This window comes from Calonectris borealis, chromosome 14 (genome assembly GCF_964195595.1).
Source record: "Calonectris borealis chromosome 14, bCalBor7.hap1.2, whole genome shotgun sequence".
Classification (NCBI taxonomy): domain Eukaryota; kingdom Metazoa; phylum Chordata; class Aves; order Procellariiformes; family Procellariidae; genus Calonectris; species Calonectris borealis.
Genome location: NC_134325.1, coordinates 9,744,583 through 9,995,337, shown reverse-complemented (window position 1 = coordinate 9,995,337; position 250,755 = coordinate 9,744,583). Strand labels below are relative to the sequence as shown.

At 37.5% G+C, this 250,755-nt stretch overlaps 1 protein-coding gene, 1 long non-coding RNA gene and 1 other non-coding gene across 7 annotated transcripts; 2 read left to right on the top strand and 1 right to left on the bottom strand.

The window, feature by feature from the left end:
* Window positions 1-71,879: 71,879 nt before the first annotated feature.
* LOC142088155 (uncharacterized) lies at window positions 71,880-227,941 on the bottom strand. The gene is made up of 18 exons (XR_012675748.1): window positions 227,463-227,941; window positions 218,071-218,496; window positions 217,916-217,983; window positions 216,678-216,818; window positions 208,317-208,429; window positions 201,572-201,718; window positions 200,622-200,731; window positions 134,750-134,919; window positions 130,888-131,014; window positions 129,533-129,609; window positions 128,784-128,915; window positions 127,319-127,403; window positions 120,380-120,547; window positions 118,441-118,562; window positions 117,245-117,394; window positions 112,140-112,246; window positions 72,485-72,774; window positions 71,880-72,215 (listed from the first exon to the last, which is right to left on the bottom strand). It is a non-coding gene; the product is annotated as an uncharacterized LOC142088155 (long non-coding RNA).
* Window positions 227,942-228,024: 83 nt separating this feature from the next.
* Window positions 228,025-240,098, top strand: EIF4G2 (eukaryotic translation initiation factor 4 gamma 2). Of its 5 annotated transcripts, none has more exons than XM_075163166.1 (22): window positions 228,050-228,318; window positions 230,212-230,276; window positions 230,445-230,510; window positions 230,956-231,081; window positions 231,482-231,584; window positions 232,308-232,439; window positions 232,534-232,600; window positions 232,684-232,835; window positions 233,276-233,386; window positions 234,011-234,094; window positions 234,178-234,276; window positions 234,519-234,660; window positions 234,752-234,912; window positions 235,342-235,455; window positions 236,240-236,365; window positions 236,610-236,714; window positions 236,800-237,015; window positions 237,327-237,585; window positions 237,800-238,004; window positions 238,488-238,699; window positions 238,849-238,970; window positions 239,274-240,098. In XM_075163166.1, the coding sequence occupies exons 8-22, from the start codon at window positions 232,752-232,754 to the stop codon at window positions 239,337-239,339; spliced, it is 2,106 nt and encodes a 701-aa protein (XP_075019267.1). In that variant the 5' UTR covers window positions 228,050-228,318; window positions 230,212-230,276; window positions 230,445-230,510; window positions 230,956-231,081; window positions 231,482-231,584; window positions 232,308-232,439; window positions 232,534-232,600; window positions 232,684-232,751; the 3' UTR covers window positions 239,340-240,098. The 5 variants fall into 5 exon arrangements, with proteins under 5 accessions (XP_075019269.1, XP_075019267.1, XP_075019265.1 ...); XM_075163164.1 differs by having other exon boundaries at window positions 230,166-230,276; XM_075163165.1 differs by lacking the exon at window positions 228,050-228,318 and adding an exon at window positions 228,485-228,585 and having other exon boundaries at window positions 230,166-230,276.
* Window positions 235,497-235,654, top strand: LOC142088471 (small nucleolar RNA SNORD97). The gene has a single exon (XR_012675852.1). It is a non-coding gene; the product is annotated as a small nucleolar RNA SNORD97 (small nucleolar RNA).
* Window positions 240,099-250,755: the final 10,657 nt, after the last annotated feature.

Genomic DNA, 250,755 nt, shown 5'->3' with positions numbered 1-250,755 from the left:
TTCAGTAAATTGGAGTTTCAGAAGTTTCCCAGGTGTAAAGGAATGAGAATTAAAAAAACAGTGTGGAAACTTGTGATAATTTTTTTGTCTTTTTGTGCACATAACTGGTAGACAAGTTTTTTTTAAAGTTTGATATAATGGCTACTTTATCCAGTACTCTCAGATTTAGAAAATCTAAATTAGCTTAGCATATTTTTAGATAATATCAGTTGTGACATTACTTAAGAAACAAACTTCAGTCATTGTGTACTCTGAAACTCCCAGAATTATAAAGGCAATGCCTGAAAAACACAGTCAAACATAGGCGAAAAACAGATATTGATCAAAGTCACTAAACTTATGATGTCTCTCCAATCTCCTCAGTAACTTAGCAGGGTCTCAACTTGCAAGAATGGAAAATAACCTAATGCAGCCAACAGCTCCTGAAAACAAAACGGTCATCACTCAGTACTTAATGAAAATACCACTTTTAAAGGCCAGACCAAGGAGAGTGAGGAAGAAAATCACTACAAGCAGAAGAGTACACACAATCATAAGAAAATTAAGAAAAAAACTCCTACCTAATAACTAGCCCATCACCCTAATGACACTTACCTTTTATATATGTCTCAGTCTAGGAGCAGGCTGAGCTGGAGAGGATTTATGATTAAGCTAATTCTGCTGCCTGGTTCCCAGAGCAGGAGGGCTTAGTTGTAGTCACTAGAACCAGTGCAGAGAGTAACCCAATCCCCTGTCTTCTTTCCAGAACAGCTAGGATTGAGAATAACGCAAGACTAGAAGATACCTGCTACTATGTCATGCTAGCAGCGACAATGAGTCATTTGACAAACATTGGTCAATGCTTTATTTTTCCCTCTCATACTACACCTTTTCCTTTAAAGTTCTACCACACCAGCGCTGTTCTCCAGCCCCCACGACAGTGCACTGGCTCCTGCAGCTGTGCCTGCTGGGGCCTCACCCCAGCTGCGTGCCGTCCTATCTAACTCCTTACACCTGGGGCACTCTTAACTCTCCTCCTTCCCCCCTGCTTCATAACTTACTTTTGGAGGTCTCTGCAGTTTGCAATCCGTGTTGTTGATCTGAATTGTTCTACTATAACAAGAGAGGTGCAAGTTTTCCTGTGTTCAGACACAGTAGTGTGAGATACCTTACAAAACTCTTTCTTCAGGGAGACTGAGGACTGAAATTTTTTTGTGTGCCTGCTCTAACAAAGAGCTCACTGCTTTTAAGAATCTCACAACTTCTGAATTTAAGTGGGTAGGTCAGTACAAGAAACCCATTAGTGATTTATGTTCACTTTTGCTAGACTTTACTGAAAGGAAAAAATATAAGTATGAAGGTCAGACTCATTAGTCTAAAGCTACAAGGGTGTGTAAAGCAAGAATGTGTTGTACGTGGATAGAATTGTTTTGGGTCTTCAAGTTAATTACTATTGCTTTCTTTGAAACCTTTAAAAAAAAAAAAAAACATAGAAGCCTGAAATCCCTAGGTTTTTTAAAGAATTTTAATTTTGGATGGCAGTCGAAAGATAATGGCAAAGCTGGCTATAAAATACTACTGAACAGAGCCTTTTTTGTTTGTCTGTATATGATGATTTTCCTAGGAAAATATTTTTTCAAGATTATTTAATGTTTTCTGATACCCATATTTAAAAAAAAATCAGGAGAAGGCACTGGCTTACATGCAATATTTTAGCTGTATTTGTTCAAGTACTGGTATTGGTTACCAGCGTTATTCGTGTCAGGACTCCCATAATACTAAACTGACTTGAGCATGGTTAACTGTGTGAAGTCTCTCCTTTTTTTGGAATGGAAACTGCTGCTTTGCTTTTGCCTCTAAATTTTTATGAGGCACAAATACCAAAAATGTAAGAACACACTGCAATAGTGTAATTAACTCTCAGGCTGAGAAGGGAGTAAGAGACAAAGCACTGTTTGGCTGACAAAATGACCAAATGATGATCTATTGGTGTGAATTCGGTGTGCAGGCCAACAAAGATTTAGTGGAATGTAAGATTAAGGCAAGATTAATGTGTAACAGTGTTTAGATAGACATATGCTGTTTGTCACTGTAAGACTGATGAATGATTTTCAAAATGAAAACATTCTGTACCTGTCATATGTTTTTATCAGAATCTCAAGAAGTTCAAAAGGTGAAAGGCAATTACATGTGGACCTGAAAGAGGATGAAAGTTTCCATACATGTATATTTTAACCTTAGTTGAACAGAAACTTTGAAAAATAAATAAAAATAAGGGAATACAAAGATTAACTGTTAAATCTATTCATACAATAAATTTGAGAAGATACATTCAGCACTAATGACATAATTTCCTGATTGAATAATGTATTTTCTCATTGTTCATTTTGATGACAAAAGCTTCTGCACAACCTCCTCGGCTGTGCTGACACCAAGTTTACGTGCATGTATTTCCTAGCACAACGGATGCATGGAAAACAAGTCAAGGAGGGAACGTGCATTGTAAGTTGCATAAAACCAATATTAATCGAATACAAATGCTCACTGAGAGGGTAGACAGTGGGTCAAATATCATTATTAAACTGTAAGACTCCTTGAGAAAGAGGGATGGATAGTGCAAAAGAGCAAAAACTATAGCTCAGTTTTTTTTTTTTTATTACTGTTTTATATTAGTGGTCTTCCAATATTTTGGTAAAACTATTATGTCTGTTGTTTGTAACAACAGAAGCGTTCATTACCTCCATATGAAAGATGTGTGCTCTGTTTTGCAGGTAGAATCCAGTGTCAGTCCTTCTGCTAGATTGCTTCTTACTAAGCTAACATTTTTTTGTAAATGCAAAGAAAAAAAAAATCCCACTCAATACTTCTTCGTGACTAATCTCTTCAGAAGGAATTAAGAGGGTGCTAAATGTGTTGATTTAGCATAACTTCTCTTCATTCACTGTAGAAGCTGAAGAGCTTCACTATCCACTGTGAATTCTTTTGCTGAATGTAAGCCCCTGAGTCACTTTATTTTTGTGTTTAATGCAGCAGTAAGTTCTTCATTGGCAGTTAATCTGTGGATATTACATACTAGAGGGCCAAAATCAACCCAGTTATAAGCAAATAAAATTCTGTTGATACTAGTGAAATTACTTAAGTGCTAAGTTTGCTACCTAATAGTTCTTTACCATGTTGGTTGGCAGAAAATGGTACTTGCTTTCTAATAAGGCTGACTACAGGTCCTTTTCATTTTTTTAGTTTACTTGCTGTTATCTTGCTTTTTCAAATGTCTCAGAATGATCATATGAGATGTTACATAGACTTGTTAGACAATGCTGGCTTTGGGAAAGATATTTCTATATTATATTTAGACCTTTATATATAGAAAGGGATATATATGTGTATGTTCTTCCTTTCCTCTTGTAATAAGATGTTTACAATGAACCATTTTCTTCCTCAGGCCATTTTCCATGAAATAAAGTTGTCCACAAGCAAAAAAGCACCCCATGATTGCCTTTGTCTATAGTAAATACTAGTTTAGATAAGCTTTGTTGCTGATATAAAATCATCAGGCCTGTACTGGCTTTTTATTTGCTTTCAAGACTGAACCCACCACAAGGAATCATAGAAGCAGGAAGAAGGGGAATAGGGGAGGGGAATATGATGACAATTTTGGTAAGAAATTCAATATCACTAGTATTTTGAGGCTACAATAAAAACTTAGAAAATCTTACTGTTTTATAGTGTTTTGACATTTTGTTGCCATGATGTCATCTTTTTCTTGTACGTTCTGACAAATTAAATCTTTTGCAGCATTTATATGGGTTTTCAAGCTAACTGTAATACAGAGCAGTAGAATGGCTTGCTTTAAATGCTTAAAGCAAATTAATTTAAATACAGAAAACACATTCCAACTAAAATTTATTTAGACTCTAAGATTACTATTCTTTTTCAGGCCTGGAGCAGCTTTAATTTGAAGCTGAGTGCTTTCTTTTTTTTTTTTCCTTTTTCTTTCTTTTTTTCCTCAGTTGTGCTCACAACGAGCACAGTCAATATTACTATCAAGTATGACAGCACATTCACTGGGACCGAGCACAAGACATTACACATCTTGGGCAAAGATTCTAACAATTTGGGTGTTAGTCCCTTCCGGAAACTTCTTTTAAAAGAAAAAAAAAAAAAACACAACAGCCTGTGAAGAACCTGATGCTGTGGTCTGCTCTGAGAATCTGTACTGCAGCAGACTTATCAGGGGGCTTAAGCAAAACAAACTTGAGCACAGTTGCTGGATTACATTCAGGCATACGTGGGACCTGCAGCTGTTTTGGTTAAAATGATGTAATTGTTTCTTGAACTTCTGCATGCATGGAATGGAGAGCTATGTGTATATAAACTGAAAGTGTGAGCTTATCATTTGTATATAAGAAACATAAAAATATAAATATCCCTATACTACATGCAAAATACTTATTTGCGAGTACAAAATGTGTCTGTTTAAATGGTGGTATCTTATTTTTAACTATGTGAATATTCTTGTGTGTGATCATTCAGTCTTTGTGGCTACATTGACCTGCTTTCCCAGAGATATGACTTTAAACTTTTCAGGATGTCCTTTGTATGTGAAGTGTGATGCAATTTTTATCCAATGAATTAAGATAGAGGCCTGGAAACATAACTTAATTGGACATGTTGCAAATACCATGGTATTAGTTCCCTGACTTTCCTCATTAAGGTTATTTTTTAAAATATTCCATTATATTCAGTTATGTGGACAACACACAGATGACAGTGTATTAGCTCTTTAACTTCATTCCCCTTTCAGTAAATTTGGGAAGTGCATGGCTATATAATGCCAATAAAAATCTATGAAATTGCAAGGAACTTTAAACTGTGCTCTGTTATGAAAAACAGTACTTGTATAAGCAATTTATGGCAAAGTATTAAAAACATGTTACTATTTCAAACCTGAATGTTAATGGTAGCTGCCTGATACCCTCTGTAACTAATTTTACTCTCACATTAATTGGACTCCTCAGTGTACTATTATTTGTAGAGTAATAGCCACAGGCATCAATTTTTTTTTTTGTTGATGCAGTTTTTACATATTTTATCCAGCTTCAAAGGGAAATCAGGCTGTTTTTCTCCAACGACTAGGTGTCTAGTTTTACACATTCACAACTATGTGTCTTTGAAAATTTTGATGCTGGTTAATGTGTCTCTGTCACTGCTCTGACTGCATCTTTAGAAGAATATTATTCTACTTTTATATGAAACATAGTCAGGAAATGGTAGCCAATGTATGCATCATTTGTTAGCAGCTAGCTTACTAGTTACTTTGACCTACGAAACCAAATTGCTATGGGATTGTATTCATTATCCTATGTATTAAAAGCTTTCTCAACTACCCAATGTTCACACTGCAACTGAATTTGTCCTCCCTCATATAATTTCTTAAAAAGCTTATGTAAAATGCACCTGGTAAATGTCACAGTTTGGTCACAGACTACTTAGAGATACGCAAAGACCAAAAGGAACGTCTTTTAAAAAGTCATTTAACCCAGTTTTAACATTTTATCCCTATAGAAGGCAATTTTAAGACTGAGTTGTTAAGGGCTAGTAAGCAAGTTTACTCATTTACTCACAAGGATATCCCACTAACATGCATAGAATTTTTCTAAAGCAATCCATGTTACGCATATGTTTCCAAGACTGTAGATTTAGGATTCTAAGTTAGAAGTACTTGGCTGTGGAAAGAAAGTGGATTTATGTGTTTAATGACTCTCTGCAACTACCTGAAAGGAGGTTGTAGCAAGGTGGGTGTCAGTCCCTTTTCCCAAGTAACAAGTGATAGGATGAGAGGAAACAGCCTCAAGTTGTGCCAGGGGAGGTTTAGATCGGACATTAGGGAAAATTTCTTCACTGAAAGGATTATCAAGCATTGGAACAGGCTGCCCAGGGAAATGTTGAGTCATCTGGAGGTATTTAAAAGACGTGTAGATGTGGTGCTCAGGGACACGGTTTAGTGGTGGACTCGGCAGTGTTAGTTTGATGGTTGGACTCGATGACTTTAAGGGTCTTTTCCAACCTAAATGATTCTATGATTCTATGACCCTGCTTACATAACTTCACTATAAAAATAATTCAGTACCATTCTGGCAAAATAAAGTTGATGCTAATTAGTTGATTAATTTCACTTCCACTGCCAGAATCTTTTTCAGTGTTTATATATCAATATCCTGTGATTGCAGCAATAAAATATCTGTAACTGTTATGCATCTGCAGATGTATTCACAACTTGTTATCTCCACTGGCAGTGTGGTATAAATAAAAATCATGTATTACTGCTCCAGTATATATTCAGCTTCTCTATGACTCTACTATTAATGTTCCCCCTTGAACTTGCTTCATGATGTGTTTATTTAGGTATGATAAGTGATGTCAGATATTAGGCTTTGCTTAAAGACAGCAGCAATGACAATCAGCTCCAAAGATGCGAAGTAACTTGAGCTTGAAATAACCTGCTTAGCAAGTTCTCTCTTATGTGTGGCGCTACATATTACTTGTAAATGAATATTAAAATGTATACTAACTAAGAATCGATATACTGAACTAAATTAAATCTTGGCCATTATCTATCATGATGCTGTGTGTGTTTTTAATTGTAGATTGGTTGACCTTTGTGCTCAAGAACCAGAGCACAGTTTGCTACTCAGTCCCTGGAATAATAGTAGGATAGCAGAATGGGAGAGCAGAAATTCTCAACATCTGGTGAAATTTCTTACTTCAGAAGCCAAAGCCAAAAAGATCACACTATCAGACATCTGGAGAAGAGGCAATGTGAGATCTCACATCGGTTTGTGTATAGCTGAATAGTGGTTCCAGAGCGCATCTTCCTATTTTTGCTATCTTAATGGAAATACATCTCCTTCCCTTTTAACTAACTTTTAGAAAAAAGGGCACAGAATTTTGCATCTACCAGATTCAGCCTTGAAGATATTGAGGGACACAGCAAGATGGTGTAACACTTGTCCACAGCATAATATTGAAAATGCCCCCTGTATGGGTTATTGGATTGAGGATGCATAAATGAAATTTCTTCTTAAGCCTTCTGTGCAGCTCTGCAAGGTCTTTGATCACAGTCTATTCACTAATTGCACTCCAGAGAATAAAATTACTTTCTCTTTCTGCCTGTTGCCTTTTCCACACAGTAAAAATCTAAACAGAGGTGAAGATATAAAGCAGCCTCTCAATCAGCATAGGGGCACCACAGAATGTTCGGATCATAGAGGCAGTGTACCCTCAAGTTGCTATTTAAGGGATAACCTTGTGTGATACATCCTTAGATTTTCTTCAGGTTGCTGCGAGCTGCTGAATCACTGCAAAGAGGCTGGAAAATTACATCAGGGAAGTCCTCTCAGGTAAAGTGAGACACTGAAGACAGATGGAAAAGAAGGAAAAAAATACAGACTAAAACCTGTCCTCTGCTCCATCACGAGTGTGAGGCTACGAAGTGTGAGACTGTTCTCCAAGAGCAACTGAGTGTAGTTGGCTTCTGAATGCCTTGAAAGACTAAAACTTCAGCTGGGGACATCCAACAGCAGTCACAGTCCTTAACAGAGTTCTGAGTAAGAAAACAGTACTTATGGGGATACTAAGCCTATGAACCATCTGAACTGAAGATTTCCTTGGTCTAAGGGAGGTGCAGCACAGTTCTTTTCCATTTTTTAATTTCTTGCCACATGTCTGTGAAGCTTTACAGTCCAGGTATTCCCAGGTCTAGGAACAGAGATGCCTTCACCTCTGTGATTCACTGTAGTTTAATCAGATAAACTTCCCATAAACTCCTCTCCAGTGAGTTAAATCTGATTCCTCAGTTGAGTTCCTAAATCCTAGGTTCCAACTGCATTGACACTTTGGCAAGGCAGATGAGAAATATCTTGTGAAATATGAGTTTTCCATTATTTTGTCTTCAACAGCTTTCGTTTCATGTGGCAAGAGAAGATAGCATGGCCAAGGGCTAAAAACACAACAAACACCTCCTTCTGAGATCATCTGAAATACTGATTTTGACTTTTTCAGCTGGACAACTGGTAATAATCTCCTATAACTATGGAATAAATGAGGAAATAAAAATAATTTAAATCTAAGTTTATCATTTACATAATTTGTTTATTCAGTTCACAACAACTCAATGCATTTTTACCTGAGTCTCTCTCATGCATACAATTTTTTTTTCCTTTTACCATTTTTCCGCCTTGCTGTGTTCTTTAATGAGTCCTTCTAAGAAATGGCTGTTAATGCTGTTAGGTAATGGAAAAACACGCAATGGCTTTTTTTTGCTCTTAAGCACAGTCACTACTGCATCCCATAACCACTCTTCCAGGCAGTGAACTCCACATGGGTTTCCTTTTATAATCCAGAAAAAAATGTCACAGCCAAATTAGTCTGTATTAGAAATACTGAGAAGATTCCCTTTTTCATCATTGTCTCTACACATAGCAGAGAGAGAAAGAGATATTACTTAACCTTGAGAACAGTGGATTTAATTGTTGACATATTTTTAGGCAAGCCTCTGAAATTAATTTTCTCATTTTGTGTGAACAGAATTCCAAGCTAGAAGCTGAAGCACTCAAGTTGCGTATAGATAGATAGCATATTTGTCTCTTTGTAACAGGCATAATTAGTCTTATCCATACAATTATAGACACAGAAATACATTCTCAAAGCTTAGACATATGCTTTCTATTTAGTACTGATTCACTGGAAAGGAAATCTCTCCCATCTTATTCATACATATTTATACCTGTTTTTTCCCCAAAAAAGATTTTGTCTAAAAACTATGTCCAACACTGTCTGGTTTAGTTCTTAACACTAAAAAAACCCAAATGCCTGGTCACCAAAAAAACTCAGCCTTTCCTGTAGGCTGTGTTAACTGTGCTTCTTTTAGATTCAAATGACCCAACATCCAAAACTGCTGATTTTGAACACATCCCTTCAAAATCAGTAGGATTAGCAGCACTTACACTTTTGAGAAATGAAGGCCAAAACTAAGTGTATAAGTGTGTAAACTCTGCAATCTGCCTGCAAACTAGATACCAGTAACCAAATCTATTTCAAGACAGCGGTAAATCCACATTCATCTTTGTATTGTTACATGATGAGTTTTCCCATCTATGAAGACCAACAGAAATCTTGCCAATTTATACCCTGATCTTTTTTCCCCTCAGTTCCAATATTTCTAGCATTCAGGATAATTTTGTCATCAATCATTTATTTCATTTATGAATTATTTTACATTAACATTTAACAGTTATCATGACTGTGAACTGTAAAGTTTAAATCATCAACCTGATAGTGGTCCTTGCAGAAGACAATGAAAAGTCCTAATCATGACAAAGAGTAGCTTGAAATGCTTGAGATGATGCAACAAACCTAAGGTTATTACTAAATTGAGATTAAGGTGGGGAAAACATATTTCTAGTACAGATAAGACATAGGCAAAGCAGTAATTCTCTTTTCTGAAATGTCTGCTTTTTTGCAGCTGCACAATGAAAGATCACTTTCTTGCTAGCTTTGAGATGAAACAGAAATACTTGCCTAATGAGCAAATTATAAAAAAAATCCAACCTGTATGTTCAAATGCAAGAGCCATTTTTCACACTTTTTAAACCAAGATCTCCTTTTTTTTTCTTGTTTTCAGAATTTAATAAGATAAGTTATTTCACAAGCACAATTCCCCACCTCATCTTTAAGTGCATAATAATGTCAGAACATGCACAGGCAAGATAAATCCAAGTGTTTCTCTTCGATTTGAGTGTGATGAGATTTCAGAGGTTTTCTTTACTATGCAGCATGCAACTTAAATATTTTGTGCTACAAAGTTTTATAGCCTCGGAATGGTTTTCTGCAACATTTTTGAAAAGATACTAATAGTGTGCAAGATGATATTTAAAGTAGACTTAAAAGTTAGAGCACGAAACTAATAATTGCCGCATTTACGTAGTGCTGTCAAACATGAATAGTGATCATTGCGGTATTAATATCAGTAATTCTTCTTGGAAGCATTTAAACTTGGCATTGCTATCATTACCGAATGTGTTTATATCAGCTACTGTAATAGCTTTGCTAATGCCATAAATTTCTTCAGTTAATTATAAACAAATTGGCATACTTAATTAATGGGTCCTACTAATAAAATATTATCTCAGATATGTGTGAATGATATTCAGTTACTAGCAGAAATGCAGCTCAATTAATGATGCCAAACACTATAACCTTGTTAATACCAAAAGGCAGACTAGTATTCCTACAAAAGAAAATTAGGTGTCTTCAATATAGAAACAAAGCAAGAGTGCACTGAGTTGAGGGCAAAATGATGCTGTCATGTTAAGTTTAAGTAACTCTGAACTTACACAGTATAACAGACAAAAATCTTGCCTAATACCTAACTTCTCACAGAATAAACAAAATATATACTGAATGAAACAAAGTGGTGTGTCCCTTGTCAGCTCAATCGGAAATGAGCAGCTATAGTTTTGTTCCTGCATAGAACAAAGAAACATAGGGAAATATATGAAATTCCTTAATTCTGTTTAGCAAAACTCTGTTTATCAGAATTGATGAACAATCTGTTTCTCAAGCTACCTGAACACAGTTTCACAAGAATATTTAAACTTTCTGGCTATGTAAGTTAGAACTTAAGGTTATGCAGGTGGCTTCACGGGAGGTAGAGGTATCTCGGGGCCTCATTCTTTGGTGTGGTTTGGTAGCAGAGCCTTGCTAGTGGCAGGATTTGTAATGTTCAAGGGATACTCCTGATTTTCATGCAGGGAAGAGAATAGGGTGTCATCTACTAGGTCACAAAAGCTACGAGGCTGAGGCAGGTGACTTCAGGTAGCTATGAAGAAAAGCTGAGAAGAGATTTTGGTGCAATAAACCATGCTTTTCTTCAAGATTATAGGACTAACTTTATTTTGGAAAGTTTTGATGATTTGTCCCTTTTTATTCATTAATTCAGTGGCTAAAACCTTTACAGACAAAGAAGAAATCTGGTCTTGGTGTCTAACTCTGCCTGAGGGGTATTTAAAATCACATTATTTCTCCAGCAAAGGGATTAAATGGCTACTGGCCCATTTAGGAGGGAAAAAAGGAAGTATAGGGATGCTCTCATAACTCTTGATGGAATTATTTCCGTTTTAAACAACCATTTTTTATTATAAATTCTATATATGTCCAAGCATAACTTTTACATACTGCATAAACAAAAATAAAAGGAGTCCACTATATTGCCTCTGAAAGACAGCAGCTTTTACTTTACCGCATTTTACGCAGTTCCTGTATTTTTTACACTTTTTTATTTAATCGTATCAACTCATTATTTTTTGTTAAATTCAAGTCAATTCGTTACTGTAATGAGTAATGAACAGAAAATATGAAATGTCACCGTTTTGTAGCAAAAATCATCAACTTCAGCTACTTTCCCCAGAAAGAATAATCTGAACTTTACAAATTGCCCAAAATGAAATACTGCAAGATAAAAAACTCTTTGCTTTTCTCATTTTCTGTTACCCGTAGAAACTGTTCATGTGAACTTTCTGCTTATATAGCATAATTGTTTATACCCAAGTGCTTTGGGTTATCTACATTATTATTTAATCCTATACATATCTGTGAAGCATCTAGCACATTTCTGAGTGCTATAAAAATTAACACTTGAAGGAGCACAATAAATGACTGAGTTAGCAAAGCAAAATTACCCTTTCAACAGTGCAGCCAGTTTAGAATGATATGTGACTATTACAGTGTAGCGTAGGCTGGTACTTGGATGGCTGAAAATTAGTTTGCTTGGTAACACAGTTCTATTATTTCCTTTCCTTCCTGGGGAGTGGAAGAGAGGTAGAATGAAAGAGAAGGAGGGATGAGAAAGATGGAGAGAAAATCCAGCTTTATTCTGGAAACACAAATCAAAACCCTTTAGTAAAATCCATCCTCGAAATGAGATATTTTGGTATTTCCTTCAAATTTCATTAATTGCCAGGGGAAAGCCTACTGAAGATGGAGCATATCTGAAGGAGAACATGCCAAGCTACAGAAGATGATTGGCCCTAGAGAAAGGATAGTTCAGCGCAGGCTTTGGCTCTCTGAACACTTACGCAAACTATGTTACCACTGACCTTTGAAATTATGTTCCAAATATTAGAAGAACATTTGAGCAGTCTCTAAACTTCATTATCAGAAATTAATACGTCATTTAATGCTAGACAGCCTAAAATACAGATTCTACTAGATCTGTTTAGCAGATCTCAGTTATTGCCCAGAGCACGAAAATTGCTTGCAACTTAGATTGGCCTTTTTCCTTTAGGAGGCAAGGACTTTATGTCAAAATCCTTCTAATGATAAAATGTCATAAATGTCTCCTTGGCACCACTTGGAAAAATGGAACAACATGCAAAAGAAAATACATTGAAACCATTCTTACACTGTCTCCATTCTGGCACCAAACTCACATCAAGATGAGTCTACCATGCTTTCCTCCTACTAGCACGCGTGTTAAATTAGTCTCCTATTGTGAATGGGAGCCCCAGAAATAATGTAAACTGTTTACAGTGCTTTGCATAGGGCATCCTACTGAACAGATCAGGTTGTGCTGACAAGTTCTCCTACAAAGTCAAAATGGTTTTACACCACTAATAATTTTCCTTCTATTTTCTGTCTTGAGAGCGCTGAATGTATGACCTAGCAGGTATTTTCCACCTTTAATTTCTCTATTTATCTCTCTCACTAGATACAGAAGTATCAAAATGAAACTGCTGTGGGCTAGGTCCACCTTGAATATTTCTGTCACTGCACAGAGCTGTTTTCTAAAATGTCTGGATCTAAGTTTCTGTGACAAAGATAGTGTGTTTAGAGGCTTAAGAGCCAGTGGGTTCTGATATGTAACAGCCCATCCAATTTTTTTTAACTCGGTTAAAAAGCATTTGGCATTTTCTCCACTCAACTGGTACAACAATTTCATCCTGTCTCAGAATTCTTAAAACAGTCAAGTTCATTATCAGGCTCAGAGATTTTCTGTCAAAGATGGACGTGAGCCACACACATTCATCCTTATTCTCACCTGTTCTCAGTTCAGAAAATGTCAAGGTTTTTTGGCAGAAGGGACTCTGTCAACCTTTCTCTGTCCTCCACTATTGATTATCAAGCTAATAGTTCTCATAGACAGATATCTACACTTCAGTTTTAGAGTGCTCAGGTCTAGAGCTACAGTTCCGATGCACTGATTTATTTCACTGTTTGTTACAGATCAGTTGTTGTCGTTTATTAATGAAGTCCACATGAATAATAGCTGCTTTCCCTGCCTTTTTCAAATTACAGACCTGACCTAGAACATCTTTTACTTTTATCCTAAGAAGAGAGAACTTTTTTACTACAAACGTACTGAAAAAAGACAAAGCGTTGGCCACAATGTACCCCTAAACAACATTTTCTTTTATTACCATATTTGAATCTAAATTAAGCTCTAGGTCTAGTCATGTCAAATAGGTATGTAAATATGAAACCCTGCTTTATTTTGAAACAGACATTGTTCTCCAATCTCCTTTTACTTTGCACTGATTCCATGTTGCTCTTGCCTGACCTACTTCACAGCAAGATTTACTTTGCTTCTCATGAACTGTGCTTTTCTTTGTCATCTCATGGGATTCACCGGAACCACAAGAACTGTTACACCAACAGAATTACTAATAAATAAAGGAGCTTTTATAACAAATGAAGCACAAATAGTAATGCTGTAGAGATCCAACAAAGGTATGACTTAATGAGACGGTCCGGTGTTTTCTTCACTTAAATATAGAGACTAATTTGGGCTTAATGAGAATCCCCCTGAGTTTATGAATAGCTAGATCTCCCACACCCTACCAGCAACAATTAGATAACGTTTGACATTTTTTACTAAAAATTAGGCACTTTTAAAACACTAAGTTTTCAACAAAGTATCTTCATTAAAAGATATGCATAAACATTTCACCATTTAATAACCTGCTCTATCTACATGAAAAGTAACATGCTTACTGCCTTGTACCATCAGAATTGCCAGCAGCACCTATCTGTGAGCCACCCATTTATACTTTTTCAATCACTTTTTATCCTCCCTCTTCTTTTCTGCTAACAATGCAAGAAACCTGCTGGTAAAAATATTACACAGCTTTAAATCACTAGGTTTGCCACAGCAAATAATCCAGGAAAACAGTGACCTTCCTACAACTTGTTTATATATGTACTGAGGGGGAAATTCTTCCTGGCATGAAAGTAGACAGCAAGAAAGGTGCTTGACATAAAGTGTAGATTTAAACAAGAAACAAGATTCAGTTCACTATCTATGCATAATTTCAAATTTAGGGATTCAAGAGTGCCATCAGATCTGGTTTATGAGTACTGCAGATCCTCTGATGACTCAGTTCCGGTGCACTGCACAGTACTAGAACCTTCATCAATGATGCCAAAGACTATTCAAGGTGTCATTTAAAATAGCTACTGTCACAATGTCATATCCCTTCACATACTTTGATCGAAGCCAGAAGAGCATCCTGCAGAACTTCTTGCATAGTATGAGTCTATAATATAACCTGTTTACTGAGAAGTTTTTTGAGTCATTACGAAATTCTACACTTAGTATAAGAAATTATGGCTGCACTTACTACTAAAGAAAAACATCAGATGACCATGATAATTATAAGCCTGCACAGAACAGTTCAATTAAAATTTCAGCAACAGAAAATGTTATTGCTTTTCAATGAGCAACCAAGATGCAGATTCTACAATTGGAAAATCTTCCAGAGCTTGGTATCTGGGTCATACAGCTGCCAAGTTTGCCTTCTGCATAGCAACATCGACAGAGAAAGCAGGTGAAGGGGATTCATATTTACATTTCTCACCAGCGTAAACAAGAACAGGCACTGCAAATTGCATGTTTAGGGAGCTGTATTTGGGGCTGCAGCGCTACAGGGATAGCTGTTTTTCTTTTTCTAAACCTAGAAGTAATGCCCTGAAAAGACCAGCTATATTCTGTTCATATGTGTACAATATAAGGATTTAGGATGCAAGTTAAAAATGTTTAAGACAATATAATGGTTGTTAGCTCCTTAGGCAGCACAAAGACCAAAATATTACGGAACAACTAGCGGTGTAAAACATTGAGGCACTGGATTGTAACTCCACTAGGTCATCTGATCTAAGATTTTTCAAGAAGGGCTATCATTTTATGGTCACTGGCAATTCTGCCTCAAAAACCTTAAATGCCAGAGGCTGCCAAATTTATATTGATCTAAACCTTAATCTGTATTTTAATTCACTCGTGAAGTTTATGTATAACAGAAATATGTGCATCAGAATCTGGCCCTGGCATGAAATGGATCTTTAGAGTCAAATAGCTTTCTTATCTATTTCCTACCTCCTCACTACAGTAAGAATTTACTTTAAGTGATGATAACCATCAAGTGATGATCAAGACAGAAATTTAATTTTTAAGTCTGCAGACACTGAGGTTCAAACTAAAGATTAAATAAAAAAATGCCTCAAACTTACTCATCACAGAGACTAACTGCTGGTACCTTTGCACGTGTGTTTATTAAATAAAATTCTTTAATTAACTGTAATAATTAAAAGGACTGGACACTAATTTAGGACCTAGATTCTCCTGCTTTTGGACCTAATCCTTCATTATTATGACAACCCAATTGAAAAGTATCACAACGAGCATTACAGTGTTGATAAAGAGCCATTAACAAAGGGCAATCAGTACCTCCACACAGTACAAAAAGGGACAAATACATGTGATGAAAGGTGGTATTACACACAGTCCATGATACATAATTCCAGTTTACAAAAGTAATGTCATAAGACAAGTATTTTCTTTTCACTGATCATCTATCTGAAATCTTGAATTACTAATATATCAAGAATAAAGATTTCAGGTTTTATACTGAATGTGTACTGGTATACTTTATGTCTTCTCATATATAAGTTCTGAGAACCTGGCCATAACTTGACTGATGGTAAGCCTTACATGCTTTTGCAACTTTACAAATAACTGCATCCGTGTAACAATGGCATTTTGTGCTGCACAGATTTGTTCAGTGGATCAATGATTTGTGAAATAACAACTCAAATTCTTCCTGACATTAAAAGGTGATAGCATCTTACTCAACATTTTGACAAATCTTTCTCCATCAAACTAATCCTGCATACGGAGAAAACAGGTACCAGGCCATTCAACCGGCATGAAAACTTTACAGAAGCTTTTGATGGTGAAAGTTTACAGTTTATTATGCCAAGAGTATTTGAGCTTTTATGTTAAATATTTGATCATACAAGACATAAGATGTCTAAAGTACTTCACTGAAAGGCTATTTTAGGAAAAGTTTTCCATCCAGCAATCATTTATGACTGTCCATTTATGACTTAGTTCCTCCTAGAATTCATTAGACCCAGAGTACTTTCTCAATAATTTATTTCCATTTGTTTTTCTGTTGAATAGAGGACATGACCCTGATAAAAACAAATTTCTCAGGTAACCCACCAGAATGGGCTATTCCAGTTACGGTAAACACTATTCGTTCCCTGGTCTGATGAGAGTTTAATTACTACATAATTTACCCTTTCTTTTATTGTATTTTGTATTTTTATTGTACCTCTTAGTGATCAGGAAGTACAGAAGAGATGGAGTAGGTTTTGGTGAGTGCAGGTTCTCAGGGACGTTTTATGCAATGTCACGGTTCTTGAGTTGATCTAGAAGCAGCTGAGGTGCCCAGGACCTCCACCAGACTGAAAGCTCGGGAGTGGTTCTGGACTAACTGAGAGTATGGAATAGGCCCTCAAATCTTTAGATTTCCTCTGCGCCTTCTTTCTGTGGCCAGATTACAGACTTTTAGGACATTTTTTACTATATGCTTCTATTCCTGAGCAAAGACAAAGAAGTAATAATTTCAAATGGCACTCAGAAAGTCCATATAAACAAAGTTAATCCTTTTTCTCACCTCTTCTCATCCCTCTGTTCATTAGCCTGCTATTATGAATCTTTAAAACTCTGTTGTCCCCTTCTAATTGTTGCCGTTTTTTAGATTAAACCATTTACAGAACCTCTTTACTAAGGAAAGTGCTCCTCTTCTCTCTTGCTTCATCTATTTCAATAGCTGTGCACAAGAAATAACGAACAATGTTCCTGCTTTATTTTACCAGCACGGAATAAAACCCATTTTAGTCCCGTATCTTTTCATTGGACAACTGGTGAAGGAAGGGATGAATTACTAGAAGAATGTTTAAAATTAAAATAAGGAAATACTTAGAAATTACTTTGTCTCAATAAAAAGGCAGTCACAAGAATGCAGATTAAATGCACGCCATAAAAAAAACTCTTCATCAACAATTAAAGTCTTTGCAGTGTGAATAACATCCAGAAGACGACTGTTGCTAACAAATGTGAATGTTTTGGAATCTAGTTATGTAAGCTGATCTGTTCAAAGATGCAACATACTTGGATTTTAATCACCTTGGCAAACAAAAAATATGAATCGTTCACTTGTCCTTCGTCTACTTTTTGTCTCATGACACCACCAGTTCACACATTTTTGGCATCTCAGCTGTGTCTGGAGCGTGGAGTCCAGCAATAAGACAGAAGTCATTCCTCAGAGTAGTCTGCCCCCTGAACTACAGCCTTTTTTTGTGGCCCTTCGCCATCTTGTGGTCCTACAGAGCAGAGAAGATGTGTGACAGCCTCAGGTGATACAGTGTGTGGTGCTTCACACACAAGACAATTAAATAGCTGAAGTCTGTCTTCAACCAGGGAAAACTGTTTTTATCATCAAAAACATGGTAAAGGAAGACCTACCAAATGGCAGATTCTAGTCACATCTCACAAAGTGTTTCTGAGGAAGGAAGGGTCTCAAAGAAAGTCTTTCATTTAACTATTGTACTGGTGGCTCAAGAGGATAAGGCAAAATTCTATCTAAGCCTGCCCTAAAACTGTCTCCCTCAGGTCTACTTCTTATTAGATACTTGCACAGTTCACAGCCTGGCATTGTGCCACAGCACTTTTCAAAAACAGCAATACCTCCAATGTCTGAACAATGTCATACGAAGGTCAAGAAATTGCCAAGGCCTGCCTGTATACAATTACTCATTTACCCTTATAAACACAATTTCCTCTTAATAGATGAAGGTAGTTTTGTAGACACATCCATGCTGCTCTACCTTAAGCATGCTTAAACTTAGGTTTCCTCCCTCACACACTGTTTCACTTATTTCAAATATTGTAATATAGAGATTGTGACTCCAGACTATGATGAAAAAGAAAAGACAGTACAGCTATACCATAGGCAACTGTGTAGAGTAACAATAGTCAGAAGCTCAAAACCCCTCCAGTAAGAGTATTAAAAGATTATTTTGGAGAAAGATGTAAATAACATGAAGTCAAGACATGTATTAACACAAATTCATGTGGCAGAACTGAATGATGAACAGCAGTCTCTTGTGAGTCAGAGGTACTTGCAAGCACTGGGGAAAAAAATTCGTGACAAATAGCGCACCTACTTATTTTATGTGATCTCTCCCAAAAGGACCACCACCTATGATCGGCTCGGTTTTTTTTTCCATCACCAATTACCTAGAAATTTCAAAACTGTTAATGAATGACAGTTTGAAAAATTTTGCTTTGGAAACACTCAACAGTTTTATTTCAACCTTTTCAATGAAAATTAAACTTTCAGCAAGAGATCTACTTATTTGATTTCAATCCAGTTAACTGTTAAGCTGCATTTTCTAGATGCAATATGTCACAACTGGATCCATACTTAGGAAAGTTCTTGTGTCCTTTTCCCTCTATAGGCCAGGCTCCATGGACAGCTTACTTATCTTACAATTAAAACATGCTATAACAGACGGCAGAAAGTAAGGACAAAGAGAAATTCACACAGGATCCTTGAGACAGTTCAGTTTTGAGGGATGTAAACTTGAATTTCCCCAACAGGGAAATTCTGATTCACCTGTTATTTAGTGGATTTGAAATGAAACATTTCAGGGTACTTTTACAAAAGGTAGTATTCAGATTTACCAGTAGGAAAAAAATGTATATTTGGTTTGTTTTGTTAAAAATCCCAATTTTCACAGAGAACATTCTCATTATGAGAGTCAGTTAACTCTCAGAGTACTCACTGGCATTCTGTTGCCTTTAAGCAGAGTGTTTCCTTTTCCTCTTTAGTTATTTTTATTACTCACAGGTACAGTTCATTTCTCCGGATACAGAGTGCTGTCTGAATAGAGGCACCCACCATCCTATCCTATCTTCTTCAAGTGGTGGAAAATCAGCCCTAGGAAAAAACTGTAGAAACATACTGTAAATGGTCTGTCCCTTCTATTAAGAGTTTGCCACATCAGCAAATGGTGTGTTGCTATCTTCCTTTACAAATGGGATAATCAGAGAGAGAGAACATAGGAGTTGCCTTTTTCTTACAGAAAATCTTTAACAGCTGGGAAAGATAGCCATGTACCCCAACCTTGTGTCTGAACAGCATCACTATCTTTCTTTGCTGGCAAATATGGTTTATGCTAGAAGTAAAGTCTGGATTCAATAAAGACACAAATAGAAAAATGGAAAACTTCTAGCAGTGAACAATTCTCTCCTTACTAGAGTCAATGAGAACAAATGCATGCACCTATTTTGCTGAATTATCACCTACCCATTATCATTTTAATAGCCTCTTCAAAGAGATTGTTCTCCCCTCAAACCAATTAGTTCCTTTCCTTTACTGTACAGTCAACAAACTTCCCTTTACTTATAACCTAGGTCAAGATTTCAACTCAGATCACAAGAAATTAAATATTAGCACTTATTGCACCATCCAGTTCCGAGAAGCAATTTCCACACAGCAAGATAATTAAAAGCTGTCTTTCACAGCACAAGATTTCTGTGGGATAAGCATGGCAAAAAGGAAAAAAAAAATAGATTCAGGAAGTAGGGTTTTTTTTTAAAATAGCTTTCCATTAACAATAACAAAAAAACCTGTTCTAGGATATGGCAAAGAAATACGTTTTATCCCTTCATAATCTTTCACATGTATACCCTTCTGTATACAAAAACCTGGTAAGTTTCTTGTACATAATTTTAAAATAGGAAATATTTATAAAGAAATATATACAACATAAAGACCTCTTTAGTGTGGGAAGAATTTAAAGTGTAACTGGTTTTAAAGAGTACAGACTCAAGCAAATGCAGACTGTTTTTGCAAAATCTCATTGTACTTACACATAAAATGCTGAGAACTGCCTGACATGACAAATGTCAAGTACAAGCGTTGAATTACTCCCCCTCATCATCACTATATGTATCATTTGACACATAAAGATAAGCCTAATGACTTAGATGAGACTAAGAAAATGAACAAAGGAAGGCTTCAGTAAGTACAGCTTGCAAAACAAAACACATAGAGGGCTGTGCTGCCTCTGCCAGCATCTAAACAGAACACAAAAACACTGCCAGGATAAGCAGGCAAAAATAAAAGAGAAAATCTCCAGAGCAAATGCAAAACAAGTCTATAGCTGCATTTTTCTCAAAATTCTCTGGGACCAACCCTTTACAAACAGGTCAGTCAAGAAATTTGGATTTGGATTCCAAATCAAATCCATGTACATTTTACGTGGGCTCAAATACAGCATTCAGGCCTTTTCCAATGACATTCTGGATCCTTTTACAGTATCATAGCTTACTGAAGCAACAAGTCGTATACCTTTTAGGATAATAATGCGATAGGGTTAGTCTGCCAGCCAACTAGCTACCAAAGACAAGTCTTCAGTGATGCACAGGGCTTGGCAGCTCATTCAATACTCATCACAATTTGAATCCATCACAGACAGCTATGAAAGCTACTTCTTTCAATGATGCTGGCTTTTTTAAAGGAAGAGAGAAAGGATTTTGTTTTGAAAATACTAACATCTTTTCTCTCTGCACATTACAGTTGGCAGGACAGCCTGTGCTGTCCTAATAATACCATACAAAAGGCATCCTGAGAAGACAAAAGTACAAAGTGAAGTGAGAAGAAACACAGGTTTCTGCTCTTCTGTCTGGCAGGAGTATCTAAACAGAGACAAAAACTGGAGTTCATAGGCTGCCATTCAGATTGTTAGTTAAACTGGCCAATTGATGCAATTAGCTTAGAGGGAGAAGGTCCTATACAAAAGGTCAGTAGTAGCAATGAAGAGCAGCTTTGCTCAGCAGTACTTCCCACTGAACACCCACTTTGTCTACCCTGGTTCAAGCACACATGCAGCTTGTTTTTTTCTCAATTTTGTAGAGTATGTCTGCCCTGACTGAAAAACTCCCATTTGCTTCAAGGGCAGCAAACTCAGATTGATACTGTGTGCTTCAGAAAGGCTCACTTCTGTATCAGATGGCTGATACAGAAATCACACATAGAGGGCTGAACTTTGAAATCGCAGTGTAGATGATTGTGAAAACTATGTATACAATCATTCAAATTGCTTCAGTTACTGTTGGTAGAGAAGGTTAATTCAGCTTAAATCCTTTTCTGAGGATAACCTGAGCCTAAATAGTACAATGATATAAATTAAAAACAATTACAGCAGCTGTATTTCAAGACCTATTGTTTTCTTCCCAGCCTAGAGTAGCAAAGGCTTCCCATTATTTGGAACAAGTAAACAAACTAACATCTGGTGCGTCTTTGCAACAGAAACTTTTAATTCTAACCTCTGTCAGATTTGATGCCTCAGCAAAGTGCAACACTTTAAACACTTCTATATGAATATAATATAGATAATAGTTCAGTGAACTTGCTGCACTATAACAACTTCACAATTGAATGCATCAACAATACTAACATTTCTGACCCAAGATCCAGCATTCCACTCCTGAGGAAAGGCAATGGATATTTGGTTGCACCAAGAGCATTGGACTATCTGATGTCAGGACTGTGTGAACAGAAGGAAAATCCTGCAGAACATTCCCACTGGCACTCTGCAATGGCCAAACTCTGTGGAAGACTTAATGAAAACATTTGAGTAAAATTCACCAGGGACAATTCAGAGATAATAATAAATAACAGTAATAACACATCAGTAAATCTCAAAACACTTTACAAGACAGATACCATTCATGCTTGCAGCTAGAGAAACAGAGACAAAGAAAGACATACTAGTAAGAGTTAGTTTCAAAGCAGTGAGAGTTGTTCCAGCAGGTCAAACGAATGGGTCAGAATTAAACCTGCATCCTCGTAATCCATATTTACAGTATTTGTCCCAGGTACTAAATGAGCCTAACCCAGAGTTCATCGAAATAAACTGCAAAATCTCACAGAGAGCCAAAGGAGCTTTGCAGCAAATCTTACACACAGATCCTGATTCAAGCAAGCAACTAAGCACACACACTCAAGAGAAACCACTCCTTGAATCAACGCCCCCAAAAAAAAGACCTAACACCAGAAATAAAGTTCTCTATTCTGACAGAAAATCCTAACATCCATTTGATGACTGAATTACGTATCTAAAAGGTTTTATCACCTGTGAATACCACAACTCAAGCACTTGAGAAACACAAACTGTGAGCTTTATGGAGTAGAGCTACTTAGTTACAGCAAATGTAAACAAGTAAAACATTATTAATTTTGCCATACCTTCGTCTATTCACATTGCACCTGCATTCAGTCTCTGGTCTCTCTCTACACTTCCCTCTTACAACATTGTGAGTGTGTTCCATTCCTGTTAAAGTCCGACAGGATTGAGAGTGTTTGTGCTCTCACATGAACATGTCCTGTATGATTTCCAGAAGCTGTGTATATCCTTTAACTAATAAAGGATGCATGTGCTGCTGGTCTATTAGCAATATATTCCCAGTAATATGCTCTAGTGATTTAATTATAACAACAAAATACAAAAAGGAACTGGAGATAATAATTCTCATTTCCTACCTCACTACCTTGCCCTACAATGTTTCCTTCCACGTGCAATCAAATAACCTAAATATTTAACTAAACAACCACCAGAGCAATGATTTGGAAACTGCTGGCATCAGTGATTTTAGACTATGAGCCACAGCTCATGACTTTTTTCCCTTAAACACTCTTGTTCAATAAAATGAAATTACGAACAAGGGACACAGAAGTTTCCTTTCTCCTTGTTTTCTACTAGAAAACAACCAGCTTAATAGAGAAAATATCAATACTACATTATCTGCTTGACAAGAATGCCAGGAAGAACAGATGGGGTGCAAGTCCTGAAAATGCCTTGCCTTGCAGAACACATGCTTCGTTCCATTTTGGACTCACTTATCCCTGACCCTCCATCCATCACCTGTTACTCCATTGTTGATGACTGACTGTGAATGTCATTTGAATATGTGCTAAATCACAAAGCTGAATGTACTGGGTCTGGCTGGGATGGCTGTGCTGTTGAGCAGTACTTGCACAGCATCAGGGCTTTTTCTTTTTCCCACCCACCCTGCCTCTCCTCAGCGAGTAGGCTGGAGGTGGGCAAGAAGTTGAGAGGGGACACAACCTGGACAAGTTGACCCAAATTGACCAAAGGGATATTCCATGCCGTATAACATCATGCTCAGCAATAAAAACCAAAGGGAGGGGATTTGGGGGAGGTAGACATTGCTCAGAAATTGGCTAGGCCTACTAGTCTACTTGTGAGAGGTGGTTAATGATGGCGTTCACATCATTAGTTTGGGTTTTTTTTCTTCCTCTTTCCTTCATTTATTAAACTGTCTATCTCAACACACAAGTTTTCTCACTGTGGGGGGAAGTGTGGTGCTTAGCTGCTGGCTGGGGTAAACCCATCACACTGAGATTAAAAAATAAAATTCACATCTACAAAATGGAAGCTCCCACATCATTTTAGTCTCCGGTAGCTATTGGGTTTGCAGGACCCCTTCTGCTAATGCTAAAGATCTTTCCTCCTTTGAGCAGTCTGGAATAGTGAGACACTATGACGGCTAGGAAATCAGTGAGTCTCAGAGCCGTATTAGGAACAGTATCGCCTTAGGTGGGATTGCAAAATAAACAGGACTCCAAGTTCTCTTTAAAGCTCTTTAAAATTACAACTATGGGCAAGTGAATTGGTAATAAAAATGAGATTGTTTTGAGCGACTGATATAAACTAATCTTAGTGCCGTTCATTGCTCCTTCTCGAGTGGAAATGCAGTGTGTTAATGAAAGATTCATTGGAGGGCACCAGGTGGTTTAATGGAAAATGAACAAGACTACAGTTTGCAGGTCTGCAGTTGTTTTTCAAACTGTCATTCCTCATATGACCACTCTGCTCAACGGAACTGGTCACACAAGACTTTCAGGAAGATGTCCAAGCTATGCTAAGAAATAGCACAATTTTCAGTTTAAATCTTTTCAGAATGTCTCTGTAATTTTCAAAGGTGTTAGTCCAAGATTTTCTCTAAGAAAACTGCATCATTTTACTGTGTAGAGGTTAGTAGCTCAAGCTAAACATACTGCTTCATTTGCTGAACATAAAAACAATTCAAAAAATAGTTTGTCCATGTTTTTAAATGACCAGAAGAATTTCATTATGTAGCTTGTCATTTGGATATAGCAACATCTAAATGCTAAGGAAGGTAGTAAGACAAATCCACCATCAGTGGAATGCCATAGAAATCAACAGGGCTAGGAGCTAGTCAGACTAAGCTAGTTCAAATGCTGCTGTTGCTCACCACCAGAATCGGCACTGCTCAAATTTTTAGAAGAGAAGATTTTTTACAGATATTTAAAATCAATTATTCATATATTGAAATGCAAATTGCAGTATGTAACTATCGCTGTCAGGTTACAATGGTCTTCTCAAAAGCCTGCAATGCAGATTGCAAATGTTCATTATGTATGTACCAGCTTTGAAGAAACCGCTATTTATTAGGACTGGATCTTGTAAGCTGCACTTCAGATTTTGCTATTGGAATTCCTTGAGAGGTTTGCAAAGATTTGTGATTTATTGTTGATACTTTACTTATTTAGTGCCAAAAAAGCTCTGAATGCTTTTTTGCATTCACACGTGAGCTTATAACTTAAATATGGAGCAATAAATGAGAAGATCAAATGATAGAACACAGGAAATATTAGTATTCCTATTGCAGCAGCAGCAAGTTCAAAATAATGGGCCTCACATATTAAGGCGCCTGTCCTCATTTCAGCTGGGATAGAGTTAATTTTCTTCGTAGTAGCTGCTATAGTCTCCCCCAGCTGAAACCAGGATAGCGCCTTTGAAGCAGACAACATATTTTGCAATAGTAGGCAATATACTATGCAAGACAGAAAGTACCTAAGGGAGATTGATGGTGAGCGTGAGAAAAAGGGACAATAGTTAATCACACAGTTAGCTTGGTTAATCAAATTAAAAATTTGTTCCACGTTTATTTTAATTTAGTTCAGTTTATTGTTCCTTGGAAAACTGATTTAAAACATCAAATGCAAAAAGCTCTCAAAAAAGCTCTTAAGTATAAAACTACATCCTTCATTACATTCTTCTTTTAATTTCCTCCAATTTAAAACCCAAATTTGAACATACCTCTGGGGAAAAAAATCACATGGTCAGAGGTTTCTTTTCTCCTTCTGAAACAACAGCCTTAGACTTCCTCTTCACCTTTCTGTGAACATTTTATTGCAAAGTCACAGAAACTGGACATTTCCCTCCTGAAGCTGATCAGCTATTCCCTTCCTCACAGTAATTCTTTACTGGGTTTTCATGCTAGTGGAGCCCTGAACAATGCCATGCTGTGCATTGCTTTATAGAGAGCAGGTATGTTTCACAGCGGGATGATTTCACAGTTCAGAGAAGCACTCAACTAGGTAACAGATCTCAGTTACGCTCCAGGCTGTCACAGGTGTCCAGGGTGACTCTGAAACCCGGACAAGACAGTTAACCCTTAATACTCATTGCAAGCAACTCGCCTAGATAGTTCCAGTGACATTACTGACACTTAATAATGTAAGTAAAGTTCTGATTATTTTTCCATTTGTGTTTCTTTTCTAAAATAGAAATAGTAATTCTCCCTTTTCTCAACTTCAATTTGTCTTGTATATCTACACGATAACCTCTTCTGGGTAAAGACTATGTGTGTATCAAATGTGTGTGCAGTCACCGATAGAAATTGGTTTTGATCCTACTGTTTTCAAGTATGAGTAAAGCAAATACATAATAAAAAGGGAACTATCAGTTTTGTCACAAAAAATAAAAACATTTAAACAATCCAAACATCTGTTCACAGATCTTGCAGAAAGATAGTTTCAGTTATAATAAAGGCCTGATATTCAATTCTTTCAATACAAACACTTTCTGTAGATTTAATAGTGAAGTGTTTAATTTATAATGCTGTTAATTTGTTAAATACTGTGACTTTTCAGCCTTCGGGGTTTTTTGTGTACCTTCTTCAGGATCTAAACTAATCCTCATGCTCATTCTGTTTATTTGTTTACTTGTTTACTCCTCTTGAAGTAAATTGGTCAATACTGCAACTGCCAACTCCTCCAACAGAAGTAATGGGTGTCATTCTAAGAAAATCAGAACAAAGAGATGGCAACTTCTGTATCCGACCATGGAGACATTCAGAACCATCTGTGGGAATATTGACTTCAGTAACTTAAGTTACTGAAAAATATGTTGCTTTTATAATTTTTTTCCAACTTAAAAATGACTGGAGATTTACTATTAAATTCCAGGTAAGATATTGATCACGCATGGTCAAAATGCTCTGCCCTGACATACAGTTCACAGAAGTCACAATTACCTGTTATGAACAGTTCCAAACGGGACTTCTTTAGTCATACAGACCAAGGTGTACCAGTCACTCAGCAAATGAACTAGCTGAGTGTTTGTTGAAACTCACTGTTAAATTCGTAATGCTAGTAAGTAAGGTTTGATACCCTGGTATTCTGGGTAGTGGCAAACAGAATCATGGCCTCTCAATTTTACAATGCATTCTATTTCCAAAGATATTTCCAGCTGGCTATCATTTCTACTGAAAATTTTAATTAAAAGGCCATTTTGGGAATAGTTAAAAAATAGCTTGAAGAGATTTATAGGCTTTTGGTTTTTTCACATTCTTTCAGGTGAAATAATCTGACAAAACAGTTTTCTTGGTTATTGAAAACTGAAAACATCTAGTGACTTCTGATAGGTCCCTGAGACTGGGTCCTATTTAAGGGAATATTTTAGTAATTTAGGTGTCAATCTTAAATCTACTTTTAATTTCAGCAACCTTCCCCATACCTCATTTACTTACAATTTTCTTCCAATCTGCTTCTGAACTCACAACGAACTTTTGACAGAAAGAGACTAGTTTGCATTTCTTTTTTAATTTGTATGCTTCCTTTTAGGAATAGTTATCAATTTATTACACAAGAAGACATTTTTATGTGAAGAAGTGGAAGATAATTCCAGTTTAAAAAAAAAATTAAAGATTCAGATAACTCCCTAGAGGTAAAGAAGAGAATACCACGAACGTGAGCATATGTAGTAGTGGAACTGTAGTAACTCCATGTAATTTCTATGGTAGTAAAACAAATAAAAGTGCCAATCCTTGGCATGTAGTGCACTGCTACAGTAGTTTTGTTTGTGCAGAGCCTGTGCAAGACTGTCTAAAGCATTCATAATATTATTTTTAGTGTATACAACTGAGGAAATTAAGAAGATACATGCATTTGTTTTAAAGTTCAAATAACTAAACATTATAGACTGACAGACTTCATGCTAGCATGACTTCTTTCCAGAATATCTTCTGTCTGCAAAACCTACTCTCAAGGAACAACTCTTAGAATTCATTCTAATAAGAGTTTTAAGTAAGAAAATGTCTTCTGGCTTTTAGTACAGTCCTTTCCATAAAAACAATGCTGTAGTACAGAACAGTTTGGCACAGCAAAACTAACAGCACCACAGATCTTCCCAATGCTGTGATTTATTCTGACATTAAAGAAAGTAACTAGAAAACTTTCTAGAAAAAGTATAAAATAGTACAATATTTCATGTAATATCATAAAACATAATACATAAAACATAAAGATTTCCACCACCTTTAAATTAACTATCATGACAGATAATGAGCTATCAAAAGGAAACAGATGCTAAAACCTAACTTGGAACACAAGTTCTCTACCTATTGTATGTAATACAAGTGCACGTATACCATACAAAAACATCTTCAGCGAACATTAAAATCACATGATTGAACTCTCAAATGAAAAGAACTATTATTCTAAAGCTGCTAGCGCCCTATCTCTATTTTGCCTGTATGCTTATCATAGCACAATATTTCACTGAACTATCACATACAAATTATACACAGTTCAAAATTGTCAGTAGTTAGCTTACAAAGAGGTAATAGTATAATTTGCATAACTACCCCCATTTTCTTGTTTCTATATCGTAATAATTATAAGTTGATATTGTAATAATTAAATTGGTCTCAACAGCTACTGTGTACTTCTGAACTATACAAAATGCACTTCTGTTGTATTTTGAAGGACTCTCATCATCACCAAAACAATACAAAAAGCCACAAATACAGACAAAATAGCTTGACAGCAGCATACTGCAGTAATGAGATTCAAATTCTGTTACAGTCTGTACAATATTTGTGAAGAGAAAGTACATTCATCCCAGACAAATATCCTCTTGCTGTGGCTTTCTAACAACCTGTAAGAGTTTCCATAGGTCGGATAGCTGAGACAGCTGACTTCTCCTTCAAACTTAGAGCAAGAAAGATCCACACAGAAGACTTCCTTTGATATATTAAATAATCAGGTCATATCAAACCAAACCCCACAGAATCCAAAATGGAACCTTGTATTCCTGCTTCACAATTCTCTTTTAAAGCATATTGCCTTTCTTTGTGAATTTTGCTTTTCTACTGAATTTTTGTAATAGCCTTCATATTCTGAATAAAAGTATTGTAAAATACTAAATATTAAAAATGCTAAAACAATTGAAACAGCATTGGAAAGGTTCTTCAAGTCTCTATGAATAGATAAAGTTCTGCTCTTTATTCTGTATTGTACCAAAATACTAGCAAAATATAACCTCAAATAGCAGTTACATATTTCCCATAGTCATTTATTAGGTAGAAGTATGTCATTCTCAGAAAAGGAATAGCGTTCTCTCACAGACAAGGATAAAAGCATCAACACGCCAGAGGGCTGGGCAGTACGAGAAGAGAGAGGGGAGGAAGAAATGTCCTGAACAAACAGAGAGAATAAAGAAAATAAACAAAAAACCTAATTAAATCTCCCTAGAAAAATCTAAATAGTGAAAGTATAGCATTTATGCCATCCAGAACAACACTAGTAATTATTGAATAATATATTATTACTATTATTAATAGTAGCAGTGTTCTTCAGTCAACAAAGTCCAATCCCAGAGCACAATTTGTGCCTTAATTATGTATTTATTTCTTGATTAGAAAAGCATTTTTACTCATTATAGTACATAAGTACAGGCTTCAGTGCTTAAGAATGCACTTCATTTTAAATTTTGCTTACATCCTACTGAATAAATGTTTTAAAGCAGAAAATTATTCGCCTATTAGAAATGAAAAATTCTCTTTCTCTTGGGGAAATTCTAGGTACAATAAATGGTTAAGGAATCTTGAAAATCATAAGAGAAGAAAAAAACCTGAGAATTTGATCTGGATGAAACCTTATAGCCATTTTGGACATTCAATTCTAGGCTTCATTTTGAGCTTTTTATAGAGATACATCTGACAGATACAAACTCAAATGTGGATCTGAACTTGCCAAGAATTTTATTTGATGGTCTGCAGCTATGGTTTGTGCTTAACTGTTTTTTTACAAGTTTAACTATTGGGACTTCAAGGGCAGCAACCGTCTAGACTTGCACTCTTCCATAAGGTTCTGCTCTGTCCCTGTCCCAGTTTTCTCTGTTCTTGTGCCCTTTGTGCTTCTTCCCTCTCGTCCATCTTTGACCCTTAACTCCGTATTTCCCAAGGTACTTTATTCACTCTGATAGTTCCCCAAAAATCTTACCTGTGGACTTCCACCTCAGCCCAGCAGTTCAGGTTAGTAACAATGTAATGATTAATGTCAACAAAACAAGAATCTTTCAAAGGACAATGCCAACCTCATTCTTATGAACTTAACAGAAGACAGTAGTATCCTGTCTTTTTTGAGCTATAGATTCAGGATGTGTAGACAATAATAAAACATTTAGCTCACAGCTGGAGGGAGAACTGCGCAGAGCTGAAAGGTTATTCTAAAAGACTACTAAAAGATTATGTTCTCTTGTGTCCATGGAAGACCGCATAGATATCTTTCTGCTGCCTGCATGGTACCTCTGGGCAGAAGTAAACTCAGCCATAATTTCATCAGTCTGAACAATCTCCTTCCTGCATGTTAAAATCACATAAACAATGCAACAACGATTCTAGGAGGGGTGTGACACGGAATTGTATCTTGAGATGAAACTGTGACCTCGGATCCCAAGCTCAGCTCCTGTTCTGATGTACTGATGATATTTCATGCAGTACTCACCCTGGTTTTCCTTAACTATTCAGCTAGATGAATAGATTGACTCAATTTATTTCATTATTCTCTTTGGCATCATTAAAAATATTTAAAGAAATACAAACGTTTTATGCATCATAAACCCACTGAATATACTCAAAAGATTATTCTGGGAGAGAAGGTTTTATATTGGGAGAAAAAGTAGAGGGCTTTTTGATATAAGTGTTGTTTGGGTTTGTTGCGGGGTTTTTTGGGGGGAGGGGGGAGAGGAATCAGAAACAAAACATGACTGCAGCTTCACTGGCCACTAACTTCCATAGCTTTCCCTGTAGTTTTGGCATTTTGCTAGCACTTGAAATCACTATTTATTTGCTCAGGGTTTTTTTGTTTCTTTTATGTGGGGATAAAAGAAGTAGTAATCAAAAGTGTCTGAATATATTACCGGCTTTGGTGAAGTATTGCCTTTTCTCCCTAAGCGTTAATACACTTTATAAATAGACATGTGAATAGAAAAGATATAAAAATGCTCATAAAGTCATAGAGTGGAACAGGAAATGTTTTAGTTTTATTTTTCCCTATTTTCCTATATTTGGAATAAACTTAATTTCTTATTCCTCTGGAAGCTTCCACCTCTTTTCTGGCATTCTCTGCAGTCTGTTCAGACATATTTGAGATTTCAATGTGAAAGACTACTACAAATCAGATGATTATTTTGGTTAATATCTGAGAAATGAATGAATGCTTAGCAATTAGCATTGGGAAATAAGGTGATTTTATTCCAAAAATGATCTTGTATTCAAACCACAATTCACCTCCACAGTTTATACGTGAGATAGCCCATCCTCTTCAATGTTGTAGTTCATTAGCACATTGCATCTGTCCCCTTTAGTTTTTTCATCAGCTTGCTGCTACATCACAGCCCTGCTAACCTCTCCCCTAATACAAACAAGAGCAGACTCTAGAATTTGAAAAATCCTCCTTGAAGCTAGGAGCTGCTTTGCAAAAATTGGTTTCCTCTGGAGAAAGCCCTCTAAATGCAGCTATAATGGAGACTCATCATGAAGGAACTGTGCAGAATTGAGGGTATCTCTCTGTCTCTGAAATCACAACCTGTCCAATAAAGCCACCCATCCCAAAAAACACTTATAAGGAAACCTCCACACAAACTGAGTTCTAGCTTTGTCCCCAATGTTATTCATGCACCAGATGCTCATCTGAATTGAGTATGATACCACTCATCTCGTGCCTACAAACGAACATATGCCTGGCAGCAGGTGTATCTCCTACAACAAAGACCCTCATAAAAGTTCTACTTCTGCTGATGATCCTGTGTCAAACCTCTTCAATCTTTCCTCACTAGAACCAGTTCCTAATCTGCTTGGTACTGTATATATACTCTGCATACTAACCACATATATGCCTTCTGCATATAAATGGCAATACAGAAAGCAGAGACAGCATTTCAAACGTTCAGATATTTTTTTAGAAATTGCAGCAATGGAGTGAAATGATCATTTTGGGTATGGAGCCAGTCATAGCTGGAGGCAGCAAGTTACATGACCTAAAGCGGCTAATGAGATGGTGAAGGACAGAAGAAAAGCAGGAGACCGATGGATGTGCTACGGCTGTGTTGAAAAAATATGTTTCTGGGCACACCATGCTGGGCTGTTGTCAAACATTCATAAGGGAGCTAAATACTCAGGGCTTGATCCCATAAATGAGTCCAATACCCACACATTCAGAGAGCGAATAGGGAGCTAGCACATCTGCCGTATCATGACAATAGCAGGAAGAGTTATCTAGTGTATGCCCAGAGAGCTAAAAAGTGTCCTGTGGAGCTCAGAAGAGATTCCTGATGGGCAGCATTGAAGCCTGAATCCATTCTCCACTGAACAGACGCAGCAAGAGCAGCAGCACTGTAGGCATTCCCTGATGGCTCTTCTAAGGCACCTCTACTCTGAGCTACTGAATAAAGGCTACTGCATGAGTCAGCTTTAGGATTGCTTAACTCCAGATTTGTCTACATTGCAACTTAGAAGTGAGACTGCAGTTACTGCAAACATATCCATTACCTTTTAAAACTATCTAGATTAAGTGATTATAAAACAACCACTGTGGCAGCACGGCCTATCACATGGAATAAATAAAACCTTTATGTAGGCATTGCAAGTTTTTAAAAGTACTTGAAAATGATTAACACCTGCACTATTAGTGCTCTAGTGAAATTTGCAGTATTAGACACATCTTTACAAGTAGCAGTTACACCTCTGGATTTTGGTGTACACGTGCCCACAATAGGGCATCTACATTAATGTTTTAGTTCAGATCAGTAGCATACTTTTGAAGCAAATATCCCAATTGTTGCCACTTACGGTGTTTTAGTTTGAATTACGGAACAATCTTTGGAGCTCATAAAATTGATTTTTTCAGATTAAAATAAACTGGGAGATGTGCTTCAGAAGGTCACCTAACTTATTATAATAGTAAACGTGCATTCAGCCACTAGAACCAGACTAAAGTTATTGGATATAAAAGAACCCTGCAATTTCTATGGTAGTATGTCAGGTCCTCAGCTCTGTTTTGCTCTAAACATCTGCTTCTTTTGCTTGAAACTGCTGCTTATGTATACAAATACAGAGAATAGAGGACAGGCATTCAGATGCCATCAGGATTCTGCTCATTGACTACCGCTTACAACTCACCATTTTTTCCGCATATTCCTCTCTGGGCTCATTCACTAAGAACAAATGCCACAAATCCAAGTCCAAAAGTTATACAAATCGAGAACGGAGCCAGTCACTCCATTCTGTGCTGCCTTCCCTCCTCCCAAGTTCTGCAATTAAAAGTAATTTTGTTCCTGAAAAGAGTTGAGTTTTATTTTCTCAAAGTATAGTATAGTAAGAACATTGCAGGGCTGCAAGCAAAGACAGTGCAGAAGCACTCAGAAAACAAATTAAATATATGTATGCAACATATTTACAATATCTGAGAGTAAACATTTGTAGAACCAAGAAGAATAAAATCATGTATCTTAGATGTATATATATATATGAATGTATATATGACACTACCTGCAGTAAGAAAATTTTTATTCTTTGAGAATGGACTATGTAGTCAAATACACAATTGGAAAGCTGGCTAGGATATTCCAATTTCAACATGTATTAGCTAAAACTCAGGCTAGTTGAGGAACAGAAAGCAGCAGTATAAGTGAAGGAAGACATTAATACGTTAAAAAAAAGGACACATGAAAATTAGCAACTTCATTGGAGAATTTGGATTAAGGTTGCAGATGGAATGGTAAAAAAAAAAAAAACATAATGGAAGTGGTTATAGACCTCTGGGGCATGATGAAAAAGAAATCTGCCAATGTTTATACAGCTAACAGGCTTTTAAAGAGACTGTATCATTGATCATACGGGATTTCAGTTCCCCTGAAACTGACACTACGGATAATGGCGTAATATCTTAGGCAGGTTCTTGTTTCTAAACGCGAAAAACCTGCACAGTCTGTTGAGGAGTCAAAAACATCAGATGTTATTTTTAATTCAGTTCTGGAGAAATAATATGGCATGATAAAGAGGACATGCATTAGGGAAAAATCAGGGTCCACAAACAGATCATCATATTGTAAGTTACTTGCACACAAAGAATGGAGTTTGCTTGCCTTTCAAAAGGCAATCAAAAATGATTGGAAAACATACACTGAAATACAGGAAACCTTCCAAAAGAAATGGTGAACATGGGTGACCGAAGTGTGATGTTACCTCCACAAGGTATACGTGCTAGCAGCAAAAAGAAATGTTTTATTTTGATAATTTGCTTCAGGTCTATTTTTCTGGGCAGATACAAGTTCCTGCTTCCTGACTCCAGTCACGCTTCCTTTCATGACTATATTAGGTACATCTCCCATAAAGGAAGAATCCCAATTTTGCAGTAAAAAGTGAAGAGAAAAAGAAGTGAAGAAGAAAAAAGAGTGTACTTCTTGCAGTGAAGAAGTGAAAAGTGAAGAGACAGCGTTACTAAGTATTCTCAAAAGTTATTTTTCTCACATTTTGAAGTGATGTCACCTTAAATGTACATTCCTTTAGCAACTTTTGGTTCTTGTCTGTATTATGACTAGGGTGCCCAATCTTGGGAGATGCTAAGCATGTTCTAAGTCCTGTACCTTCATTCCAAACACTTTCTGTTTTGACTTAGAATAGTGCATCTGCTCTAGAAAGTGGGATAGTCAGAATCTTCTATTTCAAGCATCTCCTGTGAACTAACAAAATGCCCAAAGTAAACCTGAAGGGTCAAGTGAACACAGAAGCTTTCCATGGATCTTTTCAGCACTTTTGTTGGCCTGGGTAACGTCCTACCCAGAGTATGCTGTTGAGCAGCACCAAGCATTATAATGCAATGTACAGTCTTACCAGTTTTACTATATACATATAAATTACAAACTGTGGTGAGCTACCTTGATCTGTGACAAGGAACATAAAAATGAAATAAAGCAATGTTCATGTGACACATCTGAAGTAAAAGATCACTAGCTCAACCTTTGTTTTAATTATTTTTTAAATAAGAAGGTTAAAAAGAAATTGCTAAAACAGCATTTCAGCAGAAAAACCTTGTAAAAGCTCAAACTACTACCTGACTTCACTGCCCATGCAACTTTTCCCCTTTTTGAAATTGTTATCTGTTGAGGAACTTTCAACAGTTTTGACCTACTAAACTCATTAATAAATGGAACACCAGATATTCGTTCTACTTCTAGTGTAGCAAGAGCCTGACTGGCATTCTAACTTTGAATATAGCCCATGATTCCTTTTATTTTGGTAGGCTAAGTCTTTGAAGAAAACTGCCACGGTCTCATCTACACCTCAGGATCCAGCTATAGCTGGGTGAGTTGGGACTTGGAAAAGTGTCCTGTATTTCAGTCCATTGTCTGGAAAAATACAGAATGGTTACTTAAAAACATATTCCTCAGCATGCAACGTTCTAAAAGATAAGCAAAATGAGTATTTGGTCATACATAATCATGGCTTACAAAATGTATACTTCCAAAGGCAAGTTTGGAAGGTTAATATTGAAGAAAAGAGACACCCACAGGAAAAAATTTCCATTGTCTATAGTAATGAATAATTCTCGTTTTGGTAGCTGTAAGACAACTGACAGAACTAGAAACTTGTTGTGCATGGTTCCTTACTTACACAGAATAAAAGACAACCCTGCTAGATTTCTTGTGTAAAAAGAAAAAAAAAATTTTGATAGGCTCATGAAAACGCAATGGAAGAGACCAGCACCAGCAATGGAAGACACCCAAGACAATCTGCAGTAAGTTTCTGAGCTGGAGACCAGCTGGATTCCATAAAGGAGTGTGACATGGATGACCCAGCATGACAATGCTTTTTACTTGTGCACACGTAACAAAAATACATATGATGGATTTTTATTGTCTGTGTCCACTCATATTGCTTAGACTGGCAGAAATACTATTATATTATTTCAACCTCATAAGTGTGTATTATTAATCAAAGTCTAACGGCTCTTTTGAAAATGAAGTGGACCTGAGTGTCAAAACACAGAAATAGCTAAACCATGTTCAGAGGGAAGACTTGACAGAACAGTATCTGCCCAATCTTTTGCTGAATCAGTATGAACTTTGCTTAGAAATAGATACTCAGATGAGAAAATGTTAAACATTAGACTTTTCCTGAACAAAAGTCAACATTTTTCTAGAAAGCAATAAACCTCATGTAGCCAAAATAATCTATATGCATAAATACCATCCCACATAACACAAAACATCAGGCAATGCAAAAGTATCAAAAGGCATTTTTAAAAGAAACATCCAGTTTCTTTTTTAAAAGCACGTCCAGCACATAGAACAGAACCCCGTTGTCAGAGCTGACAAAAAGAAGTTAAATTCCAATTAAATGTTATTTAACCAGATTTGCAACTACTCTTGAATTATAGTTTAAGATAATTTGATCTGATGGATGGCTGCAATAAAATGAGCAAGGTTTTCACTTATTCCCCTTTCTCCTCCCACATTCCGACTCATCTGCCTCACTGCTATACCATTTCCCCTCATTGACCCGGCTCTTGTGCTTCCAGCATCCTTCTCTGCACCAACTAAACTCACTAAAATAGCAGGAAACTGTTCATTATTTTTTTTCGCTGCTACTTTTCTCCCTATGTAATGAATAAAGCCACATCACCAGTTATGAGTTATATCTGTCCAGGAATGGGTCCCTGAATTCCAGAGCTGACACAAGGTAAATGCTAGGTGCATGAAGTGAGGAATGGGGGGAGAAAGGGAGGAAAACTATAGCAAGGATGAAAAAGCCCTTCCTCTTCATGTGAATGAGCTGGTGTTACTAATGGGTGGAATTACACTGATAGCTTAGGGTTAATCAAAAAGACCAGGAAAGCAAGAACACAGGTAGCGCTCAAAGCAGTACTTGGTGTTAAGAAAGGGAAGATCCGATAGGCCCATGAAACAAAAGAAGAAAAGAATTAATAGCATCTTTGCAGCAGAGAGGGATCAGTAGTTATAATGGGCCATAGCACAAATGCTTTTGTTGCTGCCCTGTTTTTTTAGTAAGCAGCAGTTACAGATTTTACTTCCTAGACTTTGAAAGCACTTTGTAGATCTCCCTTGAAGACTGAGGTTTAGATTTGAGAAATGGGAGGTCTGAGATTCGATATACGTGAAAAATGTTCTCTCTAATAAAGAGCTGTCTATTTATCTGTGTAACTACATTCAGGATTTCACCCATCTAGTTCCTTTTCCTATCTATTTAGACAGATTTCAAGAAAGAACATCAACACTCTTACAAGGAATAAAGCACGTAGCAATAAAATAAAATGGCAATTTCCTCTCTTTAGCTGTAGCACCAACCACCATACTGAAGATATACAACTAGTAGTTAATTCTGTCTCATCTTTTATTACTATGCAAATAAGATATGCCAGAAATACATGTACACTATTATTCCTGCAGGCTGATTTGAAACAAACTCTCTTTATTTAATAATAAAAAAAAAGGTTAAAGTAAAATTCACTTTTAAAGTGAGTACTGTTATTAAGCCAGTAACATAAGATAAGAATACTGTGATGTTCAGACCTCATGAATATGTTAGAGAGCTTTGTATAATGCTGACACAGAATGTCTGAAGAAATCTTTCATGTTGTATACATTGCCTTTTGCTCTGCACATGGATGCATTTAAAAGTTTAGATACTTTAAATAAGGAATGAGATTCTATTTGACATCATATTCCACTTCGGTTCCTCTAAATTATGAGAAGTAAGCCTGTTCCTGCATATAAACCTATGAGCGACTGCTAAGATACTTCTCAGATATTAAATATGGTTCCTTCAAGAGTCATATTGATTTAAAGAAAACCTAGAGATTGGGAAAATATTAAGAATTAATCAATATTTTAATTTTCTTCAGGCCCTATAACATTTAACCTAGTTAACTACTGCTTGAAGTTAAATGTGACCATTGAAATACAATAACAAGTGGCAGAGAGAACACGTGATGAATGTTACCATTTGATGTCAGCTGTACTTCAAACACATTGCAGTTTAATACAATTCTGTACTTAGGATCTGTAAGTCAAAGTTTGAAAGTGCTATAGCACATGAACACAGGTGACATGATACCATAAGAAATGTGCCAAAATTTAAATTTCTGACAACTCAGAAGCTCTTAGAACTATGTGGCAAGTGACTGGATGCCTGGTCTGAAAATCTAGAGTTCATTAAATACCTTTTACTCCAATCTAGTATTCATAACGTTATCTTTATTTATATGACTTTTGGGTGTTTCTAGTTAGAAAAGAAACTCTGTCCTCTCTTTCTGCTATGTACAAATAGAAACTACCAGGAGCAGCTCCTGGATATATGCTGGGATATGTGGGATTTTAAATGTGTAAATACTGAATAACTGAAATGAAACATGGTAACGCAGTGTGTCCTTATCAGCAACAATTCATGATTTTGGATGACTAATTTGAAATACTCTTAAGAAGGCTTGATTTCCAAAGGTAGGTGCTTAACATTTTCTCCTAAGAATCACAGCTCTGTCATGTATTTTAGTATGAACACACACTGGAAAAAAGAGTCATTTGTGAAAATTGAAGTCTTGAGCAAACTGTAAAGATGCAGGCCTCAAAAACATACTGTTCCAAATTTGTTGCTGTTCTTCCTAGCAAATGACCACTCTGTAGAGAGGCTTCATTTACATCACACTTCTGGGGGTATTCCTATCCCCTATCTTCAGGAATCACAGTCACCCATAAGTACCTCCTCTACAGTCAGTGAGGAGTGATAGGTAAATTGAGAGGGCAATCCACCCCACAGATTCAGACTCTTCTTAGGATAGGACAGACTATTCTCTCTAGGCACCTCTCCGCTAACTGAACTAGACAAATAACTTCAGAGAGAGAAGTGATGGATGTGGAAAAACAGAGTATCTTTCATTAAGCCAACTAATACAGCTGGAAAAAAAGATTTCAGGCACACAAATCCTTCACATTAAGTAAATCAATTTCATCGTAAGTAAATAAAAGCACCAGAGAATAAAGGAGGATGAAGATCAATAATTAACATATCTAATATATTTATTTGGTGGTCAGATCTCATTTAAATTTCATTCAAGCAATGTTTCGTTAGTTGATTAATATCATTGATTAACAAGTAGTAGAGAAAAGGTGGGGGTTTGTGGTTTTTTTTGGTTTGGGGTTTTTTTTTGTTTGTTCAGCGTTTTTTTAGGTTTTTTCAATATAAAAGTCCTGAAAAATCATAAATCACCTCATAGAAGCACAATCTATTTCAGTCACTTAGTTTTCAAAAGATACATTAGCTTTCACTACTCAGGATTCATTGAAAAAGTCCACCCCCTTCACTAATGGTTAAAAGCTGCCTTGATCACTTCAAGAAAGTGTCGCCTCATAAATATTTGTGACTGTTTCACCTGAGTGTATCCAGCATCAATTTATGCTTGAAAGGACTTGCTTTATAAGACAAAGCTTCTTCAAAATTATCTCCTTGAAGCTGGCATAGATGTGTGTAAGAAATATATTAAAAAAACAAGACAATGACAGCCAGCCACCTGCTTCACCTTGCTGTTAATGCAGAGAAGAAATAAACACAAAAAATACCTTAAAATAGAAGATCTCTACAGCATGCACGAGAAGGAGAAAAGGTCAGTACTGCAGTTCTTTGGCCCCTCTCCCACTGGCTAGAAAGAAAAGGCCAGTTCTAGCTGTCCCTTGGGACTTTATGGCTTTAGGCAGGAATATGTGGAGGAGAGACTGTGCTCTCTGGCCTGAATTCAGCCAGCTGCTCTTTACAGTTAATGCCTCACACCATTTTGCAGCCCCAGTTTCTACAGGAAAAAGATCTCCTCTAGGAACCTGTTCCCAAGATGGTTCATTAGCATAAAATTCATCCTTTTAAAGGTCATGTGGAAAGAGTAGATATATGTTGTATGTATCGCAGAGTTACTGTAAAGATGACTGAGCAATATTGCCCGAGCTAGCTATTTAGTCACAAAATTAACTGCAATAGTTTGAAGGGAAATCAATTCACACCAAGCAAACTGTACTGCTAACAGCGGCATGGACCCACTCCACACTATTTTTTCCACTGTGACAGCATTAACAGCTTCTTAGCCACCTTGGTAAGCGGGCTACCACTGAGACAATACCTCTAATACGACTTTAGTGTTGAGTAAGCTCGAATGCCACAACAATACAAAATGCAAAAACCTTGATACCAACCTACTACTGGAAAAACTAGGAGAGGAGAAGGTGGGGGGGAATAAGTGAGGTGCTTTCAAATATCCTTAAATTACTGTTCAGTTTATCTGTTTCCTGATAATGCTTTTCTAGGATTTTGCATCCTCAGTAAGGCAATACGACTGCAGCATTAAAGATACACCAAGCACACGACTGGGATCTCTTTTGGCTCAGAAGAGAGAACAAAAGTGAGGAGAAACTTAACAGCATCAATGGGTGGGTGTGTGGTCTGTAAAAGTTTTGAAATTCTGTGGATAAGCTTGGGTCTGTGTCTTGAAAAAAGGGAAAGTCCAACAAGTCTTGTGTTGGTGATCAGGCATTAACTGATACTGTTACCTGATTCTACTTCACTACAAGACAGTTCTATACGTGAAGAATAAACACACGCTAAAACAATTGGTTTCGTAAAGAAAATAATAAAGAAAGATTACTTTATAAGAGTTCTGAATTATAACAGGCTACAATAACTGTCACCATAAATACAGTTTGCTTTCACATATCAGAAGGGCTCTTAAGAGCCCAAGTGAAAACAAAAACCCCTTAGTTTCAAAGCTGTGCACACAGTAGTAGGACAAATGGATAAATGGATGGCAAAGGACACAATTTCTCTTGCTTAGTGACTTTACTGACCATTGTCAAAACTGCAATAGCTATTAGGTGTGTACCATTGTCAGCTTTGGAGATCTTAGCTCTTTATTTTCCCAGATGCATTTCTTTAATCTCCAACGGCTGTGCTAGTGAATGTATTCTGAACAGAATTTAAACAAATAAATATTTATACATCTTGATATAGCAGAATATAAGATTTGCTGTAAATATTTGTTTATGAAAATGTCTCTCATAGGTATAGTAGCATATTAACTGCCAAGACACTTGACAAATCAAGAGGTATATTTACAGTTAGGGTAACACATAAGAATAAGCAATAAACAAATCATAAAAATATGAGGCATATGTAGAGTATGACTGAAAGTGAATGGTTAGCTGACACCAAATGATTTAAAGGTTTTCAGCTGTAAGGCATAACCGAAGGCATAAGTTTACTGAATGTGTGTGCCTGTCAGAAAATAAATTACTCCTGCAGGAAAGATTTCAGCAGTGTACGTAGCTTGCTATCTTTGGGCACAGTGCTCAGTACCGCTTTCCTCTCTGCTCCCTTTGGTGCAAAATCAGTTGCCCAAAACATTGAAACTGAGATTCCACCAGTTACCACACCCATGAGCCTCTAATGCCACCTGTCCTTCAAAGAGGCAGTAAAAATAAAGTAGAGCAAAGTCCTTTATCTGTACTATAGGTCCCACTGCCCAGATCAGCATGCATGCAGAAGCAGATGCACAGGTGTCTCAGCCAGGATTTGTGAGGTAAGTAGTGGGCCAGCTAAACAACGTCCCCAGCGCTGGGGAATGCGAATAGACCAGATAGTTGTGCGTAGCACTGTAGCACAGCGTAGAGCGTTAGAGTAGTTTGCACCTGCCACCAGAGCAACCTCCCTGAACCAGTGCCATGCTTCCTGTTCTTCCTTTGATTCCCAGAGATATTCAACATCTTAACGCTACACATTTTTAAAGGCCTGTGTGTCTTTCAGTCCTTTCCTCCTGTCTCCTGCTATGCACACTTTGGAAAATGTTAACATTGAAGTGAAAGAATGTTCTTGCATGCCCTAATAAGAAGTGAAACAGTTAACATCACCTTTTGCTGTACTGACACTGAGCAGCTGAGTTAGCTCTCTTGTGCTTTAGAATTCTTTTCCACATTCAGAAATGTATACAGAAGAGGGGGAAAAAAGCAGTTAAACCTAGGAAAGAACATCACCTATTTCTCAGACCAGTATCCTTGTCTCGCCTCCTTGACAAAAAATGTGACTGGCATCAAGTTTCAAAAATGGAAAACAAGGTGAGATTCTGATAGTATGTAACATGATACTCTTAAAAAATACAGTAAAGAGGAGAGAAAGATGAGAAAAAGACTGGCACCTCTAGCTTCTGCTGCTCATGTTTTGTGGTTACATTCTGGCAGATTACAGGTGTGCCTGGCCAAAACCCTGATTCAAAATGCATTTGTTCTACTAGTCAGGTTGCTAAAATGCTCAAATGATGTATAAACTCACCCCAATTCTCAAACCCTGAACAACAGGTTCAAGACTTTTTTAAAAAATCTTTCTTTCTACACTCTTTTTTATAACAAAATTTTTACATTTTCATGCAAGTTTCCATCTTCCATAACCCTTACTTAGAGTGGCTTAAAATGTCAGTCTTCTAGGCTCAACAGCAGGAATCTTTCAGAAGTCAGGAATTTCACAATTCAATTACATTCGCAAACACAGTAAACTGGACAGACATCGCAGTCCACTATTACGCCACCTGACAAGGTCATCTGTGTGGTATGAGATGTGAGGTAGTAGGAAGCATGTAGCTTCCTTGAAAATCTAAATCTTCTGTTTTTTACCCATATTTGAGAAAATTACCCAACCAAATTCATAAATATCCACCATTTTTTTCTCTGCAGTATAAAAAGCGAGACGTTTTGTTCGCCCCCATCCCACCCCCATGTCCATTGTGATTAAGAAAGCGGCACTGGAGCTAGGTATCACGCCACACACAACCTTCTGCCAGATGTCACAGTCTGATCCGATGAAAGTTTGTCAGATCACATAAAATCCTTGATTCAATGAAGTGTTCCCTTCATGGTGCATTAGAATCCCACCGCAGAGACCAAGCTCAGAAACCTGCTTTACACAGCTTTCCTCTGCAACTGACTGACTGGATTTCAGTGTAAATTTGTATGACCTGTTTTACCACCTGCTTTACCACCATTTCACTTTTGCTATTCCTCTTGGCCTTTACTAGTATTGCACGACTCATTTCCCACTTTTCTTACATTGGCCTTTGTCCCTTACGTCTGGTTCCCATCATCCTCCTAATCTGGAATCAAAATGCATGACCTCTGCTGCTTCTTATTTCTCATCCTGACAAGATGCAAGGCTCCAGGTCCTTTTATCTTCTTCTGTCCCAGCTGCCTCACCCAAGTTAAGATGGCAAGGAGGACTGACTTATTACACTTCCCAAGTTTCAGCTGGCCATAAATCTAACACACATTACCTTACCAAATACGTTTATATCAGAATACTTACATACAGTGCCCAGGACACTGTACAAGTATCAGTAACAAACCAAAACCAAGCAAAACTTAAGATAGATAGGTGAATAATTATAGTTTCCCTGAATATGATTGCTATACACGGTTTACGCATATAAGCTACAGGGCCATTAAATGAATGAAAAGGCATTTTCCATTTACTTCTACTACACAACTTACGTTTTTCATTTGGAGACCAATTCAACTTCTAATTTCCCTGCACAGAGGTTTTGCTTGATGTAGCAGCAGAATTTTGAGCATTTGCCATTCTTTCTTTCCAGATGTCTACCACATCTCCATTACTTTCACCATATGTGAATTAAATCATCATTCTCTTCCAATTTCTCTAAACATATTGAAAGCTTTTGCAGACTGTCATCCTCACTGTCCCTTGAGGAAGGACTTTATTAAAAAAAAACTATTTAGTTTTGGATTTGTTCTTAGATCTCATATTTAATAATTCATTTTATAAAACTCATTGTATTTTTGCAATGTTTAACAATTTAGTCTGTTAAGGTCCCAAAGAACATACCTGTGTAACTCTTCACTGACAATCCTCTAGGCAAAATCACACTACAAACCAACCCAGTAAGAAATAGGTCTCTTTCACGGTTTTAACTGAAGAACAGAAGTATCACATTAATAAAATGCCACACTATAGCAAAGAAGTCTCAACAAGAGAGTCATCAGTATCTCAAGCCTGCTTTGGACAGGAGTAGCGTGTTATGGATCACCTCAAAACCAGAGTTAGGACATTTTGGCAATAATAGCAGCTGTTATGAACATGCTATTTCCTCCCATCATAGGAATCTTTGTGAATGAAGGAAGCTGGTTTATATTGCAGATTTAAGTTGGCAGAAGGATTTAGCCTTGTAAGTAACAGTTACTAACTTCAGGGTCCTACATAATTAGAAGTCAGATTAATACTTTGTCGTATTTTTATGGAAGAGACACCTGTTCTTTCAAATATTACTTTGATTTACTTGATTAAATATTTACTTGATTTATGTGATTCCTTGATTTAATTCATTTAATAGAGGACAGGAACAAGATCTTGGCAGGAAAAATATCTCCTCTTACAACATTGAAAACTGCAATGGTTTACGATTCACACACACAGAGAAACTAGAACCACTCTGAAACGACTTGACTATGACTGCAGCAAGGAAAGGCTCACGGCTCTAACATCACGTTCAAAATGGCAGCTTTGAAAGAGCATGATGCTGTAATTCCATGAAAGAATAGTACATGATGGTGTTCACATCTCAACCCCATTTGCCACTCTGCCACTTCTTAAAATATTCAACATAAGAAAGTAATAAATGATTTTGTCATTTTTTAAAATTTTACTGTTTTAAATATTATATTATGATTGTCCATTGAATAGTTCTTTTTCTAGGTTTTAAAGACATATTTTTAATGACAAAAATATTTAATTAAAATCGCTGTAGCAAACATACTACGTAGGTATTGATTGCAATTCTGTTACTGGATACAAATATGAATATTTGCAAAGTTTAGAACTTGCTTTTTGGGTTGTGAGGGGGAGGGAGTGTTGTTTCTTCTCTTCACAACACATTGGTTCATTGTTTCCACCTATAATAGAGATATCAGGATCTGCCACACATTTGGCTTCAAAGAAATCAAGAAAAAATTGCAGCTGAATGCTCATTTAAAAAAAAATGTTTTTAATTTAAATTGTCATAGGACAATGTAAGAGTTCTATGGAATTTTCCATTTAATTTCCTTCAAAATGAAAGCAATGCATAGCTTTCAATACACTGCTCTTTTATACTGATTGTTAGCTGACACTGCTGTTGAGATTTTCCAGCATCATTCTTTCAATTCTTGATTACTACAGTATTTTTCATGTTATCTTTTCTTCACATGCTAGTGTAAACTATTTAGAGCAGAAGAGGAAAACTCATAATTTGCTTCTTCCTGTAAGGATGAGATCCTCAGCTGGCATAAATCAGGTGATATATACCTGCTGAAACCTCAGCCCATAAAGAGTTTGGGATTTAGCTGAGATAAGAGGATTGGGTTATTTAAAATCTTTAAATAATATTTTTCAACCTCGCAGTTTTCATTTATTTACTAGATGTCACCCTAGCCATTTTGGGTTTCAGATTACTAAGGCAGCTACTAATTTCTGATGAAGGACACAGATACTCCAGTAGGTGCTGATTTAAAATCCAGCTGAAAGATCTTTGTATAAATCAACTTAAAAGAAGCATTTAAAGATATGACTTCGGCAACTTCCTAAAAATAAAACTGACAGATCACCATTAAGAGCATTTGGATTAATATTGATTACTCCTTGGACTGTTCAATTAGGCTTCTAATTAGGATTGATTTGTTGTGTCCTTAGCAATGAAAGCAAAGATGGCACCTGAGAAAAAGAAAAGGGTCGGTTTTTTTTTTTAATTAATGTGAACATGCATGCCATTTGAAGCAAGCAAGAACTTGTTATATCCTACAGTTCTTTCTGTTCACACACACATATATACAATAAGCTGTATCATCTGAAAATGGGCTGTATCAGACTCAGACTACATATATGCAACCAGCTGCATCTTAGTCAGAAACCTCTTAATGTGACTCTGACTATCTGAACATAAAGCACCAGGAGAATGCAATGCTTCTTTCTCATAGTGCCTGAAAGGACACCTCACACATTCAGAGGGGAAAAGAGAAAAGAGATTACCAGACCATTAAGTTTCCTTACAATTGTTATCCATGACATTCAAAACTATTCTCTTCTTTCTAAATGTTTTGTGTCCTGCTGCTTTCAGCTATCTCATAAGAGAGTTAAAATTCAAATGAAAGAGGATTAAGATCTCACAGTAGTTCCTAAAGAAACTTGCACTCTTGTTCCTCACTTCTGCACATCTATTTTGAAGCAACTATTTTTGCTTCAAGCAAGTTACTTGCTCAGAAGAGGCAGACAGGCGGTAGCTTGTAAGCTCTATTACTTAGTCAGCTGAAAGCAGGGCCATTCACAGGACTTTAAACTTCCAGTCTTTATCCAGTTAAAGAGTATTTAGCACTTACTTCAGTCCCACTGAAGGTATCACTTCCCTCTCCCAAACTAGACATTATGATTATCAGCAATGTCTTTACCCGACCTTGACACCGTCCTCCCAAGATTCTCTCTTCTAAATAATTTTCCTTAGGCCTCCTGTAAGAAGTTACCAACTTCTTCATGTACTGGGGAAAATGCAGAAGCTGAGTCCTGTCTCCAGCTCCCTGCACCACAATTATCCTGCTGCCTCACTGTCTTTGTTCGGTAATCCCACTATGTTAACATTAATATATACCTTCCAGCTATCTGGAGGCTGTGAACCCAGTACCACCTCTTCATTAAATGCTTCAAAACCAAGCCCCCATAAACTTCAGTCAACAGTGGATTCTTTCATCAACTTAATGTAGTCTTCCTGGATTTTCACTGATATCATAAAACTGGACATAACTACTTGCTATTAATGTATAGCTACAACATTGCAGTGGTATAAACCCATATAAAACTGATTTTGAATGCATAAAAATGTAAGCATTTACTAATAACCAGATTCATTCAGGTCCCTTCCAATTCTGAAATACACTAATATTCCTGTGGTGACAGAAATTACTGCTATCTTGTGATATCTTGAGAGCCAGTTAATTGACTTTGTACTGGCAGATAAGTGTCATTAGCTTAGGATGACAATGCACTAATTGTGCAAACTAGTCAACTGCAGTATGTAGCTTTTGCTTTCTGGAATATTTAAAAGCAATTCAGGGATTTATTCTTGTTAATGGCAGTAACATTTGTGTATTCAGAGTAGAAGTAGAGCCTACCTCTGTCTACCTGATGTATAATTGGATCAGGTAGGCTGTGATGAGCTACAGTTTATGAACCAACCTTAACCTGACTTAAAATTCAAAATCAAAAAAATGTCTCATTTTATATGCTAACTGAATCTCATTTACACCAGTTATAGACAGATTCAAATAATTTCAGGTAAACTTTGGAAACCCTTAACATATCTCACTAGTAGCTGTAAACATTATTCTTCAAAGGCTAATTTCTGTGTAACTGTACTTAGCATTAAAGGGCTGACTGAACCACTGTAATACCAGGCAAGGTTAATTTGTCCTATTATTTATGCTTTATGAACTGTTCAGACTATGGAAAGCTAGCAGTTTTCCACATCCAAGAAAGCAGCAGATAAAACATAGAAATTTTATCATTACTTCAACAGTGACATTTGTTTATACAGTTTGGAGTGAACTTGACAAGTATTTCATAGGTAGCAGTCCAGCACGTAGTGCGTTATGAATCTGTGCTTCTCAGTGCCCACCAATTTGAGTAAAGTCATAGCAAAGGTCTTAAAGGTCTTGAAAGTCTTTGGGATTCTACTGATCTGGACATCACTACCTATGATTTCTATAGGAAATTGTAAAGTAACATAACAAAACCTAGAGTCCAAGGACTTAAAAGTATTTAAAAAATAGAATCATAGAATCATTAAGGTTGGAAAAGACCTCTAAGATCATCGTGTCCAACCTTCAACCCAACACACCATGCCCACTACACCATGTCCCTAAGCGACTCATCTACACGTCTTTTAAATACTTCCAGGGATGGTGACTCAACCACTTCCCTGGGCAGCCTGTTCCAAGGCCTGACCACTCTTCCAGTAAAGAAATTTCTCCTAATATCCAATCTAAACCTCCCTTGGCGCAACTTGAGGCCAATTCCTCTTGTCCTATCGCTAGTTACTTGGCAGAAGAGACCAACACCCACCTCACTAAAACCTCCTTTCAGGTAGTTGTAGAGCGCGATGAGGTCTCCCCTCAGCCTCCTCTTCTCCAGGCTAAACAACCCCAGTTCCCTCAGCCGCTCCTCATAAGGCTTGTGCTCCAGTAGGCCCCCATACGAAAAGCTCCATAGTGACCTTTCTTAAAGCCAGGTGTGCAAGTGAAAACTGCAGGTGATTTTTCAAGAATTTAAGAAATCAATCTCAGAGTAAAACTTCCCCCCCCAAACCCCAGAAAGGATTTTGGGTTTAAAAAGTGCTTTACTGTGTTAAAAGGGATTGCTTTAAAGGGAAGTGGAGTGTGTGCATGTATGACTGGTGTTCCTAAAATCACAGCCTATGATACGGATAAAGAATCATTACTCATACAGTTCACTGCAGCTGCAGAACAACTAAAATCTAATGGACATGCTGGGATTCTCATGCCTCTATTAAAAAAACTGAGCACCACTCAAATACTTAACAATATTGTTTATACCAGAATTTGGATTTCAAGGTAGTGAGACAGCACTAGAAAAAGCATAAACCTTTGTTACACTGGGTCAAATTTCATCCAGAGTGAGACAAAAAAACCATCAGAGCCATGAACAAAATAATTTAGTTCTCAGAGTGATGACAGAGTAGCAGCTTGAGCTCCAACAGTATTCTCATTGCCCGCTCTGCTAAGCACGCATTTTGCAATGGAGAGAAAAAGGCATCAGCAGTCACAAAGGGTGCAGCAAGTGCCCTCACTGGTGTTCTGGCAAAGTGCTTCTCACTCACTCTCATTTGGGATATGGATTAGTCTAAATGGATTCTGGTCTGATGTTTCTCATTACTGATTCATAGTTATTCAGGCTGCCTCCAATTATGGCTTAAAATCTTCTCCAGGGGATGCAAAACTCATGTAGTGCTCACTCTACTAATGCACCCTACATCTGACACGCAACTTTTCAAGGCAAGGGCAGACAGAGACCGGGCATTATTGCAGGCTTTTCCCATTTCCCAAATTTTCACTTCTAACAACATTGTTACCTATTCTAGGATTTTGTAAAGTCTCTAGATTAGAGTTCCTCATCATCAGACCTGTGATCTCATCTGTGCATTACATTACAGTCAGTCGTTCTACATCACTCTACAAAACTCAGCATCCCTTACTTTAGTGTACAATGAGAGAGACTACAGAGTGCTGTAGAAGCATAACTGTACTCTGAAATGAGCCTCAAAGGGCAAAGTGTTCATAAACAAATAATTCTGATCCTTGGAACAGAGGGGTGTAAGAGTCCTGTATAAGTAGTAAATTGGCTTCCAGTACAGTCTAATAATTGGCTGCCACTTTGAATAGCCCTTAATGCAGCTGAACACCTAGGTAGAAAACATGCTGACAAACAAAGAAACAAAAAAAATTGAGAATGAACTGTGTCTGAATTTCATTTTTAAGACAAACTCCCCTCTGCTTAAAAATCAAATGGTAAAATATGGGCCCAGAAACCATGACATACTTTATCCTTTATAGGAAAATAAAAGCCAGTATCATCCATTTTTAGGAAAAAGAATTAGATGTTTTTATAATTAATATCTGGTGGTCTTTTCTTTTTTACACCTGAAACTTGTTGAGAATTAAAATCTGCACCAATCCTCATTAATTTGCCCAGAAGTCAGAGACCCAGATGCAGTACAATGTTTGTACCACTTTGAAATAGAGGACAGCATGCACACCATCCTTCACTCGAGTGGTGCAAAGCAGGTCAGCATCATGGTGCCATTTCATCTTCTGCCCTGTTAACTAAACTCTGCCAGACTGGTAGGCTGGAGAAATGAAGAAGTGGAAGGGAAGTGAAAGGAGAAACAGAAAGGAGGGAGTCTGTTAAATTGGTATGAAAGTGGTGGAAGCCAGTTGTAGCCTTTTCTCTTTGCTTTCAAATCAAAAGTTGCCTGAATCAAGTCCTGTCAACAGAAGGGTCCAATGTAGAGTCTTGCTGGCAGTTTACCATGTACCATTTATACAACTACCTGCTTACAAATGTGGTTTGATGAATCTGCTTTGAAACAGTTTGGTCAAGGAGCTTATGCAACAGTCATGGTGCCAAGAGACTGTGATTCCTTTTTTTGCTTTACTGCATATCTGCTAGTCAGGCACACACAAGTCATTTTAATGCTTTAACTCTGCTTGCTTTCAAAACAAATATATAAAATCTATTTTCAGATTGCAGCCTTCTTCAACCAGGGACTACCTCCAATGTCACCATCCCCCAAACTCGTATCACCTTAAGATACTCTGAATCTGGGCCTACATACATGTTAAACTCCAGCAGGGTGCATTGACCTGAGAGCCTCTAGGTAGAATGGTAAAGCCACATGTAAGTAATAAATACTGTTCAGTTCTGCAGTTATACTCCAGTCCTGGAGTTTCTCCACGTAGGGAATCACTTTGGCTACCAAGCTGTGAGTACCAGAGTTATAGCGGAAGGGCACCCTCACAAAGAACCACAAGGACCAAATATCATCTGTGAAACTGTGCGACAAGCAAATGTTGTGATAACATAACTCTGACAGGGGTTCAGCTTCTGATAAAATTATGATCTGGCTAAATATAACAGCATTCTTTTTTCAAGATGCAGTATATTAGCAAATACGTAAATAGCTTGCAAAACGATCATCTTGGGGTTTCTTGGTTTCTCCTAGTTCTTGGATTTTCTGCGACTCATTAAAACTATTTCTCTTTGTAAATGGCTTCCATTGTGCACCTCTACACAACTCTCTAGTGTAAAGTGCTAATCACTCACTCTCATTGCTAGTGTCTGAACATTCTTTGGTGCCTTTTATCATAGTAGCACTGGAGTAGGAGTGAGGAGATCTGCTGGACTGAAGAGGGAGCAAAAAGAAGGGGAATTTCTCCATCTACTATAGCATGGAAAGGACAGGAAAGTTTCCCTCTGCTTTTCAATAGCAGAGTGGAAGCTGCTGGTTGCTCTTTTGCCCCTCTCTCCAGCTGGCAAAGATGCATTGTTGTAATGAAACCTGGATGCTCTGGTCCCTGCAAGTAATCAGGCAGGGATGGTGAAAGAAAAGTTGCCTAGTTTGAATGTATGCATTTGTCTTTATGATTCACGCAAGTTAATTGTTTCTGAGAAGAGCTCACTACATCCTGACCGTGCCTCAAATGTCATCAAACCAGCCTACTAGAACATCACTTGCACACACCACAGTTTCTTTTAAATCATCTTCCTATGAAAGACCATGCTTTAGAAAAGAAAAACATGCCAAGCCCCTTAAGATTCAGAGCAATTACCTTAAAAGCATTTATGCTAAAGAAAGTGCTATTGATCGTTGCTCATCAGCTTTCAGCACATGTACAGTACAACAAAAGCAGAATTAAATTTAGCTGTCTAATTACGAGGGATGCACTGACCAGAAAACAATGCAGCAGCTCATTTTGAGAGCAGATGTTGCAGATATATGGCATTTGGCAGCTTAAGTTCAAACTGTTTTTCAGACAGTTGCAACATGCTTTTTACATGTCATACAATGTATAATATAAGAACAATGAGCTGCCACACTGGCCAAGCTTCTCCCTTTTATCAGGATATACTGCGTGGCATTCTAGTGCTTCCACAGCTGATTTTTCCATGATAGTAAACAAGCTTTACTACATTCAGATAGTAGAGGGCTGATAAAAAGATAGCCAAAGAGAGATCAAAGATTACACAAAAGTAATCACATTCTGGTACACATATATTCGCGTTTCTATTCATTGAATATTCTACATCTATTTACAGTGATCCTATATTATTATTGGAAAAGCCCATCACACATTATACAGCTTGATTCGATAGCAAATAAAGAAGCTGGCCCCCAATTTTGCCACAGACGTACAATATTTCCCCCTTTCACGTCAAAATTTCTTTTTAAGAGACATACCATTTTTTTAAGTTTTCCCAAAACAACGCAGGAAATAATTATTGTGAGGCATAAAGTTGTGAAAATTGTCAAGTTGTCAAATTTCTTTCATTCTGCAGGCATTGAAGTCCATAATTTGTTCCTTATTAATAACATTTTTCAGATAGATCCATCAGGGATAAAACAGATGGTGGCATGAAGAATGGACATCTACAGACCAGGTTCTGTGAGGAAAACCTGAAAGAACTAGCATCATTTAGCCTACAGAAAAAAGGTTTAGAGAATACATGATAACAATCTTCAAATATATTAAAAACTGCTGCAAAAATAAATTGTTTTCCAACTATACAGTGGATATGACAAAAAACAATGAGCTAAAATTTCTACATGAAAGATTTATATTGGACATCGGGAAAAAAATTCTAATGGTAAGACTGAAGAAGCACTGCCCTATATTTCCTGCAGAAACTCTGGTTGTCTAGTATCTCTTAGAAAAGATGATAAACTCCTGTATGGAATGACACCAATCCAGTTGGTAAAGTCAATGTTTTTGAGCTTTTCTAAATCAATGGGTCTGTGAGGCAATTCACAAACTATTTTTGACAAAATGGACACAGTATCTTCCACTAAAATTAAGTTCAGATTCCAGATATTTGTTACACATTCATTTATTATTCACCCTTGCTTCCCTATTCATGTTTTTTTCATGTGTAATGAATGTGTAAGATTGTGCTTTAAAAAAAAATGCAATAGTTACACTGAAATCTTATGGGCAACCAGTGGTAGAGAACAGAGTAAATGACCTTTTGATTTCTTCAAAATTTTTCAGCTGGCTCTAATTATTACCTGTTTGCAGATTCATAAGCAAGAAAAAAAATCCCACATTCATCAGGTAAATTATTCCCTGTAAGTAATTCATTCAGCATAAGCATAAAACCATACTTTTTAAATTGAAAGAAAACATGTTTTACAAAATGTAGGTGATGAAAAGTTATCAAATAAGTACCTAAATTTCTTGACAAGCTAGATTCTAAAGCAGAATGCTTGGATTTATTCAGTATTCTACTGAGCCTTTGTGGATAACAGCATCACTTATGGACAAAGAATTAATCTCTAAAAAAAACAAAACAAAATTGTAAGTAATAGCTTTCTCCCCCATTACCATCAATCCTTATTAATCTATGAGCTGTCCAAATTACATTAGAGGCAGTACCATGGCATCAGACAGCAAATGCTAACCCTTGACCTAAGGCCTGTCTCATGATCTAGGTCTCTGACCTTCACTGGAGTCTGGCTATCACTACGTACCTTTGGTTGTGAGTAACGAGACACAGTGAACAATGATGTCAGAGAGACTTGTTCTCCAATAGACTTCAGCTTTGAAACAAACTTGATAAGGTTTTACATCCCTTCCTGATATCGGCATGGAAAAAAATAGTTTAACAATGTAATTCAGTTTTACTCATCAAGCATACATCCTATTTTAATGGGGTTTCTCTAATCACCCTCATTGTAGGAGGCACCAATGATGTGAAGAATATCTAAAAATGTATAACCTTCCTATGCAGTAGAAACCTTTGACAAATGACATCTCTAGTGTCTTTCTTTTAGACTGGAAGTCATTCATCTTTCACTTAGCTTAGGTGTAAATGAATACAACAAAAGGACTCTGATGTAAAGTTAACCAACATGCAAGATCATACCGTTTTTTTTCAACTTCCAGTAATAATTAAAGCATTTTGATGGCTACACTTCAGTGCTAATTTATAATTAACTTCAGGTACTTCTTTGATCTTGCTGATATGTTTTTTTCCCATTTTCTTATCAAAAGTCTCCATGCAGTCTGTAATTATGCTTCTTAGTGTGACAGCAACTTTGAATAAATAGATGCATTAATATATGCTTTGGGAAAATATCGGTTGAGCCAAAGCAAGCTCTTACCACTGAGCTGGAGTATCATCTGAAGCACCGCTAATTAAAAACGTAGTATTATATAAGCTCGTAATAGGTTTGCCATAAAACTAAAACAATGATTCTCAACTTTAAGGTAATGGATGGCAGAAGTAGTAAAGTTAGCACCCTACCAACAATACACACATTAAGGCATTCGGAGCATTAATATCACAACAGTACAAAATGCAGTGTCATGTTTAATATCCGCCTAGGCTCTTCCTCTAAAGAGGAAGATATTTCAAACTTTTTCTGAATAATGAAATATTGAACCAAAAAGTTTTTTAAAAAGTGTTAAAAGCTGCTATAACAACACAGTGATACAGTCTAACGTACCTGAAGCAACAAATAAACACATAATGCAAGGGAGCAGAGCAGTATAACTCATTAGCTGAGCTAAAGGAATGATCTGTAGTTCTCAGAAGACAAACTCTAATCTCGTATTTTCAACAGATAAATAAGACATGCACCAGGGACTGAGATCCTCGTATTAAGCACTTCCCATCTTAGAAACACTAAATTGCAAAATTGCAACGGAAGTGCTAGGGGCAGTTCTTTTGCAAACACATCAGTCTACAGGTACCAATTGGGACTGGTAGGACTTCTCTAGTCACAAAACGGATGTTTCACTGATATGCTACTCCAAAATGCAAAAATGGCCACAATTATGCAGGTATAAAATATACTTTATACCATATGTTTCTTTCCCCAGGCAGAGAAAGTCTGACTTCTATAGAGCACTTTTATGATAACCATGCTAACTTGCAGCATGGATGAGTACGCATGCACAAATGTATCTGGTTGGTTGGAGAGGACAAAAATGGGGAGGTTAGTATTACTATAACTCTAGTACAGTACAGTCTTCTAGTGCATGAAAGTTTTAAGAAAACTAAATTTCCAGATGTATTTTGTGATGTCATTTCACAAACTAATGTTGTTTAACTCATTGCTAAACATGTTAGCAGCATGGGTACATACTAATCCTGACATACTGCACGATTACTTTTTCAACTCCTACTCTAGGACCTCCCTACTCTAGGACCGCTTTCATTCAAATCAATAATTGTGACAGCACTTCAAACATCCATGAATCAACTTTCTGGGCTCTGACGAAAGGGTAACTGCAAGGTGCATATGCCACTTGCGTGTTTGTGCCAAACAATATCAGTACCTGCTCTGCCCTACCTCTCCTACCAGGTTCTGAGACACACTGCAGAGACAGGACTGCACAGCATCAGCTGTTGAGTTCCCTTCTGAAAGGAAGAAACGGATGTCTGATGCAATAGCACTAGCTCCTGTCAGCTTCTGCCTCCTTCACAGTAGAAATGGAAGGCAACTAAACTAAAAAGGAAGAAGTCAGAGCAAAATAGTTCAATTTTCACTGCTTAATTATCATCTGGAGTAGCCCATTGATTGTGCCTTCCAAAAATAGTCACAGAATCATGGTCAGGAAGTACTGCTGTATTAAAATGAAACACCAATATGCCTACTTTGCAAAAGAGTAATGCTCTTTGTGGAAACAAAAACATTCCATGGGAGTAAAAGACGGAGAAAAAAAATTCCAGAATGTGTGAAATTCACAAGCTGAAGCTAAGACTGATGGGTGACTAAACATGAAGCCACATCTTTCATTTTATTAATTTTTTCCTTCTGCACAGCTGAGATAAAACCAGACGAAGTAGCACAGAAATTTTCTAACATTACAGATACAGCAGTCTTCCCATCAGATGAAAGGTGTGTTGTGCTTATTTTACTGCAGATCCATTCATTATTCTACCTGGCAGCAACGTGGATATTTTAAAATAAATATCCCTAGCACAATCTTATAGTAATGCCACACAGCACAAACTGGAGATCTGCCAAGTGCAATTCGAGTGGTTTAAGGAACTTTCTTCCTGTGCCAACAGAAGCAGCTGTCCATCCTCATAAAATCTATGTGGGCTATTATATTCTTCTGCTTAAGAATCAGAATTCTGTTGTGTGCCTTTCAGATAAAAGGTTGAGTGTTCTCCATAATGGAGCTCCTACTTCTGCAGAGCAGTACTCAAGAACCCCTATAAGAACACTTGAAAGGACCTTGCCAAAGACATTTTGGGAGTGAGAATTTTTTTGTCTTTCTATTTAAAAAAAAAATGCATTTGTCCCTTTCTAAAGTGCTCTTAGAGCTCTGTTTTTTCTATCCAAAATATGGCAATCCTTCTTGAATTATCAAGGCTTGCATTTTGACATTATCATAAACAGTTTTTATTAAGTATTAAGAAAACCCACCTGGTAACCTATTTATAATGTCCTCTTGTTATTGGCTCTTTTCTTAGACATTGTAATTTCTTTATGATTGTATGATAAAGATTCATTTATGTTTACAATATTTATTTTCTTATGGTTATGACAAACTTTTTCAAAATACAAGTGATACATGTTCATCCAGGAAGAGTTCCATTCAAATTGTCTGGAACTTCTCCCAGAAATGTATCAGCTATAGTATATCTTTATATATGCAGAATTTTTTACGAGACCTTCAAACAATTGTGTAAAATATCTATGTAAGAATGTACAAGAAACTATGAGTATCATCGATATAATAAAAAAATACATTTATTACATATTGATCACAAAACTAAAACCAAGCAGGCTTACTTTTAATCCCTTTTTGGACTTTTGCCTTTGTGGAAGAAGTAGCCTTCGGAAAATTACACTTACTATTATCCTTCAGTTCAGCTCTTTCATATTTTTCATAGCAAATTTTGTCAATACTTGTTGCACTACAGCAGATTGATTTACATTCTGTGTTAGAAACTCGCTGGGATCTTGTGATACTCAACCATCACATACACAAAATGTTTAAGGTTTTTTTACAATTCAAATCTGTACAAAAATGTCTACCTACATGGACAGCATCCCAAAAAACCCACCATTAACTATACCAGAGTAGAGCTCTGAGCACAACAATGTAGCCAGCACTACTATCATGCTGCTATAGAATGATCATTAATGGTAACTGAACTAACTAGTTTAAAACCACCTTACATGTCTCTAGACTACTTCTGCAAAGCCAGTATACATGAGCTTTGCCTGGGATTCTTGTCTGTGTCTCTAATATAGTTCACTGTTGACATAACGCCAGATAAATTCTAGTATTTTTGATCCATCAGTGTTCAAAAATCTGTATCCTGTTTTTTTTACCACCTTTTCTTTCAAAACATTCCTTCTGGAGCTGCACAGGGGAGAAGAAAACGGGAAAAAGAAAATGGGATTTCATCACTACTGAACTTGTTACTGGTGACTGTATTTCCTATTCAAGTAGTTTTGCCCTATTCCAATACCTAAGAGGAGGTGATCAAGAAGATGGAAGCAGGTTTTACTGAGGTGCATGGCAGGAAGCTGAGAGACAATGGTCATAACTTGACAGATGGAAAAATACTCAGCTAGAGGATAGTCAAACACTGGAAAACATTGCCCAAAGAGCTTGTTATCTGTCCTTTGAGGTTTTCAGATCCAGACTAGACAAAGCCTTGAGCAACCTGCTCTAATTCACTCGTTACAGTGCCTTGAGGAGGAGATGTTTTGACTCATAATTAAAAAAAAAAGATCAAATAAAGAAAAATGTATCAATCAATAACTGAAGCTTAGACAAATTCAAATGAGATATCAGTCTCAAATTTGTAACAGTGAGTGTGACACTTCCCTACACTTTGAGTCTATTAACTACTCAACGCTAAAATCTGTTAGGTGTTTTTTTGTTTGTTTGGGTTTTGCTTTTTATAAATGACTTTCATAAAAAGATTCATAGAAAAGATTGATAGGCTTTTCATTATTTGAGCTGAAAAATGTACAGTCACTGTCCATCACAAACATTTTTGTTGAAACCAATCATACGAATAAAACAATGTTTGAGCAGAATCTGCAGAAAGTGCTGCGATATAGAAAAAAAACTCCACAGAACTAAACAGATTATCCAGAACTAGAATGGCTCATTGCCTTGGGGAATTATAGAAGACTCTTTTAGGACAGAAAATTTCAGCTCCCAATCTATCAAAATAAATGTTTGTTTTCTTAAACACGTTCACTACTACCAAAGCACAAATCAAGAAGAACTAGAATGAAAATGAAGTAACAATTTCAATACTTGAATGGGCTAGATTCAGTATGGTAACAACTGTATGACTCACTAAGGATATAGACACCTGAAAAAGTTATCACGAGCTAAGCAAAGCTATGAATGTACAGCACCTCAGCTAGTTATTCATAGACATGCTGCTGTTCTGTGGCAAGAAATGTCGCCTTAATCACGAGATGAAGCCAAGCATGTAGGTAGTTACCAGAGAATACTGGCACACTAGAAAATCCGTACTTCACTTTACTCATGAGGTATGTTTTATGTGTTAATAACTTACTCTTGAGGTATGTTTTATGTGTTAATAACTTACTGCACATTTTGGAAACAAAAGCTAATTAAAGCCAATTTCTTCTCAAAAGTAGTTGTAGCTCTGGATGCACGAACACATTATCATAATGAACCTCTGCCTCCTCTGAGGGAAGAGGTGTACAACCAACCAACTAGGCAGTCAGTGACAAAAACAATCTGTGTTCTTTGCATGTGCTGTACTAGCAAAACATGTAAACACCGCGGTGATCTCTTTATATGCATTTCTGCAGCTAAATGTTTAAGGCAACAGATCAAACATTTTAGAACAAATTTTACAGCACAATAAAGAGGAGAAATGCAGACTGAATCTAGTGACTAAACTAAGTGCCTCAATATAGACATATATAAGTTCATATAAATGGAGACAGATACCTGATCTGCACATGTAGATTTCGGCTGACATCATCAGGGACCCAATACCTTTAAAGACATATGAATACACATTTAAATCAAGCTATTCAGGAAAAAATTAATTTGTCAGCAGCAAATATTAAGGTAACTTGAGAATCACAGAAAAAACTGATACAGAGTGACTTCGTGCAGGAATGGCTATATGTGACTGCATCAAAATGCTGTTCGATGCACATTAAAGAAAGATCAACTCATGGCCCTGAAATATAAATATACATAAAGCAACTAATTATTTGCCTTTTAATAAAAGTCCCCATAAAAATCTAGTAATCATCCTCCAAAAGCAGTGTCATTGATGAAGAAGAAATAATCCTGAGACAATAAAGCCAGGCTCAGGCTAGCTCTGAGGACTTTCCACAATACCGACGACAAAATTCCTGCTGAGTTCAACAGGGCTGCATCTTCACTTGTGCATTTGCCTCAAGTCTGCATCACTGGGCATCAGTTTGGGCTACAACTTAAAAACATTTGCAAGCTAAAGCCACAGCAAAAGCAGCAGCCTAATTTGTGATCAGAATGCCTTACCACAATTACTCCTGCCTACTTCCTGAAGCCACACTGCCTGCGTGAGAGCTTCCAGCTTGCAACCTCTCTGTGAGAAGTCCCTTTTCCATTTCTGATGTACTGACAAAATAGAAGTGCTGCAGAATGCCGGCACTAACCCACCCTCAGTTTAAAAGCTGGGAGAAGGAAGGTAATACATGAATATACTAAACTATAGGTTTATTTCCATTACAGTAGACAGTGAATTGTTAGAGGCTGTACCTATAAACCTTACAGTTTCCTTTACTCAGCAGAACCATGTGAAATAACTCATTCTACAACTATGCGAGTAACAATTGAACACTTTGCACTCCTACAAAAACAAATGGTCTAGCAAAACAAGCAATATGACATGAAATGCTACAAACACACATATTTCTTTGCAAAGGGGGAGAGAAAAGCACAACCCTCCAGCATCCTCTATTTTCATCATCAACCTGTTTTCCAATGTCCATAAAATCCCTACTTAGCAACAAATCACTATGCATCCAAGAAGAAGTAAATACAATTGTTTCTGCAGCTTTTCATCATCTTTGGGTAGGCAGGTCAGAAGGAACTACCATTGTTAGAGACGAAGACCTCTGTCTACAGGGGAACTGTCTCCCTGCACAGCTATAGCAAAATATGATGCTGCTATCTTTATTCTGCTTTAATGCTGCAGATAAAACTGAAATAGCTCCCATGAATAAAAATACATTCAAACCACATCTCAAATTTGAGGTTAAAATAAAATATTTATGCCAGAATATAAATCGTACTTTCAACAACTCTAGAGAGGACAATTCTACAACAGCTACACGAAAATTAGTTACTCCTCTAGTTCTTTGTAAAAAAAAAAAAAAAAAGCCCTTCTCTCATTATCACAGACATCTCTAGAGACAACTTGGCTTCACACCACCCCTTCTCTTCAGAGACTATTCAACTGCAGACCATTCTATATGCTCACACCTTGAACTTGAATCCCAGCATGACAGTAGGTTTCATCCAGGATGCCACTACGTCACTCCACAAAGACATTAACATAGCTCCACAGATATAGCCAAGCAGCATTTCTATATTTCATATATGTAATTCCAATGGTATTAATTACAATAAAATGGCAAGTAACCTATCTACTACATACATGCAATTATAGCCACACTTTATGCTGCAAAATAGGAATGCAAGCTCATTAATAGTCTTTGCTATATAAAGAAGTCTAAAAAAAGGGTTGTGATTACCAAAGGAATTGGCCTTTTCAAAGAAAAATACATGGTGGGACCGGGAGGGTACACAGCCTAACTCTTCTGACCAAGCCTGACTGCAGAAGGCAGCCCACAGTACACAGCAGCGTGGACTGCTGGCCCTGAGGGCTCAGTGACAGAACACTGCCATCACCTCTGGGGACTCTTACAGTCATCTTTTCCAGTCATACAAAGGAAGTTTTTAGGAATATGGCTATTTGCAACAAATTTATTTTGAACCACAGCCTACCTCCAGCTTGCAATAACTGAGGGCAGGTAGGAGGCAGGATAAGTTAGGAGGTGGCACACCGTGGTTTTTTTTAGGGAAGATTTATTAACAGGAAATCCTTCATACCTACACCCAGAGCACACGCAGTACACAGACTCGCTGCACCTCACACCATGCTGAAGGCTGCCTTACTTAGCCACCTGTGTCCTGCTTTAACGCACTGGTACAGGAGCTGATTGTTCCTACAGTGATTTCCCAAGTGCTCTTAATATAAACCCCTACTTTACATACCGGCTTTGGGCAGCATGCTTGCTTGCCTCTCAGATTAAAAAAATCAGGCTTGAACCCACTTCCCTGGGTTGCTCTTTTGAAAGCCCTTTGAACGGCCGAAGAGCCACAAAACCATCAGCACCCACCTCTGGCCCCTGGCTCGAGCCGCACGGGGCAGTTTGCCGCCACCTGCGGGGGAACGCCCCTTGTGGAACCTTCGGGAAGGGCCTCAGGAGGCAGAGCGGCGCTCGGCGGCTCGCCGAGGGAGGGCAGCGCTGAGCTGGGAGCGGCGCCTGCCTTCAGCTCCCCAGGATGCCAATCTGCCTGGCCCTCTGACAGCTGCCGCTCTGCTGGGCTCCCTAGCACAGGTGGTGATCAGCCCTGTAATAACACGAAGCTGCTTCCTATCTCTGTCTATGCCTAAGTCTTTTACAATAACGTGTATGGGCCTAACAGCAAAAGAGCTCGCGGCCCTCGGTGTTACAGCACACCTCAGTGAGGCAGGCTGCGCGCTCCCTTCCACATGCCAGGGAGGCTGGTGGAAGCGATGTACCCCAGGCACGGGGGGAGGCCACAGGGGAGCTGGAGCTGCGTTTCTGAACCTGTGTCTCCTCCCAAAAGCAGCAAAGATCAGTGCTGCAGCTCCTTCGCTGGAGGCTTGGACGCTGCGTGCATCCCACATCCAGCTGCAGCTTAAATCCCCACCCGTTTGTCTAAACTCCAACAGACCATGAGAAAAATAAATGTGTCTAGGTAACCTTTATATCCAAACAGTGCCCGTTTATAAAATATTTTTTATAAAATCAGTGATTTTTTATAAAGACAGTGATCTGTGGTAAGAGTTTAAGCAGTTACCACTGGTGTTCTTTGATGTTAGTAATCACCTCATGAATTACAGGTTTTTATTCAGAATAACAACTGAGAAGTCTTACTTGCAAAGACATTTAAATCTGTAGTAATCCCTTTGTAAAAAGTCACTATAGAGCAAAATTTCTGTTTGTTGGTTCTACAGTTTCGGATTTGTTGAGAAACCACAGTTTTACGTGCTTACACTGGGGGATATTTGGATTCAGAGCTGTACCTCCTGCCTGCTGGAGGCATTCAGCTGTCCATTGGTCATGAACTGGCCAAAACGTTTCCTGACCCTGAGAACTACTTCATTTCACCACGGCCTAGCAAGGATTACCCGCTCACCCCGTGGGCTTGCATGCCTACTCTCCTGCGCCAGCTGATGACGTACCCGCACCGAGCCTGTCCCCTGCACCTCAGCACCATGCCCCAGGTAACCTCTCACGCCTGCCAGCCACGCTGCGGGCGTGCTCGCTCCCTAACCTGGCTCTGTCAGGATAACCCACCAGGCAAGGCTGAACTCTTGAGGCAATCAAGCTTAAAGCCCAAAACGGAAGTTCCCATTCAGCCCTATGCAGATACCAACTTAGAGATTAAAACATTTCAATTTAGAGGTTTTTATTCTTACACTGTCAATTTGAGATTTTTCTGAGCCTTTCATTCAGCAAAAAGTTTTGGTACTTGGACTTCTTCGTTAGTTCAGGCTGAAAACAATGTTGAAATAGCATTTTCCTCAGGAAAGATTCTACTTTTCAGTCCTTTCTAGTTATTATTTTAATCATGACTCTTTAAAAAAAAGTTAAATGGCCTAGCTAAGCATCAAACTGGGAATTGTTAGAGAAAGTATGCTCTGACTAACTGTTTCTCCATTTCTCAAAAATCCATTTACAGGGTTGCAAAGGTATTTGCTTTTATATGCAGCCAGTGTTTCTTTCTGCTCCCACAGCAGTTTTGCTCTATATCTGAACTAGCACTTTAGGAAAGAGAAAATGGAGATACTTATTTTCTGCCCTTAGAATTAGTTTTTAAACTTTGAAACATTCTCAGTCTTCTGTTTATAAACAAGAAACGGTACTTGGTTCTTTAAGATCTACTTTCATTTTACTGGGAATATCTTGTGTTCCTTTCAACTCTAGCCTTACTAAGAAAATGAAATGAAAGTCCCTGAAATGCTTTCATAATCAAATGCATTATAGTTCAGATTCAACAAAATATTTAGCCACCTACTTCTTATGATATCAACACTAAGTTACAACCTACACAGAAACTTGGAGCCAAAGCACTTCAATGAAGCTGGGCCCAGTTCAGCAAAACATTGAATAATGTATTTTTGGCTCACTGAGGACAATAGGAATCAAACATAGACCTGAAATACTATAGGTATGGATATACTTAACCACTCATAGCACGTAGCTAAGTACATTTTCCTGTAAGCTGCACTGGCTCATTTGCCCTTCCTATCCAAAACAGTCATTCTCAGGAAACTGAAAGAAAAGTTGGTCCTTGTATGTACAGAATTTATAGAGTTTGAGTAGTTGCACTTCCAGTTTTGTTATGCAACTAGACCTAATAAAAAAGGTGTCTTAATATATCTATGAATGTAATATCTGTAAAGAAATGCCATTTACAATGTAGGAAAAGAAATGCTAAAAACTTTCCTCTGTCCCAGTTATTCCAGGTCAAAGCTATACAGTGAAAACCTGTTAAAAGAGAACCAGATAAAGAATAAACCTGTTAGGCAAATCAAACCAGCCAGTGGTAAAATGATAAAATACTGAAATTACTATTAAAAAAATGCATCCCTAAAACTCTCAGCTAGATGAATACATATTTTAATACTGCTTGACGAAGTGTGCTGTCTCTCATTTTTCTTCTACTATATAGTATGTATAAATAAATTCTTTTCAGGAATAAATCTGTTCACCAGTGTGTTCATTTTTCATTGGCATATGTATCTCAACAATCCATCCTTCTGGTATGAAGGAACTTTGTTCTATTCACAGAAGTTTGGAGCTAGAACCTAATGCTTTATTTACCCCCCATATCACAGAGCAGTCTCCCCATCATTCTTGTATACTGGCCCCTAATCCTGTTCCCAGAAAGGAATGTACTGGTGATGGTAGACAGCAGCCTTCTTTGTCATCCTACCATTTTTTTGTTTGGTAGCTTTTCAAGCTTTGGAAACTTCTATATGTTCTCTGAGAGAAAGTATGCTGCCCAGGAAAATCAGCTGTTAGAAATGCCCTTTTTCCAGAGTCTAATCAGAAATATCCTTTTAGAAGCTGTATGTGACCATTACATCATCACCTAAATGTTATAAAATAACTGTAATAATTTTATAATGATATTTCAATATTAATAATAAGTAATTATTTGCCAATTCCAGTAATTTTTAATAATTTAATAATTTGAATTTTATTAATATATTTTAAATTTCCATAAAATATGTTGGTTCCTTATTGGATGTGAACAGATTTGATTTAACAGTTGATGACCTAGGCCATAGTCTTTCTTCACAATTAGGTCTTAAATTTGAATGAGCAAAGAAATGAGGAGTGTGATCCTCAAAGGCAATTATTTGTAATAAATAAGTAAAGAACAGTGTGTCTTTGAAGCAGTTTTATGATTCAGCACAATGCCAAAGAGCTAAATTCTATCACATCCTGGTTCCTCCGTACATTACACCTGCTCTACATATGCTGTTTTTCTGTGAGTGTATGTATGATGTATTCTATGAAATGTGGGCACAAGGTGGCCTCATTGGCTTTTATGGTTCTGCATCCAGAACTGCATATTGCCAGTAATTAGGTACACAGACAGTTACAAATTATATCTTCTAAATTCACAAGACAAATTATTAGGAGGCAACTTAGAGACAGGGTAGCACTGAAAGATCTGAACCTTCTAATTCCAGTCTATCCCCATTTAAACTGGATGACTTGGAATGCCTGCTTCCTCAAACAGGTGAGTCAGGATTAAAGATAGAGTTGACTTACTAATTTTTATTTATTTATTTATTAAGACTCCAGTTTACATATTGTTGGGACACTATCTTTACTCATCACTACATAAAAATTGTGTATATAAATTCAACATACTGCATATTTGCAAGTACTAGCATATAAAAAAATCACCAAGTTCTCCGGAGTTATCAACCTAATTTCGAGACACGCTTAGTACTACCACTACTCCAACTGACATCAGTGGCAGTGGTTTATTAAGCTAGACTGAATGAAAACATGGGGTTTCTGTCTGTACATGCACACAGACACATATGCACATACAAACACACTTTTACATACAAACACACATACAAGCACATCTTCAGGTGAAAACTACTTGTGTCCTCCATTCTCCTCAAATGTGAGCTATGTAGCAGAAAACAGGTTCTTGCCCTCTCCAAATGGAATAGAGAAAACTATTAGTTCTCTTGCTTCACTGGTTTATCTCATCTTCCAAACACAAACTCACATTCAGCTTCATCCAGTTTACTCATTAATATTTCAGTTAAAATTGCAGATATTTTCACATGACTCTTAGGAAAATCAAGCCTATAAAGACAATGTGTAATGCATACATTATAATCGAATGTATACATGTAATGCATATAGGTACATTGCAAAAATAACATGAAGAACGATCACTCACATGTCTACTATTTGCAAGTCACCTATATTTTTCCATGTGAATTTTTTTTTCTTATTATTACTGTTATTCTTATGTTCCTTTTATCACTGCCTCTACCAGGAAGGCTTTATCATACTATGTTTGCTGGCCCTAGCAGAAAAACATTTCACTTCTATGGGATGAAGATATGTTTGTTTTCAGGTCAAGCAATCAGTTCTACTTCTTAAATACCATCTTTTCCACCTTCACCTGTCATTGCTAGCCTTACAGTAACTTTCCTTGCAGTGGGCCGACCCCATCGGGCACTTCCATTATCATAAACCCATACTATGCTTAGCATAAATATTGCCAATCACAGACCTAGTTTTCTAGTAACTTATTAGGTATGTCATGTTAGCTAATCTGCCGTAAAATATTTATCCCCCTACAGGGATTAAAAGAATGACATGCTGCTGTTGTGAAAGTATGAACAAGAAAAGGGGTGATTTCCCTGTCAGGCCTGTATGGCTTTCCTGAGTTCATCAACATTAATGTATGGAAAACAGTGCTTCTATGCTCTACTTTGGCTAAACATGTCAGTCTATCATGTTAAAAATATCCACGACTTCAGTCAGCAAACGTAAGTACCTTATCCTCCTGCCTCTGATCTTAAAGCCATATTCCACTGGACTTCATCTGGGGAAGGACTGGACAGAAAGTTGAGTAAGCATAAAATTACTCAAAAATTCTTCTGAGTCTCTGTGTGTCATATTTCTTCCACTACCATTAGTAAATCCCTCTTGTCTGTGTCAGCTATGTAAGCATATTTTAATCTAGAAAATTCACTGAACACCATTCCATTCCTTATGCTTTTAATAAGGACAGTAAAAGAACTGATGTATACAGGGCACATTTTCTTCTGGCAGATCCCAGCTATTAGGGAAAGTAAGACATTTTTTAATGATATGGGTATATGTCCTACTAGCTATTTTCACATTTTAGCTGTCAGAATGAGTAAACCAGATCCTTTTGAAGAAGGAATTAGAGGTCCATTTGCTAAGCTGAAGGCACTTAGCATTCCTGTCATATCGTATCTTATTAGGAAGACCAGTAAAGGATAACAATTGTTAGACACTGTTCGTATTTCAAACCTTACGCTGTTAAAAATATTTTAAGTTACTTTTCTATCTCAAAAGACTTCGGAGTTACTAAGATACTGTCAGAAAGAATAACGAAATAGCTTCTGAGAAGCCAAAGGTTTTTTTTCCATTCCTGTCACCACTGAACCTCAAAGGTAGCAGGTTATATGACATGAGAGGCTGACACCATATATGCTACCTGTATAAGACACAGTTCCATTTTGGATCAATTTTGTAAGCAAATAGTGCAATCAGGGTGATGAGCTGTTACCACATCACCCACTGTTTGAATAATTACTTACAAGACAACATTTCTGTTCCATCCTTAGTAAGGCATGGAGTAACTTGAACACCTACTGACTCTATTCCCTCAATTATAAAATCCTCATTCAAGGTCTTTTAAAGAGTTGGGGTTTTTTACCTACTTGTGAGCCACTCATTCATCCCACCTAACTAACTTTAGCTATTTAACTAAAGCATCCATGTTGATGATGTGATCTGAGCTAGACTATCTTATCTTCTGCAAGATGTGTTTGCAATGCTACAAGCACCAAAAATGCCAAAAGAAAGCATATCTTTAAGTCTGTTCCACTGGGTGGTGTACACTTACAGCTCTCATTGAAACTAAATGTCTCAGATAAGCCATACAAATTATAATGCAGCTGCCTCTTTCCATTCCTTGAAAAAAAAATTACTATTTTCATTTTGCAGGTCTTGGGATTAAAAGCCATGCTTGAATATTTTTCCTTGCAGGCAGGGCAGATGTGCAGAATGCTTGGGGGAATGCAGAGGTCTTCTCTGCACACTGTGTTATTCTTGAAGGTAAAAGAAATATTTCTGCCTTAGGATATCCATGCATAGCTCAGCCTCCTCTGTGCTTCTACTTGTCTCCTCATATTTCAGACTCCTACATGTTTCTGGACTCTGCTTGGTTTGACTGAGCCCGTTTTTGATCTTCTCTATAGGCCACAGGGAGCATAGCTCATACATCACTCTTGTAAATTAATTATGTTAACAGATGAAGGGTGGAATCATATAAAAAACTGTGCAAGTACCTCTCTGAAATCACCTAAGCCAAAAGACACTTTCCTTACACAAATAAGGTCTCTGTTTCTGAGAAAGCCTGAGGCAAAACCTGCAAGACTGCTGGCGATACATCCCATTGGTTTCCTTATTCATTAAGTCAGTCAAGAAATAGTGGCAGCACTGGGAACACCCCATACACTCGCTTTTTTTTTTACCCTGCAGCTTCTGGTTCCATTGTCAGCGTTAGTGCTGTCATTCAGTGTTCCTGCTTCCTTACTGTTCCCTCTTCTCTGCCGACACCACTAATCAGCACATGCCAGAGCATAGCATTTGTTTTAAAATCCTTTCAAACCTTACTTACCTTGTAACAAATAATCCTGCTCTGGTCATTGAATAGCCACACTGTTCTATGTATACACGTGGCCAGGCAAAGTGACTGGATTACCTCAATCAGCAGATGCTCAGCTGTGCTAAATCTGTGAGATTGCATCTGGTCAATCCATTTCTGCCAACCCCAGCATTTGTCATATGTAACTACTATTTTAAGCGGCACTCCACAACATAGCTTTTGAAATTTAGTATTATACTTTTTCCAGATACAATTGTTTCGTTAAAAAATTTACTATTTCAAATGCACTTCACTTTCAAGCCAGATTCCTGTGTAACTTACCTCTGTAACAGCACTATTTACTTTTTCTGCATGCCAGGGAAATAAAGCAGAAAGGGTAAGAAAGCCGGTTGTACCTAATAAAACAAGTAACAACAGTGTAGCACAATTTATCTCCTTGGATAGGAGAAAGTGTCCGGAGAGATTTAATTCTTAGGGAGTGGTGACCATTTTGCTTTTCATCCTAAGGTTTTTCTTAAATTGCAAGAGATTTTTACAAGATGAGAATGAATCTTTAGTTGAACTTTAACTACAGAGCATCAAACTACAAGCTGAGGGAAATGGAGAAATAACATGACAACACAGTTCTTTTTGCAAGAGACCTGCGGCATCTCATTGCAAATGAGATGTCAATCCTGTAATTAGCAATTCAGTCAGTATTAATTGTGTGTATGTTACTTCACATCAATCACTGTCATTTCCGTGTAGTCAGGATGTTTTATAGAACCTAATTTGTAAACAATATGCAAAAGTTTAACCCATTTTAAATTAAAATTGTCAAACATCTAGCATAGCCTTCAGTGAATACAGATAACTATGTGCAATTGTGTTTTGGCTCCTAAGTAAGAAAAGGGAATGTTTTAGCTATTTGTTTCTATAAATAGACTTTAAAAATCCTAGTAGGTCCTAAGGGAAAAACAAGCATGCATTAAAGGCCATTAGTCCACATCCAAAACCATTGTAAACAACCTGTAACACTTACTTTTACTTTCTTGTCAAGAATAACACAAAACTGAAAAAGCAGGTGTACCAACTTGGGAGTCAAAGGCAAAACTCATCCAGCAATCCATATTTTATGAAGCAATATCTATTCTTGATTTAAGATGTGTCCAGGGAAGCACAAATCCATGGCTTCCCTGGCAAATGGGTGTCCAATTGTTAAAAAAATATTTAATCTCTTGATTCTCAATTTGTCAATTTCAAACATCAGAACTTGCTTTATTTTCATCTGATAGATTTCAGAAAGCCCTCTGAAGGAAAATTATATTTCTTATATATTATGAGAACATATAAATTATATTTCTCACATAATGACTACTACAACCACCTTTTCACCTTAAATTTGATAGATTAAGTAGATTGAGCTCCTGGAACTCTTTCTCTTTAATACATTTTTTGCTATGTTTTAATTATTCCCCTGGCTTTTCTCACTGGTGATCAACAACCTTGCTGAATTGTGAACATTAGTCTTCCACTGGGAGACCCCTGAAAGTGCCAAATAAAACAAAACTTCTACTTAATATTCTCAGGATTGCATAAAACCTTCACTGCAAATTACATCCTTTCTCTCCTATACCATAACTACTTCTGACTCAAAATTAATTGCTCATCCATTGCTTGTGAGTCAGTGAGATCCTGTGCTTAATATGGGCAGTAGGTATGTCTCCTTAGGTATGTTTCTCCCTGTGATATTCATAAACACTGAAGCACAACCACCATCAGAAAATTTTTCATGTGGCTAAAAGACTGTCATGAAATGAAATGAATCACAAACTGTGATTCAGTCTGTCTTCAGTCTGTCTCCTCTGGAGAGCTCAGCCCAGACCACAAACTGTAACTTTTGTGTGAAGCCGCCAAAAATACAAATTCCAAACTGGCTACCAGCTTTCCTTTTACTTAAAACCAGACTTAATCTAAAAAGCATCTACATTGTATAGCTTAGGCATGGTTTGCACAGTTTTCAGATTGACTACCTGTTTACAAGTCAAACTTTTTAATAATCTGTTACTTTTGTGACAGAAAATACCTATGTATAAAAGTTGCCAGAAACAGAGGGGCATCTTTTCATATGTGGTATCATTTTTCAATACCTTGTGCCCTTTCCTTACCCCCAGATTGGGACTCACAAGCCATCAGGCCAGAAATGCTGCCTAGAAAATACTCACACCTCATTGGCTTCAAAGACAGAATGAAGTTGATGCACCTTGCTGGTCCTTTAAAACCTGGGACTTCCATTTTAGCAGGTATACATTTTCTTTTGAAAATCTAGCATATTTCAAAGGCTGAAAGACGCACTGTATCTGCTTAAACTATAATGGATGTACAGTATTCATGAACACCATTGCCATTACGGCTAATAGGAAGGTGTTCATATGAAGGAGACTACATAGCCCACGGAGTTCAGTGTTCAGAAGTTTTCAGCACAGGCCTAAACTCTGAATTCTTTACGTGCAAATACAATGTTCTCTTGATTAAATGATTAGTACTGTACAAATGAAATGAATGTAAATCTGAGATTAGGAAACAGATCAAGGCATATGGCACAAAGTTAGAATAAAGATGCACTGAATATGCTCACTAAAACAAAACTAAGATTTGAAGTATCCAGCTGCCACTAAGCCTGATGACTTTCTCTGTTACCTGCATCTGGAACACATACGCGTTTCACACCAACACAAGTGGTTCTGTGGTGTTTCTCCAAAGAGGCTGTTCTTTGCCTCAACCTCCTCAATCACGCACATAGATAATGGATGAAAAAGGATAGGAAGAGCCTTCTACCAAAGGATACAAACTATCCACACTGACACCTTAAGTTATATTCACATACATTCTAAGACGAAAGATACGGAAATTAAAACTTAATATGAGATGAGTAAAAGGTTTACTTACCTTGCCAACTAACAGATAGGAACATACTCATTTTACTCATATCTTCTGTATTCTGATATGCATATATATTTTACACCATTTTTTCTGTTACCTATGAATAACTGATGATTTATCTATAAAACACCTATAAGCTTTGGAATCTATTTAAAAATACAGATAAAATAATGGAGAAGATGACTGTACTGAGGAATAAAATCGAAAAGGCTAACGAAGTTTTGATGTTTAGGGGACTTATGGACAGCATTCATGGGAAGCAAGAAGATTTATCAGATTAGTATTTTGGGCATATTTTTTCACTGGAGGTACTACGGCAAAACAAAAGGGCCCCAAGGAAGCTTGAGCCAATGTTGTTCTAGATTCTGGAGTCACTTTTTAGGAAGATACTTAACCATGTGGCTGGTTTCCAGCATGATTAATCTTATTAATTATTACTTTCAATGGAGCTATTTCAATGCTTCAATTAGGCTTCCTGAATGAGAGTATGTTTACACCAAGTAATAGGAAAAAAAAAAACCACTGCCTTCCAGACCATCAGTTGTTCACAAAACTCATTAAACTAGTATTTTGCTGTTACAGCTTCTGCAATTGGCTGGCCTTAAAGAGCAATACAGCAGTCTCACCCCCCTGAGCTTAAAGCAACCTATCATCAATCCTTTTATTTTTTGCAAAACTTTTTTTATCCATTATGACTGGATTCCTTGCATATACCCTACTTCTCACTTTGGCTTCTTTCACTTAGAGGATGGATCTCTACTGAGAATTAGCCTTGTCATGATTCAGATGCAGTAGGAGACATTTTACAGTGACACAGGACAGCCTTTTCAGAAAAGCCAGTATTTATTAACTGCTTAGAATACAGTACCTTAAGGTCCGTAGGTAAGAATGGACAAGCAAAGAGTACACCCATGTCAGTATCTGGATGCATTAAGTGTTCTTTTCATGAAGAACAGTTTGTGATTTCTTCTCTCAGTGTCCTTGCCAGTCAACTCAGGTCTGCATTTCAGCCTGTTCTTGTAGAGTTCTCTTAAGTTCTGCATCCCTTGTAAGCAAATGTCCAGTCATGGTATATCTGTTGTATCTCCATGGTAACATTGCCCATTTGAACATAGTTCTTGAAAGTTCACTTGGATTTGCCTTTCTGACCAACAGCTCGAGAGAAATTACCACCTTCAGTCCTATTGAGACACAATGCAAAAGTAAATGAGTAACAGCATCAGGTACCTTTTACGTAAAAAAGAATGCAGGGATTGACTGTTTCCTCTACAGCTGTCCTTCCCCCTTCAAGTAATTTCAATTTCTTTGAAAATATTATAGTGAAATTCTGCCCTTTTGAAATTATGGGCACTTTAAAGGAGTCAAGACTTTACACAGATTTGTTCCCTCCACCCCCATATATTGATGTATGGCTATGCATACGTTACTAAGTGAAAAGTCTGGTACACACCTGGTTTTCGCTCTGGTACGCCAGGATCCACCAGCAGAACTGTGATATCACCTCCGGATATCAACTCCATGCTTCCACCCCCTCGAAAATTAGAAAAGCAATTTTTGTTCTTTTGTGGGTTAGAACACATGCTATTCCACAAGTGACAAAAATTGCTCATCTCAGAAAGGAATATTAGAAATCCACTGGGCCAAATTCTTCTTTGAGTTCAGATTAAATTCCACGAGATAGATATATTGACATTCTGCTCCAAGTGTAAAGACAGCTTTCCAAGGAACTAGAGGACCCACCTAGAACATAATAAAGTGGACAATAAGCTATGAAAATGTCCTGGAAATTTGTAGCAACTACTTTACATGGATGCTGAGATATTAATAATCCAGTCTTGCCTATACAGTTGAGCAATGTTCCACACTGCTTTGCAACATTTCTGCTTCAACAACCTTGTCTGCATAAGCTAATGTTGACATGGGAGCTAAAAAAACCTCTTTTAAAGCAGAGGTTTGTGATTAGCTTTTGTATCCAGTTGCACACCCAAATACAATAACAGATGGAAGATTACTAAAGAGTAGAAGAGAATGAATTTTCCATGTCATTATCTTTCAGAGATGTGAAGTACAAAACAACACCTATTCTATTACACATCTGGCACAATGGGCTTCTGTCTTTGGGCCAGATGTGATCTGCTTTTTAAAGGAAAGTGGAAATCTAATTAGAACATACTGTGGAGAGACTGACCTTACACTCATCTGAGTTTTCATTAAAGTAGCTATATAAAGCACTTGATATGTTGCAGGCTGCAGCTGTCAGCTTCAAGAGCTACTTCTGAAAGCCCTAAAGAAGAATTAATTGCAAGGTAATGATTGCAGCACTATAGTTATCGCAGCTTGCAGTTCCATTGCAAGAATAACCATTTAATTACCAACAGTTAAAAGAGGCCGTTCCTACAGACTCTGGGTCAAATTCTAGGAAGTGTTAAGTACCCACAATTCCCATCAGTTTCAGAGGACCTTGCCAGCATTTATCACCACCCAGGATTTCACCAAGTAATAGTAATTGAATTTTTTAAACCAATACTTCCTTCTGAAGTTTCAGATATCCAGCCATACCTGTGGTAGAGCATCTGATAAGGTCATTTGCCTTTTTTTTTTTTTTTTTAAAAAAAAGTGTATTTGCTTTTTAAAAATGTTTACTTTAAACAGCTTCAGGTCTTTATTTACAAATGCACTATATTTTTGGACAATTACATCAATATGTCTCATCTGCTGGTTTTGCCCTTCATTATGCAAAATGACTCGAGAGGATGTCACAAAAAGAACTGAGTACAGAGTATTTGCCAGTTCATCTCCTCTCCCAATTAAATTCATAGCTTTAAGAATGCAGACCTTTTCCTTGATCTGACAGGTAGCAGAACAAAGCACTTGTATTTTAGGTGTTGTCTGTCATGTTTTATCTGAGGAAGACATTTACGTACCTCAACAATGCCAAGAACACAGCCTTCCAAATTCGTATACAAAATGGTAGCTTTCATTAATCACCGATTAACTAGGCAGCAATCCAGAAAAGCAGCTTGCTCTAAGAGCTTGATATCAACTGAACATCCATCAATAGATTTCTAATATATCTGAGAACATTTTGTACTTCCACTAAAAATTTCAGCAGCAGAAATGTCAAGAAGAGATTGCAATAATGAATAATTATTTGTTATTACTGCCAACGAGTTAATATACTAATGGATCTCTACCTTATTCCCCACTTGTAAGCTAACTGATTGTAAATGCATGTTTTTATGTGGTAACATTACTCAAACTCCAAAACATGACATTACTCTTAGCAAGGAGGTTCTGATACTTTGCTGAGTAAAAACACTGTAGTGTAGAATGAATGCTACCCATTGTTTTATTGCAACATTGCAGTTTTGCAGATAGGTGTGTTAAAAGCTGGTGTCTCTTGAATACTGAGTTTCTAAATTAAGATATATACTGTAACTGAATGCAGAAACATGAGAAAAATATGCAACAAGAATTTATTTGCTCCATTTTCCACATAACAAGGCTCAAAAGAGATGGAATAACCACCATTGTCCCTGTAAGTCCTTTAGCATCAAGTACAGTAGCCCACAGTGGAGGCAGATGAGCCGAATCGAGGAATACAAGATTGTCTGTATAGGTACGAGTGATATAAAACTTTTGCCAGATGCACAGTGATATTCACCTCTTGAGCAGGTCTGTGGCTTCATTCTTCACCAAAGCCTCTTTCTTGGACAAACTGAGCCACTGCCATTGAAAAAGGTTTATTATGCTGTCTCTAACACTGGCACTGCACTGCTGCCTATTGGTAGCTATGAGCACAAAATGTTAACCAGAAGTTTGCCCTCAATCTCTTCGCTGGGTAAAAAACTGGCTGGACAGCCGGGCCCAGAGAGTGGTGGTGAATAGAGTTAAATCCAGTTGGCGGCCGGTCACAAGTGGTGTTCCCCAGGGCTCAGTTTTGGGGCCAGTTCTGTTTAATATCTTTATCAATGATCTGGACGAGGGGATCGAGTGCTCCCTCAGTAAGTTTGCAGATGACACCAAGTTGGGCGGGAGTGTTGATCTGCTGGAGGATAGGAAGGCTCTGCAGAGGGACCTGGACAGGCTGGATCGATGGGCCGAGGCCAGTTGTATGAGGTTCAACAAGGCCAAGTGCCGGGTCCTACACTTCGGCCACAACCACCCCATGCAACGCTACAGGCTTGGGGAAGAGTGGCTGGAAAGCTGCCCGGAGGAAAAGGACCTGGGGGTGCTGGTCGACAGCCGGCTGAACATGAGCCGGCAGTGTGCCCAGGTGGCCAAGAAGGCCAATGTCACCCTGGCTTGTATCAGAAATAGTGTGGCCAGCAGGACTAGGGAGGTGATTGTGCCCCTGTACTCAGCACTGGTGAGGCTGCACCTCAAATACTGTGTTCAGTTTTGGGCCTCTCACTACAAGAACAACATTGAGGTGTTGGAGTGTGTCCAGAGAAGGGCAAGGAAGCTGGTGAAGGGTCTGGAGCACAAGTCTTATGAGGAGCGGCTGAGGGAACTGGGGTTGTTTAGACCAGAGAAAAGGAGGCTGAGGAGAGACCTTATCGCTCTCTACAGCTACCTGAAAGGAGGTTGTAGCGAGGTGAGTGTCGGTCTCTTCTCCCAAGTAACAAGCGATAGGATGAGAGGAAATGGCCTCAAGTTGTGCCAGGGGAGGTTTAGATTGGACATTAGGAGAAATTTCTTCACTGAAAGGATTATCAAGCATTGGAACAGGCTGCCCAGGGAAGTGGTTGAATCTCCGTCCCTGGAGATATTTAAAAGACATGTAGATGTGGTGCTTAGGCACATGGTTTAGTGGTGGACTTGGCATTGTTAGGTTTAAGGTTGGACTCGATGATTTTAAAAGTCTTTTCCAACCTAAATGATTCTATGATTCTATGAATCAGAACTGCCTTCAGTGTTATCCTTGGAGTACTCTTTTTGATAACTATGCTGCCTCTTTTCATATCCGTAAACCAACAGCTGCTTGCACCTTTATGTGCTAGCATATTTTTCCGTGCCATATTCTTCTGCACTGATACTTCATACTCTTCACTTCCATCAATACAAGTAATAAACTTTAACTACCTGAAATATAAAACAAGCAACATTTGTGTCTTTCGGCGCAATTATGGTAAGTACTTCCAAGTAGCCACCAATCCAGCCAGCATGGCTAATTTGGCTGAGGTAATATAGATCAAAGTCTGGCTTAGTGATGATGTGAAACACTTCACAAAGGTCATACAAGAGTTTTATAAACGAAAGAAAGAATGAGTAAGTACAAGTTCGTCTAGCACAGCCAACAGCAGGAAGTCTAGGGACACAATATTTCACTTGGGTGGTAATTTTCTCCATTACTAAGAGGTGATAGATATTTGCAAATCGCTTTGGCTCTGATTATAACCTGGTCTATCTCTTGATGGAAAAAAGCAGAAAACTTTTTTTTTTTTTGACAACACGTGGAGTTTGTGCCTGACTCCAGGAATGGTTAGATATGAACTGCTACTTAACTCTCCCCCAAGAAAAGACCAGTGGTCAGGAAAGGCAAAAGACTAGAGCCTTAACTTCATCTTCTCATTGCACGGACTAGTACGGAAATGTCCTTTGCTGATGTTACAGGCCAGGAATGAATGGGTCATGTAGGGAGCCAGGAATGGTTCTTCAGAGAACACGCAGTTTGTCTGGCAGACCTGCTGTATAGCACAGCTCATGCATCACACACCTCCTGCTTTGGTTCAGGCCTCACAGGACAATCCAGCCCATCAAATAGTGAGGAAAAACAACTTTTTCTCCAGTGAGCAGCAAAAATTATTCTAACTGCCAGCAAAATAAACCAGTAAGTTTTTCAGCCCTGCTGCACCTTCCTAATGAAATCACAGACAGCTCTGCAGGGGCAACTTTGTTCATCTTCAAAGCTTTTTAGAAACATTGAATAATCTTCATATTCCTCCTGTGGGCAGGAAAGTATTAGTATCTGCCAATTAAAACCATTACAGAAAGAGAGGCACAGAGAAGCTGTAAGAGCACAGTTCAGATGTTCTGAGTGAGTAAGACTGCCCACGCATTCTTGAGCTAGAGAACATTTTGCTTCATTTGAAGTTCTGCTTTTTTCCTTTGCTTTGCTAAGAGCCAGCGCAACTGGTATAAAGATGGCGTTCTTACTCTTCCTCTCTTCCCAATGCAGTTGATGGTAATAAATAGGTAGGGAGATAAAACAAAAGGCTCTGAGCAGCATTTGGAGCACCAGCTCTATTTTCCCTTCTTTTAAAACTCACAGATAAAGGTTGCCTGGCCTAACATCAAAGAGAAACTCAGCTGTGCCTTCTCTAGGAACACAGTGAATCCATTGCAGCTCAAGAACAAAAAATAAAAGAAGAAATGGGGCATGCTTACCTCTGAAAATTATATCCATAAAGATGCCCCAACATACTTCTTCCCGCAATGAAGGACTTTATCCTATTCCTTCTCACCTTCCATAGAGATAATTCAAAATGCATTTTAATAATTCAAAGTGTATCAGTACTGAGGAAATACATGAGAATCCTTAAATATTTCCTGGCTGCAGTATTTTGAAAGATTAAAAAAATGAAGATAACTGCGTGCAATTCACAGTTCTGAGAATCTATGGTCCATCATACTAACCTGCTGTTCAGAAAAAGGCAGTCGTTAACACACACATGTGAAATCTTGCCTGCCAGTTGTAAGGGAAGGAGAGGAACAGGGAAAAGGAAATAATTTTTCACTGTTCTATCCTGAACCACAGTCTTTGCACAGATGGAAAAAATCTGCAAGTGGAAGCCAATTTTGCCTGCCTAAACTACAATTTCTGCCTCACAGCAGGAAGAAAAGAGTGAGAGCTGAGATTCACTTTCCTCAGGCATATAGATGCTCAGTCAGAACTTCCATCACAGGCACCCACTCCTCCAGTAGGAGGTTGTGAAAAGGCACCTGAGAGTGTTGGAGGGCATATCAAACCAATTGTGGTTTATCATATTGCCCCAAACAGATGAAAGTGTGATCACTCTTTCATGGCTTTCACTTCTCTTTAACAAGAAATTGTTCTAGTTGTCTAGACTAGAGACAGAATGACTATTTTCCCACTCATGAATGTGAGATCCTTCATGATCATGAAGGTTAGGTCCAGGCTTGCTTCCACCTAGGAAGATCACAGATAACAGTAACAATCACTGAATGGAAACACCCAGAAAACCTTATCCTTAATCTAATTACAAATTGATTTTCCAAACACTTTTTTAAAATACCAACAAATAGGTTGAAAACCTGTATTCTGAAGATATTTGAGGATCCATGGACTACTTTTCATGTCTACCAAAGGAAACAAGCTTATGCCAATAAGATTTAACTAATTAGGACCCAGACCATCACTGAAAAATGTTCAGAGATATATGTACACGAAAAAAGTTTGAAACTATTGAGTTAGGGTAGTTTTTGATCAAATAATGCCATTAGGTGTACAAATCACTATTTAAAGATATATCAGGTCTTATTATTTTCATGCCAATTTCATACTTAAATTTTTCTTGCTTGCTGTGTCACCACAATTTTCCCTGCTGTATTTTAACATCCAAATGCATTCAGAATACATAGCAGATCCAGGTATCATATACAATTTCATAGATCACTGAAAAATTAAATGTATGATACTATAATGGAATCAAAGGAACAGCTGGAAACTCCAACACTTACTTGAACATACAGCTGAGTTGGAAAGGATCTGGAAAGTTTCCTAAGTTGAGAAGAATGGTATTTTACCTAATAGTGGGAGGCAGCACCTTCCTTTGCATCACATACCAACCAGCACTGACTGCACAGGACTACACAGCATCGGTTAGTTAAAACTCTGGCATGAAGTAGATCTCTGTCACCTACTGCATGCTTTGGCTTGCCTTTATTTTCAGTATTGTTTTCCAGCCTCTACCATCATCATGCTATAATGAAAAAAATGGTACATTCCATTCAGGTTTACTGCCAGTGTGCTCTCTATGCTTTCCTTTATCTTGATAACTCAATGCTGGCCCGGAAGAAAGAATGAATATTCAATCTTTCTTCCAAAATGAGAATAGAAGAAGGTGGACACTGCGGGACTGTTTATCACAGGCTTCTTATATTCTCTGCCTTCTACATTTTGGGATATGTGTACCTTGAACTCCATGTCGTCATTTACATCTCTTCATGGAGCTAGTCCTCAGTGGATTCAACCGAGGCCAGTTATACCAATCAACTCTCCTGACCAGCTGCTGTGCATGTTCCAAGGACATCCTTCATCCTAATGTATTCTTGCAGAGTCTACCAAATACAGAATTCACACACTGATAAACATATTAGAACTATGACCCAAGTCTTTAAGAAAGTATTTCTCACTTTCTTTTGTACAGCTAGAAAGCCAGTCACCAGCCAGGTAGGACATGGTCCTAAGTTTGTTTTCTACTACATTTGGCTTAGCTCTTTGTGGTCTGGTCTTAAAATCAGCTAGAAAATAAATGTATTTGAAACTGCACAGGAAGAACTGGAACAATTCCATCAAGAATTCTTGAAGCAGGAAGTTTCATAGGGCATTCTGCCCTGATGCACATCTGTCAGATTCTGAGAAATGGAAAAGAATAAAGTGTAAAACCAGAAGAATTTAGCATAAACTGTAATCTATATTTTAAAATGGAGTTCACAGTAGCTCATCTTCAGCCTTAATAGAAATGCTTGGATTCACTGCGCAAAGAATTCTACTTCAGATGAAATTTGTGGTATTGCCTAGTTCTTGCAGATAGCAGTGTCTACTAAACAGTGGGAATACTGCATTTATTTTTATGATTACTATAATAATGATGGTATTTTTACAGAGATGCAGCATGAAAAGACACAATATTAGACTATTTTCTCAACATTTTTACTCAATTACTACACTAGCTAAAGTCTGTGGGCTTTCTGTCTCAAGCCACAAATTGTAAAATAACATTCTCCTGTCTGGTCTCCCCATTTTCCTTCCCTGCATGTTTATTTTAAAGTGAAGATACATTCAAGTATCTACATTATATATGTCATAGGCCATTAGAATGATAAACTTTTAAACAACAGAAGCCAGAATGGTCCAACAATCTGCAAGTCTAAGTTATAACTTAGGCTTCAGTGCTTATCAGCCTTACTATACCTTGAGCATCTAACTAGTCAGAACAACCATGGTCTGCCAAGTTTTACAGCATGATAATGACTAGAAAAAAACAGCATTAGTTGCTGATCCTCTACTTTAGTTAACTGTTAAGTGGACTGATTAATTGACTATTGTTTATTTTATTGCACTAAGGTCACAACCAAGATCAGCATTGCCCTGTAGAAGATATGTAGTACATTAACACCTCGCAGAAGACAGTCCTCACGCTCCTTAATTAGAAAAACCAGGCACAATGTAGAAAACAGAAGAGACTTACTGAAGCCAAACAGCAGATGAATGATTAAAAAGATCCCAAGACCCCTAAACTCTAATTTGTCAGTGCGGCCCCCGGACCACAAAGTGCTCAAGGTATTTTTCTGTGACAATAAACTACCATCTCCAATCCCAGTACTAACATTAATCAGTAAAAACAAGCAAACAAAAAACCCCAACCACCTTCTAGAAATAAACTCTGAAAATGCATTGGGGAAATCTAGCAACATTTATTTACAAACAGCCAAAGTAAATGCTTTATTTAGTTCAGACTGCAGCAAGATTGTGTTGTCTTCTTCTGCAAAATAGTTTGCACAGCTACAATAACACTTACAAAGTGAAATGTGAATTGCCTGTGTACATTTATGCTATTTTATTGCTGAGAAATGTGTGCTCTGTTTACTATAAATTCCATGCTATCCTTTGGATTGCCAAATGCATTTCTTCTCAGGGAACTGTTTTGTTTGATTCTGTGCTTTTGTTTGGTTAAAAGACAAGTCCTCATCCTGTTTCTTTTGATAAGAGTGATAGATCACAATATAATTAATGGATAAATACACAGTGAAGTTTGTGGACCTGTCCCATGATGCCACAACGTAGAGATGCCAGAATTTTTACCATAGTTACTTTGAATGCTACTGGCATCCTAAGAACACACTTCAGAGACCCTCTCTTTGAAACTGCCTGAATGGATAAACTGCTACAATTATCTTAAGAGTAAAGATTTTTTTAAAAAAACTTTGAAATAAATAATAAATAATAAAACAATAAAATATAATAAAAATTAATTAAATAATAAATAATAAAAGAAAAACTTGTTTTCCTTCCTTAAAATTGGGAGGATCCCTCTGAAACCTTCCCAATATACTTAATGGGAAGGGCTTGATTCCTCCAGTCATTCTCATCTGAATATCTGCCAGTGTCCTGCAGCTTTGACAACCATGTATAGAAACAGAAGCATCTGTCAGTCCTTTCTGAAACACCACTTCGGTAGCCTGTCATAAGGTACAATGAGCTCTGAAATCTCAACATCTACTCTCGATTATCACACAGCAGTATCTAAGATAACATGGGGAGAAAGATACTACTGCGTACCAGCTGCAATCACAGCAGGTTTTTATGGTGATAAAACTAGTAAAAAATCCCTATAAGCAAATCCATATACAAGAAGGAAAAAGAAAAGCAGAAGATATGAGAGAGGAAGATTAGAGGAAGAATTGTAAGAAAAAAGTAGAGAAAATGGCAGCTGGAATAAATCTTGGAATGACAAGAGGAAGATAAAAAGCCAAATACAGAAAAAAGAAAGAAGGGGATTATGATAGATAACTGGAGAAAGATGCAGAGGCCAACAGAGGTTTAAGGGCTGGTCTGCAGATGGAGTATGTTATAGGAAGGAGGGTTTCTGTAGCCATACACAGACAGGCATTATCAACAGGTTTGGAGTGGTAAACTCCCTAATGTTCACCTAGCTCCACTGATTTAAAAAAACAAACAAACAAACAAAAAAACCTCAAAAAACCCAAACAAAAGGGGGGGCTTGTTCTCTTTCCTGGATGGAAGTAACCCTACTGGGAAGAAGAACCTTTATGGGGTCTGCAGTAAGGGTGATGGGAAGTAAAGCTTTTGAGGGTGTACAAGACTTTGCATGTCATTTATCTCATACTATTAGAGCTAAGGAATCTTACTTCCCTCAGAGGGATTCTAACTGTCCATTTTCCAGAAGTGAAAAGGAATCAGTAGAAGGATTTTCACTAAATGCGAGCTTTTATTGTGCATTTTCACCTATCATCATCAGAATTCCTTCTTTTAAACAAGCAAATGGTACAAAAAATAATCTTTATACAGTTTTCTAGGAACAAGAATATTAACATATTTTTAGCCCTGAAGTAGCAAGGCATACAGTCGCAACAGCCATATTGTGCAGTTACCAGGTTTTTATGCGTTTCTTTGTGCTATTGGCACCTGGTTGTCCTGCTCCTTCTCTCTTTTCCTTTCTCTCATCATATACTTACCGTTTCATCTTTACTTTGACAAATCCATTACACAAAACGTCACTCAAAACAACAGAGGACAAACCTCTCCTATCTCCTGCTAAATATCTAAACAACTAGCTCTGACCATACTTGAAACTTTGAAAAGAACATTAGAACTGAAACTTTCCTCGCCATTTCATTTAGGCATGTTGAAGGTAGTCACTTTCCTCAAAAATATATTAACTCCACAGTAGCTTATTGTGTTTACTGCAGGCTTTTAATTGATTGAATTTGATTTCTCATATTACTTAATTCTGAAGTGCTGTAAGCTACTGTCTTCATTAACAGGCTATTGGACTAAATTCAAAAGCTTATCAGGATAATGTTTAGAAAATGGCTACTTGTTTATGCTGTTTATCCTCCCCTGATCTTGGACTCTGCTACATCACCGCCTCTCTTACCAGCCATGGAGTGTTTTAGAGTAGCCATCAAGGGACTTAAATATCACACAAGGTGCATCCACATAACTGAGGTATCCAAAGAGGGAAGGATCAGAGTTCATTTTGCTGCAGCCTATCACAATTCCAGGACAAAATGTTCACATTGCATCTTTACTAGCAAAGAGTTTAGAATGGATGCTGCATGCATGAGTGCACATCACGCATGAGAGCTAACTGCTGGAGAACCTCACATCCACATTTCAAGTGGGTACTCCAAGTGGCAACCAGATACACCATTTCAATCTCAGTTCTACCAGGAATGAAACCACTTTGAGCCCACTGACGCAGCTGAATGCATATCCCAGTACTGACACAATGCAAAGTTGTACCAAAAAATATCCCTACTTCACCGTGAATTGCTAATATAGATGTACATGTAGACTGCATGTACTCTCACGTGTACACTTAGTCTGTGTAAACACTTCTTCTAAAAACTATGGAATACATAGAATCATTACATTATTTGTTAGCTCCACATTGAAAACAGAGGTACTAAGTGGGATTATGCACAAATTCTCTCTCAAAAATTCTGCAGGAGTGTCTGGTTTCTTCAAAACAGAACACAAACATTTCAGTTATGTGATCAAAATGTAAATAAATTATCACAGGTTCGTTGAGGGTGGGGGGGTGGGACACTGTTTTTCCTTCCTTCTGACTAGCTTTTGGACCAAAACATATAAACTTGGGATTCAGTAAGGAATTCTGGAAGAGTCTACTACATTAGGAACATTATCTTATCTATAGGGTACATATCACTGATGTATATTAATCATATTCTTTCAGTCTGTGCTGACTCAGCTGACATTCTGAACCACTTTCAGAAAATAGAAAGGATGCATTTTGCACACACACACATATATATACACATATGCACACACAAGCACCTATCAGATTTTCTTTACCTTCTACCAGCAACAACAACAAAAATTTAAAAAAAAAAAACCAGGCTTTGTGTATAGTGTTACAAAAAGTTAACCTACTACTAGTAATTTCTTTAAGTGCCATAAGTATTTCCATTTGGATATACAAATTAATTCACTGTCGTCTCCAATTATTTCTTCTGCCAGGTCACTTTCTTTTTTTTTAAACCCCGGAATAGTAAGAGATATCCTTGGTATGTCAAAAGATTTAAACTAGGATCTTCAGAAAGATGTTTATATCCAGGACCCGGAATTTCAGTAAAGCTAAGCTCCCCCTAAGCTTTTACTACAAAGTAAAAGCAGGCAGATCGCCACATAAATTCACTGTCAATCTGAGTACCTTGTAAGAACATCAAATGGTAAAAGCTGGACTGGTTAATATTTAGCCTTTGAAAATTTGACCCTTTGGCCATTGTTTGCTGTAGTGCAGGGCTTTCCACAGCGTTCTGTATATGCCACTAAATGTATGTGAGCTACATCAAAAGTTATACACTGCCTAAGTATCCAAAGCCTGCCTCAACAGCCTACTGCTTTCTCCTGAGACTGTTCAGTGGCGAACGCAAAGCTGAAAACCAGGATCTCAAAAGAGGGTGGGTAAAGGCTCACATACCTTTTCTTGCTCCTGCTCATCATTCTTCCCTGTCACAACACTGAGGAGCTTACAGTAGAGCACACAGAGTACAGAAACCCTGATGAAATATGTTCTTAGAAAGTCCGCTAGTAAACAACTGAAAACACACTGGATTTTAACTTGTAACATGCCCCAAAAAACTCTTACATACACTAGTCTTCTACCTAATACAAACCAAAAATTTCAGACGTATCACAGTCAGTCCATATATCGTTAGCCCCATCCATAGCACACATCAGGGCAACAACTGCTTCAAAGTTCATCAAAACACAAACTCATTTTTTCCTCAGTTTAGCTCTAAATGAGTTTTCAAAAATAGCATGCATTTCAAAATGCATGCATTTACCTCTTATGTAAAATTATTCAAAAGTTTTCTGGGTGTCCAGCCTGTGGTACCTGAAACGGGCCTAATTTTCAGATCACAGTGTTAATACTGAGATCAATCACATTACTCAAAACTTAAAATACCAGTTTTGGAATCCAGTGATGGGAAGCTCATATTACTTGAGGCCATCCCACATCTATAAGCAAAGATGCAAGTATCAGGATCATTATTATTTCTGTTACAGATATCTCAAGCTCTACTTTTTTCGTTGCTATGATAGCTCACAGAATACCATCTCAGAACTTCTTGAAAAACATCTGTTCTCCTAATAAGAACAGCAAATATGCATTTCTGCCATTGCAGGGAAGACAAGAAGGCAACGGATCATGAAAAAAAGGTCCAGAATTGATTTCAAGAAGTCATCTAGACCATCCCTCTGCCTGAAGGCAAGGTCAGCTATGCAGAAGCCATTTCTGACATACTAGAATACTAGTATTAAATGCTACTGTTTAAACACTTCAGCTGACAACAGATTACTCTTACGATTTTAACATCGACAGCTATCAAGGATATAGGCCTTAATTTTTAGCATGAATATTTACCAAACTGCCTCTCAGGCTCAAAATAAACAATTACTGAAAGTGAAATCAAGTATCTCCACTAAAAATATCATGTCAGATTTATGGGTCAAATTGTGATTTTAATCAAAATTAACTCCAGTAGAATTATTCTGGATACATGCTGGTTACTGAAGACCAGAACATATTCCTGCAGCTTGGGTTATATCTCCATTTAAAAATGCAATGGCATATGCACTAGTATGTGTAGCATACAGTATGCGTTTCCCAACATGTTCTCATTCTGCACCAGTCTGTCAAACAAAAAGCATGGAAAATGCACTTGTACAACCTCTGATCTATTATGTAAGCCATAACAGCTGCATGAGAAAAGAGATGAAAAGTATAGAAGTACTACAGCACATTACTGTTCTATAAGATATATCACATTAAGTTCTTTGTAACTGGACTTTGATTTTGTCTGTGACTTTTTTTTTTTTTTAGGTCAGAAAAAAACTCACTGCCATTTGATCTCTGCAAAAAGCAAAATAACTCACTCAAAGCACATGGATTTGTCTGGCTTTCAGTTTATAAACTCTTCTGCTTTATGATTTTGTCATTGTCACTGTACTATTAATGTAAAATTGTGTGATTATAGTATTAATTCTGTGAGCACATTTCAAAATAAAATTCACCTCTTTTTTTCAGAGATCATTTAGTGACCAGAAGTTATGAGTGTGACAGTTCTGAATAACTGCGGTTTTAGTTTAAACATAGTGCAAGAAATAACATTCATTTTTTCACTTTAGTATGCCTGAACAACAGATTCTTGAGCTAAGGGCCAGATGCTGCCAGCCTTGGTAGCAGTCTCTTTGCTCTGCGCAGCTGTCTTTCATTGCTAGACTGACAACGTGAATTTACATGAGCAGCCAGTGATTATTAAACCACTTCTGTGGAATAGTTTTGTATGCCAGAAGCATACCTGTTACACTAACTGACAAACTAGTGGCCTTCAGTGCTGTTTCAGGACACTGCCATGTAGACATACATTGCGTGATACAAGAGAAATCTTAGCATGAAAAAAAACTTTTCTGTATTAAAAAGGGACACAAGTACAAATGTACTCAACATATGTTACACTGTTCTGCTGTATTTTTATTACTTCCATATATGCATATATATTTTTAGTGAGAACATTTTTATTGTAAGAGTAATAAATATGTTTGCCTCACTAGAGAAGTCTTTTATTCCTAAGAACAATGCAATTTACATATACTAATTGCTAAAACAACCATAATAGAATAATAGAATATGGTGCTTGTCTTTCTTGCACAACTAGTTACAGATTATGTGTAACAGTTAGGAATGAACAATAAAGCTCATAAAGAAAGAAACAGCAAGTCTTTCAATAGACATTCTCCATGTTGTGATAAAGGAAATAAGTAGAGATGCAGATTGCATACCCAGAGAATGGAATAACTAACACATAAGCAAAATTAAGGAATGGAAATTACTTGACCAAATTTAGATTAAATTCTTGCTGTATGTATCAGATACAGTTCTCTGTTGGGATACTCCTTCTCCCTGGCAATAATGATTCAGAAGTGATTCAGGGTGTCCAGCACCTAAGAACTGACAATAACAGCATGCAGTGCCAGTATAGTCAGCTGCGTTTCAAAACATATGGCATATTTTTATGCTGCCATTCTGAATGTTTTATAGCTTTGGGCAGGTTTAACTGTTGAGGAACAGCTGGCATCTTTTAAAAGTCAATATCCTTTTAGATGAAATATCCTGGGTAAACCAACAAAATATGGAATCAAAATCTGGCTTCAAACTTGTAATGCTGTGAAATACAATCACCTGAATGGGACCTACATCACAAAAAGAAAGTGTGATCTATGTCACAAAAAGGCTCCTACATTGTTAAAGTGATGCTTCAGATTTGGTGCAAGAAATGTACTTGAGAATACCCTTCTTGTCATTTTGCAGGTTGCTGAACATCTACTGTATGAGAATTTGACCTACAGTGGAACAATATAATGAAAGAAGCTTTTCTTTCCCACCACAGCAGAGAAACAAGGTCATAGATGTTTTTTATTTCTGATCCATTTTGTAACTCATAATGTGCTCCAATAACAGGTGAGTCTATGGTTACAATATTGTCAGTGAGTCAGCATGAAATCATTTTGGTGGAAAGAGATAGTTTGCTGACCTATCGTTCTTTTCTTAACATGATTCATGTTGCTGGCATTGCAAACTATCTTTGGGCAAGCAATATTTCTGCTTTTATGACAGCTTTGCCAAAAAGGTGGTGTTCAATTTTTTGTTGATTCGAATACTTATGTAGTAAGGCAAGTCATTAGAAGAGGCACCTTTTCTTATACTGATTGATAACTGGAAAAAAGCAATCAGATTTTCAGATACACACCCCTTCTCACTATCTGTCATTTCATCATGCCATTTAGAAAAGCACTTTTGACTCCTGGCTATCATTAAAAACAACAAGCTTGATATACAGTGTCATATTTGCCCAGAGCCTGTTGACCAAACCAGGCTGTGAGCAATGCAAAGAAAGTAAAGAACACCGATGTGCTGACCTCTCCATACATACTGTGGGAAGACTGCGTGGAAGACCAATCCTTATTAAGACTGTGTGAAGTCTTACTGCTAAGTTCAATGAAGATTTTCCATCTAAAACGTTATTAGAGAATTGTCTTTAGGCTTTAAGTGCACGCAGGGGCCTTTTGTCAGAGTATCATTGTGCCAAATGCTGCACATATGAAAGAGGCAGACTCTACACTGACAAGCTTGTAATGCATATGTATGGAACAGACAAATGGTAGGAGAATCATTGTATCCCTTTCGTGGAAGGACACTGAGGCACGCACAGATTAAAAGACTTGCCCAAGGTCATGTAAGAAATTTCTACTCTAGTTGAGAATTTAACCTCAAACATCTTGAGTGCTAAGCTTGTGCTTTAATCACCATACCATTCTTCTGCTATACATTAGCGGGCAACGCTCAAGATCAAGTGGTGAAGTGCTTCAGGGCTGGTATTTATTTTGGGCAAATTTTGACTCTTGCTTGTTGCTGTAGAATTTTGAGGGCTTGGTAACACAGGTGATACTCTGTTTAGATTACATTTATGACTCCTGAGGTTAAATTCTTTCATTGCTACACAAACAAAATTGTAACTGCATTTAGCACTACACAGAAGCAAGTGCTCAGTGCCCTTGTAAATAGTTCATTCACTTTAAGCTACCCACTGCCCTTATCTAGGGCATATAACTTGTGTAATTGTCCATATTTTATCTTTTTCTCATTATTTTGCACTCTGAGCACTGTATCTTTATTTTATCTACATACTTTTATTTTCATGTCTAGAAAAATAACTAAAATATTGACTAAAAATATGACCACTTATTACGTGCATCTTCCAAAAAAAAAAAATCCATCAAAGGAATCTTGAGATACGTCGCTATATCCTTGCAGAAGATATTTAAATGTTAGATCAATTCAGTCAAATGCTTCTTACAATTCACTGATTAAAATAATCACTGTCTCTAACCAATGCAGAAAATTCAAATTATTCACAATCTAAAGATTTTATTGTTTAGCATAATCATCTTTGAGCTATTCCAGGAAATCAGAAGCCTACTGCATGCTTATGTATAATTTGACTCAAACCAGGTGTCCTGCTGAAGAAATCGATATAGAAAACTGGCATAGAAAATAAATTCCAACAAAGTAACAACAACAGTAAAATAGATAACATCTGGGGAAAAAAAATTGTGTCTGGAAAAACAGAGGAAGCTTCTAGCTAAGCCAAACACATGCAGGGGCGGGCCCATTAGTCTCAATACTCATGCAGCAAGAAAGGATACACAATAGGCAAGATAGATAGTTTTTTATGTAGCATACCTGTGCCAAAAGCAAATGTAAAAAATTTGAGCCTGTGAAATAATTTACTGGTGGTAAAAAGTAACCAGTGAGGTTTAAGATGAACAATGTATTTCATATATATATTTCTCTTACCTAAAAAAGAGCAACCCAGAGATGTGCATGTGTAGCTGTTACAATAGTGTTTAACCTTCAAACACTCATTCACCTCTTAGTTTCTAGTGGCACACTAGAAACTTGGTACACCAAGTTTATGTCCCACCTGAAGCATGCAGATTGTGCCACTGAAGTCAACAATCATCACTCAGCAATGCATATATGTACTATAACCAGTCAGAAAATGGCACTTCCAGTCAGTCGTTATGTTTTCTACATAAAAATAATGTTACAAGCCTGGATCTCTCAAAATATGCTTGAGCTGAATGTTATTCATTGCTTAGTACCAATTACTTTAATAAAGCTTACCTGTCGGGAAGGTTTACGACACTTTCAGAAGAGCAAAGAGTTTGGAAATCATAGTTGTTAGCTTGCGTACCTCTCAGTTACAAATATATTTGAGGAAATTATTTCCATAAAATCTAACAGAAATATTATTTGACATTGATGCATTTTAATTAATATTACCATTTGCCATCTTGCACAAAACCACTAATATAGCATGATTTCTGTAAAATTGGGTTATCTCTATTCATTTTGAAACCACATAAGTCCTGTGTATTAAGTAGATACATTTTAGTGTTAAGTATAACAAAAAGTAGTATTACACTATAGTCTCATAGATAAAGCTAATTATATGGAAAATTCATTCAACTGAGTTTGCATCGCTTGACTTGATTCCGAATTAGAAAGAATTGGCTTTATGTTTAGTTTTCTAACTCAAATGAACAAGAAATGCACACACACATAATTTTTCTCTAAACCTCTGAATTAAAGAAGTCTCTAGAGCTTGAGACTGTTGCGGTTCAATACATACAGAATCTCAGTGACCTCCATGAATCTTGGCACAGGCATAAGGATCTCTGTGTGAAGAAACAACTGCAGAAATGGGGCTTTACTTCCCCATCCTGGCTTTTACTTATCTGGCTATATTTCTAATTGAATTGCCATAATTTTGTATGTATGGGTCCTAATTAACAGTATATGAACTTTTGAAAGCCCTGAAATTACATATTTTCTCTATCCTCGAGTATACTCCTGATACTGTAAGCATGAAAACTGGCATACCCTTGGTGTTTTACAAACGATCTCTCAAGAAACTGCATGAACCTGATGGATGGGACATGCTGGTTTTTTCTCTCCTAAGAGGTCTGCCTATGGATATTTTCCTCTTTCATAAATGAAACAACACAGGAAAGATTATGGAGAAATCTACTCTCTCCCCCACTTTAGGAATTGAGACTGGTTATTTTACAAAAGCATAACTGTTAAGAAACCTTCAAGCAAGCCTCAGAAAAGAAGAGATTATAATTAGGATATTCGTATCAATGTTTTGATCCCTCCAAAGTTTGGAGGCAACATGTATTATATCATAGCCTTGCCAAAAAAAAAAAAACACACCAACAAAAGAGCAGCAATATTTTGAGAATTGAGCCTCTCAAAATTAGCAAATTTAGACTCTTTCATTAGGGAGGAAAGACTAGGGGGCATAAGCTCTATAGTGAATGATATTATGCTACCAGCAGTTGCCAGCTATCCATTAAGAAGATGTGATGACATCAATATGTTTACAGGGTAGAAACAAGAGATGACATATTCTCTGTACATCATAATGCTTTGTAGAAAACTTGAATGAATGTAGTGAACATGCCCAGGATACATCATAAGAATTACTCCAAGTGACTACGTTGCAAAAGAATAAAGGAAGGTTTGTTTGTGGAAGTGAACTTTAGGGAATGTGGTCCTTCATGATGCACTTAAGTAAAACATGGTAAGATTAGTTTTACTATATCTGAAGTTACACTTGTGAAAAATGTCATAATCTCTGATTAAAACTTTCGCAAGCATGCACAGGTATCCAGAAAAATCCTATTCATTATTGACTCAGGATACAAATGCACTGTCCAGAATCTTGAAAGAGAACAGAAAGGCAGCTTTGACTCCTGGCATCTCTTGCAAGAACAACGGAAACAACAGGCAATGTGAATTTCTAAGGAAGCCAACGTACAGATACGAATTCCAGGTAGTAGTAAAGAACAGCTCTGAAAATGAGAAACATGGTAACATGAAAAATATAATCAAATTGTTGGAATATAATCAGTGATATAGTCAGAAGAACCACAGAAGAGACTACTGCAAGAATTTCAAGAAAAATAAAGAAGTGGGTACCATTTAAGACTGACAAGAGAACTGAGTGTGAGCATACAGTCAGGCTGGCATGCCCCCTGCAAAACAGAATTAGCCATGATCTGTTGCCGGCATCAAGCTACACAAAACAACAGTACAAAGTTAACACACAAAATCTAGAATTTTCATGACTTGTTGGAAAAAATGAAGTGTAACAGAAGGAAAAATACTGTAAAGCATTATATAAGGTACAAATATATAAAGGAAATTACACTGACTAAAAGGAAGAGTGGTAGAGAATGGGGGGAAAAATTCAGTTTCAAAAATACATCCCTAGAAAGCTCAATGAGTTCTTCAATGCTGAAATTCCTACAGGACAAGAACAAATGGCTGTTTTTTCAATCAATTATCTACAGGAAATGCAGCTTCAAAGAGATTTTAGAATGATCAGAAATAACAAAAGCATCCACTGTTGACAGTGTTTCCACTGAATTATTAAAAGCAGTAATAAGTAGAAATAATATGTAGTAATAATGAGTAGTAAAAAAATTTACAAATTCATTCTGGTGCCCTACACTTCAGAAATCAGGCCCAGTTAATATAACAGTAAAGAGGCATCCTCTCCTTACAGCAACTTTTAAAATCCTAACTGAATAAATAGGGTATGCAGTCAACACAGTGGTAATCTCAGTCTGGACTACAGACATAGTAGTCCAGTGCTGAAAAAAATGTTTTAAATTCATGATGATTCAAGGGAGGAAAGGAACATGTCAGAATACACAGTTTTTCAGGAGGGGGGAAAAAAAAAACCTAATATGTTGTGAAATAGTCCTATCATGGCAGGGATCGTTAAGAATTATTAATTATAAGAATCATTATTATATATTAGGACAGCAAAACTGCTTGTTTATAAAAATTGATGTGTGAGAAAGTCGCATTTTATACCAGTATGAAAATAATGAGGAGAGATTCCCTATCCTTGATACTCTTTAACATGACCATGGAAAAAGTAATGCCTTCACTATGTCATTTTCAAGGGGTCAATTCAAGTAGATTGAACCAACATTTGCTGATGAACTGCCTGCTTTAGGAGTCTGAAAATACTATGCAGGCTCCAGGAAAGGGGAAAGAGAAGTATGACTTAAGATCAAGAGTGTAGCTGTTGGCATGATAGAATAGAATAGAATATTTCAGTTGGAAGGGACCTACAACGATCATCTAGTCCAACTCCCTAAGCAAGTCAGGGCTGACCAAAAGTTAAAGCATGGTATTAAGGGCATTGTCCAAATGCCTTTTAAACACTGACAGGCCTGGGGTATCAATCACCTCTCTAGGAAGCCTGTTGCAGTGTTTGACCACCCCCTCAGTAAAGAAATGCTTCCTAATGTCCAGTCTGAACCTCCCCTGACGCAGCTTTGAACCATTCCCACACATCCTATCACTGGATCAGCACCTCCCTCTCCACGTCCCCTCCTCAGGAAGCTGTAGAGAGCAATGAGGTCGCCCCTCAGCCTCCTTTTCTCCAAACTAGACAAGCCCAAAGTCCTTGGCCTCATAGGACATTCCTTCCAGCCCTTTCACCAGCTTTGTTGCCCTCCTCTGGACACATTCAAGGACCTTCACATCCTTCTTAAACTGTGGGGCCCAGAACTGCACACAGCACTCAAGGTGAGGCCAAACCAACGTTGAATACAGCGGGATAGTCACCTCTTTTGACCGGCTGGTTATACTGTTTAACGCACCCCAGGATGCGGGTTGCCCTCTTGGCTGCCAGGGCACGCTGCTGGCTCATGTTGAGCCTGCTGTCAGCCAGCACCCCCAGATCCCTTTCTGCAGGGCGGCTCTCCAGCCACTGCCTGCCAGCCATAGGCATTACTCTGTCCTAGGTGCAGGATCCAATATTTGAACTTGTTAAATTTCATCCCGTTAATCTTTGCCCAAGGCTCCAATCTATGTAGATCCCTCTGCTAGGCATCTTGTCCCTCAAGACAGTCAACAGCACCTCCCAGTTTGGTATCATCAGCAAACTTGCTAAACTCCCGCATCCAGATCATTGACAAATATATTGAACAGAACTGGCCCTAGAACTGAACCCTGAGGAACACCGCTGATGACCGGTCACCAGTCAGATGTAGCCCCATTCACTACAACTCTTAGAGCCCTGCCCTTCAGCCCGTTCTTCACCCAGCACACTGTCAAGCCACTCATCCCACAGTTGGACAACTTGTCCAGAAGGATGCTGTGAGGGACAATATCAAAAGCCTTACTAAAATCCAGACTACATCCACCGCCTTCCCTTCATCCACTAAGCAGGTGAGATGAAGAGATATTAAACAGGTTACTAATCAATCAACAACTAAAAATATCAGCATGTTAGTTTAAACACCAAGAAGGAACAATTATTCATAACAGCTTGGAAAGGAAACTAAGGCAAAGGTTCAGACCAAGAAGGCCAATTATTTTCCTTTACGTACAGGATGCAAGACATGGACACTTACTAAGATGGGAAGAAATGTAAGAACTTTTATAAACAGGGTGCAAGGGTGATAGGTTGAAGAGAAGTTCCAAGAGGACATGGTATAAAAATACATGAAGAACTAAGTCTAGAAAATGCATACAATCTTATTGACTTCATAGGCAAGACTTACAATCAGGATAACAGAAGGCCGGTGTCCTTGGAATCCTACGTGCCTATGTTGCAAAAGCTGCAAAACCAACCAACCAAACACAAACTGCTCTTGAAAGTAAGGGCTTGCAAACAGGAATATCTGCTTCCTAGGTAGGTCTATATTCTTCATGGTTTCAAAGGCAAGCCTAATAGACCAAAACTCATTGGACTACTTAGATTCTGCTTCAGATTGAGTATATAGATGAAGCAATCACAGAATACGTAAGGATTTGACACTTTTTGCTTCATTAAACTTAAACTCAATTTATAAGTTCAGCTCAGGATAATTCCTGGTATCCTTACATTTTAACTATAAAGTTTAAGTGAGCGGATTCATTTGACCGATCTTTTGATACCTAGAATTTAGACATCCAGCATAAGCTGGATAATCCTGCTTCAGGAGGGAGATCTCCCTCTCTAGTCAATAGAGAGGAAAAAAAGATATTTCCAGAGCAAGTCTAATGCCAGCTTTCTCTGACATCATTGTGGCTAGTTAAATATTAAAAAATAATATAAGGCTACATACAAGTAAAAACTAGCTTCTATATATAAGCACGGCATGCTTATGAAACAGTGTGCCTATCCAGTCTTTCTTCCATTAGAACAGTATTCTATATCTCCAGAAGAATTTCTTTGACGCAATCACTTCCTAAGTTGGGTTATTGCATATTGTTACAATACATTGGCTCAACACTGAAATATCTGTCAATCAGACAATGATTTACAACTTTCTGGTCATCTTAAATAATAATACATTCAGTAACAAAGTATTGTCAGTGGTTCAGGTCTTTTTTTTTTTTTTTAAGAAACCTTTAACTTTGGCATGACTCCAGTAACCTGTGACAATACCTTACTACACTGAAAGCAAGAACTGCAAATTCAGCAGGAAACAGACAGTCAGTCTCCCTTCCTGAACACAAGCTGACATTTTTCAGATAAATCAAAAGCTAGTGCTAAAAATTTCCACAATCATTACTTTTTACATTCAAAAGTCAGCAACTTGTGTTGGCACTGAGGACAAAGAAACATTTTAAAATGTAAAACTAAAGGATGCTATTCAGCAAAAGATGCCATGTGAACTTTGGTTCAGTGGCTGAAGAGATGCTAGCTAATTACCTACATTGAACATGCAGTGCTGTTGTAGTCATAGACAGTGATATGTCAAGAACAGTGAATCCAATTTGTTTATGTTAAAATAGGCAGCTATTTCTGTCACTTGTTCTCTTCCCACACTTCCTTCCATCTGTTGGTCTCATTTATCAGCTCTGTCTAGTTGTTTAGTTTGTATCTGTTGGAGACTGAAAACTTCTCCTTGTCTAGTGCGTAACCATGAAGGCCCCTGAGACATCCAGCTAAAAAAATTAAAATACCAGTTAAAGGGTTAAAGTGGCTTCCCCTTCTTGCAGCCTCTCTTTACTCTTCAGAGCCAACTGGCATGTGCAACCCTTTACACCTTCCCTCTAGACCACAGGTTGCTTTCAAAAGAACTATCTTCTCTCAGTTCTAAAGGTATTCCTATTAAAGCTTTAATCTTTTTAGGAATTAAAATAACTTGAACCGCAAATATCTTGAATCAAGAAGTTCTTAAACTTTGGACCAGCCAATATGTTCAGCAGATACAGCACATGTGAAAAGCTGTGTAACTAGAAAGCCAGTAGCATTTGTCAGGAACATTCAATATGATATTTACCACAATGGCCATGGAAATTTAAAAGGTTATAAAACCAAGTCAACATAGATGTGGAAAAGAAAATGTATGGTCATCTGGTTTATTTAAGCACTCATGAAGATTTTAAATTGAGCAATAGACTACTTCTATCAGGGCTACTAAATCCAATAGACAAATTTCACTCCATTAGATCCAATAGACTCCATTTCTACAGTGTTTCTTGTAATATTAAATTACCAGTGTCCCTTCCTCATCTGAAAGATCTCAGCTGGAGTTGACTCATATTATCCATTTCTAAAGTAGACCAGAGAGTATATATTACCATTGTAAAAACTGGGCTATTGCTTTACTCTCTGAACACATACACGCTTCTAAATGGAAGCTACTTTCAATTACCTAGAGCTGTGGGTTAACAAAAAAAAATGCATTTTATTAAGCCTCCGGAGGAAAAAATTTACTATAACCTTAAGTCTATTCTTTCTGTTGATCAATAGAGTCTTGACTCTTGGAAATTAACAAGAGGGATAAACAACTGTATAAGTACATATGTCCAGAAGTACCTCTATTTTATGGGTTAGCTATCATAAAACCAAAACCAAAACCAAATAGATCCAACATCAGGCATAACATAATTTATAGTGTCTGATGATAAAGTGGTTAATTACTGCTCTAACTGATTTTTTTTTTTTGCTTTAAATCACAGTCACTTTGATGATATAATACATAGTTTAGTAATATTAAATAGCTCTTCAGAACAGAGCCTGTCTTTGATACTAGAACACAATGTGCTACCAATCAAGATAAATAAGACTATTTTACTAAGAAGAGGAGGAGGAATTTCTTGAGTATTATCTATTGGGTACTCCTTGTGTTAGCTCTGTCATCCACATAAATTCCAGAACATTTGACACCTCCATCAGTATCTGCTGAAGAATCAAAGGAAACTGAAGAGTAAAATAACACAGACAAGGAGTGAAATGTATACTGCTCTCATGCATCCTGTTCCAGCCTCCTAACATTTCCAATTTTCCTTTAATTCCAGGATGACTGAAACAAAGATTAAAAATCAAGGAGGGAAGAAAATGCAATTTCTGCCTTCCAAAAACTTGCAATTTCTGAAATTCTGTTCATCACAAAAACAACTGTCCCCTCCACCTGAAGTTTGTTTTTCATGAACTCTAACTTGTAAAAGTTTCCTTTGGAAGTAGCAAAGTATTCAGAGGTGAAAACATTAGCACAAACTGCTTGGCTTATTTTGAAACAGTTAAAGACAATGCCAAAACAAAACATACGGATGTCCTGGGCTCTGAATGTGAAGGGCATTTTATTTCTTTCTCACTGTTTTGTTGTAAGAAAAGAGTAAAGAGCTGGACTGTAGTCAGCTCTTGGGAAAACCTGTCCTTCGAACATTCTTCAGAGCGCAATGCCAACAGACCCATGGATGCAACAGGCTGAATTCATTCCCGACACAGTGCTGTTGGCTCTTGTTCTGGCTGAATGTAGTTTATAGATTCTGTTATGAATTTTGCCTAAGTAAAAATTAATAAAAAGGTCTCTATTTTGTTATAGCACTGCCATCAAGATAGAGTGTACAGGTATACCTTGAATTATGACATTGCAGAAAATAGTTTCACATTTTATGAAAATCTATTGGAAGTTACCAGACATCTGAACATTCACTCTCAGTTTCATTGTTTCTGCATGTTATCAGAACTATACAGAAGTGCTAACTTTATAGAAGTGCTAATTTTTGCAGTGATATCTATCTGCAAGCTAACTTAAAGATTTGGAGGGGAAGGAGGAGGTTTACCGCCTTTGAGGTATAATTATTTGTCAAACACTTCAGCACATTTGCATTTTGTTTCCCCAGGTAATCTCATATACTTGCTTGTTAAGCTCAAACCTGGGAAAAAGCAAATATATTCCAACAAGAAGATTTTATGAAACAAGTATGCAAGCTAAGTGGAGGCATATTGGCTCTGAAGCACTGGGAACACCTATCGAATCAATCTTTAATATCAAATACTCTGGCTGGGGAGACATTACACAGTAAAAATGCTTCCATCTATTTGGGAAGAAAGATACGAGATTATGAGAGATTAAAAGGGACCAAAAAGGGATTTGTTTTTTAATACAAAGAACAAGGAGTTCATAATATTTACAGTATTACATCAATAGGCACTTTAACACAGAAATAAAAGCAAAATGTTTTGTTAAAAACTCAAAGAGTATTTAAATAGAGTATCTAAAATAAAATATTCACATTTTCATTTTTTAAAAATGGAAATTTCAAAACAATAGATGCAACAAAATAGTCTAAAAATGTGGAAAAGAATCTAATAAAGGATACAGCCACTTCAGATTTCCTTCACAAATCATTGCTCCAGCTGATCTTTATTGGAACACTAAACACAGCCAGCTAAATCCAGCCAGCTGTTCATGGTAACGTGTCTTATTTGGAGAACCAGATTTCAAAAAAAAAATACAAACGGATGTGAGCACTGGAATCCTAAGAGGACAACAATGCGCAACACGTGGAAAGACTGAGAGCACTGGGCTTTCTATAGTCTAGAATGAGAGAAGACAAGACTCTTCACATTTATGAAAAGAAATTAACAAATCTCCATGTCCTGCTTAGATAGATAGGAAAGAATTTGTTTCAAACTCAAGAAGGGGGAGGGGGTGTGTTTAAAATGAGGCTATATAAAAAACTTAGTAATAGAAGGAATAGGGAAGTACAAGACAATACTGCCCAGCAAGGTTGTGATTCTCCATAGCCTGTAAAAACAGGGCAGACCAGACAGATTTCTGTCACAAATCCTGTAAGAATAGCTCATCTTGCCCTAGAGAAAAGGAATAGGCTATATGATTTCTTGATGTCTTTTCTAGACATATTTCATCTGAGACCATACAACAAGGGAATCTTACCATCTTTTACTACTCTTTTGTATAACGTTCATAAGCCAGGGTCTGACAAATTCTGCCAACATAGGGCCTGAGATGGGATCGGCATTAAGGTTATATTGAACTATGCAAAATATGGAATAAATGACTTAACTGTCCACTTCCAGTCCCCCTGTAATGGACATGAACACTGAAATCCTCCTGTTAACCTCTGAAGCATAGATTAGACTACAGCATTCTTTGAACGTTGAAAATACAACATGTGCTGTTCAAGGCAATGCCCCCATGCAGTAAATATTTGTTATTTCCTTTTGATTCAGGCAGCTGTAAAACAAGAAAATCAGCCAAACCAAAATCTAGTCTCTTCTTAGATCCTTAAGAAAATATAAACACTTCTCGTTACTCTTCATTATGTTAATTTTGTAAAGTGGATTCTTTACAGAGGGAGTTTAGGAGTTCAGTGTAGCCCCGTGTTTTATGCACTTAAGATGGCACCAAACGTACTAGCTCTGCGCAATGTTCCATCTCCTGTCTCCACCAATATCACCCTTTATTAGGGTAAAAAAGAGTCTAAACTATGACTAATGCTTTCCTCACATAGGGTAAGCATCCCACTGATAAATTTCTGTTTCTTGAGTCTGTCATTAGAATATTAGTTTTCCCATCAGAACAGCATCTTACTTATCAATCCAGTTAAAAAAAATTTTCTAATCCTACTCATTCTGTCCTTCCTCTCTCTCATCCTGTGCAAACCTTTCTTCAGTACCACAGTGTACAATAGTGGGATGCAAATAGTGGGATTAGCCTAATCTTTGTAATGACTTTGGAATTTATTTAATCCACCTAGAAATGCATGAACATTTGTGCATAACAAAAATCACACATGGAGAGCAATATTATCGTTTCATTGAGAATATAAAAATTTGAGCTAGTTTAATTACAACCAGATTTGATTATGGCATGTGTATTGAAATTTTCAATGCAGTCAAATTCAGGATCATTTAATTCAGGTCAAGTGGAATGTATCTACAATGAAGGGAAAATACGAATCGCTGTACTGCAATACTAGGCACAACATAACCTATTAATATGGCAACTAAAGAGCTGAGAATATTTAAGAGACTTAAGGTTGGTTCAATGGTTATTCATGTTTGGAATCAATACTACTGAATCCAGGACCTTACATACCCTTCCCCTTCACCTCCTCCAACATTCTAGATGCAATTTAGATTTTTGCAGCCTTCTCACTGTAATTCTATGCATGTATACTTCTATTCAGGACTCTATGTCAGAGTAGATATAATATCATTTCTTCTGCAGAGCAGATTCCAGGGCAAGATTTTAAAATGCAGATCGTTATAATCTCTTGGGATCCCAAAAAATTTCAACCCAATTTTTTTTTAATCTATGCTGAAAGTAAAATGTCCACTAATTTCAATGAGAACCACCCTGTAAAGACTTCATTGAGGGCTGATCAAAGTCCTCCAAAGACTTTTACAGAAGCTAAATAGTCTGACTCATGTAGTGGTCCCACTGTAGCAAACACAATTAAATGTATAAAGTTGTATATGTGCATAATGACTTCCAGGATTGCATATGCTTCTGCTAGTACTCACAGAATGTAGCAGCTATTATAGTAAAATGAAAATTTAAGTATGTGTAAGTATTTTTCATCTTAAGCCTTTGTCACATACTGCTTAAAAAATTGTTCAGCATATTTCCTAGAAGTAATGAATAAAGTAATGCATGTTTTCAACAATGAATTGATTTAGAAAATTTGAGCATTTATGACTATAAAGAATATTTTTTAAAACTAATCAATAATGGCTATAACTTCAGATTACTCTGAAGCTAAAATGACAGAGAATTGGAAAGCAGAAATCTGGCCTGAAAACTATTTTTTCAGAAAAGAATTTCCTTCAAACATTCAGAAAAAACTCGTTTTGACTTCATAAGACTGAAAATTGTTTTCCCACTAAATTCTTATAGTACTTAGCTAAGAATGCCAAATAGCATGTGTAGCTAAGTGAAACAGCAAGCTAAAAAAGTATCATAAAGCAAGTATGTGCAAAACAAGAGTTAAATAAAGCTCTAATCTTAGCCAGGGAGTATTATCATTACTTCTGTGCTACTTCATCTATGTTAGTGTCATCATTCTCCTTTGGTCCGAGACAGAGTATTTCAAGATTTTAATTCAAACTATTTACATCAAGAAATCCTATGGGAAGTTTTAGTTTACTGCTCCTTATAACATTTTCTCCCAAAAACCACTCTTTAAGTTCAAAGACTTTTCACTCTTCTAATGTAGATTGCACACATTGTTTTGAAGCAAAAAGGGACAAAGTAAATACATGTTTTCATATCCATGCATGCTATTCCTACATTAACTCGGCATACACCTTGTGAACATTTCAGTACAGTGTTTTTTCTCACCTGCACTCTAAGAGCTATGTTTAATATGAAACTTATCATTCTCTGTCCAATCTGCTTCAACCAGAATAACAGCCAAGAACCACGGAATGCTGGTGCAAAGCACAACAAAATAAATGTGAGATGAAGCTGTGCATGCCCAGTCATGGCCTTCCTGCACCTGCAAGGCAGTAATGATGGGACAGCAGTCTTCCAGAGTTTTGTCCTCCTCAGCGACAGAATGTGACTCCAACTGTTAATCACAACTTCTCTCTGTTCAATTATAAGGGTGTTTTAAGTATAGAAGTCTACACAGATGCCACAGAGGACATTCATCCAGGAAGATATTTTACATCTCTAGCAATATAACAAGATTTTGATTTACAGGAAAATCAGGTCCTAGTCACACTTCACATCAAGGAGTTAAACAAATGTAACATGAATATAATGCACGGGGCTCTAGCTGCTTTAAAAGCATTATTTCATCATAAAGCCTTGAAGTTGATACCAAAGAGTAAGGGAAATTTTCCTCCCACTGTCAAACTGACCAGTAAGACTGACAAATTGAAAATAAAATCCTGCCTTATATCATCTGCCTTTTCTCAGCTGAAAATAAATTACAGTGTAAATTCAATACTAGAGTGGCTAATAATGCAGGACATTTCTACCAGCTTTTATGCAGAAAACAGAAGATACAGAGACACCTTATCCCCCTACAGTTTATAAATACACTGTAAAGGATTCAGTGAAAGTGTAATTAAGAGGTTATTTTTGTCTGAATTCTCTGGATGTGCACAAAATAGATGATGCTGCAGTTTTGTAAAAACATTAAAAAAAAATGTGTGGATCTACAAAGACAGTTAAGGATTTACTTTATACTGCATCTTGCAAAGCACGAATGTCATCCGTTACAGTATCTTTCATGTTGTAGGCACTTTTAAAGTGAAGAGAAGACATACACTCTGCTTATTGTTTTCGGTCTAAACATACATAAATAATCTGTCAAATAACCACATGGGTAAGAGAAATAATTTTTTATGCACAAAGCACCAAACTAGGGCTGAGAACACGCACATAGATACATATCTACTGTTTCAACTGGTTGCACAAACTTTAGGAATGATAATGACAAGTTCTGTCACGTAGTAAAACTCTTAGGTTAAAATAAATACAGTACATGTTGTTCATTATTACCTCACCCAATTTGAACCTTCCAGATCCATGACAGAGAATAATGCAGAGAGATTGATATTTAAATAAATGAAAAAAGAAAGAAATCACTTTGCTGAAATTGACTGGAATTCGACCAGTGCAGAACTGTATATTTCTTAGCTGTTGCTTAAGATTCAACTTGGGAAGACGACAATGGAGGTTGTATTGGGTGCATGTGTCTGCACTGGGGTGACTGTTGAAGGATTCAGTCTGTCTCTTTGGGGAATCAGAAGAGTAAAGACAAATACACACAGTACTTTTTTGCTCTGATATTTTTAAAGCTATCAAATTTTGTTATGCAAAAGACCTCACACTCTCCCTCTTCCCACTCCCACCACACACAAAGCTCCAGAGTTATTGTCTAATTTGCACAGCACCAAATCCTGATACTTTTAAAGCTAATGGCAAAACTCTTACTAATTTGGTCCATTAACAACCTACAACTGTAAACAAATAAAATCAATGTGTCCTCAAAGCCAGAAACAGGACTCAGCTAACAAACCTTTTGGAGATGAGTCAGTGGCAAATACTGCCATACCAATGTAAGGCTCTCGAATGCCCCACAACTTGTTATTTTTCATTTCAGCAGGCAGCCATCTGTAAAAACTAAACTGGATTGTCTCAGTCTGCTAAGTAAACAAACAAAAAGTTTTAAAGCAATAATGCCAAAATAGCCCTACATCCTTCAGGTCTGGAAATTCAGAAGAAGATTCTCTCCTGTAGCCAAGCGCTACTCAGCACCAGCTGAGACCAGAACATCTTTGACAGCAGGTCGCTGATGGTGTATAGCCCAGCCCCAGCCAAGGTTAAAGCAGCTCTCAATTGCTTTTAATCTAGTATCAGTAGGGACACAGGTTCCAAACATACATTGCCTTGACTCCCTAGGGAGAGCTAGGATGTCAACTGGCGGTTGACAACTTGACAGTAACAGTCTGTGTTCATATTCTAGCACCATAGAAAACGTGAAGCGGATCAACCACAGTGATAACGACATTGCATTTACCCAGAGGTCAGAGTATATATGTACATAGTTATCATGGACTAATTGACACAGTATACATTTATCTATTGTATTGAAAGCTAAGGTGCATTTGTGTGCACATAAGTCTTAAATCCTGAGGGAAAAGTTTAGAGAAAGTTCTTATCAACCCATTTCCTACCAGTCTCAAAGTCAGGGTATCTGCTCTTCATCCAACTTGGCCCATTTGTAGAGATGACAACCTCGTTGGAAAGACGTGACTCACAGGCAAAGGGAAGCTGATGACCTCCAAAGGTAACACAATATAAACAAAATACTCTGAAGAATCTGGTCCTGCCACAGCAAGACTGAATGAAACAAATTTCAAACCATCCAGTTTTTCTTTGCCCAACCTGTAGATTGCATATTGCTAAAGGGTATCTGCTGTTTAAAACTTCTTAGAGTTGCTAGGCACAAGAATGAAGAGTTACCAGAGTCTGAACCCTTATTTGAAAGGTCTTGCTTTTATAAGTACTTCCTCAGCGCTGACAGATCTATTGGCTGCTTAGGGTGACCTTAGTGGATCTATTTCTAGATAGTATAAAGGTGATTCAGGGCTTTTCTACAGGAAACAATGAGTCAGTAAAGATCCTAAAATCGCATAAAGTAAGGAAATTGGAATACTGAAATTCATCTTCATTAAAAGCAGCACCAGATCCTATTGTGATCATCAGATATCTAAATGTCCTAACAGTCTACAGTAAACTTCTAAAAGTTAAAACAGGCAGATGCCTATAAAATGATTAAAAGCTTTAAAGACCAGCAGACTAAATTATCTGATATATCTATCTTAAAATAATAAGTGTTTTGCATAGATTTCATTGCAGAAACTATTACAGAAATTTTCTAGAACAAATAATCCCTAACATCATGTTGTGCCAATATGCAGAGCAGTTTGAGGAAAACAAACAGAAGCTTGTTTCACAAAGATATGTTTTGCTTTATCTTGGTTGCATTTATTTAACTTTCAGGGCGCGTTCTTCATATCTGAGTATGTTCTGTTGTCATATTAGCCATGTAGAAGGAAAAGGGAAGTAAATACGGAACAATTCTTACAGCTTTGTCTTCCAACTCCTCATCCTTTTACAGTACACAAAAAAAATCCAGTTCTTGGAATAAATTTGCAAGGGTATTATATTGCCTCTTCCAATATTCTTTGGGAAACAACACTTTTTGTTAGACATTTCACACTGTACTGAGTTTACAATTATTTATCCTGAGCGCATGCAGAATGTAAACTAATAAAATGTCTACTTTGGCCCATCAGATATCATAGGGTGCTTGCTCTACTGAAGAAATTAAATGCAGTTGAGCTGAATTCCTGATGGTTGATTAGGCTCACATTTTGCAATTTATTGAAACAAATAGAATCAGACGAAAAGTATAAACAAATTAATTTTACTTCTAAGACCAACAAGTTTATACCGATAGAGCAGTAAAGCTATGGTAATATTAATAGCATAATTAAACTACAGTTGCAAAGTCTGATATTATTTTAAATTATTTGAAGGTATAACAATCCTGGAATGGAGGCTGTAATTTTGACAAGCTTTGATACCAGTAATTTTCATTAATTATTCAATAGCAAGCTTCATTAGGCTTTCTGGAAAGTTGACCACTGTGTGTTTCTTTTTTTCTAATTTTAAGAATGTCCTGGAAGAAAAAAAAAGATTAAGGAAAAAAGAAAAAAGGGATTTACACTAAATCAAATTTTGCTTTTTGGAGTAAGATAGCTACGCTGTATCACTCTTTCTGCCTTTTGTGATGAACTGATCCTGCATTTAAAGTCATTAAACTCTGTCACTAATTTTCAATGAGCTTGGGATAGAACCTTAATTCCCAAAGCAACAAACCCTGAAGCTCTTCACACTCAGGAATGAAATTTGCAAGGATGATACTGGTCTTTCACAGCAGGAAGCTTTTAAATTCTTTATCAGATGAGAGCCACAAGACTTACTGCATTCAGGACAAGACAGAAGAGACATTTCAATAAAAACAAACAAAAAAAGAAAAAGGGAAGGGCAAGGGCAAGGGCAAGTAAAATGATAATGATGGGCACACAGAAAAAATGGAGACAAAAAGAGATGGACAAATGAAAGAAGGGGAAAAACCGAAACCCTAAGTGGCCTGTGAAAAGCAGACAGAAGAACTGTACTACAGGATCAGCCTGTGAAAAGCAGACAGAAGAACTATACTACAGGATCAGCATGTACTTAGGTATTGTTGCTTTGAGTACTCTGAAATAATGCTGACCAATTAATTGAGTTTTCACAGAGTCACTGAATGGCTGAGGTAGAGAGTGACCTCTGGAAGTCATCTTGTCACCCGCTTGCTCAAGCAGGGTCACCTAGAAAAGGTTGCCCAGGACCATGTCCAGACAGCTTTTTAATATCTCCAAAGATGAAGACTCCACAACCTCTCTGGGAAACCCGTGCCAGTTCTCAGTCACCCACTGTCTTTTCAAAAGAAATATTTCTTTTCAAATTAAAATGGAGGGGAGTCTTCCTTAATGGAGTGGAATCTTCCTTAATGAAAGTATTGTTGAAATTGCTTCATGTAAATGAACAAGAAATGTTTCTTTTCAAAAGAAACAATTTTCAAAAAAAGACATGTTTTGGAACATTGCCACTGTAATAAAATTATTTTGTGTTTATATGAAAATTGATATCATAATTATGTCTGCGTCATTATTTTGAAGTCAGAAATTACATTAAAAAAAGCTTTGACTGTCATTGAATCATAGAATGTCCTTGACTGTTGGGGTAATGACTATGAATTTTCAACTAATATTACATGAAAAAAGAAAATGGTTAAAATGTTAAATATTAACATTTTTCATGAAAAGGCCACTGGCAAAGAAGAAAAAAAGTTCACAGGAAACATTCTGATCACCTCTACAGCAAATCAAGGAATTGCTCTCTTTACAACTCAGGTCCATGTTGTTCATTTTCAGCCTGAAATGCACCTCTTCCCCAGGAAGAAGTGTACTACTGCCCTCGTTCTACAAAAATAACTTTTCAAGGGGTGAGAGTTGCTATGTATTTGGTCTCGTTTTGTTTGTTTCCTTACTTTTTCATGGTCATAGAGTCACTTCCACCATTTGAGTCCTCCTTAATGTCTCATTTCCTTCACCATATTGGAAATAGTCTAATCCAATTGGTTTAGTCTCTTCATAGACAGCCTCCATGAAGAACATCTATGGAGGTTTGGCTTTATCCTACAGCCTCTGGAAATTTTGCAAACTACTAGAAGACTATAGGGGAGGTCGCTTATCCCCACGGCTATAGAGAATATTTCAGTCTTGTTCATATTATCCCTCCGATTAGCACACTCAATATATTAGCTTACATTAATTAGAATCCAAAACAGTGACAAACTCATAATCAGCTCTATTAGTATTTACAGAAAGCCACAGAATTATAAGCAATTGTTGAAAACTAAGCATACTTATGCCATTGCTGTTTCACAGTCTATCAATTTTCAGCTTTGTTGGCTCTTACCACATCTGAGTTCTTCCTAAAGAATATTTGCTGATCTTCATACAAGATGGGTGTGAGAGGCATGAATTACAAGATTAGTCAAACTGCACAATAATCTGGCCAGAAGAGGATGGGAGATAAATGCCACTTCCTTAATGCAAGTGTTGTTGAAATTGCTTGATGCGAATGAACAAATTAAAGCAAGCTCCTAAGAAAGTTCATTTTCAGGCAATTCTGCAAATTACTGCTGATGACTATGTAAGTTGCTCCTAGCTGCAGATTTAGTTAATAGCAATGTACATGATAAACTAGGTGTGGTACCACAAGACACCAAAGTTCAAACACGGCTATGTGACAAGAAAACATACAGTTCTTTTTCCTCTTTCTCAGTTACGTACCAATAGCTTTAATTTTAGGGCAATGTTACATTTTTGTTAGATGGTTAGGTGTTAATATGAAATTGTTGGATTCAGAAAATAAATTATATGGATCTCTTACTGAATCCTTTTGACTGAAACAAATGAATACATTTCTTACTGTCATTCATCTCAAAATTTAGAGAAAAGAGCAGTGTGAAAACCTAGACCTCTCCATACAAAAATCTCTGTAAAAGATTAAATCTCTGGCTGATATTAATAGGCCTGACTGTCACTCTGTTACACCAGTTTTATGCACATTTCACAAAACTAATATGTGACTCCACACCACAAATATGTAGATTTAAACTTAAGTTTTAAGAAGATACTGCTAAAACACTGACCTCTCTTCTGCTCACAAACTCTATGGCCAACAGCAAATTTGTGAAATAAAACTTCAGCATGGTATTAGAAACAGGTGCTATGTTGATTACTCATGTAATTTATCAGCAAACAGAAACAAGGCTACACTGATACCATTAAGATAGCTAAGCATATATTTAAGGCTTTAAATGTAACACTTTTATAATCTGCCCTGCCTTTTTAAAAATACAGTCATATAAGCTCAGGGCCAAATACCATTCATCTGAACTTTTAAAAGCAGTCCCTTTTCTCCCCATAGCTTTGGTTTCCATGTGGTCCCACTTTTCACATAACATTATGTCTATACCACTCAGAAACCATTTAATGAGATGGTTGATTTTATTTGTTAGAAAATACTGGATTATGCAGATTTTTAAGCAATTTTTTTTTCAATTTACTGAAGGCTAAAGTGAGTGAGTGACCCATATGTGGTCATATAGAAAGATACCTATCTGCAGGAGTGGGGAGAAAAGCTTGGTTGGTACAACCAAGGCTGGTTCTAGGGTTGGGCAAAGCAGGTGCTTGCCTGGTGCTATAGAGTGATGGGAGCAACACACCACCCAGGGCCCATGGCCTAAGCCCCCTCCACCACAGCCCTAACTGACTCCCTCCCGCTTCTGCCTTTGCCACTGGGGAGGGAAGAGCTACAATGGGTGAAACAGGAGCTCATCAAAGAGTTGGGATTGAAAGAAAAGACGCCTTCCACCTCCCATCCCATCCCTCAGCACTTGCATGAATATTTCAGGTCCTATCTTTCCTCTTGTCCCTCTGCTTCCCTCAGGACAGCCAGGAAGAAAAGTATTTTAAAAGCCTTGGTCTACCTTAGAGCAATCCCCCTTGAACGGTGGAGTTCAAATCCTCACTGCACCACATTCTGGCTATCTCCTCTCACTCTTATGTTGAAAAATCTCAGCCTGAAATAGTATAAGAAATAGTTTAACATCTTGAAAATGTTCAAAGCATATGAAAAATATTTTTTGTCTGCTTTCATTTACCAGTGGTCCTGCACTACATCATCTCACTTATTTCATTGCTTGTTTAATTTAACACAGCAAAACTTATCTTACAGGTTGGAATACACTAGTCATTTCAAACAAACATTCAATTACATAAGCTAAGAATTGTATTCCGCAAGTCTTCCATTTAAGATTAAGCATTTGCACGTTTATTAATTCAGAATTCATGTTCGATTTCAAATGCATTGGTTTGTGGAGGAAAAATTTTTTTTCCAACTATAATAAGGAATAGCTTCTCCACTGACAATAAAGTAAATTAAAAAAAAGTTTAGTATTTTTTCCACTATTTCTCTGGCCTGCTTCTCAAATTCAGGGTAACTGTCAAAAAATTATTTCACCACAGGCAAAATCACCATCTTTACTGTACTGCTTATCTGTTTACCTGCTGCTAAGAAAAAGGTTTGTTTAAGCTAATCCTCTCACCTTTGAATCATGACAGAATATCAAGCCTCAAACCAGTCAGTTGAAAACCTGGAATAATTTATAATTGGAAATGCTTCTCTGCATACATCATTTTCTCCTCAGGGATCAAGGAAAGACAGTGAGAAAACCAGCCTTGGTTCTAACAAATTATGCCCAAATTAACAGAACTCAAATGATCTCTCTCTGGAGCACGTAGGTAGCTATGTTGGTTCCCTTATAAACCCTTCTGGGGTGGAGTAAACAGAAGATTTTCTAACAAGGAACCTAACATTTCCTAAAATATTGATGCATGTTTTTGCAAAAACAAAAAATAAAATGCCATAAAGATATCAACAGAAACACTATTTGTTAAAACAAGCTTATATTCAATTGTTGTGTCATTTTTCTAAGAATAGGTGTGACAAAGAAGTCACCCAAAATAACTGAAGTTGAAATGGTAGCAGAAATCAACTGGGAAGTGTGATTAGGCAGTTATGAGAGATTTTCCCATAAAATTGGAATTTAAATAAAGGGTTTTCCTTTAAGGGGAAAAAAAAAACCTCCACCACCACAAAACAGACCAACTTTATAAAGCTACCACAACATATTTATATAAGCAGGTTTATTAAAATTATGTTTAACATTTTCCAAATATCTATCATCCTAGATAAATGTTCTCCTTGATCTGCTAAAAGTCATAGAGGTTCCAGAGAAGACTGAGTTCCCAATTTGTTCTAAGCACACAGTAAAAGAAAGTCCTCCTCTAAGGAGATTACTGTCTGTAGGAGAGAGGGCAGGATATGGGTCAGGATCCTCACCCTGCCTCACTTACTTATATTAAGGAAAACAGATGTATTGCCAAATCAAATGACTTAACAAAATGTGACAGCTGTGGTATCTTGAGACATTGACTCCAGTGCCTAGAGTTTGGGTTAAGAAGCCCCTGATATTCCTGTGCCTGAACACTCAGTCCTTCCCCTGCATTTCAGTTCCCTACTCTTAACTGCTGTGATGCAGCTGTTTCTGAAGCCATGCTGTAAATCAGATGATTGAAATGATCCAGACTAAATATAACCTGGTTTGTGTTTGGAAAAGGTCTGAAAGGTCTTTATAGCTTTAATGGTAGTGGAAGGGGAAGAAGAAGTAGGAGAGGGAACTTCAGGCTTTGACTGGAAATGTTACCTATCTAAATTTTAACTGGACAATTCATAGCCAGAATATTTCTGCATCTCACAGTTGTATTACAGTTCCCCTCCAGCCCTAAGCCTTTCTATAAAACAGAGGGAGGATAACTAATTCAACTGGTTGTTACTTCTCTATTCTGAACAGCCTAATCTGGTCTGACACAGCTACAACGGATGTCCTTAGATAAGTGTCAATCTAGTCAATCCCATTTTTAGTATGCTTTCTGATAGCAGTATCATTTTCATACCTCTGACTAAGGGCTACAGAATGTCACACATTTTAAGCATAAAACATGCTAGAGAGATATTTGTATTTTAGGCCAACAATCAGTTCTGTAGATCAATTAGGGCAGAACTGATATTACCGAGAAGTTTTGGGTGTTGATCAGCAAGAAGAGCAGGTCCCAATGGAATTCTAAAAATGTAAAATGGGAACAGAGAAAAACCCCTGAATCTACAATATTAGCAATTATGTCACTGGGAAGCGAGAATTTTTACATTCTTCATCCAAAATGCATAAACTCAGAAAAATTATTCAACTGCTAACTTACAGCAAACTTGTTTAACTGAAATTCCAATCTTATAAGCCTCCTTTTCTAACCTAGGGATGATTTCATAGCCTTCTGCTTCATTGGGTTTAAGATTCCCTTAAGATTTCTCTAAGCTGCTTCCCTTCATGAGCAGCTAGATGGTGGAGGAATAATTTCTCTGCAGTATTTTCTTAGTGGAAAGGTCCGCAAATTGATTTTTCACCCTTCACCCTCCCTTTCAAGATAAAAATGCAAAATAAACAAGCCAGACTATCACCGAACGTATGTACATCTTGTTCCTCAAGTGGCTTTACAACAAGGTGTCGTGGTTTAACCCCAGCCGGTAACTCAGCACCACACAGCCACTCACTCACTCCCCCCTGGTGGGATGGGGGAAGAGAATAGGAAGAGTAAAAGTGAGAAAACTTGCAGGTTGAGATAAAAACAGTTTAATAGGTAAAGCAAAAGCCATGCGCACAAGCAAAGCAAAACAAGGAATTCATTCACTCCTTCCCATCGGCAGGCAGGTGTTCAGCCATTGCCAGGAAAGCAGGGGCTCCATAATGTATAATGGTTACTTGGGAAGACAAAATTCCATAACTTCAAACTCCCTTTCCTTCTTCTTCCCCTAGCTTTATACGCTGAGCATGATGTCATATGGTATGGAATATCCCTTTGGCCAGTTTGGGTCAGCTGTCTTGGCTGTGCCCCCTCCCAGCTCCTTGTGCATCTGGCAGAGCACGGGAAGCTGAAAAATCCTTGACTTAGTGTAAGCACTACTTAGCAACAACTAAAACATCCCTGTGTTATCAACACTGTTTCAGCACAAATCCAAAACATAGCCCCATACTATCAGCTATGAAGAAAATTAACTCTATCCCAGCCAAAACCAGCACACAAGGCAACATAAATAAAGTATTAGACTTGCATTAATAATACAACCTACTCAAAAAGCTCACAGAAGCACTGGGGGGGTTCCATAAAATTTCAAAGAAAAACCCTCAAAAAACTAAAACACCCCACATTTTACTAAACTGGGAAACTTGAGAAGATTGAAAGTATTTCCTCCCTCTTAAACTAAAGGAAGGAGTTAGATCTCTTATTCTATGGGAATCCCAAACAACAAAACATTTCACTATGATATTCTTAACATTGTAATATTTTTAAAAATCTGCTTGCGCTATGTATGCTCCATACTTAAAATATTTTATCCTGCCACTATACCATAGGAAAGAGTGCAATCTCAGAGGAAACCAGGACTCAAACTATTAAAACATTTCATATATTTAAAGAAATTTCTTAAATGATACCTTGAAATGAGGCCCACAGATAGAATACATTCCCTCAAGAAAAGTACCTATAATTGTCAGTTGCATTCTGCTGAACTTCCTGCTGCAGCCTGGACAGTTGATAAAATCTGTTAATGAAATGCATATTTTCAAGCTAAACAGCTATGACAACAAAATGCTTGGAGATATTTTCAATATACATGACATCTTTCTTCACAAATAGATCTATTCATACTCAAAAGCAAAAAAACATCTAGTACTGGATGACTTTGCATCAGATACTTTATTTTAAAGAAAACGTGAAGTGCAAATTAAATTTCTATATTATGCATATGATTTTCATAGTGTAAAAGACATTTTTATACAGCATCTGAGCATCATCGTAAAGAAAGGGCATTGAAAATTGGCACTCTGTGCTACTGTCCACTAACCTAGCTGTCACTGTGATTTTGGCCAAGTCATTCTCCCTTCTTCTCTCTTGAAGAGTGACTGAACCTTCCTACTTGCAAAAATGAGATTATAGTAACCAAATATTTGACATCACAGAGAACTGGTGTGACTTAGTGTAGCATTTGGAAAGCCATTTGTAATTCTAGAGCACTAGCAAATGCCAAGTCCCGTTCTTTTCTTATACAGAATATGAAGTAGTGACCTGCAGTACTTGAGAAGAGAAATATGTGAGGCCACAGCAGTGGGCACCCACTGTTTCAGAAATATTGTATGCCATAAATAACTGGCAGTTTGCATCTTTATGACCTACTTTATTTCACCTAATATTCAGAATGGTTCTTTGTCTCAAAAAGAGCATGTGTATGTATGTAACTTGTAGTTTGCTGAAATATCTTCCAACTGCAACAGCTTGTAAGTGGTCCAAATTTGACAACTTTTACGACTCGACAACTTAAGTTGGAATACACTAGTCATTTCCAACAAACATTCAATTACATAAGTTAAGGATTGGATTCTTACAAGTTTTCTATTTAAGGTTGAGCACTTGCATGTTTATTAATCTCAGATTAGAATTTAGAGCTCTGTCTGAACACCGAGCTGTCAATCCTTTGATACACAATGAAAAGCTCTTTAGTGTCTTCACTATTTGAACTGCAACAGCAAAACTGAAGATTTTGCTGGGATTATTCTTTCACCTCTTCTTTGAGATTAGAAAGTTAGTTCAAAACTTGTTTTTTTTTTTTTTCCCCAAAAAAAATCCTTATTCCTCCATAATGTACATTTCATTAAGAGAACGCTGATTTTGTTTGAATGTTGATTTCACTTGAAATATCTCTCCCAGTAGAAAGTGATCCCTCTCTTGTCAGAGAAATTCTTTACTAATAACATTTTACAGGTTTTTTCATTATTAATTAGGGAAATCATTGCAACTATATCAGCTGTCTTATAAAAAAAAAAATTCTATAGCTTGTGGGGATACATATCCTTTCTGGCATATCCCAACCTATTCTGGACTCAAAGTACTACAAAGTCGTCCCATCCAAGCCCTCTCAAGGATATCAGGGTCTATGCATCCCTTTTTGCCAGCCAGGAAAGCAGATACCTCAGTACTGGAGACTACTTTTGTCAATAAACATTCAGCATTTTTCATACTTCCAGCTGTACAGATTGAACTCTGCTCCCAGACCAGTATAAACAGGAGTCAAACCCCAATTATCAATGTTGACAAATTGCAGACCATCAGAAGAAGCTGACTTCTGGCTGCATTTACACTGGGAAATTCAAGTATGCTTGACACATTAACTTGTTGGTACAGAATTAGCCCTAGTTTGTGATACTAAAAGTTTTAATCCATGAGGAGAGTCTGAGTCCATGAAAAAGATGACCGTGTTCTGGATCAGTTTAAACAGATTGTCAGGAATGCATTTCTTCTAGCTAGATAACCACTGAAATAAACAAACATTGAATTCCAAGATGAAAAGATTATACAGTTCTCATTTCATGGAATATCAAAGGAAGGGAGAAATTAACATCCTGCTACTTACTTGCCTATCACCAAATTCTATTTTGACATATTTCCTGCTTATGAAAATCTTGCAAATAATCCAGATAATAATCCAAATTCCTGCAACTGCTTTCAAAAGTTTAAGGACTCCGTACCATACTGCGAGGAGTTTCTCAAAATGCTGTCTGAGTTTTACATTTCAAGCCTTCTGGAACAGAAATGCAATCCTTTACAATATCCAGTATTCTTTTAGTTTCTTCCCAAGGTTATTGAAGAGTGTAGCAAATACAGATGTGGAAGGGCCTTTCACACACTTTCCTTCACTTTGCTAGTGAACTGTCTCATTTAGATTTCTCTTTTATTGACAAGCCCCAGTAGTCAACCCAATACCCTATTAATAAATTTGTTGGAGTTTCTGCAATATCATTAGATGCCAGTAATTGCCCAATTTATAACAGTAGGTACCCTAAAATACTGTGAACCTTACTGGTATCTAATTATTTACCTGAAGCCAAATTCTACTGTTAAACCCATGAAAACATTTTTCCAGTACTAATTTTCACTGTAGGTATTTGCTATGGCCAATAACCATACTGCTGATCTTTAGTTCCCCTCCCCACTATCAATTACCTTGACTCTCTAGGACATCAAAGGCTGTGATTTAGAGGCAAGGGGAGCATATTAAACATATGCAGAAAACCTGTTTTTAAAGCATGTACTCACACCAGCATTATTTTAACACCCAAGCATTATTTTAATCAGGTGAGAAAAACAGAAAAAGAAGGAGGTTTGTATGACCAATAGAACTAACCAACACTATTCACATACTGAATGAGTAATAGTTACTATGCACTGAAAAGTTTGCAAACCAGAATTTATTCCTAGATATTGGTAATTATTATTGAAAGACTGCTAATTTCAAGAGAATACCGCACTCCTACACAAATTGCAAAAAAGAAAAATTATGTTAAATTAGTTAGCTATAGGATAAGGTATGAATTATTTACTAAGCTTGATTCATGTGCATAATTCTTCACAGTCAAGCATGCAAATCAGATCAGGTAATTCCACACAATCATATGATTACTAATTTCATATGCAATCACTTCATCGGTGTCTGTAGTTGCAGTATTTAGAAGTACAAATTTGATATATTCTTCTTTACATATTTTACAGACAACTAATACATTTTTAGAGTCTATGTAGATACTTAACATACAGTTTTAATATCCAATTTTTATACTTCAGATATTAAGATAAGGCCATATGCTCATAACAAAAGTTTTCATCTAACTGTAGAAGAGTACTTGCAACTTCTGTTTTTCTTAGATTTGTAAGGCATAAATGGTAGTGTGTTACAAATCAGAGGGATTTTTGTTAATGTCAGATAACATATTTCAATATTTGTTTGAGAGAGAGTGGACAGCAAATGCAGAGTAGCCTTTTACTTAAGTCCTAACAATTGCTACCATTAAGACTTAAGCATCAAATTCCTGCTGCTATATTTGATTGCTAACAAAGTTTTCTTCTGAAATGTTTTTTTAGCTTCCCATGTAGGTAGGAACTTAAGAAAACTGTATTCAATATTCAGAATTTCTGCGAATGGTTATATTCAACAGTTTGTTCTTATTTGCAGTTTCTATGACTACTGGAGCAGCATTAATTTCTTTAAATTGAAAGAATAGATAAACAAGAACATGCACAATTTTCTTTTAAAGCTATTCCAGCAGAAAAAGCATATCTCTCTCTCTCCATTTTAATGCAAAAACACAGGCACATATATTCAATTTCAAAGATTTAACAAAGCAGAGAAAACCACAATCAATTTTAACTACATATTTTTTATGTAATATTAGGGAATTTTAGCCAGTATCGAAATAATTTTACTTTCACCTTTTCCAAATGTTCACTACAAGCCATGTGATTTTTTTTAGTGGGACGAAATAATACAATAAAAAGAACAGCATAAATACTGTGTTTCTTTCTCAAAGATTTTCCTGTGCATCCTATATGCTTTCAGCTTACAAGGTTCAGGATTATTTTTTCCTGTATCACTTACACCTGTTATTTAATTTGAATTTAACACAAGGAAGCACTAATATATATGCAGATGTTTTGAGATTATGACTCATTGTATTGATTTCAATGGTACTAGTCATACATTTGTGTTATGTCTTTTCTAGTAACTCCAGTTCCTTTAAATATATTGTGGTCTTAGCCACAAGAAGTCTAATGACACCAGAAAAGCACACTGCCAGAATAAGCAAAATTCATCATACCTACTGAAGGTATTTCTAATTGAAGAAACTAGTTATTTTTTATGCTGTTCCTATATTTTTACTTGGCTTTAATCTATCAGCTTTTAAAAATAGATTTAATTTTACTGCATTTTAAGTAGGCACCTACTGTTTTCACATTCAAAAGAATCCCTCAGACAAAAGAAAATTTTAGGTACAAAAAATTATCCCTTTGATAAGCCTCATTGCTGTGCAACTGGGCAGCCACACAGCCCCTACCAGCCAGGCAGCCAACACACGAGGCAACTTGCAGCACTGGACAGCCTGCACAGCTGCTAGTTAGGGAACTCTGAGTTCCCTAACCATAACCACAGAGCCTCCCAGCCAACTAGCTTGACATCCTTGTTTCATGCCAGCTGGCTCACCTGTCCAGTTTCCCTTCAAATATTGATGAATTGACATAAAATACATGTCTGTTGAATCAACATTTTTCAAAGCACTGCTGTTCTGCTAGAAGAATAATTTTTGGATTTAAAATTAAGTACTGGAAAATAAATTAGGATTTAATTTTCTGATTTAAATCAAAACACTAGTGAATCCATCCTTTTTCCTCTAGTAATTCTCTCATCCTAGTTTTCCTTTGTGTCAAATTACTTCTTTTCTTTGAAAAGCTCTTCAGAAGAAGCAGGAAATACAAAAGAACATTTTCTAGGGCATAGTGGAGGAATGCTCTCTGGTTCTCATTTCTTTCAGTGAACACCCTATATTAAACATCGTTCTGCAACTCTGAGTCTGACCATGTACTTCCATATATATCTTAAGACACACAAAAAGCTTTCTTGGCTAACAGTGAAAGATACTTGCTTCTTTATCAACACCTAAACTATCAATTTCATGTGTCAGTTGGGTAGCTATGTGGAGACAGCCTTTCTTACCTTTTGGTTGTCCTAAGGAAGAGAAATGTGAAGGCCAGTCATCTCAAGAAAATACAGTCATACCACATTTGGAATCACTCCTCGACAGAATGGAACACTGCAGGTTCAATCAGTTGTTCTGAAATCGCTCTTAATATTGGTCTGGGCAAGCTAAAAGTAAATAAAAAAATTTATTTTTAATTTTTAAGAACAGATAACAATCATCACATTAATTGGGAAACAAAGAAAGGGAAAACCCACATATTTTACAAGCACACTTATATGTGTACTTAAGTTAGATAACTAGGCTTCTCTTACACTACAAAATTTAGTTAATACGCTGACGGATACTTCGCATCATTCCTAACTGAAAGCTGTGATATATATGCAGTCCTATGCCTTCCATCTACATTAATGGAAAACAGTTCAGACCAAGCAGCCTAAATTTTATCTATTTTTGGTAGAATTAAGAGAAAATTCCTCTGCCTTCCATTCTTCTCTCTCTCTCTCATCTCCCCATCATTTAGTATACAGAAACCTGAGCAGGCTTTATGATTGTGGTCCATCTTTTTCTCTCACTTGCCAACTTCCACTTTGGGGATGGTGAGATAACATTGGTCTGAACTGTTTTTCCCCTCCATCTGCTCTGACAGACAGAAAACTTGGTGAGTGCATGGGAGAAACCAGCGATCTCTTCACTTTATTATGTTCATCCATCCGTCTTATTCCAACTAAGATGGAAAAGCAGTATTTGGTAAGAACTGTCCATATACAGTCTTGCCACTTCTGTAAGTGCTCAAAGAAACTCTCTATAATTGACATTTGTATCCACAGTGTAGTTCACTACAACCTCTATAGACACTGAAGGGGGTTTTTTTGACAAAAACAGAAATAAAAGCTTAAGCAATGAAATTTCCCTTTTTTACAGATTAAGCAGCAATATATTGTTATGCTGCTATCAAGAACAATCAAAATATGCAAGTTTAGTATCTGCACATGATGACCAAGTTAATATGGCCATTAAAACTTAAATATTAATCTTTTTCTCCATATAATTAATAGAAATCAGAGTAAAATCCACACCTTTCAAAATATTATCTTAAGCTTTTGAGCTCCAATCCAGCAAACACGTTTACAACATAGGAATTGTCCCATTTATTTTAGTTATACATGTTAAACACCTTTTGTTGGATTGGAAACTTGGACTTGTTACTTACTTTTGTCATCAACATTCCTTTCACTGGTTATCAAATACCTCTTGAATCTGGCAATTGTTTGGAGAATGAATCGGATAAAGATAATGACTTGCTTTGGGTAAGAATAAGGCTGCTGGGTTTGCCTGTATCACATAAAATACGTGAACCCAGTTAACACCATTCTGATATTATGTTTCCAAGACACACACAAACATTTTGCTAGCACAAGCTTATCTCTGGCTCAAGGCCTAAATATAATTATGGCTTTAGGGTAGAAATGGAAGAGCTTTCTTTAAGCATTGCAATGGTAACGCAGGCTGCCAACTGAAAAGGAAGGTAGTAATCTTGGCAGATACGAAATACAAGAACTTATCAGGCAATAATGGCATATTGTAAGCACGTCATGCGGTTTATTTGTATAACAGCTCGTGAAAGTTTTTACACAGCAAAGTCCCTCCCTCAGGTGTCAAAAAGAACAAAACTGACTACTGATTAGAATTTGCCATCTAAATAATAAGCTAATGTGAAAAGCATATATGTCATTAATTACAGTTAAAAATAGCCATGTAATTTGCTTTTGAGATGCATCTATTTAAGGTGATGTTATGCTTTACTCTCAAAAACCTTAAAATTCTCCCCATTTCATTAAAAAAACTTAATATTGGAATTTCCTAGGCAGAGAAACCTATGATTGTCCAGGAGAGGCAAAGAAAGAAAATGAAATGCAAAGAAAGAAACAATAAAAGGAGTTGTGAAATTAATCAGTCAAATGGTTTACGTTAGGATAAACAATTTTGCTCAGTGTGGACTCAAAACGGCAGATGACTTTACTTCATACTACACATGGCTTTCACACAGCTACAGATGAGTTCTGAGTCTCAGTGAAAGACAATGGGATACAAGGTCATTGCCAATGCCACTTTGGCAAATTAGATTTAAACTAAGTTACTTCAACGCTTTAACATAATACCTGACAGTCACAGTGTTCATAACGTGTTTGTACACACTACTACGAATCTTAAAATTAAGACAGAATTTTATTGTAGACAGTTGACTCAAGATAGCTTATCGTCAACGTCTTGAAAGGGGTAGAGAGGAAAACACAAAGCATCCTCAGAATCCAGCTTTCTAACCTTATTAGGCTTTTCTTATGAAGAAAGTCTGATTTAATGTATTTACTTAAAAATGTCTTAGCAAAGAAAAACTGGATTAAAACTATATTATCTAGAGTGCCATCATCAAATCTGGCTCCAGACAAATCCATCCAGCTTATCTAGTCCTACTGAAACATTTATTATTGCTTTGAACATGAGAAAAGGAATTCCTGATTAAGGGAATTCCCAGAATAAAGTAGTACAGACAGCAGAAAGATCTTGACAATCCAAAATACAGATTATAACCCTGCACAGTAAGTTCATAAATTGACAGGATGTATTGATAGGGCCCATTCCCACATGACAGTGTATTTCATCAGTCCAGAGGGGTTGCCATCTACTGTCTCTGAATAATTCAGTGTGCAAAACTAATTCATGAATGATGGTGGTGAGATTATGCTGTTTTGAATTATTGGGTGAGAGAATTCATGAATTTATCCAACTGCAGTGGAGAATAATTATTGCTAGTCCATTTAGGACAAAATCTAATTCAAGATCTACAAGTCACAAGACTTTACAGCTACTACATCAGACCTAATTTCCGTAATCTCCCAAGTTCTGCATACTGAGTAAACCTAGGCACAAGAAGGTTTCTTGCAAGCAATTGTTGATATTTCAGCAACTAGATTACAACCTGTTACAAACTTTTTATGCTGTTTGTTTTTAAGCTATGATTATGCTTGCTGCTTGTACTATTGTCTATATACTGAACTATGTGTCCTTTATATGTTTTCAGAGACAAATGATTCAGTATTATTGACCTTCATGAGATATAGAATGGTCACAAAATCATGCATACTACTTACTGTTTGAGGCCAAAACTTCCACTTTTTAATGAATTATTCCAGCTCCAGTGATATATAAAAACCAAACTGTTCGCTGTTTTTGGTTAAAAAGACACCCTGCATCAGCTATCACAGTTACAGAGTCATTGAAGTGGATCATGTTTGATGTTTTGACGATAAAGATGAAAACTGCAGGCAGGAAAACAGAAAACAAAATGTAAATTCAGTTAAAATGCTAGCTTTCATTTCCATTTCACACTACAATTATATTACTGGCCCTGAATGTGTCTCTTCCACTTTTTCCCTCCTTTCTTCTTTTATTTTTTTGGAGCCTGATTGCCCAAAGAGCTATTTTTAACAGGAGTTATTTATTCTAGCTTCTCTTTCCAGGAGTCTGTTTTACAACATTAACAATAACAAGCAAAAAACAGTGAAGTGTTGTAATCATAATATACACAGGGTGAGACAGAGACGAAGTCTGAATGATAAATCCTTGAACTGAAGGAATCCAGAAGCACCTGCCCAGGTTTCCTTGCTGGTACCATTATACACTAAATTTATTAATAAAAATGAATGACCAGCAAATCTCTTTTTTAAGTAACCAAGAAAATTTCAATCCTAATCAAAGACTCTCTTCATTGGGATGCGATTGAGGCATCTGTAAGGGTTTGAAGGATTTCTTATGCTAAATCACAAAACATTTCATGAATCAACATCTTCTAGCCATAAGAATTAAGTTAGAACCAAACTAAATTTATTTTGTCTTCTTTTGTCATGAATAACCATATTTTAAAATCCACTGCTGTTTCTAAATTAAGAATGAGTATGAGTTTTCTTCTTATTTTTGTCCAAAATCCTATGGTTCATCTGTAATAAATGCAACAAGAACTAAGTAATTTGTATTTTCTGGGCTCCCAGAGAATTTTCCTAACATGGACCACATGTAGTTAGTCATAATCAGGTAGGTTTAACATTGAAAGCCATTTCTGTTTAGTTAATTTATATATTGATAGAGCATAGTAAAATTAGCTGGTTAAACTGAGCAAAGGAATAAGAGATGCTGAATTTCTGTTATCTTAAATATTGCTTGTTGTTGTTCAGTGCTGAGCTACTACCCATCTTCTGCAGGCATTTCTTAGCATACCTATAAGCTCAACTTCTGCTGTGATGCAGTTTGGATCCTAGATGACAACGATGTTTGTCAGATTGAATAAGGTAAGAAATGCTTTGATGTTCTGAAGGCCCTCTAACATGTAACGTGGTAAAGAATAGACCCACAGTAAAAAACAAGAGAAGTGGTTTTCTTGTAACACTATAGTCAAAAAATTCTAAGTTGTCCCCTTGAGAAGTTTACCACTGTCACTGAGTTCAAGAGAGACGAATACTTTTAGAAGAACACCTTGTCTCTGGCTCTATTACAGATGGCAGAATGGCAAACTGCCTCACCCAAAAAGGAAACCAGGACTACTATTAGTGACAAATTAACTGAGGACTTCCAGGAGGTTACTTAAAACATATTAGCATTCTCAATAAAAGTGATACTTAAAAATACAGTAGAACTTCATGGATCTAAAAAAGATGTTTGCAACAATTCCTTGACAATTTGTTTAACTCTCTCAGAGGAATTTCTGAAGTTTACTTGATTTTATATTCTCTACTATTAATCATGAAAGGAGCTCCATCAGAGTTGTCAACATACCGAGTCCAGATTGTGTAATTTATAGAAAGATCGTATGATTCACATGCCAGAAGTGGTCTCCTCATCTCAGAATAAGTATTTTGAATGATCTCTGTTTCTATCCAATCTTTTTAAGAACACTGAGGAAAGCTCTCTATTTATGTAAGCAGGCACAGTACCAGATGTCAATGGAATCTATTTCATTTACACTACCAGCCTCAGACAATGGCCTGCTAATTAGCAGTTCTTAATTTTAGGAATCACACTGCAGACTGCAGGTTCAGAACGAGGTTTACAGGAGATTGGACATATTCATGAAATGGAAAGCCACTGAAGATTACTGAAATTATATAAATCTGGCAAATTGCTGAAGACGGGGAGAGGAGTCTACTACAGCTTTTGCTTATTCTTACAGCCTGCACTTTTGGTCACAGATGCTCATGTACGTGAACTTTCAGTCTGGCACAACAGAGTCATTCCTATTTTCTTAAATGACAGGAGAAAGAATGAAAACATTGCTCCCTTTTATCACCCCGAGAGTCACCACTGAATCTCTGATTCAGTAATCTTCAGTCTTACTCCCAGATCTCCCAAAATTCCAGTTCCAGTTCAATTTTTAAAAAGGCTGATACTCTCACAGTCAGGGGAAGAGATTCTAAAAAATTTTACCATTTAAGCTTAAAGCATTTAAAGCTTGCCTTATTGCTGCTTTCCATGCTTTATTTTCAGCTGGTGACCGCTTTAATTAAAATATTCAGGCCTGTTGTGATTGACTTAAGTAACTTTACTCTCAGACTACTGGCAGTTGCAAAGTATGCAGCAAGATTTTTTTAAGTTCTATTAAGTTTCTTAGTGTGAGTCACATTTGTAGAATCAGAAAAGGAAACATTTAAAAAGACTGCATTCATCAGGCTCCCTCTCCCCAAAGCAGCTATGTATTTAGGGATGAAGCTACATATCTGTCCATCTCCTAAATATTTCCTTTAGTTCTCATTGGCAAGTTCAGTTGGAAAATGTCTGCAGGGAACAAAAATGTTTTTTGTCACACAGATGTTCAAGTTGCTTATTTTAAGAATCTGCAGTTCAGTAGGTTGTGCTTTTAAAATCCTTTGCTGATAGTCCATAGAAATTTATAAGAGGATTTACATTATTTTTTTTATTTCTTGCTAATTGCTATACTTCACTTTTTTCCAGTACAAAAGTGCTTGACATAATGATGCTATTGTTCCGAGTAAGGACTTAGTTTCCAGAAAAAGTTTTATTTACTGAGGAAGAAGCACATTACCAAAACCTAGATAAAACAAAATATGAATTTCATTGTTGAGATCTATTTTTCTACACTCCAAAATATTATTGTATCTGCAATTCTCAAATTATTTCAGGAAGAGTGCCAACATCATAAAATACAGGAAACAATAACGAGAAGCCCTCTTGCCTCTGTGGTGACACCTTAAATTATTTTTTATGAACGAGGCAGGCTTCCAAAATTTCCTTTTCAGAAATCCAAGCCAATACTCAGACTGAATAAAATCAAGCTTGGCTCAGTGGCTGGCAGTTGCAGTCTGGGGAAAAGAGCCTTCAGTGTCCCTTCCCTTTCCCAGGACACTTTTGCTTACTAGCACAAACCCACAGGACTTAGACTGTTAGCTCACAAAGCCATATGCTTTTTAATAACCTGTGGGAACCATATGAGTATTTAACTAAGTGCTGTTCTCCTTTAGTCAGCTGCTTAGTCCCAGATTTCTTTAGCTTTTCCTTCATGAATATATTTAAATCTAAGAAGCTTTCCCTTGTCTTTCTTGTCTGTACTTAGCAGTTTAGTAGTTTGAAGGACAGACAGCTGAATTTTTTTAACTAATTTTTTCTTTTAAAAAGAGCCACCAATAAGTACATGTTTAGAAGATGAGAATTAAATAAGCTTGTGTTGTTCATGTCAAACAAATGAGAACAAGAAAGGGCACATCCTACATTTGTTTCTATCTTTGCCACAAGAAAGAAGAGCCAGCTGTTGTGGCCACGCACCTACATTTTCTTCCCTCTATTATCCTCAGTGTTCAGGCAGGCCTATGGGTTATATCCTAAGATTTCAGCAACATGTAGGTAACTAAGCTGCCACGTCAAATTTGAATATTTGCATTTCTCAGCACTGCCAGGAGCAAAATGAAAGGTTCCTGATTAGAGTAATACAGTGAAACTACACCAAGAGAAGACTGAGGGGACATTAACAAGTGTACAAGCAAGAAGGCATAATCTGTCTCAGAAAAGGGCATGTTCCATCAGTATCAACAAAATCACACGTAACCAGATGACTCCTTTACATTTCCAAAATAATACTGAACATCCTTGGCAGGAACAACCATGGAAATGACTTCCTGCTCTTACGGCTGTGAAGGAAATGCATGCTTTCCATGTCACATACAGTCTTCGGGACAGAAGCATTTCTTAAGCCAACAGAAGGGTGAAGATATATACTGTCTTTAAATGTATCCCAGAAAGTAGGAATGGCTGAGAACACAGAAACTAAGTTCAGGGCCTTCACAAAAGCTTTTCCATAGCTCTATATTTCCCTTGTACAAATTTACTGCACATAGGACAGTATTCATAGAATCACAGAATCATTTCAGTTGGAAGAGACCTTTAAGATCATCGAGTCCAAACGTTAACCTAACACTGCCAAGTCCACCACTAAACCATGTCCCTAAGCACCACATCTACACGTCTTTTAAATACCTCCAGGGATGGTGACTCAACCACTGCCCTGGGCAGCCTGTTCCAATGCTTGATAATCCTTTCAGTGAAGAAATCTTTCCCAATGTCTTGGCCACCTGGGCACACTGCCGGCTCATGTTCAGCCGGCTGTCGACCAGCACCCCCAGGTCCTTTTCTACCGGGCAGCTTTCCAGCCACTCTTCCCCAAGCCTGTAGCATTGCATGGGGTGGTTGTGACCCAAGTGCAGGACCCGGCATTTGGCCTTGTTGAACCCTCATACAACTGGCCTCAGCCCATCGATCCAGCCTGTCCAGGTCCCTCTGCAGAGCCTTCCTACCCTCCAGCAGATCAACACTCCACCCAACTTGGTGTCGTCTGCAAACTTACTGAGGGAGCACTCGATCCCCTCGTCCAGATCATTGATAAAGATATTAAACAGAACTGGCCCCAATATTGAACCCTGGGGAACACCGCTTGTGACCGGCCGCCAACTGGATTTAACTCCATTCACCACCACTCTCTGGGCCTGGCCGTCCAGCCAGTTTTTTACCCAGCGAAGAGTGCACCCCTCCAAGCCATGAGCCACCAGTTTCTCCAGCAGAATGCTGTGGGAGACAGTGTCAAAGGCTTTACTGAAGTCCAGGTAGACCACACCCACAGCCTTTCCCTCATCCACTAAGCGGGTCACCTTGTCACAGAAGGAGATCAGGCTGGTCAAGCAGGACCTGCCCTTAATAAAGCCACACTGACTGGGCCTGATCGCCTGGTTGTCCTGTATGTGCCGCATGATGGCACTCAAGATGATCTGCTCCATAACCTTCCCCGGCACCTACGTCAGGCTGACAGTAGTTTCCCAGATCCTCCTTCCGGCCTTCTTGTAGATGGGTGTCACATTTGCTAACTTCCAGTCAACTGGGACCTCCCTGGTTAGCCAGGACTGCTGATAAATGACTGAAAGTGGCTTGGTGAGCACTTCCACCAGCTCCCTCAGTGGATCCACCCACCCTGGGTGGATCCCATCTGGCCCCATAGACTTGTGAGTGCCCAAGTGGTGTAGCAGGTCACTAACCATTTCCCCTTGGATTATGGGGGCTTCATTCTGCTCCTTGTCCCTGTCTTCCAGCTCAGGGGGCTGGGTACCCGGAGAACAACTGGTTCTTACTATTAATGACTGAGGCAAAGAAGGCATTAAGTACCTCAGCCTTTTCCTCATCCTTTGTCACTATGTTTCCCCCCACATCCAATAAAGGATGGAGATTCTCCTTAGCCCTCCTTTTATTGCTAATGTATTTATAGAAACATTTTTTTATTGTCTTTTATGGCAGTAGCCAGATTAAGTTCTAGTTGGGCTTCGCCCTTCTAATTTTCTCCCTGCATAACCTCACAACATGCTTGTAGTCCTCCTGAGTTGCCTGCCCCTTCTTCCAAAGGTCATAAACTCTCCTTTTTTTCCTGAGTTCCAGCCAAAGCTCTCAGTTCAGCCAGGCCGGTCTTCTTCCCTGCCGGCTCGTCTTTCAGCACATGGGGACGGCCTGTTCCTGCGCCTTTAAGATTTCCTTCTTGAAGAATGTCCAGCCTTCCTGGACTCCTTTGCCCTTCAGGACTGCCTCCCAAGGGACTCTGTCAACCAGTCTCCTCAACAGGCCAAGGTCTGCCCTCCAGAAGTCCAAGGTGGCAGTTCTGCTAACCCCCCTCCTTACTTCTCCAAGAACTGAAAACTATCATTTTGTGATTGCTATGCCCAAGATGGCCTCCAACCATCACATCACCCACAAGTTCTTCTCTGTTCGCAAACAGTAGGTCCAGAGGGACGCTTTCCCTTAGTTGGCTCACTCACCAGCTGTGTCAGGAAGTTATCTCCCACACACTCCAGGAACCTCCTAGACTGTTTCCTCTCTGCTGTGTTGTATTTCCAGCAGACATCTGGTAGGTTCAAGTCCCCCACGAGGGACTATCAAGACCTATTGCTTTGTTGTAATCTTCATCCCTTAGCAAATAAGGAATAGATTCCAATTCTTGAAAATGGTGACAAACAGTGCTGCTTTTGACCAACCAGCTGTGGTCAACTACAATTAGCACTGAAAAAAAATCAAGTTTGTGTCATCAGTAAAGTATGTAGTATAAAACCTTATCTGCTCCCACAGACTGAATTCAACAATAATTGTATTTGATTCTCATCCAAATCTATAAGATTTGTCCAGAGGCATTTAAAAGAAGTGTAATTATAACTTTAGGATTAACTATAAATTGTAAGGAGAGGAGGGAAGGAGAATTCATGTTACCATGAAATAAAATGGAGATGTCATACCAAGAAAATAAATGAGTCTGAAATAATGCAGATGGAAAAGGCACATGTGCTTTTCCATTTTTCTCTGGTAATTGGTTGAGAACTTTCTTCATTTCATTCATGCCAATTATTTTAAAATTTCTGCTGCCATTACTGGACATGAGCAGGGAGCTGGTGGGTCCAGACTGTCAACAGCTCACAGCAGCAAGCTTTTAGAAAATCATTTCCAGTTCCTAATTTGAGTCTGGCTGTTACTTAGTTTGATAAAAAAATATTTCCACTTACCTTGTTCTTATTTCATCCTCTCCGAGGAGCTAGGCATATGTGAATCTTTCTGGGTCTTGTATCTTCTTTAATAAGGAATAAGTCTCTATAGGGGAAAGAAACAACATGAATTAGACAGGGACAAGGATAGGAAGAAATCCAAAGCTACTAGAAATTTGAAATTCATAATAAAAATCTCTCAGTCTGTGTAGCTATATATCAAAAGTGCATGTTGTATAATTTGAAAGTCAGCTCATCATTAGATCTGTATTATACAATGAAGCATAAACTTATTTTTGTATAAACCACGGGGTATTGGATCTTTTGCTCACAGATCACCAGAACTGAAAGATGTCTAGTTCAATTATTTCTATGAGATATTTCTGCAGATATTTCATTCCATAAATGTCACTTATCAAAGTGCAATTACCTCACCTCTTTGCCAACATCAGCATTTGTCCTTATCAGTATTCCATTTTCTGTTCTGCTCCAATCCCTTTCCCCGCCCCCCACTTTCTCTCTCTCTGATTCCTTATTAACCCACAAGACAGCAATAGTGAACATACAAAACCCACTATGATCTATTGTAACTTGGATAAATATTTTGCAAAGGGCTTTCCAGCTAAGCAATTGAAGTGGGTAAGTATCACTTTCAAAAGACATTAGGTTCCCAGGTGCCCATCTCACCCCTTTGCAGGAAATTACTGCCCCCACATCAGAGCATAGCAGGGTACACGCATGCAACCCTGCTCCCCAACTTCACTGCATAGCATATTAGTACCAACTTAGCATCAGTTGAAATGCTAAGCTGTGAATGAGAGTGGCAGAAGCGCTGGTACACCACTCAGTCTTCTGGGGCAGGAACTTCTGGCGAGGACTGGGATGCAGAAGGGCGACAGCAGAACTCCTAACTGCTCCCGCTAAATCACCCAAGTCCATCTGTCAAAGTCCCCAAATTACCTGGTATGTGTCCAAAATACTAGTCCAGGTTTTGGAAGCAAAAGAGCCAACAATCATGACACCCAAAGGAAGCTTCTCTTTAGAGTCGTTAGCTCAAATGCTGACACCATGACTGCTACCAGCACAAAAGACAGCTTTGAGATAACTCTGGTACCTTTACAGGACAGTGCACTAAAAACCTGAATGCCACTGTCCACTGAGACTCAGTTTCTCATTGTCTACCTGAAAAACACAGCAAGTTCCTAAAAATCACTGTGTGTTTTTGGGAAAAGAAAATAGTCCTAGTGTATTAGGAAACACAACTTTATGCAGTCAACATTTCTTAATGGTGAAGTGTCCTAATGTGCATTGTGGAGGCGGGGGGAAGGGAGAATGGAGAGGAACACATCTATAAAAACTGTTACCCTCTTTTTCCTGTCTGTCCACCAGTTTTAGACTGCCCTCACTGCCCTCTGCTCACACACTCTTTGGGACAGGCAACATTGACTACACTACTTGAGAAACAAGTCATGTAGAGACCACATGCCTGCAGGCTGGTAGATGTAATGTGAAAGGGGAGAAAACTTCCATTTCTCTAGGGCAGGGAAGATACCAAGAGTTTCAGGAGACAGGCTGATCCCAAAATGACTGCTCTGTCTGTATAAACACCTTTGAACCTCTGCAGAGTAGAAAAAAAGACATTTCAAACAATAGGAATCTGCTTAGCTTTCAGTATAGGCAGTTCCTTTATATCCCAGGAGAATATACTGATCTAAATAATCTTTTAAGGATTTTTAGATTTTGTCACAGATACAGTAGGTATAGACAAACTACGCCATTAAGATATTTTTATTCTGCAACAAAATCCGAGTATTTAATAAGAATTAGAACATATTCTATAGCTGATTGACTATATAAAATCTTTTCAGTGTTACTCTAGCACATCTCTAATGCAAAGATACTTCTTAAAATATTCAAAAGCAACATTAAACCATGTCACTAACAAAAGCAGACTCAGTTCCCAAGAGTTTACAAAATAGATGTTTGTACAAAAGTTCTACTTCTCAGGTCTGCCTCCTAGCGGTCTCATTACAAAAATGCAGTTAAGCTATTCATATTTAAATGTACTCAAGTGCCCAGAAAAAGCAGCAGAGAAGATGGAGAACACTAACTCGATATTGGAGATGCTGATGCTCTGTCAGTATGGGAAAAGCCATTTTCAAGACAGGTGAAGTACCAGTTGCTTTACATTTGCAATCTAAAATTAGTCTTACTCGTATATGCCTAAATACTTACAGATATTTACTCTTCCTCCACAATACTAGCCAGTTTTATTGAATGGAGACAGACCATCTTCAGAGTACCAAATGCAGCTAAAAAAAAAAAAATCTCTGATCTTATACTGCAGTTATAGCATGTTAGATATGACTTTATACCTCAATAAAGCCATAGAAAAGTGTTAACACTTTACTTTCTTGAAAACCTGTTAACCAAATGTCTAGGCTTTCATTAGTACAAAACTAGCATTTGCTAACACTTTAGAAAAGATAAACTACTTTAAAAGGCTTGATTCAGCAAAGTACTCAAACCTGAAATCCCAATTTATTGGTACCACAGCAAACTATACAAACAAATACACATTTCTTTTCACCAATCCTTAAATACAACTAAAAGCAGAAGATACAAGTTCTATCTCCTGGTGCACAAATACTTCTGTTTTTTTATTTTAAAAGCTTAAGCCCAGAGCTTATCAAATTGTTGCTTTGAGTAGATCCCAAATCTCTGACACGTCAAAGTATGTGCTGTTATTCAAGGGTGCTATAAAAATTCAAGGCAGAGTTTAAATCCTAAAAAAATAAAATAAATCATTCTTTAACACAGCAATTCCCAACTAATGTAGATTTGTATTAAGAGGTTTAAAGATGAACCATCACTAGGTTCTCCTACCTTTACTTTTGCTAACCAGCTCTGACTGGTACAAAGACGTAAGGTGAATTTACCAGTAGTGAAGCCGCTAGAAATGTCCTGAAGTACACAGAATAGGATGCCATGAAAAGGCAGCAATCCAGCATTTTCTAAGAATTAGGCCTCTGAAGAGCATCTCAGAAGTGATGTTTAAGATGTTTGGCACCCAAAAATCTCCAATCTCTCAATAATCCTGGCCCGCTACAGCACAGCCCACAGGCCCAGGGCAAAGGAAATAGCAGTAATTCCTACCCTCCTAGGACTCAGCGGCCTTGTTAGCCGTCTAAGCAGATACACTGGAAATACTGCCCTTCTCCACCCTCTTCTTTCATAGATAGAATTTGTTCATGGACAATTACGGGAAACAAGCTGGCTTCTTAAGCCTTGTATCAAGGAATACTAAGGACATAAGAAACAGAAAACTGCTCTATCATGATGCTCCTGTTCTGTGAATAAAGAAAGAATGAAGATTCTGAGGTTTTCTGGTCTGGCATACTTCTATGTCTTTGTACTCACTGCAAGGATTTTAATTAAAGAGAAACCAGTAATATCTCGCCCTTCGTCTACATTATCATTAACCTGCTTTCTTTACAAATTAAAGGCACTGAAGCAGAATTTTATTTTTTTAATGATGCTATTAATTTCATTCACTTGGATATTTTACCTTTCTTGCATAGATTACTTGCCTGCATTACTTTTAGTCTCATCTCTCCTGAGAGGTGATCCACTAGGTGAGTTATTTTTAACAATGCTGCTGCTGTCAAATACTTGGGAGTGAAATTTCTTCTAAAGCTTCTGCAGTGCTCACAATCCCTACCACAAGAGAAAAAGTTGGCACATCTAGATCTGGAATGGTGTTCAAAAGGATGCTATCAGCTTAAAATTCATACTGAGCCACATCCAGGAAGTACAAGTTTCTCTCTTAAAGCATACAAAAAACAAGTAGAAGACTGAAAAAGAATGACCACAGAAGAAATCAGAGGAAGAGTACCAGGGAGGAGGGAGCATGCAAGATTAAATGACAAGTTGGATGGAGATGAGCTGAGAATAGAATAAGAAAATAGAACATAATGCAGCAGGATTGTGGAAAATATTGAAGACAACTAAAAAAAAAAAAAGAAAAAGAAAAAAAACAGGAAGAAATTGGAATGTGGAAACACATGGAAATGCTAAAAAATATTTCCTCACATTGCTGATTGGTTGTAAGTAGTGATTTTTTGGTTGACTGATACACTGTAAGCAGGACTGAGTTAGGGGCATTCCTCACTTCTCCTTCGGAAGTCATGTATACTTACACAGGGAAACGATCCCATTAGATGCTGTTACCTTCCCCACACCCTATCAGATCTCAGTTCTCTGAATCCCCTTCCCTTTCTCTCTTTCTTATAGTTCCCAAAACTATGCTGAGTGCCCCATAATAAGAAAACACTCTGGCAAATCACAGCGTGGCAATTTAGACAAACGTGCCTGATAACAAGCAGTACTGTTTCACTTCTGTGATGGTCATGCAGAGGCGCAAGCTGAACAAGTGCCAGCAGGTCACTCAAGATGGATCTGACTTAAGAAAAGCTACAAAGCCTGCAAGCAAATATTCGTTTGTCCTGCTGCAGGTACTTTTAAAATTTTCTGTTGTCTATTAAATATCACATAGAACAGATCAAAATACAGAGTAAGAGTATTTTAATCAAAATGAATGGAGGGAAGACGCATATCTGTGTCCCATGGTCTGGGACTACATGCATATATATTGACTTACTTGAGGAATAAACTCTATACATTAATCTAGAAGAGCAAAGCTTGTCCTGTGGAGTGTCTCAATACCATGTCATATTGATTAGTGCTGTTACCACAATGTTGAAAAGCTAAGGGATTTTTTTCCTAATTTGTCCCGAAGAACATTACTGTGCATATTTGATCAAAGCTATTTCAAAACACACTCTCAGTGTCTTCCACTTCAGGTTCTTGGAAGAAACATGTAAACTTACAGCATTCAAAGTCCTAAAGTAATTCAGTTGCAACATGAAAAACAGAAACAAAATATCTATATAATTTGAATGGAGGAATTTTTCAGTTACAATTCATTTTAAGAATACACTTTTGTTCACATATGCATAATCTGAAATTAAGACCTTCTAGAAATTCCAGGATATTGGGTGCATTTACAGTATTGAGTAGTGAGGTGCAAAGAAGGAGGGGTGGGGGTTTGATGTGCTGCACTCCATTATGGTTCCAGAACCACATGTCCACACTGTACCTTTACCCACAACGAAGTTGATGGCACTTGCCAATGCTAGATGCACTGCTGCAGCGCCTTCATTTACCCCACAGGCAGAGTAGCCTGAATGGCACCCCAGTACATGACTTCAGACTTGGTTCCAGCAGGAAGGAAAACATGATGCACTCCAGTGCATACAGCAGGTCTTGTACAGGCACAATGCGAATACGCACCCAAAAGAGCCCCTCTAGCTCACATCACTCACCCCTAGTGACCTGCAGTTCTTATCCCAGCTCTCATCATCACAGACAATGCCATCAAAGACAGAGGCTGTGCCATTTTGACAGCCTGCTCAGTACAACTTCCAGTCTGATTTCTGTGAGGAGAGGTGGCACCTGTCAATCTGAGTGACAAGCCATCCGAAATTTTAAGCGTTGCTCTGACACCAATCCCTTCTATGGTTTAACAAATAACTGCTTCAGCTTTCTCCTGGTAAAAAGTGAGGAATTATCCCACAAGAAGGAATATGGGCCAGTAGGAAGTACATGCCAGAGTAATTATGTTACTTGATAGATCTTGAGAAAACAGCAACTCTCTTCTGAGTAGTTTTATAATACTTCACACATTCGGAAGTCTTTCCGTAAGCAGAAGGACCCAGGGGCATCAGTGCTTGTAGTATTTTCTTATAGTGGCAAAAACATAGGCACAGCAACCATGAAGGAGTTAAAATGAGGTAAACTGTAGGGTTACATTGGAAGTTGTAACAAATTAGGACCCAAAGACACAGAAGCCAGTGAGAGTTAGAAGCTTCTAAGGGTCATGTGAGTCTCAAAGTTGAGTGAAGTACAAGTCTAAGCCCTGCTGTCACATATCCTGAAGATTTCCCAGGAAGAGTATGTGGCTGGTTCCTGAGTCTCTACTTTTCAGTGCATATTACAAGATACGAAATGCATATCCAACTTAGATCAGCTACCTTCTTTGTTTTCCCTCTGGGACTATTAAGGATGTGCCAGTGGCTACAAAATGTTGCTTAAAAGACTTAAAGTAAATTCCTAGTCAAATATTAAGCTTCATTCATCTTCTTCCTGCGGTCCTTAAGCAAAAGAGGGTTCTGGAAGAATCTTTTGGGAGGCATAATAAAGACCATGCAAGAAATAACAGAGTTGATAAATAATTTATGAAAAAAGTAAAGGGAGAACATTCCCAAATGCCAATGCAAGAAGCATTTCCACTAACATATGAAGCATAATAAATACAGTCCATTTTAAAACAGACAATTAGAAAACTGCCATACCCAAACATGCACTAGAGTGGGAAGATGTGAATTACAACTAGCAGAAAGCAAGCAATCCAGTGGTCATTCAGCCAGTTTCCTTAAGAGGCAAATTTCTCAGTGAGAAAATAGGAGTTTACCTATTTATACGATACAACTCAGTGGATGAATTCAAGCTTCTTGAGAAACAGCCTCAAAACTTACTAACAAAGACTATTGTGCTAAATAAAGACTAAATAATGAACAGTGCACTTGTCTTCTTCCATCAAATGAGTAGACTGATGTTCATCTACTAATACTGTCCACCCATAGCAATCAAGAGACATGGGTTGTTATTTGTATTTTCGGAATTTCCTTTATCAATAAGCATTTTTTCCACAGGAAGTAAACAGAGTAATGACAGTGTCATAGGAATCATTCTTATGAAGCTCAGGTCTTGCAGTCTCAGATGGTATGCTGTAGCACACTCGCACCAATTTCAACAGTCTTGCCAGTTCACTCCTATACAGGATCCAGCCCATAAGGTTACAACGTCATATTAACTCCAGGTAAAAGAACTGGCCTTTAAAAAGTTTTGGCTGCTTTCAAATACAAAATGGAGCTTTTGGGGTTAAAAAGTTACCACAGAAGTTGATGTGTGGTTACCATCTTTGAAACTTCTTAGGCTAAGTGGATATTCAGGAGTTAATTGTGCAGCCTCAGCATCAATTGCCGTCACAACTAATGAAAGACTTCATATTAATAACATTGGCAGTATGTTGTAACAGTTACCTGATTTCTACGGACAGTGTTACATGAATGGAACCCTTCCTGCCTTTACATATGTGCTAAATGGTGATTTTTACGGAACACAAATTCTATGTTGGGTACATTTAGGTTTGCATGTTTAAGAATTATTAAAATTCACTGAACTTTACACTATTAGTCATGATATTGTATAATTATTTGCCCTTTGTCTTACCCACTGTCAGCCGTTCTGATTTTGCACACAGGCTTAAAGCAATTAAAGGAATTTAAAGTTCAACTTTCAACACTTTGTAAGTAAAACAAGTTAACTCACCTAGGAAAACCACAGGAATCAGACGACAATCTAGAATTTGGATTAGTACTTTGCTGATGTGTTCAAATTCTGAGGTTTATTAGTAACCATGCCCGATCCATGGTCTGCTTAAACCAACGAAGAGAATGTCTTCTTCCTTTAGAAGCATTTTGGATCTGGCTTTATATTCTCTGTGAAGAAAGAACAAGCCCATTTCTTACTTTAAAAAAGAAAACACTACCTCTAAGCAGAACAAAATAGAGCAGTCCTTTACATTTATCAGTGAGAATTAACTTGACAGAAAGACATTAAGGATTTTATTAACAAAACAATAAAACAAAACAATTGTGATAGCAAGATGCAACCAGTAGTAGGGCTAGAAATCCTTCTACAATTTTTTCCTGTAACATGTGTATCTGCACTGTACAAGCATAAGATCTGTAGCCTGTCTGAATTATTCAAAATTGACTGAGCCTTCTTTCAGAAGGAACCTCCCAGGAACCTAACAGAAAAGCAGGGACAAGATCACACAAACAGAGTTAACCTCTTTCCTGCTTACAATTCATAATTTAGCTACAGTGTCAAACAGCAAACCAGACTTAAGTAATATTCTTCTTATGAGGATTAAACAAATGAGTAAGTATAATTAGTAAAACTATAATTACTAGTGCAATGTTCCCATTACAGCAATAAAGAGAGAGTGCCTGTAGAATAAACTCTAGTTTCCTTCCTTCCAGGATAATCAACTACTGAAAGAAATGAGAAAACCATGAATAATTCAGGATTTTACTTGCTTTAAGTAAAAAAGGGCCCTGCATGTAAATTTCAGATGAATCCCACATTCACTGAAAAATCAACTCATTTACTTTCAGAATAGTAAATGGAGAAAAAAATTTCCTTTTAGACTACTGCACTGTATACCTATTTTGCATCCTGTTGAAGGATTAACTGGCATAAACACCTCAGCCCCTTACCCCGAAGGTGTGAACAGCACTGTTAAGAGCCGCCTTCATCTCTGATTTTGCTTTTTTATTAAGTAAGCATACTTGCATAGACAAGATTGTAAAAAATTAGACAGCAGAATATATTAAACAATAAACAAGGATAATTAGATCACATTTGAATACCACTTTTTGTAACTCCAGTGAGAAGAAAGGAATAGAGTGACGAGGTGTCTGATGCTTTTGTCCCTGAATCTAACTCTATTAAGTCATTTACTCGCTTTCAAACTGCTACCAAAAAGTAAGATGGAAGAGTATCCCACATGATGCATGATTATCGTAGTTTTAAATTTGTCCTGAAATAGAGTTTTACAGCATACACTAAGGAAAGCAGCAGAGAACTTGCTACCACATCCCAGTGTCCTTTTACAGCAATCACCAAACCAGACCAGGAATGATCTCCTCTACCTCCTGTCTCTGACAGCAGGTCTGGTCAGGTACATCAGAGGCAACTACAGAAGCCTGCCCAGTCAGGATACAGTATTTTTGCTGATGAATTCTTCAGTTCACATCTCTACAGGATTTTACATTAAGAACAGGCATCCTGTGATGTGCCTTAACTATTAAACTGCTATGAAAAAGGTGGATGCAACTATCAACGTGAGAGGCTGCAGAACATTAAGTGCCATCAAGGAGTTAATCCTGATCTGACCACAGAAAGCCTTTCTTCTGAAGGTTTTCTTCAGGATTAAGGCCGCATCATTCTCTTAGTCACAATGGAGATTTGTCTTCTCCATGTCTACAACTCAAGGCAATTCCAGCCATGCCAAACAGCCCTTACTTCCGTGCCTAAAAACAGTCTTACTTCCAAATGGATGAGTCTTGTCACTTCTGTTAATTCTAAGTGTATTCAGGAGTATGATCTTGTTTGCAAACAGTCTGAATCAGTCTTAGAAACTCTGAAACCTAAACTTTTCTTAGCATCCTACCATTGGTGATACAACCTCATATCTGTTGCTGTAGCACTGGGATGCACGCAGGATCCAAGATAATGTACACTTTAGCAGCACAGGAAGTGAGAGGCATTAGTTCGGTCATATTCTTACTTCCTTTGGTTGCAGTCACTGCAGCTTAATGTTTTCTTTACAACATTTTAAAATATCTGGATTTTGGACAAAACTTGAGTTTTCACAATTATGATTTTAATCTGTTTTGCAAATATCTGTGCTCACATGAACACAAAGAGTCATTAAACATCTGAAATAGTTTCCCAACTACAGGATTCCTTAATATAAAGGTTATCATCTGCATCTTGAGACAAAAATGTATACAAACTTAATTCATGGGAGAGCGTCTGAGAAGGCATCCCATCAATGTATTTTAACACAGGTCTCCAACTGAGAAGGAACAAAACCTAAAATATATTCATGGGCTTCCTTATTCAGAACTAAGCCATTCTACTCTGGAATGTAAATCCACAGGTAGTATCTCAAAGTGAGTATTTTGCTGATTGCAAGTTGACCATAATGACCATTATGACAAATGCCTAAGTCAGGTGAACGGCAAGTCATAACAGCAATCAACAGCACTTTTAAAGTTTCTATTTGTTGTTTAAAACCAAACAGAAAAAACCCTGTCTGTTAGCTGAGGATAAGGGCATCTAAAAGAAGGTCAAAGAATACTTTAATAAATGAAGATAAAGGGCTCTCATCCCCTTAATCTCCCCTCATGCAAAAGTGTGGCAGGTAGGAAGGAATGACAGAGGATTCCAGCATGTGTGTATCACGTGGCAGCTTCTTCAAGCAGGAAAAGGTAGGCAGTACACAACCCATTTCACAGTCAGTATTTTATCTGCATCTCCGACTGCTTAGAAATTCTACCATACAGATAAGGAAGAAAGGGTGGCTGCCTAGGAGAGCTTCCTGCTGTAAACTGTCTGCAGCTGCCCCCTTGTGTATCATCTGGTACTCACTGTCAAATGTTAATAGCCTCCGTCACTTAAGCTATGGATAAAATAGGACAACCGAAAATTATAGGCCCATTAACAGAGAGAAAGAGTTCTAGATGCCCTAAAATACAGAAAAGGACCACTTGGGGGGGGGGGAAGAAAAAAGATATACAAATTCCATTATCTTGTTTCTGTCACTCTTCCTTGTACATGCTTAAAAGAAGAAAAAGTATGTAGAGGCATACATGCTGGATATTTTTTCCTGTAAACACATCAGGCAGTCTCCAGAGCATAAATGGACTATTACTCCATTTCACCCGTAGAGCTAAACAAAAAGGCCAGCTGCTTATGGATTTGACTCACTGAACTCAAAAAGCTGCAGTGACTCATATGTTCCCTACACTCCCTGTGGGGTTGTCATAGTAATGATTTCTCCCTGTCGTTTTTCACTTTACCACATGACTCCATGGGATGGACTGTGCTTAGCTTAGCATGGGTAAGTATATAGTATATATACAGTACGCAAGGGAATGGCATTGCAACTTTTGCTTTTTCCCTCACTGCAGTAGAAAACAGCCCTCCATTTAAACTGCAGCCTGTTAGAATAGCACTGGAGTTCCTAAAAGAAGTGAGGCAGTTACTATAGGCACCTCAGCTGGCCCAAAGCAAAAGAGAAAACCCAATTTACAGGCCACAATCAATTCATACACCCCCAAGGAAGGTTAAATACCTAATTTATACTCAGGTATGTTCTTACATACATACTCCAAAGTATAAGTGACTTGCTATTTGCCTTTAGGCATAAGCTCATGATTTTCTCCAGTCTTTTGTAGGAGGCATATCAACTTCACAAACTGCTGAGGGTGATGGTAGCTGGTACAGTTGCACCTTCACTGTGGTTCAGGGCTTTGCATTAGTTCACTTGTTAACTGAAAGGAAATCAGTGATACAGGGTCAAGATATTTTCTAGCATCATGTTTTTATTTACCCTGTACAGAACGACTTAGAAGCAGCACATGGACAATTTCTTGCAGAAGCTGCAATTACGGTGTGAGCCCTTTCAGCAGTTTAATATGCTGGTATTGTCAGACCTTTCTTGTCTTAGCCCCTAACTTTCTTATCTTGGAATTGCCCAGACCAAAGTTATTAAAGTATGTACCCTGGGCATAACTGTTCTTCAGAAAAAAGGAACTTCAGGTAGGTTTGCCTGGAGTTAGTTTTTGACTGAAGGAAAGCACTTAACCAACGCAAATTCTCTCAGTGATCAGCAGCATATAATTATTCTGTGGGTTGCCACATGGGTTTAACACTGAAGTTTCACAGTGAGGGCTTGCTGTTCACAATTTTTTTTTTTTTAGACTGAGCATTTACTATGGAACTCACACAAAAAAGTCTCATCTGTCCATTTAAAATAAATAAATGAAGCATTAAATTTTCTCTCACTAACTCTGCTTTCTTTTAACTGAAACAGTTGTGAAACTCCTGTGTCAGAAAAGAAAACATCAGGGCAAAGCTGGAGAAATATAAGGAAAATGGGTTTAGTTACTGAAAGATAGAATCATACATTTCAGGAAAAGAAAGGGCCTTCATGGGTCATATAGCTTATAACCCTAGACAACAGGATGGTTGCTGCATGGTCTTTAATGTGTTTTCATTCTTTTTTTTTTTTTTTTTTTTTTAAATACTCCAAAGAGACAGCATCTCATCAAACCATCCATGATAAATTCCTCTTTGTCCACTTAATTTACTACAGAGCTGGAAACCATTTCGTAATGTTTGCAAACTTTCCCTTCATTTACTATCTTATCTTTAAAATAATTTAAATAAAGTTCCTTTCTTTTCTGATTGTAAAGTATATTCTGACTTCAAACTACAGTGGAAGCTGCACCAAGTAGCTTCCATGTTTCTCACATGAGAGTATTTGTGATCTGGAGTTCATGAACTGTGTTGCAGTTTGATACAATAAACGGTACTTTGGCACATTCCTTGCAGAAGGATGAGCAATAACAGACTTACTTATTCAAGCATATTACTGAACAAATTCACCCCAAAGTTACTTATTTAATTCTACATAACCATTTTCAAAATATTAGTTCGGAGTTTTCCTGTCATTCTCATTAAAAAATGTTTCCCTAAATACCAAATGTTGCAGACAAGCAAGATTTAAGAGTCAAAAGGCAGTATCCAAAGCCAGACATTTTCAGATTTCTGAAAGATTTAGAAGCTGCACACTGGCAGTTTACTTCACAAGTGATCACTGGTTCATAAACTGAAAACTACAGTTTCATAGTCACCTACAGTCAGCAATTAATCCAGTATAATGATAGCTATTACTAATAATGGAACAAGAAGTGGTAAAAATGGAAAAGGTATCATTAGCAGATTAAAGTAATCTATTCAGGCAGTAGAACACAGCTCAAAGTTTCTACCCTTAAGCAACCATGTTTGAAATTTAGAGACTCGGTGTAACTTGTAGATGTCTACATATTAAATTATTGTTGCATAAAGACAATAAATCAGGTTTTACAATCCATCAGAATTTAAAATCAACTGTTATTAATAAATGAAAAAAGCACAGAAATTGGTAAATTAAGAAGGTCTAGAATAAAAAGGAAAGAAAAAGCGTAAGAAAAGCAAATAACACTGAATTATTCAAACTTACAAACATCAGACTATGAGTTGGTCATATTAGACTAAGCTTTCCTAACTTCTTATATAAAAATCTTTGCCTCTAGTTATTAAATCAGGAGATACTATCTCCAGGCTTTTGAGAAGCTTCGTGCTATTCTGGTAGCCTAGCTCTTAAATAGAATTACAAGAATCTTCCAAGATTACTAACGTTTTGTGGATCCAGATCTCCAATATTATACATCATAATATAGACAACAAATAAGGACAAACATTATTCAAAGTCTTCAGGAACAGAATGAAAAACACACACACACATAGTTTACCACTTTGGTGCTTGAAAAAATACATCAGTTGCCTCTAAGAAAATTTGCTTAGAAAAGATTAATGTATCAAGCTGCTTCTTAAGCCAGACTTGAGAGAGGAGACGCAACAGCTGCCGATGAGTGCTGCAGTCATTTTGCAGCACACCTCTACACTTGGTGTTCCCAATGAAAAGAATGAAGTGTCCTACAGCACTTCATGTGATGTAGCCACCCTCAAAGTGGATACACTATCACTAAACAAGGTAATTTGAACATCAGATTAAAGCATAAACAGGGAGAAAACATCAGTTCCACTTCTAAAAGACTGGGAAACTCAAGTGTGAGAGGGAAAAGTACTGAACACTAGCATGGGCTTTCTGTTTTGTTCTGAGATGTGCTTACAGCAGATAGCAGTGTCTGAAGCAAGTAGTTTAAACTACAGCTTCGTATTTTTGCTTATGAAGGACTTCATCTTTTTGGCCACATATTTCAATCATTACTGTAAACTCAGCACCTGAAAAACACACATACTGCATACATGTAAACAGTCTTAGAAACATTCTGACAGAATTAGAGGGAAAAAACCCAACTTGTAGGTGTGCATTTATTGTATTTCAGCATGAAAGTCATTGGTTTCTTTAATTGCCTGTTTGCATGAACAACTTTCTCCCAGTTTTGAAAACATAACCTACTTTTGTTTGCAGGCTTCATGGAATATTGCAGTTAGTATGTTTGTTGCCCCCAATGCAAAGTGTTCCTTCTCTGTTGACTGACATTAATACAATAAACATGGAACAGTTACTTTTTCTTTGCTTCCTATATTATTCAAATATCGTAACTGAAACCTTACAAAACCTGGCATGCTATTAGACTCAGACACCATAAATCATGACCCAAAATGTTTTTGAGACATAATCACCCGAAGGTAAATATTCCACATAAAGCCCCATAATCCAAATTTCAGAATTAATTACTTTTGTCATTTGTGACAGGCGTTATGAATCTGAGTTAATTATATTAAGAATGTCTGTAAACAGAGTAACAGCTCAAAGGAAATGCATCTTTTTGATAAAACTTCCCATGCGTTTTTGATGCTGAAACATAGGGTCTGGTTGGGGAACAAAGCTAAATCTACCCAGAAAATTAATTACATAATATGGACTTATTGCCTCCACTGGGTTAATATGTTTAAAAGACTGGCTGATAACAGACTGTCATAAGAAAACTGACCTGTTTGATTGAAAATGCCAGAACAAACAATACTGCTATCTTAATAAGCATATGGTCACCAGTCCTAGAGGAACAACACAACTCAGGAACAGCACTGACAGTATTTATCAGCTTCAAGGCTGGCAAAACAACAGTTTCTCTTCGAGAAAGGATGCAAGTCTCCAAAACTCCTTCTACTAGAACACAAGCACAGCAATCACTCTGAGGTACAGAAAATGAAGATTTATTCATACCAGTATATTTAGAAATCCTTCCATAGTAAAAGCATATGATGGGCTAAGACTGGTCAAATAAACATTTACAACGATTTCAGAAATTTGTCATTGTTTCAAACCATGCCATCAGCACATAATATTTTGTCTTGGACAAACATTTCAAGATTTCACTCCTTAGAGCAAGCAGAGAATTTTTTTTATAACTGAATAACTAAAGTGCAGTTACTTGAAATTATTTATCAATCCTCACAGCAAATGTTTATTTTAGTAAGTATTTTAATTAGGTCCCATTTTAATTTATTTGGCAACTGACTTAGCTAACTGATTTGGGGAGTTAGCCTAACCCTTTCCAAGCATCGTGCTGGAACTTTATAGTAAATTATAAACACTCAAGTCCTCAAATAAAAGTTTGTGGAAACTGCATTAACGTTTACAAGCATATTAGTCAAATTAAGATCACAAACTCTAAGACAAAACATTAGATGCCCTAGATATGGGGCATATCCCTAGATATGGGATCCAAAATGATGAAGCATCAAGGTTCACAGAGGTTCAGTGCTATCTATGTGACATAAAGATCAGGTGTGTAAGATCCAAACTGCAAAACACCGGAAATCACAGAACAGACTCAGATTAAGTTCCTTAGTGTGAGATACTCTATAGAGAGCCCAACTGCACAAGCCATAGTTATGTTCCGCTATCCACAGAAATGTCACTGCTAGGTTTTAGAGGTGCAGAACATATAGGAAACAGTCTGAACTTTAAACTGATGATTGCCTTAAACTGTTCAGATTCAAGTGATACCAGAGAGCGCACCAGCAAACTGCCAGTCCTCTTGCACAATATAAATGAGATTTGAGGCAAATCAGTTCACTTTAGTTTTGGCTTAATTTATTTTAATTTTCTTCTATTGTGCAATATCTTTCCCTCATTTCCTCCTTCCTTAAGTGGGAAATACACGATATTCAATAATGGCTACTAGTCAACTTGAGAGTAAACTAAACTTATTTGGGCTTCATTAAAACAAAATCCAAAGGCCATTTCTAAGAAATTAGTGGAACAGTCAGGTAATTTACTTTCTAATTTTTTTTACACTAATGTAAAATAAAACTACTCAGACCTTTTCAGGTGATGACTGAGACCTCAGTTTCTGTGACAATGTTACGATTTCCATAACGGAAACAGAATCAGGGTAGGAATCAGATGACGTAGGGATTTTTACAATAAATTCCAAGAGCATTGGCCAGTGGCATCTGGTTATCATCAAGTTTCTCCTACCTTCTGCAAAAATTATTTGACTGTTCCTATATGTCAAAAAGTTCCTAGTAGGTTGCTTATTTGTATAAAGCAATGTATTATTGATCAAAGTCAATGATTGTTGCCAAAATAACTCTTCCAAGTGATGCAAAACAATTGTATTAGGTTACCTGGACATATTTTCTTAAAGTGCAGAATCTTATCAGTTTCTGTAATTCATAACAGGCATTAAGGTTTTGTCTCTTTTGAAAGTTAGAAAATTTACAGTTTTGATTAATTTTGTTTTAATTAGTATTAAATCCTGGATCCTGAGGGAATATCAGAACCGATTTTTTGAAGCTTGTAATTGCAGTATGTAAAAAAAAAAAAATCTAATTTTTTCTTTAGACAGTTCATTCCTAAGAAGAACACATATAGAACATTTTCAAGCCTGTTTTATACTTTATACTCAGGACCATTTCAAGGATTTCCTAAAGCATTTTAAAATCCTTTCTGTAAGGAAGGATTTTTTCACGGAAAATAAAAAAAAAACACACTCTGCATTTAAGACCTTTTTGAAGGGAATATGTAATGACATAGTTTCAGCGTATACACAGAAACAAGTCAGTTTAGAATCTACCCTGAAATTTCTACAGGGTGCTTGCACGTTGGCCATATTTACATGATTTGACGTGTAAAGTTCCAATACATGTTTGGACAGGATTTGGTCTTTTTGCTCACAAAAGATGAAATGGTACACCTGTACAAACAGATACATACATGTAAACCTCTAAGCCCTTCACATGACTATGAAGAACTAAAAAAAAAAAAACAGCGGGGCCGAGCACACAAAGAAAGATGGGAGTAAAAGATATTAACAGAGTCTGCCTGCCTTCTTTTTCAATCACTGCTTATTCATCTTCTCTCTTTCCCATTGCAGAAAGTATAAAACTGTTCATCTCAGGAATACACTTTTTATGAAGTAGCAAGGATAGCAGTCTAGGAAACTGCAGAAAAGTACACCGAATCTGTAAATTACAACGATTCTTGCTTTGTGAACCTGAAAACACCGCAATGAAGTGTATATCTCTCAAACCAGAAACCTTTTTCCAATGCTTCCCTCTCCAAAGATGACCTATTAATCCCTGGCTACTGTCAAGAAAGATTCTCTCCAATTTGTTACTATTTGCTTTTTCAACCTATATTTTACAACAAGCTGGGACAGCTCATTGAGCAGGCTTACTCATCAAGATTTTCAAGTACCAAAGATCAAACTTCTAGACCCCGAGCTTAAGCTCTCTCATCAGCAGAAGTTAATTATATTGGCTGTGCCTCAGTGACAAGAAATACGTATGTAAAACAGGACACACAAAATTTATAAGATACATATAAATATACTTCAGTGTTGTAAGATCAGCTGCTGCCCTTATGCTGTTGTTTTTTCCAGCCTCTAATGGTGTACTCACAATAGGTTTAGGGCAGTGGATTCCTTTTCTCCATCTTTGCTTAGGGACTTGCAAATACTTTATTATGAGAGTTGTTTCAATGTCTAAACTATTTTTGGAATATATGACACATTGAAGTAAGCCAAAGCATGAACCGTATTAGGAGAATTAATCAAAGAAGAGGAGAATGACTTTTCAGGAATGATGAACAGCTTTTCTCATTTGAGAGCATGCATCATTAAGGCATCTGGTCAGGTACAGAGCAGTGCATATGCAAAAGGCTTCATTGTAGAGATCACTTTAATGATACTGTCAATATGGAGGCGGGAGAAAATTTAGTAAAGCACAGGGGGTGAGCGAGAAACGTGATTCAGATTAACAATTAAGGAAGGCCAGTCTCAGAGCCTCGCTTTTAAAACATAACAGCCTAGTATTTTCTCTGAATACTTTGCGCGTCATATTGTACTAGCATCACTAAAATCACTAGCATAGCGCAATGGATTCACCACACTATCTCCCCTTCAGCAGACGTGTTTCAAATGGTAATTCCATTTTCTGGAATTAAAGACAGACTTTTCAGGAAACAGCACATAGAAATCTACAGATTTTCTATTTTGAAAGATAACAGAGTTTCTAAAAAATCAGTATGATCTTGTTATAGGCTGTTAAATTTTATTTCCATCCAAGATAAGTTCAGCCATTAGAAACAAGCATTATTTGTTCGAGAAAATAGCCTTCTCAACAAAATTTTCTTTTTCACATATGAAATTTCCTTTTTTAAGTAGATAAAAGCTTTTGGAATAAATCACCAATGGGGAAACTATGGCTTTTGAAAAGTATTGAGGATTTAAAAAAAAAAATATCTGTAATTTCCAGTTATAAAAACATACAATTAATTTTAACAATTGACAAGTAGATTATTTTTGTGCTACTGTCAGTGATGGGATTACAATTTATTTTATTAGGTTACAAAGTGCAGAGGTACCAAAGATTATAGCCCATAAATAAAACACAAGCTTTGTCTTTGGAGAACAAAGGCTATTACCAGATAATTGAAAAATGCTTTAGTCACTAACTAAAAGCTTTTTATTCACCTGCCAGGCAATACACAAAAGACTAACCTGATCTCTAGTCTCACCTTAAAGGAACAGCTACCTTTCCTAATATTGAGCTGTTCCGTGACTTTGCTTGTTTGAAGTGTTGCAGAAGGACTGGTTGCAATTCAAAGACTTTGTGAGTACTAAAACAATATTCCAAAGTGGTACTAGGAAGCTGTTCCACGAGTTCTCCTTCGAAGAAACAGGAAAAGCACTCCAGCTTTCAAAATCCACTCTTATTTCAATTAGCAGTAACACACAGTTTCAACTTTTTTCAGTGCTTTATCTTATGTCCCACAAAGGTGCAGATTATAGAAATATAGGATGTGTTAACTGCTCTAGGGCATATATGACATTAATAATGATCTTAGGTGTACCATTTAGAAAAAATCCACATGCTTTAGATTACACATCAAACTCCATCTCTGTCTGTGGTATCTGATCAAACTTCATTGAAACTGGACAGCTTACTCATCCTTCATTTAAGTAGCTGTCAAAAGCAACACAGAAGCATGTTACTACCCCAAAATGTAAAACTACTCAGGTATTTGGATGTTATTCAAAGGACTTCCCTGCTGTTCCTGAGTGCAAGAGAGACATTTTGATTCCGGCTAAATATCGTAGGTGTCAGAGGTAAGAATCTATCTGGCTTAATTCCTCCTGCTTCAATTGCATTTTGGCTGCACAAGTTAAAATATCAGAAACTAATACATAATTCAAATGAAATCAATCAAGCAAGAACTAACCCTTTCTGGAAAACTGAGCCAGGTCACTCTTGGCTGGTCATGCAGACTATTTGTATCTGAAATCACCATGTTGAGGAACTTACTCTGAACAAGCCAGTGGAAAGAAGTACGCATAAGCCATACAGGATTTGAGCTAGCTTTCACTTCTCAAAGTTGCTAAATTAATAGTCACACAATGTTATTATTGCTAGTGTCCGAAAAATCATGTATTAAGCTTGTTGGCAGAACTCATGATTTTGCGATGCTAACAGTAATATTGTACCTGCGTAACGTGCTATTCTAAGCTCAGCTCGTCAATAATACCATCATCAAGAAGCATAACAAACTTTATATTCCTTAGGTTCCATCTTTTTCATAACTATTTCAAGCAATTTCTAAGAACTTCTCATTAAGATTACAAAAAAATTATTCTTCTTCTTATGTACTCCTTGCTCCATATATTAGACTTTTTTTTTTTTTTTTAATATTGTGTTCTCAGTGATCAATGGCAGATAAAAATATGAAAGAGTGTGTCATGCTTCCAGCAGACAATTTAGTGAGCGTTTTGGGGCAGCAAGCTCCTGGTCTCTCCAGCTAACCTCTGAAGATTAGATGCTACTGTAATGATGAGAAAGCTACTGTTCATCATCAGAAATCTATAGGTCCAGTTGGAGAGAGAAAGTTTTGGAATAATTTGCATTTTTGTTTTCACTTTGAACAAGTTAAGAAGGATAAAATAGCTGTAAGCAGCTGAAAAGTGATGGACAGGTAGCTTGTAAAGTATCATCATGCAGAGATCAGGACAACACTAAGTGCAGCTAGGAGTCTGGGTGACTTGTAAGATGAAACAGAGCGATAATGGTGTCAGTGCCTCAGCCTGCAGATTATTTATGACATCTTCAATATCTTTGAAAACATGCTCCTCCATGCCATTTTCAACTGAAGCCAGGCTACAATATTTTATGCTTGAAAACAAAGGTAAAGAAGATTAAAAAATCATTTACATCTTCTTTACAAAGATCCTCAATATTTCTACAGACTCTGTAGTATTCTTTAAATACATCCTGTGTTCCTGAAAGTCAGAAATCTAAAGATACTAAATCACAGAAGTCGGTAGACAAAATAGCCCACCAATGCTTAGAGATTGTGGCCATAAACCCTCAGTCTCATCTATTGGATACAGCTTCAAATTACGATTTGAACACTTTTTTCAGCAAAAAAGGTTGAATCCCCATCAACTGCACCCAGAAGTCTACTGAACACTGGATTAGTATATATACACACATTTATCTAATTGTTTACAATTATTTGTACACTATTAATTTGGCAAAGATTATGTAAATTGGTGCTAAAGCATTGATCTTATGCCTTTATAGTTGAGTTGAATTTCTTATGACCTATTCAGAGGAACATAAAGCATGGCCTGAGGGGTGGTCAGCACACCAGGGAGCAACATGCTGTTGGCAAAACATCACACTGAAATAAGAATTTTTGAAACAACAAACAAAAAAATTACACTAGAAAAGCTTATTTGTCAGCTCTTTAATGCTTACCTGATGTGAGTTTGCCATGGTTTCAAGCCATTTCTGAAAAACTATTAGGATCAGTACTAGTGTTGACTGCTCTGTTATTTGTGATTTCAGTTTAAGTAGTAAAGAAAGATCAGTCTTCTCCCAGCTCATACTTCCATTGATTTCTTTCAATGTGTGACCTTTATGCTTCCACTAGAAGGATACCGACAGTAACAGAAATGTTCAAAATCAGGTAGTTGAACAATTTACTTTCTCTGCTCCCTCAAGCCCTGTGTTCTCCAAATTGAATCACCTAAAGTTATAATTTTAACCTTGTTGATTAAGTCAAACAATTCATATCACCTCAACATCAGTTATACCTATGAAGAGGTTATCAAGAAGATGGAGTCAAGCTCTTCAAAGGGATCCACAGCAGGAGCACAAGTCAACAGGCATAATCTGAAATGAGAGACTCAGACTGGATACATGAAAAAGAGAAACTCTCTCCCCATGAAAGCAGTCAAGCACTGGAACAGGTTGCCTAAGGTGCAGTCTCTATCCCTGGGGGTTTTTAAACCCGACTGGATAAAAATTTGAGCAACCTGGTCTGACCATAGAGATCTAGAGACCTCCTGATGTCCTTTCAAACCTGAATTACTCTATGATCCTATGATCTACTGCACAGTGTTTCCCCCACTTGCAAGTCCCATTGTATTTGCTGAGTGTGACAGCACATTCAAGCCTAGCATCCACTTAAGGTTTTTAAATCAAGTGGGTGGGTGTTGTTGGAGGGTGTGGGTGATTTTTTGTTTGTTGGGGGTGGTGGTGTTTGGTGTTGGAGGGGTTGGCTTTTGTTTGGGGGATTTTTTGTTGTTTTTTGTTTGTTTGGGTTTTTTGTTTGGGGTGGGGTGTGGTTTTGGTTTTTGTTGTGTTTTGGGTTTTGTTTTTTGTTTGGGTTTTTTTTAACAATGTTTTATTACCATAGTATCCAGGTGCCTCACAAGCCTGAAATTTATATACCCTCACTACATCTCTGACACACAGAAATGGAGAACGGGAAAGCAGCAGTATCCAGGACTGGATTTTTAAAGTATTCCGATACCTAAAATACAAAGTCTTGTGAGAGTTTCCTAAATACCTAGAACCCTAGCTCACCAAAATCAAATCTAGACATGAGTGACTTAATAGGTTGCCACATGCTGTTTGTGCTGGAAAAGAGCTAGGGAGAAGTTGAAACTTAGACTAACTAGTTGAACCAAATCCAGAGCAGCCTCCGCTAGCGTTGTTCACCACAGTGTGGCATAACACAGCAAAAATGGGACACACAGCTGTGTCACTTGTAGCCAGATTTATAGCTTTCCGGTACTCTCCATACAAATTAGTAACCGCTATTCTGATCCTCAGATAAAACAACTTGTCCTTTTAGAAAGCAATAGGTGCCTTGATACAATATACTTGATTTTTTGTTCCTATGGCATCCGGCACATAGTCCCATCAGCTGCAAAATCATCATGCAGAGTATTTTACTTGATGGATGAGCCCTTCACATGGAAATGGTGGAATTAGAGTTTCATGTATTCCTTTACCCCTTCCTCTCCCATATGTTAACAGGGCCTAATTCACTCTTCATTATCAAGAGCCTTGATGTGAAAATGTAAAATTGCTTACGTAAAAAATATTAAGGAGTACGAAAAATTTAGCCTAGAACTTCAGAATGTCTTACAAATACTCTATTATCCTCCAAAGCTTTTCTCCAATTAAAGAAGAGGAAAATATTTATATACATATTGAAAAACAGATATAAATTATTTTAAAATTGCTTAGGTAGCTAAAACAAAAAGTAACACAGAAATGGTTCTAGCAAGGACACTATGAAGCATTACCATTACACTATAGTAAAAATTACATAGCATCTAGCACAGAATAGCTATAGCTTAAGAAAATGGCTTCCGCTTCAGTCTACAACTCTGTACTTTAGATATTATAAATTACAAATCAAAACTACAATTCAGAATTTGGTTTAACAAAATAAAAGCCACACGAAAATTCTGGGGGACTCAACCTGTCCGCTGGCAATTGACAACTGGAGTTTCACAGTTGAGTTTACGAACATACAATTAATGCCATCATAACTCTACTAAAAGGAACAAATGTAGCAACACAAAAAGGTGGTAGTAGCTCTGATAGATATGTGTGCCAATATCTTGCCCAAGAGATATTCCAATACACTTATTTTTCTGAATTTACAAGTCCAAAATGCATCTTCAAATGTTTTGGTATTTCTGCAGCATTTTAGCTCCTCTGATCACTGACTTGCCAATTTATATCATGTGCATAAGATGTAAATGATTTATGATCACCAGGCGAGGTCAAGTCCATTTAACTATCAGAAAACATGATACTGTTTAATTACTGTGATTTGGGTTGTGAAAGAGCATTTCTCTCGTACTACTTACCTTGCACTCTAAACCAGTTACAACGTGGTATCTTTCAGCATACATATTACTAAAGTTTCCCACAGCATATGTAAAATTCTGAATCCATTTCTCAGAATTTCTAAAACAATTTCTTTTTTTTTTTTTTCTTGTGAACTCCCCAGGCCAATATCTGCATAGAAACTGCATTAATTATTATGAGCAGATATTCTTTCAGACATAAGAGATGCTACTGGAATTAAACTAACATTTCTAACTGTTCTAAAGTAATGGGTTTTAGTTACTTTCCATGACACATTGTATTTCACCTTCCTCTTTAAAATAAGAGGGGAATTTTGTAATATGATAGAAATCAGATCTTAGAGAAATGTCCCCTTCTAATCAGAATGGATTCACTCAACTGTCCACTCAGTGCATTTACAGTCAGATTACAGTTTCCTTTGTTCAGTCCATAGGCTACTGGTTTTGTCATACCAGTGCAGATGCCCAGCGAGAGACAGGCACTCCGCTCCACCATCTACTTTTTAACATGAGTCAAGTATTATTTTCTCATTCTTTCATTTCTCTGTAACTTCTGCAGTTTTGACTGCAACTTTTCTGTATGTAAAAGTTTCAGAATGGTTTAAATTTTGCCAAGTCAATGATGCCATGATGATCTAATGTGACAGAATCCAATGGTGAACTTGTGTCTTGCCCTTGGCTTAGGCTTCAGCAGCTTAAAGTAGTTCAAGTACATGCTTAGCATGAGCGGGAGACAGGGATACCCCAGCATGAATATAATTTCACGTTGAACTTACTTTATAAGGGTTTAACTAAGACTACTCTGAATACTATAGAAGGAAATGGTGCTGTCTTCCTCTCTTGGGAAAGAGCCATTGCATATTCATGCCAGTTAAGAAGATAAACGCTTTTTGCTGCATATGCTAAAGGATTTTCAATATTGCCCTTGAGTTTGGGTGTTCTTTCTTTTTCTTTTGCCTCCACTACCTCTCCTCCTTCTTACATACCTATGCCTGGATTGGATTTCATCACTTTATCTTTACCTTCCTCCTTTGAGGGCTCCTTCTGCTCAAGACTTATCTGCCTCTGAAAACATTAGTCAAACTAGACAAAAGACAACATTGCATTAAAATTCTACACAAACAGATTAACTTGTTAGAGACCATATAAAGTGTCACTCTGAGATGGATGCTACAAAAGTCAACTGCACTTCAAATGGAGGGCAGCTGAGGCTGATTTTCCAGCAACCCATCTGAAATACATGAGGTGTCAATATATTTATATGTGTGTGTGTGTGGAGTGGATAAAGAGCTGAGAGCCAAATGTAGCACTATCAATAGAAGTGATATCTGCATTGCAAAATACTATCACTTGAATAACAGGTATGTCTTAGCAATATCATCGTTAAAAACAATGAAAGATATGCTCCCTGCTTTTTCTCTCTCCCTACAATACACATTCTTGCACTTTGTTTTATACACTTAATGTGCACTCAGTTTCACTGTCCTACCTCCACAACAATAATTTAATTTCTTCAAATGTAAATATCTCAGAGTATCACGAGAAAGAAAGAAAAAAATTCAGTTGTTAAAGTAAATTTTAATCAGCCAAGAGGTATAGGTACATACCATATCGCTTAAAAACGCTTTTAGTTGACTTATTTTAGTGTAGATATTGCTCCTTCAGTTTTCCCTAGTTAATATCCAGGCCAAAATACATTAGCCAAAATTATGAAGTTTTCACTTTGACTACTCTTTCCTAATTAAATATCTTTTTAAAAAGATCAACTTTTTCTGTGGAATATATTCAGGATCTGCCTGAGTATGGAGATCTGGGGGAAAAAAAAATAATCTCTGAAGCAGTAGGAGCTCAAATGTCTCTCTTACAATGAAGCAGACGAGCAGGCAAATCAACCAACTAGTAGCAGATTAATTACTGCTTAATAAAAAAAACATACAAATTTTATTCCTTTACAAATGCTCTATCTTGTTACTGCAGTAGACCATTAAAGTTCAGCAGGCTTAAAGCATCTATCAAAATTACCATTCTTAAGACTGTAACTATGCATTGCACTGTATCCTGTAAATTCTTCTTAATATCTTATTTCATTGTCCTTGGGAGAAACTATTTTTACAAATTCCAGGAAGTATGGCCTCCTAACTGACTACAGCAGCCCATTATTTATCTAGATATATAATCCAGATTTTAGACTTCAGATTTTCCATTAAAAGTGGCTTGCAATACTCTAGCCATCTTCTAACGCCACAATTTTTTTCAATAGAAGATTACAAACCTGCAAGGTAGCAGGGCATAGATTCCAGAGAGAAGTGTTTCATGGTCTAGGATTACACAACACTAAGTTACAATGGTTTCATGCCTCCTCTTCTTCTCTTAGAAACAGGATCTCAGACTTGTTGGTTAACTAGTCTTTGTTTTCATGACAAACTACGTACCCAATTTTTACTTTTACATCTCTGAGCTAAACAATAGTATGCTTTACAGAAATCTATTCCACCTTTAAACTTCTTTTGGATATGATTATCACTATGTTTATGTAGACTTCCCTCTACTTATCCTCTAGTTCCTGGTAGTGGAATCTGTCATTTATGCAGTGGAATCAATAGCTTTCGAGATTATATTTGCTGTGTACAAAAGGCATCAAACCTGTGCACTATGGGCCAGTTGCAGTCTGTTGGAATACTGAATCTCATGTTCAGCCTCTTTTTGGCTTTTTTTTTTCTTGAGCACCCCTCAGTCTCTCACCAACCAAAGGACATCAAGTTCACCCATCCAAAAGGCAGACATCCCCCATGTGGTCTGCTGCTCTGAAGAGGTCAAAGAACAACTGCATTTTAGTTCTGGGACAACTTTCACTTACACAGTTGGGAAGGGAATAGGAAATTCGGTCCTTGAGATGCTATATGGCCTGTTCCAGACCCAACATTAATTTGTACTATAGATAAACTCACATCTCACCACTTAATGGACAGCCAAGTCTTAAAGAAAAAAAAAACTATTCCCCTCTTCCCAATCAGCTTTCCCTTCACTTTAGATACTCTGATTTAAAACAGTTGTCCCTTTGTACTTTACCTATTTCTATTTCCACAAATATCCATTTTTCCAGGTTGGCTAACATTATATGAGCTATATTGGGAAATAACTCCCTGCATTAAAAATGTATAAATTAATCTCTTGCGAAGGCAAGCTGTCAGTACTTTTTTCCTCCCAAGTACTTGTGCTGCATTTTAAATTCCAGTAACTAAAGCTGTGAGTATGAAAAATGCAATAATAGTTACCTAGAGGGACTAGGACTGAAATGTCCAGGCTGGTTTTAATAAATATATTTATTAAACTTCAGCACATGGTATCATCCTGTATTGCGGGGGTTGGGGGGGAGGAAATCTCATTACTTTGCCAAGTAATGCTATTTACACGAATTTTACTTCACAAGGAAACTATGAATGCTTGCTCTTTTCATTCTTGAAGCCTACTCAAATTCAGCAAACTATGCGTCTGTGAAATTTACTATACATTTTTTATCATAATTATTAGCCTAAAGAGAAATCATGCAGTGTTATTGGCTATTCTCACAGCATTAGTAATCATCATTTGACATAACTAACTCTGCAAGATTCAATATAATATGAGAGCAAAACATTACTCTATTGAACAATTATTTCTTCTCATTTTGGATCAGGTATGTAGGCTACAGATTACATTTTAATCGTTATTTTAAAAATCAAGAGACTACTTCTGTTCAAGTTAAATTGAAAAAACGAAATCACAATTTCCTTAAACTTGGAAGACTTATGGAATTCAGACACAAATGAGACCATCAAAACTTGGACTTCTCTTTGTGAGTGACTGTTTTTAGAAAAAGAGATAGCCATGCTGATCACAAGGAAACAAACGGCCTAATAAAAGCTTTATGTTAAAGATCACAGGGTAAAGTTAGCAGGACAAGAAGCTTAATGATAATGTACATTTCCCCCCTCCCATCCCATGCATGTTTAATACACAGATGCAATCATTGCAGTAAATTGTGCAAGAGCGTGACAATTATTTCCAGTTCAAAAGACAGCAGAAGCTATTGTTTCTCAGACAAACCTTCTGATAATGTAACAACTGCTGAGTTTCTATTATTTTGAGTTACAATTGCCATAAACAATTGTCTCTAAAACAATACGCTACTTCGTGTAAGTATAACAAGACTTGTTCACTGGTGGAACTATAACATTTGTTGGGCACATATACCATATTATTGAAGATGACAGATAAGGATCCTGGACAGGGATTAGAAAGTTACAGCTCAATTACAATACTGCACACAAGACAGTAAGAAGGCTTTTTACATGTAGGAATGAGCTGTTCCATTAAGACAAAACAATCCTTTCAGTGAGGGTGGGGACTGGGGAAGAAAAAATCACTGCTGTTGTCTCATGGTCCTCCTCAAGTTGATCCAAAGTGGGTTGATGTAGTCCCCTTCCTGCTCCCAATAACTAAATCACTTTTGTAACCAAATCAACTTGTCACTGGCTGACTTTATATTGTATTTGCTTCTAATTAAATCCCTATTCTAATTAAACATAGGTAATTTCTGTCAAAAATGGTCAGGATTCAAACATCAACTATTTGGCACATTAATGTACAGAAAGACATTCTGATTTTTGTCACTACTAATGCTTCTGATCAGTTACATTCCTGCAACTGAGCTGTCTAACATTGTGCTTTTGTCCTATAGTTTTGCATTACAGTGTCTTTTCATTTCCACTGTCATCTAATGCTTCTATTTATGCAAATATACAAACACCTTCTCATCTCTTAAATCCACCATCAAGCTACCTAGTTTATGTAACCAAATAATCCCATCACTTCTAAGGCTCACCCATTTTGCATTTGTCTACCCACCCACTATCTGTATTTACTGTGTTTTGTTTCACAGTAGCAGCAGCCACCCCACAGCCAGGTCTCCACTGCTCTCCTCTTTCTCAGTGTCCCGATATCCGCTGACTGCAGTAGATCAGAAGCACAGATCTCAAACTCTTTCTGTGTGGATCTGTTTACAGAACCGAGGCCAACGATTTAAAAGATTTGAGACACCAAAATTTGTGCAACCACATTGAGCTCTCTGAAGTCTGAGCTCTGCCTGGACAATCAGGACAGTAATTAAAATAAGTGATAAAAACTCAAGTGGATTTCTTAACTAACCTGTCCCCCCGCCAAAAGCACAAACCATTTAAAAAATGGTTTAGTCATATAAAGACATGAGAACTAGCTGATGGTTACATTAGATATAGATCACTTATTCAAGGCCCTAATGTTGTCAGAATTGTTCACAATGAGTGGTTCATTGCTTCACAAATTTTCCCCTACAATTTCAATTAGTTGCTCAATTATGAAGTTAAATGGTATGCAATAAATACGAACTATAGTAGGTAAAATCTGTAGGTATAACTGTTCTAGAGTAACAATAGAGGTACTTGTTGCCTTCAAATAATTTTAAGAAATTTTCCTAATGTTTATGTGTTCTGTAATCAAATTATGTGACTCTCAGAGGGAATGACTTGCTAGTACATAAATTTAATAAAATTCTTCCCCCTTCTGACATACCTACCATACAAACAGGCTACTGATTAGTCCATTAAGGCCTTATATTGGCATTGCTTTTCAAACATGCAGTCCAGACTGGGTCAAAACACTTGATGAGCTCCCTCAGCTCAAACTGACCTCAAATACAGGGATAAATTCTTCATCTCAGGATTAGTCACTGTATCAGTACACCATTTCATAAAATGTTACCCCAAATTGTTCCTTTTTGTATAAAGACAGCTTGGACTGAGCATTTTTTTCCTGATAGCAAAAGTACCTTCAGATATTTTGTCTCACTTCATCCTCACAAAATATTCAGTGTAAAGTAAAACCATGTTAATTAAAAAAGAAATATTGCAGCTTCAGTCTTCATCTAGTTCCTATGATCGTTTCCCAGTTTTGATTCTATCTATATAGCCCCTGACTATATTTTGTAACAGCCCTGAGGCTATTCTATGTTTAATCCTGACGATTATTATCCTTAAGAAAAAACAGCACAGTGAACAGACCCATGCTCACCCTGGAGTCCAATTTTTTTCGTAATTCTGTCCAAGTCCCATGTTCCATAATAGCTTTCCATTTGAAAACATGACAGATAAGCACGATTGTTAAGCACCAATTTTAGCCCAGTTGGTAAGCATCTCCAGTTTAACAGAAAAGTGTTCAGCATTTATGCAACACTTTTTCTGTCAAAAGATCTCCAGTAACGATGGGTGTTTATCTTTAACCCTTATGTGTCACTAATGTTCCCATCAATTTTAATGGTCCATATTCTCTACTGAGCCACAGTGATGTAAAAAAGAGCAACTTTACTCAGATCAGTTTCTGAAAGCACTAATTTAGTGACAGAATTGAAGCAGGACATAGAACCCATTTCTGATATTTGATAAGTAATCAAACGAGACATTAGGGATATTTTCAAAAGATATCAAAAAGATACCAAAGGTCTTCCCTAGAGTATTATCAGCTGTATTTCTAAATGCATTTCCATCATAACTGATAGCTATACAGATTTCCATTTCTGATCACAGTCAGTCATACTGCAAATAGCATCATTATTGGCTCAGTAGAACTTAGACTGAGGAAATAAATTCACTTCACAGATGTTACTCAGAATTCATGACCAAGCTATCCCAAATCCCAATCCTGGACTGGAAATAAAGATCTCTTGTAGCTCATAACAAGCTCTTGTACCAGCCCCACATCATTCATAAGGAAAACATCAGATTGACTTTGATTTTTGATTTTGGCATTTTCTCGTAAAGATTTACCCTGTAACAAAGAGCCAGTATTCAAAAGTATTATCATTTGGTAAAAGTATTCATGAAGAATAATGGATTAGTTCCTGAAACACCCCTGCTAGGCCAGTGGTAGATTTCACATAAATCTCAGTAGAATCTATTTTCATCTAAAACGGCACACATATTTCAGTGCATTCAGTAATTATAAAGCAATATTCAAGTCCTCTGTTCCTGATGATAAACTGCACTGTTTCTATCTACTGTTTAGCTGACCAAAACCTTTCCAAAAGAGGTCTTCAATTAGTTGCTGAACAAGAAAGCAGTGTTGGACAAGCATGTTAATATTTGGCCAGCTCAAGGTTTGTCCAAATATTCCTGCCAGGAAGAAATTTTTTCCTGGAAGGTCACTGAAAACTGTCTTAAAACAGATCATCAAATAAAATTTAATAGAAAATTCTACATTAAGCTATGGGTTTGCAAAATTAATCCCCACTCCTTCCATTCTATATATAAACAGAAGGATTTTATGCAGTCTTCTTTAATGAAACATACTAAAGAAACTTCATTAATTTCTTCAATTTTAACTTCTTTCATTTACTTTAATTTTAATTTCTTTAATTACTTTCTTTACTGAAACAAATTAATGAATCTTCCATCTATTCAGTATCACAGCATGGGTTCATAAAGAAACATGACAGAGTTCAGAAAGATAAATTACAATGTCTGAGCCTTCAAAAAATAACGTCAAAGACAATATCCCATAGACGTATCTAATTCTAATACTATTAAGTTCAGAGGGTTTTGCCTAGCTCATCTTTTGCCTGAATGATGTCTGATAGCATGGTCCTCATAATAAGAAAAGAACAGTTAGACTAAGGAAGAAAAAAAAAAAATCTTGAAAAAGTCCACAATCCAGGAAAAATATCTGGATCTGCTGACTCAAAGAACATCAAGAATTTACGATGTCAGTGGCCCAGAAGATTAAATTCCTCTTTTGAAGACATTTAATTGTATTTTAAGATATGCAGAGGAACTTTCATAATATAGTAAAGGAGATACTAAGTTTTTTTTTATTTAGAAAATAATATGTTCCATACCTCTATGACCCAAGGCAACAATACAAAACTAAAGTGACTGTGATTTCATGAAGAGTGTTATATAACATTATATCATTTAGCACACTAAAGCTATTAAAACTCATTTCAAGACTTTATATTGACTACAGAGAATACACAAGTTCTCCCGCTTGCATGTTTTAACTTTAGCAATTAAGAAAATAGCTATTCGATTCAAAAAATACATGGCATCTTCAGCTCCTACCTGTGTCAGCAGAAGCTACAGATGTCTCTGAATCTTGAATGAATTCTGATTAGAAGTTTAAAATATGCTTATTGATGTCTAAATTTTGTACAGTGTCTATAAATTTACCCTCCAAGCAAGAGCCATAATATGTGCAGTGATTTATGAAACAGGGATTTTGCACATTAATTATATTAAGACATCCTTTTTTATCTTCAATGATACACAAACAGATATCATTAGCACATAACACAAAGTATATTTATATAACATATAACAACAAAGGCCAATACACTTATCTACTTTTAGTCCTTGGCAGTAACATTAACTATAGTTTTTCTGAGTGAAATATGAACATTTTAATGTGTGCCATTTGATCTGACAAAAGATACCACCTTGCAGACAAAACAGATTTCCCCTCAGAAACCTTACTGCCTTTTATATCACAGGCTATCACAGCTATAAACAAGGTAACTTACTACAGCAAGATGCACATTTGCCAGTCTGACACCTCTGTTCTCTATTCATTCATTCCAGCTGTTCCCTGCACCATCATCAGCATCAAGCACCCTGTGGTGTGATGAGTGGGACATGTTGGGGTGTGAGAGTCAGAAGGCTGACTCTCCAAGAGAGAGGGTATAAGATGAAGACACACATCAGAAAAAGAAGGTGGAATTTTTTTAGTCAAATGTAAGGTGGAACATCCACAACCGTTTTTTCCCAAAGGAACTGGGCTTTCTATTAGTCTAGAAACACACTGTGCTGGGGTGTTTGCTATATAAGTTCTATCAACCTTGAAGGCATCTGTTGATCCATGTCAGTGGAGGTGCCAAAAAAAAAATTAAAAAAATTTTAAAAAGCAAGGCAAGGCAATCCGTTCATTGCAAAGCTTCCAATATCACCACAAAACCATGGCGTATTCACAAAATTGTTCCATTTTGGATGTTTGGAAAGCAGATAAAAACTGAAAAAGTTGATTTCATGGAATTTTTGAGAAAACGCACTGAGCCAGAACTGCATTCACGTTCACCTAGCAAAACGAGCAACAAAAATTCTGGATAGAAACTATGAAAATAAGGCTAACATAAAAGCCAGGAAGTCCAGCTCAATCACGTGCCAAATTATGCTTGCTTTTACTTCTACTGCACATTTGCATGTGCGTTTTTGTGAAGTGTTATTCATCCACTGATTGCATTCTTGGTTTAGATTAAGTTAATTTTATCGATGCTGAATTCAGCCAGCTAACCTTTACTATTTATTTTTAATAGGTTTGATGCAATACATTTTTACTGCTGAGATAAGTATTGATTAAAGCCTCTGCCTCCACTTGTTTTAATTGCCTCATGTAATTAGCAAGTCTAATAAGAGTACGAAGTACAAATAACATTTTACATTTGCATGTAGACCTGTAAATGACCTTTACAAATTGAATATACTTCAAAATACATCTGCCCTTGAAGTAAAGGACAGCAAATAAACAGGAAGCCAGTAGACATCTCAAGGCATAAAAAAAGGAAGATTCTATAAAGTGCTGTGAAGTAGCATGGTATCTTCAAGGTCTGGACAGAATAGAAAAGATTCCCATGAATCAAGTCTAACCTGCCCTGCCTAATGCAGAAAGCTTGGTTTATACCATTTAAGAGGATATACTCCTGATATTCTAAACCGCGATTTGAAGGTTTTTTTAAGCAATGCAGCAATTCCAAAAACTCCAATCCTACCCAAAAGTGTAAGATGCAGGTGGGTAGTCACAAAGCTACGCTCAAGTACTCAAGGGTTTCTGTAAGTGCGGAAACACAACCACAGAAAGACAAGAGCAAAGGCAGGGCCCAGGGCTTTCAAATAGGCAGAGAAGATTTGCCATAACTGACCAGACCGTTTATTCATGTGAGCCAACATCCTGCTGGCAGCAACTGCCAACACTTGTTGACTCAGCTGGGAGTATAAAGAAGATCAATGTCTGATGAAATTTTTTTCCATATCTTCTGAAAACTAAAGATCAGATTTGTCACAGATACAATCTCTTTTGCTAGATAATCTCCCAAGTGACATTATAACAACTTTTAATGACATTTGGCTTTTATAGAATGGTTGATTAGACTAATTACAAGTGCAAAGAAGAGACCTTTGAAATAAATTCTGTGAATGGATGCAGAATATGTTTTCAGATAAAGCATTTTTATTCCAAAAAAAACGTGTAATTCATTTTATAAAGTCTGAGAAATCAGGTTTGGAAAGCGTCAAGCAGGCCCATTTTCCTTCACTTGCCTAGGGTGGGATGCATTACTCATTTACTGTACTGTACTATGTTTTCTAGCCCTGTCTCATTTTAAACACAACTTCAAAGATACGAAGCATCCCACACTTCCCTTGGGAAACTACTCCAAAATAGTACAGTTATTTCTGACATTTAATATAATCTCTCCTCCTCAGCTTCATCCCATTACACTCACTCTGTCACCTTCTAACAGAGTTTGAAAATAGGCAGACACAGATTTTCTGAAATCTTGTTTAAGTTTTGGACACTGTTATCCATATTCTGAGAAAAACATGTTACGCCATCCCAAGCCTATCCTGATTTATTTCTAAAATGCCACCCCCAAAACCACACAGCCAGACTTACAGCCACTTTCCTTTCTCAAGGAACTTCAATGAAAAAGGAAATTAACAGTTTTCTTCTATAGCCATGCCTGGGAAAGGCTATAGAAATATAGCAGCCAAGACATTTTTCCATAGCCCTTCATCAATCCCAAGCAAATTCACCTGCTAGAGACCTCTGCTCATCCATAACAATGAAGGAGAAGTTAGTGTCTATTTCTCATATCAAAATGCAGTATCCTGCTGTATGAGTAAAGTTGGTTTTCCAAAGGAAATATGATATACCACGTATTCTATGACACAGATTCATTTGACGATGGTATCCAATCATAGTAAGAAAATAATTATTTCAATGAAACAAAGGTGAAACAGGTTATGAGGAGATCTGCTGCATACCAATAGCTGAGGTTTCCAGCTCCTTGACTGCATAGCTGCTGCATATGGTACTGCATTCATATAGCAGAAATTCTGCTTTTTACATCTGATGGACAAGAAAATGGTATTGCTCTCTCCAGATTGCGAGTGCAAGTGAAATCAGGAGATAAGAGTTACAATGACCTTGATGTGGAGAATTTATAAGAACTTATTCCACCATATAACTTAACCAAAATGCCATCTTTAAAGCAGCACACAGGCTCTAGGATACCTTTCTCCACTGTGCAAACACTTATGGAAAACAGAAATGAAAACCTCTTTAATATGTAACTGTTCTATAAGCTCCTGATGTGCCACAGGGAGAACCTACATGCTTCTGCTCCATTTGTTTGATAACTGTATACCTTAAATGGGATTTGAAGGCACTGCAGTGCACCAAGAATTGCACAAAAAACTACAGTAAAATGCAGCATTTATTTACAAAAACTACAAAATCATCAGATAAATTAACAACAGTTAGTAAGGGCTAAACTGCCTGTATGTAACCTGATCCAAAGTAAAAATCACTGTACTGTTGCCCATGGAGCAACTAGGAAGAAGATTATGATCTGAGATTATCTTCCTCCTCCTCAGGGGAAAAAGAGTCTGTCACGCTTCTTCACTATGTGTGGTGTCTGACCTGCTGCTGTAACTACAGTGTGAAGCATGCAGGCAGCAAGGTGTCATCAAGGTTCTGCCCATTCTCTGCCCTCTCCATTCCTTTCCTGACTACTTGAGGAGGCATCAGAGATGGGAGGATAGGAAAATCTGATAAAAGTGCAATTATTCCAAAACAAAAAGGATTTTTTATTGCAAAGTAGTGCATATGTGATGCACAATTTCCTATCTGCCTCAACAGGTTTTTACAGCTCTGCAATTGTATAGTTTTGGGTAATAGTACAGAAGGATTCCAAGCTTGTGAAGTTCTATTAGTGCTATAACCACTGTTAATATTCCAGACTTCTGCATACAGCCGTATTTCTCCTGCTACCTTGAAACTAATTGCAAACAAACTCAAATTAAAACATATTATTACCAGCTGCTTGTACCATTAAATTGACTACATCCCTATACATGCATTTTCTCCACAAAAAGTCTTTGATTTAAAAAAAAAAAAAAAAAGCAACAAAACCCCCTCAAAATACCAAGCCTTTTACCCAGAGTGCGCTTAATGTCCCATTATTCTATTAATAGTCCTGAATAAACAAGGCAGATACATGAATGTATCTGGTACATATCTAGCTATTTTTTCATTACGTCTCTCTTTTTCCGCTCCTCCTCCCCTTCAGCTTGGTGAGCTTTTCATTTTAGCCATTTTCCATATTGTTTTCACTGTAATGATTATAAGTAGCAAGTGAATGAATGACAGACACAGTGAAACTCAAAGCAACTTGCAATAGTAATGCCTGTGCTACAATTAAAGTGAAGCTTGGCAGCTAGTGGGGGAAAAATTTATGTAGTCAGGGGACCTATGTGCATTACATTCCGTGAAACCAATCCCACCAGGGAAGAAGAAGGACCAAAAAGAGGAGGAAGGTACTACCTCTGGTTTTGCCTATTGCTTTTTTATTATCTTCCTCAGTAACACAGGATCACATTCCTTACCTCACAGCCACAATCTCCACATGCCCATGGGGAGTGCTGGTGGCATTCTTAGTGCACGTAACACCCTTACCAAAGGCAAGGAAAGGCTCTTATTTTTTCCAGGGTCTTAAAAAAGAACCAATAACATTCAACTTTGAATTAAACTTTCAAACTGATTATTCAATTTCCAATGAGGAGCAGGCAGGCATGTTAAATCAAGCACAACGTGTCTTGTAGTCTCTAATCAGAATATAATGCATGGTTTTACCTACTGTAAGCAAAGACATTACCAATACCATTCAGTTACATCAGTCCTTTTAAAAGTCAACATGAAACAAATTCTTTAAGGTATAATGTGAATGAGGACATTACAGGAATAAAATAGTCACCCAGTCACTTCCAAGTTTACAAAAGTTGTCTCCATAAGGATTCTGAAAATACAGCTGCACCCTGTCTCTTGTCAAGTCTCTTGATCTCAAGAATTTCAAACATAAATTTAATTTACTTCACTACTTCATTCATTCTGAAAGAATATCAGATATATCCTTGCAACAGCAGAGTATCTAACATCAATTTCAAATCAAATATTTTCTGAATGTATTTTTACTTACGGTGCTGTTATATCTACAATGGTCTAGCAGAAAACAAAATACATATTTTCCTAGTAGTTGTATAAACAGAAGCAAATGCTAAAGCTAAAAGCATGCAGGTTGCTAAAACCTTGATAACTTCACTTTTTTCAATATTCATACCACTAAAGCTTTTCTTGTAATGCGGTAGCGTTACATACAAATACATTGAAGTGATTAGCATAGGTACAATCAACTGACTTTGCAATCAAGTTCAACCTTATTTTCTTTTAGTTCTTTTTGTATGAATCTGCAAGATTATGCTTCAGTTGCCCTCAAACTGGTTAGAGCTGGAAAAATAGTATCCTGGGTTCCAGCATTTGTTTCACTTGCACGGTATTTGAAACTCTGTGCACCTTGCAGGGGTTGTTTTTGCTATTACAGCATCTCTATTTTCTCACTTCCCTCTCTATAGCCATTCTTTTATTCCCATCTTCATTCCCTTCAGTATATTCTCTTCTGTGTCTCCTGCTGCCTGCATGAGTCTGCACAGAAGTACTGACTCCTGATGACCGCTCTTCTCTGCATGGCAAGTTGTTTTTTTTTCTTTAATTCCCTGCAGTCCAAGCTCCAAGTATCCAGTTTACTCAATGATTTCTATTTGGTTAAGTCTAGGAATTGTCTTCTCCATCTCCATGCTCTGCTTGATGTCTAGTTCTGGCAGTCAGACATGCTTTTTCTCTACATGCTCTTTGCACTTCGGGACTCTGCTCTTCTAGTTTCCTCCAATGCTTTCTTAATTTTTCATTATTTCTTCCTGCGATCAGTGCCTTATATATATGACTGTCTGGTTTCTGCTTCTACCCTCTCCACTGAAGAGTGAATGCAATACCTGAACTACAACCCATCCATTTTAATGGTGCTACCTATCTCCACTGCTACCAACCTCTGATGCTGACCACTTCCAGATCAACACCAAAGACAGGAATACTGAATTGAAAGATCTCTGGCTATCATATCCAAGGAGCCATAATATAATACTTTCTTCTAAAACAGATCAAGCTCCATCCTAAAAGTAGTTAGTGTTTCTTGGCACTATTGATCTTATTATAGAAGTGTTCCAGATCTTCACATCTCTGAATTTCAAAAAATTTAATCACATCACATTACATCTACTTAATTCATTCCAAATAAAACAATATTTTCTACTAACTATTTAAAAAATTCTAGATGGTTTGAAGTTGCTTAAGTTGCTGTCCCCATAGACACATAAAAAAGACTACAAAGAGATAATTTAATTAAATTTAATCATAGGAAAATTAACTACCAAAATAGGCAACTCGAGCCATTCTTCTACCATATCATCCTGTAACTTTAGAAAAATCAGCTGGAGTAACAACCAGCTGAGTTCAGGGAATAAGACCCTTCCACAAACAAACTGAATCTGAATATAAGCTCCACCAAAAGTTAGTAGGAGGATGACAAAGTGAGTTTCTTAATTTGACAGATCTCAAGTATGGACCTAGATGGTCAACTATTTGCAAAGAACGCTTTTCTGTTATGGCCCTTATGTAACTTCTATGGCCATGCAAATAAATAACAGCTTTCGTATATATAGTCTTTTGAATACCCATAAGCTGAAAGCATCGATGCCCTCTCTGAGTCTTGAAAAGGACGTATGTAACCTTTACGTAGAGTTCTTTTATTATCTAGCATTTTTAAGTTTCCTTGGAAACTATAAGACATGCCTACAGGAACAGAGTGTAACTACTTGGTTTTGGTGGCCCTTACTGTTTAGTTTTACCATACTGCATGTTGAAGTGAAAATATAATAGGCTACAACAGAAAAATATAAGAATGGAAATCTGTCGCATACAAATGGGAGCACAGGGAATCTAGCTTTGAGCTATAAATACATAAAGGTCCCAAGGGTACGTATGCAAGCAAAAATGCAGCAGCTAGTAGCTGACATAATGACATTCTCCTCAGACAGGATAGAAATTCCATAAAATAAGAGAATAAAGAGAAAAATAACAAAGCAGCACATTATGAATCCTTTGCATTGGGCAGAGGAGTATCAGACAGAATTTGCATAAAGGGCGTAGGGTTTGATCTCACTTTCCCTAATGGAATTTATTTCCAATTAATACCTCTTTATCACAACGAAACTAGCGTGATGAGATATATAAAAAGGTTTTCTCTGTCTGAAGCATGGCCTTTTAAATTTTGTCAGCACTACCGCTGAGATCAGAATAAGTTCAAAAGGAATTACTGTAAATTTTCAGAATCATTATGGAGTCAGAGGAAGAACTGGAACCAGATTTGGGGTGAACTGATGGCCCACTAAACTTTTAAACTAATTTTCCTAGGAAGCCAGAATTTCACTTAAAAAAAAAAAAAAAAAAATCACAGGAAGTGAAAACTGACAAAATTCATAACTGTGAAACTTTCAAATAAATCTGTTGTCTGACTTTTCATTGCTTTTATCCTTCAGGTTGGTTTTTTTCTTCAAAAGAATAGCACGGAGCCTGCCAGTTGCATTAACCTCCTCTGACACACAAGATTATGATCCAATCGGGGATTGTTTCAAGGGTTACAGCTGTGCACATATGAGGTTTCCGGATTAACAAAGGCAAACAAAATAATTCCGTTACCTACAGGTACTAAGCAGAGGTAGGGAGTTAACTACATCAGTGGTGGTTTTTAAGTGTGTGATAGTGTGATAGCACTAGGCAGGAGTAAGATCTTTCTTATATGAAAGGAGATGAAAAAGGGTATGGTTAAAAAAATAATAAAAATCAAGCAAAAGATGACTGCCCAACCTTTTGGTTGGCACACCAAAGACACACTGACTTTATATGCAGCACCTTCTAAAACACACATGAAAGTGATCAAATGATATGGCTGCCTGTAATGGCTAAGAAAGATATCTAACATGTCATAAGGTCCCTTATAATTTAAAGTTCCTCTATACATGGTAACTTTGATACTAGTTTCTAATACAGAAGCACTTTCTTCACGTAACATTCTTAAACTGGACTGTTTTGGGAAGAATTGGGAATACAGAAATGGAAGCTGTGTTTCCAAATTTCTGAGATGTTTTAGTTCTCTAGATCTACCACTCGAGACAACCTGAAGACAAAGTTACCACCTGTTAAGTATTTTTACTTAATCTTGTCATTCCCACTGGCTTTTCATTGCATTTTCATGCCTCCTTATTTCAAGTATGCCTACATGCAAAAATACAAATATGCTCAGAAATACAAATATGCTCAGGAGTACTTTGAAAGATCAAGTGCTAAGGGAATATGGTATTTGAAAGCTTGCTCATACCTATCCTTGACATACTCTGTGAATTCTTTGAGGCATAAGTATGGGCTGTGATATATTTATCTGAAATACATTGGTACAGACACACTTAGTACTGATAAAATAATACTGACAAAGTAAAAGTCATACCATGTTATGAAAACAGTATTGAAGAGGGAAATTGTAAAATAATTAGAGACAAGCATATACCACCTGCAAAAGACTGAGGAACTTCTCAAAGGTAAAAAGCTTTACTGACATGGGGAAAAAAAAAAAAAAGACTTACTGCAGTTTTACAATCTCCAATGGTTTAAATTCAAGATTTAGAGCGTAGGTTGGAAGATCAACCAAGCAAGCCTTTTATGGGAAAGTCTTCTCCGGCAAAACACCTCCTGGAGGCTAACAAGCACTTAAGAACTTCCAGCAATCTGTCTACAGGTTTTGTCAAATCAATGGGTGTGGACTGAGAAACCTTGAGACAAGTCTGTTCAGTGTTTTTGCAGCCTTTGATGTGAAATTCATAGCCAGGTTAAAGGCCCAGAAAGACGCAGTTATCAAGCATCTAAAATTCACATGCTCAACTTGGAACTGTCTATGTTCCCCAGAGACTGGGCTGATTTCCTTTAAGTGTATGCACAGATAATCATGGCAATGAAGTACTAAATATAAGAATATATCCCAAGTAGAATTAGACACACGTCAAAAACATTGCAGAATTTCAAAGTGAAGAACTGCATGCTGATGCACTGAGTCAGGCTATGTGCACTTTGGGGCACTCTGACAGAATTACAGAATAAGTCAGGGCAGAAGGGACCTCAGGAGGTCTCGTAGCCCAGCCTCCAGCTCACAGCAGGGTCATCTGTAAGATCAGACCAGGTTGTTCAGGGCTTTAACCAGACAGGCCTTGGGAAACTCCAATGATGGAGGCTGCACCACCTCTGCGGGCAGGCTGCTCCAACACTTAGCTTTCCTTGTGGTGAACCTTATGAGCAGTCAAAACTGCTGTTATTTCTATTTATGCCAGTCCAGTCATGTCCTCCCAGCCTCCATCTTAAATATATGGTTTTAAATAATTTATCTCTGTCCAAAGTTTACCTTTGCTTTTTAAAATACAATACTTCACACAGTGTACAAACCTGTATCCTGAAACACATGCCTTGAGTACAGAATAATTTCCCCCTTAATATCTAATACCGATCCTAGGTCTTGTGGCTCAGCTGGTAGACTATCTGAACTGCTGCCAGAAGGTTCCAGTCTAGTTGCTGCTGAGGTCACCGATTTTCCCCCAAAACAGCTGGATGCTAATGCCAAGAGATGAGCTAGCATCACATACAAAGTGCTCCAAAGGCAAGTTAAATCTCTTAGTAACTTTCAGGATAAGAAAAGCAAGAGCAGAGGGAGATATTTTTCATTCAAAAATTGCTTAATGGAGAAGTGATTATCTAATTTTATTAATGTCCCTATACACATGCATACTGCCTTTTTCCCCTTACCCTGTTTCTTTATGTATAACGTTGTGATATATTACCATCCTTTCTGAATTCTGACACAGATGACACTGATGCAAATTACGAATCTCAATAAGATTGCACTGCTGAAACTGAGATAACTGATACACAAATGTTTTTTTTCTTTTCCCACAACTAATTAAAATTACAGGGTTTAAGTAACTGTTATCGTGTCCAGAGACAGAAATAAATGGATGAATACATAGAAAGCTCTGTATAACACATGCATGGAATAACTTTAGAAGACAAGACAGGACAGAATTAATAGTTGTTCTCAAATTGATAACAGTCCTAAAACACCAGCAGTGCTTCACCTCTGCTTCCAGCACATCCTTTTATTTATGCATCTGTAGCCTATAAAAGAAAACCTAATTTTAAAATCTACTCAAGAAGAAATTTTAAAATTTCTTCAAAAGAGCTTTTAGAATACTAAACAGGCCTACACATGGAGATTCAATTTGAAGGAAATTTTCTGTTCTTTTACTAGTCCTCAGTATTAATGTATTTAACTTGAAACATGTACTTACATTATGTCTCAGTGTAATTATATGATTATAGACATCTCATGCCCATGGACTCTTTGTGCACAAATAGTTTATAAATAAAGATATGAATACGGGTAGGAATCTGACAGCTAGGACTTCAGAGAGAAGCATTTGTGAACTAGTATGCTATTTTCAAAAAGTCTTACGCTATGTTCAAATAAAGCAGCTATAAGTTCAGATGCTGAGCCAAATTTCATCCAATGTCTCTGTCTAAAAAAGCCAAACAAACACTTACCATAAAAGTATGCTGAACATTACTTAACTTCTTCCTTTGTGGAAGAGGAGCTGAACAGAAATAAATGGGAAAGAACCATCTTCACTTTCAAAACACATCCATCAATTAAGCAAACTTCCTAAAATATTCAGGACTTGATTCCTATCTCCTTCTCTGGAGTTTGAATAAATTCAGAAATTACACCCTTTCGTAAATGTTTTGTATCTTTCTTTTCCTTTCAGCAGTAGGATGCAAGTGGAGACTATATATTGGTTTAGTTAAAAAGCCAAAGCACAATTGAAACAAACACATTTTCTGTGAACATCTGAATTGTCAATGTGTAAAATGAAGGTATTTTGCTTGTAGAATTCCCGTAAGTAATTTTTTTTTGTTAAGAAACCATTCTCTTGCATCATATTACAAAGGGTCATGATTGAAACCACCAGTGTAATATTTACTTGTGCACAAGTTCCTTTAGGGGAAAAGACAAAACAAAAATGAAACCCAGACAAGATTAGTTTTCAATGAAGTAGCTGAAGACAAAGTAAGTAAATTAGTTTGGGGATTTACCTGTCACTAGTGGAGAGTGTTCTTACAGAAATCAAATCAGAAGACTGAAACATTAGAAGAGCAGACATGTTCCCCTTCAATTTGCTGTTTTATCAATCACAGTTTCAAGTTGGTTTTCTATACTAGTTTAAACTTAAGGAGTAAGATGGCAACCGCTGTAATAACCACTGTGGAACACAAGGTGTACTAGGGAAATTTTATTCCCTACTAATGGCAATGTCCTGAGAAACGTGTTCTAGAAGCAAATCCATTCTTTGATTAATATTATAGCTCATCATACAGTCTGCCACAGACCCTAGTATTGTCCTTCTCGGTGTTAATAGTCACAAAGAAATGGCTTCCTACTATATTAGTTTAAAAAGGGTGTAGAGGGTCACATTGATCTTGCAAGATAGAAGTACAAGACAGATTACCCCATTATGATATTTTGGTTCAAAATTATATAGGAAATACCAGTAACAAAAAGCAATTTCCAGTATATGTTTAAAAAAAAAAATTAAATTACATTAATTTATGGGGTAGAAATATAGTATAGCAAGATTAAAAATCCAATAAAAGATGAAGTAATGCCTTAAAAGAAGGAATTCAAATCTGCTTATTATTTTGGAATATGCTGTACGCAAACATTTTCATTCTTCAGGGCAGTTCCTATCAATTATTTTGTTCAAGTAGTTGGATTCTACTGACTACAAACTAGTAGGCAGTAGATCTAATGTTACAGCACACAAAGGATTAATGCTATTTACTATTTACATATATCTGAGCATGCATCTGAAACTGTTACAGCACCAAGTATATACTTTTTCATAGATCCTGATGCATTGAGATTTCTAGAAAAGGGGACAATTTAAGATAAAATCTGTACCAAGACAGAGGAAGTAATACTCTCATTTTTGTACTTTCTAACTTTTAGGATAAAAAAAGACCAGAGCTGTAGCAGGTGACAGCCATGCCAAAAAGAGACACAAGGGGAGACACGTCATCCCACCTCCTCTTTCAAAATCAGCCAGCATTGGTCTAAGGAAGAACCACTGTTAAATGGACTTTCTGGTTATTTTTTGCTCTGTTCCCTTGACGCTACTGTCTGAATCTCCAGGCCACCTTTTCTGTCAGTCACAGTGGATGGCCCTCTGCCCTCACTCCACTACTATCTGTTAGCAACAATACTACATCAGACAGCTCTGTATTATTCAGCTGTATTTCATTAGGTCATACCACCTACCACATATTTACTGTTATACTTTGGATTTCTCCCATATGCATCTGATGGGACTAGAATGCTCCCTTTCATACAAACTAGTTTCACCACATATCTTGGACTGCTAAAATCATTCAACCAGGTTTTTTTTTTTTGCACTATTGCAGTGCAAATCTCTGCTGTAAACCATCGTCACACAAATTTTTGCAACTCTCAGCAACAACATCTTTTGAGAAATACACTTCTAGTTAATAAGAGCATCCAAAACAAGACTTTCATGTGGCTTACAGCTTTACTGCTAGTGCTTCATAGGGCAGCAATCCAAAATTCCAGCGTCAATGACTTTCTAAGACTAACGATGCATTATTACAAAGATGGAAAAATTGAAGTCCCAATATTAGTTCATACATCCCAAAGCATACAGGCATCCAAAACACCTATCAGGAATGTTATACAATATAGTCTGAATCTTGGAGGAGTAGGCAAATACATTTTTCAGTAGCCAGGGATGGAAGATGAAGACTACACTGAATAATCATGTATCTTTGTGGCACAGATGGTAACATATCTTATTATCTACCAGGTAGTTTACTTAAAAATTAATCCAGCAGTTATTCACAGTTAAACAATCCTCGATCTCAACACAGTAAGACTCTTCCCACCCTACCTAGCTAATTAGTGTTGTAACTGCTGCAGCACTTTATTCTTATGATGGCTTCAGTTTACACTAAAAAAGCAAACAAGGTCAAAAGCACAGTATCTAACCATCACTACAAAATTAAAATGTAAGCTGAACACAAGGGAGAACACAGGGAGCCAAAACAGAGTCTTCAATTAGGTGAATACCTCAGCAGCACAAAGTAAGGTGACTCCAAGCCTCTGCATCACTCTCCTGGCAAACTGGCTGGCTTATGTCTCCCTCTTCACAGCATAAACACATTCTTCCCAATATGCCTCTGAAAATTCAAGTTCCTGAACAATTAGCTTTAAAAGTACTGCCTGTCTATACAATACAACTTTTGATAAAGCAAAACACACTTTCTAAAAATATTTGAGAAGTATAAAGCAAATCAAGTATGTTTTCTCTCTGCCAGGTGGTCATAAGACATTGACGGTACTTAGCTTGAAGCCAGGCTTAATCCATATAAAACGTTTTGCTTCGTTTATCTTTTTGCAAGTATGTACTACTGCACTGTAGTGTCTTGCAAGGAGGAGTATCTGTAGTAAAAGCTGGCATTTTGGATAAAAGCCCAGCCCATTAGACACACATACATTCCATTAAAAGGCTCGGTTCAAATACTTACTTTCTTCTGTATGTACAGTTTATCTATCTGCATTAAAAGTTGCCTTAGTGTCAAAACTCTATCAAAATCTAACCAGAATCATAATCTGACACTTGTTCTTTGCCAGAAAATTCTAAACTGACATGCAGAAAAGTACAACTACACGTCTTTGCTAGAATGGCCCTGATAATTTGTACCAGTAAAGTAACCTCAGAACTGGAGTGATTATTTGTATTCATACTCCAGAGAGCCAAATTGTAACTTTGTATCTCCAGATCCTTTACATCCTACTTTCCGGAAAAGGGAAATCACAGATCTATCCTCTATCTGAAGAGCCACGAACTGATCACTAAAAACAGTTATTTGTGAGGTCTTGGCAAGAACAACCTCTCTTTTACTGGAGCACAGCAATGACAGTGACTCTTAAAAGTCCCATGGTAAATGAGTTTGGGCATGGAAGCTGCTACTTTTAGAACAGCAGAAGAAAAGATGAAGGAAACCATCTGAATGCCAAACTTTCTGCTAGAAAATTACTGGCTCTGTGAGAGACTCTTTCCTCTCTTTGTTTTACTTTTCAGTATTACCAGGCACATACCTTGATAAGCTAATGCAAGGAGTGGCAAAGGGTGTCAACATTGACGCTGCATTTTCTACATTTCCTACGCGTTCCCCTGTACTCGGCACTGGAAAAGGTACTGCCTGAGTAAAACTATTACAATTATTTTAAATACTCATCATCTACTCTTATGAATATTAATGTATCTTTATTCTACCTAGATCATCTTATCAGTAATATAACTGATCCTTCTGTTGCCTACTGTTCTGAAAGACCTCTTTTGATCTTCATGAATACTCAACAGAATCGTTATGAGCCAAATCTGGGTATAGATGCAGCAAAACTGCAACCAACAGGGAAAAAGTAAGGGGGGACGGAGAAGGGAAAAGACTGGGGAGGTATGTCGGCAGTAAAAAGGAGGGCCAGGAAATGGGAAAAGGGATAATAAGGTATGAAAATCACGCTGCCTTGGGGTGCTTGCTGGGAAGCCTTGTGCTTAATCATCTCTGCCTAAATGAAGATATTAAAACAAAACCTGTTGTTCTGGCTATGCCACGCAGCCCAAACCAACTCTCATGGTTAGGAGACACAGAAGGAAAGGAGTACTTTCCCTGGCAAGCAAGGGAACACCCCAATGGGCAGATCAAGCATGCTAGTATTGCTGTGACAGTGCCCGTTCCAGCAATGGTGCTACCTACCACCGCATAACAGTATCACTTCTTTAAGAGACTACCGAGTGTCTTATGAGTCCTGACACTCTCAGTGAACTAAACACCATTGTAGCAATTATTCCAATGTTGCTAAATCCAACTACAATACAGAAATTAGCTAAAATATGCTGCTTTTATCCAGTGCCTGAATTATCAGATGAACAGAGCTCTTAGAAAGCTTATTACCCAAAACGAAACAAGAGCAAAAACACTGAGGACAGGAAAACACATTCACCAAACAGAATTAGAACTCAAAACTCCCTTCAAAACAACTTTGCTTTTGGTTTTTTTGAACCAGTACATGTCTGGAATGCAAGCCAAGACTTGCAAGCATATATCCATATGAAAAACAATTAAGTCTCTGTGCCATAAAGTACAAATTTTATTATAAATGTGATCTAGAGTTCAGAATTTCCTGCACTGCAACCAGAGGAGAGTTACACCATCACTTACTGGCAAGAGCATGCCATTTATATAGAGACCTTGTTAGCTAAAACACTTGTAACCACGATAAGGACTACTCCAGGTCCTTACAGCATGATTTGCAAAGCAGTCTAAAGCTGCATTTGAGATACTCTGAACTAATTCAGATTAAAGATTAATATTTTTCCTCAATGGACAAAGCACATGACTAATTCAATATGTTATATTCATCACAGCACTGAGTTTAACTACTGGCTCAATTTAGAGTTCTACCATCCAGTTATACCTGACGTATGGTTATTGGCTGTATATAAATGCCAATTTTAACACTCTCTGACTTGCATTTTCAGTAAGAACATCTTTTGCTTCTCACTCTGAGAAGCAGGAAGAACTGCCAGTGGCCGTCTATGCATATTCATAGTTATTTCACATTTTCCACTACACCTCTGAGCATCCTGTTTTATGGAGCTCGTATAAATACATGGGTGAGCATCTGCATCACAGGGTGAGCATCTGTAACTACAGAACTATTAGATACTAATAGGGAAAGTATCTCTCGATTTGAAAGATACCATTCTCACACTTCGCTCAGAAAGGATCACTTTCCATAATGCAGGCTGCTATTGGCTAATAACATCTCTTCAAACCATATGCAATGCAGCAATATAAGCGATAGAGATATGTAATGCAGGCACATAGGGTTAACTGAAGAAGAGATTTTTTAATTTTTTTTTTTTAAATAAAGGAGAATACAAATCATTAAGTATGCCAGGAGCTTGCACGCACCCAACTATTTTAGGCTACCTAAACAATGACATGCAAACAGGCTCTGACACAGAGCCAATCTTTAAAAGACCACCAGAACAAAGGACACAAAAGGCAGCTGTTTCTCCTCTAATCAGTGCACACAGCTATCAAGGCAATCATAGCCTCCACCAAGGATCCTCTAGTCACAACTCACTGATCAGCTGGACCTGAGCTGAACAGAAAGACGTAAAAAGATTGAATCATGCTCTAGCTTCAAGGCTGGCAGCCCAACCATGTTAGGGGGCAGGGAGGAAATCTGGGAAAACCTGGGGAGGAGAACATAGTTAAAGCAAACTCCTAAATTAATGGAGGAATATACAGAGCAACTCATCAAAAAGTTGTATACTGAAAAAATGTTTCTCTTTAAATTCATCTAAGAATGGTAACTATCTTCAGAGCTTCTGCAGTCATTTTTCCTATCATACATGGCTGTCAATCTTTATTCTTTAAATGAATCAATATACAAAAACACAGACCAAATTAATAAAGGCAACATAATAATATTAATATTTCATGTTTGATGGGACAAGACTGTTTTCTGACAGTGCTTAGTTGAAATGGAATGGTCATTTTATTGGAAGTCCGCCAACTGCCTTTCCAGTTACAAAAGAAGGCAAGTTTGTCACATCCCCTTTCACTGTACTTCTTTTCCAAGCCAAACAAAAACACATAAACAATCTAATGAGACACCCTGCAGGCTTAGTCTTTTCAGACACTGCAGAATCAGCTACATCTACTTAAATGCAACTTTTAAAATAGCACTGAAATAGAAAAGCACTAAGGTATACCATCTCCACTGAGTTTGAAGAGCAGGAGTCATTCTAAATACACTATAAAACAGACATTTATGCACCAGCATCAGGCACTGGAAACAATATTCTCACATAGCAAGAAACCATCAGGATTTCTCCCAGGGTGTACTGCAGGCTTTTGAACCATCAATCTGGAAATACTGCGTACAGGCTTCTTGATGTATGCGAGTGGTGCTGCAGCCCCACTCGGCCTTTTCTTAAATGCTTTCTGCAAAAACTTCTGCTAAAAAAAAAAAAATTAAAAAAAAAAAATCTGTTTTTTCATCCTTGATCTCCAACCCCGTAGACATTTTTCTTAGGTCCAGGAAATGCAAACAAACCCAGAGATTTTGAGATCCCTTTTGCATGTTGAAAACATTACAGATATTCAATAATCCTCAGTTTAGTCATCAAGAAGTGCCCTTAGGCAAACTTCACAGAGCTTCAGTATTATTTTTAAAAAGCAGCATACTACTGAAACGGGAAACTGCTATGTACTAGTTGCCAAGAGTACATTATTAAGGAAAAAAGGAGTTAAGTCCTTGAAATGTAATGAGAAGGATTATTGCAACGTGAAGCCACTCTCTTGAAACAGATTATATCTGGAAAAGAATTCAAGTCCCTTAGAAACCAATGGAAGCAAGTTTCAAAGAGATTGCAGAGTAATTTCCTTCAAATTACTTAGTTAATTTAAATGTATTAAACCATTAAATTAACAGAACACATTTTTTAAGTTACAGAACTTCCTTTAAAGTAACTTTGAAATCAAATCTCACTGGATTCAAGTATGGTCTAAGGTTAGTTAGTTTTAATTACCACATTAAAAAACCCAAACCTTTATCTTAAAAATATATACTTGGATGTGTTAGGGCCCATTCTCCCACTCCATACTATTTCCTTCATTTCTCGGTCACAACAAGACCACCTGATTGAATGAAAAATTAGCTACTACACACTGACAACACAGGCTTCAATCTCCAGTAAATCCAATGTGGAGAAAACAGGACTAGAGATACTGCGAAGAACTTTGGAACAAAAAATGACAATTAAATTCATGCGTATAAAACTACCACAAAAAAACTGAATTTTGGGTTCATTCTTTCAAATATACCTCGTATCTTAGATCACACCAACTACTACTATTTTTCAAAAAAAAGTGTTTCAGGTGGAAATATGTAGAAACAGATCATTCTAGGATTTATGTTCACATACACATCCATTAAAGTAGTATGAGGGTCTCCCATGTAAATCACTATAAAAATAAGAGTTTAGCTAACTTTTTTTTTCCCTACCTATGCATACTACAAGCCAATAAGAGACAGGGATCTTTTAATAACTCTTTGCAATTGTAGAACAAAGGATGTCTTATAAAAGTAAATTAAGTAATCTAAGCAGCGTCGTTCCTGTCAGTGGCACCATTAGGAACAGCATTGAAGTTAATGAATCTCACAAGTTTAAGGAAGGTTTTCACAATTGCCTGGCTGTGCTCTCACTCTTTCAACCTGATTAAACTCCAGACATGGAAGCTAGTCAGCTCAGTGCAGAGTTCTACATTTGCCTGTAACTCCTTCTGAGATCATTTGGGATAAGGGAGGTCATTCCTGTCATGAGCAGTTTCTTCAGCACCTGCAATTTCCAAGTCACTATGGCCCAAGCAATTCTTCAGTTTCTAAATACAGCTTTAGTGACTTCTGAAAATGTAAGGAGAATATGATCCACGCTAGCTGTTATAGCTACCTGTGTTAACATTAATTGATTTAGGACCTTCTATACTGGAATCAGAATTACCTGAAACAGACCAAAGATGACAGTTCAGTCTTGTTCTGATTCAACATGAATTTCAAAGCCCAGAACTCAAATAGGAAATAGGCTTAGAATGTCTTATTACTCTCGTTTGGGTTAATAGCCTCGTTATGATTCACTTTCTTTCCTGTTTGCTGGACTTGATCTGCAGCTTGAGCAGCATCACAGTTGTTTAATTAATATAGTGCCAAGGAAAACACAAATACTGTTAAATCTTAACCAGAAAAATGAGCTTGTAATGCTATTGTCAGCAGGCAAGCTTGGCTAACATCCCTTAGTTCAATGCACTAGGAAAATTTAAGTTGCTTCAATTGTGCTTCTTACAGCATTAGCAGTAATCCAGACATACATCACTGCACACAAGAATATCCACAAAATCTCCATGACCACAAGTTTCTCTTGAAGCTCACTGCAAACCTTTTAGGTTATTTAACATTCCTATTCATGCAAAAACCAATGCAACTTCAACAACAAGGTCCAGCTTTTTACAGAGTTTGATTATTATTTTTAACAATTCCAATTTTACACGTTCATTAGCGCAAGTGTGAGCTTTGCCTAGTGAACGGAGGCCATATCTCACTTTTTCTAGAAGGAGGCTAGTATACATCCTCCTCCCTATACATAGGGAGTTTTATATATCCTATTAGGTTCTGTCCATTTTGCAAATATCCTGTTGCAGCAAGCCAGCTTACAGTCCAAGTAAATTGATCATTGAGGGAAAAGTCAACACTAAACCTATGCAATGACACTGGATTTAGCTCTCAGCATGACAAATGCTACTCTATAACCACAATTACAGATTAGGACCACAGCACTGTAGAAACTTCTAAGGGTTCCTGCTGCCCATCAGTAGAAATTAGATAATACATCCTGCATTATTTCCACACACACACAATCAAATAGATTCATGTGAAAATGTCTGATACAACATTTGGCTGATAAAACCAAATTTGACTACATGCATTTTCTTTTGAGCTGGATAGGTTGGTATTAGAAATGTTTAGGAAATTTTCAACAAGAAAAAATTTCAGCAGAACATGTTATGTTCTGGGTGGGGCGGGGGGGGGAACAGGACATGGCAGAAAAAAGCCAGATTTTTCCATAATTTTAATATAGCTTCTGTCAAAAAAGGACTTCCTTGTGCATAAGGAGAAATTTTGGTCTTGTATATACGCGAGAACAAAGGTTGCGGCTTCTCTTCTCCACCATTTAAAAATTTCTTCCTATCTCTCTGCATCAGCCTTTGACCTACGCTCACTCCTGCCTCCACTGTGTTGATGTAACTGTATGGGAAGCTGCTTTACAAACTAGACAATTGAAATACTTGAGTTGAAGGTGTAAAAAGAGCTCAGTGGCTAAATCATCTCCCCAGAATGTAAGAGAAACACCGAACAGGATTTACGTTCAAACATTCTCCTCCACTGTGCATCATATATCAAGCAGTGATTGATTTTTTTCCCAGGGAATCTCCAGTTAGATAGTTTTTTATTAAAAACTAGAGATAAACGCGGGGGGAGGAGGGGCGGAGAGTGGAACAAAGGCTGTCTGAGAAACAGTATAGGAGCAGGGAAATAAATATTCTTAAAAAGGTCACAAGACAGGAATGTAGGTTTTCACCTGTGCCTAACTAGCAAAAAATAAACGACAGGTCACATGTAAGTTGCTTTGATAACTGATAGATCCTTCTACCATGAAGACAGGATGGGTGGTATAGGCTTTCTCACTCATTTGCCTAGGAACACTGGCAATCTTTTTATGCACTGATCAGCTAGAAAAAGAAAATTCCTAGTTTTATGTAAAAAAAAAAAAAGTAGAGTCAAACAAATCAAGACCATCATTCCCTGGAATTCTTTGAAGATAACGTTGTAAGAACATTGACAGGAGAGCTGCAAAAAGAAGAGTTCAATCTCTTTTTGAGCTGTAAAAAAAGTGTCTAGAAATGTCAAAAGTTGATAGCTTTCCCGAAAGGGATTCTAAAACTTCTGAATTTATGTCAGTTGGTATTTCTGCATTTCTAAAAGACCAAACACAGAAAGCTCTGAAGTTACACCCTAATTCTGCAACACTGCTTTGATGATCCCTGTTTAATAAGAAAAGCCACAGAGAAAAGTTCAGAGGTACTTGCTGCAGAACCTATAATGCAAAGTAACAACAGAGATGACATAATAAAACCATAACAAAAGTTCTAACTGTTCCTTATGAAGAAAACAATAGAAATGCAACATAGACAGAAAATTAAGCAAATGGGTTTTACAAAGCTTGATTCAGTGGCGGTCCTTCAACCATTTTCTTACTACACTATTAATTTAATTCCACACTCATTGGAGGCCTAAGGGGGAAAAAAAAAATCCATATTTTAGGAAAAATAATAGTGTTGGTACAGTAGGGTCATGGGGTTTTGTTCTGTAGCCCACTTCAAAAAAGAGAAGCTGTTTCCTCTTCTCTTCTTTCCACTGCCAACTTTGGCATGGCATGAAGTGATTAGTAGGCTGTGAACTATTTTCATGATGACAACTTACAAAAGAAAACCTTTAAGACTCCCAATAAGATGCTGAATGTACCTTAAGAGGTGAAATAATGAAGCAAAAAAGTAAAAATAAGTCAGTACTCTATTTAGGGCATTTTCAAGACAGAAATCATAACCCAAAATTGTAGCTGTAACTCTCAAACAAGTAACGGTTAAAAAAACCCAAACCCCCACAAACCCCTGTTGCTGTTGAAACATCAAATAAAAGAGACTGGTTCTAAATGAATGCATGCAAAGGCAATAAAAAGGAGTACAAATGTAAACTATAAATGCAAGAACAAATCAAAAGATGTCATCTATGATCAGTAACAAGCCTGATATGCCAAGACAGCCAAAGGAGAATCCAGGTAAGTTAGAATAGTGGCAGACTGTTTCTGAACTACTCAACATGGAATGGACTCTAACCAATGTACCTCATACACTAAAACACAGGAGGAAAACACATAAGGGTGCTGTAGATGCCATTTTTAATGCAAAATGTCCTATCCGTCCACCTCTTCAGGAACCCCTAAGCAGAACTAAAAGTCTGATTCACTCTTTTTTCTTTACTTTTGCCACATTTCCCTCCTTTAAGTGTCTAAGGGCTCACATTGTTTAGAAGTAACATATACCTGGACTCTTATCTATATTTAATATTGCAGATAGTTCCAATGAAACCAGAAATACATTGATTTCTATTGCTATATTTCCTGTTTCAATTCTAGAAAATGCAAAATTGATTCCTGTGAATTGTACTAGATTTGCCAAATGTGGAGAGAGAGTGTCTCTATTTCTTAATACAAATAGCACCTGCTAGATAGCAGTAATTTAATTTAACCCATGTATCTTAATCCTGGCCCAGGGAGAGTATTTCTAAGTTGACATCTATACCCAGTTTAACTTTAATAGTTTACTCTGTGAAGTCATTAAAAGTGCTAGTCAGAAAAGTGCTAGGCAGAACAGGATTACACGTGCCTGCAAATAAATTCAGTGTCTAAATACCCTAAATATGGTGTCAAACACACACACTTCTTGCGCCCTGTTTCACCTTTCCTAGATCCCCATTGACAGTACCATGAACATAGGTTAACTATTAACCTCTTCCTACCTACAGCTCAGGAAATTATCTGATACTTCAGTTACCACTGCATCAGCCTTCTTTCTTTATATGATGTAGAAAGCACAATGTGGTTAGCAATACTGTGCTGCATTTCCTCATATGAATATTTTCTTCTGAGATTGACTAAATCATTTCTCATAGACTGGTACGTTTCATTCTTTAAATGATTCCCACAGTGAATTGGGACAGCATGCTGGATCAATATCTTCCAGTCTGACTCTTAGCAACAAACTCCTGTGCTAGCAGAGAGATTCACTGTGCTACTGATCCATGGGTTTGGATCACTACCTGTGGGAAGAAAATTTACACATTGCCAGCATGTAAAAAAATCTAAATGCCGCTCCAGTATTTGTTTATGAATTGTGTGATTCAAGGAAAAAAAAAAAAATATATATAGTTTCCATTGCTGTTCGGGGAGATTCTTACCATTAATTTCCAGAGTAAGAGATAAGACATAGTCCTTTATATATACTTTTTCCCCCTTCCTTAAAGCATCTATTTGTGAACATTTTTAAGCCTGTATTTAAGCCCTCTCTCCCTTCCAGGCCTTAGTTTATCTGGCTATTTCAGATGAAGCAGCTACTCTTCAGAAGCTCTATCAGATAAATATTAATAAGTATTTTTTTTTCCAATACCTAGACACAGTCCACTGTTGCTACTACTACATCTGAATTCCCACTCAAAAATACTGCAAGACATATTCCCAAATGTAAGAAAACAGAGTGCAACTTCTTCCAGTTTAAAACAGTAAACAAATCAGTTACAGGCTAAAAAAAAAAACCAAACACTAAATACCCTGTTACTGAAGCATAATCGAACTTAACAAATGAGTAGTATTTAATGGAACAACTGATCTACATGATCGCATTGGAAAGCATCACTGTATCTCCAGCTAAGCTCCAGGCCTGCATGCCTCCATCAGCTCCTTAGGCTTCCCTCAGGCAAGGTTCAGACAATATTCACACATTAAGGGATGCTATTTCAGCACAGAAGCAAATACCAAGCACAATCTGTGATATTATCCTCAAATCACTCCATTTTTCTTTATCATCAGTTGTGCACACTTTTGTCTTCAATATTAGAAATGTAAAGAAATAAGTTTACAACAATTTTTTTTTAAAGTCTTAATGAGCATATAAATGAATGTAGCAAGTATTGTGAATACAACAGAAATAGCCCCTTGAGAGCTTCCCTTTATCAAAACTGATACAAAACCTGTTCTGTATACCTATAATATGCCATTCAGTTCACGTCTCTCTATTTTGCCAGAGGGAAGGTGAGAAAAGGAGGGAAGATCGTGCTTACAAACTTCTGCCTTTCAATGGGAAAATCATGATGACTGATATTATGAGATAATCATACAAACCCTTTAACAATTTGCCTTTCAATGCCTAATGTAAACACATGTTCGGGATAAGATGGAATAACCACACGTCCTGAAAATTAAGCAATTACGGATGGACACAGAGAGAAGGGTTTTAGGTTTACTATCATACATATTCAATGTCTGATGAAAAAAACTGAGGGGGGGTAATTTTCCCAGTTGCACATAAAGGCCTAAATATTCAAAATGTCTCTTCTCATCAGTAAATGCCTGTTTGATCAGACTGTATGTCAGCTTCTCAATTTTAGTGAATGACTCAAATGCACATTCTGAGCACAACTCTGAAGGCTTAAGCTGCTCAGAATATAATTATTTCAAGATAAAATATTTATTTTTTATTTCAAAATACAAGCAGGCGTTAAAGAGTTAAACTTACCTTATAAATAATCTGTAGTTAGATCATATGCTATGACCAGAATTCAAACCAGAATTCAAACTTTGCTGAAAGTTCCTCCACAAAAAAAAAAAAAAAAAGAGCAGAGCTAGAATTGGGAAGTCACTCATCCTGTAACTTTAAGGAACATGAGCTTAACAAAATGAATGCAAAAGACTATGCTTTTTACAAAGGATAATCTAACGTTTTTTTGAAAACTAATGGATTCAAGAGAGGAAATGAAAAAAGGTTTGTTTAAGCTGCCTTGTACTGCCTTTTACCTCTAAACTGGACAACTCCTTTTTAGCAGGAGACCAGGCATGAAAACACTGCTGCAACATTTACCAATAGCCCCCCCAAAATTAATCAGACCATAGGGTATGAGGTGTATTTGTAGATCCTGAATACTCAAATACTATCATCAAACACATTAATCATTATCATTGCCAACATTTTCAATAGAAATGTCAAAGAAAACTGAATATAAATATTAAAAGTATATTCTTTCAAAACAGAAAGAATATATCTGTATAGGAGTAACATGAAACCAAAGTACATAGTACCAAATCACTTCACTTGGCATGAACAAAAAGATGCTAGATTCCTCACTGCATTTAGTAGAGCAGATACTGCAACAAATAATCCAAGTTGCTGCTCGCTGGGTGGCATGTTTCTTGGTGTTCATGCAGGTGTTCTGCAATCACAGGTTCTACAACCCATTTGCTCTTTAATTATCCTTTCGTTTGTTCCCCACTACAGAGGCTGTACATGGGGCCAGGTGACCATGCACAAACTGTCATCCATCTCTTTGGCAGACACTGACAAGAAATCAGCCTTGTCGGTGCCTAAAAGACCAAGGCAAGGAAGGCAGCCAAGGGCCACGTATAAGCTGCAATAATTTAGGCTTGCTTATGTTTGTACAATAACTCACAGATGAGACTAGAATACAAACACACTGATTTAGCATTTACGGGACACACATGGAGTAAATGTAACTGACAACTGAAAAACTTTGTAAGTTAAAACAGATTGGCATACTCAATTCTCTGTATTGTTTCTAGCTGTTCAAGCTTGCATCAGCTGTTTAAACTAGCTCTGTGGGAGCAAAAGCCATCACAGTACAGAACTTCCAAATTCAGCCTTGGTGCTTCACTTTCAGCCCACGTAAGTGTTTACTGTAATATGTGGTCACAGGGAAGGGAGAGGAGGTTCCTCATCCATATAACTTTTGTACCCTCTGCTCTGACTTTGAATCAAAGTAATGTGACATTTAAGTATCAAAGACATGAACTTCACAAATCACCTTAAAGGAATGTTAATTTCAGAGCTCATTTGTGGCCAATATATGCTGACATTGTTAGTGTTGAACCAAAGAGCCAAACTCTGTGTTGTGTCATTGAAATTTAATTATAGAGGGACAGCTGTGTGCTGTTCTGTGTGACCCTGAGGAGTAGTGCAAAATAAAATGCCACAGAACCAGAAGCATCCTGTGACAACTTAATGGAACACAGGCAAACAAAACCTATGTGTGATATATTTTAAATTGCCGCTTCTAATGGAGCAGAACATTCTGATGTTCTGATTACAGAACATCAATTAATGAGCAGTTTAGCTCAACTGCATAACCTAAAATTACTTTCAGGAGTATATTTACTAGGGTGAAATATCTCTCGTATATGGAATGTATGAAATGGGCAGTAAGTGATGGAAAGAAATACAATTTTGTCAACTTCATGCCAGCCACTTCTGTCTCAGGACTGTAGAAAAGCTACATCTCCAACATATCACTTCACACTGGAGAAAGGAATGGCTTTATTTGTGCATGCTCCAAATGAAACAGATAAACACATACTCGTGTACGCAGAGGCTCTGCTGAGGATTAGGAGATGCATCAAAAGATACTGAAGTAATTACAATATTGAGTATTATTCCAAATTCGTAGCCAAAAAAGGTAAGACATCAAAGCAAGAACAAGTACCCACCTTATTTTAAGAAAGGCACCTTTTCAGTGCTTAGCTTTCCATGCACAAAATCTAACAAGGGCTTGGTGTACTGACAATCTCTTTATTCAATCAAATTCTTTTTTTATAACAATAACTATGCACAGTATCAGGTACTGTAGCATAAGTGTGTGTGTGTGTGTGTGTGTGTGTGTGTGTGTTCATTATTCAGAACAAACCACCCTATGCAATATTCTTTCCATAAGTAAATAGTAAAATTACTTTCCTTCAAAATTTCCTTAAGAGTAGTAGGAGCTCACTAGGGCGGTAAAGGAAGCTTAACCAAGTGATCAATGGCACTATCCAAAAGCAGAATTTCACTCCACAAAACCAGTTCCTATAGGCATAAAGGACCAACCTCTCAAAGACGCAACAGATGAGGTGCACAGCTGCATATGCAGAATCTCATGTCTAATCAGTATATGCACTTCATATAATATTATGAGTTACTAAATGGGCAACCAGCTGTGGGAATAAGTGTCATAACTAAGCAATATTGCATAATAGAGTGTATTTTAAAATACACGAGAAATCAAGTAAAACAGAACACTGAAATATTCCCTTGTAACAAACAGAAAGCATGTAGATCTTCTAATTATTGCATTGGAGAAGATGGAGCTGGTTAAACTAGGAACATGATCGGAAATGTGAAATATCAGAAAGATCTTTCTTCAGAGACAGAAATGGTGGCTATAATAATTGAGAATGATTGTAAGTCTTATGAGGACATTTTGGATAGGAAACATGGAAGACAACTTAGATAAAAATACAAAGGCATGCCTTGATGCACTGGGTATGCTATAATTATGAGTGAAAATAAAAAAAGAACAGTTCTTGATTACTGAATCCTTTGAAAGCAAATTGTCACTTTTTTTCCCCATCCATTTATACCTCAGTCCTGCAGCTGGAGCTGCATGAAGTGGCATTTATGCTTGTTGTACTACACCTTTATTTTAGTGGGAGATTTCATTTCAGCAGAAAATATATCAACCTTAATATCTAGCATATCTATGCAACAGCTCACGAAATATTCTTTCTAAGGATAGAAGCATGTCTGCTTTTTTCAATAGAATTTGTCAAAAGCCTACTGTTGTCTCACTGTAATTAAAAGCAATCTGGAAAGTTGAAAAAATAGTCCTACTTCGCAAAAACGTAAGTAGTTACAGAAAAGTAAAAAGAGATTATGAACCTCGTAATGGAAACATTGAGCACGTGTTAAATTCCAGTCATTTTTGTGTGGCTACTTAAGTAGCTACAACACAGCTAGTATGGTTTAAGAATAACAAAAACGTATTAAAAACAGAGAACAGTTTTTTCATTGGTTTAAAGCAACATAGTTCCATTTAAATCAATAAAGCTGTGAATGCTGCATCAGTTGAAATGAGAATTTGACATATTTATACAGAAAGGCAGTTGATTACAAAACTGCTGTTTACATGTGTTACCTTACCACACTGGGAAAAATTATACAAACAGGGTGCTGATGCCACCTGAGTAGCCAGAGTCACATCAGATTAAACAGGCTTCAAGCTACAAACAATGATAACCAGTTCTTGAACCCAGAACACTGAATCAACAGCCATTCCTATAAAGTCAATGTTGTGAATGAAACAGAGGAATGACTTGCATAGGCAGCATAGAGCAATGGACTAGAGTCTCCTAAGTAAACAGAATAAGAAGAGATCAGAAAGGCTAAGGGGTAGAAAAGGATGCTTCTGGTCCTCAAATCTCTTAACAACAGAAGAATAAAAAGGTTCCCTCTGGTCCAAATTCTGCAATGAGCAAAGGGAGGAAAGATCGCTGTGTCTGCACCAAACTTCCATCAGCCTGGGCTGAGCTCTTATATACCCAGTGGTTTGTCAGTAAAAGCTGACAAAAAATTGGAAGAGTAACTATATGGGACAGGGGGCAGCAAGTTAAAAGTAAAGAAAGTGTTATGTAACCAGATTTAAAGAATTTTATATTAAAAGACAGAGGGAATTTGATTTCACAGTGCAAAGTACACCACCTAGGGACAAACCAAAAGAAGGAACTATATATTAAATAAGACAACTGTACTGCAAAGTTGGTAAAAACAACAAATGAGGCTCCCTGAAGGCAATTCCATGAAGTTACCAGTTCACACTGACAATATGAGAAGGAAAAATGGATACAAAGATTCATTGCCCACACAGAAAAACAGTCACAAAATATGATGCAACTCTCTCAAGGCAGGTTTATGTTATCGCTAAAACAAATTCTGGGTAAGTATGATCTGTGTATCCTTACTCAAGCTTCTGAAGCTTTGAGGGACAAGCAGTCTTTAAGTTCAGAGCTCTGGGTTTTCACAGTACCTCATGCAGCATGACACTCAAATCTGAACAGGGACCCTGTAAATACTCACCACAAAAACAGGACAAAGGAGAACTTTTGAAGTATCCATCCTTTCTCTCCATTATTTTATCTGTGTCAGGAATGTGGCCTGCAACCCTGTGAATAGCACTAGGCAGAAAATCATTGTGTTTTACTTGTCAAAACAGCTTCAGAGGGAATGCAAATCAGACTTACTCTTTTACAGCAAGAATTCCACTGGAACTATAATTAAATACAAAAGAAGCAAGATAAATCTGCCACTGGTACCAGGATATATAAAATAACAACAAAACATAAAAGAGGACATGAGCCTTCTAACAATGGAACAGTCTTTAAATGGAGTGGGAAATATGTTCAATTTGCTGTAAATTATAGCCCTGATAGAATACTGCACATTAAGTAACAACACTGAGTGGCTGCTATAACAGGCATAAATTCTCCAGAAGTGCCCAGTACTACAGCACTGCCAATCAAAGTGAGCGTCTCTGAGGCGCTCTGGAAAATACCATTACAGGAATAGTCACTGCAAATTGCGTGTGCTGAAACAAAACCACATTAATTCAAATAGCAAGAACAGCCTTGATCTGCTGTGTTTGCCTTACAATTAACAGTCCAGGTTAATGCATTCTGTGAGGATCATAAGGATGTCGAGAAGTTTTGGCAAGTTGGGGTGATTTTTGGGGTTTTTTTTTTGTTGTTGGGTTTTGTTTGTTTGATTTTTGTTTTAGTTTGTTAGGTTTTTTAATATATGTATTGCAGCAGCATCTAGAAGCATCATTAGAGCTTATAGCTCCATTAGACTAGCAAAGCAAAACATTCAAAAAGAAATAGTTCCATGCAGAGTTGATTTAAATGGGTGACAGGTAAGGGGGAGGTAACTCCTGTGAAAAAAGTCATAAAAGCAGTTCCAAAAAAATAGTCACAATTTGTCTTCAAAAGATTTCAGATCTTCATTTAGAAGTTACAGGTTTCATTTTTGGCCTAAACACATGACAGAACAGACTTCTTCTGCAAAACTTTTTAATTATGCTGAAAATGCCTTTTTTTTTTTTTTAAGTTCTATGCTTATTCACTACTCAGAAAATTCATAATCTCATTTAACACAAGATATAATTAGAGAATGGAACAAACACTAAGGAGGCACACAGAAATTGATAGCACAACTATTGAAAGTACCAATTAAGTTGGTACTTAATCTTAAGGCATCTGTATTTCAATATTTGACTTGTTGCAGCCTAGGCTTCCCTTAAACTGCCAGTTTACCATCTCTCAAGGACTGGTTATTTCTAACAGGAAACCCAATTCCTAAATCTTTTACTCATGCTAACTAATCACACATAATAATAATTGTGGATTTGTACAACAAGATAAAACACATTAGCAAAACAGAGGTTGAACATCAGATCTAGATCCAAAACTTTATTCAGACATGAAGATTATAGAGAAAGCAACTAAAAGTCTAAATGTTAATTACTCTTTTCTTACAAGCTTTTAAGAAACCTATGTGGTAAGGAATTGAAATACTCGGTATTGTATTTGACTATTGAAATGAGTGCATAAAATGTTCTAAGTTTTTTAAAAGAAGGTCCATGCTGCAATCAAGTTTTGTGATTCAAAAAATCTGAGGCCAGAAGCTCCGAAGACTAAACAGTATGCCTAATTCTATCCTCTGTATTAACATAGTGCTCTGCATAATAGAATAAAAGACGTACTATTGAAGAATATTGATAGAGAGATTAAATTCTTTATATTCAGTCTATTGACTCAGCCATTGCCCACCAGAGAGAATATACATTATGTTGTATCAGAAAATGGCAAAAGTATATTCATTAATCTGTATGTGTGAATAATTCTCTTATCTTAGAAAGAATTTAAACCATTTCTAACTTATTCCAAATTGTGCCAGAGGGCAGCTGCACAAAAACTTGTATAAAATTGCCAGCTCGCCAATGACATCTACTCTCCGTACACAAACCTTCCATCAGGGCCATGAGTGCACCAACAGCCCTTGAACGCCCTGACCAGCCCGACCTGGGACCTGCACCCACACAACCAAGGGGCCAGGGACCTTGCTGTGGTCGACAAGGGCACTGTTCTGCCTGTGCTGTGGTCACTCTCGGCTCCTGGCTCATCCTCCCTCGTGGGAAGGCCCACACCTCTCTGCTCCCAGACACAGGTTCTCCGAAACATAACATCTCCTTGGGAAGGGTGAAGGGGGGGAAATACTACCCAACTATTCGATCTCAGTGGCCAAGACGTCAACTAAAAGCTATTAACAACATTCCCTCTTTCACAGCTACAGCAATTGCCTTTCCCCAGAATTAAAAATTTAAAAGTCTGCCTTCCCCTTTCTAATTAACTTGCCAGCTCCTTGTCTCATCCTCCACTTCTTAAAAACATTAAAGACAACAAGTTGGACATAATTGGAATAAAAGCAGAGAACGCAGTCAGTGACCAAGGCCTGCCAGAGACAACACTGAGCCAGACCCCGGTTCTCAAAGATGAAAACTGGTGCACCTCTGCCGACTATGGCAATGATGAGGCATCATCAAGAGGGAGCACTGGCCTTCGCTCACACCCATCATGGCAGCACAACGAAACTAATTCAATAAGAGTAAAATATCTGGGAAATAAGTTAATGCTTCAATGATTTCATGACAAGTGATAAGACTGAAAATCCAAATTATTAGTTGAATTTGGTCAAAGTGTCAGGTAGAATGTTCTTTATCTCACAACAAGGACTTCCAGCAATTTCTTCAGACTGAGATTCTTAGAAATTTTAACAGAATATATCGCTATGCTATTCTGTGAACACAACAGGGAAAATATTTTAGTTTACAGACCCATTCATACACAACTCTAGAGCACAAAGCAGTAACATTTAGAGAATTTAAGTGGTTTAATAAGCAAAATTTGGAGAATGAGGCAAAGATCTCAGTACAGGATTAAACCCATCTTTAAAAAAGGAAAGTGAGATGAAAGCACTGTCAGTATATAACAATTTAATTTCTATGATCTATCTCCTTTCTTATCTCATTCAGTATCTAAACCATTTAATAATGTTTGCTTAATAACATCTTATTGTTACTCAAATTACTATCAAATCATGTTCCTGAATTAAAGCATTGGTGGGTTTTTTTGGTGTTTGTTTTTTTTGTTCTTGTTTTTGTTTGTTTGTTTGTTTGTTTAATTATTCCCAAGCATGAAAAGTAACTACTGAAATGTGATACATGGACTGAGTCTCCAGGGACCCCAAAATGGCTGTCCCTCTGACATTGTACTCTCCCAGTCATTTGACTGCCATGATAATTCTAAAGGTTTATACAATTAAAATATCAATATCACTGCTTTCCTGCTAATTATTTTACTAACAAAATCAAGTTGAGGAAATCAGGCACTGTTTGGGATGCTTTTACTGTGCAGACATTGCAGAACATATACTACTCTGCAGGAATGTGATGGTGAGAAATAGGTATCTTAAGATATTATCTTTCATTCCACCACGGAATGCTGGAATTTGGTAATCAGTGTTTGAATAAGGACTTTATCTTTCTAGTAATTTTTTTTTTCCCATTTCATCACTTGGGAAATGATTTGGTCTTCTATGATGTAACCACAATGGAAATGGCAAAAGTGACAGAAATATCACTTTTCTGCAGAGCTAAGTGGGGAGGGGAAAGAACAGGCTATCAGAAAGAAAGCCTACTTTTGGAAGTTAGTATCTGCTTTTCTGGAGGGTTCTTTCACCAGACATCAAGTCATTTTATTTATTTTTGTTGCTTGGTCTGAAAGTTTCTTCCACTGCAATTTCTTCTTTCAGATGCATTTAAAAAAAAAGTCCAATATTCAACAGAAAGGAAACTAATTGCTTGATAATGACCTTTTAAATGCCCAGATTAACCTTAATGGCTTTAAATGGAATTTTAATGAGTTATTCTGAGTATAACTAATTATTTGTTATTTATCCATAGACATGGACAGAGTATTGCTGATTAAATGAAACTTTAGCATAAGATGTTGTTTTAAGCTGCATTCTTTGCACAGAGATATACCATAGGAGAGGCATACATATGTATATATTCACATACACTTGTGCTCTGGATTGATAAGCCTGTCTAATGGCATGGTTTGAAACAGGGAATCCATATTCAAGTCCGTGCTCTGCCTGACTCCAGGTAATGCAAGATAAACTGCTCTGAACCAAGAAGAATAGAGATTTAAATCTAGATCTCCCACATTTCATGCTAGTGCTTTGTGCACGATATCCATATTGGTGATAGATAGATGCGTACTTCCCAAAATCAAAAAGCTAAAATTCTGACTTTGACAACCCAATTTCAGGAAAATGGTCAAAACATTTCATACTATTCTGGCATGAAAGAGAAAAACAACTTGAAACATCATGAGTTCCTGAAAAATAGAAAAATAGGTGTATGACGTGTAGATTTGCACAAGTGCCTTACCATGAAAAAAAACCATTTTATCTCCTTGAGGAAGGAGGTAAGCAAGCCACACTTGCCAAACTCCTAATTTATTTAGCCTCTCAGTCAATTGACAAGGTGAAGACATGGTTTTTTGCTTTGCTTTTGATGTAGTTTTGTTTTTTTTAAAGGGGTAGTCAAGCAATGCTTCTTTTACAACTCTTAATTCCAATCTCTGCAACTCCTAGGGTATAAAGATTGAGGCAAGAGAATACTAGTAATAAAATTTACAAAAGATAGAGAGGAGAAAGAGAAGAGACAGCATTAAAAGTTGTCTTACAAGCCTGGGAAGGAGCTGAAGAACAGTGGATGTTTTGAAAAATTGGCTTCCTTCACAGGTCCATAAAAACAACTCTGATATGTGCTATAGCGTAGCATAAACTTGGAGAGAAGTACTAGTACACTTGACTTTGAGCTTCAACATTCATATATCTTCCAGACTGAACTGTCAAATGAATTTCATCCATCTCCATTTCAGCTACTCTAAAACTACATTTCAAAATGTTTTAAATAAAATTGCATGAAACTGCCTTTAACTGAGAGCATGTCATCTAGCTATCACAGAACTTCAGGATATAATACCAAAAAAAATTACAGATAATCATTGAGTTCTACTCTCTTGGTCTTAATTTGGATTAATTCACTCATTTTTATTGTGCCTTTCACATTAAAAAAAAAGTATAATATCTCAAGTTGTATGACATCTGCCATCCGAGACGTTCACATACAAACACTAAAAGATCTGAAATCTACTTAAAATATCTATGAGAATGTGACTTTTTCCCATTTGTTTCCTACATGATAAAATAAAGGTTCTTACAAACCAAAATAAACTAAAAGAAGTTTTTAAGCCACATTTAGGAGCATCAGTAAATAGCTAAGTTACTTCTTTATCAGGAAGATAAATTCAACACATTAAAAAAAAAAAGGGGTTATCTTACAGGATTTCAGAAAAAAATATATCAAATCTGGGAATCTAGGGCTAAACACCATGTTTCTTGGCAAAACAGATAGTTGCTTCAATTAAAAGAGTATTCTGCTTTGCCTTTCTGGCAGATATCACCTTCCTTGTATTTTCTAACAACGAAGAAACCAGAAATGGCAGTCAGCCATGGTCATTCATACCCTTACCTCTTCAAAGCTCTTTGATGAAATTATTTTCAAAAATATTTGGGGGAGAGAGGAGAAAGGAATTTAACTGTATTTTAGTTAAAAAGAAAGATATCTTGAGTCAGATATGCTACCATGATATCTAACAGGTATGACACCCTCCAGTAAAACCATCGGCCAAGTTCCCTGATCAATCAGACGATAGCTTTTATGGGCTAGTCTCTTCTTCATTGTAAAGCCTCTTGCCACAACAGAAGAATATCATAAAAACAAAAGAAAATCATGCCCTCAAGACAGAGTGGGAAAATGAGGACACCGAAATACAGTTTCCATGAGTTAGTACACTGGAACAGCAGAATTCAAATATTGTAAATAATGATAAAAATAAGATACCACCCCCTAGACACTATCAGATTCTTTTTTTCTTGGTCAATGTATCAAAACTTAGTTCTGCATGGAAACTTTTCAAACAGAATTCAGAATTCAGTTCAGTGAAAATTAAAGATCTGCTTATCCCAACAATAGTTACATTGAAAATTTTTAGAGGAAAATTGTTATTAAAATCCAAAACTTTAGTTTTCAAAACTGAAGTGTTCCATTTTGGCTTGCTAAAGTGACCCAAGATATTTCAGCAATTTCAGTATTAGTGCAAGCTTTACCTCATTGCTGCACTACTCTTATACTTTTTATTAAAAGAATTCAAATTCTTTCCACTTTTTTGGATAAAATTTTTTTTTTTGCAATATTCATATGAACAGTTTCGAAATCCCATGTATAGTTTAACTTCTTATCCTTAGAAAATATTCTAACGGAAATCTTACTTTTCCGTATGTTATATAATGTTTTTTGGATACAAAGATGAATGGTTTGTTCATGTGACTAGCAATCTATTCATTCCTTTGTCTTTTCATATTTATAAAATATGTTCCTGGCTATACTACTTTTTTTAATTTCCCACTGCAACATATGCAAATGTCATAAACAGACCTCCGGTTTAAGTAGTTCTATTAAAATTCATGCATTGACTGCAATAACATAAGAACTCAAGACAAATTTTTGCAAGCTTTGTAAATCTGGTTCATACAGTTCTCTAGAACAAGGTTAAAAAAAAGAAGTTTTTCATATCTTTAGGTAGCTAACAAAAAAGCAAAGCAAGTTTAAGAGTCAACTTAAATAGGTTCTTTATAATAAATGTCAGCAGAATTCCTCCAAGTAGCAGTACTTGCTACTACATTGCTCTGTCATACTTCTCAGACTTCAGAGATAACTTTACCCTCAGAATTTCACTGGCAAATGTGTGTACAGAAGTTTTTTTCTTCTTTTCAAATAATTAAAAGACTGTAAAACATTCTTTCCTTTGCGTGACAAGTTCATGATCTACATTTCTCACACAGCAGACAGGCTGAAGAGAATTGAAGCTGACAGAAGACTTGAAATATAAATCACCATCATTAAGGGGTTTTGCCAAACAAATATAGAAATTCAAGTCATGAGGAGTTTGGCAGAGTGATGCATTTGTCATTTAAGCACATCATAACCTTCTTGTGGGGGATGTTGTGTGACACACAACAATATGGCATGCCTAAACAATAAAACATCAGCTCTTCACTGAACAAGTACACACTTATTGTCACCTTGGTAAGCTACAATCACTTCATATATCTATGATAAAAGGAAGCAGAAAATTGGTGTGGCATAAATAGAAAAAATGTCCATGTGCATTATGCGCTTACAAGCAGAAAAGGGAAAGTTAGCTGACCCTTGGAAGTAGAATCAAACTGCTTTATTTCACCCTCATTTCCTTTTGTCTTCTCATTTTACCCCCATACTTGGATTTCTCAGTATTATGCATTTCTTTTCTTTCCTCAAAAGGAGGATCAGAGATAACATTGGTGCATTACTTGATGAGGTCGGTCACCTCACAAATAGGGATGTAGACAAAGCAGAGATGTTTAATGCTTTTTTTGCCTGTCTTTAACACCAAAGATGGTGTTAAAGAGCCTTGTGTTAGAAGACCGTGACTGGGGGGATGATAAATTCCCAGCCAATTCTGAACTTGTTTGAGACTTGCTGCTCCAGGTGGATGCACATAAGTCTATGGGGCCTGATAGGATTCATCCCAGGATACTGAAAAAGACGGCTGATGTTATTGCGGGACCTCTCTCCATTATTTTTCAACGGCCTTTGGAGTTTGGAGTGGTCCCAGTCGACTGAGAGCTGGCAAATGTTGTCCCAATTTTCAAGAAGGGTAAGAAGGAAGACCCTGGTAATTACAGGCCTGTCAGTCTCACTTCAGTGCCTGGTAAAATTACAGAGAAGGTTATTCTGGGAGTTAGTGAAAAACACTTGAGAGACAACGCAGTCTGGTCATAGCCAGCACAGGTTCACGAGGGGAAAGTCTTGCTTAACCAACTTAATTTCCTTTTATGACAAGGTCACCCACTGGTTGACCAAGAGAAGGCAGTAGATGTGGGGTTTTTTTGATTTTAGCAAAGCTTTTGATACTCTCTCTCACAGTATCATTCTGGACAAAATCTCCAGCATACAAGTCCATAATACATTGGGTGAGCAATTGGCTGACAGGTCGGGCTCAAAGAGTTACAGTAAATGGGGTTACATCAGGCTGGCAGCCAGTCACCAGTGGGGTTCCCCAGGGCTCAATTTTAGAGCCAGTGCTCTTTAATGTTTTCTTAAATGATCTGGACGCAGGAATCGAATGTACATTAAGTAAGTTTGCCAATGATACTAAACTAGGAGGAGCTGTGGACTCCCTCGAGGGCAGAGAGGCCTTAGAGAGGCCTTACAGAGAGATCTGGATAGACTGGAGAGCTGCACAATCACCAACCGTATGAAATTTAACAAGACCAAGTGCAGGATTCTGCACCTGGGATGGGATAATCCTGGTTATACGTACAAATTGGGGGACGAGAGGCAGGAGAGCGGCCCTGCAGAAAGAGACTTGGGAGTTCGGCTTGATGGTAAGTTGACTATGAGTCAACAGTGTGCCCTGGCAGCCAAAAGGGCCAACCGTGTCCTGAGTGGCATCAAGCACAGCATAGCTAGCCAGTCGAGGGAGGTGATTGTCCCCTACACTGCAGTGGTGCAGCCCCACCTCAATTACTGTGTGCAATTTTGGGCACCTCAATATAAGAGCACTAAACTATTACAGTGTGCCCAAAGGAGGGCAACCAAGATGGTGAAAGGTCTCAAGGGCAAGACTTATGAGGAGCAGTTGAAGTAACTTAGTTTCTTCAGCTTAGAGAAGAGAAGGCAAAGGGGTGCCCTCATTGCAGCCTACAACTTCCTCATGGGGGGCAGTGGAGGCGGACGTGCTGATCTCCTCTTTCTGGTGACCAGCGATAGCACGTGAGGAAATGGAACGAAGCTGCATCAGGGGAAGTTCAGATCGGACATTAGGAAAAGGTTCTTCACCGAGAGGGTAGTCGGTCACTGGAACAGGCTCCCCAGGGAAGCGGTCACAGCACCAAGCCTGTCAGAGTTCAGGGAGCATCTGGACGACGCTCTTAGTCATGTGATTCCGTTTTAGGTAGTCCTGCAAGGAGCAGGGAGTTGGACTCGACAATCCTTATGGGTCCCTTCCAACTTGAGATAGTCTATGAGTCCTCCTCAAGTTCTTTGACTCTTCCTATGTCTATTTTTTCGGAAAAAGCACACCTGACTGTAGTTTCGAATATGAAAAGTCCCATTCCCCCCCCCGCTCAAAGTTCCTCCTGAAAGATGCTCATAGAAATTGCAAGCTATAGAAAGAAGGTAGAAATACAGCAATCAAATTTCTCAGAATAGCAAACAACAAAACAAATGCTTTCAGATTTTACCAGTAAACTGACTTTATGCATTATTGTTCTGAATAACTACATGTATGTACTAAATGATCAACTACACAGTATGGTATAGTATGGTTTCTCCAAAAAAAAAATTAACGATAGGAAAGTAGAAAGCCACGGGTACTTCCATAGAAACTCCTTAATCTCAAAGTGTGAGCAAAAAAACCTGACACGATTCATGAGTTATTAGAAAAATAAATGCAGCATGATTCGTATGCTTACAAAACACCATTTGCCTATGTCATACAGTAAACTCTTACTAAGCATTTAATAATGCAATTCCAAAATGGAATTTTCACAAAAGAATATTTACTAACCTGGATGAAAATGGGATAAATGTGAATTTGTTTGAAGTAAAACAAAACTATGACATCTGCAGTGTAAATAGAGCTAAGCTTCTTTCACTACATATCAGCAGTACTGTATTTAAATAGTTCAATTAATGGTAAGTTGAATATCACAAACTAACTGGATAAGACAAATAAAATTCTGGAGTCAAAACACAAAGAAGTTACATTATTTGCCATACTTGGGATCTTGCTAGTCAGATTCCAGTATCTCGCAGTTGGAATGTATCCCATGTTTGATAAACAAGCTTTGAGAACATGCAAAATACAAAGATATTGTAACCTGCTCCTGATTCAAGGTTTCTTCCTAATTGTCAAAGTTCACAGCTGTGCATAGTCACTCAGAAATTATCATACTCTAATACTGTTAACCTCAAATACAATTTTACCTACTGTAGACAATTTCGGTTTTATAAAATATAATTCTTTGAATAGATTTTTCCCCCATTACATTAAACAAAAAAAAAAAAATTGCTTTCTGCAATCCTAATACAAGGAAAGCATATTTTAAAACAAACTTCATGTGGAGTACAGCTGGTGAGCAGAGAAGGACACAGCTAGCCTAAATCCGATGAGAACCTAGGCTCTCACATAGAACCTGTATTTTCATTATAACTGATGTATCCTGATATCCTTAACCTTCAGCAGGGCTGATTATGAGGCTGCAACATTCAGAATATATTTTTTTTATTTGGAAGTAGAGCTGTTCTTTAGACAAACATGTATTTGCCATCATGCCAGAGAGTACAGTAGTTAATGTTAATGATGTTAATGATGTTAATAACAATACAAATAGCCGACTAGGTCTTCTAGTTTCTTTTTCAGTAAATGGGCAGAAAAAAATGGAAGCTTTTTCCATTTGCAATTCTTCCAAACAGAGGATGTAGTATATCCTGAAATCAAAAAGCTGGATACTTCATACACTCAGGAAAAGTTGTAATTCTTCTGTACCAACATTTGCAGAGGTATAACACTGCTACTTACCACAACAAATTCCCATACAGTGAATAGCAGTACAGAGTGCTACTAATACCACTTCCAATTTCATGCTTAATTTATGAAATCTTCATTTAAATCTCCTTGTCATTAGAGGGTTAAAAATTCAAGATTATTTCTGCTTTTTTTTTTTTTAATTTCAATGTAAATTAAGCATATCCTTGGTAAGTGGATCAGAGGACTCTACAGGGTTTGGGGGGCTTTTTGGTTTGGTTTGCCCCCTTTTTTTTTAAAAAAAAAAACCCACTCATTACTATCTTCTCTCAATTTCGAGAGATCAATCTGTGAGGAAGGGCATCTGAAAATCATGACTTGGCAAAGATAAAAGCAATTCAACAGTTGCTGCAGAAGATTCCACACTAAGCAAGAATAATTAAAGCATAAGTAGAACAAAGTGATAAATACAATAAAAAGCTTACATACAGATGCTGTAATAGGTATATTTTGGTGCTTGGTCTCAAATCAGAGTCCATGACCTTAAGAGAAGTTACCATATGCCCTACACAGGGCTCAAGAAGGGATAGAACAAACTTAAGTCAGCAGGAAAACAGTAGCATTGCCAAAAGCTAGTATAGACAAAACTTTTTTTTTTTTTTAATAGACAACAGTATGCCTCTAAATGCCTTTTTCAGGTTTGATGGAAAGCATTTTCAGTCACTACAGATCCATAGCCTAGATCTCCCTCCTCTAAGAAAGGTACAGATTCCTTAAAGAGCTGACTGGCACCTGTTCTACTCCTGTAAATCATGACTTGAGGAAAAGAAGTTTCTATTGCTCATGGAAGAGCCTAGCAGTCAGCTACGAAATACAAAGCTCAGCTTTGATTTTCTCCTCAGAATGAGGGAGCCCAAATTCACATCTTCCATTTTCCCAGAGAATGTATTAACAAGCAAGCTGGAAACTATTCTACAACATTCAGCTGAAGCTGCACTACTGTAAGGACAATAATTCAAGACTTCTTGGGCCAGGCAGAAGGATCACATGAGAGAGTGCAACTCAGCATCTCATTAATGATTCTTACATTTGTTATTAGTGATAGAAACTTTACTGGAAGCCAGAACAAAAACTCAAGATACTCCTCTTCTCAGACAGGTGGTCTATTGAGTGAAATACAAAATTATCACACATTTTCTTGATGGTATAAATACAATTACATATGCCTTGAAGCCTGCTCACCACATACTTACAAAAAAGAATAATAATTCCATTAGTTTCTAATTTCTGGTCAAAATTGAGAAAGTTTTACTCATACTAGGGAACTGTCAATTACAAAAGCAAAACAACAATGGACTCCACGCACCACCGGAAAGTACTTGCAAGCATTTTTAGAACTGCAATTTACACATGTGAATTTGACAAAAACGATGCCTTTAAATGCATAATCTTCTGGGAGCAGGAATAAATTCAGGCTTTTATGCTAAGACACTGAACATGTATAAACAGAAGACAGTCACGGAAAGACAAAAAAAGCGCAAAATCCAGAATGTTTCAATATGCTAAAGTCTTCCACTGTTAATCTTCTGACAGGGGTTTGGCGTTTTAAGGGAATAAAGGTTAAATAAGTCCTATAATATTTAGCAAGAGCAGAGACAGGTCAGTCAGGAAACATGTAAGTTACATTTCTGCCTTCTGTAGTTTCACTGTCAACATGCAATGCTACGAGGAAACAGGCATGGCATTTTTACACATGCCTACCCATTAAACACAATCCTCCTCCAATGTAAACTTCCCAGGAAGAAAAGTGGCACCCAACTGACATCCTCAAGTGCTAAAATATCTCATTTCTGCTTCTCTACTGCAGCATCAGGCTTGAAATCATTCCATAATATTTGTTATCATATGGTAGATAATGGTATTCTTTCTCTGCCATAATGATGAAAAGTATTTTGAGGATAACTTTTTGGAACATACAAAATAACCCCACATCTGACAATTGTAGCAACAGCTCTACATGGAGTGGAGACTGAACTATTTTCTCTACCCCTCACAGCTGGCAGCTCCAACGCATTATAACCTCACTTGTAGAATACCTACCTGATTGCAAACCAGAGAATTTTATGCCCTGTAAAAATAGCAGTGTAAGATCATTGTTTGACATTAGACCAGACACAGACCTCCTAGAAAGGCAACATGACAGGAAGTTCATTTAAAAATCTTCCCCAATTAAGTGTTCTTACCTCAGATGATTAGATAACTGCCTAAGTAGTAAAGATGTCCAAGAGAGTAATCAAACAATTGGACTAAAAAGGAGACAAATACTATCAGTGTTTAATGGAAAGTTAATTTAAAACCAGCTGTTATTTCAGCAAAATCTGTAAAAAAATGGTGTGTTGATACTATTAAATTAAAGAAAAATATTTGGCATTAAACATGCTCAAACTGTTCACGTGGCTTGTCACAATAACATTCTTGATAAACAACTGAATAAATCTCATTCAAGCTCAGTCTACTGCCTCTGAGGAACTAGAGGCTCATTACCAATATCATTATCTAAAACTAATTAGTAGTTGGTGATTGTGGCCTGCTGGCACTAGGAAGATGATTAACATTCCTCAGAAACAAACAGGGCTGGGTTGGGGGAGGAGAGGGATATTTCCCTTTTGCTTCAGCCTCAAATAGCAGAAAGGGAATTAAATAATTAACTATTTATACCTGTGCACATTGCAGCTCCGCTTCTTTCATTAATCTATAAAACATGGTGATACTGGATGTGCTTGAGGTATTTTCATTACTTGACATACATTGAGTTCTGAATTTTTTGCCTGGTTGGATGACAGAAATAGAAATCTTCAAGTGCAATTAAATATTTTATTACCATTGTTTAATTAAATAAATACTGGATTAACTTGTCAAAACAGATTTCACTGGAGTGCTAGAACAGCATTTTCATTTTTCTTCATGAATGTAATCTGTGCCTAAATACTGTGATGATTAGTATAATTACTTTAAATAGTACTGGGTGCATTTAGGGGAGAGGGATGGATCAATTACTGACTATTCCATGGAAAACAGTTCCTTTCATTTCCCTAATAATATTCTATGTAACCATTTTGCTCCTTTTTTAACTGAAGAATGGGTTCATTAAAAAATCGTAAACTGAAGTTTAGGTCAACCTTAAGTTCCATACCAGAAGAAAGCCCTGCAGTGTGACATAAGTCTCAATGTCTTATTTAGTGGACACAGTAAGAGTCAGATTTGCAAGTAAACTTTCAAAAATTTAGATATCTGTATTGGAAAATTTTCCTTTTGCTACTATCCTGCCACCTTGTAAAACTTGTATAACATCATTATAAATAGTTTATGCCCAGTGTAAATCCCTACCATAGCAAAAGATCAGATGAGCAGGAAGAGGTGAAGTTTTACTTGTACCTCTGTTGGTTCCCGTATAGTAAGAAATACATATCTATGCACATATATTAATATACACAGATACACATGGATGGAGAGAAAACACATCTGTCGACTCTGCTGCAAACAAAGCAGGGCTTTTTTTTTTTAAATCCTTTTTTTGGTTAATATTCTGAAGCATTAGATTTAATCACTGTGACACAGCTGGGAGGAGTCAATGCTTAATGGCACACTACATCAAGCGCATTACTGACCTCCAGTGGATGCAGCACTATCACCGAAATTTTTAAGGCTGCTGAGATTCTTCTTTAGCTTAAATATTTTCCTTTATTTGGAATAGGAGGATGTGAGATTATCCCTCTACTTTCATGGACCGGCAGAAAACCAGCATTCATTAAGTCCTAAATACACAAAAATATGCTACATTAGCATTATAAAGTATATTTGTTTTTGACGAAAAAAATTACTTAAAGCAAGAAATAACATGGCACATATTAAAGGACAAGTAGTATGCTGTATCTAAATGTAAAGTCTGTATTTGTGCCATACCTCAAATACAAGTACTAGAAATCTTGTTCAAAGTCATTTATTCATAACAAGATTAATTACAGCTCTCACATAATGTATGCAACATTCAAATCGTGCCTTGGTGCAAAAAATACACAATTAGCACGAAATATTTGTACAAAGTAGTGAGCAGTACCAATAACACTAAACTGGACTATGTTCATTACAGTAGAACAAAATGAAAAAACTGAAGTTTCTTAAGCTTTGGATTTTAATGCAGGTATTTATAAGGCTGTATTTATAATGCTTAGACTCAGAAGAAATGTTCATAATTCATATACAGCAACTGAAAAAAATTACATAGATCCTTTGATTAGAGTAATAGTCTGTAACAAGATTGATACCTTTTATATAAATACATGTCTGAATGTTACAGAATTTCACAGCTGAAACTCGAGTGCATGCATTCGATGATTCTAACCTAGGTTAGGAGGACATCATGTGGCAGAATAACATATGAACAGACCCTGTAACTTTCCACACTCAAAAAAACCTCCATCTATAGCTGCTACCCCTTGCAGCCAAAAATATTAAATACTGTTGACAGACTCTGTGAACGCAGAAGCAGTGTCCAATATTTGATATTAGGATAAAAGAAAGGATTATTAAGATGATCTGCAATTCTGTTACAAAGGTGTGGATGAATGACTGGACTCAAGAGGAGGTTTCCTCAGTTACTAAGCCCTAAGCAGCCATTTTGAAAATTTTAGAAGTACACAGTCCCATTTAGAGGATTAAATTTCACCCTTCTATGCACTTAGATCAAACTGTCTTTGCCAGAGCCCTAATAAAAGCAGTAATTTATGCATGTGTGACCCGAAAGCATCAATAAGCAACTCCAAGGAATATATGAAAGAGCCCCATCTTACCTCATCAGTAAAATCTCCCCTGAACAACTCCATGATTACTAGCACATTAATCCAAAAATACAGTGCTAGACAGGTATTTCTGGAACTATGTGTTTTATGTTGCATTTCTCTATAAAATCCATATTATTTCTCTTGTCAGAAGCCGATAATAAATCCTTAGAATATCAGATGAAGATGGAATCTACTTAAACGTTAATTTTAAAATTTAAAAATAAAACAATCCACTTTATTCATTTATAATTCTAGTCATAAATTAGGGAATCAATTCAGATTGTTATGTTTAAGTCCAGGAAATCAGGTAGAACCGGAAGAACAGAGAACAATTTAATAGCATGGCTAAGGATGGACAAACATCTACCTGTTTAGAATTTCATTTCAGATAATCACTGAAGACAATGGAAGTTCTGCATCAGAAAAAAAGCTGAAAAACAGAAATTATAAGGAGATTTTTCTCTTTCCTGTTTCTGGCCAGAAGACATAGGCTCATGCTACTTCCTTTCACAAAATCATAGAATCATTCTTGAAGTTTTTTTTTTAATTAGAAAAGCTATCATAGAGACATTAACACTACTTTTCCAAAAAAAAAAAAAAAAAAATTTGTCCTTGCCTGCTCTCATCAAACCTACTGTTGAGTAGTCAACAGTATGAAGCAGTTTTTCTGTCATACTCACTTAATCTCTTCTACTTTATCTGCTTTTGCTTTTTCCTAGGCAAATACATCAACAGATATAATATGAAAAAAGAAAAAAATCAGTATCAATGAAAGCAGATTGGTGTTGCAGAGGAGGCTTCTACGTGAGCAACAGATCCCTCCAGATCTACTCAAATGAAGCCACAGAAGGATTACAGAGAATGTACCACTAGAGCATTATTTTATCTCAGTGAATGGCGGAAGGGAAAAAGAGGTGTATTTACAAACGAACATACTGTTTTTAGAACCCTGAAGGAACGCTTCCCAAGGTCTACCTACCAAATACTTCTTGTGAGGGACAGAGAAATCTCTGCATGCCAGCATGGGAGCTTACACAATGGGATTTCAGTCTCACCTGCTCTCATCAATCCTGTCTGGTAAAGCCAGTAGGATAAAATGCAGAAAGTAGGTATGCAAATTTCTTTAGCCACAGTGCTCAGACAGCAAGGAAAAGGCTTCTATCAGCCAGCATCCAAAATAACCCAAGGTCAGATTTCCTGGAACTCAGCTGCAGAGGGCACGCACTTGAGCGTACAACCCTCTGCCATTCTCATATCTCCTGATTCTCTCCAGGCTACTGATTTACATCTCCCACCTGCTGGGTAATCATACGCTATCTATCAGTAAGATTTGTTTGCACTGTCGCATGGATTGCTGTTTTTAATCTCTGGATTGTTGAAGTCCAAAATCTCAGGTGACTACCCTCCGATACAGTTCCAAATGTAATCTGAAGGAGTTTCTAGTTGCCTGAGACGGGATTGTACAGTCTTGCTTGGCAAGTGTTTTGAAAGTATTTTCCATTTCATCTTGTTGCCTTTCAGCAGTCAGATGAAAAATTTCTTGAGCATCTGGGATGACATGTATTTGGGATTTTACACTTAGTCAAAAAAATATTTATCCAACAGATGGAAACATGATAAACTAGTCTCTAAAGTAAGCATGCCTTTTGAAAATCTCATGCCTGAGACAGCATCCATAGTTGACAGTAGACTGTTACGATTTCAAAAGTGTCATTGCACACAACTGAGAAAATGTCAGAATCAGTCCTCCTTCTTTATATAAAAAAATGCATTTATAACCCAAGAAACATATGGGTAATCTGAGTAATTGAGAAAAATCTAATACCTTAGAAGAGCTATTTATACACAGGATGAGTCAAAATTACATTTGCTTTACGTACTGTAATAAATTAATCCAATCTTTGCAAAAATCCTGAATAAGGCCTGATCTACAATTAGAAGTTTTTGCTGGCCTAGCCACGTTGGCAAAAAAAATCACAACCCCACTCAGTACTTTTATGCAGCAATGCACTTCATAAAGACATAACTGTATTTGAGAAAAGAAAATTGCTTTTGAGTTCATTTTATTAAGCTGTAGAGGCAAAAGAATTATCTGCTTAAGTTGTTTTTATGCTAGTGGGGATTGCCAATGTAAGCACAGAAAACCGTAGTAGGAAACAAACTAAACACTGGACCTAATTTAACACTGGTCATCTTTGATATTTAGTTCCAGATCTGAACTTTGCAGACAGAATTTTTATCTAACTAGTAAGAGGTGGTACAGCTGTGTTTGCATTAGCAGGCACAAATATTACCTCGATTTCCTTTACTTCCATCACATATTGTGACCTCAGAGTTACAGAGAACTGGAAAACCTTCTGGGCACGTAGACATAATAAACTCTTTCCTAACAAAAAATTAGTCACCCTAACATTTTGATTGTACGACGTATCACAAGCCGCAGGAAAAAAAAAATGTGACATTTCATCCTGAAGAGCCTTTTGTCAACAATTATTCATGGAGGTAAAGTTCAGGAAAAATTGCTTTCTACTTCCTCAGTGATAACTTTAATGAATATCATAAATTAGATCATAAGAGTATCTTTAAAGCTTTTGTTCTACTTCAAAGGAGTTTACAGATTATCTGTACATACTGTATTAACCAAATCAGTATGTATAATCTGTATATATTACCAGAACATACCTGACTTTATTCTTCACACTTTTTTTTTTTTTAATTTAAATATGTACTGTTGCCTTCTGGAATAGAAATTAATGAAAATGGTCTTCTCAAGACTTCATAAACATGACCATACACTTGAAAATCAATTATTTCTTTAACACCTAATTTTTGGTAAAATACCTTCCACTCTTGTGCAGGACCTTCAACTTGACAGATGACAAATATCACGTTGGAAAGAAAAAAAAAGAAGCACAAAATATGTTGTCTTTTTCTACTGAGGAAAAAAAAAGTATTTTCTACATGAGTTCTTCAATCATCAGAATATATTCTTTTGAGATTATAGGCTATGGTCATTCTCTTAAGGTTAGGGCAAAAAATTGCAGGGGTGAGTGAAATTAGGATTTTAAAGTATACTAGGCTCATACGAAAAAGTTGATTTCCAAAAATATCGAGTCAGTTTCCTTCAGTACTCAAAATCCTCAACTTTCAGTGATCTTGACTGTTCAGTACTTCTGAAAACTGCAATGACATTTGTCTTAGACACCCCCCCCCCAATTAGTAGTTACTTCCAAAAGCGTTGTTTTTACTTGTTCAAATATACACAGTAGAACAATTAGCAAATGTGTTCTGGTTTGCAACACCTTTACTTTGCCTTTACTTGTATACACCTATCACATCTGTCATAAGACTTCACTTGTCCAGGATATAGCTATTGATGGACTTTCGAGTAGCATATACATCTGCACATGAACTAAATCATATGTATCTAAATGCACCTGAGTGTGTCTGAGACTCATCTATTCAATTACACTCACACAAATTTCAATAAACAGAAATCTTTTGGGTTGAAGTGTTTTTTTCTGGATTTCACTTATTGATATTGCCTACTTTTCAGATCAAACAATTCAGCCCAGGTAATTTAAAATCTGAGGCCTTTCCTATTTTTTAAATGCTTTAGTTTGCAGACTTAGTATGTTTTCTTTTTCTTAACATATAAATATACCTTTTGTGATAATTTCTGCTTTTACTTGTAATTATCTGATTACAATTGGAATTATATTCCAATTATATTCCAATTGTATTTGAAGTTAAATAAGTTTCACAGAACTAAATAATTAGATCACAACCCTACGGAACTAGTGAAGTTATACTCAAGTACAAGTAGTTCTTTCCCAGGAAAGTCTCTCCGAATTCTACAGAGCTGCTCAGTGAATAATTTTTTTAAAGGTGAGTATTTGTGGGGTCAGACCTTAATACATTATGTTATACTTTCTTCTTTGCTGCTTTCTCAAAAAAGGTACTTTTAACCTGCATATTACACTTACTCATTACTCATTGCGATGTCACATCGCACAGAAATTGTTCTTCTCCTCCATCTCTATCCAAAATTTTGAAGTAACCTCTGATTTCACCATCAGACACACTGAGGAGCTCTCACAGGTGTCACACATACTTCAGCAGAACTAATTAACCATTTTTACAGTGCTGCTGATAGATGTTCCAGCCTTAAATGTGTATTGAGAGCCACCATTTCTCAAAAGGCTTCAGAAGAAACATACTTCTAAGCTTCATTTCAATCAATAATAATGAACAAAGATTACATGGCAAAAAATCTTGTGAGTTATTTGTTCTCCTAGGTCTCATATCAGCTGGCAGTAAATTCCTGACCCTCTCTGTTGCAGTTATCCTATGAAAGGCTGGAGGAGGGAAATGCCATTTTGGTATTTCACAGTGACTTTTGTTTTTTTAACCATAGTTGCTTAGCTGCTGAATACATAGGAACATGCAGAAAGATCCAGAAAATCAGACTGGGAATTGAAGAGAATACAAAGACCTGCAGGGAATCAATTAATTCCTACATATGCCATAGTCTTTTTTCAAAAAACAGCCCTGAGGGACCAAGTAGCACTTAATAATCTAGCAATGGTTAGAATTACTCGGGCCCTAAATATGATTAAAAAGTAGATGTTCACAGTAAGATATCAAAGCTCAAATGCTCAAGGGTCAGAGACTTTTCAAATGTGTTGCGTTAGACTATACTCTTCTTTCCCAAATGAGAGGTTGAGGATGCTGACAGAAACCTAGCAGAATTTAAAAACTCCTCCAACTCAAACAAATGAAACGCTGCTCACCAGATGATCTTAAAATCAGCAGTATGATGAAGGGACTTCCCAACTCCGGGATTCCTGCTGAGTTCTGAAGAAGATACTGGTTCTCTTAGCCGACTCCCTCAACATGTCATGGCTCCTAACCCCATGCTAGCTTTGCTGCCACCCTTTCATAATCTGCAATCATGGGTGCCAAAACCTGTTTTAGACTGTACTCTGGAAAAACTCCCACTGACCAGCAGACATACCAATGTAGTGCTGAAGGAAGTACCACATGTGGAACACCAATATATAGTGGTTCAGAAAAGGGAAGAGAAAGTTTGAGTTTAAAGAATGCTCGTTTTACACATAGTTTTAAAAATATAATTTTTTAGTTATGGATTTAGTTATGATTTCCTTTACATAAAGCCAATACTACCCATGTTTAAAGCCATATACTTGGCTTTAAATGGACTTGATGATCTTAGAGGTCTTTTCCAACCTTAATGATTCTATAATTCTATAAATGCTGCAGCTATCATGCTAAGGCTTGTAAACGTTTTGGTAATAAATTTCTATATGGCTCATTACCTCTGCTCACTTGATCAATTACCCATTTTTAGCAAAGTCTGTGTAAAAAATGAAATGGCCTCTGTCTTTTTGTTTTCACCTATGTGGTATATACTATGTTACCAGTTTCCATCGAGAACCATACCAAACATAAGTGCAATAAAGCATTGTGCATTCAGTTATTTAAACAGAGTTTGAACGCTAAGATGTAGGGTTTAATTCCATCCTGCTTTAGTATTCCATTATTAGGTTACCTCATGAAAATGAATGTATTCATTGCTCAGAGCAAGTCCTGCTTCATCTGAATAAGACTGCAGAATCAGCCTCCTCATATCGTCTTTCCTCATGGGCTTCTGTGCTAGAGCTCCTGTAAACAACCGCAGTCTCTGAAGACAAGCCTTGGCAAGAAATCCATAATTCTACTAATTTCACAAGTGTTTGAATTACATAACCTTCTTCAGTTCCATCATTATTACAGAACTATCATACTTCTCTGTATTCGCTGCTGTAGTATTTTACAGTAATGACTCAGAAGAATAAAGGTAGCAATAGTTTCACTGTATTGTCTGCAACTAATGCTATAGAATTAAGTTTACTGGATTTCATGCAGTCTTAAATTTATCAGTTTTCAGATTATGGAGAATAAAAAAATTGAAATCAGGGAAAGTTCTCTTACTTGTAGCTTTATAAAAAGGTAAATATTGAAGAATTTCAAATAGTGAAATCACATATGTAGAAGATACATTTCTGTACATGTACCCTCCATTTTAGTTTTGAAACAGAATGTCATCATTTACCAGGTTAGTCCTTTGTTATTAACCTAACAAGTAGCTTCCATTGTGAACACCCTTATATTCTATGATGTTTCCCTCTCTCTCATCCTAGCACAGAGAATATACACTGGCATAATTTTTTTAAGCATCAGTGAATATAGAGGTAATTTATTTCCAAAGGGGAGAAGGTACTAATTCCCTACAGACTGGCTGAATATGTTACCTTTTCAAACCATCCAATCAATGGATGCATCTACATGAGTCTTTAAGTTAGAAGTATGCTTTTGAAGTGAATCGCTTGTTCATTCCCTCTTACCTTACTTTGTTTCACACAGCACAGATCAGAGAGTACAGGTAGATATCCCCCAAAATGAAACAAAGCTGAAAGATGCACCGTACAGAGCATCTAATGTGCTCTAACTATTAACGGACTTTCAGTTCACAGGAGCAAACTGGAGCTACTTCAAAGCAGATTCCCTCCTTTCCCCCCACTCACATATAATGTGGTCATCAGGTTCTCGGCACCAGCTATAGATTGACTGTCACTGCACAACACTACTTGCTAATGTGGACACAGACAATATTAGCTCAAGGAGGTGGGGAGGCTGGTGCCAAATTTTGTGCAGCAGGATGTATTTCCTTCTTCCAACTCAGCTTTCCTCTTAATAAAATTTCCTTTGATGAAATTATTTTATAAATAGATCTTTTTGTTTGCATAGGAGGAATGGATGCAAGTTAGATTCACGTATGTCAGGAAGTTCAAGATGGGAACTCCACATTCTAGCAATCACAGCCTGGCATGTTACATGCATGTACGTGCATGTTATCTGCATGTACAAAGAGGAATATACTGAATGTGTGGTTTACATAGGTCTTTTTATCATGTTTAGAATCTGCTATCATGCTTATCCTGTGACTCCAACACATTTTACCTGAAGTTTAAAAACCTATGTACTTATTTCAGAATACTTTGTGGCAAACAGCTTCTTCTCTCCATTCAAGCACTGTAAAAAATGCAAGTTTGGACATCACAGCTAAATCAGTGAGAGAGAAGAAATTTGATAGATAAATCAAATAGTCTGGATATGAACTCACGACTGCGATGAGTTTTGCTATTTTTGAAGAACCATCCTGGAAAGGCTGAGGAAAGTGCTATTAGAAGAACTAGCTCTATTAGAAGAACTAGCTTTATTAGAAGACTGACCTGTTTTTTGAAAATAATCCCAATTTTTCTGTCAAACAAAATGAAAAATAAATGTACTTACAGAATAGAATAGAATAGAATTAGAATAGAATAGAATAGAATAGAATAGAAATTTCAGTCGGAAGGGACCTACAACAATCATCTAGACCAACTGCCTGACCAATTGAGGGCTGACCTAAAGCATGGTATTAAGGGCATTCTCCAAATGCCTCTTAAACACTAACAGCTTTGGGGCATCGACCACCTCTCTAGGAAGCCTGTTCCAATTACATCTTCACAGAATCTTAGTCCATAGAAAACGTAGATACAAGTTTTTATAATCCAGAAATTTGGTGATCTAGGTTAAGAAAATCGTCCTATAAGAAAGCAAAACCAACAGGGATTTTTTAGTGAAACCAAGCTAAACTCACAAAAATATAGGATTTTTTATAGCATAAAATATAAAAATATTATTAACATAGCAGGTGTTATTTTTAATTATTTAATATCTTGTTGTTTTCATGCTTTCATCTGTAACATCTTAGAATTAGTTACTCTGCAACAGAAATCTCGTATTACAAGAAAAAAAAAGACTGGCTAGAATCAGTAAGAGAAAATAGCCAGTGTATAAGTATAACAGAATATTATATTAAGAATAATATTTTTAGTAGATACAGCTTGGTCGGATATAGCAACTTGGGATTTAAACTGAAATTTATAATTGAAAAAACAATATGAAATATATCAACATCATTTTGTGGATATTGGACAGCTTAGTGGATTCCTAATGGGACGATGCAAGCCTCTCTTTAACCTAAAAGCTATTTGGTGACTTATATAGGATATATCTGTGTTGTTAGTTTGGTTTACATCAGAAATGTACATCACCACAACCTGCATTACCTGTCACCTATTTTTGCAGTTCAAGGAGGGGCTAATTGCTGCATAGGTATGCAAGAGTGAGATACTATTTCCTCTTCAGAAGTGTTCTGTTCACTTTAGATTGGCAGAAATGGAGGGAGAAACTTACGCTATTTCCACATGTTCTGTGTCCTCTGCTACACAGTCTGCCTTCTTTGTGCACTCAGACAACTGATATATGATGACCACAAACTGTCACGCAGGCTAGCCTGAGCAATAGTGCACTATCACGGCCACCAGTACACTGTGAGTGCCCACTCGGCCCCATCAGCCTGTGTTTCCCTCCACTCAAGAAAAGTAACAACGTCAGACACAGTACAAAGACCTGTGTCTATACACACTTCCAGGAGGGCAAGACTGAGAGGGCTTCAGCGTCTCCCTTCCAATCTCCCATATCCTTGGCACAGCTGACAGCACCACTAAAATACTAAGTATAGTGCAGTCCTACAGCTTTTCTCCATCTCCTGAACTGTACTTCCCAGATTGCTTCTGTTCCTAAATTCAGCAAGTGCGATTGAAGAGGTGAGAAAAGCAGTGGTGCTGTGTGGGAAACGCAAATAATAACAGTGCTATGATAGCAAAGCAGAAAAAAGGCTTTAAATCCTACCTCCACCTGAAGCCCCATTCCATGGGATCACCCACGGCATGCGATCGTTTCTATTTTTAAATGCTATATTTTTTAACATGAGTCAGTTACCAATCTATTTCTGATCTGAACAGGAAGGACAGCGGAACAACTTTAATCACAGCTGAACCAAAATTAGAACAGAAAATGGATCAGTTCAGTTCCTTTATTTATACTAACCAACTTCAGGTGTACCCATATGAGCCAATCAGAACAAAAAAAGAGTATCCATAAGCTCCTTCTGTAGATACTGAGGATCAGAAGCTGGTTTAAAGTGTAATTCAAAACACAGAATTGGGTATTGGAAGGGGCCTGTTCTCTCCAAACTTTTACTTAGAAAACTGGCTAAGTAATTCAGCCAGCTAAATTAAGTGATCGTCTAAGGGGTGGTGGCAGTAGCATGCCCAGCAATGCCCGTAAGATTCATCTCTCCGTCACCTTGGTTTCATTATGGTGTTTGTGCCGATCCAAGTACACTGAGGCCCTGACAGAGATGGGAGCTTCTAAACACCAATACAGAACAGGGCAGCAAGTTGAACGTGAGTCAGCAATGCACTTCTGCAGTGATGAAGGCAAACACACACCCAATTGCATTAGCAGATGCACAGCTAGCATTTTGAGGGAAGCTATTATTCCCCTTTGCTCAGCGCTTGTGAGGCCACATCCAGAATACCCTCTACTGGAATACTGTGTCCAGTTTTGGCACTCAGTATAGGAGAGAGAAAGACAAACTGGAGAGTCCAGAAGCAGCCTCCCCCAATGGCTAGGGGACTGCTGCACATTACATGAGCTGAGACTAAAAGAACTGGGTTTGTTTAGCAAGTAAAAAAAAAAAGGCTGCTACGAAGCCGAATGCAGTTTTCTACCACCTAGAGAGCAGTTACAGAGAAGACAAAAGCAGACTCTTTCCAGAGGTGCACAGGGAAAGAATAAAAGGCAATTCTGACTGTGCACAAGGCAAAAAATCTTCACCATGAGAGTGGCTAAGCACAGTGGCTCAGGCCCTGGAGAGGCTGCCCAAACTCCATCTGTGGACATTTTCAAAACCAAACAGGACAAGGCCCTGAACCTCTGAGATTAACCATGCCTTGAGCAGGACTGTGAACTAGATGACCTCCACACGTCCCTTCTGACCTTAATTCTACAATTCTAAAACTGAGACTCACACGTCACACACACAAATATATATGTTAAAAGTGCGACATGAACTGGTTAAAAATCAATATAAAATAGTTTAAAAAAAAAAGGTCATGCCAATGTGTGACATCAGAATCCTTTTTCTCCATGGCAGAACAGTGATACTCTAGCTACAAAAATGACACTGAAGAAAAGAAAAATAAATCCTTAGTAATAACACTATGATGTTATTGAGGACATCTTATTATAAGAAGATCAACAAAATAAGCTGGATGGCACTGCTGGATGGCACTGGAAATGCAATCAAGCACCAAGATGGCAGATATGAACTCATTAAAATATTGAATGTATAAGCTTTGTTAAAATTGCAGAAAGACTGCTGTCTGTACAGTCTGCTGAAGCCCTGCTGTTGGTTTTTCAAACTAACTCATCTGTCTCATAATTCCTTTGGAAAACTTGCAAACAGAGAATTACAGTAATCAAAATCTTGCAGAGACATTAGTAAAAATATGGAGGTATCCTGATGTAAAAAGATACAGATTGTAGTTAATGGCCCAAAAGACAAAAGTAATTTTTAGCACCAAGGCTGCCCTTAAAGTTAGTTGCATGTGAGGGAAATACACCTAAAAAGGGGGAAGCAAAAATCTGTGTCTTTTTCCAAGCTGTTTTGACTACTAACAACTCAGTTTCAAGATAAATTCAATATGCTTAATATATGCAGCATGTTTACATTTCGCGTTTACAGCTGCACTTAGGTAATTTTATAGATGTATGTATAGATAAGCATAGGGTCAGGCATGGATACAGCAAACTGCTTAATACAAAGATGGAGATTTCTTGTTTAGTTGCCTAGCAATAAGATCTAACTCCTGGAAGCTAACAAATACTGATTAGAGAATGGAATAGAATTATTTAATGTATGTAATGTATCATACAAAAAGGAACATAAGGCTATTGAAGAAAGGGAAATGCTATGCCAGAAGAAATCAATTTTATCCAGTGATATCTATTCAGAAAATATGTGATACGAAGAAACAACAATATCTAAATTAAAGAAAGCCTCAGTCTGTTCACTTTGTCAGTATTTTTCATCGTTCTTCTTCTTTTAGCAGAAAGTCTAATTCCATCTTGGCTTTTGAATTGCTGTGTTTAACTTTGTCCAGCCCCCTCAATAGTGTTTGGAAGCTGGAGAGAGAGAGAGAGAATTTTTAAAATTGAACTGGGTGAACATAATGGCATTTCTCTTAGTGGAAAACACAGTATGATAGTAATGGAAAGTTTCATGACATTTACTACACTGGTGGAGAGGCAAAAGTCCACACTTGTGTTTTATTTGTTATGAAGAGCTTTAAAATTGCACTGATGCCTTTTAACATATTTATAAGGTCTCTTCTCTCAGTTCTTTCAATATTACAAATGTTTTTCTCTCAGTACTTCAGAGGTAGAACAGGAAGGTCACAGGAAGCCAAGAATAGATAGCATACTACAAGTCCAGCACAGATTGGTAGTACTTACTTCTCGGAGCAGTACTGGCATTGATCTTTTTCCCTTATAATCTAAATTTAAATAGATTAGTCTACATTAAAACTGGGAAAACAGAGGCCACTGGATAATATTGCAGCATTATAAGCAGTGTGGACTTGGAATGCACTATTCATGCATTATTTAATCTTGAAAGAAGACACGTGATTCCTCTTGCTATTTTCAACCTTTCTTTAAAACATTCGTCTTTAACAAAGCCTTTAAAACAGTACTTCCCAAGATCTGCTCCTGTTGGAGCTGTCACTTAACAGTATTCCATCTGCTTGGGACAGAAAGAGTCATAAAATTTCTCTCAGGTGTCCTGTTACACCAGCATAAATCCAGAATAACTCCACAGACTTCCTGTGTGACGCACTTACTCAGGGTTTGTCTACACAAGGAAGTAAACATAAAGGAAAACTAGCCTCAATTCAGAGCACAGTACCAACTCTGAACTAACTCCCAGTATAAACATTTTTACCACACAGAAAGCAAAGGCAGATTTTCCCACTGTGAATATGTATTAAACTACTTTGAACAAAGACAGTCCTAGTAAAATCCAAAGGTGTCATCACATTCCACAATGCAGTGCTTTACAAAAATAAATTAAAGTTTCAATATCAGAAGGAACATGTCTTCCATCTAGTCATATATATCCTGCTTCTCAAATGTTCCCTAATTTAATTTAGGCATAGTTTTAGATACCGTACACAGCTTTGCATTTTGGCATAAAAATACCCTTTCACTGTCCATAACGTATATTTGTACAGAATAGCCCATAACTTCATACTTAAACAGCAGTAATTTTTCCATGAAGACAATGCCTTTATTTCTTGATCTTCCTTCCCCAGTTGCAGAGACTGCTACACAGACTGATTAACTACATCTTGTACTGTGGCTCCTTTGTCCTTGTTATAGCAGTGTGAAACACCCTTAAATGGGACATAAATTATATTTACTACATAAAAGGTCTTAATAAAATGGGAATTTACATTACTGATTTTTCTATGTTGTTCAGACACTATAGTGATAGAAACTACACAAATATCTAGAAAAGCAAAAGCAGATAAAAATGAAGGACACGCAAGTGAAGATTTTGACGTATGAATCATGGTAAGTAATTCAACCATTGTTAATTTACCAAGATGCAAATTGATTGGCTGTTTCATTACAGTACTTTCTGTATAATAGTAATTTACAGATTTCCAGTAATTGAATCATCTATGCTCCTACCACCTATATGCTAAAAAAGCTAAGAGATGATAGTACTTATTTGCACACATCCCTTAGAAGACACTTGCTATTTACAGAGATCTGTCAATAAACAATAGATGGTCTGGGATGAAAAGCATTGTTCCTAGGTCTTTCTACACACATCTGCAATTTTGAGACTGTACCAAAACGTACAATCAACCCTCTCTACCCATCTCTCTCACAGATCCTCAGAACAATCTGGCACTAAGGAAATCCATGTGGTCAACATAAAAATCGTAATCTCATTGGAAAAAAACCGTAGAGGGAGTAGGGACACAGAGCTGGCTCTGATCACAAGTTTCATACACGTTCTGTGGTATACACTGTGATTTCAGAGAGTTTCTGAGAAAGAACAAATTGGATAGAAACCTCCAAGGCACAAGTAATTAGTTTCCTCATTTGGGGTGACATGGTAATCTTTGCATCTATTCTGGTATCATAAGTACAGAATCCAACTTTTACTATTTTTCTATGTCATAAGAATCAACAGCTTGAGCTATTAATTTCAGTCACATGCACCTGTAATTTCAGCTCTGCCCTTCAGTCCATTTTTTTATTTTGATCTCTTTTGACAAGTCACAAGAAACGTAACATGTTAAGTTTGAACCTTAATCCACTGTGAAAGTAGTACACTGTCTAACCCACTTCCATATTTCCACATCACTATTGGCTTAAACAATATTCAAAGATCTGCTGCCAATTACATAGCAAAGATCATGTCTAATTTGTAAGACGAATTGAAAGGAGCTGGTATTTATGAACATATTTACTTACAATACTCACCGCTTGCAAATAAAGCTATGTTGCCAATGTACAAGACAATGTATCTTATTTGGTGTATTATGACAGTAACAGGTTATTCTGCATTTGACATTTTCCAGCGCTTCACACTGCACAAGAAACCAAAATACTTCATGTTCCCAACCAAGATCCAGTAATCCTGGTTACTTATGGTTACTCCAGTGTGGCCAATGTGAAAGGGAGATGCTCTGGTGAGTATTTATACACCCCCCATATGAAATGTGACTACTCTTTTCTATCTTTTAATCTAAATTATACACTAGCAAATAGCCAAGAAACTGTCTTAGCAATTAAACTTTATAATAAAACATATGTTACGCCTATATGTAGCCCACAACATTTTTTAGTCTGGCCTAATAGCAAAGGTTATCAAGCTAAATGCACCATAAATTCTACTCACAGTATCATAAGCAAGGTAGTGATGCCACTCTTTCTTCAATTAGATATCAGTGTGGTGTACACTGCTTTAGGTAGTCTTATCCTCTTCCTTTTTTACCACCCAAGCCACAAACCTTGGTTTCACCATCCATTTCCAAAATTCCTTTAAAAAATTAGTAATTATAAGGCCTGCATAAATCCTGCAGTTGCATAACAAAAAAGACATTTTGGTGCAAGCATATTTTGTATACTTCTATCTACAGATTTGGAAGTTTACACTCACTGTCTAAGTAACGACACTTAAAACTGAGGTAAAGCAAGTGGTGTACTCTCTCACTGTAAATAGGAAATACCCATCCCACTTTCTGTGTTTGTTGTCCTCTTAGCCAGGTACACCTCAGGCATATCCTGCCTGGGAGGCAAGATGTTGTCCTTTAGGTGAATCCCTTTGAATTCTCCCTATTACAAACCAGTCCATGAAAGCAAGAATCAATATTATAGTAGTCTGATCATAATTTTTTAGAAGGGGTTAATTACAGTTGTTATCTGTAATAGGTTATAACACCATACAAAGATGGCATCATATGAAGGTAGATCATCAATTGACATCAAAAGGAGGCCAACAGTGTTCTCAGGTCTTTTTTTTCCAGGCAGCCCTAGTTGCATTAGTAGTGATTTCCCTTCAAGAGCTGAGTGACAGCAATTCTGAGAGGGGACAACAGAAGTGACAACTTCGCATCTTGTAAAAGAACGAATGGTTTGAAACATCAGTGCCAATCCTTTTAAGATCAGCTCCAGCAAGACTGAGGAGTGAGATTTCTGACATCACTTTTGTTTGTTTACTTTTCAGTAAAACTTCTAGCTGCAAAAGCTTCTTTTGAAGCTTTTCTCACCAATTGTGAGACCTTGCTGGCCTAGAGTATAAACATTGAAGCATTTTTTCCCCCCTCTTTTTCTTGATAGCTGGTTAAACCCCAAAGAAAAAAATGAATGCTTTTTAGTAATATTTACAGGGATTGGGGAAAAAAAAAGATACTAAATTTCATCAGATATAATAAACAGTTAATATTCTTGATATGACTTCACATCTGAAAACATAAATACCATGGTGATGTTCTGCTTTTTTTTAAAGCAGCCTGAAGACTTCTTTTAGATTCTTTCTGCCTAAAACATGTAAATCAATGAAATAGCAGTTTGAATAAAGGAGCACTAATTGACTGAATAAAGGAGCAATAATTGACTGATCAAATTTTGCCATACCAACTAGGATGTGTTTTCTGTTGAAATATCCTTGATCTTGATAAAGACTTGCAAATTGTGAAACCCACCTGTCCTGCAAAGATTTGTGGAAAGAGACCACTATCAGAATGGAGGAAGTCACTAATCAGCAACACAAATATCAGATCTTCAAATACTATCTCTTACTCAGAATTTCTGCAGATCTGGGCAGTCACTGGATCTGAACATGAATTACCATTTCTTTTAAAAGACTTTTGGTTCTTATTTCCATTGAGAAGTGACAACAATCTCCAGCAAGTATAGAGTTAAATTTCCTGTTCCGCTTTCACACAGGTGCTCAAGGTAGGGTAACTAGGTAAGATTACACTCAGATGTTTAGAGAGTCTATGCAACTTTGATAAGAGGAGAGAAAGGCCTGCAGAAGAAGTATCCAAAACATAGCTGCCAGAAAGTAGAGTACATACCCAGGTGGGTTGGGTTTTTTTTGCTTGTATTTTATCTGATGTTTCTGTAGCAGTTTTGATACAATTTGGGCAGGATGAAGCTTGTTACAGATAAAATCTGTCTTCTGTAACTTGGCTTCTACTGCGTTGCAACTTTTGCTAACACAATAAAGAAAAAACAGTTAGAGGGGAGCATTCTGTACCCACGGTTTACCCCCAGTCAATTCAAATAGAATATAACAGTTCTTGGCATCTTTCTTTGCCTTGCCTCTTCATGTTGTACTGCTGCTAACAATTCAGGGAGTGCAAAGCAATTGTCAATCCCTTTAAGTGTAGTCTTCTCAAAAAAAGTATCTTTTCTGTGAGTGACCCTCTTGGCAATGCATTATCTGTAGACACAGTTGTGTGGTAAACAGGAAGAGTATAATGTTGGTTGATTACAGGTAGGAGGATAGATAATCTCCTATCCATAAAATAATCTAGTTCTTCCTCATCTTAGTCAATTGATGTGATTACACTGTTGCCTACCAAACTTCATTATCTATTTCCTTGAAAATAATGCTTACATTGAATTAATTAATGGTATTCATGGCCCTTGCTAGGAAAACACAGAGGTTAAGGATGCCACCCAAATCTGTTGTTAAAGAAACAACTGTGCATTATATTTTTACTATTAATTGAAGGCCATAAATAGGAAAATAAGGAAGCTGTATCTTATGTTATGAGGAAAATGTAAGTCAGGAAAAGACAAAAAAGACAACAAAAATGAAGTTTATGCTAAATAAAGCACAAATGACCTTTTTTCCATTTCTAGTACACCCAAATGCTGTCGCCTATGCCACTAATATTTGTGCAGGAGCAATCTACCATTTATTTTCCCTTTTGCAAATGTTAGTGTTACCAAAATAATGGGTTTTTTTCTGTACATATTTTACTTGAAATCAATCCCTTATGGGTTCTGATTGCCATGAAAAGTGAAACTGGGAAACATCACTTAGAGTACTGAAAGAGTTTTATAAGGACTCACAGAAGATAGCTATTGTTTCACTCCACTTTAAAGGCAGACAGCTTTAGTCACTATTTAGATATAAGAGGTGAACTGCTTTGCTTAAGTCCTTGGACTTTTCTCTGTGGCTTCTATGTAGGTATACACAGGAAAAGTAATCTTAGTTACCTTTTTAAATTACCAGTTAAATTGTGCTATATTTCTAATCAGACATTCTTATTGCTCACAATTAATTTGGTTTAAGTATTTTTTTTAACTTACTTAGAAAGTGCTTTAACAATTTAATTTAAGACACCTGGCTGAAAGTATCCAAGTTCTAATTTCAATTAATCCATAAACTCTGTGCATTTGGACTCATCTTCCAGAGTATTCTCCTGCTGACACATCCTCAGCCTTGTACTTTTTCTATTTGTCACAGCGCTATCATGATTCTATATCTGTTTGACTAAAAGACATAATGTGAGTATATTTACACGGTCGCCGCTGAAAGCGAGATGAATGTGGAGCTGGCTAACAATGTATTTATTATTTAAGAAAATCAGGACCAAGGAAGAGAAGAACAAGTGTAAGGAACACCAGAAAGCTTTTACCAAGCTAACTGAGGATGAAAATACCCATTGGCAGGAATAGTTTTGACATAATTTGTGTATGTTTTGGCTTCTCCAGGTACTTTAGCCCTTTAGAGGAGTAAGAAACTGAGCTTTTACTGAAGCCTTCTACTGTAGCTTCTAATCTGCAAAGGTGGACAAACCAAACTGTGTCCTTTAATCACAACAGGCTTTAAACTTAAAATTACTGACTCCCATTTTTCTTAAGCTTTTCCACCAATGTTATTTAGGAAACAACAGTAATAAACCTGTTATTTTTAATGGAGCTAGGAGAAAATCAGAGTTAGTATACTTGAAGCAAGCACCCTATAGCTCTGCTCTCAGCTAACTCTCTGAGAGCTGCTACATACAATAAATGAGTCAATAAAGTATACAATACAGATAAAATGCTGAGTCAAATTCATCCCTGATAAAACTAACATTAAGTCAGTAGTTGCAAGGCTATGTCATTTTGTGTTTGTTTAGGGCCTAAACAGAGTTCCACTTGCAAAGAATACAGTACTAAGAGTCTACAGAAGGAATAAAGGCTTTTGATTAGCTCAAGAGTGTTTTTTATGTCACTCTTAAATACTTCAGTCCCAGCAGACTCAGCTCTCACAGTATCTGGACAACGCTGAAACCAGAAATTATCTAGAAACTTAATCTCTAGAAAATTTTGTAATTCAACCCAATATCATCTCAATCTAGGGATTCAGCTATTTACATCTGAAACAAACAGGTGTCTGTGGGCAGATATGTTAACTTGGATTCACTGTACGTGGGACTTCTGTTTCAGACACACAGCATGTAAATGCGAAGCCTGACAGCCTTGCAAAATTAAAATCATTTCAGTAAACCATTTATATTAACCGGAATAACTACCTAGTATGAAATTATGCTTGTATTTTTTCACTTAAAAAAAACCCACCACCACAAATAAAAAAAAAACCAAAACAACAAAAAAAAAGACACAAAAACAAACCAACAAAAAAAAAAACCCAAAACCAAAACCACTTCCTTTTAACCAAGAAAATCCAGGCAAAAATGTCCCTGGATTGAAGATTCTTCTGATTACAGGTATTTTACAATAAGTAGACATACAGTTTACCTCCCCCACCCCCGCCCCCACTCATCTTGCAACCCTTCATGAGATTGCTCCCCAACCATAACATAGCAATTCCTGTTGTTCCCACAGCTGCATGTGTGGCTGTTGCCATACTAGCTCAGAACTTGCAAAAGAACTAAGTTTTCATAATCTTTTCTTTTCAGACCTTCCATTTTTACTCAAAACTGCACAAGAGAGAATCCAGACAAAGGGGATCATGTTATTCAAATACACCTCTTAAGTCCTTTTTACCTTTTGTTGATGATTATTCATTTCCTAAGCTCACTAAACTTGTGAAGCTGGCTAATGGGAAATAATTCTAGGGTGCTGAAATGGCTTGTATTGCCCCAGAGAATTAAATATGTTCAATCCACAGAACACATTTAACATTTTCATAGAATCATAGAATAGTTTGGATTGGAAGGGATCTTTAAAGTTCATCTAGTTCAACCCCCCTGCCATAAGTAGGGACATCTTCAACTAGATCAGGCTGCTCAGAGCCCCATCCGACCTGACCTTGAATGTTTCCAGGGATGGGGCATCTACCACCTCTCTGGGCAACCTGTGCCAGTGTTTCACCACCCTCGTCGTACAAAATTTCTTCCTTATACCTAGTCTAAATCTACTCTCTTTAAAACCATTCCCCCTTGTCCTATCGCAACAGGCCCTATTAAAAAGTCTGTCCTCATCTTTCTTATAAGCCCCCTTTAAGTACTGAAAGGCTGCAATCAGGTCCCCCCGGAGCCTTCTCTTCTCCAGGCTGAACAATCCCGACTCCCTCAGCCTCTCCTCATAGGAAAGGTGTTCCATCCCCCTGATCATTTTTGTGGCCCTCCTCTGGACCTGCTTAAGTTTTACTGTATGACATAAAATCATGCCACGTGAACCCAGAAATACCTACTGGTTAATAAAAGCTAGCTTCAGAGTCAGATCTAGCTTTTTTTTTAACATCTAAGGGTCTTCGCATGTTTGGTCTGATTTAGATCACGTTCTGATAGTGGTTTTGGTTCTCTTCCCACATCTCTCTTTCCAAAGTAGGTACAAGCAACAATTTGGGTACAAATGGGAAAAAGCCTCCTTTATGCAATTTCTTTAGAAATCAAACTGATTTCACCAAAATAGGAAAAAATTACATAATTTCAATCGGTAGCTGCACTTGCTTTAAATGGATTAAGGACTAAAGAATGCCAATGTAAAAATACTCTACAGAAGTGCGAAACAATTTTGACACACTGTAAGTAGACTGGGTTTAATAAAGGGAACCATAGGTCAAACAATGGAAATGCTGTTTATCGTAATCTAATGGTTTAATGTTCTTGAACCTATTTAAAAATACAGGTTTGTAATAACATGCTCATATGTACAAGTAATCATCTTTTTACATTAAGGAAAGGTTTTGAACTTTTCAGACAGTTAACAAGGGAAAACAGGAGGATTTCATTGACTTCCAAAAGGTTAACTTGGATTTATAACTATTTGCCTGATTTCCCTGTATTTTTTGCTTCCTCTTGATGACTGAAAATACTAAGTAGCTTTTCTTAAGTACCTTTTTCTAGCTCAAGTGGATCTTTGATCCCTATATAACAGAAAATCTGTCCCTTACAGAAACCTAACAGAGTATTAATGCTATCCTTTGTCATTAATAGAAATTATACTAACAGCAACCATTGATAACTATTATATGTGAATATTACCTTAAATTGTAAGACGACACACTACATTTCTGCCCACGGAAAAGTAAGGCAAACAGCAAGGAATAACGCATTACATCCAACAAAAGCCCTCTTCTACAAGCCACTAAAAGTATATACATGTTCTGTGGTGTATTCCTAGTGTTTCCTACACAAACTGTGACAGAGTATCTTGTGAAAAAGATAATACGAAATTATTTTTATAATAGCAAGTGCAGCATTTTAATAATAGTAATTAATTTCCTATCCATGCTTCTGAGTTGATCAATAATATATTTTTATAAAGATAAGAGTAGTGCAATGCAGCGATAGGACACTCTGATGCTCTTCCAACTCAATCAACCGTAGTTTGTGTTCAGCTCCAGTAGGTGTTTACGAATATGATAAGTATTTAATATAGAAGACAACTGCCACAAAACCACTTAAGCAGGCAGATCACAATGGAATCAAGCCAATACATTTAAAAACTGATACAAGGATTATTACTTCTTAAACACCATACAATTAAACCACAGAACTCACTAAGACATGATATTGGAGGGGCCTAAAAGTTGCCAAAATTAAACATTAACATAGAAAATTGAAATACTAATAACTATAAAAATTACAAATTATAGACATGCTTTAAGTTAATTCAAACATGAATTGGCAGTGGTTAGGAGAAATAAAAGCTCTTCTCTTGGCAAATAATGAAAACGATAAATTTTAAAGCGTTCTTATCTTATTGTAAAGCTGGTGCTAACCAATGTCAGAAACAGAACATTGCAGTACAGCACACTCACTCTCCTGATGCTAAAGAATATTAACAAATTTGTCATTTTAGAAGACTAGAGAACGTAAAAATTTTGCAGCTTGCATGTTTCATTGAACTAGATCTGCTGAGAAGACAGTCGCTGTTGGGTTTGGGTTTTGTTGTGTTGTTTTTTTTTTCCCAACCATTCTGAGAATACAGATGCAATCTTCCCTTTGAAAGTTATGATGATTATGCATTAGCACAATTATATTGGCTAAATTATTCTAAATAGGACTCTGAAAGCAAAGCAAGCTGTTCTGTTATGGGCATTGCCTCACTTTCCTTAGTTGCCTGTATAAACACTCACTGATGAAATATCAGTATCTCTGACACTTGAGTATTCTAGGCAGTTTTCACTGGCTAGCTATAAAGTCACACCCCAAATATCTTTCCAGATTTCTGACAAAGAACCACCATAAGAGCCCTGTGCAATTGTAACTGCCAGACTGATTAAATAGAGAATAAGGAGATTTTTAATTTTTTTTTTAAATATATCTGATGAAGCATAAAGGATTGATTCTGAGCAGCAGGAAATCCAGGTGCTGAGTTAAGGCACAGGGAATAGCATTTCAGAAGACAACTGAATGAAAGGAAAATTATTGGTTTTATTAGATGGAAGACTCACTGAAATCTACTGCAAAGGATTTTCCAAAGAAAGGGAAAAGAGAAGTGACCTCCCAGGTAGTTAGAAGTCCACCACTGTTTAGAAGGGTTGGAATGCTCTTGCCTCAGTGAATATTGTTAAATCAGCCTCACTAAAGGTCACGTCTAAGGATGTTCAGAAGTTTTATACCAATAAATACTCTGCAAATTAAAATCCTGAAGAGAACAACTGTAAAGCCTTCTACAACACTTTCACACCATCCGTGGTATATTGTACAAATTAGGCACATAACCAATATACTAGTGCAGTTTTCCAAAAGACAATGCAAACAATTTATATAATAGTTCATCAGCACTGTATAAATGGGTTTGCCATTAAGAGCATTCTGCTTCAGTAGAAGTGCCAAAAAAATGGTTTAAATGAAAAATATAGGTGTGTTTTTCAGTTTGGGTTTGGGTTTTGTTGGTTTTTTTTTCCTCCAGGCCTTTTTTCTACAGTATAGCTCTCCTTGAGATAGACTTCTGTCACAGGAAAAACTATATGAGTACATTTGGTTAAATGCCAGCTGCTTCCTTCATGGGGTGGGTCAGGAACTGTATATACATGGCTTTGCAGAAGAATGAGGCTCACTTGAAAAGGCAGGCAGAAAAACTGTTTGGAAAGTAAGAAGGTGCAGGAGGTGATTATGTTGGAGAAATTGGCGTGGAGTAAACTAGGGTGTGAATTTTCAGTGAATTACTTACTCTGCAGTTAATTCTCTACATAGATGCTTTGGTTCATATTATATGCATGTCTATACTACATTAATGGGGCACTCTGCATAAAATCCAACCTAGCCAGATCCACAACCAGTACAGTGATGAGATGCAGTAGTTACTGGAGATGGTACAGCGCCACACTGCTACAGCTACCCTGTCATCAGGACTCTGTCTGGAATCTCCACCCAGCAGGGCTCAGCTTTGTAATCACTGCAATGCAACCTACTACACAGGATAAGTCATGGTGATTCTAGCTTGGCAATAGTAAGGAAAAACTCCCAGTTCTGTAAAGCTCCTTTCCCACATTTTGTGGGTTGTTTTGGTAGACGACAGCAGCCAGTCCAGGTTCTGAGCTATGCCATATGCGCAGCAAGAGGCATTCCTCTTCCTCTCAGCCAGATGCTGCATCTGTGGCAGCAACTCCTGTTTCTGTGCCACACAGTCTGCAACACAGTAGGTTCCTCGTGACACTTTACAGACAACCGTTCTCCTCCAAATAACCAGTGGCAGTGCACTCAAGTTGGAATTATGCATAGATTCGGCAAGTTCAGACTTGCAGAAACAAATCCAGAAGCACCACTATGTCAATTCTAAAACAGCTTATTTGAATTAAAGCATCATTGGTGTTCAGAGCAAGTGGAAGAGAGAAAGGGGGAAAATACAAAGGGGGACAGATTTGGACAATGCACTAAGGTGACTGACGGGTGCAAGGTGATACTGAAACTGATAGCTATTAAATTCTGTTTGCTGGGGTTTTTTAATTTTTTTTTTTTTTGTGGAGTCAAGGGGACAAATTGAAAACAATTCTTTAGGTAAATTTGTTGCTAATAATCATAAACAATTGGGCTGCTACATTCTCAGACATGAATAATGGTGTCTTCCACAGTAGTTTATGGAATTTAAGAAGTAGGTGAGATGTATAAAATAGAAGGCATTTCACAATCTTTTTTGTCCTCTGTACTACAGTTCAATGCCTTCATCAATTGTACTACTGCAGCTGGCCTGTAAGGCTGACAAAGTGTGGCACAGATGTGAAGGAAAGTTATGAGCAGCCAAGCGCAGAAACTTCTTAGGTTCCCACCTGCCAAAGTCAGTGTGAGCTACGGAATATCATATATCCTGCTGGTCTTAGTATAATGCAGGATTGAGTCCCAAAAAAACAATCACAGTTTTAAGAAAACAGGGATCATTTGCTGCTATTCTCTTACTGACCAAATGTTGGGTTTTTTTTTCTGTTATGGTAATAAGTATTTTATAGTATGCTTTAAGATAAACAAAAAAGGTGATACTTTAGTCTGTCAACATGTACCTATCATGTTTTGCACATTTTCCATCCTTCCCTCCCCCCCAAAAAAAAAAAAAAAATTCTCCTTAATTTTCACTTGTGGTGTCTCTGCCCAAAACAGTGTTGGAATGCTTATGCTGGAAACACTGCATGAGAATATTCTGTCATTCAATGCAAAACAAAATCCTTGCTTTCACTTCAGTTTTTAAGATTTGCAAGTATTTTTATTACCCTTTTTACTCTGAGAATGTTTATTTCAATATTAACTGGTTTTAATATTGGTTTAAATCTTGTTGGCTTTGCTGTTGCCTCTGTGCCTATTGACCCTTTCTTTCAAACTTGATTCCATTGACTTCAATGGAGTTTGGCACAGTTCTGTTCTTGCAGATTCACATGTGAGGTCCAAGCTCTTGCAGCAATAAGAATATTGTTAAATGCAGGGAAGTGTCATTATATAAAAATTCTGGTATGACAAGAACCTGTCACAGTTATGTTCACCCTTACGCAACACGTATGTGCTCAAAACTTACTTTCAGGTAGTTTATTCAAGATTTTCTGTAACACAATCTGATAGGTCCTTAACGCTTACGGGTATGAGATGGGGAAACCTATCTTAAACAAACTTCATCCCAGATAAGATTCGACATAAGAACTCCTGTATGACAGCACCCTTTAGGCCTTATATAACCCTTGGGACACTGGTACACTGTGTTGAAAGCACTAGGAATGAGGTTGGCTCTGGGAAACTGGAATTTCTGTAACATCATTTGTTTGGACTTGCCGTCTATACGGTTTATTACATGTATCACTTTCTCCCAGTCATCTGAATTATGAGTCATACAAACCGAAAGCGGAAGGCATATGGGTGAACAAAGCAGATGTGGATGTTTGTGGAGTTTGTTGGCAGGTTTACTTAGCTCGTTTTCTGTCCTGCCCCAGCTAGGGCAAATAAGTTCGATTCTTGGGCAAGTCCAGGTAGTTGCTAACTCAGTGACAATCTGGGACTGGGACCTGATTGTTAAAGGATAAAACCTCACACTGGTAAGTCTCTGGAAGTCTCCCATGACTCAAACTTCCACCTACAGCTAAAAGCCTGGCCATCTTTGTTTTGTTTAACTGAGCAGGAGCAAGAAAACCCTACCGGCTGTGTGCTTAGCATGATAAATATACAAAATTGTCTCTCAAGAATCCTGGTTGTCCATGGGTTGCCTGCAGGACGCCCTGCCACGGACAGGGCAGTTAATAGGTAAAAGCACATGCAGAGATAGAAATAGTTTCCAACCCCAGAAAGCAAACCTGAAATTGGATCCGTACAGACAGGCTCTTGGAGCTCAAATGGCAAGTCTCCTCCTTCGGCTCTGATTGCAAGCTCAGGACCACAGTCTATAATCAGCTAATTTTTTTACCTCAACCAAATTTGAAATGTGATCTGACTGAAGGGAAACCTAGGCTTAAATAAATCTATTAAATAAAAACAAACCAAAACAAAAAACCTTATAAGAATACATATATATTAAACTATCCTTATATGAACGTGACAGAATCAACTGTAACTCACGCTCTAGGCCTCTAGAACTGGGCTCTGTGATGGTTGAAGCACAGGAGCAAACAGCGAGGGAAAGAGGCAGCCAAGCTGCCACCATTAACGGGGTACGCCACTTGCGCAAATTTCCCTTCCCTCTTAGGCCCTACCGCCAATCATGTGGCGTAACGGCTTTCGCGAATACGGATGCTGCACTGCGGCGATGGCACAGTTCAACCAAACTTCTTCCCTCCTCCTCCCACTTCGACGTTAAGGCCACCCCCTTTCTCGGTTATGATTGGCAAGACGGGCGGAGCCCTTCGCGGCGATTGGCGGCTCCTGGAGGGAGGTGGGGTAGGTTGCGTGAAGGGTAATAAAGTTAGTGGGGCTGCCTCGGTGCGCTTTAGACGCGGCAGCGAGTCGGCTCTCTATGGAGGTGGCGGAGGGAAGTGCTGGGCCGTTGCTGCTCCTGCTGTGGTGACTCGGAGACTCGCCCTGTCTCGCGCGCTCCCCCCTTCCCCTCCCCAGCCCCGGTCCCCGGCTCCCTTCCCCTCCCCCCCCTTCTCTTGCCTTTTCCCCTGCCCTTGGTAGCCGCCGGGACCCGGGGAAGCTGACAAGGCCTTAGGGAAGGTGAGAAATGCGGGAGTGGCGGGAGAGTGATCTGGGGCCGGGAGGGAACGGGTACTGCTGCAGCTGCCGCTTAAAATGGCGGCTGCCCGAAGTGGCCGCCATTTTCTCGTCGGCTGCTTCTCGCTTTCTTCCGCACAAAATGGCGGCCCGGGTCGATGGCCGCTTCTGCTGTCTGCTTTCGGATTATCGTGGATGCTAAGCGAAGGGGTAGAGGAGGTCGACAGCCCGCGCTAGGCGCGAAAGGGAAGCTGAGCAGAAGCGGTTGAGGTTAGAGCCGCATATTTACAGCGGGGGAGAAGGAGTCGGGTAGTGCCGTTTCGTAGCTGTGCCCTTCGGGGGATCAGATGGGCTGCAGGATCCTCATCTCCAGCTGCCATGTCTGGAGGCCCCGGGTGCCCGAGAGGTTTGCCCTTGGAGGGGGGTAGCCTCGGTATACGTAACGGACTGCGGTCTTAAGATCTTTTAGGATCCGCATTGGTGGGGGGGCAGCTGTTTGCTCTCAAGAGTCGCTGGCGAGAGGATTTTCTTTTTCTTCCGTTCACTTACTCCTGTCTCCGATCCTGATGGGAGAGCGGACTACCGAGAAGCCGTGTCTGTGGGCAGCAGCCTCGCCTCGCCCTATGTTTCCTGTTCAGGCTTGGGCAGCGAGTAAAGCGAAGGCGCTGCTTGGGCGGGGGTGGTGTTGCAGGGGGATACCGACTGCTTCCTCCCTCCCCCCCTTTCCGGGCGGAGCGGGGCGGATGCCGCGAGTGGAGGGCGCCGTTTTCTGCCGGTGGCGAAGGAGCGGAGCCCGTTCACCTCCCTCGTAGAGAACAAAGACCCGGCCGGGCTCCCGGCGGCGCCTGAGCCTGGAAACGGGCGGCGCCCGGTGGGGGAAGGGGAGGCGGCTCGGTGCGCCCGGAGCCGCCGGCTCCATGCGGCAGGGTAGCGCCTGCCTCCTGCGGGGGGCGCTCCTCCCGCAGCCCTTTTGTTCGGCGGCAGCCATGTTGGGAGCCGTTCCTCGTGCCCGCGCTGGCTCCTCCGCCTCGGCGAGCGGCCGGTGGCGGGGTGCGGAGGGCTGCCGGGGCGCGGTGGCAACGGCCGTCGCCGCCTTAATGGGGAGAGGTGCGTTCTGTTGGGCGTTTCTCAGGCTGGCTTTCCGAGGAGGTGACTGTATGCTCAGTACTATGTCTCGGAGGAGATCTCTGATGAAGCCTCAAAATGCCTGTGGGTTTTTTTACGTGGTCCCCAGGCGTTTCTATCCCCGCGATTAGCTTTCTGCGGCATGAGCAGTGCAGTGAAATTTTGTTCGCTGCTGCTGTCTTGCAAGATAAAATCTGAGGTGGGGAAGGGCGATATTTTTTTCATCACTTAGTAGCTTACTTGGCCGTTTTGACTTGGATGTAGAATATGTCCCTTTTACTATATTAAGTGTGCATTTTGTGATCTGATACTTCTCATTTTGAAACTTTACTTTGTCATGCCATAATTAATCATAATTTGTAAAGCATATCAACAAAGGATTCATTTAATTATGTTGTACTAGCAGAAAAAAACACCTTTTTATTTCTCCCTGCAAGTACTTTTGGAGGGTTGACAGGGTGAATTTGAGGCTTTTACATTCTCAGTCTGTGATTCCCTTATCTCTCCTCCCTCATTCCCCGTTGGAAAACATGGCTATGGTGATGAAATTGGCTTTTCTGTGAGTATCCTGAGTATTGCATAAGTAAGAGTTTTCTTACCTTTTATGTGGTACAGTGTTTGGGGGTACCCCTTTCTCTAACAAATGTTTGTACTTTTATTGTAAGTTAGATACTATGACTGCTAGTAAAACAACTATAATATGAACACTTGATTTGTCTTTCTAGGTTTTGTTTTTCCCCACCCCGTCAATTTAATTTTATTCTTTTGAAGATTCTTCGTTGTCAAGCCGCCAAAGTGGAGAGTGCGATTGCAGAAGGGGGTGCTTCTCGTTTCAGGTACTAGTGCCTTTTTTTTTTTTTTTTTTTTTTTTATGAACACTTGGCAGTGGAAACCGTCTTTTGAGGAGAATTTTGAATTTGACTTATGTTTATACCAAAACTGGCATGTAATTGAAAGCATAGGGGTTTTGAACTTACACAAGATTACGTGGTTGTTTTTAACAGTGCTTCTTCAGGCGGAGGAGGTGGTAGGGGTGCACCTCAGCACTATCCCAAGACTGCCAGCAACAGGTATGTCATTTTGCTCTTCGATTTAGCATGATTTTAAAGGCAGAGAAAGGTTGATGGTGAATACTGAGTTGAAAATAGAGTATCTTTAACTTGTACAAGGAATACCTACTGAGTTCATGGCATGTTAATGTCCTCCGGTCTGTGGCAAGATAGCACATAATATGTTCAAAGTGTGCGTCATGATACAGTCATATGAGGTACACAGAGTTTTTCATGCATTCCACCTCAGAAGTTTAGAGGAAGGGTTTTCTTGGGTGTCTTTTTTTTTTTAATTGTTGAGTGAATACTGTGAAATAGATGTTGCAGTGTTGGTATGGGTAAGTGCATGCTCTTAGCAAAGCTAGTAACAGATTTAGCCTAAGTAAGGCAATACTGAAAGATTAAAAGGCTAGTTCTTGAAATTGTTTGTTTCTGTTTAACAATCATGTTTTTAAAAATTTTACAGCGAGTTCCTGGGGAAAACCCCAGGGCAAAACGCTCAGAAATGGATTCCTTCACGAAGCACTAGACGAGATGACGACTCCGCAAACGACAAAGAACGACATGATGCAATCTTCAGGAAAGTAAGAGGGTAAGTTCTTTGTGACTTTTTTTTCTTTCCTTATTGTTTTCTTCAGCAATATATATCTCCAGTAAATGGGCTGGAGGAAAGGAAGACGTGTGGGTCTTGAGTTTGGGGGGTGTAGGGGGTGGGGGGCAGAGCATGTGGTGTCCTTTGGAGGGAATGAGGCAGGAACTGATAGGCCAGCAGCAGCAAACACTTGGAAAATGATTCTTGTGAGAGGATTAGTCTTTCCAATAATACTTCATATTCTAAAGATCTCTCCAAAAAATGGTTGAATGGAGAATTGCACTTTTCAGTTCTTGTCTAATAGACTTAAGAAGTAAAGGTAAACTTGGGTCTAAAATTACTTGTAGCATGCTTACAAGATGTGTAATCTGGATTTTTATTTTTGTGTGTCCCTCTTTAGCATACTAAATAAGCTTACTCCTGAAAAGTTCGACAAGCTATGCCTTGAGCTCCTCAATGTGGGTGTAGAATCTAAGCTCATCCTAAAAGGGGTCATACTGTTGGTAAGCTGGCTACATTTCTTTTAACTACAGTTTTCTTGCATGTTAAAAATAAAGAGGTTGGCTGTTTTTGATGGGATACAGAAGTAACGTGGCTAATGTGGTGTTTGATAATCCAAACGTACAGAAATACCATTCCTGCTTTTTTGTGTAAAAAGGATATACTGGGAAGGAAGTAGACTTAATGTTCTAACTTTCTGTTTTAGAAGTCTCAAGAATCTCTAAATGTGATTGGGGATTTTTTGTTTGTGGGTTTTTTTTTTTTTAATAACCTAAGATGCTAGTTAGCAGTCTTACTTCCCTGGTCCCCCTCTTCCTCTTCCTGTTCTCCTGACAAACAAGCCTAATGGCCTTGGAAATGCTACCACAGGTGACCTCTTGGTGGTACGCTGATTTAACTATCATGTCATTTTGTTTAATCTGAGATCAGATTGGCAATAATAACTTCGGTGTTCGGCTGATAAACTTAAAATTCGTCCCATTCATTGGATAAGAATTATAGAAGCTCTTTGGTAGCATAGAGTAGCTTTTTTCCTTTGCTTCAGCATTAAGACTAGTGTTAAAACAAAATCCATTATATCTGCATGTTTGATGAAATAGCAAAAAACAGTTAGATGTCCTAGATTGCATAGAGTAGTAATATTCCATTGTGCACCTTGCAACTCACTTTCCTAATAACATTTGCATCCTGCTACATGCTACCTTACTCAAAATAAATCTATTTAGATCGTAGACAAAGCCCTTGAAGAGCCCAAGTATAGCTCACTGTATGCTCAACTATGTCTGCGACTAGCAGAAGATGCACCCAACTTTGATGGCCCATCAGCAGAGAGTCATCCAGGACAGAAGCAAAGCACAGTGAGTATCTCTCTCAATCTGGAATGATAAACTTTGCTAGTATGTATAGTTGCACTGATTAGCTTAATTGTTTTCTTTGTTCTCTTTTTCTTAGACATTCAGACGCCTCCTAATATCTAAACTTCAAGATGAATTTGAAAACCGAACCAGAAATGTTGATAGTAAGCTTTAAAACCACTTTAATACAGAATTTATTTATCTTCTCTTTTCACAGCCATTTTAAACAGGCTTCTTTGTTTTCCAGTCTATGATAAGCATGATGGTCCCCTCCTCCCTGAGGAGGAGGAACAGAGAGCCATTGCCAAGATCAAGATGCTGGGGAACATCAAATTCATTGGAGAACTTGGCAAGCTTGATCTTATTCATGAATCTATCCTTCATAAGTGCATCAAAACAGTGAGTATTCAGATTGGGTGGGAGCTAAGAGCAAAATAGGACTTCTAAACTAAAAAATGTAAACGTTTGCTGCTTTAGGAATCTTGGAGCATAAAATACCACAAAAATGTTTCCTGTCAATTATCTATTCCCCACTGTTTGAAATAAACAGTCTTTTGGTGTGATTAAAAAGTAAAATTGTCTTTGTTCAAAGCCATGGGAATTGTCTCCAAGTGAAGATGTAGTTTGGCCTAGACAGAAGTACCACAGGTACTTCAAAGTACATACACTTACGAGTAATAAGTACTTCAATTAGCAATTCTTAAAAACTAATTTTCAGATCTGTTTGTCTTCAGAACAAGATGAAATATTTCTGCATGTCCCTGTGAACAAAGTTGTCACTTACTATAAATTGTCATTTATAATATGTTGAAATACCTAATTCCCCTTTAATATTTCAGCTTTTGGAAAAGAAGAAGAGAGTCCAACTCAAAGATATGGGGGAGGATTTGGAGTGCCTCTGTCAGATAATGAGGACAGTGGGACCTAGATTAGACCATGCAAAAGCCAAGGTATGTGCATATCCACTGCAGTTGTTGAACTACTAGTCATTAAACTAGTTAAATTCCATGGCTAAGACTTTAATTGCCTGAACCTTCTGTATTCAATGTTCTTTTCATAAGTACAAAACTGAGGTCTGACTTTCAGAGAGCAAGCATGCCAACTATTGCTCCTGCATCAAATCTCTTGATAGCAAAAGGAGCCAATCTTTGAAATGGTTTTAAATGTTTCCAAAATGCAGTTAGGGTCATTAGGAAGTCATAAAAGCAAGGATGTTGTTTCTCTAAATGCTGCTTGAAAAGATGTGGTGAGGAAGTCTATTCTGAACACAACTAGGTGATCTGACAGATGTATTTTGGACGTTGACTTGGCGAGTTCTGAATGCAAACTTGAAATGGTGTCATAGTAATGATAATTTCGGCAGGTTTTCATCTTTGACTCAGATGAGATGTCTTGATGCATTAGCTTTCCTTAAGCTCTACTGCCATCAAGGAGAGTGAGATGGCAGGAAAGGGCAGTCTGTTTCTGTTCTATTATTTGATCTTAGATGTCTTGAATGTGGTCACGTTTCCTGAAAACATTCAAGACATTGATAGAATTAGCCGTCATTTGTAACATCACTTTTTTCCCCCCAGTCCTTAATGGATCAGTACTTTGCCCGTATGCGCTCCTTGATGTCAAGTAAGGAATTGCCAGCAAGGATTCGTTTCCTGCTGCAGGTATGATGATAAAGTGGCTTACTGCTTCATTTTTCTCGCAAAGTTGTCTTGAATCCTGTCCTAATAATTGATTGTGTTCCCAGGATACTGTGGAGTTGAGAGAACACAACTGGGTTCCTCGCAAAGCTTTTCTTGACAATGGACCAAAGACTATCAATCAAATCCGTCAAGATGCAGTAAAAGTAAGTGTTGCATGTGAAGTCTTGTGCTTGGCTTTTGCTTAACTGTTAAAGTGAATCCTTATGCTCTTCACTCATGTCACAAAACTTATGCTGTGCACCTATGAGTAGTTCTCGCAGCAGAGTGTGACAGTAAGGGGTTAAGGGTTAAAATCGGATGGACTTCTATAGTCCCAGGCTAAAAACTTGACTTTCTCAGGGACTATTACTGCAAATTGACTAAAATTGTAATTCCTGTTTTAAAGGATCTGGGAGTTTTTATTCCTGCTCCTATGTCTCAAGGGATGAGAAGCGACTTCTTTCTGGAGGGACCGTTTATGCCACCCAGGATGAAACTTGACAGGGACCCACTTGGAGGGCTTGCTGATATGTTCGGACAAATGCCAGGTACACTGAAACTGCAAGGCTGATGTGATGACTGTGGCTGTACTGTATTGAACAAGAATTAAAATTGTCTTTTGTTTCCTCAATAATACAGGTAGCGGAATTGGTACTGGTCCAGGAGTTATTCAGGATAGATTTTCACCCACCATGGGACGCCATCGTTCAAACCAACTTTTCAATGGCCATGGGGGTCACCTCATGCCTTCTGCTCAATCCCAGTTTGGAGAACTAGGCAAATCTTTTCTGAAAAGTCAGGTAAGGAAGATGTTGTTCACAGGGTGACTTCAGCATGTTTAGAAGCTCTTCTACAGATGCGTATGTTATGGATTATAGTCTGCTTATGTTGAAAGACTTCCTCAGATTTGATTCTGATAAGAACTGATGCTCAGCTGATACAAAAATTCTAAACCACTTTTTAAATTGTGCAAGAGATGCAAGGAATACACTTTTTTTACTGCAAGAAAAGGTGCATGTGGCTTTGGTGGGTCAGAATGGTGTGTTTTATTTAAAAGATAGCCCTGTTTTTAGGGATAGATGCTACTCTCCCACCACCCCTGCTCCTTCTTTCTCCCTTCCTGGCAAATAGAATCTTTGTTCCTCTGGTCCCTCTGGTACTACTTACCATATGATGTACGCCACTCCATCATCTGCACTTCTTTCTCTATATCTCCCTTTCTGAAATAGGGGCAAAGCCAGCTCTACCATAACCAGAATCAGGGACTCTTATCCCAGCAACAAGGACAGTCGAAGGATATGCCACCTCGGTTTTCTAAGAAAGGACAGCTTAATGCAGATGAGGTACATTACATGCCTACATTACTTAAAGCCTATTCTAAATATTGCCCAATGATTATAGCAAGACGCGTTATTATGAGGACTAATGCTGGAACTCTTTCTCCTCCTCCTCCTTCTCCTTTGTCCCTTCCTCCTTCACCTTACCCCTCACTTTCCTTAGGGTATCCAGCGTCCTATGAGCAAGACTGAGATATGAGGGCAATTTCTTGGGGTGTCCCTTCCTTCCCCCACACCTCCCCAAGAACACTACTCTGACATCAGTTCCCATGCATCATATTGATAACAATACACTTAATTAAAACTTCAGAAAATCCTAAACTTTAGCAACCCTGAAGTGCTGGACCAGGCTAAATTTTTTTTTTTTTAAGAACTGGCTAATAGGCAAAATGTCAAATGCAAAGTAAATTGTATTGTTATTTTGAGTGTTAACCAGACTCATACCCTGATTTCTGAGCAATTGGTAGAGTTTTATCTTGGCTGTAAAATACATCAGCAAACATGCAACTATCTTCTTGGGTCTCTAACATACTGCATCTAAAAGGAGCAATTCCAGATCTTTATACCAACAGAACTAAATACCAGTAACTTGCAGCAAGTTGTGATTTATCAAGTCGTGCTTTTGGGGGAATTTCAGTACACATGTGGCTTAATCTGTATTTGAGTATTAACATTGTAGAAACGGAAAAGTCATGCTTCGGTGGGATCAGTTGGTGTGAGTCCATGGCTGTGTATTCTTGGTCAGAATACTTGAAACAGTTTGAGTTTTTTCTGACTTACTTGTTTACAGATTAGCCTGAGACCTGCTCAGTCTTTTCTAATGAACAAAAACCAAGTGCCAAAGCTTCAGCCCCAGATAACTATGATTCCTCCTAGTGCTCAACCACCACGCACTCAGACACCACCTTTGGGACAGGTAAATATAAAAATGACTGTATGTTTTTGGCTATACTTCAATTTCTTCATGCATGTAAAACTTAAACCACTTTATAATATGGGAAGGGAGAGAGAAGTCTTTCATTGCATGGAGCAGGATACACGAAAAGAATGCCTGAAAACCTAATTTGACTTTCATCTGCCTTTGTACATATTTAGTGTTCTTAAACACTGATATAAATGTGTACTGCAAAGAAAAAAAATTCTGGTACTGTTTTTTTCAGCCTCCTCAACTTGGTCTTAAAACAAATCCACCGCTTATACAAGAAAAACCTGCAAAGACCACCAAGAAACCACCTCCTTCTAAAGAAGAGCTACTTAAACAAACTGTAAGTATGTAATAGTGCTTCTTAAAGCCATGTATGTGCTCTTTAAAAATGAATGCTTAACTATACTTCTTTTTTTTTCCTCTAGGAAGCCGTTGTGACTGAGTATCTGAATAATGGAAATGCTAATGATGCTGTCAATACTGTGAGAGAAATGAGAGCTCCAAAACACTTCATTCCTGAGATGTTGAGCAAAGTAATCATTCAATCCCTAGATAGATCAGATGAAGACAAAGAGAAAGCAAGTACTTTGATCAGCTTGCTCAAACAGGAGGGAATAGCCACAAGTGACAACTTCATGCAGGTACTGCAATCTAATAGGCTCACAGTCCTTGTTGCTTTGCTGTTCATGATGTTTAGCTTGCGTAAAGGTAGCATGCAAATTTTTCGAAGTCCTCTTGATCTAAGTAGGTAAAAATAACGTATAAACCTGTGAGGGGCATAAGAAGGGATGAAAGGAAGACATATAGGTACAGGATTTCAGGAACTGGAAGTGGGGAACTCTTGGCAAGTGATTCAATGCAGAAATGTGAGACTCCTGTGTAGTAAGAGTATTACTGTGCACAAGAACAAAATTACTTCAGAATTTCAACTTGTTTGTTTACTGTTTGTTAGGCATTCCTGAATGTATTGGACCAGTGCCCCAAACTGGAGGTGGACATCCCATTGGTGAAATCCTACTTAGCACAGTTCGCAGCCCGTGCCATTATTTCAGAACTGGTGAGCATTTCAGAACTGGCTCAACCACTGGAAAGTGGCACCCATTTCCCTCTCTTCCTGCTTTGCCTTCAGCAGTTAGCTAAGTTACAAGATCGTGAATGGCTAACAGAATTGTTCCAACAAAGCAAAGTGAATATGCAGAAAATGTTACCAGGTAAGAGTTCCCACGTAGCTCTTATTGACACCTCATGTTAGCGTATGCAAGATGTTTTTTCCTTTAGTTTTTTACAGCAGAGTAAAATAACATACAAGGTTATTTTGATGCAATCAACTGTCATGATTCTTAAGAATGGTGTTCCCATGAACCATTGATTATAGGTTTTGATTAGCACCAGCACTTAAGTGTGTCTGTCTTATTTACTTGTCAGAAATTGACCAGAACAAGGACCGCATGCTGGAGATCTTAGAAGGGAAGGGGCTTAGCTTCTTGTTCCCGCTTCTGAAACTGGAGAAGGAACTGCTAAAGCAAATAAAATCGGATCCATCCCCTCAAGCCATCTATAAGTGGATTAAAGATAACATTTCACCCAAACTTCATGTAGATAAGGGATTTGTGAATATATTGATGACCAGGTGAGGTGCTATCTTGATACAGCTTAGGCACATGTTTTGTTAAGCTACCAATAAGTCACTAACTCTGTAAAGGCTGACATGTAGCTCTGTGCAGAAAAAAATACAGTACACGGGGAGATAAATTGTTCTGGGTGGACCTCCCATGTGTTAAACACCCATTGTATTTGAGAAGAAAAGCAAGTCTCCAAGCTTGCATCAGTGTGAAGTGTTGCTTTTGCTTGGAAAGGAGAAATCTAGACATGTGTATTCTTTTTCTCAAATGTTTCAGAGCCGTAACATAAGTAAAATTAGGATTTTTGTGGTGCAGTCAACCGCAATACTAATCCACTGTGCATGTACCAAACTGCTGATACTAAAAATACCCTCCTGCTTGTTTGTAATAGCTAACAAACTGAACTTGAGAGGACTTGTCTTACTGTTTCAGAACATGAAATCTAGCTGCTTACCAGTTTACAGAATTTACCTTCTTTTTTTTTTGTCTAGTTTCTTGCAGTATATTTCTAGTGAAGTAAACCCACCTAGTGACGAATCGGATTCTTCATCTGTTCCATCTAAAGAGCAGTTAGAGCAGGAAAAACAACTGCTTCTTTCCTTCAAGCCAGTAATGCAGAAGTTCCTCCATGACCATGTTGATCTGCAAGTGAGTGCTTTATATGCACTCCAGGTGCACTGCTACAACAATAACTTTCCAAAAGGTATGTGCATCGAGATCTTATCCAAAATTCAACTTGTGTTTGCTTGCTTGTGTCTGTGTATGGCTTTCAGGCTTGTCACTACATTTCTTAGTCAAGTAAGCTGTTCAGAAGAATTATAAAGCTGATGAAGTTTCAATTTACTTCCATAGGCATGTTACTGCGCTTCTTTGTTCATTTCTATGACATGGAGATCATTGAAGAAGAAGCCTTTTTGGCATGGAAAGAAGATATTACTCAAGAGTTTCCAGGGAAGGGCAAAGCTTTATTCCAGGTAAATTTGCTAACATTAGAGTAGAGATTTGTCTTTTGTGATCTCTGTTGCACTGGAGTGTTCAAGAACACATCCAAACAGTGTTTAAAACTTGTTAATACCTAGAAACTTCATGGAGTGTTTCACTAGGAAGGAGTGAGGCAAGATGGAACTAAATCTTTTTTCTTTACTAGAGACCTACTTTTAGTGCAAAGTGTGGCTGAAAGATCTTCAAAACGAGTTGGGGAAAAAAGCAGTGTTCTGCAGAAGTACATAGTGGGGTAATAATTCCTGCTACCTTAAACCAATTTTATGTAACTGCAGGTAAACCAATGGCTAACCTGGCTGGAAACTGCTGAAGAAGAAGAATCTGAAGAAGAAGCTGACTAAAGAACCAGCCAAAGCCTTAAATCGTGCAAACATACTGTTGCTATGATGTAACTGCATTTGACCTAACCACTGCGAAAATTCATTCCGCTGTAATGTTTCACAATATTTAAAGCAGAAGTATGTCAATAGGGTATCTTCTGCGAAAGGTTTTTGTAGTATGTCTTAATAGTCTACAATAAAAATATTTTAGAGTATCTTTAATGTTTAGATAACAGTGTATTAGCAGCATGCAATAATTACATCATAAGTTCTCGAGCAGAAGCAGTCTGTTGCAAGGGTCTTCTTTGCTGCCAGTTATCATAGGCTGTTTTTAAGTTAGAAAACTGAATAGCAACACTGAATACTGTAGAAATGCACTTTGCTCAGTGTAATACTTGAGTTGTTGCAATATTTGATTATCCATTTGGTTGTTACAGAGAATCCTTAACTGTAATCGATGGTTGTTGCCGTAATAGTATATTGCCTGTATTTCTACCTCTAGTAATGGGCTTTATGTGCTAGGTTTTAATATCCTTGAGCCTGGGCAAGTGCACAAGTCTTTTTAAAAGAAACAGTTTACTTGCACAAAAACTGATCAGCTGAAGAGATGGTTTAATGCCCTTTGGAAGAGGTTTTTGTGGGTGTGAAACATGACATGGTGAGAAATTTGAATTGGTCCCTCTATTATAGTACTGAAATTAAGTCTACTTAATTTATCAAGACATGTTCATGCCCTGATTTTATATACTTGTATCTATCAATAAACATTGTGATACTTGACTTGTTTCTGAATGTCTCCCAGTAGAAAAACTTGGACGGACATCTAGTTTACTTACGGAAGGAAACATCAGTGGGAGTTGACTTAGATTGGGACCACCTTAAGATTCTTTTTCTAGTAATTGTCTTAACATACAAATGAATTCTAAATATGGTCACAGACAAGATTAGACACTACAGACTTGCTGTGATGGGAGGAAAATAAATTCTGCTCAAGAAATGGTAGGAGTTTGCCTTGTGGTCCAATGTATGCTTTATCAGTGAAGATGTGCTTTTTAACTTCCTAATGCTTTGAACTTTCCCCAGGTCACATGCATGTTTTCTAATCAAGTAGCACTGACTATTAGCTGCCTGTTTCTTAAATTGGCAAAAAACCCCCACAAAACAGTTTCATGATGTTGCATTGTACAGGCTTGAAATGTCATCTATTAAATACTCAAAACACCTTACTTCCTAGAACCTTGTCCCTAGTGAAGTTTTTTTTTCCTCGTTTATACTCAGACTTTCACAGTTGAAAGGTGATATATTTGTAATGGTAAAACAGTAGTTGGCCAGTGCTGGAAGTGCTTTAGGCTAGTCTTCTGCATCATGGGAGATGAAAAAGCGGAGCACAAGAAAACTAGAGATGGTGAAAGGGCCTGCTCTGAGGGGAGGCATAGTTTGCATTTATGCACCTTCAAGTGCTGTGACTGAGAGAGTGGGTCTGGTCCTTTCATTTTGCTGGTGATTTGCTGTGAAAGGCAGGCTTCCTACCCGACCTAACCTACGGTTACAGGTAGTGGCCTCTTGTATACTTGTAACTTAGATTCCTTCAGTGAGTTTCTTCAGATGCCTCAGTAACTTGCTGTACAATGTATAGCCCAGTAAATCAAGGTACTGTGCTTCTGTAAACCAAGTAACATTCATAAAAAGTATTTAACAACCTGAATTGCGAACAAAAATTCCATGATACTTAAACGCTCTCTCTGCATTTCAGAAATGTGACATATTTAGCAGTAAATAGGAGAGCAGGATATTTCTGTGGATTCTAGTTCAATTAAGAGAAAAAGGAAAGCACCAACTACACTTAAGCGGCTTGAGGGCAGGAGCTGGCTGCTTTTGATGTAGCTGCAACTTCTGTGTAACAGTGGCTAGCAGTGACATCATGGGGCCTCCAAAAAAGTTGTTAATGGTATGTTGTCCTCCCAATCATAACACAGAGTAATCTTCAGTTTATGAAAGCATTTCCTTTCCTAGCTGTAGAGGAATGTAATCAATGCTAGATCTACAGGGGCTGCGGGGTTTACCCCTCACTTCATTTCCATTCTTGGGTAGATAAAGATGCTTCTCAAGTGGATGTCCTGTATACTCATCAAGGTTGTGCAGTTAAATACCCCTACTGGGACAGAGGAACATAAATACAGTTTCAAGGTTCATTTGCTCCTAACTAATTCCAAATTCTGCTGTTTCAGAATTGCAGTTCTAGTTTTGAGTATAGCAAGATGCAGTGTAATGAAATTCAGCATTGTTTCAGTAATAGGGTTGTGTTTCTCTAAGTCTGTTGTTAGTTTCCCTTGTGTTTAAACTTTGCTGTTACAGCTGATAGGTTTAGTGGTGCATGACACTATAATAGTACTTTTTGTGTACTTCAGTTACATGTTACTAGATACACAATGGTACCTCATTCCCATGTGCTGCAAAGCTGAAGAGAGCGAGGAACCACAAGTCACGAAAGAACAATCCTAACTAGTAATTTCCAACTAAATTTACTGTAGAGGTGAGAGAAAAGGGCAATAATAGAAGAAGGAGGTGCAAGTAAAAACAATTCCCAGTCAAAACTTCAGGAGAATAGAACCAAAACCTGCAACTACCTTTTTTTTTTGCCAAAGTTTTGGAGAATGTTAAGCTGGCAGCTGTAGATTGTTTGAATGGCATAACTAAGCCTTGTATTCTTGCCCAGTCTAAAATGTAATTACTATGATCTTACGTACTTGTGCATGGAGGCTTTACTGCTTGACTTGTTTGTAACTAGTCACTGAGTTAGGAACTCCGTTAGGGAAGAGTAAAACTAGGAACCATGACCAAAAATGTGAAATAGAACATACGCAGTAGAAAATGCCACTAAACTGTAGAGTTACTCTCCATCATGAGACACTGGCAAAATTTACATGCAGTTAGCATGAACAGATCGGGCTTCTTAAAAACTGGTATAAAAATGGCTCTTAAAACTGCAGTGTATACATCAAAATGGTATTTCCATAGATAAGGAAAGGGAGCATCTTAACTTGATCTTCAGCTACTTGTTAAGTTTTTAGTGCTCGACTGCAGTGCTTGTGACTAAGTCGATCTGGAAAAGGGTTTGGATGTTCAGTTGGTCTAACTTTCGTGTGGCTTTTAACTATGAGTTGCATTGTACTTTAAATGTAAATAGAGCGTACTCCATTTGAAATAGTGAAGTCAGTCAAAATTAAACCAATATAACTGATCAATGATAACTGTTTTTATTATTAATTTTGTTAAATGTTAGGTATAACATGCACTCACAGGAAGATTGGAAAAAATTGCGTATTAAACACATTTCATACCTGTTACAGTCATGAAGTTTACCTTCTGAAACGCTGAACTAGGTTGCAGTTGCCATTCAGGAAACTTCACTTCCGTGTGTCAGAGTTGCCTGGTGTACTTGGCAGCAAAGTGCTGAAAAGCGTGTCCGTTTAAATGAGTCAATCCATATCAGACTAAAAGGTTCCTGCAAGAGGAGTTAGGGGTTGGTTATTGAAAATGAGCAGTCGCTGTGAATTCTCACCTTTTCCAAGAAATAAGCGTAATAGTTGGACTGCTGTAGTGTTTATACCAGTAGACTAGATTTCTTTTTCAAGCTGCAACTGTCCGTGGTGCTTAGTTAGGTTAAATTTAGATATTTCAGGAAAGTGTTCTGATCAAAGTTTCCAAGAGTCAAAACATCTTCGTAACTGCACAGGCATCATTTTTCTTGGGGAAAATTGCAGGAAGAGGCCTTACGGGGTTGCAGGGGGAGGAGCTTGGGTACAGAACAAAATTTTTGTGAGTGTGACTTAGGTGACCTGCTTTTAGCAGATGGAAGCTTCCACCTGAATGCTATTTGGAGTTGGAGTTGTTTTCCAGAGCTGTGAATGAATCCAAACGATGATGAGATACTTCAGCACAGTCTTTAATAATAGTTGCTGTAAATTTTTAGAATGCATCTGAAACGTGAGTTATCATAGCTTATGTTGCAATCTGGGCTAGCAGTGGCAGTGACTGATAAAAAATGAGATTATTGCTCGTTCATACTTACTCTCTAAAATCAGTTACCAGAGAGCTGGTGCAGCACACTGAAGGGGAGAGCTTACTCTCATACCTGGAGAAACCTACATTTATCAGCTGTTGCTTGCTACAGTGCTTACTTCAAATACGGCTCATCAAAGGTCTTAACTGTGGCAAACAGAAGTACGTTGGCGTGTCCTTGTCCTGTGTGCAAAGGGTTTGGAGTATGGGGCACTGCCGATGTCACAAGTATTCCCTTAACCTAGAAGAAATCAGGAGGGAGGAGGTTGATACTTTGAAAGTTGATGTGTTCTCTCCTGTTCCACCTCACCCCCTTTAGGGTGGGGAACTGATGTGGGGCTATTACAGGAGTTACCTGCAACTGATCTGCGCCTGGTCAAGGTTAGCAGCTGAAGGGCTGGGTGGGGCACAGTACCACACTGAACTAGGGAAGCAAGGGTGATAATGAGGTGTGTTTGGGAGAGAATAAAGCAGCAATAAATGCTTTGCACCCTCCTGGAAGGAGGGGGCAGGCTACAGAAGAAAAGGAGGGTGGTGATGTATGCCACCTTATGTTGAAATAATACAGAATTGCTGAGACGTAAGTACACGTGGTTAAAACAGGGCCTGGGCTCAAATATTTTTGGAATATTCTCACCGTGTGAAACCCATATGTTAGTTCTGAAGACAAGTTGATTAAGTAATTATTTGCATTGAATACAAACCAGTTTTGAAGCCAGTGACTTCATACAATTATAATTTGAACTAATATGGAAAATGGAAATCAGAACGTGAGACTAGTGGCAGAATGTGTCAGGATGTCACACAAAGATACTCAATTATCAAATGCACTTGTGTAAAGCTACTTTTTCCCTCACCTCACATAAATTGCCGTATCTTGTAACTTTATCATTTCTGCTTTTTATCTTGAATGATGTTGGCCAGAGACTGGAAGTATTGAGCAGTTGTCTTGCCTTTACAGGCAGATATGGTCTCAGTTCAGGGGGGCAAAGTCTGCTTACAGGCACATCTATAAATTGGTACAGTTACTCATATGTTGTGTCTTCAAAAGCAAAATAGAAATAACCATATGCAGCTGAGACTTAAGCTGCTCACTGTAAAGGAAGAATTGTACAGCAGAGCTATCGTTGCGGATAATGGGGTTTAACAGAACTAGTAATAGTAATTTAAAGGAGACTATATCAATATGGCTTTGAGATTTCTGCAGAGTTCTGCATCTGCTTCCAGAACAACCAAGGCAAGATCTCCACAGAAGGCTTGCCATTGCTTCAAAAGTAGCTGCATGGAAGACCTTTGCTATCAAGTAAGATACAGAGCAGTTACAGTATCCCCCTGGATCCACTCCCATCCAGGTATTGCAGAATAAGCTTCACTTCTAAATGCCCCAGAATTCTCTGGAACAAAATCAGGCCTTTACCTCTGAGGTTGGGGGACTGAGTAAGATTCTTTAGGTGGAAGGAGTTTCTTGAATGGGATGGCTTTTAATGTGGTGATGTTAAAGTGATACAGGCTCATCTGGATTCATTTTCTAGAGCCCAGATCCATTTCCTCTAACAGAATCCATACAGCTGGTAGTTGGAGACTAGTGAAATGTTATTTTTAATGAGTTGACTGAGCAGCCATGACAACAGAGTTACACTTGGCATAAACACATGGCTGGAGTGAGGAAAGCAACTATCTGAGTGGGATTTTTATCTTCAAATATTTTGAAGTTTATAACAACGTACATCTTACATTTAGTTTTTGTTTATGTCGGCAGTGAAAGTGCTTGGAGGATCTGATGTGTGAAGTATTCCCAGAATTTTATTATCTGAGAAGCTATGCAAAACACTTAAGCTTGTGAAAGAAAAAGGGATCTTTAACTGGTTTGATAAAGTGTGTGGAGGATATAGAATTTGTTCTGTTACAAAATAGATGTTCTTTTTGGTAGGACAAAGTGAAATTTGAGAAATGAAGGGTAAGTTACCAGGAACGTTAAAATTAAAATTGAAATACAGGTGAAGGTTTGATTTGCATTTATGTGGTGATTTTGTTTAACCCTTTAAGGAATGATTGCATATTCTTTCAGACTTCATAGACAGTTGAAGATTTAATCGCTTTAGAGCATAGAATACTGGGTGACTGGCTTTCCTCAGGAATCTTGCAGATTTAAATTAAATATTCAAAATAATACTAAAGTACACCAAAGTTAGAGTTCACTGTGGTAGAGGCTTTGTTTCTGCTGTCAGCCAGGGCTAGTACTGTCATCTGCATCCACTCAGGGACCCATGCTATGATCAGATACTTGAAAATATATTTAATTGGAATTGGTCTCTTAACATTTTTCCTATACATTAGTCAAATTATGAACCCGAAGTCTAATACACTTTTGTGTTGGGAATTTACATTCTGAGGAAATGAACTTCGCAGATTCCAGTGATACTACACTGCCATTATGATTCAGCAATAAGGTGACATCATACAAATACAAGTCTGGAGAACCAGTTCACAGCTGCTCCTTTACAAAACAGTTCCTCTCCACAGCAAAGTAATAAACAAGGCGCCAAGCATGCGCGTTAGGCCATCTCTGCATTCCTCTGAGCCAGATGCATAGAGCAAGGGAAATACTTAAGGCCTTGTTTTTTTCTATGTGTATATATACATACACATATGTGTATTTTGTATATATATGTACATTATATATATGTATACGTATATTACATATATCCCCATTTATTTGTATTCCTTTTGTTCCTCTTAGACAAATGCCATTCAGTGACTCAATTATTTTAAGCTTACATTGCTTGCTGAGTTAATATTTCAGATTCTGTTTAATAGTAGAAGCATGAATACTAATCCCCCTTCCCACTATCGACACCACAAAACAACAGGAACTCGGGTACAGCGGACATTTTAACCTTAAGTATTCTCAAAACTCGTAGTGCAGTGAGCTAATCTGAGAAGTATAGGACTGTCTCAATTTCATACAAAGAAAACTGTTCTGAAGAAGAGCCCTAGCCAGACTTCTGGAGGAAGTGCCAAGCGTGACAAAGGAACAAGAGCTAGGGTAGGTGTACTGCACTTTTATTTTTCACTTCCGGCTTTGTAAAAGCTTGATCAGAGGTGTGTCTGCTTTCAGGAGGACATAGATAGCTGATTATTCGCTAAATCAATACATCGGTTTCATTTCCTGCTCCAGTGGACATTTCCGTGGTGACCTGCAGTTTCCCATAGTTTTCCGTCTATAGAATTGATGTCATGAGAGCACCAACTCGATTAACTTTCAAGACCATGAAGTATTTAGATATGATGCAGGGCCATTCATAAATTCAATTAGATAAATAGCTCAGTAGATTTACAATGTTGGTAGAGGTCGTAATGCGATAAAAGCCAAAAAAACCCCACCCCTCCCTCTGCATTTTGGCACATGCCTTCAGTAGGTTAAACCTGTGGAGGCCCACTGAAATCAGTAGGAGTATACTGATCGTAGCAGTCCAGCGGCTGGAATCTCTCTGATAAAATACATCAGTAGTATAAACCACATTAAAGGATGTGTTATTTTATCAGCTATCCTTACTGAATTCTTGCCAGTGCAAATTCCATAGTAATCATAAAGGACTGAAAAAGAACTCAATGCAGGAAGTGGGCCAACATGCAAAATTTAATATTTTACATATTCTCCTAGAAGACTCTGCAGACTTAATCTGGTTTTATAAGAGGAAATTTCATTGAGTTAAACTCTTCCTTTCCCCTTTCGCTTTTATAAACAGACTGCTCCTCAGTCAAACAATATAAATTCAGGTAATACTGTTATTTCTGACATCATATGAGCTTTGGATTTCATCTTAAAATAAGAAACATTCAAGATAATAAAGATTGAATTGAATCCTGGTAATCCACCTATTATCTGTGCAGTAAAATACATAACCAGCCCCTGAGAAATTGGATACTACATCCTGGAAACGCTTACTAGAAGCATAGGCTTTTCCATAGAACCTAGCGCATGCATTAGAACAGCTCAGTCTTGCACATACGTCAGCCTGAGACCTCTGTGAAACCAGTACATGCACCCATAGAGTCCCCCACTCGCTGCAACACTATAGAGTTGGGTAAGAAAGTGATAGTTCTACACTGTACTGTCTTTGCATACTCATTGCAACACTTCTGAGAGTTCCATCTTGATTTCTCAGACACTAATTCGCTAGATACTTTCACAGATGCACAAGAAGTAATTCTTAAGTTAAGCTGACACTATGAAAAAAAAGCTCGGTGTTGACATTTGCTGAAATAGCAGACCTAAACCACAATTTGGAAAAAACCCTAAATGTAACCAAAAAAATCTCATGAAAGCCAAAATATGAAGGGAACCGGTAGATGCATACCAACTGTATGCAACCCTGTTCTTGGAAATCTCCCTTTAAGTTTTAGAGTGTGATCAAGGCTCGTGTAAACTTGATCCTTCCCAATTGTTGTTGGGGGGAAGGAGAGAGGTAAATTACATCCAAAATTAGGAACTAATTCAAATGAATAACGAAGATAATTTCTGAGCTACTGTTTTTCTGGGTAGGATTCTTCTTACTTAAATTTAACCATCCAAATGTTGAGCGTCTAGACATCTATACACTCCTTAGGCAACAGAGAGAAACAGGTTCCTCAGAAAGAGGTTCATACCACCTACCTTTATTTTCTTAGGATAGGATGATTTGCCCTCTGGGGATGCCAGTCCACGAGCCTCCACGGGCCTGGGCAAGGCGTCTAGACTGCTAATTTTTAGATGTCTGAAGATAAATGAAATTCATCTAAATCACCTGGCCATATAACACTGAAGTAAAATTTGCCATAATTCCGTATTAACACATAATTGCACTGTACACAACTTGTGTGCTGTCCCAGTGCTCTGCCATCATTAGGCACATCCATGTTCTGACACCTGCTGAAGGCATAGCACAACTGTCCCTGAAAAGCTTAAGCATTAATAGGTGCCTGTTGGTTCATCAAAACTAAGTTTTAAAAAATACATTTATTGTGTTTTGATAGGACAAAATAAAATGCTAGAACATAACAGGAAACGTTTCGATGTAACGCTTTACAAACTGTATTGGTGGAACCAGCTAAAACTCCTGTTTCTAGCAGTGTTCTAGAAATGCAAATGTCTAGATCTCTAGAATTGTTGGAAGTTCAAATTGTTTGAGTTAGTCCATTTGGCTAATATACAGAAGTTATCATTTGCATTAAAGTTTGTGCCCTGGAAAACCTAAGACCCACTCTGCAGACTAGCTGGAAACACTGAGACTTCCATACTTTGGCAATCTCCACCAATTTTCAATTACTTCCATTATTAAAAAATTAGACCTTATTTCCTGTTTAAATGAAGTTATCTTCAACTTTTAGTCACTGAATCTTGTCTTGATTTTGTTGGTAGAGGAAAACTTGGGAATCTGATCCAACCCTAAATTTCTCTTCTTTTTTCTGATCACAGTTTTGACAAGCCTTTTGGTGAAGAAATTTTCCCTAATGTCCAATCTAAACCTCCCCTGCTGCAACTTGAGGCCATTTCCTCTCGTCCTATCGCTAGTTACTTGGGAGAAGAGACCCACCCCCACCTCGCTACAACCTCCTTTCAGGTAGTTGAGAGCGCGATGAGGTCTCTCCTCAGCCTCCTCTCCTCCAGACTAAACAACCCCAGTTCCCTCAGCTGCTCCTCATAAGACTTGTGCTCCAGGCCCTTCACCAGCTTCGTTGCCCTCCTCTGGACACGCTCCAGCACCTCCATGTCCTTCTTGCAGTGAGGGACCCAAAACTGAACACAGGATTCGAGGTGCGGCCTCACCAGTGCCGAGTACAGGGGCACGATCACCTCCCTGCTCCTGCTGGCCACACTATTTCTGATACAGGCCAGGATGCCGTTGGGCGCCTTGGCCACCTGGGCACGCTGCCGGCTCATGTTCAGCCGGCTGTCAACCAGCACCCCCAGGTCCTTTTCCTCTGGGCAGCTTTCCAGCCACTCTTCCCCAAGCCTGTAGCGTTGCATGGGGTGGTTGTGGCCCAAGTGCAGGACCCGGCACTTGGCCTTGTTGAACCTCATACAGTTGGCCTCGGCCCATCGATCCAGGTCCAGGTCCCTCTGCAGAGCCTTCCTACCCTCCAGCAGATCAACACTCCCGCCCAACTTGGTGTTGTCTGCATGTCTCTTGACACTGTCTCTTGACATTGCTGCTCCTGCTCGTGAGCTTCTGCCCAGGATTTCTCTGCCTCTGCTAGAGCCGGAGATGCTTCCACTAAGCATGAAACACCAATCTGCTTTCTGCTGGGAAGCATATAGCTTCGGCCTCAGCTGTCAAAGGTCTAAAAGATGAGATGAACATTTCTATAACCCAGCCTCAAAAAGAAATTTTCTAGACAGTTGTTTAGTTGGGTAGCTTCTTCAAGAAATTCTGCAAGAAACATCTAAGCTGAAACACATCTGCAATGTCCCCTACTGTCAGGGAATGAGGGTTACTCAGGTATGACTGGAACCCTTTGTACTAGCTACCTCTGAAGTGTTCAGAGCACTACAGGTGCCAATACCAGAGGAACTGGAACCTTGCAAGTCTTAGTTACCTGAGGCACCAGATAAGTATGCTTCAGGCACCAGGGAAGATAGAGGAGACAACTAGTTAGATAACTAATCTCAATAAGAGAAGATACTTTTCTCTTTTCCCTATACTAGAAAAGCTAACTACAGCATGGTAATTCTGTTAGAGTAAGTCAGCTGTCAGTCTTCCAGTGATTTACAAGCTGCTCATTTATACTCATCTGGGTTGTGGAGGGTTTTTTTGTGGGTTTTTGGTTCCAAATCTCTCTCCCTCCCCCCCCCAATTGGTTTGTGGGTTTTTGTTGGTGGTTTTTTGTTTGTTTGTTTACATTTTTTAAACAAACAGTCATGGGAAGTTTCCACAAACAAAATAAATGTGATTATTTGGCAATCTCAATGATTGTGCAACTACAACCACAGCCTATGCTGAAGCTTTCCAGAAGATACTGATTAATTGGCTACAGAAAGTACTCTGTAAAAACAAAGCAGCTTCGTAGCAGTTTACTTCAGACAGGAATTGAATCAAGACAGGCCTGGCCCAAAACCTAGCTCTTCAGTGTGGAGATCAACAGTGAAGATTTGCTTTTAGCAACAAAGGTTTAATTCTGTAAGACAATTCTGGCCCTGATTTGTTTCCAAGTCATACTCTTGGCCAGGACTTCAAGCTTTCTAATAGTGAAATTATGTGTTTATATTCTTCTGTTTTTAAATTAAACCATTCAAAACCAAAACCAGATCATTTTCACTAGCCTTTCTACTATGAAGGAGGAGATAGAGGCTGTTGTACATGTTGGAGATAGTATCCTATTATTAATCAAGCAA

What these genes read in the sequence shown, in the direction of transcription:
- EIF4G2 (XM_075163166.1), top strand. Translation starts at nt 232,752, where the DNA reads ATGCTGGGGAACATCAAATTCATTGGAGAACTTGGCAAGCTTGATCTT. An exon ending in TCCGTCAAGATGCAGTAAAA is followed by an intron (nt 234,277 to 234,518) that starts GTAAGTGTTGCA and finishes CCTGTTTTAAAG; the next exon opens with GATCTGGGAGTTTTTATTCC. An exon ending in AGACACCACCTTTGGGACAG is followed by an intron (nt 236,366 to 236,609) that starts GTAAATATAAAA and finishes TGTTTTTTTCAG; the next exon opens with CCTCCTCAACTTGGTCTTAA.